The sequence below is a fragment of the Leptodactylus fuscus genome, chromosome 3, assembly GCF_031893055.1.
Source record: "Leptodactylus fuscus isolate aLepFus1 chromosome 3, aLepFus1.hap2, whole genome shotgun sequence".
In the NCBI taxonomy this organism is placed as follows: Eukaryota; Metazoa; Chordata; class Amphibia; order Anura; family Leptodactylidae; genus Leptodactylus; species Leptodactylus fuscus.
This window is the reverse complement of record NC_134267.1, coordinates 185,081,667-185,359,248: the sequence shown is the minus strand read 5'-3', so window position 1 is coordinate 185,359,248 and position 277,582 is coordinate 185,081,667. Positions and strand designations below refer to the sequence as shown.

The window sequence follows — 277,582 nt, the reverse complement described above, 5'->3', positions numbered from 1 at the left end:
TAAACGTCACTTGGCCACTTTACGTGTCCTCAGGTGGGTAAGAGAGGAGCTCGGCGGCCATCTTTGTCTGGGGCAGATGGGGCGCCAGGTGAATGTTAGAACTTAGATGCAGAACTAATGTAGACACAACATGGACGTGTGGTACATAGCTACCAATCAGATTACAGCTTTCAGGCAATACTGAAAGTTAGAAGATGAGAGAAGGGATCTGATTGGTTGCTATAGGTAACACATCCACACAGCATAGGTATTATTACACATGAAGCTCAGGACCTCAGTATAATACAGAGTAGCTCATATTTACTATAGGACCCCTCACCTAATCTATAGAACCCTCACCTATACTATAGGACCCATCACCCAATCTATAGCACCCCTCACCTATACTATAGGACCCATCACCTATACTATAGGACCCATCACCCAATCTATAGAACCCTCACCTATACTATAGGACCCATCACCCAATCTATAGCACCCCTCACCTATACTATAGGACCCCTCACCTAATCTATAGAACCCTCACCTATACTATAGGACCCATCACCTATACTATAGGACCCATCACCTATACTATAGGACCCATCACCTAATCTATAGAACCCCTCACCTATACTATAGGACCCATCACCCAATCTATAGCACCCCTCACCTATACTATAGGACCCCTCACCTAATCTATAGAACCCTCACCTATACTATAGGACCCCTCACCTAATCTATAGGACCCCTCACCTAATCTATAGGACCCCTCACCTAATCTATAGAACCCTCACCTATACTATAGGATCCATCACCCAATCTATAGCACCCCTCACCTATACTATAGGACCCCTCACCTAATCTATAGAACCCTCACCTATACTATAGGACCCCTCACCTATACTATAGGACCCATCACCCAATCTATAGCACCCCTCACCTATACTATAGGACCCCTCACCTAATCTATAGAACCCCTCACCTAATCTATAGGACCCATCACCTATACTATAGGACCCCTCACCTATACTATAGGACCCATCACCTAATCTATAGAACCCCTCACCTATACTATAGGACCCTCACCTATACTATAGGACCCCTCACCTAATCTATAGGACCCCTCACCTAATCTATAGGACCCCTCACCTATACTATAGGACCCCTCACCTAATCTATAGACCCATCACCTATACTATAGGACCCATCACCTATACTATAGGACCCATCACCTAATCTATAGGACCCCTCACCTAATCTATAGAACCCCTCACCTATACTATAGGACCCCTCACCTAATCTATAGAACCCCTCACCTATACTATAGGACCCATCACCTAATCTATAGACCCCTCACCTATACTATAGGACCCCTCACCTAATCTATAGACCCCTCACCTAATCTATAGACCCCTCACCTAATCTATAGGACCCCTCACCTATACTATAGGACCCCTCACCTAATCTATAGACCCCTAACCTATACTATAGGACCCATCACCTAAACTATAGGACCCCTCACCTAATCTATAGAACCCCTCACCTAATCTATAGACCCCTCACCTATACTATAGACCCCTCACCTATACTATAAGACCCCTCACCTATACTATAGGACCCATCACCTAATCTATAGAACCCATCACCTATAGTATAGGACCCATCACCTAATCTATAGAACCCCTCACCTATACTATAGGACCCATCACCTATACTATAGGACCCATCACCCAATCTATAGCACCCCTCACCTATACTATAGGACCCCTCACCTAATCTATAGAACCCTCACCTATACTATAGGACCCATCACCTATACTATAGGACCCATCACCTATACTATAGGACCCATCACCTAATCTATAGAACCCCTCACCTATACTATAGGACCCATCACCCAATCTATAGCACCCATCACCCAATCTATAGCACCCCTCACCTATACTATAGGACCCCTCACCTAATCTATAGAACCCTCACCTATACTATAGGACCCCTCACCTAATCTATAGGACCCCTCACCTAATCTATAGGACCCCTCACCTAATCTATAGAACCCTCACCTATACTATAGGATCCATCACCCAATCTATAGCACCCCTCACCTATACTATAGGACCCCTCACCTAATCTATAGAACCCTCACCTATACTATAGGACCCCTCACCTATACTATAGGACCCATCACCCAATCTATAGCACCCCTCACCTATACTATAGGACCCCTCACCTAATCTATAGAACCCCTCACCTAATCTATAGGACCCATCACCTATACTATAGGACCCCTCACCTATACTATAGGACCCATCACCTAATCTATAGAACCCCTCACCTATACTATAGGACCCTCACCTATACTATAGGACCCCTCACCTAATCTATAGGACCCCTCACCTAATCTATAGGACCCCTCACCTATACTATAGGACCCCTCACCTAATCTATAGACCCATCACCTATACTATAGGACCCATCACCTATACTATAGGACCCATCACCTAATCTATAGGACCCCTCACCTAATCTATAGAACCCCTCACCTATACTATAGGACCCCTCACCTAATCTATAGAACCCCTCACCTATACTATAGGACCCATCACCTAATCTATAGACCCCTCACCTATACTATAGGACCCCTCACCTAATCTATAGACCCCTCACCTAATCTATAGACCCCTCACCTAATCTATAGGACCCCTCACCTATACTATAGGACCCCTCACCTAATCTATAGACCCCTAACCTATACTATAGGACCCATCACCTAAACTATAGGACCCCTCACCTAATCTATAGAACCCCTCACCTAATCTATAGACCCCTCACCTATACTATAGACCCCTCACCTATACTATAAGACCCCTCACCTATACTATAGGACCCATCACCTAATCTATAGAACCCATCACCTATAGTATAGGACCCATCACCTAATCTATAGAACCCCTCACCTATACTATAGGACCCATCACCTAATCTATAGACCCCTCACCTAATCTATAGGACCCATCACCTAATCTATAGGACCCATCACCTAATCTATAGACCCCTCACCTATACTATAGGACCCATCACCTAATCTATAGAACCCCTCACCTATACTATAGGACCCATCACCTATACTATAGGACCCATCACCTAATCTATAGACCCCTCACCTATACTATAGGACCCATCACCTAATCTATAGACCCCTCACCTATACTATAGACCCCTCACCTATACTATAGGACCCATCACCTAATCTATAGACCCCTCACCTATACTATAGGACCCATCACCTAATCTATAGACCCCTCACCTATACTATAGGACCCATCACCTAATCTATAGAACCCCTCACCTATACTATAGGACCCATCACCTATACTATAGGACCCATCACCTAATCTATAGACCCCTCACCTATACTATAGGACCCATCACCTAATCTATAGAACCCCTCACCTATACTATAGGACCCATCACCTATACTATAGGACCCATCACCTAATCTATAGGACCCATCACCTAATCTATAGACCCCTCACCTATACTATAGGACCCATCACCTAATCTATAGGACACTTCACCTAATCTATAGAACCCCTCACCTATACTATAGGACCCATCACCTAATCTATAGACCCCTCACCTATACTATAGACCCCTCACCTATACTATAGACCCCTCACCTAATCTATAGACCCCTCACCTAATCTATAGACCCCTCACCTATACTATAGACCCCTCACCTATACTAAAGGACCCATCACCTAATCTATAGAACCCCTCACCTATACTATAGGACCCTTCACCCCTAATATCTATAGAACCCCTGACCTATACTATAGGCCCCCATCTCTCATGGACTGCCAGAGGATGTGCCTAACTCCTGACTAGGCTCAGCCCCACTATGAGTCAAGTGTATTTTGCACTGGTGCAGGCAATGTAATAGCCCTCTGTGTGCTACTGATATATTCCCCATAGCAAACCTTGGAATAGGACGTCACTTCACCCAGACATGAACTTTCAAGAGAAAGTTCAAAATGTGAAAAATGACTGTAAATTATTTTAACCTGGTTAATGCTGATAATAAGTGATATATTATTAATGATACTTAGTGATGTCACAGGAGAGATAATGCAGACTAATGTGACACCATAAAGATAATACCTACCATAAAGTCTCAGTGCAGGGATAATGCACACTACACAGTATTATCACAGCACAGAGTCACAGTATTCACTATAACATCACAGGATAGGAAACAAACAACATTTAATGATGTCATGTGCAGAAATAATGCAAAAAGCAACGGAGCTGATCAGGGATAATGTACATAGTATGGGTAGATATGGGGAGCTAATAAAAATTAGAATGGCAATTTAAAGAGGTTATACAAAAAAAATTATCCTTTATTAAATTCAGTGGGAGGAAGCAGAAGTACAGCACTTGGCTATCTCCAGCATGCCCACTGAAATTAATGGGGTAAGGGCCTGCTTCCAGTGTGGTACACAGATTGACAGGAGAGGTAAACACCCCCCACCCCCAATTCTCAGGATCATTTGTTGTGACTACTAATCAGAAATTTAGATATTTTTCGTGGCATAACCCAGTTAATTTCCATTTTCTTATCCAGAATCATCACTAGGTGCCCTTGACCGTAGTGACTGCTATACCTGCCACCCTGGGCAGTTTCTACAGTTTCTTGTAGAAGAATTGGTGACTGTGGAAAATGTCTAATGCCCTTCTTCTTAAACTTGGTACAGGAGTCGGCTACCATTTTTGTACTTTCTGCTTATTTAAATAAAAACAAACAAAGATGAAGTACTCTGTGTGCTGTGCAGTAATTGTTAGATTGTTGACCCTTATGTTTTAGGGCCAGTTCACACGGAGTTAACAAGCTCACATTCTGGCACGTATTCACGTGTCAGAATGTGAGCACTCAAAACAGATCCCATTCATTTCAGTGGGTCGTTACGGACGTATACCGCGCGTAATTTTGCAAATTTTTTGTAATCTTTTTAATTTTGTGAACGCTGAGTCTGAACTTGACTCCTCTCCCCCCCCCCCCTTTCCCCTTTTACTCATTTTGCCATCTTTCTCCCTTCTTTTCTGTCTTTCTTATGCTTGGCCATAGATGCCAGCATGTTCAATGGCATTAGAGCACTTATAGGGGACTCTCCCTCCTCTGGAGTTTGTGTTAATGACCCCCTTTAAGGGGAGAGCCCAATAATCCTGGACCATTAATGCCTTGTACTCTTTGTCTATGAACTATATCTTTATAACCATTTTATGCTATGTTATATCTCACTTTACTTCTCTGTACACTGAGATCAATTAATAAAAATCTATTGTAAAAAAAACTATACTGTATATTAAAATTAGTTTTATTCTTCAAACTATGTAAAAACGCTTTACTATGTACTGATACTCTTTACGGTGCCTACAGACAAGCTTTGCCTAGATCAATAGTACAGATGATTGTGAGAAATGTGATATATCGTATCAGACAGAAATGCCTCTTTCTGCTCTTATTAGGCTGTTGCCCTGCTCCCCCTCCTTCTGCTAAAGTGACATTGGCTCCTTTCACACTGGGTTGTGTAGTTCATTGTTCTAATCTGTCATAGGGTCAAAACAATGGACTAAAAAATTAGCAGAATGAATACAACCGGCGCATTTTCTGTCTGCATCCATCTTCAGTGACTAATGGGGGAAAAAAATTATCTTTCTACCACCCTGCTTATTTTTTTTTTGTCAGAAGATAAAGTCTGGAGTCTGTCTTCCGTTGAAAAATTAAACATAGGATGGAAAAAGCTTTAATCTTTTTTTTACATTACCGCCAGTGATGACAGATTCAGACAGAATGTGCGCTGTCCACAACTTTCATTTTCTTAGTTTTCAGTCCATTGATCCTATGACAGATCAGATCAACAGTTTAAACTACAGTCTAAATGGCAGTGTGAACCCAGCCTTACACTGTGAAGATCCATGACAGACAGACGGCAGGTAATATGAGTCAGATAACTAATTTCTATACAAGTCTATAAAAGGAGAAGTGGAGACAATTCAATACAAGACAGATGGCATTTGACCATAGAGTCTTCTATTACGGCCAAAACAGTGTATTCATGTCAGAAGTTCTCTGGGTATGTCCTGCATATTATTAGGGCTGTTTCTTAGTGATAGAGACAGTTATACAGCAGATTCCTTCTCTACTTACTATGTGCAGTGTATGACACCAGCTCAGAGAGTACTGCAATTGCCAGATACATAATAGAGAGGAGGAAAGTGCTTAAAAATTCAGAATATAAATCCTATAATGACCAGAAATTATGTTACTCTTCATGTAGCTCATCCTAAAAAGTTAAAGGGGTTTCCCCATCTGAGCAAATTATACATTATCCATAGGATAAGGATAACTTTCAAATCAGTCAAGAGAATGGGGTCTTTTGTCCCCTTTCTGAATGGAGCGGTGGACAGGTAGTGCACAAAACTTCATGATTTCAATCAGAGTGGCGGAGGTAGCCATAGTATGATTCTTGACTGTCTCCAGCACTCCCTTTAAAAGGAATGGTGTGGTGCAGGAAGTGCTGCACTTACTTGTGAATTGGCTAAATATGGCAGTATTTTTGGTATGTTAGCATTTGGTGCTCTGCTTTTAATTTTGCTCGGGGCCACACTTTGGGTATAGGAGGTGTAATGAGGTTTGGTGGAATATCTTGGCACAGTCAGGGGCCATACCTGTGTACGGCATGACAAACTGCTGCAGTTCCAAAGGACAAAAGGAGATACAACTCACTATTAGATGGGTGTCTCAAAATAAGTGACCATTCAGTATATGGTGCAGCAACAAAAGGAAACAATACAAAAATAAATACCTGCCCAGCTAGGCTCTAACTAAACATAGATTAGGTTACCTCACCTAGAATAATAGAAATCCAAAAGCCAGTAGAATCATTCAGGACACAGCTCCAAAAAAAATAAATAAAATGACCTCTCTGTTGGCTCTCCAGCCAAGCTCTACCCAAAGTCTTTCTGCTGGAGCTGACCTTTTAAACCTCACTGATGAGGACAATTCACAGCAGCTGACACGCTGCAGAAACATCCACAATGTGTGGACTGGAGGGGGTTGGAATGACAGGTCCCACTACCAACCTACCTGCCATTCCTAAAAATCCATCCGAATAGAGAGAACTTGAATAACGCTCAGCAGACACAAGTTATCTGCGGAGAGCCAGTCTTTCTGGAGTTTTTCATTTCACCCACTTGAGTAGTCTGGGTGAGATGTACACCCCCTCCATTATCTGACCAGCCATTGGCTTACAATATATATATTTCTTTGAGAAGAATCACTCTGTGTATTGAGTATTGTAATGGCCATAACAGAGATATTTAGTTGTAATCTTGTACATGATGCACTTATCAATATTACAATATACTGTACAAGATAATGAACGGCAATGCTGCAATTACGCCCGCCACTGTGACAAGTATATGGGTTTTCCTTGTTAATAGCGAGAGCGTATGATACATTTAGTTAATTAACTTAATGATTGTTTAGCTGTAAATGTCTTGTAAGCATTCATTACCAGAACACAAATCTTATCTTTACGGCAAACTGCGTTGGAAGCTGTACCAGACTTTACTACTACAGTGATGTGTCAAATAGCGATTTCTGTTTGCACATTGTGGATGACCATAAGCACACAAGGGTGTGTTCACCATTACTGAGGATAACATTGTAAAGGATCTGTGGACGGTAAATGCAGGCAAGGGAGGCAGAGATTTCCCTGTTTCAGCTAATGATCCAGTTTCCACTCATTATTGTGACTGATATCGTCTGTAAGAATGACTATAATAAAATATTGCGTTACCACAAAGGAAATTAACTGATCACTATGTACATGCTGAGATGTATACGATAATGACCATATGGAGGATAAAAATCTTTAATGTGGATTTCAGAGCTCATCTCAGAATCATTTGCCTCTGGATATTTGTAGCAGTGACCATTAAATCTTCTTTTTCTCATTTGAAGATTCTCGTATAATCATTTTATTTTTGCTGTAATGGACAACAGAACTCCTTGCATACACTTCCCTGTGATGTTGTGTTAGGCATATGCTTGTATAAAGCAGCCTGGACAGACAGAGATGTCGTTGCGTAAAATATGAGGGAGTGATAAGCATTATCCTGATTCTTGGAAGTAACATGATGTGAATCTCAGGCTACAGCCGACAATGCAGCTCAACTGCAATCTATGATTATAGCTGTGTCTTCATGGAGCAGATATAAAAAGCAAACAAAGTAAATACTTAATTAATAATACATACATATAATTAATACATGCGGCTAATATTATGTGGACACTGCCCTCAATTACTGACTTAAGGTGTGTCAGTCACACCCATTGAAAACAGAAGCATAGAGTCAGGCAAACAGCCATGCAATCTGCATAGATAAATATTGGTGGTAGTAGTACGTGTCTTAAAGAGGACCTTTTATATACTGCTAGAAAGCTAACAGTGCTCTAAATTCAGCGCACTGTCAGCTTTATTGTTACGTGCCCTGGGGCTGGAGTTATTGGTGATCTCTGGCCACTGACAGTCTAGCTGGGCTGAGGACCCCCCCCCCCACGACAGTACTTGGCCATAGCCCTGTGCTATCAGAGGGGGTGTTCCTTACCACCCAGCGATGAGGATAAGCTGTGAGGAAGGATAAGCTGTGAGGAAGCCCCCCCCCCCCCTGTACTCACCCATAGATTACTACTGGGGGTCGTACTGCAAAGCTAAACGTTATCTGTAAGGAACATCTGCTCTGACAGTACATACCTATGGACATGTCGTGTAAGCCAGGGCGTTCCTCATAGCCCAGCTGGACAATCAGGAACGCCCTTCTGACAGTGGGCAGATATTGGTAACGGCACCTATATTTACAACCTCGGGGTACATAATGAGAGAGCCAACAGTGCACTGAATTCAGTGTACTGTTGGCTTTCTAGTGGTATATATAACCTCATGTGCCCGAGGACATGAAAGGTCCTCTTTAAGCTGAATGTGTACATTACGTGTAAGTCAGACAATTCAGTCAATTTTGATGGGACCTCTTGACCCTTAAGTATCTGTGGGGGCTTCTGACTCTCCACCTGATGGCAGATGTAGGGGAAGATGTGTATCAAGCATTTGGATTGAGGCCGGGCCACGCATGGCATAGTCTAACCTGCTGCAGTAGACAGTACCAGTGTAGTGGATAAGTTTTAAACTGGTGTGCTGAGTTATTTTTTTAATTATGCTGAGGGGCAAATCTCATTAAAAAAACCCATTTCTCATCTGTCCCTGTTCCTCTTTTTCCAGCAATGGCAGGCCATCAGCAGTGATGTCCCATTTATGTTAGGTGATTGCTGCAAACAATCACAGGTCAAAGAGATGAGTTCTGTACATATGGCACAACTGCTGGGTTGTGAAGAGGTCACCTCTGAGGCTTGTGAATGACCGAAGCGTTCACAAGGTACACATGAGACATCACTGCTGACCTAAGCTGGAAGGCCCTTAAATAGAAGACTGGACCTGCTGCCCTGGCAGTTTCCAGCTGTTTTATGCCGTGGACGGTTAGAGGACCTTCTGAGTGTAGTGTGGCTATAGTTTTAAACAGATTGTACAGCCTAAAATTGTATTTAATAAATTAGGCCAGGGAAGTGAAAAACATTTTCCAAAAACATACTCCCCTGTCTCCGGTGCCTCCCAGCACGATCTGGTCCTGTAGCTCAGCTGTTTTCTTTTGCAGACGACCCCACCGCAAGTGACTGATGAGCCCAGTCAGCAGCCTCAGTGAAGGCATGGGACGAAACCACCTGTGACGTCGTCCCTAGGTCCCTTCCTAAGGCCACTGATGGGCTTTGAGGGTTACGTGACCGCTGAGGCCAGACAGCAGCTTCAGTAGAAGTGGAAGTGGGACATCACAATCGGTAAGGACTTCCACTACAAGAAGCCAGCCAAGCAGCAGGATCGGACCGCGCTTGGAGGACACCAAAGCATTGGGAACAGGTGACCTTTTTTTTTTTTTACCTCCCCCGACCTAATTAAAAAATAAAATTTAACCCTGGACAACCTCTTTAAATTACATAACCATCTAGTTCTCAGGGTGAACAAAGAATAATATGAAACTAAATTCACACTTTAGATATGGTGAATTTTGCCAGGTTTGATCAGCTGCTCTGAATATATGTCTATTGAAGTAAATGTAGTCACAATTTACTGACCTTATGCACCGTAAAAGAAAGCTTTCCTGTGAATAAATGACATACAGTAGGTAAATACACCATACACCAGATGCGTCTAACAATACATACAGACAGGGACAGCTGGCTGTGCATTTCAGCTTCGTCCTGGCCGCTCCTAAACAAGAGCCTGCTGAAACATTGTAAAGCTTTTCGGAAAGAACGGAAATATAAAAATCGTAATTTACAACCCTGCAGAGAATGGTTTTATACTGCACAGCAATCTTCGCAGTGTTATTAATCCTTCTCTTGAGTTTTATGATAAATGGTCTACAGAAGACAGAATACACTTTTGCAGGCAAAGCAGGTTTTACAGAACTGCAGAGGTCATCGGGCCATAGGTTTTATCCATATTGCTGTATTAAAGTAAAGGTCTGTTTCAGTACAAGGCTTATGGGACCAAATGAGAGGCCATTTAGCAGGTCGTCGGTATGATTATTAGATTCATATTGAATGAAAAAATGTAATATACTTTAGAGTAGAAGTACACTTATCTTCTTTATTTTTCCAATGCATCTAAAATGAGAAAGTCGCTCTTTGCTGTTTCCTGTGGTCTTTTAGTAATAAAAAATATAAAACATATACAGTGCCTACAAGTAGTATTCAACCCCCTGCACATTTAGCAGGTTTACACATTCGGAATTAACTTGGCATTGTGACATTTGGACTGTAGATCAGCCTGGAAGTGTGAAATGCACTGCAGCAAAAAAGAATGTTATTTCTTTGTTTAATTTTTTTTTAAATTGTGAAAAGTTTATTCAGAGGGTCATTTATTATTCAACCCCTCAAACCACCAGAATTCTGTTTGGTTCCCCTAAAGTATTAAGAAGTAGTTCAGGCACAAAGAACAATGAGCTTCACATGTTTGGATTAATTATCTCTTTTTCCAGCCTTTTCTGACTATTTAAGACCCTCCCGAAACTTGTGAACAGCACTCATACATGGTCAACATGGGAAAGACAAAGGAGCATTCCAAGGCCATCAGAGACAAGATCGTGGAGGGTCACAAGGCTGGCAAGGGGTACAAAACCCTTTCCAAGGAGTTGGGCCTACCTGTCTCCACTGTTGGGAGCATCATCCGGAAGTGGCAGGCTTATGGAACTACTGTTAGCCTTCCACGGCCTGGACAGCCTTTGAAAGTTTCCTCCCGTGCCGAGGCCATGCTTGTCCGAAGAGTCAAGGCTAACCCAAGGACAACAAGGAAGGAGCTCTGGGAAGATCTCATGGCAGTGGGGACATTGGTTTCAGTCAATACCATAAGTAACGTACTCCACCGCAATGGTCTCCCTTCCAGACGAGCCCGTAAGGTACCTTTACTTTCAAAGCATCATGTCAAGGCTCGTCTACAGTTTGCTCATGATCACTTGGAGGACTCTGAGACAGACTGGTTCAAGGTTCTCTGGTCTGATGAGACCAAGATCGAGATCTTTGGTGCCAACCACACACGTGACGTTTAGAGACTGGATGGCACTGCATACGACCCCAAGAATACCATCCCTACAGTCAAGCATGGTGGTGGCAGCATCATGCTGTGGGGTTGCTTCTCAGCCAAGGGGCCTGGCCATCTGGTCCGCATCCATGGGAAGATGGATAGCACAGCCTACCTGGAGATTTTGGCCAAGAACCTCCGCTCCTCCATCAAGGATCTTAAGATGGGTTGTCATTTCATCTTCCAACAAGACAACGACCCAAAGCACAAAGCCAAGAAAACCAAGGCCTGGTTCAAGAGGGAAAAAATCAAGGTGTTGCAGTGGCCTAGTCAGTCTCCCGACCTTAACCCAATTGAAAACTTATGGAAGGAGCTCAAGATTAAAGTCCACATGAGACACCCAAAGAACCTAGATAACTTGGAGAAGATCTGCATGGAGGAGTGGGCCAAGATAACTCCAGAGACCTGTGCCGGCCTGATCAGGTCTTATAAAAGACGATTATTAGCTGTAATTGCAAACAAGGGTTATTCCACAAAATATTAAACCTAGGGGTTGAATAATAATTGACCCACACTTTTATGGTTAAAATTTATTAATATTTAACTGAGCAACATAACTTTTTGGTTTGTAAGATTTATACATCTGTTAATAAATCCTGCTCTTGTTTGAAGGCTCTAACTTATTTGCATCTTATCAAACCTGCTAAATCTGCAGGGGGTTGAATACTACTTGTAGGCACTGTATAACAAAACAATATTAATAAACATACAACATGAAAAGGATAACAGAAGGAAAAAATATGTTATAACAAATAACACAACAAGATAACATAACAAGTGACTAATCTATAATACCATATATACACTACATTCATGTCTGCTCCAGCCTAATTCACACTAAAGACTCCTCAAGTGCACTAATACTAGTAAGGCTATTGTTAGGATTGTGCAGTAACTGCGGCCATGACATGGGCGTCGCCGCCTGTTCCTATGCACAGTCCAGGGTTGCAAGGGTTAACCTGCCTTGCAGCAGCCGGGCGTGGTCGGCTGGGTGATCGACTTAGGAGTCGACCAATAGACGCTCGGATTGGGCAGCTGGGCTATCTGCTGGTGACCGCCCCTTGCCTATATAAGGGGGCTGGTCTGGACGCCCGGCGCTCTATGATCTCATTCAAAACCTGAATTGATGTGTGTTGTGTGTGTGCTTGGGTTCCTGCCTGAAATATTATTAGAATTGCCCTAGTTAGCAAAAGACCCCTGAGCTAGCAATGCCACTGGTAGTCAGGCAGCATGCTGCCTTGTATGTTTGTGGTGCAACTCTGTAGGGGCAGCTAGCAATACTTCCCAGACAGGGTGACTGGGAGTGGGCTTGGCAGTAGTTGCCTGGGTGGTTGGGTGGAACTAACACACACAGGGTTTACTTGGTCTCTGGCTAGTCCTGGAGTTCAGGCTAGCCAGTTTATTTATTTGTGTGGCTGCTTTGACTGCACAGAGCTCTGTGAATGTTAACAGAGCGCACCTGGTCATTTAATTTAGCAGGCAGTGACAGGAACTGTTAGTCTGTATTCACACCAGGTTGGTTGCAGTAATGGCCCAGAGGGCTCCGTAGGGTTTTCATTTAAGTTGTTTTTTTTAATAAACCCTGCTGACCATAACAGTATCATAGAGCCAGAGCCCCGCCGCAATAATGACTTCGTCTTCACAATTGGCGAGTCTTGTTAATAGTCTGAACACACGCCTGGGCGCAGTGGAGCAACACTTGCAGCAATCTCCACCAGCTGCCCCAATTAATTTTTCTGACCTGTCTCAAGGTTTAGTTCAGGCTATGGCTCAGTTGGTTGGTAGTCTGCCGACCCCTGCAGCGTCACCGTGTCCTCTCCTGCCTCCGGAGCGGTATGCGGGTGAGCCGCAGGGATGTCGGGGATTTATACACCAGTGTAAAACATACATTGAAGCTTGTCCCAGTCTCTTCCCAGATGAGAAATCTAAAGTGGCCTTTGTGGTTTCCTTGCTCACTGGGAGAGCCTTGGCCTGGGTCACCCCGTTAAAAGAACGGGATGTAGCGGACTTGGCTACACTAGCCGCGCTGTGTGAAGCACTACGCCTGGTGTTTCATGGCCCAGTGCCCCAGTCCACCTTTGCCTCTCAGCTCTTACGTTTGAAGCAAGGCCAGAGCTCAGTAGCGGACTTTGCTATTGAGTTTCGAACCTTGGCATCTGAGCTGGATTGGCCAGATAAGGTACTGGTGGCAATATTTTGGGAAGGTTTGTCCTCAAATATAAAGGACGAACTAGCAAGCCGAAAGCCTTCTACCTCCCTCTCTGCCCTAATAAATTCTGCTACTCGTGTGGATACACAGTTGTCTGATAGGAGAGTGGAGCGGGGGCTCGAGCATAACCTCATGTCTCTGAGGGGGGTCATAAAATCTACCACTGCCTCACCTGTTGTAGAGTCCACTGAACCTATGGACACCTTCCGTGCTTCCACTCCTGGTGGCAGCAGGAGTAGGAAAATTAAGGGGGTAATTTGTTTCCGTTGCAACAGGCCAGGGCATATTGCTCCTCAATGCTCGACCCTACTAGAAAAGAAAGCTAGCCAAGTGTCCATCGGAGGTGGGTTACTTGGTACACAAAAGTCCCATAATCGTGTCCATTTCCCAGTAGCCCTTAAGCTGGGTAATGGTTGGGTAAACACTAGAGCAATGATAGACTCTGGGGCCATGGGGAATTTCATGTCAGCCAAATTCGCCCAGCAAAATGGTATTCCCATGAGAGCTCTTAAGACCCCCATTAACATTACGGTGGTAGATGGGTCTCAGATTCGGCCGCAGATCCGATTTGAGACGCCACCATTGCTTCTGCGGAGTAAAACACTGCATACAGAGAAGCTCTATTTTCACATCTTGGAGGGCCTAACTGATGCAGTAATGCTAGGTCTCCCATGGTTGCGCCGGCACTCACCAGTCATAGACTGGAGGCAAGGGGAGATTATTGAGTGGAGTCCTGAGTGCAAGGGCAGGTGTATGGAGGCTATACCATCAGCCGTTCCTCCAGTGAGGCCTTCAAAGCAGGAGGTCTTACCCCCTCAGCCTGCAGAGGTTTTTTGCTATAAACACTACTGGGTCTCTGCTAAAACACAGGCCTGGGATATACTCCACTGACCGGTTGCCAAGGGCAACACTGCCTCAAGGCAGAAGTAGGAGGCTTAAATCTGCAAAAAAGTCTTTTGGTCCCCTGCCATCAGGTGCCAGGGAGGGTTTTTGCCCGCAAGGGAAAGCTAGGAAAAAACCTAACACTAAGCTGAATGTTGGCGCAGTTTCTGGGCAGAATAAAGGGACTAGACTTATACACTCCCCTGACTTGCCAAGTCCTGTAATAAATGGCAAAGTTCCACAGCCTGTTTATTTTGCCATAAGTCAGACCAAGGCCAGGAGCAGAGCAACAGCTGACATCAGACATAGGTCAGGGACGGAGTTGTCCCCAAGTGATCGTGTCTGGCTCACTCCTCGCCATTCTCGTCTCCGATCCGGAGACGCATGGCGTCGTTGCGCCGTGGAGGGAAGGGTAGTGTTAGGATTGTGAAGTAACTGCGGCCATGACATGGGCGTCGCCACCTGTTCCTATGCACAGTCCAGGGTTGCAAGGGTTAACCTGCCTTGCAGCAGCCGGGCGTGGTCGGCTGGGTGATCGACTTAGGAGTCGACCAATAGACGCTCGGATTGGGCAGCTGGGCTATCTGCTGGTGACCGCCCCTTGCCTATATAAGGGGGCTGGTCTGGACGCCCGGCGCTCTATGATCTCATTCAAAACTTGAATTGATGTGTGTTGTGTGTGTGCTTGGGTTCCTGCCTGAAATATTATTAGAATTGCCCTAGTTAGCAAAAGACCTCTGAGCTAGCAATGCCACTGTTAGTCAGGCAGCATGCTGCCTTGTATGTTTGTGGTGCAACTCTGTAGGGGCAGCTAGCAATACTTCCCAGACAGGGTGACTGGGAGTGGGCTTGGCAGTAGTTGCCTGGGTGGTTGGGTGGAACTACCACACACAGGGTTACTTGGTCTCTGGCTAGTCCTGGAGTTCAGGCTAGCCAGTTTATTTATTTGTGCGGCTGCTTTGACTGCACAGAGCTCTGTGAATATTAACCATCCAATGCCAATCCGTTTGTGTCCAACTTCCATATACCTCAATGTTACCCCCCCCCCCCCAAAAAAAAAAAAAACCATGTTGTTGTCTGCTGTCCTTCATGTATCCTTCATGCAACGCGAACTTTTGTCTCTGCACAAGGTGGAAATGCTCCAAACGCACACCAGAAGATGGTTTTAAACACCCATTGAAATCAATGTTTTTTTAAAAAAATAACTTCTAATCAATTTTTATCATATTTCAATGGATCACAGAAACTGATTAGGTGCAGAGACACCAATACTGATGTGAACACAGCCGGCCATGAAATAAAAACCAAAGAAATTTGAGACCAAACAAAATATATTCTAAAAATACAAAAATATATTTATTACATACCAAAAGATAATAAAAAACACAAAACATAGAAAGACAGACAAGGAAAAGTTCACTGCAAAGTCTTGATCTTCAGTCTCCTTTGTAGTGTGCAGAGGTTCCCCCCTGGTGTCCATTTATACTGTCATCATGTCTGTGGGTATGTACCTTTAGTATGTATGTTGATGTTTTATTTATTTGTTCACATTTATAACAAAAGTCACTAATGACCTGCTAACCGCCAAAGCCATGCGCCATTACTCTGTCCTCCTCCTCCTTGACCTCTCCTCTGCCTTTGACACAGTCAACCACTCCCTATTATTAGATATTCTCTCATCCCTTGGCATCTCAGACCTGGCCCATTCCTGGATCTCCTCATACCTCACCGACCGCACACTCAGCGTCTCCACTCACACACCACCTCCTCACTCTCTGTACGTGTCCCCCAAGGCTCTGTCCTAGGACCCCTCCTGTTCTCCATCTACACCCTTGGCCTGGGCCAACTCATAGAGTCTCATGGTTTCCAGTACCATTGCTATGCTGATGACACCCAAATATACATCTCTGGTCCAGACATTACCTCTGCTGGCCAGAGTTCCAGATTGTTTAACGGCTGTAGCCTCCTTCCTCTTCTCCCGCTTTCTCAAACTCAATATGGAGAAAACGGAGTTTATCATCTTCACCCCACCCAGTATGGCCCCTCCACGTGACCAATCTATCAAAGTCAACGGAACCACACTTACCCCTGTCCCACAGGCCCGATGCCTTGGAGTAACACTGGACCCCGACCAATCCTTCAAGTCACACGTTCAAACCCTCAACACTTCCTGCTGCCTCCAACTCAAGAACATCCACTGAATCTGCTCCTTCCTCACCCCTGAAACGACTAAGACGCTTGTCCAGGCCCTCATAATCTCCCGCCTAGACTACTGCAACACCCTTTTCCATGGACTCCCAGCTAACACCCTCGCCCCCCTCCAGTCCACCTTAAACTGCAATGCTCGCTTAATTCTCCTCCCCCCCGATCTTCATCAGCTGCTCCACTCTGCCAGTCCCTCCACTGGCTACCTATAGCCCAGCGAATTGAGTTCAAGGTGCTAACCTGAACATACAAACAATCCAAAACCCAGTGGCGGATCCATGCTTTGCGGGGCCCTTTGCAATTGACTTTGGCGGGGCCCTACTTACCAGGGGGTCTGGGGGGTATATGCACCACAGTAGGGCCCCCACACTCAGTATTATATGCACCACAGTAGGGCCCCACACTCAGTAATATATGCACCACAGTAGGGCCCCACACTCAGTATTATATTCACCACAGTAGGGCCCCACACTTAGTATTATATGCACCACAGTAGGGCCCCACACACTCAGTAATATATGCACCACAGTAGGGCCCCACACTCAGTATTATATGCACCACAGTAGGGCCCCACACTCAGTATTATATGCACCACAGTAAGGCCCCAGACTCAGTATTATATGCACCACAGTAGGGCCCCCACACTCAGTAATATATGCACCACAGTAGGGCCCCACACACAGTATTATATGCAGCACAGTAGGGCCCCCAGACTCAGTATTATATGCACCACAGTAGGGCCCCCACACTCAGTATTATATGCACCACAGTAGGGCCCCCACACTCAGTATTATATGCACCACAGTAAGGCCTCAGACTCAGTATTATATGCACCACAGTAGGGCCCCCACACTCAGTAATATATGCACCACAGTAGGGCCCCACACTCAGTATTATATGCACCACAGTAGGGCCCCCACACTTAGTATTATATGCACCACAGTAGGGCCCCACACACTCAGTAATATATGCACCACAGTAGGGCCCCCACACTCAGTATTATATGCACCACAGTAGGGCCCCCACACTCAGTATTATATGCACCACAGTAAGGCCCCAGACTCAGTATTATATGCACCACAGTAGGGCCCCCACACTCAGTATTATATGCAGCACAGTAGGGCCCCCAGACTCAGTATTATATGCACCACAGTAGGGCCCCCACACTCAGTATTATATGCACCACAGTAGGGCCCCCACACTCAGTATTATATGCACCACAGTAAGGCCCCAGACTCAGTATTATATGCACCACAGTAGGGCCCCCACACTCAGTAATATATGCACCACAGTAGGGCCCCACACTCAGTATTATATGCACCACAGTAGGGCCCCCACACTTAGTATTATATGCACCACAGTAAGGCCCCAGACTCAGTATTATATGCAGCACAGTAGGGCCCCCACACTCAGTAATATATGCACCACAGTAGGGCCCCACACTCAGTATTATATGCACCACAGTAGGGCCCCACACTCAGTATTATATGCAGCACAGTAGGGCCCCCAGACTCAGTATTATATGCACCACAGTAGGGCCCCCACACTCAGTATTATATGCACCACAGTAGGGCCCCCACACTCAGTATTATATGCACCACAGTAAGGCCCCAGACTCAGTATTATATGCACCACAGTAGGGCCCCCACACTCAGTATTATATGCACCACAGTAGGGCCCCCACACTCAGTATTATATGCACCACAATAGGGCCCCCACACTCAGTATTATATGCACCACAGTAGGGCCCCCACACTCAGTATTATATGCACCACAGTAGGGCCCCCACACTTAGTATTATATGCACCACAGTAAGGCCCCAGACTCAGTATTATATGCACCACAGTAGGGCCCCCACACTCAGTAATATATGCACCACAGTAGGGCCCCACACTCAGTATTATATGCACCACAATAGGGCCCCCACACTCAGTATTATATGCACCACAGTAGGGCCCCCACACTCAGTATTATATGCACCACAATAGGGCCCCCACACTCAGTATTATATGCACCACAGTAGGGCCCCCACACTCAGTATTATATGCACCACAGTAGGGCCCCCACACTTAGTATTATATGCACCACAGTAAGGCCCCAGACTCAGTATTATATGTACCACAGTAGGGCCCCCACACTCAGTAATATATGCACCACAGTAGGGCCCCACACTCAGTATTATATGCACCACAGTAGGGCCCCAGACTCAGTATTATATGCACCACAGTAGGGCCCCCACACTCAGTATTATATGCACCACAGTAGGGCCCCCACACTCAGTATTATATGCACCACAGTAGGGCCCCACACTTAGTATTATATGCAGCACAGTAGGGCCCCCAGACTCAGTATTATATGCACCACAGTAGGGCCCCCACACTCAGTATTATATGCACCACAGTAGGGCCCCCACACTCAGTATTATATGCACCACAGTAAGGCCCCAGACTCAGTATTATATGCACCACAGTAGGGCCCCCACACTCAGTATTATATGCACCACAGTAGGGCCCCCACACTCAGTATTATATGCACCACAATAGGGCCCCCACACTCAGTATTATATGCACCACAGTAGGGCCCCCACACTCAGTATTATATGCACCACAGTAGGGCCCCCACACTTAGTATTATATGCACCACAGTAGGGCCCCACACTCAGTAATATACACTCACCGGCCACTTTATTAGGTACACCTGTCCAACTGCTCGTTAACACTTGATTTCTAATCAGCCAATCACATGGCTGCAACTCAGTGCATTTAGGCATGTAGACATGGTCAAGACAATCTCCTGCAGTTCAAACCGAGCATCAGTATGGGGAAGAAAGGTGATTTGAGTGCCTTTGAACGTGGCATGGTTGTTGGTGCCAGAAGGGCTGGTCTGAGTATTTCAGAAACTGCTGATCTACTGGGATTTTCACGCACAACCATCTCTAGGGTTTACAGAGAATGGTCCGAAAAAGAAAAAACATCCAGTGAGCGGCAGTTCTGTGGGCGGAAATGCGTTGTTGATGCCAGAGGTCAGAGGAGAATGGCCAGACTGGTTCGAGCTGATAGAAAGGCAACAGTGACTCAAATAGCCACCCGTTACAACCAAGGTAGCCAGAAGAGCATCTCTGAACGCACAGTACGTCGAACTTTGAGGCAGATGGGCTACAGCAGCAGAAGACCACACCGGGTGCCACTCCTTTCAGCTAAGAACAGGAAACTGAGGCTACAATTTGCACAAGCTCATCGAAATTGGACAATTGAAGATTGGAAAAACGTTGCCTGGTCTGATGAGTCTCGATTTCTGCTGCGATATTCGGATGGTAGGGTCAGAATCTGGCGTCAACAACATGAAAGCATGGATCCATCCTGCCTTGTATCAACGGTTCAGGCTGGTGGTGGTGGTGTCATGGTGTGGGGAATATTTTCTTGGCACTCTTTGGGCCCCTTGGTACCAATTGAGCATCGTTGCAACGCCAAAGCCTACCTGAGTATTGTTGCTGACCATGTCCATCCCTTTATGACCACAATGTACCCAACATCTGATGGCTACTTTCAGCAGGATAATGCGCCATGTCATAAAGCTGGAATCATCTCAGACTGGTTTCTTGAACATAACAATGAGTTCACTGTACTCCAATGGCCTCCACAGTCACCAGATCTCAATCCAATAGAGCATCTTTGGGATGTGGTGGAACGGGAGATTCGCATCATGGATGTGCAGCCGACAAATCTGCGGCAACTGTGTGATGCCATCATGTCAATATGGACCAAAATCTCTGAGGAATGCTTCCAGCACCTTGTTGAATCTATGCCACGAAGAATTGAGGCAGTTCTGAAGGCAAAAGGGGGTCCAACCCGTTACTAGCATGGTGTACCTAATAAAGTGGCCGGTGAGTGTATGCACCACAGTATCCCACTCAGGTGTGGGGGTCCCACGCTGCTTTGAAGAAGGACGTTCCTGACTGACTGTAAAGGGCTACAGTACCGGCACCAATAGCTCTTCACCTGGGGCACAGATCATGAAAGCCGAAAGCATTTGCACATACCGCTGAAAGCAACGATCGCTAACTAACGGGGAATCCAGTACAGAATTCCCCGTTAGTTCTGTGCTGGGGCAGGCAAGTGCTGCATGCAGAAGACGGAAAGCTCAGAATGGAGTCCCGGCGCTAGTGTGAACCCAGCGTTAGTTTTATATCTGCCTGTATATTTTGTGTATTGTATGTAACCCCCAAATGTAAAGCACCATGGAATTAATGGTGCTTTATAAATAAACAATAATAATAATAATCATTTTGTCATTTACATTTCCTTTTTTTGGTACTTGCCTGATTATATTGTGGACACTGTCTGGAGTTTTTCTGGTCACTTGCCAATGAGAGGGTTGTGGTATTTGTTCGCTACTTTGTAGTGAACTTTCCTTTGTCTGTCTCCCTATGTATTTGTGTTTTTTATTATCTTTTTGTATTTAATAAATATATTTTTGTATTTTTATAATATTTTTTGTTTGGTCTCAAATTTCTATAGTTATTAGGGAGCGTTCACACTACCGTCGGTGTCTGACAGCTAGTGTCCTACATGTCGGGTTTTGCTGTCCGCTTGAAAAGTCGGACATCTTTGGGAACGGACAGTTAAGGACACCCACGGACAGTAAAAGAACGCACCCGATGTCCATTTAAATCAATGCAAAATGTCACGGACACAGCTAGTGTCCGATGTTAATATTGGCGCAACATTTTGCACGAACACTAGCTGTCGGACACCAACGGTAGTGTGAATGCTCCCTTACTCATTTTGGTTTTTGAGATTAGTTGATTTATTTAGAGTATTTTGTTTGGATTTATTGGCCATGAAATAAAAGCATGGGTGGGACACGGGAATGTCCCCATGCAGGGGCCGTGCTTCCGCAGCTACTTTCATTAAATGAATGAGAGCCACAGAAGCACGGGTCACAAAATAAGACAGGAATCGGACCTGTCCTATCTTATGTGGCCCGGACTGTGACCATGAAAATCACTCCATTAGGAGGGGATAGTATATCTTGGTGCAACCCCTTTACATTGTGTGTATTTAATTTAATGCAGCGCTATAAATGTCTCTATGTTAATTCTTGTATTATCCATGCTGCTATACCTGACGCGTGTTTCACACCCCCGAACAAAGGCATTGCGCCAAAACATGCGTCAGGTGTGTGTCAGCGATGCAGAGCTCTTGGCTGTTACTTCTGATCATGGGTATGTTTATATGATTAGTCTTTGTTTCATAAAGCTGTGTTTTCTTTACTAAATAGTCTGTGTGACATGAATATTGTACTTTTCTGTATATGTGATGTTGAGTCTTGGAGGATTGTAACATAGGTAGTGTGATAATTGTTGGTAGTTTGGCATCAAACGTAGCAGTTTTCCTTGACTTAACAGAGGTGTTGGTGGTGCTGGGTGCCAAATAAACAGCAGATCAGGTAAAAACCAAAATAAGTGTCTTTATTCAGCTTAAAACAGGAACAAAAAATAACAAACAGCCTAGCCCACACACAGGGCAATACCTCACTTCTTGATCCCTGACTAAGCTACTGAGGGAAAGATACTTTGCTGAGGTTTCTTCTCACCAGTCTGGCTCACACTGAGCTTAACCAAGTCCCTTTTGGAGTCCAGTTCTCTTGGGACAGACCTCCTGTATGTCTCTAACTGGTACAAGATCCTCCTGCTCCTACAGGTCACCAGCAGTACTCCCTCTCTGGAGTTTAGCTCCTTCTGGAATCCAGTCTTCTTTGAACAGACCTCCGGTCTGTCTCTAACTGGTCCACAGAGCACCTCCTCCTGCAGGTCACCAGCAGCACTCTCCTGCTGTGTGCACTCCCTCTGGAGTTGAGCCCCTTTCTCTGCTATGGGTGTGGCCAAGGTCTTTTTTAACCCTGTTTTTGATTGCTCTACAGCGCCCTCTAGGTTCACACCCTCACAGTAGCATACTGATATACCCTACTTTACAGCTATTCCTCACTCTCATGACCAATTACATTTTGCTCACCTATATAACAGACCTCTGTTCTCTGTCTGATATTGTTTGTGCTGTTTAGTGTATCTTATTTATTGTGTCTATTTTAACTTGTAGTAATAAAATATAATTTTTTTTATATATTGGTTATCTGTTTCAACTCTTTGTGTCATTCCCACCATATGTATTTCTTCGGTTTATCTAGCTTTAGGCGTATTGGCATACCAGATATGGTCTAACAAACTTTTCTGTCCATTAGAAAAAAACGGACGACAAGTGTCCGTTATTTTTTTAACATTGAAGTCTATGGGCAACAGACAGTACCTGATAGCCATCAGTTACTGCCCGTCTGTGTCCATTATGATAGGTGTCCGTTTTTTTTTTTTTCAAACTGACAACTTCATAACGGAATCCAACAGTATTGTGAATCCTGCCTAGTAGACCATATTAGGGTGGTGCTTTCGTTTTTAGCAAACCAACTGTTAGGTGAAAGTTTGATACCAGATTTATTGTTAAATTTAGCAATATTACCACTCATATTTTACAGAAATGGTTAAGTGGTTTTCAGTTGAAGAGCAGAGGCGAAAATTTAGGGGGTGCAGTCGTCATCAGGCATCAGTATTGAGATTGCAGCTTCCATCTGGCCCATAAGCCAAGATGGTTAGATTACCCTAACCAAACTAAGGTTGATTAAACTCTTTAGCCCCCGTAACCATCACTATCAAGAATTCACTGTAGGGATTAGGTAGGGGGCCCTGGACAAAAGATTGCACCAGGGCCCACAAGACTTTACTTATGCCACTGTTGATGAGGCCTATGAATTTATGGCCGAGTCAAGCAGTGAACTTGGTGACGGGTCCAGTTCTGAGTATCTGCCCTCAGTTTCAGAAAGTGACCTACTCATCTACTGATGAGCCACCAGCTAGGAGACATCGCACTGGGGTACCTGTTACATCTTTAGCTATAGCAGAGCAAGAGACAGAAGTAATGGTGCCAGAGAGTGATAGTGTTCCTTCAGTCAGCACAGGAGAATTAAGGTTGACAACTCCTAATTTTAATACTCACAATATCCAACCCTTCACTGCAATACCTGGTGTTAACATTGCTACTCAGAATTTCCAGGTTATTGATTTTTTTTTTCATTTATTTGTAACGCAGGACATTTTGAACATGGTTGAACAAGCTAATCTCTTTGCTGAGCAGTTTATTTCTGCAGGCCCTCATACCCTCCAATAATGAGCTCACAATGGTAACCCACAAACATAGAAGAGCTCAAAAATTATGCGGCCTAACTGTAGCTATGGGCATAGTCAAGAAACCCATTATCCAGTAATACTCCGATTTGCACCCTGTGTTATCTCTTCCCTTGTTCTCTGCCATTATGGTAGCAGCATTGGTTTCTTCATTTCAATAATGAGTATCATGAGTATGATAGGCTGCATAAACTAAGGCCCCTCATCAATTTGCAGAAGTGTGTACACCCACACCAAATATTGCAATTGATGAGTCCCTTCTGCTTTTCATAGGGTGGATTATATTTCGCCAGTACATCCCTAGCAAGCGCTCTCGCTATTGGATCAAATTTTATAAATTGTGTAAAAGTGCTTCAGGATACGCAAAGGCTTTCAGAATTTTTCAAGGGAAGGACGAATGTATAAACCCCAAAAACTATCCTCCTGACCTGACAACAACTGGAAAAATTGTGTAGGATTTAATAGAGCCTCTTCTTTATGAAGGGTACCACTTATATGTGTATCATTTTTACTCTTCCATCCCACCTTTCCATGTCCTTAGATGTTGTGGCACAGTGGCATGTGGCACCAAAAATCATAAACGAAAAGGTGTGCCACACCATCTAACTCCCAGAAAATGTAACAATGGAGAATCATTTGCCCTAAGAAGTGGATAACGCTTAGCACTTACATATTTTGAGAAAATAAATTTCTTAATGTTGTCTACAATCCATGATGAGTCCATCATTTCGATGCAGAAAGCTGGCCATAGGGCACCCATTGCAAGCCTGTGTGTATCCAAGACTACAGCAAATACAGGACAAATCAGACCAAATTTTACATTACTATGATGTCACCCTTAAAAGTATAACCTGGCATAAGAAAGTTGCTATCCACCCGATTCAAGTTGCAAGTTTGAATTCCTATGTAGTATACAGGTCTTCAGATACTGAAAACAAAATGTCCTCTCTAAGGGCCCCTTCACACTACTGATACGCTGCCTGATTCTGAACGTTAAAACATGGTCAGAATCAGTGCATATAAAGCAGTCCCATTCATTTCTATGGGAGCCGGCATACGAGCGCTCCCCATTGAAATGAATGGGCTGCTTTTTACTCTACGAGCGCTCCATTGAAGTGAATGGGAAGTGCTCACGTGTACGGCTCGCCGTGTGAAGGGGCCCGGTGCTTGGCTCAGTCCGAGCCGTACACGTGAGCGCTTCCCATTCACTTCAATGGAGTGCTCGTAGAGTAAAAAGCAGCCCATTCATTTCAATGGGGAGCGCTCGTATGCCGGAATATATGGAATATAGTTCTAACTGTCTCAGAGTTTTAGCCTTAAACCTGAACTTTTGTTTCATTTTTGAAAAAAATCAGTGTCTGATAAAATAATAAATTAAAAATAATAAGTTAGGTTGTACTTTTATTCCGGCACTCTGGCTCTTATTGCCTGGCAGACGTCAAGAGGAGGAGGAACTGGCCCCGCAGAAGGAAGTAATCTCCTGTGCCCTGAAGATCCGGACAGAAAGACAGGTAAGTATGATGGGGTGGAGGTGGGGCGTTTAGTATTGGTGACATTCCGTTAACAGAAACAGGGCAACAGAACGTCACTAGAAAATATGAAAATGTGCCACCCGGAGATCTAGGTAAATATACTTTTTTTGTAGAGTGAGTAAGTTAGAAGCTAGGTGGGGGGAGGGTGTTTATCTTAGTGTAGAAATATATATACACTCACCGGCCACTTTATTAGGTATACCATGCTAGTAACGGGTTGGACCCCCTTTTGCCTTCAGAACTGCCTCAATTCTTCGTGGCATAGATTCAACAAGGTGCTGGAAGCATTCCTCAGAGATTTTGGTCCATATTGACATGATGGCATCACACAGTTGCCGCAGATTTGTCGGCTGCACATCCATGATGCGAATCTCCCGTTCCACCACATCCCAAAGATGCTCTATTGGATTGAGATCTGGTGACTGTGGAGGCCATTGGAGTACAGTGAACTCATTGTCATGTTCAAGAAACCAGTCTGAGATGATTCCAGCTTTATGACATGGCGCATTATCCTGCTGAAAGTAGCCATCAGATGTTGGGTACATTGTGGTCATAAAGGGATGGACATGGTCAGCAACAATACTCAGGTAGGCTTTGGCGTTGCAACGATGCTCAATTGGTACCAAGGGGCCCAAAGAGTGCCAAGAAAATATTCCCCACACCATGACACCACCACCACCAGCCTGAACCGTTGATACAAGGCAGGATGGATCCATGTTGTTGACGCCAAATTCTGACCCTACCATCCGAATGTCGCAGCAGAAATCGAGACTCATCAGACCAGGCAACGTTTTTCCAATCTTCAATTGTCCAATTTCGATGAGCTTGTGCAAATTGTAGCCTCAGTTTCCTGTTCTTAGCTGAAAGGAGTGGCACCCGGTGTGGTCTTCTGCTGCTGTAGCCCATCTGCCTCAAAGTTCGACATACTGTGCGTTCAGAGATGCTCTTCTGGCTACCTTGGTTGTAACGGGTGGCTATTTGAGTCACTGTTGCCTTTCTATCAGCTCGAACCAGTCTGGCCATTCTCCTCTGACCTCTGGCATCAACAACGCATTTCCGCCCACAGAACTGCCGCTCACTGGATGTTTTTTCTTTTTCGGACCATTCTCTGTAAACCCTAGAGATGGTTGTGCGTGAAAATCCCAGTAGATCAGCAGTTTCTGAAATACTCAGACCAGCCCTTCTGGCACCAACAACCATGCCACGTTCAAAGGCACTCAAATCACCTTTCTTCCCCATACTGATGCTCGGTTTGAACTGCAGGAGTTTGTCTTGACCATGTCTACATGCCTAAATGCACTGAGTTGCCGCCATGTGATTGGCTGATTAGAAATGAAGTGTTAACGAGCAGTTGGACAGGTGTACCTAATAAAGTGGCCGGTGAGTGTATATATATATATATATATATATATATATATATTTATTTACTGGTATAGTGCCATCATATTCTGCAGTGCTTTTTACAGACAAATATAAAACAGTGTATTATACTCAACACGATATGGTGTAACAAGCCTCAATGTAATATTAGCCACTAGTTCTTCACTTGTGCCTCATGGCTCAAGGAATCATTCTATAAAAGTTGATGGATCAGTCGTCATTAGAGCACACCTTACATGATTAGTAATTGATCTTGTATTCTGCTATGTTAATCCAATACACAACCTCCAGTCAAAATGTATGTAATACACAGATGAGCTGGATCCACCATATTGTTTTATACTATACTAAGATAAGACTAAGGTCCCACATTGGAGAAGCGCAGTGTTTTTTTTATTTAAAATGTGCAGGAGGAGGTGAAAAAAAAAATCATACTCACCTGTCCCTGATTCTCCGATGTCCTCCCAGCGCGGTGTGGTCCTTCTGCTTTAGCGTCTTCTCATGGGTCTCTTCCTGAGTTCTGCTGAAGATGCTGATTGGCCTTCTGCTATCACGTGTGGCTGATCAACACTGGACCAAGAGGATCAGACCGCAATTGGAGGCACCGGAGCATCGGGGAAAGGGGAGTATGATTTTTTTTTAATTATTTTTTTCACCTGCCCTGGTCAATTTACCAATTTACCATTACACCTTTAAATAAATGGATTTGTCGCTGTCCGTCCCGTATCCTTATTTTTGGATGGAAAGAAAGTCCTGCAATTCTGACTTTCTTCTCTGCACAAAAAAATGATACAAATGCACACCTTCGGATGTTTTTCTTTATAACCCATTGAAATCAATGGGTTAATAAAACGAACCTTTCTAAATCAGTTTTTGAAGATTCTGAGATGAATTCTTAAAGTGATTTAGCATGCAGAGCCAAACCCTGTTGTGAACCCGGCCTGAACCAATACCAGATGAGACAGGCCCCATTATAGTATATGATAGAAAGGGCACAGGTGCAAAATGCACACACTCACACACAATTTGTTGTACATTGAGCCCTGCACCCTTGGCAAGCCGCCTACATGTGAAGCAAAATGCATAAACTGTTAGAAAGTGTGCAAGGCGTTCAGTGAGTCTGAATGGGGACCCCCCCCCCTCCCAAATGGATTACCGAACCTATTGGCAAGCAGTGATCTTCTGAAAGCACACGGACCCCATAGACTATAATGGGGTCTGTGTGCTTTCCACGCGGTGTTCTCATGAAACATGCGGACTGAAAAGTACTTCATGATCTACTCTCCTGTCCGCATGTCTCGTGCGGACACTGCGCAGAAAGCACATGGACTCCATTATAGTCTTTGGGGTGCGTGTGCTTTCACTGCTCACCGCTTGCCAGAGTGGGTTTTCGGCTATAGATGCTGTGAGAGAGTGAAGGGTGTAGTCTGGGAAGACAGGTATATTCCAGCCAGGCACCTAAAGGGTGTATGGTGAGATCCATACCAGGGAGGTCAGCTGACTAATCAAGGCCTGATAATAGTCTGAGTGTGAAGACTAGCAGGGTGGCACCACACCGACAGAGCTGACCTGTCCAGACCGGACCTCCAAAGCAGGTACTGTGCCACCCGTTGCTGTTGCCAAGGTGGGAGACTGGTAGCCAGTCTCCTGTATAGTCAGGAAAAAGTTTCCTTATGTTTAAGTTAGTTTCTCAGCCGAGAAGGGTTTTGTTTTGTTTATTCTGTGCCTTTGCAAAGTCAGTGTATGCACTACAAGTGAATAAAAGCCTGAACTTGTGTGCAATCCACTGTGTCCCTGTTTCCTGCACTGCTACCGAGCATCTACCTGAGCAGTTCCCCACAATGTGTTTTTTGCACTTTAGAATGCATGTTAGTTGAATGAATATCGCCTAAATTCTATCTGTGATGCTAATATCGTTGTTTCCCTAGAATACAATATTATTTAACCTAGTTTTCCTGTCTAGCGATACATAAGGGAATGAAGACATCATAAGGGGGTGTAATGTATACTGACATCACGGTATGGGTGGAACCCAGGGTCCACGATTGGCCTATATAAAGGGCTGAGCGCATAGCTTTGGCGTCCGCTATCCTGATAGCACTGGTGTCCACCATCAGGGTGCCAGGAAGTGCGGTTGTAACCTCAAGCTGGTTAGAGATTTAGGCTTGCAGCAATATTATTATACTCTCCTGATGATAAACTTAGAAACACGTCGAGAGATAGAGCATATTGGGGGTCGTCATTAACTATCGTCCAGATGGACTCTTGACATAATCCCAACATTTATGCTGACTTTTTAAATCACAGGACAGAGCCTATCTCTCAGGGATGAGGGGGCTATTAGGAAGGAGTGGTGACGAATTTTCATACTATACATATATTTAGTTACTCTTACAGATTCGTGTAGCAAAATCCCCTCCTGGATGGGAAAGAGACTGATTATCTGCATCTAGTAGATATTTATTCCAGGGTATTGATATTAGTTTACTGACAGTGTCATCTAAGAAGACTCTTTGAATGTGAATTGTGGGCAATTCCATTAGTCATCTAGACGCAATTAGTGTCAGCAAATGAACACTGAACCACCCTACACCACCACCTAACTTAATTTATATTCTATAGTGATTCCTTCACTAACCCTTCCTCCACCTGATTAGTTTTTTCACTATTGCCAATTTTATTTAATTTATTAAAAGTTAAGTTTTATGTCAAGAAGCCTCATTTAAAGGGGCTCTTTCACTGGGAAAATTCATTTTTAGATAAGCACATCCTTGCATAGCCTTTAGAAAAGAAGAGGAGATGTAAAGTAAACTGTGACTTCCTAGGTGCAGACCTGCTTTACTTACTTTCTGGACTTACTTTTTATACTTGGCACCATCATTACACAGCATCCTCAGACATGTCTTGAAAGTGCTGGATTGAAGGCCCTCCCTAAGGCTCTTCCTCTTTCAGCAGCTTTGGGAACCTCTTCTTGCTGTCAGCACAGAACAGGGAATCCCTGCTTGCCCTGCGGCCTCAGCCACCACACTTTTAACGTTTTACTTATACTGTATACTTCATATATTCTTTAGTGCTACACAGCCATCTAGAGGTAACAATTAAAATTGCAAGCATGTACACAATACATAGTGTTAGGCCAAGTTCACATCTGTGTTCTGTATTCTCTTTGGGGAGTCCACTTGGAGAGCCCTCAAACGGAATACCGAACATATTAAAAAGCGGATGGCTAAGAAACCACATGGACCCCATAGATTATAATGGGGTCCATGTGGTTTCCGCATGAAACATGCAGAGAAAAAAGTGCTGCTTGTTTCTTAGCTAACCACTTTATAATGCGTATAGGTTTCGGTTCGGGTGTCCGCAAGTGGACTCTCCGAATGCAGATGTAAACCGAGCTTTAGAGATAACTTCAATGTGTAATACAATTATATATTGAAACATATACAGATTACAATTCAAACAATAGGAAGATATCACCTGTCTTTCACACAAGGGGGAATATATGAGGGTATGTAACTACCCCCCACCCCAACACACACACACGCACAAATGTAAAAAAAAAAAAATCCTATATAATGGTATAAAACTAAAAAAAAAAAACCATATGTTGTTGAGCTTCAGGAAATTATAGATGTATTACAGATGGGACAGTTCATATGGAGAACAGAAAACTATAAATCAATGGAAGGATGTTTATAGTCAGCCACATATGGGAGTTAAAGAGGAAGAACAAACTTATGTGCCAGGATCACTATCGACAAGCGGTAGCATTAAAAAAAAAGAAAAGCACAGGATTTATGTGCTGTAATACACCTAAACGACTGGGAACCTTCCTATAATCCATCTCTGCTGCAAGAGACGGATTTCACTTGACAACAGGTAATGAACAGCAAACTAGAGTTAAGTGAGACACCTAGTGGCAGGAAAGATAATCTTCAGTAAATAATTTTTGATTTTAATAAATCAGCTATCATATGAACAGTGGTTTGTTGAAATGACAGTGACCACTTAAAGGGGTTGTCCTATTATAAACACATCCCCTATCCAGAAGATAGAGGATAAGTGTCGCATCGCTGGAGGTCTGACTGCTTGGATTCCCCAGTATTCAGGAGAACGAGGGACTGAAAGTGAATGAAGCACCAGTGTGCTCGCCCGACCAGTGCTCCATTCACTTTTATGGGCCTGCCAGGGATGCAAAAGATTGCAATCCAGCCAGCCCAATATCAGTGATTGGAGGGCCTATCACACAAGTGCACTGGCCTTCATTCACTGGGACGATGCAGAGAGCATTTTGGATTCCATACTCCTGATTGCATGTGCATAACTGTCTTACATATCTGTGTGGTATAAATGTGTGGTACGATGTTTATAGTCTGCCATTTAGTCTTTCTGTACCTATGTGTTCCCTCCTCCCAATTTATAGGAGCACATAAAAGTTGTTATTGTGAGGTATGTACAGTAATGGCTGTAAGTGTTAGCACCCCTAAATTTTTTTTAGAAAATGTCTCTCAGAAAATTATTGCAATTACATACCGTATATACTCGAGTATAAGCTGACCCGACTATAAGCCGAGGCCCCTAATTTTACCACAAAAAACTGGGAAAACTTATTGACTCGAGTATAAGCCGAGGGGGGGAAATGCAGCAGCTGCTGGAAAATTTCAAAAATTAAAATGGTCGGAGTTTTTGGGTGCAGTAGTTGTTGGGTGATGGGGAAGGAGGGGAGGGGGTGTTTTGGTTGTCTGTCTGCCCCTTCCCTGAGCTTGATGACTGTTTTTTCTTCCCCCACTTGGAATTCAGCCTGGCTGAACATAGGGTATCTGCAGTGCTCCTATTAACCCCTTCCTGACAGAACAGGAGCACTGCAGATCCCCTATATTCAGCAGACTGGGCACTTTTCCCTGGATACCTAATGTGTATGTGTTTCACAGTAATTTTCTACTTTTGTATGTATTCTAGGGAAAGGAGGGATTAAGAACTTTTTTTTTTTTCTTTTTTGCACTATTTTATGGGAGATTCTATACATTAATAATGTGGCTGGTCATAGACCCCCCCCTCCTCCTAATATATATATATATATATATATATATTTTTTTTATTTTTTTTTGCTGACTCGAGTATAAGCTGAGGGGGGCTTTTTCAGCACAAAAACTGGGCTGAAAAATTTGGCTTATATTCGAGTATAAGGGAGCGTTCACACTACCGTCGGTGTCCGACATGTAGTGTCCGCTCCTAGTGTCCGCTCAAAATCTGTCACGGACACTAGGAGCGGACACTAGATGTGTCCGTGACACCTGTCATTCACTTGAATGGGCATTGGGTGCGTTCTTTTGCACTCCGTGCCCGTCCTTCCCTGTCCGCAAGAGAAGATGTCCGACTTCTCAAGCGGACAGAGGAACCCTACATGAGAAAAAAAGGTAAATTGGACATAATTTTCGCACAAAACTCCAAAAATGTGCCGGACTTGGGGACCTGAAAAACGGAAACCCTATCTGCTTAAAATGCGGTTACCCAGGGAAACCTGCAGATCGCATAGACTATAATGGCGTCTGCCAAGTTTCTGCCTGAACTTGGTGGAGAGAAACCTGGAATGGGGGACAGAGTCATCGAAAGATCACCAAACGCTAGTGTGACCGCAGCCTTAGTTGCCATGGAATTGAATAAATGTACATCACATTCACACTTTAGTGGGCCCTTTTCAAAGATTTCCTAAGTGGCCCCCTGTAATTTAATGAATTCTCTTAGATATATAATATAAAAAAAAAATACTCACCTAAAGCCAGGTTCACACCAGGGTTGGCTCTCCGTTGGGGATTCTGTTCCCCTCTCTGCTTGAAAGATGAGGGGAGAAAAGCACTTTTCTCTCTGTTTTTCGCTTTTTCGGTAGGAAACTGAGCGGAAACCACATGGTGCCCATTACAGTCTATGGGGTCCGCAGATTTCCATAGGTAACCACTTTTTTAAGCGGATTAGGTTTCCGTTCGGGGGGTCTGCAAACAGAAATCCGAATGCAGATATGAACCTAGCCTAACCCCATTCCCACAGTGTTTCATACAAGTTCTGGCTGTATTTAAAGAGGACCTTTCATCAGATTGGGCACAGGCAGTTCTATATACTGCTGGAAAGCTGACAGTGTGCTGAATTCAGTGCACTATCGGCTTTCCCAATCTGTGCCCCGGGTAAAGCGCTATCGGTCCCAGTACCGTAGCACTTTACAGTCAGAAGGGCGTTTCTGACAGTCAGTCAGGAACGTCCTTCTCCACAGCAGCGCCTATCACGCTGTACTGTGGAGTGGGGAGGAACGCCTCCCTCCCCTCCTGATAATATTCGTTTATGGCGAGCACTGTGAGCAGAGGGAGGGGGAGTTCCTCCCCACTCACACTTTACAGCACGATAGGAAGAAGGACGTGCCCTTCTGACTGTAAAGAGCTACGGTACCGGGACCGAAAGCTCTTTATCCGGGGCACAGATCGGGAAAGCCGACAGTGCGCTGAATACAGCGCACTGTCAGCTTTCCAGCAGTATATAGAACTTCCTGTGCCCCAAACCATGAAAGGTCCCCTTTAAGTTGCAGCACTCCTCCCCTGAATGATTGAGCACGGATCTGCTGATAGCTCCATGCTCTACCATTGTATTCAACTTTATCTGTTTTCTTAGAAGGCAGACACAGTTGAGATCACTTCCTGTCACTTGGAATAGCACCCACAATGTGGGACTTTCTTGCTTTATCCAGGTCAGCAGAGGGGCCCCTGACACCATAGGGCCTGGTGCGGATGCCCTGCTTTCCCTCTGGTGACTGGAAACCTCTCTGATCTATCTGTTCTTACAAATTACCTCTTCTCTAACCACCTTGTAAGTTATGTAAGTGATCTATCCATTTTCCAGCATGTTAATTTAAGGACTGTAAATAAATTAATGAAATGCTACTCATTTCCCTTGCTAATAACACATACTTGAATTACAGACAAGTGAAAGCAATTTGTGCACTTAATTATATTTTCCGCTGAAAAATAACAAAATTCCCATTTGCTCACACAGAAGCCCCTTGGCAATAAAGTGGTTTCGGGTATGAGTTTTTTGGCTTTTATTATAAGCATTATGTATACTGAGCAAAACTAAAATGTGTTATCTTAATCTATGTGACATTTTTATCTCGCTTCATTAGACTCAATGACTTTTTACGTCTCATAATATTTAGAAATTCATATGCTGTTCAATTTCTTTTTCAGTGTGGAAGAAATAGCTGGAATATGATGCTAACATTGTGTTATACATTTGAGACCATATGTATCTTTATTGTTAAAGCGGTATTCACATGCTAGATATGTATGACCACCTCTGGGACTAAGGCTGGAAATAGGAATGAGCAAACTGGTTCCCCAAACCCAGCTCATTGTGAATTTTTGGATTTCTTCACCCATGAACCACTATTATACTCTGGGCTAAACTTAGATAAGCGAAGGCCCAGGGGGGTTGAGTAAACATACCAGTCTTATTCACTTTTCCTCAGTGTTATTTCTGGGCCTCTAGGGCTCCAGGTTATATGGTCTGCACCGAGGTCAGAGCACTTAGATGCAAGTGGCATGTTGGCACCCCCATTGTTGCATCTCAAGCCTAATCCCAGTGGTCATAACTATAGGGGTCACAGTGGTCGTAGTTACAACTGGACCCAGAAATTAAGGGGCCCATAGATTACCCTCAACATACTAGAGCTGCAAAAACTTATTTGATCTCCTTTGTAATTTAATTTGATGGCTGGTAACCTATACATTCTAAATTTATTACCACCACCATCTGGTGAAATGGACTGAGAAAATTATGTTACATAGCCTTCCATTGGCAGAAGGGAGAAAATTAACCCTATCATGCAAAAAATTAGCAGATACTCAAGGAGGGATTCTGTGGGTGAGGCTTTGACACAAAAGGGGGCATGATTACTTTGTAGGTGGCATCTACAGAGGATGGGAATGATGGAAAGTTTGTATGAGCAGACATTTTGTGAACAAGTCTTCATTGCAGCCTGGTCTCAGATAGAGAAGAAGCAAAAATGAATAGAGCAGACCCACCCAAGTTGAGCTTTTGCATCAGTGCCTATGAGTGTTCCTCTCACAGCCACTATAGAGAGACCATTGCATATATAGCCATCTCTTTAGTTATAATGGTCATTAGACTGTCACAAGTTGAGAGTAAATATCTCTCCAAGACATGTCATAGTGGGTTTGGACTAGTACAAAAGAGAGCAGGTGAATTCCTTGTAGACTTCAAAGCCATGGTGAGTCCTCAGAACTCCACCCTCTGATAAAACCGTGCAGGTATAGCATGTTCACCAGCCAGTGCGTCTACTATTTATAATAACAGGCAGGGGTGAACCTGCCCCTTTCGCCGCCCGAAGCGAACGACAGAAAGGCTTCGCTTTCTCCGTTCGCAGTCAGAGAGAAGACCTGCTCTCTGCCTGAGCGTGAGGGGAGGCTGCTGGAGCAGCGCTGCTCCAGTGGCCTCCCCAATCCACCGCTCCGTGCTAAGCCAGTCCAGGACAGCTTGTCCTGGACTGGCTTAGGTAAGAAAAAATGCCGCCCTCCCTGAGGCCCTGGCATAGCGCCGCCTGAAGCGCTCACTTCAGGTCGCCTCATGGGAGGTGCGGCGCTGATAAGTGTGAAGGTAAACCATGTCCATTCTTATTTTTATACATGCTTTATACTGCTTAAGAAATTATATTTTTCTTTGTGCAACGTTTATTACACCTTATATACATTAAGATGGCTCCTGTATCCGGTACCGCACCCAGAGGCTGACGCACACGATCGTCATGTGGTTTACAAGAAAGACAGTATCATTTCTCTGGAAATCGAAACCTAAGAGATGTTGAAACTTAAGAGCCAATGACTGATCGCCAGTGTATTCGGATACAAGACGTATATGCTTACAGCCTGCCTACTACCTCATCTCTTGCATTCCTGTATAAAAACTGTAACTTCCTCAATAAATCTCAGTACTGTGTGAGCAGGCACTGCGCCCAGTGGCATGGACTGAGATTGAAACTGCCTCCTGTGTTAGAATTTATCTTAGTCAGCGCGCACATGCATGATTGATTTGGAGCAGGTGACTGACCACTGGAAGTGACCCGTATGCTGGCGGAGGTCACTACCTCAACAACAGGGTACATTATTTAACAAATGACCTGGGTTATTATTATACAGACACATCAGGTGACATCAAGATAAGATCTAGGTGCAGAGGTAGACCTACCAGTATCCTCCATTCTCAGGTCCTGCCTTTCAAGCCTCGCTGCAGGTTCCCCAGTCATCTAGTGTCTTTCTGCTGCTTTGTGAGCATTTATCTCTAGTTTACAGAACTATCAGAGGCTTATTTCAAGGGAAGAACCAGCCAGTAGACTACAGAACCCCCAGTCTGAAGCCAAAACTAGTCAGCAAGCTAAATATTTGTTCAAGCCTAGTGTTAGGGATTTGTAAATGGGGACCATAATGGGGAGAATAAATTTTATTGGTGAGCCATAGGCCACCCAGTCTGACACTGTATCATAGATGTATAAGAAAAAATATCCTTGTACCGTGTTAGCCAGTGGATATGAAATGAAAATTTTTTTTGAGAGAAGTCCTCAGTAGTTGATACCTTTTTTAATGGCTAACTTAAAAAAAAAAGTGACATATTTTGAGCTTTCGGGACTACTATAAAGGTCCCTTCATCAGGTTGCTGCAATTTCCAAAACCGGTTTCAGAAATTGCGGTGTGTCCGCAGCATGGTTTTTACCACAATGTGTCCATGGGATTTGCTATAATCCCATCCACTTTACCTTGACTGTAAAATGCTGCGATTTTTCCCATGGCGTGGTGCCCCCGCCTTAACATTTTTTTTGTTGTTAACCAGTATACATAACCAACATGCATAATATATTCTACTATACCACACTGTTGGTGCAACAGTGTTGGCATCTAAAGTTATACTGAAAAAGGTACCCATATCAAAAAAATTTGTTCAATTGTATCTTTCCAACATCATTTTGATTCCATATCTGCTCCTATGAAGAGATTTTTGGCGGCTATTTGTTTTTACTTTTCATTTTGGCACTCAGCCACAAATTTGTCTCCCAAATAACAAGCCTGTAGCTTGCACAGTGTTTCCGTCATGGGCGTTTCCATCCCATGGGTTCCACAGTCTTAAGGCGTGGCTCGTACCAAACTTATTCAACCCAAAACTAATTTTTGGACCAAACTACACAAACCCAAAATAAATCTTCAGAGGTTTACCTATCTCTAGTTCCGAACCAGTACGGTCATCTCTAATCCTATATGGAGTTGATCCCCACATTGTAACTAGAACAAATTCGTGGAAGGCTTTCTACAAGGCTTTACAGGCTATGGGACTTTTTGCCCATTCATTCAGGTTAGACACTGCAGTTGGACCAATGGGCCTGGCTAGCAATCCCCAGTCTTGTTCATCCAAAAGGTGTTTCATAAGGTTGAGAACAGGGTTCAACAATACCACTCCGACTGGATTGTGGAATTACTAGGAGGGAACAGATTTCACAAACTGACTTGGTGACAATGGTGACATCCTATTACCTTTTCTTTCACAAACGTTAGTAAGGCTAAGGCCCCACAGTACGGTAATGCAGCTTTTGTTTTTAAGATTTTGATGTGGTTTTATAAGCCAGAACTAAGAATGGCTACAAAAAGAATGGATAATATATAGAAAGCTCCTATACGCCTCCCTTCTGCTCAACCCATTTCCAACTTTAGCTAAAAAAAAAAAAAAAACGCTGAAAAATCTGCAACAAAAAGAACTGCATTTCCATAGAGTGGGGCTTCAGCCTGAATGTAACTGCATGGCTTTTATACACCTGTGAAAATGGGACTGAAGGAAACACCTGAATTCAATGGCTAAGAGCTTGAGCCCAATATTTGTGTCCATGTAGCCAAATCTTGTCCTTGGCTCTAGAAACATGCACATAGCAAAAACAATATAAATAATCCTGAGCTTATCAGTCGTAATAATTGATTGCACTAGAAAACATATTTGTTAGGATCACATCTTCTATCTTGTATTCTGTCAGCCATTTTATAAGCATTTTCTGTTCTAAGCTTCATAAGGATGTCTGTTTTAGAGTCTAAGAGACCCCTTTAGGGGATAAGGCGTGTGGAATGTTAATGGTTGGGTTATAACTCCTTATCTATTTGTGGTCATCTTTGAGAGTGGGTGTAGAAACCGGTTCAAATAACCTGTTTGGTCGTTAGCCCCAAGGCCAGAGCGGACCAGCATGTGATCATTATCTCTCTTTCTGTGATATACATCTAGAACTAGTGTATGATGTTGGCTTACACATAAATATCTTAGATTCTTTTTCATGTCATGAGAAAGGTCATCCCAGGTTGGAGTGTAATAATGATATGCAGACCTTATCCAATAGTCATGTGCCACAGCTTATGTCATTAGAATAGTCCAACCTGCTTTTGTCTGTATAAATATTGACTCTTGTAACAATAAATCAGAACTCTTGATAGACAGCCATCTTGTGTTATTAATCAGTTCTCCAGGCTTAAAAGAAGATGGCTGCAGTCCATCTAGGCCTGTTAATTAATTATTTAATTTGGAGCTCTGCAACATACTATGAGGACTCTTTAATGTCCGCAACAATATTAATGGATTGATTAACTATTAATGTCCGGCATGGCCAATATCTTGTACCTGAGAGAATAAATAAAGAAGTGCCTTTGACTTATTATTGATTCATATCCATATTTTTTTCATCAGCAGCATTTTCTACTGAACTTTCCGTTTTTTCCCATGTGACATACATGATGAGTGGTCTACAAAGAAATAAGAATATGTTCTGATGCTGCATAGGAGAACCATTATAGTCCATAAATCTGGTAGAGTGCTTATTGCTGAGGTAAGACCTGCCTGCTAGATGTTTAATCCATCATATACTGTCTGTGCTATGGAACTGGTGTAAGTTAAATGCTGTGCACAGCCATATCAACTACAGAGCGCTCCAACATTTCATCTGTCTATCAACCTACCAATGCCCTATGATATACCGTTAAGCTTTCATCTCCCCCCTTCTCTCCTGCATCTGCATCACTCATGTGAAGCCAGCCGATGGCATCTATACAGTTAATATTTACAGTGTTTATTGTGCCTTTAATATATTTTTGTCCATTCCAGTTAGATGGTTTGCTGGCTATAGCCCCTTGGCGACCTATGAGGTACTATTACCTCATGGATGTCTGGTGCTTAAGGACCAATGAGGTAATAGTACCTCATGGATGTAAACAATCCCCACAGCGCAGTGCGGGCGTTCTTGGAGCGGGTGTTAGTTGTATCTGACAACTAACAGCCTGCTCCATCACCCTCCATCGGACATGAGTGCCGATTTTGGGTTTTAACCCGTTGATTGCCGTGATCAAACATGATCACGGCAAACAACAGGTTGCCCGATCTTGTGGGGGTCCCCAGCACCCCCCGCTGCGAGATCAGGGGGTGCTGGTATCCCTACTATGTAGCCAGGGGTCTGATTAGTCACCCCTGGCAGCCCTGAGTCCCACTTACCTTTGTATCCTGGCCGATGATCTCCTGAAGCTGAGTGTCCCGTCCGTACGACTCACTTCCTGTTTGCAGAGTGATAACACGCAGGCTGTCACTGCAGCCTGTGTCTCACTCTATGATAGAGAATCAGTGATGCAATCATCACTCATTCAAGTGTCCCATAGGGACACATGAAAAAGTTAAAAAAAGAAGTGGAAAAAAAAAAAAAAGTGTTTGCAAACAATTAATAAAGTTATAAAGCCCCAAAAACCCTTTTTTTCTATAGAAAATGAATTATATTAAAAAAAACCCTAAAAATTAATAAAAACAATACATATTTGGTATCACCGCGTCCGTAACAATCTGTACAATAAAACTGAAACAATATTTAATGTACACGGTAAATGACGGAAAAAACCCCCGGAAAAAACCCGCTGGAAGTAGTGATTTTTTTGCTATCTCACCTTACAGAATGTGCTATAAAAAGTGATCAAAAAGTCAAATGCACCTCACAACAGTACCAATAAAAAGCACACATTGTCCCGCAAAAAATAAGCCCCCAACCAACACTGTCAACCAAAAAATAAAAATGTTACGCCTCTCAGAAGATGGCGATGCAAAAAACATTGATTTATGTCTCCAAATATGTTTTTATTCTGCAGAATTAGTATTGCATAAAAAAATAATATAAATGAGGTATCGCCGTAACCGTACCAACCCGCAGAATAAAGATAATATGTTACTTATACTGTACGCTGCATGGCGAAAAATTTAAAAGGTAAAACGCAATACCGGAATTTTATTATTTTTTTTTATCCAGCAAAAAAAGAGTTAATAAAATGTAGTCAGTAAGTTGTAGGCACCAAAAAATGGTGTCATTACAAAATGCATCGCATCCCGCAAACAACAAGCCCTTATATGGCCACGTCACCAGAAAAATAAAGAAAATATAGCACCTAGTAATGCAAGAACAAAAGCCCGCAAAAATCACCAAATTATTAGAACACAACTGGCTGCGTCAGGAAGGGAATATATAAGCGGTGCGAGCGAATATCAGGGGACACCCCATGTTTACAGCTTATGAGCGAAAAGACACCAGAAGTGACCCCCAAAGTGACCCCCAGAGTGACTCCCCCAATTATAGGAGCTACTGGGACATAGTAGGGAATGTGGTGTTCCCAATGTCCTCCGCACCGCTTATATATTCCCTCTTCGCCATCCACAGTGCAGTCACGTCCGGGATACTAATACTCACTACACCCCCTGATAAATTTTTTGAGGGGTGCAGTTTTCAAACTGGGGTCACTCCTTTGGGGAATCCACTTTTCCGGTACCTTACAGGCTCTACAAACATGACATGGCGTCCAGATACCAAACATCTGAATCTGCGCTCCAAAAGCCGCATCGCGCTCCTTCCCTTCTGCGCCCTGCTGTGTGCCCAAACTGCAGTTTATGCCACATGTATGACACTGGTGTAACCGGGATAATGTATGTAATGTCATATGTGGTATAAACTGATATTAGGGCACATATATGACACTGGTGTACCCAGGATAACATATGTAATGTGATATGTGGGTATAAACTGATATTGGGGCACAGCCGGATACAGAAGGAAAGAAGGGTTATTTGGTTTTTGGAGCACATACTTAGACGGTTTCGTTTTTTTGGATGCCATGACACTTTTGCAGAGACCCTAAAATTGCCCTTACAAAATGGGGTCACTTCTTGGGGAATTCCAGTTCACTGGCACCTCCAGGGCTCTGCAAAAACATGGCGCCCAGAAAATCCCTCTAAATCTGTACCCCAAAAAGCGTAGTGCTCCTTCCCTTCTGAGCCCTGCTGTGTGCCCAAGCAGCAGTTTACACCCACAATTATAATTTTTAGACCCTCGGGATCGCCCACTTAATAGTTTTCGGAGTGCAGGTATCTGACAACACAAAGTGGGTGCAATGTAGTGGACACCAAAATGGCATATTTCTTGAAAAATTAAAATTTTCATTTTGTACATTAATTTTTGGGAAGCATTTTTAGGCTCAAAATGATAATACCCCTTGATTCATTCCTTGATGGGTGTAGTTTCTAAAATGGGGTCACTTTTGAGGGGTTTCCATTGTATTGGTACTTTAGGGGCTCAGCAAATGCGACATGGCACCAGAAAACTGCCCTCAAAAGCCAAATAGCCATCTTTCCATTCTGAGCCCCGCCATGTTCCCATACAGCAGATTATGGCCACATATGGGGTATTGCCATGTTCAGGAGAAATTGTGTAACAAACTCTGGGGGGCTTTAATTCTCTAACTACTTGCAAAAATTAAAAATATGGCGCTAAATGGACAATTTATTGGAAAAAAAGTAATTTTTAATTTTCACATCTCAATGGTAAAAAAATCTGTGAAACACCTGTAGGGTCCAAGTGCTCACTAAACCCCTTGATAAATTCCTTGAGGGGTCTAGTTTTCAAAATGGGGTCATTTTTGGGGGGGTTTCCACTGTTCTAGCACTTCAGGGGCTCTCCAAATGCAACATGGTGCCTGAAACAGATTTCAGCTAAATTTGCCCACCAAAATCCCAATAGCGATCCGTCAGCTCTGGACCTCACAGCGTGCCCATACATCCCTTTACATTCACATATGGGGCATTTCTGTAGTTGAGACAAAATGCGTAACAATTTTTGGGGTGCATTTTCTCTTTTATCCCCTTGTGGAAATGCAAATTTGGGGTTAAAGCAACATTTTATAACAAAAAATGTCACTTTTCCTTTTATTGGGCCAATTCTGTTACACTCCTGTAGGGTCAAAGGGCTCACTATACCCCTTGGTAAATTCGTTGAGGGGTATAGTTTCCAAAATGGGGTGACATTTTGGGGGTTTCCACTGTTTTGGCACCTTGGGGGCTCTGCAAACGGGACATGGTGCCTGAAAAGTATTCTAGCAAAATCTGGCCTACAAAATCCAATTAGCGCTCCATCCGCTCTGAGAGCGACCGTGTGCCCGTACATTAGGGTACCAGCACATATGGGGTACTGTCGTGTTCGGGAGAAATTGTGTAACAAAATGTGGGTGCAATTTTTCCCTTAACCCCTTGTGAAGATGAAAAATTTGGAGCTACAGTGACATTTTATTATATAAAAAAGTAATTTTTCATTTTCACATCTCAATGGTAAAAAATCTATGAAACACCTGTAGGGTCCAAGTGCTCACTATACCCCTTGATAAATTCCTTGAGGGGTCTAGTTTCCAAAATGGGGTGACATTTTGGGGGTTTCCACTGTTTTGGCACCTTGGGGGCTTTGCAAACGGGACATGGTGCCTGAAAAGTATTGTAGCAAAATCTGGCCTACAAAATCCAATTAGCGCTCCATCCACTCTGAGAGCGACCGTGTGCCCGTACATTAGGGTACCAGCACATATGGGGTATTGTCGTGTTTGGTAGAAACTGTGTAACAAAATTTGGGGTGCAATTTTTCCTTTAACCCCTTGTGAAGATGAAAAATTTGGGGCTACAGTGACATTTTATTATAAAAAAAGTAATTTTTCATTTTCACATCTCAACGGTAAAAAAATCTGTGAAACACCTGTAGGGTCCAAGGGCTCACTATACCCCTTGATAAATTCCTTGAGGGGTCTAGTTTCCAAAATGGGGTCACATTTTGGGGGTTTCCACTGTTTTGGCACATTGAGGGCTCTGCAAATGGGACATGGTGCCTGAAAAGTATTGTAGCAAAATCTGGCCTACAAAATCCAATTAGCGCTCCATCCGCTCTGAGAGCAACCGTGTGCCCATACATTAGGGTACCAGCACATATGGGGTATTATCATGTTCGGGAGAAATTGTGTAACAAAATGTGCGGTGCAGTTTCTCCTTTAACCCTTAGTAAATGTGTAAATTCTAGGGCTAAATAAATAGATTAGTGACAGAAATTGAAAAATGTAAATTTGACCTCCATTTTGTTGTAATTGCTGTGAAATGCTGAAAGGGTTAAGAAAATTTCTAACTGCTGTTTTGGATTCTTTCAGGAGTGTAGCTTTTAGAATGGGGTGACTTATGGGGGGTTTTATTAGAGAGGCCTTTCAAGTACCCTTCAGAACTGAACTGGTCCCTTGAAAAATGTGTTTTGGAAATTTTCTTGAAAATTTGGAAAATTACTGCTTGACTTGTAAGCCTTATAATTTTTGAAAAAAATGAAAGGGTGATTAAAATTTGATTGCTACATAAATCAGAGATATGGTTAATTATATTTATGAAAAAATTTGGGTAGTATGGATTTCTATTTGAAAGGCTTGCAATTTCAAAGTTTGAAAACTGCATTTTTTTCAAAATTTTCACCAAATTTCCTATTTTTTCATAATTAAAGACAAAACATATCGACTAAAATTTACTACTGACATGAAGTACAATGTGTTACGAAAAAACAATCTTAGAATCACTTGTGTAAGTTAAAGCGTCTCAAAGTTATTGCCATTTAAAGTGACACATGTCAGTTTTGAAAAAAGAGGCCTGGTCCTCAAGTCACTTTTGAGCTGTGTCTCTATAGGGTTAAACTTGATTCTAGGGGGGTGTTCACACTTGCTTTTTTATCAAAAGCTCTATCTTGGTCTCATCTGTCCACAACATTTTTTTTCCAGAAGGATTTTGACTTACATGCATTTTGCAGTGGGGTCCTCTTGGGTCTCCTGCCATAGTGTTTAATTTCATTCAAATGTAGATGGATAGTTCACACTAACACTGATGCGCCCTGAGCCTGCAGGACAGCTTGAATTTCTTTGGTACTTGATTGGGGCTGCTTATTTACCGTCCGGTCTATCCTGCATTACAAACTTTCATCAATTTTTCTCTTCCGTCCACATCCATGGAGATTAGCTATAGTGCCATGGGTTGTAAACTTCTTGATTATGTTGCACTCCATGGACAAAGGAACATCAAGATCTCTGGAAATTGACTTGTAACCCTGAGATAGTTTCCACAATTTTGATTCTTAAGTCCTCAGACAGTTCTCCTTTCCTCTTTTCTCCATGCTTAGTTTGTGTAAGCAATGTATGCATAGTTCATATAGCAGAACTATATATGTATGCAGGCTAGCAGTCCTAAATGTGTTTCTTTTTTTTTTTTTATTGTTGGGGCCTTGTCTAGTATGAGCGGGGACCCAAAAGTTTCCAGAATAAGGCTGCTGCGCGCGCGGTTTTCGTAGTACGCGATTCTGCAGCTAGTTATTTGTTCAACCGCGCCTTCTCAGTCAGTGTGCCAAGCGGCGTTGATGCGGAAGGTTTCGTCTACCCACAGTGAATTTTCTTGCAAGAGCTGTTTTGTCCAGCCATCCTTTTTCTTCATGGCGCGGCTGTGAAGTTTTGCTTTTTGCTCGGGAAAAGACCGCTTACAAGGATGACGCTATGTGTCAAGCTCAAGTTTTCTCAATCGCATTCTGGACGTCCGTCAACTTCCTGAATGGACGAAAATGTCCAAAAAAATCAACAAGCTTGGGCGTGAAGAACGATGACGAACCATTGAGGAACTCGAAGAGTTGTCTGGAGTGAGTTGGAGCTTGATTCAGTGAATTTTTTCGGAGGATTTGGGCATGTCATGGGTCACTGCAAAGTTTGTGCTGTGGCTTTTGACTGATCAACAGAAAGAGCGTCACATCGAAACATGCCATGCCATGAAAGAACATGCCAAAACCGACCCAGAATTTTTTCTAAAATTATTACGGGAGATGAGTCTTGGTGCTATGCTTACGACCCGGAAACCGAACAACAATCTAGCCACTGGAAGACGCCATCCTCGCCCTGCGTCAAAAAGGCTCGTCAAGTGAAGTCCAATGTGAAGACAATGGTCATTTGTTTTTTCAATGCAAAAGGGATTGTGCACTTGGAATTTGTTCCAACAGGTCCGACCGTCAACCAGGTTTTCTACTTGGGGGTTCTCAACAGGTTGCGCAACAGTGTGCGGCAAAAAAGGCCCCAAATGTGGCAGTCTGGTGATTGGTTTTTCCACCACGACAATGCCCCAGTCCACACCGCCATCTCGGTGACCACTTTCATGGCAAGAAACGGCATGGCTGTCTTGCCCCACCCACCCTATTCACCTGATATGGCTCCCAGTGACTTTTTTTATTCTCACGAATGAAGAGGAACCTCAAGGGGAAGCGTTTCGCTGACGTGGAGGAGGTGAAGAGGAAAACAACGGAGGCGCTTGCACATATCAAAGTAGATGAGTTTAAAAAATGTTTTGAACAATGGCAGACGAGATTTGACAAGTGTATTGCAGCTAAAGGAGAAGACTTTGAAGGAGATTGAAGGAATTTTGTACAAAAAAATAAATACACGCTTCAAAAACAACTTTTCTGGAAACTTTTGGACACCCCCCTTGTATATGCTCTCTTATCAGTAAATTCATGTTGTTCCTTGACCTTCTGATCAGCTGATGAGTCAGAACTTGGTCTTCTTCTCTTTTTTTTTTTTTTTTTTTTTCCCCCCCTTCTTTCCATAGCATTGCTTTGCCTGCAATTGTTCATCTCCAGGGTCGTCAGTCAAGTATAAGCATCACAAATGCCCTGATCGCATGGGTGGCACTGGTCATGTGACCACTACTTGAAGTTCTGTGACGTTCTGGAAGTATCAGAAACAAAACAAGAAAAATGGCGAAGTCAAGAAGTACACAATAATATAAAAATATATAAATCTTTATTAGATTAGATAAATTCATAAAAAGATAGAGGAACACACATACTAATAGTAACCATGGCCAGTGAACAAGAGGGGATAAAATACAGAAATAAATAAATAAATGGAACTTGCATCCAACTAGGTAAGTATCAAAGATACATAGCAGGTAAGTAGTCCCAGATAATGGTTACACGAATGTATTGTCCATTATAACCATGTAAATATCACAAAGTAATGGGTATGCAAACCAGATAGATTACATAAAAGTATCAGTAAAGTAGCAGTATGCATAAATAGTCATAAGTGAACATAGGCATATAAACACTTGGTCACAATAGTAAGTGACCACCCAATATAGAAATAACAGAGTAAATAACATAGGAATGGTGAAGTGGAATCATAGTAAATGGCCACGCTATATACAGCTATAAAACGGTACCCACAGTGAGGCAAGTCATACGCTAGTATACGCTGTAGAGAAGACAATAATGGTATAGGCATACCCATAATAGCGTCCACCTCTTGGTCACACAGCCCCCTTGACGCGTGTTTCGGCGAGTGCCTTTGATAAAGGCACTCGCCGAAATGAGTTGTGTACTTCTTGACTTCGCCATTTTTTCTTGTTTTGTTTCTGATTGCAATCATTGGTCTACAGTAATATTACATTGTGCCTACTATTAATTGTTGACACTTGTCAGTTGAACCTCTGAATTTGTCTCATGAATGTGTACATTTATCGTTCTGGAAGTATGTGAACTATATGTATTTTATATAAGTATTCTAATTTAGGGTGCGTTCACACTGCTGCTGCTGTCCGCCCCAGGGTGTCCGCTGTAAACCCAAAGGAAACTGGACAGTAGACGACTTGCGAGCAGTTGCTTTAAAACCCATTCATTTGAATGGATTTTAAAAAGTGACCGCCTGTGAGCGTTTTCAGCCTATCCGCTTGGAAGCCGTTTTTTTCCAACAGACACAACATCCTACATACAGAGCTTTGTGTTCGCTGAAAAAAAACGGTTTCCAAGCAGATAGGCTGAAAACGCTCACGGGCGATCACCTTTTAAAACCCATTTAAATAAATGTTTTTTTAAAGCTGACCGCTTGCAAGCTGTCTGCTGTCTGGTTTCCCCAGGGTTTACAGTGGACACCCCAGGGTGGACAGCAGCGGCAGTGTGATTGCCTTCCTTCCGCAGGCATTTTTTTTTTTTTCCAAAGACCACAACTTTTTTATTTTTCCATTCACAGAGCCGCATGAAGGCTTAATTTTTTTCCAGGACAAATTGTAATTTGTGGTGGTACCATTTAATATTCCACACAAAGTACTGGGAAGCAGGGAAAAAATCAGAATAAGGTGGAATTGGAGAAAGCTGTGTTTGCATAGCTTTCTTATGGGCTCTGTTTTTACAGTGTTCACTGTGATATACAGTCCTATGAAGAAGTTTGGGCACCCCTATTAATCTTAATCATTTTTAGTTCTAAATATTTTGGTGTTTATCACAGCCATTTCAGTTTGATATATCTAATAACCGATGGACACAGTAATATTTCAGGATTGAAATGAGGTTTATTGTACTAACAGAAAATGTGTAATATGCATTAAACCAAAATTTGACCTGTGCAAAAGTATGGGCACCTCAACAGAAAAGTGACATTAATATTTAGTAGATCCTCCTTTTGCAAAGATAACAGCCTCTAGTCGCTTCCTGTAGCTTTTAATCAGTTCCTGGATCCTGGATGAAGGGATTTTGGACCATTCCTCTTTACAAAACAATTCAAGTTCAGTTAAGTTAGATGGTCGCCGAGCATGGACAGCCCGCTTCAAATCATCCCACAGATGTTCAATGATATTCAGGTCTGTGGACTGGGATGGCCATTCCAGAACATTGTAATTGTTCCTCTGCATGAATGCCTGAGTCGATTTGGAGCGGTGTTTTGGATCATTGTCTTGCTGAAATATCCATCCCCAGCGTAACTTCAACTTGGTCACTGATTCTTGAACATTATTCTCAAGAATCTGCTGTGACCCTCAACTTTAACAAGATTCCCGGTGCCGGCATTGGCCAAACAGCCCCAAAGCATGATGGAACCTCCACTAAATTTTACAGTGGGTAGCAAGTGTTTTTCTTGGAATGCTGTTTTTTTTGGACGCCATGCATAATGCCTTTTTGTATGACCAAACAACTCAATCTTTGTTTAATCAGTCCACAGGACCTTCTTCCAAAATGAAGCTGCCTTGTCCAAATGTGCTTTTGCATAACTCAGGCGACTGTTTGTGGCGTGCTTGCAGAAACGGCTTCTTTCTCATCACTCTCCCATACAGCTTCTCCTTGTGCAAAGTGCGCTGTATTGTTGACCGATGCACAGTGACACCATCTGCAGCAAGATGATGCTGCAGCTCTTTGGAGGTGGTCTGTGGGTTGTCCTTGACTGTTCTCACCATTCTTCTTCTCTGCCTTTCTGATATTTTTCTTGGCCTGCCACTTCTGGGCTTAACAAGAACTGTCCCTGTGGTCTTCCATTTTCTTACTATGTTCCTCACAGTGGAAACTGACAGGTTAAATCTCTGAGACAACTTTTTGTATCTTTCCCCTGAACAACTATGTTGAACAATCTTTGTTTTCAGATCATTTGAGAGTGGGCTGTCCATGCTCGGCGACCATCAAACTTAACTGAACTTGTATTGTTTTGTAAAGAGGAATGGTCCAAAATACCTTCATCCAGGAACTGATTAAAAGCTACAGGAAGCGACTAGAGGATGTTATCTTTGCAAAAGGAGGATCTACTAAATATTAATGTCACTTTTCTGTTGAGGTGCCCATACTTTTGCACCGGTCAAATTTTGGTTTAATGCATATTGCACATTTTCTGTTAATACAATAAACCTCATTTCAATCCTGAAATATTACTGTGTCCATCAGTTATTAGATATATCAAACTGAAATGGCTGTTGCAAACACCAAAATATTTAGAACTAAAAATGATTAAATTAATAGGGGTGCCCAAACTTTTTCATAGGACTGTATATTTCCTTGTGCAATCATAGTGACTGATCACTTGTATTCTATCAGTTAGTATGATTATGGTGATAACAAATTAATATATATATATATATATATATATATATATATATATATATATATATATATATATATTATGTTTTAACATCTTAAAAAAATCCAAAAGGTTGCAAAAAATAAATTTCATGGAGTCACCATATTCTGACATCAGTGTCTTTTTTGTGGGACCAGAAAATCGGAATAGTGGACGTCATATCAGTGCTGTAAACACCAATGAGGAGGTTATAGGGGGAGACGCACATCTGCTTAAAGTTTTCTTCTGTGTATTTTTCGTTAGGTGTGATCTGCCACTCTAACACTTGAGACGCCGCCTCCATTATTCTCAGTGGGAAGTTCTGTATACATTTTAGAAATGACTAAAAATCTATGGTAGAAAAGTAAATTACAATAAACCAATTTTAGGGTGCATGCACACTATGTAACGCCGGGCGTGTATGAGAGCCGTACACGCCGGCGTTACAGCAGGGCTGCCGAACACTTCCCATTCACTTCAATGGGAGCGCTCGTAAACGCCGCTGTTACGAGCGCTCCCATTGAAGTGAATGGGAAGTGTTCGGCAGTCTGCTGTAATGCCGGCGTGTACGGCTCTCATACACGCCCGGCGTTACTCAGTGTGCATGCACCCTTAGTGATACACTTTATTAAATGAGATAAGATAAGATATAGGAAGTAACATATACCTGTTTGGTACTGCCAAATTCAATTTTGACTGGTCTTGGAGAGCCACATTCATTTGAAAAAGTAAATTTGGAGAATTCAATTATAAATTTGCAAATCTTGCTATACTATTGATTTTATGGCCATAACTGCGAACCTCTATGGCAAGCCACACAGAGGGTTGCGAGTCACATGTGGCATCCAAGCTACTGGTTGGAGACCACTGTTATATAGGGTTTGAGTATATTTAGTTGTGTGCTTTTATAAAGGTCACGTCCCTGAAAAAGTCAATCCTACGTCTGCCACAAAATACCATTCACAAATCACCCTGTGAAGGGCTTTCCCAAGTGGATGTCTCTGCATCTTATTGAAGGTTATATGTAAATTTTCATTCAATATTCAGTTGTTCTGGGTATTCACATTTGTTATAATAAAAATAAAGCCATAATAAGATCATCAGCAGCAGATCATCACGTCCTGATGTCCTCGATCATGTCCTTCAGGCATCAGTAACTCTCTTCTGTTCTACTTGGGAGAAAACAAGATAAAAATTTTGCAAAAAAAAAAAAAAAATTGTCTACATTGCAATTATCCACTTTTACCACTAGAGAGAGCCTTTAACATTGCTAGTAAGACACAAGCATTTCCCCAGTACATTACAAGGGTAAATATACACTACTTTATTGTAAATTCTGGATGATCTGCATCACCTCTTGTATTGTTCCAAGAAATGTCCAAAGAACTACCGTACTTCCATCGGAAACAGTAATAGCATAAATAGTAATATTTATTACATGTAGTCTTCCTACGTCACAAATGGCAGAGCTCTATGCCCATTGTTTGAATAGGATCCAATTTAGTATGTGATGGGGGTGGGGTGGGGGCTGAAGTGCAATAACATAAACAGCCCAAAGGTAACAGTAGTGCAGATTCAGTGCAAAAGTAGGCCATGTTTCTTTCTCTTTTACAATGCCTTCAACATCTGGCCAAAGCCAACACACCATCGCCAGCTGTTACTTGTTGCAAATGTGGACCTGGGGACCAATTTTATTATATTTTTATATAAGGTTTGTTTGTTTTGCTTGTTTGTTTTTACTTGAATAGGATTTAGAGTCTTTACTTGACATGTTGAGTTAATAAATTAAGTAGTATAGAGAGGCTGGCAGAGGACTTTCCTGCGTTCCACATATGTGTGTATGCGTGTGTACATGGTCTACTGCAAGAGGCGCTGTCAAAGTGTTTCCATTCACAATGCAATCATACAGTATTATTATTATTTATTTATATAGCACCATTAATTCCATGGTGCTTTACATTTGGGGGTTACATACAATACACAGAATATACAGGTAGATATAATACTAACAATGACCGACTGGCACAGTGGGATAGAGGGCCCTGCCCACGAGGGCTTACAATCTATGAGGGAAGGGGGTAGAGACAGAAGGAGAGGGGGAGACTGTACAGATGGTGGTGTGGTGATAGTGTTATTGGAGGTTGTAGGCCTTCCTGAATAGATGAGTCTTCAGCGCCTTCTTGAATCCTGTGATTGTGGGGGTCAGTCTTATGTGTCGTGGTAAGGAGTTCCAGAGTATGGGGGATGCACGAGAGAAATCTTGGAGACGGTTGTGTGAGGAGTGGATGAGGGCAGAGCGGAGAAGGAGGTAATTAGAGGATCTGAGGTTACGTGTGGGCAGGTAGCGGGAGATGAGGTCAGAGATATACAGTACCATAGCTGACGGTATTATAAATGCCCTAGGTATAATAATGCTGTTGTGTGTGCATCATAATTATTGCTGTAATGTAGATCAATAATGTTACTGTGCTATGTCTGATAATATTTCAGTGTATATACTCTAAATGGTCACATTATTGGAGACACCTGCCATTTATGGAAATTAGACTTGTAACTCTAGAGTGCAGCATAAAATAAAAGGGGTTGTCCAGGGAGTTGGAATTGATTTCCCTGGTCCAGGGATGCTGATGATACACCCGGGGGTTCCAGGCATGTCATGACCTCCTGATTTTGTGATCAGAAGCAGCGCTCTGATCACCAAGTTGTTCTTCCTACTGTGTCGCTCCACCCCCATCCCGCTTATCAGATGTCACAAGACTGTGAGATCAAAGGAGGAGGGCCAAAGTGACCAGTGACCCAGGGGTCATGGGTCCATTAACAGCAACCCTGGGCCAGGTAAATCAATTCTAACTCCCTGGACAACCCCTTTTATTTTATGCTGCACCCTAAAGTAACAAGTCTAATAACAACCCCTATAAGTAAGAACATTTTACATTAATTAGTTTCACCTTGTATGTTTTTTTGGTTTCAGGTGCAACAGTATTAGGAGCATAAAAGAGAAAGGTGTGATTAAGGGAACACATGTAGAGAAAGTGAACCTTAGCGATGTAATTAATTCATAGAAAAAAGGGGTCACAGGAGGGTGTCAAGAATTGGCGAGTAGTTTGGCAAACAGGTGCTATATAGACAAGCAAATTTCAGCTGAATACAACTTTGGTGCTCCAACTAATGTGTCCAAACATGCAACTCGCTGGGGAAAATTTACTAAAAAGTTTCCTAGGCCAGTCTTAATAAAGGCCCCAAGTGGTACAAGGCACACCTAAATTATGAAGACACTCCATTATCTTAATAAATCAGGTGAACACTTATGCACTAGAATGGAAATTTATACCAGTCAGGAACTGGCTCAGATTTTCTGTGTAACTCACACTATTTTTTTAGCATTAGTTAAAAAATAGTTGGAAAACATGTCTAGCACACTGACAATGCAATCAATTTTATGCATGAGGCCTTAAAGGAGTTTTCCCATCTCCCTTACTCACCAGTTTGCCTGCTTTCTCTTCTTCACAATTTCTGTATACTTCAACAAGCTCAGCTGGTAGACGAGCTTTGACTGTTTAATGGACAGGACACTATGAAAAACCTCAGTGTCTATAGATATTACCATGTAAAAATTGATAGACATTTGCCATAAAGTTTGTTTATTATGATTATTAGACATTTATAATAATCCATATAAATGTGTATACACAGTAAATGTATATGACATTAGACAGGTTTGGAGATTAAAAAAAATCCCTTCATAATGCCAGGACCCAGGACGGAGAGTGGGATTGCATTAATCTCAACACTTACGTCTGCGTGATAGCAAACACAAGCCCCCTGTTTGAGGCATTACCAGCAAAATGCAATTAGCTGACCTGAGAAGAGCAGAAGATAACAACTCTTAGAGCAAGCACAAAGCTGAGAACTTAGACCCTCTCCCCTCCAGAGAGCAGTGAGTCAAGCCAACCATCCTATAATGCTAAATAAAGAGACATACCAGGTCGGGTTCCTTGACAACATTGTGCAAACAATAGGAAGAATAATCTAACAAAAGAAGGTGAACAAATTATAATTTATGATTGTCAGCAGAGTATAGGCGCGGAGACACCAAAAGTTAGTGTATAATTTATGATGTGGAGCAAACTTATCATGATTTAAGAGTGACCACCACTTGCACAAAGGATAAGTACACCAGTCTTGATGAATCACCCCTGTGTGTATGCACTATGGCTTGGCTCATAGGAGTCATATACTCTGAGGAGCCATATGAAAGGGACCATATACTGTGTGAGGGCCATGTACTGTGGGTGGCGGAGGCATAAGAAAGGAGTCATATGCTGTGGAGGGCCATAAAAAGTAGGGTCATGTACTGTGGGGGGCAAAAAAGGGGATCATATACCATGTGGGGCGGAAATGGGGGTCAAATATACAGTTTTGTGGGCAACAAAAAGTATACAATGTGGAGGGCCAGAAAAGGGTTGTCATTTACCACGTGGGGGGTCAAAAATGGAGGTCAAAAAAAGGGGGTCATATTCTGTGTAGTGGGCCAGAAAAAAGGGGTCATATACCATGTGGGGGGGGGGGAAGGAAAAAGGGGATCACATACCGTGTGGGTAAAAAAAAGAGGGTAATATACTATGCTGGGGGCAAAAAAAGGGGTCATATACTGTGTGGTGGGCCAGAAAAAGGAGGGGTCATACACTCTTTTTGGGGATGGGAGGGGGCTCCTTTCTATAGGTCACCTCTAATTCAAGATTTTCTAGGATAGCAAAACACGGTGATAATGATTGAAAAATCAGTGTATTTTATCTGATTTTGGGACTGTCAGCAATTTTCAGTAGGCTGCATGCCGTCCTAAAGAGCGTTAGCTATGATTAATAATGACAATCCAGAATTTCTCATTCATAGCTTCTAATAGATCACCAGCGTTTTCCCATGACTCATACTTCTAATGGCATCACATAGTTTTCAGAAATGATAATCACAGATTTTTGGACTTATTTTACTCAGTTGCTATTAGTAGGTTCCCTATAAGCAGACATTACATCATCTGTAAATTACACTGTTCTGTTATCTGTCTTCTTCAGTTTCATAAAATAAGACTTCTTCACCCTCCTCAGACAGTGGTAAGATGGAATTCTTGTATCAGCAGAAGTCACTTCCCCACACACATTGACAAAAGAAGACAGGAGATCCATTTTCCGATAAGGCTGCAAATGAAAATAGCTGCAGTTTAGCTTGTGTCAGGATACTCCACATATCCTGCATCAGACAGTGACAGCAAACAATATCTCCTCCTTAAGGAATGCCTCTAAATTTTATTTCTTATGTCAGAAAGGATTTGTATTGCCATCTAAACCTCCATAACTGTTTAATGGGAAGTAGTTTAAAGGCATTATGCCGAGAAAAATATTTCCCCTTTGTACATAGGGTAAAGGATAAATTGCTGATCAATGGCAGTCTGACTACTTAAACCCCACCGATCCTGAGAACAGGGGGCATTTCACGCCGGTTGTAAATGTAGTGGCTGTGGATACAGAAGCATACCCTCTTCATTCATTTGAGTGGGAGCATCAGGGATAGCAGGGGTGCATTTGTAGCCGCTGCTTCTGCATTCACAGCAAGGATTAAAGTGATCCTATCATTCTGAAGGTATTTTTTGTCCCTAACACGTTGGAATAGCCTTAAGGAAGGCTATTCATCTGCTACCTTTAGATGTATTCTCCACGCCGCCGTTTCATAGAAATACCGTTTTTTACAGGTATGCAAATGAGTTCTCTTGTAGCACTGGGGGCGGTCCCCAGCACTCAAACAGCACTAGGGGCGTCCCCAAAGCTGCGAGAGAACTCTCCAGGGACAACTCCATCTTCTTCAGGAACATCCTCTTCTTGTGACTTCTTCCGGCGTAGACGGTGAAACTTGTAGGCCTTGGGCCTCGGCAGAGCCGACTGCGCATGCCCACAGGCCACAAGAAAGTGGCTGCTTACTGTGGATGCGGCCATTTTTCTTGTGGCCGCGGGCATGCGCAGTCACCTCTGCCCAGGCCCGAGGTCTACAAGTTTCGCTGCCTACGCTGGAAGAAGACACAAGAGGAGGATGTTCCTGAAGAAGATGGAGGCATCGCTGGAGAGTTCTCTTGCAGCATTGGGGACGCCTTTCTTAAGGCTATTCCGAAGTGTTAGGGAGAAAAAATACCTTCTGAATGATAGGATCCCTTTAAACAAATTCTATTTCTAGGTTCAGGGGTCTAAGGGTATATTCACATGGCGGAAACCTTTTCTACTGTGTGTCTTTTTCACTCGGCTAGCCGCAACAGGATGCCAATGCATCAGCATCCCGTCCTGACATCCTGCTACTGATTAGGCCCGGATGAATGACCCTAAGCAGGAGGTTGTCTTGAGCCACGGAGGCCGCGGCTGACATGTAATGCATCACATTTTGTTCTGATTTTGATGGGAGGCAAAACAGCGAAAAAGTCTCTTAATTTTTTTTTTTTTTTTGCTACGGTGTTTACCAAATTGAAAAATTAACTTTATCAGTTTGTAGTTTGGCCATTTTCGGCCTAATGTGCTTATGGTACATCGCCATGAGTAAGGGACGGATGTCCTGAAACGCGTAGGCTGGTTGACTTTTCTCAAAACATGCGTTTATTTATGGAATCTACCATGTAAGTGCTATATATATTTTTTCTACATCTGGTACTATTTTTTAAAATGTTTTTGAAATAAATACTATGTTTTAAAGAAATACCTTCTTGTGCTGAAGATTGTTTGTTTTTCTAATGTGCTTATGCTTTATTTGCTTATTTATTTTTATATGTGTTGTAGGGAAAATGACGATTTGAACTTTAAATTTTGTATTAATTTTTTTTTTTAAAAAAAACAATTGAACTGTTATTGCGGAAACAGTTTTTATTGTTGCAGATTTTGTTGCGTTTCTTTTTAGTAAAAAATGCCACTTTTCTGCATTCTGTAACTTCATTCTAAAGCTAAAATCACACATTGCAGCTTGGAGTATTCTGTATGTTGCTTTAAGGCTTAGGTCACACTAGGTGTACTTGTACAGTTATACAGTAGCAGCTACACATACAGGAATACAATAGCAGCATAGGAGATGAGAATTCTGTCTGTCAGCCATTGAAGACGACGTAAATGAAAAGGTTGGATGCAGTGGAGACTCTCTGTAATTGCTGCTATTTCAGCACTTTCAGCAGACTAATGTATGATGAAACCTGTATACCCTCTGTCAGTGCAGGGCATATCAAGGCTTATTTATCTATCTAACTGTAGCAATGTCTTATTGTGCGATAAGGTCTGAGGCTGATGGATTGCAGCATCTTCTTTCTGCACTGTACTGATCACTGAGATGAGAGCAGGACAGGCGATAGGTAGTAAGTAGAGATGAGCGAGTACTAATCGAAACTCCCGTTTCAAATAGCACGCACCCAAAGAAATGAATGGACGCAGGGGGTCAAGCAGCTGGCCGCCAAGAAAGTCGGCGTGCCGGCCGCTTCCATTCATTCCTATGGGTGCGTGCTATTCGAAACGGCCATTTTGAATAGTACTCGCTCATCTCTAGTAGTAAGGGCTGTGCATATTTACAGAACTGTGCAAGAGTTTAAAGGGATTCTACCATTAAAAATCTTTTTTCTGTGGCTAACACGTCGGAATAGCCTTTAGAAAGGTTATTCGTCTCCTACCTTTAGATGGGATCTCCACCGTGCCGTTCCTTAGTAATACCGGTTTTTACCGGTATGTAAATTAGTTCTCTGGTAGTGATGGGGGCGGGCCCCAGCACTGAAAATGCGATAAGGGCGTCCCCACCACTGCCTGAGAACAGGATCCTGCGCCGCCTCTATCTTCTGCTGGATCCTCCCCTTCTTTCTTCGGCGGCTTCACCTCTGTCGGCTCTGCGCAGGCGTCAGAAGAAAGACGAAGAAAGAAGGGGAGGATCCAGCAGAAGATAGAGGCGGCGCAGGATCCTGTTCTCAGGCAGTGGTGGGGACGCCCACATCGCATTTTCAGCGCTGGAGCCCGCCCCATCGCTGCCAGAGAACTAATGTACATACCAATAAAAAACGGTATTACTAAGGAACGGCACGGCAGAGATCCCATCTAAAGGTAAGAGACGAATAGCCTTTCTAAGGGTGAATTCACACTGAGTAAACGCTAGCTTATTCTGAACGTAAAACACGTTCAGAATAAGCGGCGTCTAAAGCAGCTCCATTCATTTCTATGGGAGCGGGGATACTCCGTGCAGTCCCATTGAAGTGAATGGGGAGTGCCGGCGTATACGGCAAGCTCTGCTCATGCCGGAGCGTACACGGGGAGCGCTCGTATCCCCGCTCCCATAGAAATGAATGGAGCTGCTTTAGACGCCGCTTATTCTGAACGTGTTTTACGTTCAGAATAAGCTAGCGTTTACTCAGTGTGAATTCACCCTAAAGGCTATTCTGACGTGTTAGCCACAGAAAAAAGATTTTTAATGGTAGAATCCCTTTAAGTCAGCTTAGTGATAGGTGTGGGGACAGTGCTGTAAAGTAAGAATGCTTTCAAAAGTAGAAGTGTTAATGGTTTATTTTTCTCAATGAACAAAATAACGTGAAGGAACAAAAGAGGAATCGAAATGTCTAGGTAGACAGTTAGAAGGTACAAGGCAGGGAGGTTGTTCCAAACATCTTGGAGAACTAAGCACAGATCAGGTAGATGTAGACTTGCTCCAATCCTTCTATCTATCTCTTCAAGTAATCCCAGACAGACTGGATAATAATGAGATCAGGTTTATGTGGGGGCCATATCAACACTTCCAGGATTTCTCCTCCAAAGCACGCAAAAAATGGAATGGTTTAAAGGGAGTCATCTGGTTCATAGTTTTCTGATTTAATAGCGTTGTTACTGGTCATATAAACATAACAAACTAGTACTCACCTCTCCCTGTGCCGCCATTACCAGCGGTGGTAGCTCTGTTGGTTTGTATACAGATCCTGTGCTCTTTGTGTGAGGGGACCACTGCAGCCACATACAGACCTCAGCAGTCACGTGCCATTTGTGAGTAGGCCACTGCTGAGGTCTCTGGTTGGCTACAGTGGTCCACTAGCACAAACAGGATGTCACTGGAGATGTCAGCAGGGGAGTTGTATGCAGAGCAACGACATGGCAACCTATGGAAATAGAGGCCAGGGGAGAGGTGAGTACTTTTTTTAAATATTTATATGCACAATATCAGCGCTATTAAATCATAAAAATATGACCTGGATAACACCTTTAATGCAGAATCGTGACATTTTAGGAAAACCCTTGACAGGCTGCATTTCACAAGACAACCACAGGGTGGCCACACATAAACACATATAGGATAAACACTGTGGGTCATGGGCACTTCATGACTATCACAAACTTATTATTTTTCAACTGGCTGGTCATCACGCACCATAAATCTTAGGGTATGTTGGGCCAATAGGATAGGTAAGAAAGGAGACACCTGTACTGTACATATGCATTTGTACGTATGGTCAGACTCCATTCTAACTATCTTCAAAGCTTCTTTGTATCCAGAATTTTTCCAGTTTACAGCTCACTTGATGTGTAATTCTTTATTCCATAGACCTCTGCGCCCCAGCATGTAATAATGCAATGTGATGACATTCATTGTTCTTCACTTAGCTGTGTAAAGATGCTGTGACAGGTGGTAGAACCAGGTGCTGTGGATTCACTGGAAACTGCAGCTTCAGGGATGCTCGGGAAATATAAAGGAGCTAGTACAAAGAGCTAGGATCAACACCACAACAAAATTATGTTGACAGGTGCTAAACCCCCCTTAATAATCTGGACACCACCTGCTTTCCTCCCCGCTGCTCAGTGAGCTAGAATGAATGGCTTGTTTCAATACACCACGGCAGTCACCAATACCCCATATTACACTTACTAGTGGGATACGGCTCCGGATTGCTATTTTTCAATTAATGTTACCTAGTGGCATGGGGAAATATATGAAAAATAATATAATGATTATCGAATAATACTAGACAACATATTATGTGTCTTGCTATCTATATAGCTATCTATATATTAAAATGCATCTTAAAGGGGTTGCCCCTTTTTTATATATAAAAACAAATTAAAAAACAATATTCACCAGTCCCCGGTGTCTCCCAGACCAATCTGGCCCTGCTGCTCCAGTGTTTTCATCCAGTAGCAATAACAAGACAGCAGAGCAGCAGGACCAAATTGGGAGACATCAGAGCACCATGGACAGATGAGAATGTGTTTTTTTTTTTTTTGGTTTTTTTTCCCTTTTTTCCTTCCCCAGCCTCATATTAAAAATGTGATTATCCTGGACAATCCCTTTTAAATAGGACCTTTAATGTCCTCATCGATAGAAAGACATATTAAAGGGGCTCTATCAGCAAAATCATGCTGATAGTGCCCCACATATGCGTGAATAGCCTTTAAAAAGGCTATTCAGGCACCGTAAATGTTATATTAAACTACCCCCCAGTTTTAAAATAATACCCTAAAAAAGAATGTGCTCTACTTACCGAACGTGCACGCTGGGCGGGCATTCAGGGTGTGTCTTCATCTTCATCCCCGCCTCTTCTTCCTCCGATGTCCTCTGGTCCCATCCTCCTCCGGCGCTCGCGAATGGACTTTGATAAAAAAAAATGACCTGGGCGCATGCGCAGTAGCTGTAGTAGAAGCCGCATGCTACTGCGCATGCACCCAGGTCATTTTTTTAATATCAAAGTCCGCTAGCGAGCGCTGGAGGATGACGGGACCGGAGGACATCGGAGTAAGAAGAGGCGGGGATGAAGATGAAGACACACCCTGAATGCCCGCCCAGCGTGCACGTTTGGTAAGTAAATCACATTCTTTTTTAGGTTATTATTTTAAAACTGGGGGGTAGTTTAATATAACATTTACGGTGCCTGAATAGCCTTTTTAAAGGCTATGCACGCATATGTGGGGCTCTATCAGCATGATTTTGCTGAAAGAGCCCCTTTAAGGAATGCCCCTCCTCACAGTACAAGTCTATGGAAGAGTACTGTCAAGAGTGGCGTTCCTTACCACCCAGCGATGACATTAGTTTGTAAGGTGCAACTTTATGACAGTGGGGAGATATTGGTGCCAAAACTAACGGCACTGATATCTCAGCCACCAGGGCCTATATCAGGAAAGCCAACAGATTCAGCTTTCTAGCGGTATAATACAGTACAAAAAATTAGATCTGTATATCGGCCATATTTCCTAGCCCAAGCCCAGTGCACTCTCTAGAGTATGGGTTGGTTCACACTAGCATTTGTATTCCATCCGGAAGGAGTCCGCATGGACACTCCCTGGTTGGAATACAATCGCAATAATAGGCTCCGTGTGCTTGCCGCACACTGCCCGCACGAATGCGGGCAGTGCGTGGCAAGCACACGGAGCCCATTGTAGTCTATGGGGGTCCGTGTGCTTTGCCAGCACATCGCTCACAATTGCGATTGTATTCTGCCCGGGGGGGTGTCCATGTGGACTCCTTCCGGATGGAATACTAATGCTAGTATGAACCAACCCTATGAGAGGTTGGGTACAGGGAGGTTCTCCTTTAGCGAGCCTTAGCCTAGTTGTCTCCTCCTGCCTGGTGGTGGATGATGTTGGCAATGTATCTTTATGTTCTTTTTTGGGTAGGATAAATGGAATAGACTTGCAGGCTCTAAACTTGGGTCTATGTGTGCAGTGGGTGAGTTTTTGTAGGGTTATAAAATGTGTGTTATGGAGAATAAGTTGTGCTCATTGTATATGTTGTGTATAGTCAGCTTGGATGTGGGGGAGTTGTAGCTAGGTCAGCTGGGGGTGCTCTTGGTAATTTGGACTAACAAACCTGGTACACTGGACATTGACAGAACGATGATGATAGGGATTATAAGAGTGTGACAGGTCCATTTTTAATTTTATTACAAGTATCATAAGAATATGCCTCTATTTTGGTCCTTGTTTAGGCTTACTTTCCTCCAAGTATGCTCTTCAATATAGTAATATAATTATTGTCTAAAATAAATTGATATTTAACAATTGTTTAGACCGGTGAAAGTTCCCTTACTGACAAGATGTGCCAGGCAGTCTCTGAAATATCAGTATTATTGCACATGAATGACACCGACCTATTATAATTTCCCCAGGTGTGTATTATAGCTGCTCGCTGCCTTAGCTGTGCTGCATACAATGGGTAAACGGTGGTATGAGTGACATCCTTCAGTGAATTATTCTCTAATTTGCTTCTGCAGCTGGAACATGGAATTCGAGACAGTTTCCGATGAATATTACGCTTGTATGAGTGGTGTAGATTGCTGACCTGCGTTAAACCTCTGTGCGGTGACAGATCCCCATTATACTGACAACAAGCTATAAACAGATATGGTCTATTCTCATGTTTCTTCCCATTGTCAAACATTTCTCTTATATTCCCGCTCTGATGAGAATGTGAGGGAAGAGAAAGCTCAAGCAGAGTTTTTTATCCCAGACACAAAGGCAAACCAAGTGCGACTTTATTTGAAATATTTTGACCTTGGAAGCTGAAGGTCAAACACAAGCCTGCCAACGCCCCATGGCTTTAACAGCAGTTCCCTTCCTATTTGTTAGAATCATTCTCCATATAAATGGATACATGTTTGTGTATAAAGTTCTTGAGTAGAATATAAACTGAACGCCAGCAGTAAAACTGTCACTTTTTTTTTTTTTTTTCTATAGCTGATCCAGTAGACGTCTAAGACCCTGGGGTGGGATTTATATTTTTAGCAACAGGTTCCTTTTTTATCTGACTAAAATATGTGAGTGCCAACTGCAGCAAAGGCTGTTGTAGAACATTATTCCTAAACTGATAATCGGATAAAAAAAAATTACAATATTCTAAAAATGAATTTCTGTCTGTCTGCCTATCTGTCTGTTCTCTAATGCAGACCAAACGACTGGACCAATATTCACCAAATTTGGTACAGAGATACTTCAGGTATCCGGGAAGGTTTAAGATGAGACTCCAACTCGCTTGGACGTACCGTTGCTGAGATACAGTATTCCAAACACAATGCCCCCCCCCCCCCTTAGCCAATACAAACCTGCAAGTCTTTCACTCATATTCCAACTGCAATGGACACGGTCACTCCACATGCACAATACAACACTGATATCCAAACTGAGATACATGCATCAGAGGATTAGATACACAGATCAGCACACAGTATCACACGCCAGAGGATTAGATACACGCATCTGCACACAGTCCCACATACCAGAGGATTAAACATGCGATTCTGCACACAGTTCCACACACTGAAGGATTAGATACGTGCGTCTACACACGGTTCCACATGCCGAAGGATTAGATACATGCGTCTGCACACAGTACCGCACGCCGGGGGATTGGATACATGCGTCTGCACACAGTACCACATGCCAAAGGATTGGATACACGCATCTGCACACAGTTCCACACATCAGAGTATAAGATATGCACGTCTGCACACAGTACCACATGCCGTAGGATTAGATACACACGTCTACACACAGTTCCACACTCCATAGGATCAGATACGCGCATCTGCACACAGTTGTACACGCCATAGGATTAGATACATGCGTCTACACACAGTACCACATGCCATAGGATTAGATACGCGCGTCTACACACAGTTCCACACTCCATAGGATTAGATACGTGCATCTGCACACAGTTGTACATGCCATAGGATTAGATACATGCGTCTACACACAGTACCACATGCCGTAGGATTAGATACGCGCGTCTACACACAGTTCCACATGCCGTAGGATTAGATACGCGCATCTTCACACAATACCACACAGGGGAGGATTAGATACAGGTGTCTGCACACAGTACCACACTTTGGAGGATTAGATACATGCCTCTGCCCACAGTATCACAAGCCAGAGAATTAGTTACACGTCTCAGCACGCAGTGCCACATGGGGGAGGATTAGATACGCGCATCTGCACACAGTACCACATGCCGCAGGATCAGATATGCGCCTCTTCACACAATCCCACACAGGGGAGGATTAGATACGTGCGTCTGAACACAGTACCACACTTTGGAGGATTAGATACATGCCTCTGCACACAATACCACATGCCAGAGAATTAGATACGCACCTTAGCACACAGTACCACATGGGGAAGGATTTGATACGCGTGTCTGCACACAGTACCACACGCCATAGGATTAGATGCACGCATTTGCACACAGATCTACATGCCAAAGGATTAGATACATGCGTCTTCACACAATACCACACACCGGAGGATTAGATACACACCACTGCACACAATACCTCACGGGGGAGGATTAGATATGTGCCTCTGCACACAGTACCACATGCCAGAGTATTAGATACGCGCCTCTCCACACAATACCACATGCCAGAGGATTATATACGTGCCACTGCACACAATACCACATAGGTGAGGATTAGATACCTGCGTCTGCACACAGTACCACATGGGGCAGGATTAGATACATGCCTCTGCACACAATACCACATGCTACAGAATTACATACGCATCTCAGCACGCAGTACCACATGGGGAGGATTAGATACACGCATCTGCACACAGTACCACACGCCAGAGGATTAGATACGTGCGTCTGCACACAGTACCACATGCCGTAAGATTAGATATGCACGTCTGCACACAGTTTCACTTGCCGGAGGATTAGATACGCGCCTCTTCACACAATACCACACGGGGGAGGATTAGATATGTGCATCTGCACACAGTACCACACCAACAAGGATTAGATACTTGCGTCTAAACACAGTACTACATGGGGAAGGATTAGATCCAGCTTTACTCCAGGTATCTATAACAACTAATCACAGGTTTTTCACCGATATCCAAAATGAGATACACATAATCACATGATGCTTATGGACATACACACAAACCACATACAAAATACACCAGTGCAAAATTGGACAATTCTTATGGGGCCACTACACAAACATAAAATGTAATATACCCGTGCAAAGCCGGGTCCTCCCTCTAGTATATTATAAATATTAATGTAATCATTAAACCAAAATGTAATTTATTACATAAGTGCAGGATTTGAAAACCAAGCTCAGTACAGAGATAGTCACTTTGTCCCCTGCTATAATGGTTCGTATCTTGTGACATAACTGCACCTGCTATGACCAAAGAGTGAATCCAGTACTGATCTGAAAGTCAGATGAAGTATAAACAATGACATTCTCTACCCACAGGTAAGGTTCTCTTTATATTGCTTCTCTATCCAAAACAAACCATAATGATAACTTTAGGTCTAGTGTCTTCAGCTACTTTTTTATGTCCCTTTTATGACCCTGCTTTGGGTGACTGTTTTGGGATACCAATGGACCCCATTATAGTGTATAGGGTATGTGGGTTTCCGGGGGGTAAGTGCTTTTAAAACAGATTGGGTTTCTGTTTTTCAGGTCCCCAAGTGGACCTGAAGAACGGAAACCCCAACACAGGTGTGGACCTAGTGTAACTTTAATGAGACAAAAATACAATAATACACAGTCCAGTCACATTAATGTGACCACCTGTCAAAATCCAGAATAACCACCTTTGGCAGAGTGGACCGCTGTGAGACGTGCAGGAAGAGAGAGGATGTTGTGATGTGATGATATTACTGGGATATTGAGCCATACCAACTCCAGTGCCATGGCCAGCTGCGCTAGTTACACGGTTGAACATCCATGGTGCAAACAATCCGATCGAGGTAGTCCCACAGATTCTTGATTGGGTTCAAGTCCGGGCAATTTGCTGGCGAAGGGAGTATGGTAAAGTCATCCTGGTGCTCCTTGAACCATGCACGTACACTGCGAGTTTTATGACACATCGCATTGTCCTGCTGGTAGATGCCATCATCCTGAGGAAAAACAATTTGCATGTAGGGGTGAACATGGTCTGCAAGGATAGATGCATACTTGTGTTGATCCATCGTGACTTCCACAATGATGAGTGCACCCAAAAGTAGGCGGTAGTCACATTAATATGACTGGACTGTGTATCAATGAAAACAATGCAAAAACAGTCTATTTCAAGAGAGTTTTTACCAACCAAACAACCTCTTTAATAGTGTCCTTCTATCTGTTTGAGAGCATTGATTCATCATCTCCATTTTAACTGTTCTATGAGCATAGCACGAAGGTTTCACACGTACAAGATCTGAATTAACTTATAAACTAATAATCCAAATCTGATTCCAACACTGCAGTGATGAATGAACACGCTAAACCCTTTGGGTGGTAAGTAGTGCTCAATAAAATCAGGAATATATTGTGCTTTTACAATATTTTCCAAAATTAGAGCACTTATCAATTCAATGACTATGAAGACCCTGAAGTGGAAATGTTATTGTGTATGCAAGATGCAGTGCCGTGCTGTTGTGTTCATTGTGAAAGATGTATGATAAATGGTACTGAATGACTATGTAATGAAGAAAGAGTGACTGATGGGAACGCTCCTCACTATTTCATGGCTGCTTCTTCTCCCTTTTAATCTCCCATCATGTGACATTCTGTGAATGTACATGTAGATGAGCACTATAAATTCACCTCTCTGACAAATAGTACTAGTGTAATAACTCTCCTGGATTTCCACTAGCCGGCACATTCCACTTGGTAGAATTACAATTAGTTTTTTTATTGCCCTATTATATAGTTGTGTTGTCGTTCAGAGCACTATCTGTCCTTCAAAGGAAAACTAACTCGACATTAGCTGTTTCTCCTAGAGATTTAATTCATATCTTCTGCACATCAACATATATTAAGAAATGTTAAACTAGATAGCATTTAGAAATGTTTTGCTATTAGAACGTACTGATCTCAGGGGTTCTATCCATTCTATTACCTCTGGGGTTCTATCCATTCTATTACCTCTGGGGCTCTATCCATTCTATTACCTCTGGGGCTCTATCCATTCTATTACCTCTGGGGTTCTATCCATTCTATTACCTCTGGGGTTCTATCCATTCTATTACCTCTGGGGCTCTATATATTCTATTACCTCTAGGGCTCTATCCATTCTATTACCTCTGGGGCTCTATATATTCTATTACCTCTGAGGCTCTATCCATTCCATTACCTCTGAGGCTATATATATTCTATTACCTCTGGGGTTCTATACATTGTATTACTTATGGGATTCTATCCATTCTATTACCTCTGGGGCTCTATATATTCTATTACCTCTGGAGTCCTATCCATTCCATTACCTTTGGGATTCTATATATTCTATTACCTCTGGGGCTCTATCCATTCTATTACCTCTGGGGCTCTATATATTTTATTACCTCTGGGGTCCTATCCATTCCATTACCTCTGGGGCTCTATATATTCCATTACCTCTGGGGTTCTATACATTGTATTACCTATGGAATTCTATCCATTCTATTACCTCTGGAGTCCTATCCATTCGATTACTTCTGGGGTTCTATACATTCTATTACCTCTGGGGTTCTATACATTCTATTACCTCTGGGGTTCTATCCATTCTATTACCTCTGGGGCTCTATCCATTCTATTACCTCTGGAGTCCTATCCATTCTATTACCTCTGGGGTTCTATCCATTCTATTACCTCTGGGGTTCTGTACATTCTATTACCTCTGGGGTTCTATATATTCTATTACCTCTGGGGTTCTATATATTCTATTACCTCTGGGGTTCTATCCATTCTATTACCTCTGGGGTTCTATACATTCTATTACTTATGGGGTTATATCCATTCTATTACCTCTGGGGCTCTATCCATGCTATTACCTCTGGAGTCCTATCCATTCCATTACCTATGGGATTCTATATATTCTTTTACCTATGGGGTTCTATCCATTCTATTACCTCTGGAGTCTTATCCATTCTATTACCTCTGGGGTTCCATGCATTCTATTACCTCAGGGGTTCTATACATTCTATTACCTTTTGGATTCTATATATTCTATTACCTCTGAGGTTCTATATATTCTATTACCTCTGGGGCTCTATATATTCTATTACCTCTAGGGCTCTATCCATTCTATTACCTCTGGGGCTCTATCCATTCTATTACCTCTGGGGCTCTATATATTCTATTACCTCTGGGGCTCTATCCATTCTATTACCTCTGGGGCTCTATCCATTCTATTACCTCTGAGGCTCTATCCATTCCATTACCTCTGAGGCTATATATATTCTATTACCTCTGGGGTTCTATACATTGTATTACTTATGGGATTCTATCCATTCTATTACCTCTGGGGCTCTATATATTCTATTACCTCTGGAGTCCTATCCATTCCATTACCTTTGGGATTCTATATATTCTATTACCTCTGGGGCTCTATATATTCTATTACCTCTGGGGTCCTATCCATTCCATTACCTCTGGGGCTCTATATATTCCATTACCTCTGGGGTTCTATACATTGTATTACCTATGGAATTCTATCCATTCTATTACCTCTGGAGTCCTATCCATTCTATTACCTCTGGGGTTCTATACATTGTATTACCTATGGAATTCAATCCATTCTATTACCTCTGGAGTCCTATCCATTCTATTACCTCTGGGGTTCTATACATTGTATTACCTATGGAATTCTATCCATTCTATTACCTCTGGGGCTCTATCCATTCTATTACCTCTGGGGCTCTATATATTCTATTACCTCTGGGGCTCTATCCATTCTATTACCTCTGGGGTTCTATACATTGTATTACCTATGGGATTCTATATATTCTATTACCTATGGGGTTCTATCCATTCTATTACCTCTGGGGCTCTATATATTCTATTACCTCTGGGGTCCTATCCATTCTATTACCTCTAGGGCTCTATCCATTCTATTACCTCTGGGGCTCTATCCATTTTATTACCTCTGGGGCTCTATCCATTCTATTACCTCTGGGGCTCTATCCATTCTATTACCTCTGAGGCTCTATCCATTCCATTACCTCTGAGGCTATATATATTCTATTACCTCTGGGGTTCTATACATTGTATTACTTATGGGATTCTATCCATTCTATTACCTCTGGGGCTCTATATATTCTATTACCTCTGGAGTCCTATCCATTCCATTACTTCTGGGGTTCTATCCATTCTATTACCTCTGGGGTTCTATCCATTCTATTACCTCTGGGGTTCTATCCATTCTATTACCTCTGGGGTTCTATCCATTCTATTACCTCTGGGGTTCTATCCATTCTATTACCTCTGGGGCTCTATATATTCTATTATCTCCGGGGGTTTTATCCATTTTATTACCTATGGGGTTCTATACATTGTATTACCTATGGAATTCTATCCATTCTATTACCTCTGGGGTTCTATACATTGTATTACCTATGGAATTCTATCCATTCTATTACCTCTGGAGTCCTATCCATTCGATTACTTCTGGGGTTCTATACATTCTATTACCTCTGGGGTTCTATCCATTCTATTACCTCTGGGGCTCTATCCATTCTATTACCTCTGGAGTCCTATCCATTCTATTACCTCTGGGGTTCTATCCATTCTATTACCTCTGGGGTTCTGTACATTCTATTACCTCTGGGGTTCTATATATTCTATTACCTCTGGGGTTCTATATATTCTATTACCTCTGGGGTTCTATCCATTCTATTACCTCTGGGGTTCTATCCATTCCATTACCTCTGGGGCTCTATCCATGCTATTACCTCTGGAGTCCTATCCATTCCATTACCTATGGGATTCTATATATTCTATTACCTCTGGAGCTCTATATATTCTATTACCTCTGGGGCTCTATCCATTCTATTTCCCCTGGGGTTCTATCCATTCTATTACCTCTGGGGTTATATCCATTCTATTACCTCTGGGGCTCTATCCATGCTATTACCTCTGGAGTCCTATCCATTCCATTACCTATGGGATTCTATATATTCTTTTACCTATGGGGTTCTATCCATTCTATTACCTCTGGAGTCTTATCCATTCTATTACCTCTGGGGTTCCATGCATTCTATTACCTCAGGGGTTCTATACATTCTATTACCTTTTGGATTCTATATATTCTATTACCTCTGGGGTTCTATACATTCTATTATCTCTGGGGCTCAATACATTCTACTACCTCTGGAGTTCTATGCATTCTATTACCTCTGTGGTTCTATGCATTCTATTACCTTTGGGGTTCTATCCATTCTACTACCTCTGGGGCTCTATCCATTCTATTACCTCTGGGGCTCTATCCATTCTATTACCTCTGGGGTTCTATACATTCTATTACCTCTGAGGTCCTATCCATTTTATTACCTATGGGGTTCTATCCATTCTATTACCTCTGGGGCTCTATCCATTCTATTACCTCTGGGGCTCTATCCATTCTATTACCTCTGGGATCCTATCCATTCCATTACCTCTGCGGCTCTATCCATTCTATTACCTCTGGGGTTCTATGCATTCTATTACCTCTGGAGTTCTATCCATTCTATTACCTCTGGGGTTCTATACATTGTTTTACCTATGGGATTCTATCCATTCTATTACCGCTGGGGCTCTATATATTCCATTACCTCTGGGGTCCTATCCATTCCATTACCTCTGGGGCTCTATCCATTCTATTACCTATGGGGTTCTATCCATTCTATTACCTCTGGGGCTCTATCCATTCTATTACCTGTGGAGTCCTATCCATTCTATTACCTCTGGGGTTCTATACATTCTGTTACTTCTGGGGTCCTATCCATTCCATTACCTCTGGGGCTCTATGTATTCTATTACCTCTGAGGTTCTATACATTCTATTACCTCTGGGGCTCTATATATTCCATTACCTCTGGGGCTCTATCCATTCTATTACCTCTGGGGTCCTATCCATTCCATTACCTCTGGGGCTCTATGTATTCTATTACCTCTGAGGTTCTATACATTCTATTACCTATGGGGTTCTATCCATTCTATTACCTATGGGGTTCTATCCATTCTATTACCTATGGGGTTCTATCCATTCTATTACCTCTGGGGCTCTATATATTCTATTATCTCCGGGGGTTTTATCCATTTTATTACCTATGGGGTTCTATTTATTCTATTACCTCTGGGGCTCTATCCATTCTATTACCTCTGGGGTTCTATATATTCTATTACCTCTGGGGCTCTATATATTCTATTACCTCTGGGGTCCTATCCATTCCATTACCTCTGGGGCTCTATATATTCTATTACCTAGAGATTTAATTCACATCTTCTGCACATCAAGATATATTAAGAAATGTTGAACTAGATAGCATTTAGAAACATTTTGCTATTAGAACGTACTGATCTCAGGGGTTCTATCCATTCTTTTACCTCTGGGGCTCTAACCATTCTATTACCTCTGGGGTCCTATCCATTCTATTATCTCTGGGGCTCTATCCATTCTATTACCTCTGGGGCTCTATATATTCAATTACCTCTGGGGTTCTATACATTGTATTACCTCTGGGGTCCTATCCATTCCATTACCTCTGGAGCTCTATATATTCTATTACCTCTGAGGTTCTATACATCCTATTACCTCTGGGGCTCTATACATCCTATTACCTCTGGGGCTCTATCCATTCTATTACCTCTGGGGCTCTATCCATTCTATTACCTCTGGGGCTCTATCCATTCTATTACCTCTGGGGCTCTATCCATTCTATTACCTCTGGGGCTCTATCCATTCTATTACCTCTGGGGCTCTATCCATTCTATTACCTCTGGGGCTCTATCCATTCTATTACCTCTGGGGCTCTATCCATTCTATTATCTCTGGGGTTCCATGCATTCTATTACTTCTGGGGTTCTATTCATTCTATTACCTCTGGGGTTCCATGCATTGTATTACCTCAGGGGTTCCATACATTCTATTACCTTTGGGATTCTATATATTTTATAACCTCTGGGGTTCTATACATTCTATTACCTTTGGGGTTCTATCCATTCTACTACCTCTGGGGTTTTATGCATTCTGTTACCTCTGGGGTTCTATGCATTCTATTACCTCTGGAGTTCTATCCATTCTATTACCTCTGGGGTTATATATATTCTGTTACCTTTGGGGTTATATATATTCTATTACCTCTGGGTTTATATATATTCTATTACCTCTTGGGTTCTATACATTCTATTATCTCTGGGGCTCTATACATTCTATTACCTCTGGGGTTCTATGCATTCTATTACCTCTGGAGTTCTATATATTCTATTACCTCTGGGGTTCTATATATTCTATTACCTCTGGGGTTATATATATTCTATTACCTCTGGGTTTATATATATTCTATTACCTCTTGGGTTCTATACATTCTATTATTTCTGGGGCTCTATACATTCTATTACCTCTGGTGTTCTATCCATTCTACTACCTCTGGGGTTCTATGCATTCTATTTCCTCTGTGGTTCTAGGCATCCTATTTCCTCTGTGGTTCTAGGCATCCTAATACCTCTGGGGCTCTATACATACTATTACCTCTGTGGTTCTATAAATTCTATTACTTTTGGGGTTTTATCCATTCTATTTTATTATGTAATTTCTTAACCCTACTTATGGATATTTAATAGCTGCTATCTTTACATACATGGCCATGCTTTATACTTGAAATTTATGGAAATGTTGACATATGTTATTCTAGAATGGTACTCATTCTCTTCATAGAAATCCTGCTTTTAGGGAGCCTTTAGGTCAATCTTTCATGGATTCTCTGCAGTTAAAATGAGACAGCATTTCAAAAGGCAATTCTTCCAAGAAGAATTTTGATGTAGTTTGCACCAAAAACTTGTGTACGCTGGTTTAAACCACATTTCTGAACAGTTTTAGACAGTTTCTGACACTTTCTGTATCTAGTTCAGCCAATGGGGCAGGGCTTGTTGGAAAATAGGATGGTTCTATGAACATTGGTGTGTCACATATACGCCAAAATTTTGACAATTAAACCAACAATAGATATTGTTTAGACTAGATTTATCATTCAATGTTAGACATTTTAATAAATCTGGCACAGTTTAAGCCAGTGAAGTCAAAGATTGTACATCTTACTGTTAGACAGTGTTAGTAAACATTCTCCATTATGTTTAGTTAACGCTTTCCCAACATACACCATACTACTGTCGGGTCTTTAAACTTGGCCGTGCACTTCAGAGACTTGGTGGCAATACTCATGGTTAGTATCTGCACCATGGCACCACTTTTCTAGAGGTGCATGGGCTCCACCATTTTTCTTGAGATTGCTGCCCCTGGAATGGGGGAATTGTGGGTCCATTTAAAAGGTTTTTGTTCATGATTATAGCAGACTCTGTTTGCAGGCATGTACTGCCAGCAGCAATGGTGGTCGCTCAACTCTTAGTGACTGCAATGTTTTAAGACCCAACATCTGCTATACTATTACACTGAATGTCTGCAAGGTATAAGGACACCATTATGAAGTACAATTTGTCCTGCAAAAATTAGGCCCCCACACGGCTCTGTGAACAATAAAATAAAAAGTGACTTTTGGAAAGTAGGATGTAAAAAAAATGGCTGTAGGCAAAAAAATCAAATCAGAATCATTTTTAATTAAAGCTTCAATAAAATGATGACATTTACTTACTGTACATACTGTAGTTTGTTGCCACCTGGTGTTCAAAGTGTATAGTATTATGCATGTCCAGTTTTTAAACTGAATACTGGAGAACATACATGCTTTATCAAATATAAATATAGGTTGAAATGTGTCTAGGATGGCTGAGAGCTTGTTTATCTAAGAAGACTACATCTCAGCTTGTTAGGAGAGTCAGCCTGGATTGGAGTGTGAGAAAGGATTATAGTGTCAGATACTGGAAGGGGAATAAGACTGAGTCTGTTTAGAGCATGTACCCTGCAGCACAGATTAGCAGCAGGACAAAATGGAACAACATGGAAGCAAAACATGACAAAACAGTTTTATGGGTATTTTTAATTTACACTGGAAATTACTTACTATTAATTTTTCGGAACTCTAATATGAAATGGGAGACGTCTAGGTGTATGTTCTTGGTAAGGTGCCAATACACCTTCAGCTACCTGTCTGCAAAATGCTGGTTCAGCTGACAGCTATTCTTCTCAATCATCAATGGGGAGATGGGAACAAACTGCTGCCAGGCACCTCTGAGGACAGAAGGATCAGGTGTTGAAATTCAACTTGCACAATCCTTTCTTCATCTGACATCAACTCTTGGTACAGAGTCTGCACCCCCATAAACGTAAAATAGCCGTCTATTCCCACCAAAATAGATGAGTTTTCTTTAATGTGTATAGATAGTCTTTGGCTTTAAAGTGCCCTCAAAAGGCAATATATGTGATAAGCAGGAGAGTGGCACTCTTACTGTGTCATAGATAGTAATAGCTGACGTGCTTTGGCATATTAGTGCTGACAAGCCAATGCTGTTGTGTGCTGTGTTAGTATAGCCAACGTTTTTTCCCAGATTTTTCGCATTCATTTAATAATACATTACGTCTAGCCAACTTATTAAGGGGCTCTTTACTTGCGGAGTTAAATCCAGACTTTGCAAAACACACTTTGGCATTTTACTTTTTCGGTAAAAGTAATACAGTATGTTCAGCAAATATCTGATTCACACTAGTTAATATGTTGGCTCTCTTTGGCCCTATAAATTTTCTATTAACAATTCCTTCAGGGTGCCCTTGATCAGGAAGGATGCATTTATTGGATGCACACTTTTTAATTCCTGCACCCAATATTGTAAAAATAAAAGCTGTCCGTCACTGATAACCCCACCCTACTAAGCTTTCTCCTATAATATGTATATACAGCATTGTGCGAATTTGTGGAAAAAATTCAGCAAAGTAAGAATGTTTTCAAAAATAGAAGTGTTAATTGTTTATTAATGTATTCTGCAGCAATAGAATGGCCCCGCACCTCCAGCCAATGTCATAGATCCCTGATCTCAACATTATCTGTCTGGGGTTATATGAAGAGACAGAAGGTTTGGAGCAAGCCTACATCCACGTAAGATCTGTGCTTAGCTTTCCAAGATGTTTGGAGCACCTTTCAAAACTGTTTGCAAGTGTACCTAGGAGAATTGATGCTGCTTTTGAAGGCAAAGGACAGTCACACCAAATATGAATGGGATTTAGATTTCTCTTTTGTTCATTCACTTCATTCATAAACTGTTAACATTTCTATTTTTGAAACAATTTTGCAGTATATTTTCCTCGCCTGTGTAAAACTTTTGCACAGTGCTGTACATTCCTAGAAGTTATTTTTCTCAACTTTAAACAGGTACATGAATATGTTAAAACCTAATTTATGCATTAATAGAATCATCCATATCATATTTATATCTGAAATATTATCAGTCTAAGTTACAGTATAATAAAGAGCTGAATATTTTATACATCGGTAGAATCTGCGACGCCGAGGCTCAGTAACAGATCCCTTTATTGTCAGCACTAATGTGAAATCAGTTGATGCCGTATATTCTATTTTCAATAGATAAGAATTCCATGTAGGCTGTATAAGCCGAGCTGGAGTTATGATTAAAGCTGACACATTGCTGCTTTCTTATCTCTTGTATTGTCAGAGCATTTTATACCACCAAAGGTTTAATTGACTACTTCATACAATGTTTTCTATTGTTAGGGTTTATTTCCTCTGCTGGAGTATAGAAGGGAACAGCTGTGTCTAGATCCGGAGCTGCATCAAGACAATTTTCAAACTTTGCTAAGTTTTTTTGCACATCTTTTATTATGTTTTCATTTATTCAATACTGTTATAGGTGTAACTTGAGTGTACACAATGTCAAGCAGCAGCTGCAACACGAACATGAGGTTTTTAGTATACGTTGATCAAACTGTATATGGCAGCTAGTTTCTTTATAGTGACCTCTTTTTAGTGGGACACTACTCTGTTGGGTGCACAATGATGTTGCAGCACAGCATCCGCAGGGGGGAGTGAACCAGCAGTCCAACAGCACCCCTACTAAGTCCCCGTTATCCATAACCACAGGGACAGCACCAAAGTAACAATGACCACCACTGGCCACTGCACCATGTGAACAGATCACAAAAGCTCACCTTTCCATGTGGCGTCAGAAAACAGACTAAGAGACGGTGACTCACTCGGCGCTATTGTCTCTTTCTGTGTCAAAATCGCCCAAAAAGGTTTCTTTTATACGTTCAGCAGTAACTTGTAACTATTAATAAACCTATAGCTGTAATCTATAGCAGTAATTTACATTTAGGAGTCCTACTTCTCCACTGGCTATGACAGTAATTCTAATCTTCTGTTACAGACTGTAACATTGCTGTGATACATGTTTATATGGTGTTTCATTATCTTTTATCAAACCTCTCTTTAGGAGAGAAAAAAATAGATTTGATTTACTGACATTCATATGTAGCTTGTTAAAAGTAATAAATCTTGCTAAATAGTCTTATCTAACTTGACTTTAGCTACTTTAATTTGTTTTGTAACTTTTTAGAAAAGAGGCAGTATGATAAAAGAAGTATTACTCACATCAATGCTCCTCCAGGAAACTGAAGAGATACTGCTCATCTTACCACTGACTGAGGTGGTTGCAGACACCACTAGAGGGAGCTTTGGAGTCATAGCATACATTTATACATTCAACTTAAAGGGAGTCTGTCAGCAGGAAATCAACATCAAACTAATAAAAGTATATTGTAGGACTTGTACACTTTCCAAAGATGACTTTCTTATTCTGCATTGTACCTCAATTTTCATGAAAATAACTGTTTTATTCTTATGCAGATTAATTGAAACAGGTTTTAGGGATATCCCTACTCCTGCTGGAGCTTTCCTCTCCACTGTAGATAGCCATCCCCAACTTGAGACAAAGTGTGATAAAATGGAAGATGTTAACCATGCAATGGGAGACAGCACTGAGGGTTAGTTAGGAGAAGTTTTCTAGGACAAAGAATGAAGCCCCAGCAGGGAAGAAACGTCCCTAAAACCCTTTTCAGCTAATTTGCGTATAACTAAATTCCATATTTTTAATGGAAATGGAGCTGCAATGCAGAGTGACAAATGCATCTTCGGAATGTGTAGAAGCCGCCCTACAAGCTACTGACATTAGTAACATACAGATTTTCATGATGACAAACCAGGGCCATTTTAATATATCAGGGGGTGCTATTCAATCTTTTTTAATCATTATTTACTTTACCCATAGCTATCCCCCTCATAAGACCCCCCTCAACCACCACACACACACACACACACAATACTCACCTAGCCGCATTCAAATGGACCTACAGGCTCCGGCTGTAATAATGGAGAATGGAGCGGATAGCTCTACTGTTGAATTCAACCTCTATTTATAGAGTTAGGGTACGTTCACATGATGTAACGTGGAGCGTGATCTGGCACGTATACACGTGCCGGCAGATGACGTGCTCAAAATGCTCCCATTCATTTCAATGGGAGTTAGGAGCGTATACACCGCGTTAATTTGCGCCCGTTATTTTGCGGCCTGCTGTTTGGACCTGTGGGATAGCATCTGAAATACAGGACTATCCCGCTCAATTCAGCGTGGCTGTAAGTATGCTGTAAGCTCCTATACTACCTCCAGCAGTGACAGCAGAATATAATGCACCATTTATCTCTAGTTCTATACAGGAAACAGATCAGGAACACCGAGCTCCAGCCATTATACAAATGTTGGTTCTGCAGCTCAGACACAAACATATTTGTAGAGTCTGCGCCTCTCCATCTGTAATTCATAACTCTAGAGACCGGCTTGACCGGAGCTGTGACTTTGCTTGAAATAGAGACCTCCTACTAAGTCAACATGGCCTTAGGCAACAAATCGTACAAAAGCCAAGTGATGCAGCGCTAAACAGGTGCAGGATTCTGCTACTAGCAATCCTCTATTATAATATAGTAATATGGTAATATAATATAATATTATAATAGCATCATTCCAGAGCTAAACAGACAAATGAACGATATAGATGTAAAAAAGAGAAAATTCCTTATAGTGTATGGAAGGTATTCTCTACCAATAAAAAGTGACACGAATCTCACTAAAATCCAAAAAAGAAAATGGCGTCCTTAAATCGCAAGTGAGTTCTTTGAAATCGTCACCCAGAAATCGGCTTTGGTTTTCTTTCTAAATAAACTGGAATGAGGAGAGTAGGAGACAATGGAAGACTTTCATGATACAATAAAACAGTCAACTTAGATTTAATGCAAGCACATTATCTAATGCAGTGAATTTCTGTGCCGGAACGCACTGCTATGGGACATGCTGCTGACTCCTACATAACCGAAAACAGCATGTTATATAATATGTATGTAGAATCATACATACTATATATACATATATGTGGTGAAAGTCACATATCTGTAGCAAAACTGCTAATGAATGTGGCAGAGAAGTATAACTGGTGCATGACCTAATATATAATGTTTAAGAAAATTAGTTTAAAGCATAATTAACTTTTTGGACAACTTTTGATTTTCTGTTAGTTGTTAGTTGATTTTCTGTTTTCAATGAATTGGGCCTAGTCCAGAGGAGAGAGTGTCTTCAGGCCGAATCGCAAGGTGAAACGGCCTGAAGAATAACCTCCTGAGCGACTCCCATTGATTTCAATAGGAGCCGTCTTTTTGGTCAGGATTTTGAGGCGGATATCAAAATCCTGACCAAAAAACTCAGTGTGAACTTACCCTCAGGGTCCATTCACATGGAGGAAAATGGTGAAGAGTTTGGTGTGGAATTTCAGCGCTGAAAAAAAGGCCTCCCATTGACTTCAATGGGTTCCTTTTTCTGCAAGGATCCCATTGAAGTCAATGGGAAACCTTTTTTCAGCACTGAAATTCCACACCAAATTCCTCACTATTTTCCTCCGTGTGAATGGATCCTAAGAGTTAGGTTTCTGGCCAGAGAGGGTAGAGTTATTTAGTCAGGACACATGCAGTCCTTGAGTGCAGCAGCAAATAAAAGAGCAACACTTGAGAAGTATACAGCCACCTTGCAGGCTTCCTCTCTCTCCACTGCAGTGCTGTAGTGTCACCTAGCCATGACCACCATCATCCTCTGTCTTCCCACTGCACTGCTGTAGTGTCACCAGGCCATGACCACCATCATCCTCTGTCTTCCCACTGCACTGCTGTAGTGTCACCTGGCCATGACCACCATCATCCTCTGTCTTCCCACTGCACTGCTGTAGTGTCACCTGGCCATGACCACCATCATCCTCACTCTGTTGCTGCACTGCTGTAGAGTCACCTGGCCATGACCATCGTAATCCTCACTCTGTTGCTGCACTGCTCTCACATGCCATGGGTTTGTGCTTGGGTCCTTGTCTTAGGACTCATTGGCTCTTTAAGAGGCTGTAATCCTTGCAGTCTGTTCCCAGGGAATCTTCTGCACCTGTGGGCTATTTAAGGCAGCTTCCTCCACAGGGAGATTTTTGATCAAAGGTTCTTAGCTCGCTAGTTCCTGAGAAGGTATTGCTCTGCTGCTAGTTTGCTGTTTTACCTGTGTATTGAACCTTGGCCTGTCGTTTGACTATAACCCTGTCTGCTGATCTCTGCTCTGCCTCATACCTGTGTCTGGCCCTGTCTTGCCTCAGACCACTGCAATTGTGCTGCCTGACCATCTGCATATTTTATATGTACAAATTCTTCCTACCTGTGACATTTGGCCTGTATCAGGACTACCATGCACCAGTGTTTTGCAGCCCTAGGCTAGCAACATGGAAGTCTCTCTGTAATATAGTCCAGATCCCTGTATAGAGGTTAAAGGGCGAATACCAGGGAGGCTACTTAGACAACACCCTTAGGAGTGGGCCAAAATCAAATCAGTTTGGTGACACAGTGGGTCCACAACCTGCTGACTTTTACAGCAAGGTGAGGTGTTGTCTGTGAATAGTACAGTCCTCACACGTCTGTGGATGCCTAATACTCACCTCACCAATATCACACCACCTCTGCTCTGCTGGAAATGCCCCTCCATCACCCATGAGATGGGTCACCACCATGTCTATTGATCTGTTTCCAGCAGAGCCAGGAAGTAGAGACTATTGGGGACCCAATAAACACTGAAAATGTGCCATCATAAAAAGTCATTAAGGTTTAATTTGATATACCAGCCAATATCAAGAAGACAAGCTGTTATTATAAAGGAGAGAACACATACTTGAAGTAATTTCTTTTTTATTTATACTTTTTTCAGCAAACCCTCAAAAAATCTCAAGCATCACTTCCCAAATCCAGATAATTCCCGAAAATGACAAACCAAAAAGATATGCATTCATACACATGTGGAATCACATAGATGGCTCCAACGATAGCCATAACAGAGTAGTGTTCTGAGTAGAGATATTAAAAGCTGTGAGATATCTCATGGCTACGGGACATGAGAAGTACAGTAACTGTGATTTCATGACAACATGTTGAAACACATCAGTGTAAATCTGAGAATATTCAAGCTGTGCATGATGAAAGTGAAGCTCTTCACCATGTCATTGTGGAAGCTGTTCTAGAACATATATGATGTCATCAAGGGGCGGAGCCTGTATACTGAGTACCTACAGACTGACAAATGAATCGGGGGGGTTATTGCCTTATTGAAAAACAACCTGAAATGCCCCCAACCATGTTTTCTCAATACATGTAACGCAAATGACAGTTGTAGACTGCATTCATGTATAGAACAAAATAAAATTTGATAACCAGGGGTCAAAACTCAGTAGTTGTGTTCTGCACCATTTTAAGTGGCATTTTTAACAATGTAAAAATATTTGGAAAGACTGTATGTAGACGTGATGGTAACTCCTAGCACTAGAGCTACTATACTGGTACAGGAAGACATGATGCTTGTTTTCCTTAGAACCTTCCATTCCCTTAAAGGTGTGTAACCTTTGGACATGTCCTCTCCTTACTTGTGTGCTTACACTGTGGTGCCCATGGAGAGGTCCAGCCAGATGAGGTTCACACCATCTACAGGTCCAACCTAGCTACGCCGCACCTCTCCATGAGCTCAAAATGTCCAAACCTATCATATATATGGACAATTGGGTTACAAAGAAATATCATCTGCAGACCAAAAGTGAATATTTTAGTTGCCTCCTAACTCCCCTGTATTCATGTAGGGGTGCCCCAGGTCCCCGCCACCCATTAATAGGCAAATTGTTTTGACCCCTTGTTCAATTTCTAGGCAGTCCTCACTTTGTTTAATGGCATAGATATATGTGCCTTTTAGATGTGGAAATTGTTATAATTTTACTACATCTGATAAACTTTTATATAGGCTATATGGAAAAGTAAATGACTGGACAAAAATTGGGAATCCTTTTGAAAAGACAGTACTGGATGGAACATCAGACACGATTTTTCCAGTAGTCCATTAATGCTCTGTGGCACTGCATCCAGAAAAAAAGAACACAATATATATATATTAAAAATTAAATAATGTGTAAATATCCATCGTAAAGGAATTTTGTTTCCATGTAAACAATATCTGCCGTGTTGCATTTCATCTTCTCTTCATTCTCTCCTGTGTTGTTGTCCGGCTGAGGCTTCGAGGCGTGATGATGATGTCACTGGTATTGTAAATAGTTCTTTAATGACTGAGGCAAAGGTAAAGATTCGATTTGGTGCAAACGTTCTCTGCCGATAGCAAACCGAACCGATCTCCGGCACAAGTCCATCAAAGGCAACGGCTCCGCTGAAATAAAACAAGAAACATAAATTATTATTCTATGTAAAGTCAGCATTTTATAGTGGCATCGTATTCTGAGGACACCAAATAGGACGCGACAAGTAATTGTACCTTTACGTGCATTATAAACATGAAGAAAACAATACTATTGGCCAATGTTTTTAAGTGAAAAGAGCTAGGGGACAACCCCTTTAATATCAAGGTGAGTACATGTGTTTAGTGGGCTGTTTAGAGGAGAGTCAATCAAGCCACATCCCCTTGGCCTTTCCCACCCTGAGAGATTTTTTCTGTATAAGATCATTTTGGGACATTTTCAAAAGCATTCTATATAGGACCAATGAAAAACATATGCCTTATGGAAATTAGGTTAGAAATAATAGAAAACCAATATGGCTTACTAAAGTGACAGATTAAAAAACTTGGGGTTATTCAGTTGGGACACCCCTATACACATCAGATGTCGACAGACCAATAGCCATTTTAACACAAATGGATCATTGAATTGTAGCGGGTGCTATGTAATGCTTCAAATTATCAGTAAGCGGTCACAAACTCAGTCAGAGATATTCCCAGGTGTTCCCATAGTTGCATTCCCCCCATCAGTTTGTCATTGATGGAACATGGTATGTCTCATATAACCCCTTTAAATTTAAATGGAGTCTATTACGTCCCCCAAGCATATTCAACTGTCACCACATTACAAATTACAGTGATAAATAATATACCTTTCTTATGTATGTTACTTTTATCTGTAGATTTGGAGAAAAACAACTTTGAATACTTATGCAAATGCAGCAGTTGGTGCACTGGGGGCGGGCCTTCAGCTCCTGGAGCAGAGCACATGCACCTAAGGCTCCTATCATCTCTTGCCTGTCCCTCCCTGTGTAGTTAGAATTGACCCTCTCACTGCCATGAGCACCCATCCTACTTGAGCAGCAAAAGCAAGAGCTGAGGATCCATCCTAAGTGCACCACCATAAGACTTCAATGTTGATATTTCTCCAAAACTACAAAAGTAACTTACCGTACATAACAAGGATATGTTGTCTATCCCTGTGCTCTGTAACACAGCAGGCAGCTGAATAGTCTGGGGGAGATAACAGACTCCCTTTAAGCTTGACCAAGTCTTTTCAAGACTGTTGGCTGCCGGCTCAATACAACTTGTTCTCTCCTTGGAGACATATACATAACCTACATATCAAGCTACTTTCTTGTCCCCTTTAAATCCATCCCACCAGCCACCTCTGCCTAGCTTAGCTATACATTTCTTGTTTTATTAGGAGATGTGCCAGTCTGGGATGCTACGCAAAGGTCAAATCTCCAAACCTCTAATAATGTTCTGAAAAACGCTGCCAAGTGAATGTGGCAAAATGCTTTAAGGGATTTGGAATCGGCTCCTTAAGGCTTTTGTGTGTTGAGCTGAATACAACGCAGATGCTGCAGCACGGTGTGGAATTTCTACTTTCCACAGGAAACCATAGGTTTCCTTATAGGCTATGAAAATACTAGTCATGCAGATTTGTACAGTAACACACTGTGTGGAGCTCCAGCCTTCTCCAAGGCCTGCTATGCGGCACGACTGTGAGAACAAGTTATGCACAAATTCATGAAGTCGACAGTCTATGCTTGTCATCTGTTACAGACAATGAAGATTTATCAGGTCTTGGATCTTTTTGGCATTTATTGCCGTTATAAGTGATTTTGTAATTGAATCTGAAATGAGTAATACGATTATTTACCAATTATCCTTATTAATTGTTCTGCTGCCCTCTAGTGAGAAAATAACCATTAAACTTGTTACAGTTATTGTTGGAGACAAATGATGTTTGGCTTCAGTAGAGAGCTAGCTGTCCTCTCTATAAGCTGTGGATAGCAGTGTTACATGGGTACAAACTTTACAGCTATAGCTGCCAGTCATTTGTACGTACAGGGCTGAATGCAGAGAACTGCAGGGTAGCTGAAGGGGTACAATAGGTATTTTCGGAAGCACATCATTATAGTATTATTTATAGATGTACTACATACACATATATTTCATACACAGAGATCAATGTACATACTTGTCCTATACAATGCCATGGGGATATTAGATGGAGGTGGGGGCTTTACTTATTCTGCTATGCTTATACACACAGCCCTGATTTGTGCCTAAAATGCTCCATATCAGAGGTTTTTCATCTAAATTGCCACTGTCTTGACTAATATCAAAAATGTATGCCAGTCCCTGGCTGGCACAGGTTTCAATTCTGATATAAAATTATTATTATTATTGATAATTCTAGTACATCTGGCTCTAGCAGGGGAATGGATGAAGATTGGAGTAGGAAACACCAAACTTAATAAATCCCCCCCAGTTTCTGCTATTAAAGTGGGTACACAAAAGAACAAATGTGACCAAACATGCTGATTCCAATGGGATTGGCCGACTCTTATGTTTATATGCGTGTGTCACGGTGTGTCCCAACAAATGAATTGCAATATATCTGACGCTATATACTTGGAGAGATAAGCCAAGGCCAAAGATGTCTAGCAGCAGTTTATTCCCATCTCCCCATTGAAAACACATGCACATTTGCTGGATGTGATCTGATGCATCTATGTAGGGTAGTGGTGAGAAATAACTAGTGGTTAAACAAGCATTTGTAAAACCAGCTACTGAAGATGTATGGACAGCTTTAGATAAAGGGTCAGTTGCCACAGAGTTTTTTGGCTGTGGATTTTGACGCAGAATGCGCCTTAAAATCCACTGCCAAAACCGGCTCCCATTGACTTCAAAGGGGGCCACTCACTTATTTTTTCCGCTAGCTAGTAGCAGAAAAAAGAATTGACATGATCCTCCTCATAGCGGATTCTTCAGCTGAATCAGCCGCGGCGTCCACAGCGCAAGGCTCCCTCCCATTTAGGCCCATTCATTTGGGCCTAATCCGGAGAGGAATGCCACGACTGGATGCCAGTGTGCTGCACCGGCATCATGTCGTGGCTAGGCTAGCCGCGCGGAAGTGTTCACACAGAATGGAAATTCTGCCGTGTGAACATACACTAAGATGACCAAAAATTCCAGATATCTGTGGAGAAGTTGGTTCATTATTGGAATACGTGGAAAGTTGTTGGTACATGTTCAGATTTGGGTTATGATGTCTACAATCAGCTTATTCACCTATTCATTATAAGCCCCACCCATCAATCTACGACAAGCGATTGTCAGCAATGAATCTTGAAGTTATGATGTTGCTGACTACAACGTGCAGTCTGAAAGTTTTAGGGCATGGAAAGCTTTCCAAAAGATGGCTCCTGTGCCTTGGGGCTGGAAGTTTTTTCTCCATTTTCTATAGAGCTACACGGCTATTTATAGACAATATTTCTCACAGTTATAATATAATGTGCACAGGGCCCTACCGATGTACTGCAGACTCACTAATATTATTAGCTGTGCATAGATTATGTGAAATCTCCTAATAGATTGCAGTTGGGAGACTTTGATCAGTGCAGTGTGGATGCTAGAAAGTTCTTAGATCTTGCAGGATCTTTTTTTTTTCTCCTTGAAGATTTCTTTCATCTTCTCTAAGCAGTTATTAATCTGTAAACGGAGTCATTACCATCTGTGCCAGACATTATCTTGCTAAACTCACTTAATACTACCTTGTTTCTTCAAGCAGCGCACTTAAAGGCACATGCACATGTCACTAAAGAAAGTATAGCTAAAGATGGTTCATGTATCCGTCCTGTTACAGCTGAAATAATGGGGCACGCATGTCATGATGGGAAATAAATAACTTGGGATTTCTAAAGATTCTGCACTATTGTTTCCATACAAGACCAACAGGTTTTATAACTCTCATTGTTTTTTTCTTAAATAATGCCTCAAAACTTCTCAGATACCGAAAAGGCATATTTAAGTAACTGTAGTGTAGTGGGGTCATGAATACGATGAACAACTAGTATCATAGCAACAAACACAAATGGCTTTAACAATGAATATTTTCTATACATGTCCAGCACAGTTGTAGAGAGAAAGATGATTCACAGGTTCTCCTTGGACCAGTATTTTACACTTAATATATAGAATAATCTACATAAAAATTAAGACTGATCATTGCATCAGGATATTGCATCAGAGGCCTCTGAGGTTTTTGGTCCAAGATTTTTGACACAATTTGTAGCAGTTTTTTCTTTATCCAGAGTATAACGAAAACCAAGAAAACCCCATTATAGTTGTAACAAATCCATCCCCAACTTCTATTCTGTTTTTCTGTTCCTATAATGGTATAGAAAAATAGAAAGAAAGAAGCAGATGTGAACCTAGCCTAAATGCATTGTAGATGTCTCTATGTCTGTGCAAATGGTATGCACTCTGCAAAATAGCGTCCTTATGCCAAAGTCTGTACAGAAACCTAATGAAGATAAAATAACTGACCCATTACATTATAGGGGCTCAGCTAAAAATTTAGGGAGTGTCTGACAATCACCTTGCTGTTACAATGACGCCCAGAAAATGGTTACATAAGCCCTGATTTACAGGTTGTAATTTTGCATAAAAAATGCAATGCACCATTTATTTGTGTATCTTATATAGTTTTGACTCTCATTTTTTTCTCTCTTTTATATCCATGAATCACATTTCCATAGATTTCAATGGGTATATTGCAGGCGTCTGTGTGTACAGGCAATGTACAGATGTAGCACTGTTTATCTTGACTTTCTGCAGTGTGGTAACTTTCTGTGCCATGATATCGTATCACTGAAGGCAAAAAAGACATTGAAACCCATTGAAAAAGCAGAGCTAACACTCGGTGCCAGTATTGCTAGCCTTGTGAGCCATGTTAACCTTATCAATAGCTATAGATATCTTAGCTATATCTGTATATTCCTGTGTGTCTATATAGTGGCATAAACTGAAGGTAAATGTTAGGCAATACAAATAAATCTGATGGGAGACTCTAATATGATGTGAACAGAGTCTTAGGCTAAGACCCATAGTGGGTCTAATATGAGTATCATCCAGCAACGGACCCATCTGTGGCAAAAAAAAGCTGGCTGGTTCTTGCTGCAGGTTTTACCCCGCGACTGGGCCTGTTTTCAAGCTATGTGTTGCAAAGATTAAAACCATGCAGAGTCGCAGCAAAAGCTTGACTTGCAGGTTAAAAAAATGCCTTGTGGGTTTTTACCAGTAAGGCCTCGTTTACATCTGCCATGCTATTCCATCTGGGGAGTCTGCATGAGGACCCCCCTGAACCGAATACCGAACGCATTTGAAAGTGGTGTGCAGTGAAATCACTCGGATCCTGTAGACTTATAATGGGGTCCGTGTGCTTGCCACCAGATCTCCGCAGGGATCATGCGGACAGGAAAGTAGTTCACAATCTACTTTCCTCTCATCATGATTTGTGCGGGCAGCACGCGGCAAGCACACGGACCTCATTATAGTCTATAGGTTCCGTGTGCTTTCACTGTACACTGCTTGAAGTTGTGTTCGGTATTCCATTCGGGGGGTCCCCATGCGGAATCCCTAAACGCAAAGCTGAACACAGATATGAATGAAGGGTAAGTGAATGGGATTTGTTTATACGCCATCCACTACACTGGTACTTTGGTCTTCTGCCATCAGCTAACCCCCTGCATCTATGCCATGTGTGACCCCAGCCTGAATATGTGTTTTGACAATAAATCTGTATACCTATTTCTGATAGTGATCTAACCGCACCATATAGCGATGTCAATGAGTACTTCTTTATATTGCGGTAGTTAAAGAAACACTTTTATGACGCTCAGTATCTCTGAGTACATTAAGTGTGTTAGGCATTAACTCATCAATGGGAAAATGTAGCAATGAAATAAATTGTAGGCATGTACATTAAAGCTGAGACCATTTACGGTTTAGTTTCTTATATAATATGCATTTCATTTACTTTAGTCAAGAAAGTGTGAAGAAGTGTCAAACTAAAGCGACGTTAATGAGATCTCGTAGCTGTCATACTACATAGCAACAAAAGACTGAAGTAAATGCTAAAACATAACAAACAGCCTCGGTAATGTCTCCCATAGCGGTAATGTGTGATAAATGTCTGCAATTTCACAACCTTTTTTATTTTTTATTATTTTAATATGCTCATCTGGCATACTTTACTTACATCATCTGTGGCCGAGATGATTTAGGGGGCACTATTAAATAGTTTACGTAGGCGCTGATGACATGGCCTGTATTCTCAGCCTATACATTGAAAATTAAAATAACATCTTGTCCCCAGTGCAGCTAGCTCCGCAGCATTCATTTATCTTCAGAGCTCCCCATGGATGGCTCAGATCCTCTGCAGACTAAACAATCTTTGGTCATGACAGCAGTGGAAACTGCAGTGACGGCAGCTCGCTTTCTAGCAGATTAAAGGTAGGGGTCTGGGAACTCGTTCTAGGTGCTGCTAGTGTGTAAGGAAGATTATTATATTAAGTCATATGTTTTGCTTCTCTGTGCGGTACATTTCCTGCCTTGAGACAGTAATTTCCCTTGTTTAAAAAGCTCTAGATGTAAAGGAACATTGTGGCTTACCAGATTGTAGCTAGCCGTCCTCTTAATCGTAGCTACACAATCTGGAGTGTTACTGCCTATAATGTATATGACATGTATTAAACATAGTCTGAAGAATACAAATGCTTTGCCTTAAAGGGGTCTGGAAGTTTTCTTATCTGCCCACCTACTGCTTTCTACGTTCTGTGAAAATTTAAAGATAACCCTCCAGGTTTCCTCATGTAAATACTTATATTTCCCATGACATAACAATTTCCTTCGCACTATGCACTGTGCCATTCCTCTGCGCGACACATCTCACCGATAATGGAAATTTTAATATCTAGTTGTTAGCATAGTCATACATTTACAAGAGAGGAATATTAGAATGCTAGGTAAAAGATATATTCTAGTATAGTCGTAGCATAGACCATGTATTTACTGAAACCGATACGTCGCAAGTGCTCCATCTAGAGAAGTGGCCCGCAACCCTTTTTTCACCAGGGACTGGCTTCAAGCAAGAGTATTTTTCCATGGCCTGCCAGGGCGGGGTGGTGGTGAGGCAGTGGCGGAGCTTTGGTCATATGGGGACGGGGTTATAGGTGGGCTCCACCGTGTGGACGGCCAGGCTGTCCGCCGGGACACTCTGCAGGGCAAGCAGGTGTGACACGAGCATTTGAGATACATGGCGAATTCCTAGATAGGCTGGAAACTTCGCACTAGGCCACGTTGCTATGTTAAAGAGTAAATAGGATGTTCTACCTGATAGTTTACACGTGACCATAGAAACATGGCCTAGTGCGAGGTATCCAGCTAGGACTGAGGCCAACCCGTGGACCGGCAAAAAAAAACCCCAACGGCCCAGTCCTGGTCTGCGGACCAGTGGTTGATGATCCCTGCTTTAGACCGATTACTTCCTTGCCTCCTTGTTACTGATGTTTTTGTTGAGGCTGCCAAACACCTCGGGTGACAATTATTTGTAACAACAGGATAGGATAAACTGAAATCTAACCTGTCTAGTCCCTGCTTTCTTCAATCACACTTCTACAGTCAGCTTTGTTACCTATGACCCCATGTTGAAGGACAAGCTAAATGTTTAAACAATGCTCAATGGTTATGGAAGGTTGCATTCCTTTAGTAACACTGATTTCTTATTCAATGCTCAAAGACCTGACCAGAGCAATGGCCACAAGGATAGATGCTATCATACATAGAAGACATCATGGGTAGTTCTTACTTAATTACATATGTTATGCCGATCTTACAAGCCAGGATAGTATTACATATTAGGTGGCTGAACCCGCCAAATCTGACATGACCATTGAACCACATAATGTGTATGATGGTGTCCTAACTCTCCATTGGAGGAAAAAGGGGTGGGCATGTTGCTTTTGTTCTCAAGGATGTCCTATCCTTTGGTTCTCTCCCTACTGGGAACATATGCATGATTGGTCAAACCTGCATTGATGAGTTGGGAGAAAAGAGTATTTGGCTGGCAGGTTACATCCATAGCATAAGACCATCTTTACCCTGTTGGCCTTCTTAGTATACAGGCAGCCAAAGCAAGACAATAGATCGCAGGCCATATTCCTACAGTTAGAAATCAATATACAAGGCTATATACACTTTACACTGTGCTCTCAAAAATTTGGATAAACAACAAAGGTAAATGAGATAGCATATAAGCAAATGGATTCAGAATGTGGAAAGAATGAAGGTATAAAATATATTTTCAACTGCTACAATGTAATAAATGCACATGCAAAGAAGTTACAGAGACACGGTAGACAGAACACACTGATATATTTTTGAGACTTTTTCAGCCTACAAGCTGTCAAGGACAGTCTGAACATCTGTATACTAATTGGGTCAAGACGTGTGGCTAACCATGATTCAGATGAATCACAGCTCAGTAAATGCTACCAGCTGTAGCCGCTACAATGCCCGTATATACACAATGCCTGGATGGAGAAGGAAGCAGATGAAACTCTTTAACATAATGTTGCTTCTTCATACCACTAATGGCCAATAATGTTCATCTGCACAGAAGAGAAATATGTCTGGGATCTCATACAGGAAATATCGGTATTTTAAGTTGTTAAGTTAGAAACTAAATCTCTGCAAAGTCTTACCTGAGGTCAGTCAGCAAGATATAAGAAGTTCTTTGGCCTGCTTTATACAGACAAGTCCAATAAAAAGGGTCATGACTAGAGATGAGCGAACAGTGTTCTATCGAACTCATGTTCGATCGGATATTAGGCTGTTCGGCATGTTCGAATCGAATCGAACACCGCGTGGTAAAGTGCGCCATTACTCGATTCCCCTCCCACCTTCCCTGGCGCCTTTTTTGCTCCAATAACAGCGCAGGGTAGGTGGGACAGGAACTACGACACCGGTGACGTTGAAAAAAGTAGGCAAAACCCATTGGCTGCCGAAAACATGTGACCTCTAATTTAAAAGAACAGCGCCGCCCAGCTTCGCGTCATTCTGAGCTTGCAATTCACCGAGGACGGAGGTTTCCGTCCAGCTAGCTAGGGCTTAGATTCTGGGTAGGCAGGGACAGGCTAGGATAGGAAGGAGAAGACAACCAACAGCTCTTGTAAGAGCTAAATTCCAGGGAGAAGCTTGTCAGTGTAACGTGGCACTGACGGGCTCAATCGCCGCAACCCAGCTTTCCCAGGATCCTGAATGGAATACACTGTCAGTGTATTCCCGTATACCCGATATATACCCCGATACCCGTTCCAACGGTGTGCCCCCCCACCTTCACCCCAGAAATACCCTGCAAGTCCCCTAGCAATAGAATTGGGGCTATATACACCCACAATTTTTACTACTGGTATACAGTGCCATTGTCTGACTGGGAATTCAAAGAATATATTGGGAATACAAATACCCTCATTTCTTGCTACTGCCATATAGTGCCAGTTTCTGACTGGTAATTCAAAGAATATATTGGGGTTACGTGCACCCACAATTTTTACTACTGGTATACAGTGCCATTGTCTGACTGGGAATTCAAAGAGTATATTGGGAATACAAATACCCTCATTTCTTGCTACTGCCATATAGTGCCAGTTTCTGACTGGGAATTCAAAGAATATATTGGGGTTACGTGCACCCACAATTTTTACTACTGGTATACAGTGCCATTGTCTGACTGGGAATTCAAAGAATATATTGGGGTTATAAATACCCTCATTTCTTGCTACTGCCATATAGTGCCAGTTTCTGACTGGTAATTCAAAGAATATATTGGGGTTACGTGCACCCACAATTTTTACTACTGGTATACAGTGCCATTGTCTGACTGGGAATTCAAAGAATATATTGGGAATACAAATACCCTCATTTCTTGCTACTGCCATATAGTGCCAGTTTCTGACTGGGAATTCAAAGAATATATTGGGGTTACGTGCACCCACAATTTTTACTACTGGTATACAGTGCCATTGTCTGACTGGGAATTCAAAGAGTATATTGGGAATACAAATACCCTCATTTCTTGCTACTGCCATATAGTGCCAGTTTCTGACTGGGAATTCAAAGAATATATTGGGGTTACGTGCACCCACAATTTTTACTACTGGTATACAGTGCCATTGTCTGACTGGGAATTCAAAGAATATATTGGGGTTATAAATACCCTCATTTCTTGCTACTGCCATATAGTGCCAGTTTCTGACTGGTAATTCAAAGAATATATTGGGGTTACGTGCACCCACAATTTTTACTACTGGTATACAGTGCCATTGTCTGACTGGGAATTCAAAGAGTATATTGGGAATACAAATACCCTCATTTCTTGCTACTGCCATATAGTGCCAGTTTCTGACTGGGAATTCAAAGAATATATTGGGGTTACGTGCACCCACAATTTTTACTACTGGTATACAGTGCCATTGTCTGACTGGGAATTCAAAGAATATATTGGGGTTATAAATACCCTCATTTCTTGCTACTGCCATATAGTGCCAGTTTCTGACTGGTAATTCAAAGAATATATTGGGGTTACGTGCACCCACAATTTTTACTACTGGTATACAGTGCCATTGTCTGACTGGGAATTCAAAGAGTATATTGGGAATACAAATACCCTCATTTCTTGCTACTGCCATATAGTGCCAGTGTCTGACTGGGAATTCAAAGAATATATTGGGGTTACGTGCACCCACAATTTTTACTACTGGTATACAGTGCCATTGTCTGACTGGGAATTCAAAGAATATATTGGGGTTATAAATACCCTCATTTCTTGCTACTGCCATATAGTGCCAGTTTCTGACTGGTAATTCAAAGAATATATTGGGGTTACGTGCACCCACAATTTTTACTACTGGTATACAGTGCCATTGTCTGACTGGGAATTCAAAGAGTATATTGGGAATACAAATACCCTCATTTCTTGCTACTGCCATATAGTGCCAGTTTCTGACTGGGAATTCAAAGAATATATTGGGGTTACGTGCACCCACAATTTTTACTACTGGTATACAGTGCCATTGTCTGACTGGGAATTCAAAGAATATATTGGGGTTATAAATACCCTCATTTCTTGCTACTGCCATATAGTGCCAGTTTCTGACTGGTAATTCAAAGAATATATTGGGGTTACGTGCACCCACAATTTTTACTACTGGTATACAGTGCCATTGTCTGACTGGGAATTCAAAGAGTATATTGGGAATACAAATACCCTCATTTCTTGCTACTGCCATATAGTGCCAGTTTCTGACTGGTAATTCAAAGAATATATTGGGGTTACGTGCACCCACAATTTTTACTACTGGTATACAGTGCCATTGTCTGACTGGGAATTCAAAGAATATATTGGGGTTATAAATACCCTCATTTCTTGCTACTGCCATATAGTGCCAGTTTCTGACTGGTAATTCAAAGAATATATTGGGGTTACGTGCACCCACAATTTTTACTACTGGTATACAGTGCCATTGTCTGACTGGGAATTCAAAGAGTATATTGGGAATACAAATACCCTCATTTCTTGCTACTGCCATATAGTGCCAGTGTCTGACTGGGAATTCAAAGAATATATTGGGGTTACGTGCACCCACAATTTTTACTACTGGTATACAGTGCCATTGTCTGACTGGGAATTCAAAGAATATATTGGGGTTATAAATACCCTCATTTCTTGCTACTGCCATATAGTGCCAGTTTCTGACTGGTAATTCAAAGAATATATTGGGGTTACGTGCACCCACAATTTTTACTACTGGTATACAGTGCCATTGTCTGACTGGGAATTCAAAGAGTATATTGGGAATACAAATACCCTCATTTCTTGCTACTGCCATATAGTGCCAGTTTCTGACTGGGAATTCAAAGAATATATTGGGATTACGTGCACCCACAATTTTTACTACTGGTATACAGTGCCATTGTCTGACTGGGAATTCAAAGAATATATTGGGGTTATAAATACCCTCATTTCTTGCTACTGCCATATAGTGCCAGTTTCTGACTGGTAATTCAAAGAATATATTGGGGTTACGTGCACCCACAATTTTTACTACTGGTATACAGTGCCATTGTCTGACTGGGAATTCAAAGAGTATATTGGGAATACAAATACCCTCATTTCTTGCTACTGCCATATAGTGCCAGTTTCTGACTGGTAATTCAAAGAATATATTGGGGTTACGTGCACCCACAATTTTTACTACTGGTATACAGTGCCATTGTCTGACTGGGAATTCAAAGAATATATTGGGGTTATAAATACCCTCATTTCTTGCTACTGCCATATAGTGCCAGTTTCTGACTGGTAATTCAAAGAATATATTGGGGTTACGTGCACCCACAATTTTTACTACTGGTATACAGTGCCATTGTCTGACTGGGAATTCAAAGAGTATATTGGGAATACAAATACCCTCATTTCTTGCTACTGCCATATAGTGCCAGTGTCTGACTGGGAATTCAAAGAATATATTGGGGTTACGTGCACCCACAATTTTTACTACTGGTATACAGTGCCATTGTCTGACTGGGAATTCAAAGAATATATTGGGGTTATAAATACCCTCATTTCTTGCTACTGCCATATAGTGCCAGTTTCTGACTGGTAATTCAAAGAATATATTGGGGTTACGTGCACCCACAATTTTTACTACTGGTATACAGTGCCATTGTCTGACTGGGAATTCAAAGAATATATTGGGAATACAAATACCCTCATTTCTTGCTACTGCCATATAGTGCCAGTTTCTGACTGGGAATTCAAAGAATATATTGGGGTTACGTGCACCCACAATTTTTACTACTGGTATACAGTGCCATTGTCTGACTGGGAATTCAAAGAATATATTGGGGTTATAAATACCCTCATTTCTTGCTACTGCCATATAGTGCCAGTTTCTGACTGGGAATTCAAAGAATATATTGGGGTTACGTGCACCCACAATTTTTACTACTGGTATACAGTGCCATTGTCTGACTGGGAATTCAAAGAATATATTGGGGTTATAAATACCCTCATTTCTTGCTACTGCCATATAGTGCCAGTTTCTGACTGGTAATTCAAAGAATATATTGGGGTTACGTGCACCCACAATTTTTACTACTGGTATACAGTGCCATTGTCTGACTGGGAATTCAAAGAGTATATTGGGAATACAAATACCCTCATTTCTTGCTACTGCCATATAGTGCCAGTTTCTGACTGGTAATTCAAAGAATATATTGGGGTTACGTGCACCCACAATTTTTACTACTGGTATACAGTGCCATTGTCTGACTGGGAATTCAAAGAATATATTGGGGTTATAAATACCCTCATTTCTTGCTACTGCCATATAGTGCCAGTTTCTGACTGGTAATTCAAAGAATATATTGGGGTTACGTGCACCCACAATTTTTACTACTGGTATACAGTGCCATTGTCTGACTGGGAATTCAAAGAGTATATTGGGAATACAAATACCCTCATTTCTTGCTACTGCCATATAGTGCCAGTGTCTGACTGGGAATTCAAAGAATATATTGGGGTTACGTGCACCCACAATTTTTACTACTGGTATACAGTGCCATTGTCTGACTGGGAATTCAAAGAGTATATTGGGAATACAAATACCCTCATTTCTTGCTACTGCCATATAGTGCCAGTGTCTGACTGGGAATTCAAAGAATATATTGGGGTTACGTGCACCCACAATTTTTACTACTGGTATACAGTGCCAATTTCTAACTAGGAATTCAAAATGCGCAAGGCTCCCGGAAAGGGACGTGGACGAGGCCGTGGGCGAGGTCGGGGGAATGGTTCTGGGGAGCAAGGTAGCAGTGAAGCCACAGGGCGTCCCGTGCCTACTCCTGTGGGGCAGCAAGCATTGCGCCACTCCACAGTGCCAGGGTTGCTTGCCACATTAACTAAACTGCAGGGTACAAACCTTAGTAGGCCCGAGAACCAGGAACAGGTCTTGCAATGGCTGTCAGAGAACGCTTACAGCACATTGTCCAGCAGCCAGTCAGACTCTGCCTCCTCTCCTCCTATTACCCAACAGTCTTGTCTTCCTTCCTCCCAAAATTCCGAAGCTTTACAGAACAATAACCCAAACTGTCCCTGCTCCCCAGAGCTGTTCTCCGCTCCTTTCATTGTCCCTCAACCTGCCTCTCCACGTCACGATTCCACGAACCTAACAGAGGAGCATCTGTGTCCAGATGCTCAAACACTAGAGTCTCCTCCATCTCCGTTCGATTTGGTGGTGGATGACCAGCAACCCACCCTCATCGACGATGATGTGACGCAGTTGCCGTCAGGGCATCCAGTTGACTGGCGCATTGTGCGGGAGGAGGAGATGAGACAGGAGTTGGAAGAGGAAGTGGTGGATGATGAGGACACTGACCCGACCTGGACAGGGGGGATGTCAAGCGGGGAAAGTAGTGTGGATGTTGAGGCAGGTGCAGCACCAAAAAGGGTAGCTAGAGGCAGAGGCAGAGGTCAGCAGCTTAGGCGAAGCCAGGCCACACCCGGAATCTCCCAAGATGTTCCAGTTCGTACCCAGCCCCGAAAAACTCCCACCTCGAGGGCACGTTTCTCGAAGGTGTGGAGTTTTTTCAAGGAATGCGCCGAGGACAGATATAGTGTTGTCTGCACAATTTGCCTCTCGAAATTGATTAGGGGCTCTGAGAAGAGCAACCTGTCCACCACTTCAATGCGCCGTCATTTGGAATCCAAGCACTGGAATCAGTGGCAGGCAGCAACGGCAGGACAAAGGCCGCCTGCCGTTCACGCCACTGCCACTGCCTCTGCCTCTGCCTCTGCCACTGCCACTGCTGACTGTGCTGGCGATGCACTCCAGAGGACGAGCCAGGACACCACTTCATCTGCCTCCGCCACTTTGTTGACTTCTACCTCATCCTCCCCTGGTCCTGTCTTATCTCCTTCTCCTGCACCATCAAAGGCACCATCAGGCGTTTCTTTACAACAACCCACCATCTCTCAGACATTGGAGCGGCGGCAGAAATACACTGCTAACCACCCACACGCGCAAGCCTTGAACGCCAACATCGCTAAACTGCTGGCCCAGGAGATGTTGGCGTTCCGGCTTGTTGAAACTCCCGCCTTCCTGGACCTGATGGCAACTGCGGCACCTCGCTATGCCGTCCCTAGCCGTCACTACTTCTCCCGGTGTGCCGTCCCCGCCTTGCACCAGCACGTGTCACTCAACATCAGGCGGGCCCTTAGTTCCGCGCTTTGCACAAAGGTCCACTTGACCACCGACGCGTGGACAAGTGCATGCGGACAGGGACGCTACATTTCACTGACGGCACACTGGGTAAATGTAGTTGAGGCTGGGACTGCTTCCCAAACTGGCCCGGTGTACCTCGTCTCCCCGCCTAACATTCCTGGCAGGGACACGAGAAGAACACCCCCCTCCTCCTCCTCCTCTACCGCCTCCTCCTCCGCCACCGCCTCCTCCTCCGCTGTTAGATTGACCCCAGCTACGAGTTGGAAACGTTGCAGCACTGGCGTTGGTAGACGTCAGCAGGCTGTGCTGAAGCTGATCAGCTTGGGGGACAGACAGCACACTGCCTCCGAGGTGAGGGATGCCCTCCTCGATGAGACGTCAATATGGTTTGAGCCGCTGCACCTGGGCCCAGGCATGGTCGTTTGTGATAACGGCCGGAACCTGGTAGCAGCTCTGGAGCTTGCCGGACTCCAACATGTTCCATGCCTGGCCCACGTCTTCAACCTAGTGGTGCAACGTTTCCTAAAGAGCTACCCCAATGTTCCAGAGCTACTGGTGAAAGTGCGGCGCATGTGCGCCCACTTTCGCAAGTCGACAGTAGCCGCTGCTAGCTTAAAATCTCTCCAGCAACGCCTGCATGTGCCACAACACCGGCTTTTGTGCGACGTCCCCACACGCTGGAACTCAACGTTTCAGATGTTGAATAGAGTGGTTGAGCAGCAGAGACCTTTGATGGAATACCAGCTACAAAACCCTAGGGTGCCACAAAGTCAGCTGCCTCAGTTTCACATCCATGAGTGGCCATGGATGAGAGACCTTTGTGACATCCTACGGGTCTTTGAGGAGTCCACAAGGAGGGTGAGCTCTGAGGATGCGATGGTGAGCCTTACAATCCCGCTCTTGTGTGTTCTGAGAGAATCCCTGATTGACATCAGGGATAACTCAGATCACACAGAGGAGTTAGGGATAGCATCCGATCCGTCACAGCTGGAGAGTAGGTCCACACATCTGTCCGCTTCACTGCGTTTAATGGAGGAGGAGGAGGAGGAGGAGGAGGAAGAAGAGTTGTCCGATGATGTGATGGTGATACAGGAGGCTTCCGGGCAACTTCGAATCGTCCCATTGTTGCAGCGCGGATGGGTAGACATGGAGGATGAGGAGGAAATGGAGATTGAACTTTCCGGTGGGGCCAGAGGAGTCATGCCAACTAACACTGTGGCAGACATGGCTGAGTTCATGTTGGGGTGCTTTACAACCGACAAGCGTATTGTCATAATCATGGAGGACAACCAGTACTGGATCTTTGCTATCCTTGACCCCCGGTATAAAAACAACATCTCGTCTTTTATTCCGGTAGAGGGGAGGGCCAATCGCATCAATGCTTGCCACAGGCAATTGGTGCAGAATATGATGGAGATGTTTCCAGCATGTGACAGTGGCGGCAGGGAGGGCAGTTCCTCCAGTAGGCAACCAAGTTCTCACCGGTCCACACAAACGAGGGGCACACTGTCTAAGGTCTGGGACACCTTGATGGCACCCCCTCGCCAAAGTGCCGCCACGGAGGGTCCTAGTGTCACCAGGCGTGAGAAGTATAGGCGCATGTTGCGGGAATACCTTTCCGACCACAGCCCTGTCCTCTCCGACCCCTCTGCGCCCTACACGTATTGGGTGTCGAAGTTGGACCTGTGGCTTGAACTTGCCCTATATGCCTTGGAGGTGCTGTCCTGTCCTGCCGCCAGCGTCCTATCTGAGAGGGTGTTCAGTGCAGCCGGTGGCATCATCACTGACAAGCGCACCCGTCTGTCAGCTGAGAGTGCCGACCGGCTCACTTTGATAAAAATGAACCACCACTGGATAGAGCCTTCATTTTTGTGCCCACCTGTGTAAAGCACCCCAACATGAAACTCCATGTCTGTACTCAACCTCTCCAATTCCTCCGCATCCTCATACTCATCCACCATAAGCGTTGCACAATTCTGCTAATACTAGGCTCCCTCCAACATGATTTCCCCCAACTCTGCTGGTTAGAGGCTCCCTCCACCCTGATTTCCACCAACTCTGCTGGTTAGAGGCTCCCTCCACCCTGCTTTCCCACAACTCTGCTGGTTAGAGGCTCCTTCCACCATGAATTTGCCCAAACTGGGCTGTTTAGAGGCTCCCTCCACCATGAATTGGTCCAAACTGGGCTGGTTAGAGGCTCCCTCCACCATGAATTGGTCCAAACTGGGCTGGTTAGAGGCTCCCTCCACCATGAATTGGTCCAAACTGGGGTGGTTAGAGGCTCCCTCCACCATTAATTGGTCCAAACTGGGCTGGTTAGAGGCTCCCTCCACCATTAATTGGTCCAAACTGGGCTGGTTAGAGGCTCCCTCCACCATGAATTTGCCCAAACTGGGCTGTTTAGAGGCTCCCTCCACCATTAATTGGTCCAAACTGGGCTGGTTAGAGGCTCCCTCCACAATTAATTGGTCCAAACTGGGCTAATTAGAGGCTCCCTCCACCATGAATTGGTCCAAACTGGGTTTTTTAGAGGCTCCCTCCACCATGAATTTGCCCAAACTGGGCTGTTTAGAGGCTCCCTCCACCATGAATTGGTCCAAACTGGGCTGGTTAGAGGCTCCCTCCACCATGAATTTCCCAAAACTTGGCTGTTTAGAGGCTCCCTCCACCATTAATTGGTCCAAACTGGGCTGGTTAGAGGCTCCCTCCACCATGAATTGGTCCAAACTGGGGTTTTTAGAGGCTCCCTCCACCATGAATTGGTCCAAACTTGGCTGTTTAGAGGCTCCCTCCACCATGAATTGGTCCAAACTGGGGTGGTTAGAGGCTCCCTCCACCATTAATTGGTCCAAACTGGGCTGGTTAGAGGCTCCCTCCACCATTAATTGGTCCAAACTGGGCTGGTTAGAGGCTCCCTCCACCATGAATTTGCCCAAACTGGGCTGTTTAGAGGCTCCCTCCACCATGAATTTGCCCAAACTGGGCTGGTTAGAGGCTCCCTCCACCATGAATTGGTCCAAACGGGTTTTTAGAGGCTCCCTTCACCATGAATTGGTCCAAACTTGGCTGTTTAGAGGCTCCCTCCACCATGAATTGGTCCAAACTGGGGTGGTTAGAGGCTCCCTCCACCATTAATTGGTCCAAACTGGGCTGGTTAGAGGCTCCCTCCACCATTAATTGGTCCAAACTGGGCTGGTTAGAGGCTCCCTCCACCATGAATTGGTCCAAACTGGGGTTTTTAGAGGCTCCCTCCACCATGAATTGGTCCAAACTTGGCTGTTTAGAGGCTCCCTCCACCATTAATTGGTCCAAACTGGGCTGGTTAGAGGCTCCCTCCACCATGAATTGGTCCAAACTGGGTTTTTTAGAGGCTCCCTCCACCATGAATTTGCCCAAACTGGGCTGTTTAGAGGCTCCCTCCACCATGAATTGGTCCAAACTGGGTTTTTTAGAGGCTCCCTCCACCATGAATTGGTCCAAACTGGGCTGGTTAGAGGCTCCCTCCACCATGAATTGGTCCAAACTAGGGTGGTTAGAGGCTCCCTCCACCATTAATTGGTCCAAACTGGGCTGGTTAGAGGCTCCCTCCACCATTAATTGGTCCAAACTGGGCTGGTTAGAGGCTCCCTCCACCATGAATTTGCCCAAACTGGGCTGTTTAGAGGCTCCCTCCACCATTAATTGGTCCAAACTGGGCTGGTTAGAGGCTCCCTCCACAATTAATTGGTCCAAACTGGGCTAATTAGAGGCTCCCTCCACCATGAATTGGTCCAAACTGGGTTTTTTAGAGGCTCCCTCCACCATGAATTTGCCCAAACTGGGCTGTTTAGAGGCTCCCTCCACCATGAATTGGTCCAAACTGGGCTGGTTAGAGGCTCCCTCCACCATGAATTTCCCAAAACTTGGCTGTTTAGAGGCTCCCTCCACCATTAATTGGTCCAAACTGGGCTGGTTAGAGGCTCCCTCCACCATGAATTGGTCCAAACTGGGCTGGTTAGAGGCTCCCTCCACCATTAATTGGTCCAAACTGGGCTGGTTAGAGGCTCCCTCCACCATGAATTTGCCCAAACTGGGCTGGTTAGAGGCTCCCTCCACCATGAATTGGTCCAAACTGGGTTTTTTAGAGGCTCCCTCCACCATGAATTTGCCCAAACTGGGCTGGTTAGAGGCTCCCTCCACCATGAATTGGTCCAAACTGGGCTGGTTAGAGGCTCCCTCCACCATGAATTTGCCCAAACTGGGCTGTTTAGAGGCTCCCTCCACCATTAATTGGTCCAAACTGGGCTGGTTAGAGGCTCCCTCCACCATGAATTTGCCCAAACTGGGCTGTTTAGAGGCTCCCTCCACCATGAATTGGTCCAAACTGGGTTTTTTAGAGGCTCCCTCCACCATGAATTGGTCCAAACTGGGCTGGTTAGAGGCTCCCTCCACCATGAATTTCCCAAAACTTGGCTGTTTAGAGGCTCCCTCCACCATGAATTGGTCCAAACTGGGCTGGTTAGAGGCTCCCTCCACCATGAATTTCCCAAAACTTGGCTGTTTAGAGGCTCCCTCCACCATGAATTGGTCCAAACTGGGCTGGTTAGAGGCTCCCTCCACCATTAATTGGTCCAAACTGGGCTGGTTAGAGGCTCCCTCCACCATGAATTGGTCCAAACTGGGTTTTTTAGAGGCTCCCTCCACCATGAATTTGCCCAAACTGGGCTGTTTAGAGGCTCCCTCCACCATGAATTGGTTCAAACTGGGCTGGTTAGAGGCTCCCTCCACCATTAATTGGTCCAAACTGGGCTGGTTAGAGGCTCCCTCCACCATTAATTGGTCCAAACTGGGCTGGTTAGAGGCTCCCTCCACCATGAATTTGCCCAAACTGGGCTGGTTAGAGGCTCCCTCCACTATGAATTGGTCCAAACTGGGTTTTTTAGAGGCTCCCTCCACCATGAATTTGCCCAAACTGGGCTGGTTAGAGGCTCCCTCCACCATGAATTGGTCCAAACTGGGGTTTTTAGAGGCTCCCTCCACCATGAATTTGCCCAAACTGGGGTGTTTAGAGGCTCCCTCCACCATGAATTTGCCCAAACTCTGCTGGTTAGAGGCTCAATCCACCCTGATTTTCAAAACAAATGTTGGTGCCAACCTCAACTTACTACAAGGGCCAAATTCACTGCTGGTGACAAGCTCTCCTCACTGCAAGTGCCAAATACACATGTTTCAAGGTGTTTTCCTACTGTCAGAGAGGTGGTATTGAGTGTGTAAAGTGTGTAGTTGTTAGGCTGTGATGTTGGGGTAATAGAGGGTCTTTGGTGTGTTAGATGCCCCCAGACATGCTTCCCCTGCTGTCCCAGTGTCATTCCAGAGGTGTTGGCATCATTTCCTGGGGTGTCATAGTGGACTTGGTGACCCTCCAGACACGGATTTGGGTTTCCCCCTTAACGAGTATCTGTTCCCCATAGACTATAATGGGGTTCGAAACCCGTTCGAACACACGAACATTGAGCGGCTGTTCGAATCGAATTTCGAACCTCGAACATTTTAGTGTTCGCTCATCTCTAGTCATGACCTATGAGAAGGCCAGGAGAACTTCAAGATCTCTACAAGGTAGGACGCCATGTAGGAAAAATGCTGCTTAAACTATGGTTGTACCTCATTATATCCATGACCTGATGTTTCTGAAGTCAGGTAAGGCTATGTTCATACACAACGGACCTCATTACGAATGTAACTGCTATTATAGCGGTTCACATGTGAGACCTTACACACTATATGGAATAAAAAGTGTTTGAGATCTTAGTAAAGATCTAGGTGATATCGGTTTTCCTTGGTTACAGCATCGTGAAAGTGTAAAGAGTCTTACAGGTCAGTCATTTACTATGAGAAAAGGAAAATTCGCGATATTTAGAAACTCTTATCATTCAGAATAACATAAAGGCTTAAAGGGATTGTCCATCTTGTTTGAAAAATGTTATATGGGTGTATATAATTTGCCCTTTTCCAGTGTTGGCAGTCCAGTTCCCAATATGGTGGTGATGGTCTTTTTCACTGGCCTGCACAAATGGCACAGAAACTATTGACCTCAGCATTTATGTGCTGATGATTGGATGCAACAGATATGGGACTACGGACAGCACAGAGCAGGGCAAATTTAAAAAAGCAATTTCCTGCCTATAGTCAATTTATGAAATAAGTCAGACAGCCCCTTTAAGACCCTTTTTTGCAGATTTATGATAGGGCAAATGAATGTTCACATGAACTTTTGTTCCTGAAAATTGTCTCATGTAAATATACCAGACATCAGTTGACAAAAGTGCAAATGTCTTTGTCAAAAGATCACATCTTTTATACAGACATAAAAATCCTTGGTCCTTGGCAGGACGTTCCCTTGTGTAAACAGGGATGTGCGGCCGACAATAATGAAACTGCGTGCGCCTCAACAATTCCACCAATGTTTGGTCGCATACATTACCAATAAATGCTGTAATAAGTTCCACTCAACTTACAGAAAATCTTCCAATGTATATGGACCTTTACTCAAGGATGCTCAAAATTTGGGTGTTACAGGGTCCCATCTAATATGTGAAAGGTATAATGCTGGCACCTTCTCTTCGTATGGGGCCTTTGCATCCAGGACTCTTATCTCTGTAAACACATTCATTTGCACATAACAGAAAAACTTTTCCTACCCCTATAACTAGAGGTAGGCAATGAAATTAACAAATCTTAGAATATAAGGGCTGGGCAGAAATTTTAGAATGTCTGAGTAGGGTTTGCCCTAGAGGGAAACATTTATCATGGTTTCCCATGGTACTAAAGATGACAATCTCTGGTCTACTCAATGAATCTGACATGAATCTTAGACTTCAAACACATTATTGACATTTCATGCAAATTTTGTGAATACCTGATTTACCGAGGTTCTTCCACGTATGTGGCTAAAGCCCTACATCTCCAGTACAGTCACGTCTTTACCTTTCAGTTATAATAGAAAGATAACCGAGATGTCTGAACACTTAATCTTGTCATCTGGCTGTTAAATGCTAAAATGGTTTTCAATCACAGGCATTGAAGGATCTGAGTTTTATTCCAGCCAAATAATCCCATCCCTCCAAAAATCTGACGTGCCGCTCTGTTTTGTTCTGCTTGCAGTTTATGGGTTTTGGCTATATTAAAATGTCATGAAATTAATAGAACAGAACGTTTTTATTTCATCTTTGACGGAAACATTTTAAAAGGCCGGTTCTGCTTGATGGCAACCTCAGGGTGAGTTTACTCGCTGCAAAATTTTGTGCATTCTGATTAGTCCTGATTATATCTAGTAATAATTGTGGCCTATAAAGTACTGATCAGTATCAATTATAATCTCTGCCGCTGGAAATCAATTCACTTGGCAAATTTATTCCCATCAGTATGTATGCCACAGATGCCATCTATGAGGGAACTCCTGGACCCCCTTTATTTGTACCCCTACTTTGAAGAAGTCGGCTCTAGAATAAGCTTATCATTATATTATTTTCAACCAGTGATACTTTCTGGGGGAAATTTATTAAGATTGGTGTTCTGTACTCTGGTCTTAATCCATTCCCCTGTGACGCTAACTGCGCAGAAATTATTAAGAGACTCTGGCGACTTAATAATTCCAATGTATTCCAGTGCGCCAGAATGGAAATCTATGCTAGTCGGGAATCAGTATAGATTTACTATATAACTCACACCACTTTTCTGAATCCAGTTATGGTGAATTTGTTGGGCTGATACTTTGGTTTCTGGAGCTGTGCACCAAAGGTACACCACAACTATTCTCATCTACAGAAGTATTCTGCCATAGGGAAAATAGTACATTTTAATATATCAACTCATATCTATCAATCTATCAATATATCTATCTACAAATTTAAAGTACAGATGAGCACCAAAAAATAGCCTGGTGGGTGCAAATCCTAAAGATCCAGCATATGATCCTAGGTAGGTAATGCAAACAATGGGCAGCTCTATCTATATCTATCTATCTATCTATCTATCTATCTATCTATCTATCTATCTATCTATCTATTCAACATGATACTTACATCTCTCTAGTATCTTGCTTTCCATCAATCCCATATTTGTCTAATCCATCTTTTCATCTATTCCACATCAATTTATCCTTTATCTATTATTCCATCGATCACATCCATCCATCCTTTCATATATTCTATATCTCAATTTATCTATTTCATATCTTTCCATCTATCACATCTCTATCTATCTATCTATCTATCTATCTATCTATCTATCTATCTATCTATCTATCTACCTATCTATCTACCTATCTATCTATGAGTGTCAATCTTCCATGCTCCCACCCATTTCCCTGATTTACCACTCTGCTTGCCATCTGTCAGACTGTGTGTAATTCTGCACTTTCCTGCACGGTATGATACCTCTTAATAAGCTGAATTGGCTTTGACTTTGCCTAACTCTTCTGTATAAAGTCTTCAGCACTGGCCCTTTTCGCTGTCTCTTCATATCAAAGATAAATCACAATGAATCGTATTCTTGCAGCTTCTAAGCTTTTATCAAAATTGCTGTAGGAAGACTATTCAGGGCAAAGGCTACATTCATTATAGCATGAGAAAATGACCATTGTAGAGGTCAGCTGTCATAAAATACTGGTAAAAATACGATTTTTGAACTATATACTGTATATTTAAAGCTATGCGATAAAGTATCGGATGAGGCTTTTTATACAATCAGGTTATATCTTATTATTTTGTCCATCCACAAATTGTCTACAGCACATGGTTTGACCCTGTATAACATATGGGCTCTCTCTACTACATTCTTCTTTTTGCCTATGGCCCAATATAAATTAATGATACATGCAAATTTCACAGTGTTTCCTTTAGCAATAAAAACTGAAATATTAATGAATCTTTTCAAAGAGCTTCATCTATGTCCTTATATGCATGTATGTGACTAATATTAATCAGAATTAACATTTTATTTTAATATGTGCTCATGAAATAAAGATATAATACAATATTTAAAATATATCTCCATTTTTTTAGAGCGTGATTAGTAGTGACAATGTACATACGAAACAGGTTTCCTTACAATAATAGAAAAAAACAAGTACAATAAAGATGAACTAACTTAGTGTCTGTCTGGTACAGAGGGAGAGAGGACCTTGTATGTGAGGTCTTACAACCTATGTTATATATAAAAAGAATCTGCAGTTTTGTCTTGGTTTTGTGAATGGATATTTTTATCTCTATATTGTGAAGGTTATTTCCTTCACGTATGGGGTGAGCCCAACTGAGAACAGAGACCCATTTCGGTTAAAGTCAATAGCTGCCAGCTCAAAATTACCCTGACCACAAGACCCTGACTGATAACTTCCCCACATACCTGTGCGCTCTATTATACCCCATAGTAGCCTCTGCACACAGTATTACACCCCATAGTGGCCCCTGCACATACTATTACCCCCACATAGTGGCCCCTGCACACAGTATTATGCCCCATAGTGGCCCCTATACACAGTATTTTTCCCCATCGTGAACAGCCGTGAACAATTATTATAATCAGAGACTGTCACTTATCTATCTCCGGCTCCGCTGCACCTCCTCGTGGTGTCGGCCATCTTCAATGATGTCCAGGACTTTCCATGACCTGGGACGCAGGTCCCGGTCATGTGATGTCATGGACTTCAGACAACTAGGCCTGAAGCCTGCCCGGAGAGGCCAGTAACACTATCTTTTATGTTCCCTTACCTCTCCCGGGCCTGAGATCATTATACTAGGGGGGCGTGAAAAGACCCCCCCCCCCATTATAATAATAGCGTTTGTGGGGCCTGCGGCGTCACTTACCTATCCCGCCCCTGCCAGGATTGGTAAGTAAATAGGACCCGTTACCGGCTGGAGTAACTCCTGTTAAGGAAAAAAACAAAACGAAAACACAGCGGTAGTATCTGCCGCCAGGTCCCTAATGTCCTGGGCGCTGTGGCAGCCACTACCCCTGCTACCCCAGTAGTTATGCCCCTGATGCCACTTATTTTTTGTTGATTCATTCAGAATCAATGGCAAGTGTAGGTAAAGCAGGGTCTCACAGACTTCTATGGATGTAATATTATGGTTCTATATAGCTTGATGTGTATATGACATTAGAATATGGTTGTATGGTTAAAGAACCCAAACAAAAATTAATGTAAGGTAGGAAAAGATTAAAATAAAAAAGAAGACATTCTTTCCTGTCCTAGACACCACCATCCCGGCCACATTTCCTTAGACCTCGGCACCGGTCTTAGGTTCCATTGCTCTAACAATCACATCAATCACCCCCCACATAGTCCATCACATGCGATAGTCGGATACATTATCGCTGCAGGAACCAGAATCTCTGCACTCCTGAGTCCTGACATACCTGACTACTGTACTTGACCACTGAAGCCAATTATTTGTGGCATGAGTGAAAGACTGACATCATTGCCAGAGTACTAGAACCTGAAGAAATATTAGTAGCTCAGGCTTTAGGTAATGGTGCACAAGCTTCAGCCGACCTTTAGATTTCTCCTTTTCAATATCAAGATGAATTTTCTTTTCCCTGTAATAACATGTCAGTCCTGTGAAAATTCATTTGTTTCCTCTTCGTGCCACTTTCAGCAAGTTTTTGTTGACAGGAAATGGTTCATTTTGACAAACCCCTATTAATTTATGGCATAGCTCTTATGATTTTAGCTTTGCATTAAGGAAGCTCTTTGCTTACTAGTTTGTGGTGGTGTTCATCAATTCCGTAGTGAAAGGTTGACTTTTACATGCCTCAACTCTCTAACAGACTAAACAATTTATGGGTGGCTAAACACAAGGGGAAATCGTATATAACAGCATGCCATTTTCATTTTAGAAATACAGCACTGTTTGACCTTCCTTTCCTACAGATGACCTGAAGGAAATTTGCTTTACCTTATACCATCTGCAGCTCGCCATGCTGCGCAGTGCAGTTGTAGTCGACTAAGAGAGTTCAGCCAGAAACATGAATTTGTGACGTATTCCTATTCCTCAAGCTCATGAATGTTTTACACTTTTTTAGCTATATTCAATTATTTTCAGCTCCTTTATTCTAGATAGTTTTACTAGAGTACCGTCATCTAAAGACTGGACATGAAAGGTCATAACTATAATTCATGATTACATCTTTGACCCATACCACATTAAAATACATTCCTGGTACATGATGATACCTGCATGTAGTGTTAGCTTTCTTTATTATACAATCCCTGATCACAGGGTCAGTCTGAGCATTGGGAGGATCAGTGGCGTAACTAAATCTTGTGAGCCTCAGTGCAATCTTTTGTCTGGGCCCCCCTACCTCATTCTTACAGTGAAATCTTGATAGTGATGATTATGGGCGCTAAGGAGTTTAATCAACCTTAGTGTGGTTAGGGTAATCTGTGGGTCTCCTTGGCTTATGGGTATGGGCCAGATGGAAGCTGCAGTCTCAATACTGATGCCAATGCTTATGCGCTCCCTAGGGCTGCTGGGCCCCAGTGCGACTGTACCTCCCTCCAGGTACGCACCTGGAGAGAATCTGTAATGTGATCGAAAGGAACTATAATAGGCTAGCAGAGAACAACCCAATTTGCTACTTGTTGATATTCTTATACGTTGATGTACAAATACGTAACATTACTGATATATAACCTGTATGCCCAATCATTATTTAATATGCAGTCAGAGGTATAACTTAAAGTTCCTAGGCCCTGATCCAAAATCAATAATAAGGCCCCTACCGCCCTTATTATGGATCCCTCATTGACTTCAGTCTATTGAAGGATCCATGAAAATGGACAATAGCTGGTCATGTGAACACACACACAGAAATCAATGTGTTTTTAAAGGGATCCTATCATTCAGATGGCATTTTTTGTGCCTAACATCTTGGAATAGCCTTAAGAAAGGCTATTAGCCTCCTACCTTTAGATGTCTTCTCTGCGCCACCGTTCCGTAGAAATACCGGTTTTCTGCGGTATGCAAATGAGTTCTCTCGCAGCACTGGGGGTGGGCCCCAGTGCTCAAACAAGACGGGGGGGCATCCCCAATGCTGCCAGAGAACTCTCTAGTGCCACCTCCATCTTCTTCAGGAACGTCGTCTTCCTGTGTCTTCTTCCGGCGGAGGCCGTGAAACTTGTAGGCCTCGGGCCTTGAGCAGAGCCGACTGCGCATTCCCACAGGCCACAAGAAAATGGCTGCGGGCATGCGCAGTAGGCTCTGCCCGAGGCCTACAAGTTTCACAGCCTCCACCGGAAGAAGACACAGGAAGACGACGTTCCTGAAGAAGATGGAGGTGCACTGGAGAGTTCTCTGGCAGCACTATGGATGCCCCTAGTGCTGTTTGAGCCCTGAGGCCCACCCCCAGTGCTGCGAGAGAACTCATTTGCATACTGGCGAAAACCGGTATTTCTACGGAACGGCGGCGCGGAGAAGACATCTAAAGGTAGGAGGTGAATAGCCTTTCTTAAGGTTATTCCGACGTGTTAGGCACAAAAAATGCCATCTGATTGATAGGATCCCTTTAAAATATCCATTTTGAAATGTGTGTGAATAAGGCCTAAAAGTTGATATTTACATGATCCCTGACAGTAGATAGGATTACTGTGCTGGGCGTAAGGCATGTCAAATGGACATGCATGACCAATACACCATACAATGATGGATGAAATAAACTGGAAAGTTAGCTTACAGTAAATCTATGGAGGTCCTCACTATATTAGAAGCAGCAGAATACAAAATGATATAGAGATGCAGCAGTAAGAAAACAAAGGCTTGTCACATTAATGACCATGCATTTGGCAATTTCCACTCTACACACCTTATGTAGCAAGGCTGCTTCCTATTCTAGGTGAATTGGGGCCACACTGCGAATTTGCGTAAGCACGAAACGTACACAAACATTAATTTCACGGTTGCTACATCTGAACTAGTGCCGCATCACCGAATAAACAGATTTTTTTTCACCAAAGTTTATACCTATAAAGTTTAATCGATCTACATCTTAAAGCACCATCTAAAGGGGAGGAAACAATATTAACATTTTATGGTATTTGGAGGCTGAACACAGACTTTTTAGCTTCTGTAACTTCAAAGAATGTACAATCTCCTGGCGTTTACAGTTTACACGCACATATAAAGAGGAAATGAAGACGTAATTGCTTATTGATTCGTACAAGTTCTTGAAATCATCTATTTTTAAAAGACCTTTGCCGGGAGAAGGTTATCACTCTTCTGTGCACATTTGTCTGTGATCGGACTTACAAGATATCATTTGTATTGAATGGCAGAAGATAAATTTTATAGTGCAAGTTGCAAGGCAGCAATGACTGAACAACATGTTGTCAAATGGAGATCAAGGTATAATGGAACATTGTAGAACCAATATTTGTTACTTAGTAAACATAAACCAACCCTGAGTTTAAGAAGCTCTTCTCACTAGAAGAGGTTCCTCATATCAAGTTTTCTATCTGGTAATGCAGTAGGCGCTTTCTAAGTTAAGGTATCATTTTACAAGACCCAAATGCCAAGGACTTGCATGTGGAGGAACATGCAACAAGAAAACTTATTTGGATGACAGGTAATACAACCCCCTTCACCCTCCCAAAAAAATGTTCTCACTTGGCTCGACCAAGAGTATATCTGGTCTCGGCTACAAGAAAAGAATAGACCGCTGGCAGGTACCTCTGGTGGCAATTAATCTTACCGAAAAAAACAAAAGGATTGGGCATGCTGAGGTCCTGCTGCCTGATCCTTCTTCCCTCACCTTTTCCTATCAGGGAAGAGTTGTAAGACTACTATATACATAAAAAGTTAGGTGACCTGCTGGGTTTGACTCTAACTTACTCTTATGATACTTGTAGTTCTTCCAATTTTTTCTTGGCACTCTAGTTGCTCTTAATAAATTTATAATTTATCTTTTTCCTGCTGCTTGGACAGTATTTGGTGGTCAAATTTAGGCTCTGATCACACTGAATAGTGACTTTTTTCCTGACACATGACAAACATCAGTGCTGCGCTACCCTCCTCACTGACATAATGGGTCCATTGGGAATCCCACCGTGTCCATTATTTTGTTGTATGTATCACTATTATTTCCATCAGATATGGCAGAATTTGCAATGAAGCCTGTTTCCCCAGAAACTTTAACTGGAGAAATATAGATGATCTGGAGTTGACTATAATGCTAATTTACTTTATATTCAGAACATGCCAAAACACAAGTAGTCAGTGCAATAACTTTAGAAAGTTTTTCTGGGACTTATATACTGGTGACCAATTCTTAAGAAAGGTCATCAATACATGGTTGTTGGTGTCCGACACTCAGGACCCGCTATGATCAGCTGTTTGAAGACATTCTTCGCTGTGCTGATGATATCACGTTCATTGGTCACACGGTGGCACAGCAACTTAGTTCCATGCAAATGAATGGGGCTGAGCTGTAATACCAAGCAATGTACAGGGCAGTACTTGAATAGGTCATAGATTTCACCTGGTTGTCAGGCCCCCAACAATCACATATGATGACCTATCCAAAGGACAACTTATCAATATATATGTCTCAGAAAACTCATCCCATAGATTAGGGAAAAAAGATGAATGTTGATTTTCAACATGGCCACTCCTTTGCTTTTGCTTCTGATGTAAGCTTGGCCAAACCTGGCATATGGTTATATAAGAGAAGGGTAAAATAGTCAAGAGACTTATAAGCATCGACATACTATAAAGACCCTAACAAAACCTTGTAGTTGTTCTATAGCGTGACCTAGAGAAAAGAATTACTACTATTTCATAGCTTCAGTTTACCTGGCTGCTTCTCTGCATTATGGATATGCCAGAAAATATTAGAGATTCTCAGCAATACATTTCCATAGATACATGTAGGCATCATAATGAACTCTTTACTATGTTTCAAAAGCAAAATGTCTTATATAAGATGATTTTCTACTGCCTCATTGGCCGGCCAGCAATACTGTCTTGTTTCCAACTTCAACATGAACTTGGAATGGTGAGATCAATGTGTCTTGACAGCTCTACCGCTGCTGTTTCACAGGTTTCTGATGCCGGTATGGATTTAGTATTAGATTTCTGAAACAACAGGCCTCTCAATTCAGAAGTCTGGAATGGTTAAATTATTCATGAGATGTACCCACGGCAACCTCAACGGCTGCAGAAAGGTCAGTGGTTTTTATACACGCCAAAGGAAAGCCATATATTATTAACTGTTCCCTTTGAGTTATTTGCAAGAAGTGCTATTATGCCCCCGTTTGCATTCGTTCTCCAAATTTACTTCATTAAAGAAGCTTGACTGATTAAAATGTCCAGAAATGAATCAATTGACTTTACGTGAAATATTGTTTTGCCTGAAGTCGGTTTGCTTAAAATGACAGCAATCTATCTGACCTTGAATAGTCCCCTGATGCCGAAAAGCTTTGGAGAGCAATCCTTTATAATGCTCCTTAACCTGCAAAGTTTACAGGAGCAGAACACACAGCCTCAAGCCCATAGTAAAATGATATCATGGCAGTGCTTACCGTACAGAATATAGAGAAGTATGGCACAGTATGCCAACTGTATGCAAAACTCTTTTCCTATAACTGTTCACCTAGAACAACATGAATCAACATGTGTTTTGTCCAGTTACATAAGTCATGCATGTGCTACAGCCAACGGAAAACTATTGCGACTGGTTTATAAAGACCTTTGTCAGTGCTGGAGTATGGGCCTAATTTATAAAAAAGGCTCATCCATCAGTGTTTTTGCTGAGCTTCGCTACATGCACCCTTAGCCTAAGATCATGCAGTAAGGCCCGTCCCAAAAGACTACCTCTTTAAGACCATCACTTTAACCAGACGAGGTTTCCTATGTTTCAGCACGGCATTTTTGCTTTCCAACACAGGTAAAAATAGATAGTAATGTATACTGGCCCAATACAGTCTAAAAAGACACTCTTTTGCCCTCTTTTGTGTGAATAATATAAGATAAGATAATCATTTAATAGTCCCACCATGGGGAAATTCAGTGTGTTGCAGCAGCATGGATAATACAGTAACATATTACAATAAAGAACACATACAAGCTCATAGCAGATAGAGAAACATACGAGGAGTCATAGCAACTAAAAAGAAAAGAAAGACTCAGGATCATTTAGTTCTCTGTGTGGAGTGATCTCCTCTTTGAATCCCTATGTAAAGACTCCTGGCTTATATGCCAAATATAATGCTCATATGTAGTGTGCACTGTGCCTTACATTATAGTGAACTGAATTTTACTGCATGAAATGACAAAAGAAGAGGAAAACACAGCGCAGAATGCTAATAGTGTAAAACCGAAGAGTGATGTAAGACAAACAGCTGGTATAAATCTGCTCACCTTGGTGGGTTGTGATCAGTTCACCACCACTGAAGACTTGCAAGTTTTTAGTTTTTTTATATTTCATAACCATTGGCTAACACGGTACGAGAACAAACATTTTCCTTACACCACTTATTAGGCATATAGAATCAGATAGGATTCAGTAGCACCTCACAGAGTGGCTTCTGGCCTCAGGAACGTGGTGGAAAACACGTCAGGATAGTTCCAAATGAAGGCAAAAAAGGAGGCAGAAAAGTGCTGGTCCAGATAAAGTATTGTGTTTATGCCAAGTGGATAAAAGACACGACGCGTTTCGGGACAAGCCCTTTTTCAAATGCACATACTAGTTTATGCACACTGGAAAAAGAGCTTGTCCCAAAACACGTTGTGTGTCTTAACCACTTGTAATAAACACAATACTTTATCTGGACCAGCACTTTTCTGCCTCTACTGCATGAAGTGTCCTTCAAGCAATACAAATACAAACTGTGTTTAGGGCTTTTAATGTGTTAAAGTGCAATACAAAACTCCATGTAAAGAAGTATTTGTATCTAATGCGGAATCCCAATGACGTTACCATATATGCAAGTCTGAGGACATCTGCTTCTTTAAGAAAAAGTGTGGGAAAACCAAGTAGTATCTTACAGGTTTTCCCTTAGTGGTGAGTGTCATTGTATAGATTTAACAACCATGAAATGTTCCTCTTTTTTGGAAGTACTGATATAATAGTTTATGGCCTTATTCATACGAGTGTATTGTACACATGCTTAATAGTCTGTATTCTATATGTTACATCCGATTCCTTTTAGTCGCACTGCAAAGATCTAGGCGAATGAAATGAAAAGTGTCTGGATATCTACACAGACTTGTATTTGTGGCATATACATCAGTATAAGTATTCCATTATTTCTAAATTCGTTGCAGTCCTCTTTTTTCATCAGCTTTGTGGTTGTTAGCCCCTCTGTATCTTTAAGAGAACTGCAGCGAATCATTTACAGAACATGACCTCTCTTTGGCCAACAGAGTTATTTACAGTCCTATCAAGAGACTGCCATAAAGCCAGCTCTGCAAACAAGAGATGCTATTCACCAAGCGTGGCTTTAAAGTGACAGGAGTGCACATGTGAATTATATTTTCCACTATAGCACAAAGGTCATAAAAGAAAGTTTGTAAAAACAAGACAAAATGGATGAGTAGACAATGTCGCTATTTATATGCTGAGCTCTATGACCTTATCTACTGGAATGGTGCTGACCAATGAGGTTGTTACCTTCCCCCTAATGTAAAACTACATAAGTCATCCTTTAGAAGACCTTACTACATATACTGTACATCTGGATTGCTATTTTATGCTTTTTTTGTCTATACAATTTGAAATCCACCTGTACATATGTTAAAAAAGCAAGAGCACAAGAGATAACCTTGGCTACATGAACCACTACTTTTTTATTTCTATTTTACCCGACCATCTATGATTAAAAAAAAAATAACTTTGCAAATAGCCTTTAAAAAAAAAAATAATAATAATTGTTTGCAACTTATATAGAGACCTATGTGTCACCATGATGGCACACTATATTATTTAATTATTATTATTATTATGCTTACTTATATAGCGCCATCATATTCCGCAGCGCTTTACAGATATTGTCAGTCGCTGTCCCATATAGGGCTCACAATCTACATTCCCTATCAGTAGGTCTTTGGTGTGTGGGAGGAAACCGGAGTAAACGGAGGAAACCCACGCAAACACAGAGAGAACATACAACCAACTCTGTGTAGTCTGATCCCTTTAGAGATGAGCGAGTACTATTTGAAATGGTAGTTTCGAATAGCAAGCTCCCATAGGAATGAATGGGAGCAGCCGGAGCGCAGGGGGTTAAGTGGCAGGACGCCGGCCCCGGATGCGTGCCGGCTGCATCCATTCATTCCTATGGAGTGTGCTATTCGAAACACTACTCTTCTCTACGTTATCATTTTCCCTTCCGTATGTATCCTACTCCTTGCTAACCTACGAAATATATGCTAATAAGAAATATAAGGAAATATTTCTTTGTACCGTGTTAGCCAGTGGATATGAAATATAAAAAATTGTGAGTCTTCAGTAGTTGATACCTTTTTTAATGGCTAACTAAAAATCATGACAGATTGCGAGCTTTTGGGATATCTCAGATCCCTTCCTCAGGTATAAAACTATGCCCGATGAAGGGATCTGAGATATCCCGAAAGCTTGCAATCTGTTATCATTTTTAGTTAGCCATTAAAAAAGGTTTCAACTACTGAAGACTCTCAATTTTTTATATTTCAATAAGAAATATATTATAGAAAGAATGGAGTATGTTTGTAGGATTATTGCTATCTTTTACCATAGCAACATAAAGGTCCTCGAATATGTGACCATAATTATTTGAAAAACTGGTCCATTCCATATTATAGCTGCAAGAGAGCAATCTAAAAATCCTTAAAAAAGTGGCCAAAAAGCCTTTACCGAGCACAATAACCATACAACAAAAAACATTCTAAATAAAAACAAGCAATAAACTTCACGCTTGCCGCTCTGATTCTTCTACACTTTCCACAAATCAAATTGGTCATGAAAATTACACATACGGCTAACCGGCACAGAGTTCTGAGTCTCACCAGTCTGCAGGGATATTTGTTATTCTGCAGTATGTTGGGTAAGTGTAATGGACCTTATTCTGTTCCCTCCTTGTCTCAATGGATTTCAGGTTACCTGAACTATGTTCAATAAATCAGCAAAGCGTGTTCACTAAAGCATTAATCTGGAGCTGAGGATTCTTATTTCTTGGCTGATTGGAGTTTATTGAAGGCTAAATGTTTGTATAAAATGTTTTCGGTGTGGACTTGTTCCCTTTATACACTTAATATTATATTACAATTTAAAACTATTACTGAGATCATACTGCAAAAACTTTTACAAACTACAAAACAATGATTTTATGTTTAAAGGGGTTGTCCAGGATACATTGATCTCTCTAATCTAAGCTAAACACCCCCTTCCCCCCAGGCTACCTTCTAAATTACCGCCCTATGAACATATTTTGGTGACGTTCCATTTCCCTGTTTCACCTATACTAACCCACCCCCACCCTACCCACCTTACCCCACCCTACCTCATCTTACTTACCTGTCTTCCAGGTAGAATCCTCTGGGCATGGAATGCCACTTCCTTTTAGCATGCGCAGTAGCCAGTACTCCAGCTCAGAAGGAAGTGACATCCCGTGCCTAGAAGGTCTTGCCAGGAAGAGAGGTAATTATGATGGGGTGGGGAGTTGAGTTGAGTTGGTTAGGAAGGACTGGTAGGCTAGCTAGGGAAACAGGGAGGGGGTGTTAGTGAGAAAGGAAAGGGGAGGGAGTAAGAAAGGAAGTTGTGTGAATCACCTCTGAGTGGCCCAAGGCATCATGGTAGTTGTAGGAAAACAGAACAGAAAGATACCCATGTAAACAAATGCAAAAGATGCCAGTAACTCACAGAAAAATCCATTTAACGCTGAGTTAAAAACACTGCTAAAGGTTCAATATTAACCTATTAATAGCACTAGTCTACCTTTTTTGAGTTAAGTAATCCTTACAAAAATTGTAGACATTTTAACATAAAAACTTCATAGTAAGGTAAAAAATGCTATTGACTGCATGGGCCTCGATCTATTACAAAAACCAAATGATGTTGCCGGCATATACAAAAAAAACACATAGAAAATTATTGGATGGTTGCCATTTACATGCTACAAGATATTGATCGACTGTAGTGTAAAATGTACCAACATGTTTCTTCAATTAATGGAACAGATAAGATTTTGGCACTAGATACATATCATCTAGGTATTCAGTCATTTCTGTTTGGAGCAGAAGAGAGGTTGCCATTGCCACAATAAGGCTGTGTTCACATTTGAGTCCGCCTGAAATCGGACAAATCCTGCACATACTACATTTTTATCTGCTGTTTTCACTTTAACAACAGTGGACACCTGATGGACCCCATTTTAGTCATGTACGTAGCCGTATTTTAGCAATCGGCATGTTCTGTGAACCTAGTATAATTTATACCCCACCTAGATACTGGGCCCATAGCTGTAGCTTATCCTAACCATCACCTGCCATTTTTATTGCTTTGGGCACCAGGGCAACCACAAGCCCCACAACCTCTGGAGCCATGGCACTAGTGGAGCAAGAAATTGTCATTACTTATGGGACTAAATAGAGTCATCCAGCCATCATTCTTGTTATAGTAATAATAGTATAACAAAGCCATAGACCACCTACATTTTTGTTGACCGTGTGTGCCCTTTTACTGCTAAAATATAATAAGATTGATTGCTACTTGCCATGTAAAGAACATTATCTTACTTAGGGTTATAGATAACGAGGTTGCAGTGGTTATAGCCTCACTGGGGACCCACAATGCCCCCCTGTCCCATGTGTGCAGACCACTAATAAAGGTGCTGCAGGGTAGTTGAGGGGCATGATATTGCACTAGTGCACAGGGCCCTTCTGATCTTACTGTGTCTATTGTTGTGACATTACTAAAGTTATTAAACATACCAGTTTGTTAGTATATTACATAGAAATACATCTTTTGATGTGTTCGGGCACAGTGTGTAAAAGACGCTCTCAGCTTGAGATCATTGCAGATTCACCTCGCTGAGAAATAGGAAGCTCTCTTTTTAATGGCATCTCATTATAGCCTGTTGAGATGCGATATTTCCATATGCAAACACTGAGGAGACGTGATCTGCCCAATGATGCTTAAGCTTCTTGTGTAAAAGCTGACTGTATTAGTTACAGGTTATAAAAAGAGAACAGACAAGGCATCCCCACTACTATCTTATCGGTAGCTACCAAAACACCAGCTAAGTGCCACTTGGAAGCAATACCATGGATGATGGTCTGTATAAATCTTCTGTGATCAGACAAGAGGACCACAACAGTTCAACCCACTGGCTTATCTTTACATGGAAATCTAATAGATGCATTTATTGAAAGGTACTTTTCTCCATGAGAGTATTCCCTTTTATGACAGACCCTCGTCCATCAGCCATCACTGTAGAATCCAGAAAAAAATATGAGGGTCATCTAAAAAAGTCTATTGTCTTATTGATAATTCCTCACCCCAGGGACTCTTTCTCATCAATATAGAAAAGAATTGCATGAAACCTGTGTAGGTTCACAACATCAGCAGGAATATGTGATGGGGTCAACATTAGCTGGGACCACCCTTAGCGGAGACTGCTTTTGTGAAGGTTATAATCATGTAATGTATGAAAAACATTGTTATCCTTAAAAGCTGAATGATAGATATAGTTGCTTATGCTTGAAACTGGTATAAAGTTACAGTCCTATGAAAAAGTTTGGGCACCCCTATTAATCTTAATCATTTTTAGTTCTAAATATTTTGGTGTTTGCAACAGCCATTTCAGTTTGATATATCTAATAACTGATGGACACAGTAATATTTCAGGATTGAAATGAGGTTTATTGTACTAACAGAAAATGCGCAATATGCATTAAACCAAAATTTGACCGGTGCAAAAATATGGGCACCTCAACAGAAAAGTGACATTAATATTTAGTAGATCCTCCTTTTGCAAAGATAACAGCCTCTAGTTGCGTCCTGTAGCTTTTAATCAGTTCCTGGTTCCTGAATGAAGGTATTTTGGACCATTTCTTTCTACAAAACAGTTCAAGTTCAGTTAAGTTTGATGGTCGCCGAACATGGACAGCCCACTCTCAAATGATCTGAAAACAAAGATTGTTCAACATAGTTGTTCAGGGGAAGGATACAAAAAGTTGTCTCAGAGATTTAACCTGTCAGTTTCCACTGTGAGGAACATAGTAAGGAAATGGAAGACCACAGGGACAGTTCTTGTTAAGCCCAGAAGTGGCAGGCCAAGAAAAATATCAGAAAGGAAGAGAAGAAGAATGGTGAGAAGAGTCAAGGACAATCCACAGACCACCTCCAAAGAGCTGCAGCATCATCTTGCTGCAGATGGTGTCACTGTGCATCAGTCAGCAATACAGCGCACTTTGCACAAGGAGAAGCTGTCAGGGAGAGTGATGAGAAAGAAGCCGTTTCTGCACGTACGCCACAAATAGAGTTGCCTGAGGTATGCAAAAGCACATTTGGAGAAGCCAACTTCATTTTGGAAACAAAGATTGAGTTGTTTGGTTATAAAAAAAGGCGTTATGCATGGCGTCCAAAAAGAAACAGCATTCCAAAAAAAACACTTGCTACCCACTGTAAAATTTGGTGGAGGTTCCATCATGCTTTGGGGCTGTGTAGCCAATGCCGGCACCGGGAATCTTGTTAAAGTTGAGGGTCGCATGGATTCCACTCAGTATCAGCAGATTCTTGAGAATAATGTTCAAGAATCAGTGACGAAGTTGAAGTTACGCCGGGGATGGATATTTCAGCAAGACAATGATCCAAAACACTGCTCCAAATCGACTCAGGCATTCATGCAGAGGAACAATTACAATGTTCTGGAATGGCCATCCCAGTCCCCAGACCTGAATATCATTGAACATCTGTGGGATGATTTGAAGCGGGCTGTCCATGCTCGGCCACCATCTAACTTAACTGAACTTGAATTGTTTGTCCAAAATACCTTTATCCAGGATCCAGGAACTGATTAAAAGCTACAGGAAGCGACTAGAGGCTGTTATCTTTGCAAAAGGAGGATCTACTAAATATTAATGTCACTTTTCTGTTGAGGTGCCCATACTTTTGCACCGGTCAAATTTTGGTTTAATGCATATTGCACATTTTCTGTTAGTACAATAAACCTCATTTCAATCCTGAAATATTACTGTGTCCATCAGTTATTAGATATATCAAACTGAAATGGCTGTTGCAAATACCAAAATATTTAGAACTAAAAATGATTAAGATTAATAGGGGTGCCCAAACTTTTTCATAGGACTGTATATGATAAGATGGCGCCTGCATCCAGGAGGATGGGTGCAAGAAAAACAAATGCTTGGCTTGCTGCCAGAAGACAGCTCCCCAAGGTTACCATGCAGGACTGGGAGTAGCTGGCTATATATACAACTGCTTAAACTTTTTCTGTTTCATTGAAATGTACTATGCCAATCAGGAATGAATATGAAAACTTATGTTGTTGTTATCTCTCTTCCTTTCTCTGCTACTTTTTAACCCCATGTTGCTTTAATAAAAAACATGTCAGTATTTCCTCCTTGGTTGAGAGAGGAACTAATACCAACATAGTGTGTCTGGTGTCATTTACTTACTCCTGGCACTCAGCCTAATTAATTAAGAAAACGACAGTTACCCAGGATTATTGGTCAATTAGTCATAAGCACGGCTTTGTCCTTATCACTTTATCTATGGCATACCCTATTGACCACAATCCTCTCTACTTACGAGTGCCTATAGAAACACTACTATTTATGCAGCTCATATCCCCATAAAATATACTAAGGTGGGATCTTACAGATACTTTTTGTAGAAAAATTTGCATTTACCCCAAACAATTTCTTTAGGTGTTTGAACAGCTTAGAGAATTGCCAGCCAGACACCTCATGCAGCTAAGACGCACAAGAATGCATTGTCAACGGGGAGATAGAAATAAGCCGCTGTCAGACATCTCTGGGTATGCTGAAATCTCACCGGTCTGCCCCTTCTTTCCTCCAAAATCTACTTTTAGGGTAAAGTTAAGACACAATACACATACGTTATAGATGGCCAGCCAGTCTGTTCAGCCAATATTGTTCTAATAAGTAGAGTATGGTCCCTGTCACTGTCACTCTGCCAATACTCTTCTGACACTTGTGTAGAATTCAGCAATTACAGTGCAGAGATTTTTCGCTAATATGAGCGGTTACGTCAATTTTGCTTTGATTAAACTTTCATTAAACAAAATGAGGATGATTAAATCTTTAGCGATAATCTCATTTTAGTACATATTTGCAAATAATATGAGTACAAAAGATGCAATTCTGGGTACACAGTCTCCTGCGAAGCGGTGTAATAGAGTGATTCCTTGGATAATACATATTCAATATAATGGACTCCAGTGATTGATAGTTTTTCTTCCTTATGGTTTGACTACAAACTGAGCTCAACAAACCAGACTTTTTGTAAATAAATCTTTTCCTTGACGTGTCATTGCTATATTTCATCTGTACACAACAGATATAGCATTCTGCCCTCACACCCCTAATAAGGGGAATGGTTAATAGTGAGGCAGACACCAGGCCGGTCATATTGACAGCGCTCCTATGCTAGTTACTGTGCTATATTACCAAGTCCCTTAATGGGCTGGGAAAGTCATAAACCATTCCACAGCAATGCAGGGAAAAGCCAAATGCAGGCCCATAAAAATAAAAGAATCACCTCAGACATTGTAAAATGAGTAAATGAGATCTATAATGCAGCTCTTCTCCTAGCAGACATGCATCTGTGGTCAACCAGCTTTGATGTTTGGATCCAGAAATGCAAAAGCTATGAAATGAATGATGGTAATTTCTGTTTCTATGTGAACGTAAAAGACCAACTGTCTTGTATATAGCTGTACTATCCACAGAGATAAAGCTAAGGGTTATTAACCAAAAACATTTCAGATCAGTGTTAATAATAACGGAGATAGATGTCCATGAACAGGACAGCAATACCAATAGTAGGCACTGCTGGACTTATCACCACCTCCGCCAAGTCCCGCTCCTTGCATCATTTAAAGAGGACCTTTTATGTCCTCGGGCACAAGTGGTTTTATATATTTTTTATATTGCTGAATTCAGCGTACTGTCAGCTTTCCTGTTATGTGCCTCAGTGCAAGAGATATCGGTACAATTACCAATACCTCTTCACTGTCAGAAGTGCGTTCCTGACAGCCTAACCAGGCTGTGAGGAACGCTCCTCCTGACAGTAGTGTCCATTGTGCTTGTACTGTCAGATGAGACCATTCCTTACCCATTGTCGGCTTTCTAGCGATATATAAAACCGCATTAGCTAGTATATATGATATTAGTAGTGATGGCAGTATTAGATCATTAGATCCAGTCCCTACAACTATACATTTTCTAAGTATATTATTTATATGTTCTATTATGCCTCAGGCCACAAGACTGTTACATTAAGTATTGTGACTTGTTACATAGTCAAGATGATAAAATAACACATTATAAGAACACTATATGTGACCAAGGAGAGGAACTGGCATAAAATAATAAAAAGCCCATTACTGATCTGATAAAGCCCGTGTCGTTCCAGTAACGTTTCATCTACCCATGTCATCACTGCAACACAGTAAACATTGATGGGCAGGGAGCACCAGAGCGGAGGTGCTAGAGCGGCAGTGGATTTAACAGGTGAGTAGCAGGGCTTTTATTATTTGACACATTTTTATTAATCTTGGAGTGGACACTAACTTTATATTTCAGTTTATATCAGTTATGTATATACCTAGTAACGCTAGGTTCACACTAGCATTTGGGACAGACGGAGACTCTATTCGCTTAAAAAGCATTTATACGCGGAAACCGATGACCCCATAGACTATAATGGGGTCCACTTGGTTTCTGCCTGGTTTCCGTCAAAAACACCAGATTTGCAGGACTATTCTCTCAGCCTATTGCAAGTGGAATGGCGGTCAGTCTTGTAGTGAACCTCGTGTAGATTTCTATGCAATATATGCTCACTATAATCTATTTTATACTAAACAATTGTGCACCCTTTTTATAGGGTTAGTGACAATCTCTATATCTGTAATAACGGTTTGTCACCCAGTATTAGAAAACAATAGGATAAACTTAAAATGCAGAATATATTTATAGTATATGAAGACTTAACACAAGCAGAGACCTCAGACTTATTTATTCCAGGATCCTTTCTATATCTTAGGAGGAAATACTCTTTATTGGAATTGACCTCATTTCCCACATAACAGATTTTGGTAACAGGTGCAGAGGACATATATATGTATGACAAAGAGCACTGCCCATGTCAGCCTGCAGGTGGCGTCTCCAAGGCTGACTATAAAGCATAGCTTGTACACACAATCTACACATTAAATATTGAACCAGTAGGAGGTCTCACAGCTATGGTATTATGCTTCTGAGAATCTTTTTTTGTATACTGGCAAGATTAATTTGGCACACTAATTTCCCTCGACTCTATCCGCACTGAACGTTTTGACAGGCTGCCCTTGGGCTTGAGACCAGCTTGTTTTAAAAGGGATGATGCTGAGTGATCTCTCATTTTCGCATGTACCCATTACTGGCCTCAGACTTTTCCTGTGAAGAACAGGCTGATGTGTTGAGACAGGAAAGAGGGCTGTGATGATGGTTTCCCACTCGCAGCTGCCACTTATCACAGCTCTGATCAGAATATGAGCATGTTATAGGCTGATAATAAGAAAGGAAAACCAGCAGCTTCCACAATGATAGGGAAAGGTCAGGCTGTCCGCTCTATGGCCAACACCTTATGATGCAGATCCTTGATCACCTCCACTAGCAGTCAATGCTGTCTATATCTCAGCTAACAAACTTGATCTAAACGCCTGGGCTCTAGCGCCTGCAAGATATAAAACTTATATGTAAGATATACAGTATACTGCAGAAATGTAACCAGCTGTTCTATCAGGATCCCTGGCGGAGATCTTGAAGAACATCACAAAAAATATTCTGGTTAGGTAATGGGATAGTGGACACTACATCGCTCAATCTTTACAGTAAAGTGTCACAAACTAGTGCCTAGAAATTGCAATATTTAGCACACAGAGGACAGGAATTATACACAGCTAATAATATACAAAACTAGGGCAATTATATGTCATAGAAACATCATAAAAATACTGACTTACACATCCATAAAAAATAATAATTTCATTATTAGCATGTGTATGATCATATGGTGGTTGAAGCAATATTATGACCAGTATTTGTATGTTAAACCAAGACAAGCATAGTCTGGATATTAGTATAAGTTGTACCATGCACCATGTTTGGGCTTGCTATGGCTTCATGCACTTGACTGTAGTGCTGGTCCGTATGCTATCCATTATTATGGATCCATAATAACAAATAGCATACAGACTCATTAATTTCTATGGCCCCATACATACATAGATACAGTTTTTAGGGGTCAGTCCATAAGACTGAGTTGGAATACATGGAACAGGTCCTATTTCTGTTGATCGGTTCATCTTTGCGGTCCATTCTATTTTCCGCAGACCCACATGTTGTGTGAATAAAGGCTATTTATACATATACTGGATTCACGGGTTTCTCTCATTAAGCTATAGGCAGCACTGCCAGCAGGAATTTCAGGGCACAGCGCTGCGGAATATGTTGGCGCTATATAAATAAAATTTATTATTATTATATAGGCAGAGATTGAGGGAAAGATTTTATCTTACTAAAAGCCTCACTATATCTATTCTCTACATTCATAATGTACCGGAGATAGGTATACAGATGTAATACTGTGTAATTTGGCTGTGTGCAGTGTGATAACCCTCTTGTGACATCATAGAAGACAACAAAAGCCAATGAAACCAATTGAAAGAGTAGAGTTAAACTTTGCTACATCTGTATCTACCCCTGCTCTATATGCTAGTACAGTATACATGTAAAGAAAAATCGAATTGAGGCTTTTAGTCAGAGAAAATCTTCTCATTGAGAACAGTTGAGTTTATAACTCAATTTATAGGATTTCTGCCTACTGTATAGAATCCTGGGTTCAAGACGTAGGACAGACCTAGTGAAGAAATAAATAGAATAAAAGTATAAACGGATGGAGGATCCCATTCACTTCAGAGAGGAGTCCTGACGTCTCCTGAGCCACCTGCTCACAAGGAGAAATAAAGATATTTTCTGCAAATGATGTCAAATGATCACTATGTATGCTTTACATTCACACATGTATACTGAACCAAACATGAGGGTGAGCTAACAGCATGGCTGGACCGTGAGACGTGGCCGACTGTGGAAACTGATCTTCACAGCTCAAGGCTAAATTAGTAAAACAAACCAGCCAGCAAGTAGGAAAACTACAAGTGTGTAAGCCATTGTGACACGCAATACAGGCCATTGCTGTACGCAAGAAAGAAGCACTGTGCCTAAAATATTTATTTCCCAAGAAGCGCAAAACACCTTACATCCTATTCACGTAAGTAAACAATGAGATGTCTCCTGGCGCCAGAACCTGTCTTGTGTAACAACACTGCTTAGAAAATATGGGCCAAAACACTGCTCCTATTACAAAGGTTTGCAGTTATATGTTGGAAACATGCCGACGGGCCTTTCTTCTTTTGCCAGTGCTGTTTAGCTAATGTAATCACAGTTTGGGCACAGGAAACTACAGTCATTTTTCAGAAATACTACACTGCCTCTGTATTTGTCTGGCTCCAGCAGAAGCAGACTATGAAATACTGTACTATTGGGCTGCTGCTTGTTTGTTTTATGAGACGCTTCCTCATACATCAAGTCAATGCCTAGGTAATACTCTGAATTATAACAATTGTCAATTGAGCAGCGCAGTAGGTGCACACAATAATGTCTGCAGAGGATGCAGGTTGGTGAGCACCATGTTAGGGTTTGCACAGTGGCGGCAGAGATTTCCGTTACACCTGGGCCTTGGTGTATGAGTTGGCCCAAAGGTCACTTAGCCACTTGAGAAAACAATGGTATTCTAAAGGACAAAGGTAGGTAAACTTTAAAGGGGTTGGAATTGAGTTTTAGTTCCATTGTCTGACCACCATTGTCATCTGCTTCCAGCTCTATGCTGTGTATAATATGAAAGATGCCCCAAACTGATGATCAGTGTAAGGGCGGATGTAGACCTATCCCAGGATAAAAAAAAAATCCCTGGCCAACCCTTTTAGTTACGCTTCTACACTGCGTTGCTAGAAACAAAGGCTAAATCTAGTTAGATTCTGCATGTGCTGATTGGTTTTCCCCATATATTTCCATGTTAAAAATCATACTTTGGTTCATTTGTTTCTTCTCACATTGATTTTAGAGTGTGCCTTGTGGGGTTTTTGATGTAGCAATGTTAATAGTAATACTGAGAATGCTATATGAGGAAAAACACCCAGCAAAAGGGGATCCTGCAGATATAAAAGACTAGCTGGCAAAGGGAATGGAGAAAGAAGTGTCTTGGCAAACAAGCAGTAAATAGTAGCCAAATTCAACACTCCAACTAACATGTCCACCTCGCCATTTCTTAGCATACTGTATAAGGGTAACAAAGTTAAAGATATGTTCACACTGTGAAATCTGCTGCCTAACTTTGGGGTGGATTTCATCTCCAAATCAGCGACAGATTCCGCCCCCCATTGTTTTCAGTGGGAGGCAGAGATGACAGCAGGAGCAGGACATTGAAAAATATAAGCGTCCTCCTTGGTCTTGTGCCCATTCTGTGGCTAATTCAGCCATGGGGTCAGTGGCTCGAGACTCCCTGTTAATTAGTGGGGCCAAATCATAAAACAATGCCAATACTCTGCATTGTCATTCCACAGCAGGGAATCGGGGGAAGGAGGGTTTAAAATGAAGAGGCATATGTCCGCCTCCTTATTTTCTGCATTAACACTGATCACTGAGCACTTGGGTTTATATGAATGGGGCTAGTTCCAACGACTACATCAAGTGTTTCCGGTATGGCCCATTTTTGATCATTTCAATATATTATATACTTGTCAGGATACCATTTCTGGTTAATATATGCAGAGAAAAAAAGGAAGGTATTAGACAGCCGTTCTTATCAATGAACCCTTCTTGTATCCAGCCATCAGTTTATAGAGATGGAGTAATGGTGTCTAGTCAAATGGCGCCCCCTGGGTTCTCTGAATCTGTGTATGAAACAACATATTGCTCTCAAGACCAAAGAAGGTCCAATGTATTACTAGATGGGTGTCTTTAATAAAGTGGCTACTCAGTATATGTCATATTCCTAGTATATATTCAGACATGACTTATCAATTACATTGCAATAATCACAATAAGTATGTTGGTTACTATGTAATTTGGATGGAAACCACTTTCATCATATAATATATGACCAAAGCTATGGTACTGCTACTGACACAGCCCTCGGCCTACATATCAATGAGCCCTACTGTTGAAGTTGTTAGTGAGGAACGCACCCTGCTGAAGGTATGATGCCATTTCTAGCAGTGCAGGAGTGATGGGGATATAAAGGAACATGTGGCTTGTTTGCAAAGTACTGCTGAGCGATGTGAGCTCTCTGGAGGCTGGCAGCTATTTTACAGAGATTACTGGAATGAAGTCTCCAGACAGGATACACGCACCACCGTCCTCTCTCAGAGCTGATTCATCCTGTCGCCTCCCTGCGCTTGCAGAAGGGAAGGATAAAGTCAAAGATTCGTGCAACGCTGGAATGATGTGTCTTTCATTTTTCTGCTCATAAAAAATGCATTTTCCTCTTTTCGCGTTTTGTCTCTTAGGCACAATGCGCCCCTCTATTGTGTTATCAAAATTGTGCAAGTCATTGCTTATTGCAATTTAACTATATGTTCAATTATCAAGTTACAAGAAAAAATGGCGTTCTAAATTGAATTGAGACAATTGTATTGCAATGTAAGTCTGTCTAAGCTTCTTAATGGATTGATGGAATTTGTTTTCTCATGTTTAACTCCTATGTCTCAGGTCTTGTTCCTTCAGGTGTATTGATAAGACATAAAAGATACCTGAAACCCAAAGGGCACTGGCAGTGAGGGAGGAAGTGGAGTGTGGTCATCACTGGCTCCTGGAGATTCAGGGCTCAGGGCACATCTACCTGGGGCATTATAACTTTTTCCCAGGGATTGGAAGGGATCCCAGATTACATAAATAGGAATATGTTTTTGCTCAGATAAGAATTTATCTTCCTAGATTCCAGATATAATAGCCAGTGAGTACTTGATATGTTGGTTTCATAAATTGTAAATATATTCATATATGGATGCTATTAATGCAGGGAAACACTGCGGAGTGTTCTACTGAAACTTGCTGAGATAAAAACAACACCTAAAATGGATGCTGATGTTTGCACTAGCGCAAATGCAGCCTTCTCAATGAGGCGCACAAAGACTTTCTACCTTTGCATTGTGAAACCTGAAATCCATGGGTAGCATTGTAGACTCCTTCCAGGCCCCAATTTCCTGTATGTCCCCTTCTTAAATGAGCACATGACCACCGGATGGATTTTATTGGCCACAGAAGCCATTTTGTTAACAAAATAACATAACATGAATGCCAAAAACTTAACCACTTAATAAATAACCATAACATTAGTTATTAACCCCCTCCTTGTCTCCTCAAGACCTAGATGAGGGGAGTCCTCGGAGCCACCAGATCTGGCTTAAAACCACTCTTATTTACTTCCAGCGATTCATACCCCGCTCTGAGGCACCAATTCACCCAACATGTGTGACCGGATTTTCTTCCCATCCCGTCTGCATATCTTCTTCCAGACCAAATGCCGTAGCACCATAATAATAACAGGGAGTCCAGAGCTTTCTTGGCTCCCTCCATTCCTCCAATAGACCATACTCCAACTCCAAGGACACCCCCCTGCCATAGCTGCTGTAACAAGCACCAGCCCCTCACTCCACGCAGCCAACAAAAACCATCCAGTAAGCCTCCCCACAAAAAAAACCCTGCTTATCGAAACCTCACCCCTATTTACTAGCCAACATTACAACAAAAAGGGTGGGAGATTACAGAGGGGGGAAAAGTCATTTTTAACTAATCACATCCTTGCACAGCCTTTAGAAATGCTATTCCACACCTACCTTTAGTATGTAAATTGCCTCAGTGGTTTCTGAATAAGTCAGTTTTGGGCTCCTTATCTTTTGCATGAGTGACCATTATCTCCTGGTTTCCTATGATGGAAACCCTGCCCCCTAACTTTCTGAACTCCCTCACCTAGACTACCCCCCCCCTCCTCCAGAAGTCAAAACACACTTAACCCTTTCAGTCCCTCCAAGCCCCCATCATGCTTGCCTAAATATAACTGATGGCATATTTTATACATCCTTATGACATATCTCCACTAGATTTTAGTAAATCTGGCAGCTAGATAGTCAGTTCATTTTACGTACATCCATTCTTGCACTGAACTAAACACAGTGTGGGGTAGGCACCACTGTACTGATAGGGTGGGAAGACCCTTCAGAGAATAGGAGACAATGTCAACACCATCTCAGTAAGAGATATAGCTGACATTCTGCAGTCACTTCACGTATAAGCCAGCACAGTGTGTAAAGAGTGAATTTAACTATTAACATGAGTGGATGTGACTGGGAATGTGGAGGAGATTAATTCTCTTAGTGCTTTTACTAAGTGATTTTATCACCTTTTCTAGAATTTAAGTGCGCTGGGACTATTGCCAAATCTTCTTTCTCACAGGGAGAGGGTTCATGGCATTTCAGGTGATGGACTGTCCTAATGCGGGCAAATACATAATTGTCCTGTAATGTGCGTACAAATCAATATCATGTTCAAAATATCTTATTTCAGGAGTCAAGAGAGTTGGAAAGATTGTGTAGTGTGTAGATCCTTGCTGTGCCTATACTGGCAGTGACAGTTTGGAATGGGTCATTGGGCCATACATGTGCGGGTCTCTCCATTCAATAGCCTCGACTATTTCTGGAAGTCTGGTACAAGGGAATGGAGACAATCCTATATGCGTGATCTTCTCTTATTTTCTTACAGCCATAAATGGTGCCCCTGGGGGTATTGCCATTGGGTCCTTGGGGTGAGACTCACAGCTATTAGGCATATCTTATGTATATAACCATGAATACCAAGTGTGTTTTTATTCTTTTTTATATCTATATACTGATAGAGATTAATCTCAGAAATTTTTGCAGACTCCAATATGGTCAATCTAATAAGTATGGTGTGTCATACATACAGCTTATGATATATATTTTTTTCATTTGAAAATTTTTTTCAGTAATGGCTCATAATCGGTCAAAAAAATAAAAAATCATTACTGTCGCTACTCTTCATCTGCTTATCGAATCCTCACTGGTCTATACTTCTTGGTCCTGTATTGACACTTAGGAGATGTCTGCAAAGGTCTACTTAGCCAACGGCTGCTTGTAGCCATAACCTATATGAGCCAGTCATTGGCTGAGCAATAACTTATAGGCATTTCCAGCATGTCTAGATAGGGCCAAGAGGAAGAAACCAACAGGTAAGTGTCATGGCTTCCATTGTTACTAGAACTACTGCAGTTTTGATGGTTGCTATTAAATCCTCCTGAATGACATTATTTTATAACAGAGTCTTAGTTTTTAGGTTATTATAGTGCTCCAGATGATAACAGAATAGAGACCATATGGATAAAGCCTTAATAGTTTAAAGGAATTACTGAGATTAAAATAATGTATAGGATAGCTACCCTGTGACAATATCCAGTAACTATACGTCACACATGGCAGACCACAGGTAGACAGCACATAAATATATGTATATACCTGCTACTCCATTAAGTGTGCTGGGATTGCTTAAGAAAGGGTCTTTGTGTAAACTGTGGTCTTATTACATACCATTATTGCAATGTACTATAAATATCCCATAATTCCCTGCCAATCTCCTGTTATTGAAAGATACTCAGGTTAGACATTCATTATCAAAGCAGGAAGCCGGAAGAAGACCTAGAGGACCAAGCCTTGAAAAAAGAATTGATTTCTTAAAATAAATAATAAATAATAATAATAATAATAATAATAATAATAATAAACTGATATTCTATATAATGTCTTGAATATGGAAAATTATATAATTTGCAGTGTGACGTCTATAAACATCACATTTCTGATAAAAGCAAGCAAATGGTTAATTCAGAAGACCAGACAGAAAAGTGAATGGAAGAAGGAAGGTCTGCAGGAGCCGCCTAACTGTCTAAGAGCTGATTATTCGGCCAGTTCTTGCTAAATGGGGCAGATGTTCTATTCAGAGCTAATTTTGGTAGGCACCTGGACTTCATCACTCTCGCACAGCGAGTAAAAGGTTTTTCCAATCTGCCAGGGCCACTTTACCATATCCTTCTAGGCACATTGTTCAGCACACCAGGGTTTCATAATATTGGCTCAAGGACAATACAAGACTGGGCTCAAACCATGGCCAATCCATTCAAAGAAATACACAACTATCTGCAATAAAGTTAGTTAAAACAGAGCTTTGGGACACCCGCTGAGTTAAAGAAGTCTCCTCCACTAGTATTTCTCTGTCTTTCAAGTGTGTATTGTTGCTTTAAGGGTGGTTAATATCAGAGTATACAAGGATCACAAGCTAAAGTTATTTATTTCACATCGAGTTGTTATTCCTGATTCACAATATGAAGTGCCTTTGGTGAGCATATATTAAAAGGACCGACATGTTTTCTAGCCTTAGGCCTCATGTACGCTACATGTGATGGCTGTTTTTGTATTTTGTTTTAAACGGCCATTCTCAGAACGTTTAAAGCCTTTGGGTGTATTCACATGTCTGTCTATTAATGGACCATGAATAATGTCCGTCAAAAAATAAGACGTAATATTTTTGCTCATTTTGACAGATCCAATAGAAGTTAAGGCGTCCACTTTTATGACCACCAAACGGATTTGCATCTAAGTGACAAATGTTAAAAACAGATCAGGGGATCGAGTCTAAAAGAAAAAAAAGGCAATGAGCTTCATCCATTATTATATAGGCAGATACTCCAGTACTCCCATTGATCTGAAGATTAAAGGTGCCATGAACCCTTGAAGGTGCTGTGCCACTGTCTTTAGCACCACAGCTCTTTTATTATGATGGTCGACAAGGACCCAGGAATTAGATTCCTACAACTCAACACTGATGAACTGTCCTAAGGATAAACCATAAAAGTTCTAATCTAAGAAAATCAGTAGATAAATTCCCCATTGGTCCAATATCAGGGAACATATGGACAATGCCTTTTCATGTTTCTTGCACATTTTGGGCTATGTAGAGCTGATATAGGGAGACCTATATTAGGAAGTCCCAGTATTTGCTTAGTACAGCAAATGGTATTGCTCTTCGTTTCGTTGGTCACTTCCATCATATGTAAATAGGGGTGTTCTGACTCTCCCCCAACAGCTGACGATGGAGAAATCTCAACGTGTCTGATCCATCACTTACATACAAGGTGCTATAGTGGTGGCTTGCTTTTCTCTTCCCATTGAAAATACGTATACGGTCAGCGAAACTGAAAATGCATGTATATGGGGGAGTTGGAAAGAAACCTGTTAAAATTCAGCTTCCCAATTGGTGCCTCCATTGCTAAGATATTAGCTTTTTTCCTAATATGTTAATGAGATGTTTGATGCGCCAAGGACATCACTGTTGCTCTCATTGCACCAGGGAGCTACCTCCTTGCTATGACTGACAGCGCCAGGCAGTGTACATATCAGTCATAGCGAGGAATACAGGGACTGGGGCAGGAAAGCATAGCGTATTGGTGCAATGAGAAAAATGGTGACCCCTTATTGCACCAAATATATCATCAGCATATCAGGAAAAAAGTTGATATCTCAATGGAGGCACAGACTGGGAAGCAGAAAAAAGCATTTTATTCTATGAACTCCGGGGACTGTTCTGGTGACAGATTCCCTTTAAGTTACTTTAATTCTCATTCATTTGTTCTCATTCTGAAACAAAGAAGAATCCAGAATCTCTCCTCCTCGTCTTCAATCCAGTTTTGTATTTAGAAACAAAACCAAAAAGGCTTCCTACTCTGTCACAAGGTTATAAGAAGGATGTGGATTAGCAGAAAATGCCAAATCTCTAGAGGCAAGGCAAATATACAGGCTGCTTTCTGGTTTCCTCCCACAGACACACAAAAATAACATAATCAATGAATGGAGTGGCTCAGTTTGCATTATTAATGTGAATATGGCACACAATATCTATAATTCCATTAGATGACCTCTAAGAGGAACGTTAGTGAACAAAGGCTTGTATAGGTATATAGCTCTTCATTGCCAACGGAATCTTTCATCGTCAATAGTGATGACATTACATGAAGCAAGAAGCACGATTCAGTCCTTGCTTCAGATCATATATTCTGGCTAAAAATGGCAGTAAAACCAGCTGTGAATCAGCCGGTCATGTATTATTCAGCTCTTCACAGACCCAAACTTCCAGTGACTTCTTTTGTGCCTTGGGTGGCGGAGCACCTCCCAGGTTACTCAGCAGCATATGCCACAGGAAGCTCTCAGCAGCCATATGGTGCTCATTACATTGCAGTTTCTGCACTGCTGCCGTTTAATATCCCATTTAATCTTTCCCTCAATACAGGGATCCTAAGCACAATGTGGTACAAAGAACTTTAAAGCCATCGCTTAAAAGGTTAATAGACATTTGTGTTCTCAAACATACCTAACCACTTTTCCGGATAAGCTGCCATATGTGTGTACATGTGGAATAACAGTATTTATAACCAATGTATGATAGATATTGTGCATTTTCAGCAATTTTCCCCTCTGTGGACTCCATGCTTAACCTCAACTGCCCCCGAGCTGGGTGTCGGAGATTACCTGCTTTTATATCTGCGCATGGACAAAACAAAAAATTCTGCTCCATAACTTTCTCCCACTCACAAAAAGGCAGCATACAGGACATTATGAAGAAGTACGGTACAGATGTGAATATAGAACTTAGGGTGAAATATAAAACTTACTTTTAGGTGCAGCAGCCCCTTTCTGTCTCTGTCTCTACTACTCTCACCCCCTTTCATAGACTTTAGTGGACACATATAATTTGATATCATTCTGAGATATCTTGAGGGATGAAGACAGAATTACAAAGAGATTTCAGAATAATTATCAGTATGAGGAAAGAGGAGAAAGACATTTTTCTCTGCTGAAATATATTACAGAGTTTATTATATTCACACAGGGGCGAACCTGCCCCTTTCGCCGCCCGAGGCGAACTACAGAAAGCCCCCCCCCCCACCGGGAGGAGGGGGCAGAGCGGAGGGGGCGTGGAAAAGTGGAAGGGGCGTGGCGAAGTGCAGGGGGTGGGGCTTAGCGTCGTTCGCCGGCAGAGAGCAGGCACGGAGACGACCTGCTCTCTGCCTGAGCGTGAGAGGAGGCTGCTGGAGCAGCGCTGCTCCAGTGGCCTCCCCAAACCACCGTTCGGTGCTAAGCCAGTCCAGGACAGCTTGTCCTGGACTGGCTTAGGTAACCAAAAATGCCACCCTCCCTGAGGCCCTGGCATAGCGCCGCCTGAAGCGCTTGCTTCAGGTCGCCTCATGGGAGGTGCGGCGCTTTAATTCACGTGTACTATTCATTTATGCAAAGTTTATTGAAAAGTTAGTGACCACTTAAAATCAAATTTCCTGAAAGGTCCATGCTGTCTATTAGCAGTTTATATGCTGCAGAAGGCATCATGGGACTATACTGGGTACATGATCTTCCAGTCACATCACTGCTCTCATAAATGTAATTTCCTTATAATGGCAGATAATGATTGGTGTCTTGTTGTAGGATTCATATCTGTAGGAGTATTACATGTTTCCATTCTGCAAATATATCTTTAATGTTAAAGCAGTTCCTCAGGGGCCGGCTGGGGTGGGTGTAAAGTAAACAAACATCCCTATCCCTAATGCTCCATTGTACAGTCCTGGTCTCTCTATAGAAAAGCAATAAAAAAAAAAAAAAAAAAACTTTGCAAGTCTTCAGTAGGTGATACCTTTTTTAATGGCTAACTCATAATGATGACAGAATATGACGTTTCGAAGCTTTCCTCTGAGCTTCTTCTTCAGATATAACTAAAAAACACTTTCTAGAGGCTGCATATTTATGTACAACAGGACACAGGGCTAGAATTACAGGAGGGAGGGGGGAAGAGGCTTATTACTATATACTTATAACAACAAACAAACAACTGCACAAACCTGGGAACCCAGGGAGACCGATCATCTCATGTGTTGGGACTCTCACTGAACAAATCTCTGGATGGGTGGAGGGCACTCTGAAACCCCTAGTGAAGGATACAGCCAGCTACCTACAGGATACTACAGACCTATTAAACAAACTATCCACTATAGGTCCCCTTTCAGATGGAACCATCCTAGCCACCATGGATGTAGAATCCCTGTACTCCAACATCCCACACCAGGACGGTATAAATGCCTGCCAGTTTTTCATGGAAAAGCGAGGTATGAACGCTGAATCGGTGGTGAAACTGACAAAATTCATCCTCACTCACAATTACTTCTCCTTTGGTGACTGCATCTATTTACAACGGACCGGCACCGCAATGGGGAGCAAAATGGCGCCACAGTACGCTAATCTCTTCATGGCCAAGCTTGAGAGTGACTTCCTATCCACCTGCACCATTAGGCCTCGGGCCTACTATCGCTTCATTGATGATATCCTAATCATTTGGACCGGGTCTGAGGAACAGCTGAAAACCTTCCATGAACAGTTCAACCAGTTCCATCCCACCATCAACCTGACGCTCAATCACTCCTTCTCCGAAATAAACTTCCTGGATGCAGTCATCAAGATACAGGACAACAAAATTGAGACATCGCTGTATCGGAAACCAATTGACCGCCCTACGTACCTAAGATGGGATAGTTTTCATCCTAAACACATAAAGAACTCCATTGTATACAGCCAGGCCATCAGATACCATCGCATATGTTCAAACCCTGCAGATAGGGACGAACACCTTGGGGGCCTCAAAAACACATTCTTGAGGCAGGGTTACCATCCAAGAACAGTTGATAACCAAATCACCAGAGCCACCAGGATACCAAGATCGGAGTTATTAAAATACAATACCAAACAGGAGAACACTCGGGTACCCCTGGTTGTCACATACAACCCCCACCTGGAGACGCTGAGAGGAATCACACGCAAATTACATCCACTACTGCAAAAAGACAATCGTCTAAAATCCATATTTTCTGACCCCCCTCTCCTATGCTACAGACAGCCACCAAACCTCAGGAATATGATTATTAGCAGCTCACTGTCACCTCCAACTAACAAAGGAACATTTCCATGTGGACAGAAGAGGTGCAAAACCTGCCCGCACATACTGACCACTGACAAGATAGAGATACCAAACTCTAACAGGGAATATAAAATCCCAGGTACGTTCACCTGTAACACACCTAATGTGGTGTATTTGATCATTTGCACCAAATGTTCCACTGAAAATCTGTATGTTGGAGAGACTGGTCAGAAACTCCGAATGAGAATTAATTCACATCGCCATACAATCAAACAACAGAGAACTGATCTTCCCGTGCCAAGTCATTTTTGCCAGGAAGATCATAATATCACCAATGACATGAAAATCTTGATCTTAAAAGGGAACTTTAAATCAAGGAAACAGCGACTGATTTATGAGTACAAGGCCATGACCCTATTCCAGACGTTGGACAATGGGATGAACATCTCACGTGGGTTTATGTCTTTTTATACACATCATTAAGACAGCCATTAAGATAAGAACTGAGGGATCTGGCAATTGATTGTTTGTTGTTATAAGTATATAGTAATAAGCCTCTTCCCCCCTCCCTCCTGTAATTCTAGCCCTGTGTCCTGTTGTACATAAATATGCAGCCTATAGAAAGTGTTTTTTAGTTATATCTGAAGAAGAAGCTCAGAGGAAAGCTTCGAAACGTCATATTCTGTCATCATTATGAGTTAGCCATTAAAAAAGGTATCACCTACTGAAGACTTGCAAAGTTTTTTTTTTTTTTTTTTATATTTTATAACCACTGGCTAACACGGTACCAAAACAAACATTTTCCTTTTATAGAAAAGCAGACATGACCACTAAGACCATTGCTGCTGGAGAGGAACAAGGAGGTCACTCACATACATCACTAGTTCCTTACTAGTAACTGCCAAGGCCACTGATGGGTCTCAGAAGTCATGTGAGACTATATTTCTTCCTGGCAAGACCCAGTATGAGAGAGAAAGGGGACCAAATGAGAACCAGAGATATAGGAGTATGACTTTTGTTTTTAAACCCACCTCAGATTTTCCTATAATTCCTGGACCACCCCTTTAACTTATGTGCATGTTTGCATTGCAAGTAAGAATATACATTATAACAAAGACAAAATATCTCCATATCGAGACAGGGAGGCTATAAAGAAAATTCAAAAATATATATATAGTTTCCATTTGTTTCTTTTTTAGTCAATATCTCACAAGACCTTATCAAGGAAATTGTGGTAAGCAGAAACTTTCCATATATGGGGACAAGAAAACCTCTTTAGTGACCACAAGCATTATCTCTGCGAGACGGTTTCTTCATGAAACAGCGCTCACTATTCTGAAGACAGACATAATCCATCAAGTTGAATGCTATTGTACTAGTTAAGAAACGCAACAGCTAATGTGATAATGGTAAGTACTGATGAATAAGTGATGTGTCCTAGTGGCTGCAGACGGTAATTACATAACTGTGGTTACAGCCAGGTCGGTCCAGCACACTGCCCACAGGTGGTTCATACAGCACCAAAACTAACTGAAGGGAAAAGTAGTTTTAGGCTCCGTTCCCATGGAGTAACGCGCCGCTCATTTAGTCACGTAAACACGTGTCAGAGCGAGGCGCTTCAAAACAGATCCCATTGATTTCAATGGGTGCCGGCTTACATGCGCTACACATTGAAATCAACGGGAGGCTTTATAACCCATTGATTTCAATGGGTAGCGCATGTAAGCTGGCACCCATTGAAGCCAATGGGATCTGTTACTGCGTGGGAATGGAGCCTTAGGCTAAGTACTTCACAATCTACTTTCCTGTCTGCATGACTCGTGCGAAGACTGCGCAGAAAGCACATGGACCCCATTATAGCCCATGCGGACTCCCCGAACGGATCATCAAACGCAAATGTGAAACTAAAGAACAAACATCAGCTACAAACTGCTCCACTGGTCTTGCTCCATGCTTGTTCTCCTGTGGGCACCACAACTACCTTTACATCTAAAAAAAGACAACCAGGCTACTTGGCTCATCACCAGCTTCATAAACCACCCCCAATAAAATCAGAGGTACCTTTTTTGTTCGTGTGATCTGATGCTCCAACAATGAGAAATTCTGCTTTTTATCGATATGCAAATAAGTCCCAAAGTGCTACATTGGGTGTTCTCATAGATTGCCAGGTCACTTGACTCTGAGGGGACGTCCCATGTAATCCTGTCCTCTGATGGCAATGACTGCTGACCCTGGCCTCAAAATACGGAGCACTAGCTGAAACGTGATCTGAGCAAAAACATATCAGCCTATTGTGAGGGATCAGAAGCCAGAGGGATTTTTTTTTAGATATTGACCCAGACGATAAAACACCACCCAAAATGTTGATCTCCCTTCTACACATAACAGTATATTATATACAAGCGGTATGTTCTCTGTAGTTACGAGATCATCGCCGACCTTCACATTACGAAAACTCTTCTGTCTTCATCATATTGACATATGTGCATAATAGATAAGGAATAGAAGAAGTAGTCGTTTCTGGTGACGTTACGCACTGTCACTTAAGCCCCATTAACAATATAAAATATACAAATTCGTCAGCTTTTTTTCAGGCATCAGGGATGCCATCAGTGTTAAAAATAAGGCAGCACTGCATTCTGCTAAGCAATCTCCAATCAATACGCATTAACGTAGTCAGATATTACACAGATCATGGATTTTATCTCTGCATACTCTGTGTAAAGTGAGAGCCAGGCATTTTGCTAGCTGTCACAGAGCAACAATTAAACTGAAGTGGCAACCATGGCTAGAGTAGAAGAGGCCAACTTCAGCATCCCCGCCTTAGCTGAACTACATTTGTCAAGGCGTCCAGTCACGCTATCACATTCAGATGGCTAGCCCTCCAGGTTGCTGCAGTAGGACTCAGTATCTAGATAAATGTTGCTCTTTGTTGATATTTTACAGCACGTAACAGCGCTCCAACCCTCAGGACATAAAGGATGCATTTACAGAACCAAATATGACCACTGTTTTGTTACAGTCAATACATTAAATTATGGGAATGTAGTTTTTAAATGCTGGGATATCATTGTAGCTAGAAGCAAATAAGAACTTACGGTATACCAGGGCTTTGTAGCACAGACGTATTGACAGGAACGGTTAATTTAATTTAAAGGGGCTCTATCAGCAAAATCATGCTGATAGAGCCCCACATATGCGTGAATAGCCTTTAAAAAGGCTATTCAGGCACCGTAAATGTTATATTAAACTACCCCCCCCAGCTTTAAAATAATACCCTAAAAAAGAATGTTATCTACTTACGCATTGTGCACGATGGGCGGGCATTCAGGGTGTGTCTTCTTCTTCATCCACGCCTCTTCTTCCTCCGATGTCCTCGGGTCCCGTCCCTCCGGCGCTTGCGAACTGACACTGATAAAAAAAAATGACCTGGGCGCCTGCGCAGTAGCTGTAGTAGAAGCCGCATGCTACTGTGCATGCGCTCAGGCCATTTTTTTTTATATCAGTGTCAGTTCGCGAGCGCCGGAGGAGGACGGGACCCGAGGACATCGCAGGAAGAGGAGGCGTGGATGAAGAAGACGGCGCACCCTGAATGTCCACCCAGCGTGCATGATACGTAAGTAGATCACATTCTTTTTTAGGGTATTGTTTTAAAACGGGGGGGGGGGGGGGGTAGTTTAATATAACATTTATGGTGCCTGAATAGCCTTTTTAAAGGCTATTCACGCATATGTGGGACTCTATCAGCATGATTTTGCTGATAGAGCCCCTTTAAGGAGCATCCTCTACTATTTTAGTAAAGGTCATATAACCCCCACCATTCCCGAGCAATTGGTTCTGTTAGTGTCAGCACCCGATATACTATTTGGACCCTCTGCTGTCAGGTAGGAGGTCTTAGACTGTCTACTCCAGCCCATCAGACAGTAGAGAGCCTTATTAGCATATTGGGTTCTGACACTAACAACCCCAATTGCTCAGTAATGGTGGGGGCTACAGAAAATATGCTGGCATCAGTGGAGCAACACATATTGAAGGGACGTTGGTGGAGGTGGTGAAAGGTCCTCTTTACAGATCATTCTCACAACCTTCAAATTGGAAAACTATGTTTACTCCGCTCAGTATTCTTATTGTCGTCCTGAATTATTTATATACTCTTTAACACTTGCTTCATATATTCCAGAAGAATTACCATCCTGTGCAAGACAGCTGTGGAAACATGTAAAGAAAGTGTGAACCATCTTAGTGTTAAAAATATGTTTCGAAAGCCAGAGGAAAAAAACACCCGGCGCGCACAGCTCTATACAATATGTCTGCAATGTGCATGAAAGCAAATTAAATAATTAATAAGTTTGTACTAAGACATAAAAGTACGAGCATGTTACTCTAAAGGGACTTGTGTATTGTCTTTCAAATACTGGAGAGGAAGACTCCCAAACCGATGCTATGGCTCCATGCTGTTCCCAGCAGCTGCCGCCGAGTTTGGCAGCAGAGCACAAAAGACCTCTAGATTGAGGAAGCCATAGGAATTGTTAATAATGCAACTGAACAAAGGCTTAACTTGAAATTTTAGACATATGCATCTGCCTGCATAAATAACAAACAGAGATTTACTGCCGTTTCTGGAGTCTGAAGCAGGACCTAAATAAATTGGAGATGAAAACTATAAAGGGAATGCAATAGGAGCTTTGATGATGCTACAGGAAGTCAACCAGAGGGAAACATCTGGCTGTTACTTTGAATTTTTCATAAGTGTTTAATGCAGATCTAATACGCTACAGAATAATATTTACTGCTTCATAGTCACACCCTCCAATGCCAAGAAGGGGATTCTTCAGACATGTTCGAGAATGATATGACGGGAGGTTATCTGTTTATCTTTACAGCTGTCAAAAAAACATAAAAGGATCTATATATGAAAAGGATGTCTGCGCTTTTCCATCCAGCAAAAAGAAAAAATGCATCTTTTTTCTTTTACATGGAAACTTATACAGCAGATCTGTATTTTCACAGATTCCCTGACGAAAACAAGCCAACCACCCCTCCCAAAAAAAAAAAAAAAAAAAGATTGTGTGAAAGCAGCCTTAGGGGTCAGTGCACACTACTGCCGTTGTCTGCCCCGGGGTTTCCATCCTAAACCCCGGGGAAACTGGATAGAGGAGGTTACCTTTAAAAATCCATTCAAATTAATGGGTTTTAAAGCTGACCACCAACAGGCCATCCCATATCCAGTTTTCCCGCGGACAGCGGCGGTAGTGTGAACGCCCCCTCTTGAAGGATTCAAATGAATCCGCTAAAAAATTAAAATGTTGGCAAATGAATGGCATCCATGTCCATAGATTTACTGGGGAGAATTTATCAAACCCACTATGATAATTTTCTGGTACAGAGGAATCCTATTGTGGCACATATTTAATGCAAGGCCCTTTCTTATGCCAAATGTGCACCACTTCTGCACCTTACTTGCCACATTGTGTGAATATGGGCAGAGTGGGTTAGAGATGCCTCGGCCTGACATATCCATTATAATTCACCCCAGTTTTCTGCTGTAAGCAATAATAGAAATCTACGCCACTTCCCAATCGGTGTGGATTTCCATTCTGGCACTGGGACATCTGGCTGGTTTATGAAGAATCCTCTTCATAAATCTCTCATTCCTTGCGCCATTCCTGGCTTTTATTAAAACTGATGTATGATAAACCAGTCTCAATAAATGTACCCCAATGTATAAAAAGAATCTGTTTATTTCTGTTCTTTTTTGGACACAAAATTGTGGTAGACTTTGTTTTTGTGTCAGACAGAATTAAAATGTGGCTTTTCTTGGTATCTCCCCTTTCACCATAGCACACGATTGCCTCCCTTTTACCCATCTCTCTTAGTATATATCTTATTAATATATCAGTAAGTACAGCAAGAAGCACAAAAGAACGTAATGTCTGCCTTACGCTGTGTTCACAGTTCCATCGGAATTTCCATTTTTCTGTTCCACTATTGGAACAGAAAAATGGAAATCCCTATGAGAATGATTTATCATATGACGGAAACATATGGATCCTGACACCCCTTTGATTCTAATGGGGCAGGCATTTACAAATGATGTTTACTTTTGTTAACATTTTATTAGAAATGTGATATGGGGACATTGTAGAAAACGTGGAGTTGACTACCGGTATATCTCTTTAAATGCATCCAAAACTAAAGCACTTTTCCTATACTACAAAAAAATATGTATATTTTCCCAGTAATAAGTATTAGGAAATAATGGTGGATAATTTCATCTTAAGTGATACATTTTATAGCTTTTTACTTAATTTAATAAGGTCTCTCGAGCTTCCCATCATATCAGACGCAAGGAGTTCATGGATATAAGCGTGCCAATATCATCCCATACTGATAGAATGATCACATATACACCACAATGATATTCTTATTTTATCTTATTAAAAAATGGAGACCATGATCCACATCTCTCGCTCTCTCTGTGTATGTATGGTGTATATGTATGTACATTTTGCTGCAAGCAGACTGCCAACATCATTCCAGATGTTTGCATTCAGACAGACCATGCATACTATCTGCTTGTGCAAGGAAATATCAGTTTACCTAAAAGGCCATGGTCTGTTTCTTGTTATATTTGCTCATCTCTGACATCTTGTGAACTCTCTTCCCTAGTGTGTTTATATGGTATCAGACAAAGGTCACACCTAACTCCATCATCTATATTACCAATGGTAACCAAGAAATTTGCTGACAGAACGTCTGCAGACATGGCCATTAAACATTATTAGGTTTCCTTGAAACACCTGCACTCTTATCTGATAGACTTCAAGATTTTTCGCAGGAACACCAAACTTATGGCGGTAAAGTTTTGCAGACAATGACATGTTCACTACAGACACTTCCCTTCTTTTTATAGTCTTGAGTTCTTGGAAGAGTTTCGGTATTTACTGGTGCCTATTAAATGCCAACATACTCCATAGTGTTGTAGAAAAAAGTCATCATATAAGCTCCTGCTCCCGGGGGGGACCCAATGCCTTATAACTAATTCTATCTCATGCATACATATTCAATAGAGAAAAAACAAAATAACCATTAGGAGAATATACAAACTCAATAAAGGAGATAGCAATCCAGGCTATATATTGTCATACACCCAAAAGTTTAGGTCCATGTTTAGACACATACTGGATTGGGAGGGATTTTGAGTTATAATGTGCAGCACGACTGAAATTTCTCTTTACTTCAGAATGGCCCAGTGGCTGGTAAAGTTTATAATTCTTGGCCAACAATATCACGTGGCCAGCTCTGGTAGAGAATCATCTATTGAGGGTCTGTGTGTTATAAACAGTATATGGGCACATTTTAGGTATACAAGAGCCTCACACACTCAAATAGGTCAATTGAAGGAATATCTTTATTAGCTCTGAAACAATATATACCTGACATTTCGGTCACTGAACCTTTCTCATACACATAAGCTTTCAGGAGGTCTGGGGTGCAGAGGGAAACGTGGCATTGCCTTTTCTGACAAAGGGCTAAAGGCCTCATTTATATACTGCTCTCCATGTAATAAAAAGATATTTGAGCAATTGACCTTGTTGAATGTGCGAAGCTCTTGTTTACTTGAACAACGGGTTGGGACCTTACCTCGGCTTCTACATAATGTAGTGCTCCTGCTACCCTGAATATAATCTGTGCACATTTTATTGTAAAGACACATGATGTGGTTCAACTGCCTTCAAAAACATCTAACTATTGGTGGTCAGTGAGAGGGGTGTAAACCATATGCGGTTGCTACAACATGTGTCTGCGACCATACAGACCCGTTTAGAAAATGCTCCAGTACAAAGGCATAACATGAAGCCCTTGGACCCCGATTCATAATCTGTACCAGACCATCCAATCATTTATAGTACTGGTTTCCTCATACTGGAAGAGGCACCTTATGAGGCCTCCTGGGTTCTTTGGACCCCCTTAAGTTACGCCTCTGCTTCATTGAATGATGAAATAATCTGAAATTAAGTTGATACAACAAACTAAAATTTAGACATCATGCACACCACTGAATGTGCATCCAAAGTAGACGTTTCTTTACATATATTGGAATGGAAAGGAACTTGGGCTGCACTTGCCCGGTATACTTGGTCATGTGCAAGAGGCCTTACATTCTGACATACTGTTAAGAATCTCCAAGCCTTGCATTTCCCTTGAGAATTCTCTCTTTTCCAGTAGAAATCCTTCTTAGTATTTCCCAGTGATACATGCACCTGATGACCCCAGGTTAAGACCACTTATAGGAGAGATTCCGGCAGATGTTTTATGTGTTTTGTGGCTTGAACATGTTTCAGGTAACATGTACATCCATTTCTACATTGCAATCTTAAATGACAGGAATTCTGGACAAGGCACACACTTCTTAATCTGTATTAGAAGAGTGAAGCAGACAACAGCCACAGATCAATACATACAGCAAAAGGTGTTTGTCAAACAGCTCCTTAATATGACATGTGTGACAGAGAAGACATTTGTAGAATTTGCTCAAGTGGGTACAGAAAACAACTGAAAGTGACATACAAAAACAACTTTCACTAAAATGGAATTCGACATTATATGCACTTAGCAGTATTTTGTAAAATTGCACAGACACTTAAGATGTACTTTCCATTTATTTATGGACGTTTACTGTACACTGATTTATGGACAAAATTTATGGACTTTACAAACATCTGTGAAAGAAAGGGTCATTCTAAAGATCCCACTGAATACCAGCATGGTATGTAATAAGATGTCACCGCTGCAACAAGTCAGTCCCTGACCAGCTGTGAGTAATATTATTGCAAAGAGGAACCAAATCAACCATGAAGTGGAAGACCACAAAGCTAAAGAATAGGGTCATAAAATGCATAAAAATGCTCTGTAGACTCAATAACTGCAGAATTCCAAACATCCTCTAATATTATCTTCAGAATAAAATCCCAATGTTAAACATTAGATGGAGTGGTATGAGGCAGGCCAGCACTTGACTTGGAGCAGTGGAAATGCATTTCACGTAGTGATGAATCATGGTTCTCTATCTGATGGATGGGTTTAATGAATGCTTAATGTTACCTGTCTGACTGCACTGTGCCAAGATGGTGGAGGAGGGATAATGCTATGGGGTTGGTTTTTTAGTGGTTAGTCTGAGCCCCTAGATTCTAGCAAAGGGATTCATAATGCTTCAGCCTACCAAGACAATTTGACAAGTGTATGCTTTCAGCTTTGTGGTAATAGATTCGGTTGGTCCTTTTCCATCCCAAAATGACTGTGCTCCTGCACAGAAAGTAAGGTCCAAGCCATGGTTAGAGGAGGTTGATGTAGAAGAACTTAACTGACCTACACTGAGATCAAGCCCATTGAACATCTGTAGGATGGGCTAAAACAGAGACAGTAAAGCTGAGTTCACACAGGGTATTTTGGACCGGATTTTGACGCAGAGGCCGCCTCAGAATCCAGTCCAAAAAACAGATAACCGCGGCTGCACTCCACTGGCATCCAGTCGCGGCATTCCATTCCGGATTAGACCCAAATGAATGGACCTAGCCGGGAGGGAGTGTCGCGCCGTGGACACCGTGGCGGATTCAGCCGCGGAATACGCGTCAAGATAGGGCAGCTTGCTTCTTTTTTCCGGAAGCAGCAAAAAAATGCTAGCGGAAAAAATAAGTGAACGTCTCCCATTGAAGTCAAAGGGAGGCGTATTCTGAGGTGGATTCTGCGTCAAAATCCAGACCAGAAAAACCCTGTGTGAACTTAGCTTAAGTCAGACCCTGTTGTCCAACTTTATTTGAGCCCAGAAATGTTCTTCTAGGTGAATTGGTGAAAATTCCCACAGACACACTGCAAAATTTTCACTGAGCAGTGGAAACCATAAACAGGAGTCCAACTCCATATGAACTCCATTGGATTTAGAAAGGGGTGTCATAAAAGCTCCTGCAGGTGTAATGTGTAGGTGGCCCAATACTATCCTATATAGTGTATGATTGTTCTCTGCTACACAAATTTAAAGGAAACCTATCAGGTGGTTTTTCCACCCTAAACTTATCCATCGTGTGCAGTATTATAATCTTTCCTAATGATTTGTGTGTGTTTTGTTGTGGGAACATGAACTGTGCCATGTCATAAGATACTAGAACATGACTTGACCAATACCCAGACTTCGCCATCACCCAGACTCCAGTAGTAACCACATTAAGCTGATCTCAGATGGTAAACTTACCACCTCACTGCCAATTAATAGCAACGTCTATCAGGTTACGTTCTCCGACTGCCCAAGCTACAGTCCGGGGTATCCCCTTTACAGGAGTCTCCAAGGCTTTTCATAAAACTGTCTCAGAAGAACCCTTCAAAAGTTGCTTACAGGGATAGTCCACATCTGGTGAACTGTAAAATTGTTCTTTTTTTACTTTCTACATAGAAAAAAAATCTACAGGAAAAAAGACAATTCTTTTGTATTTCCCATATGTAAAATATTTTATGACCTGGGGGCTGAAAGTTCGAGAACAAAGTTGAAAAATAATTTACTGTCACATAAAAAGTTAACTTCTTCCTGTAGACCTTGTAACCCAGTTCATGTAACCAAAGTTGAGCCTGAGACAGACTAAATCACACAAACTTTTCAGATATTTGAGGCACGCTTTCCGGAGGAGAGAATGGATGGATAATAGCCTTTGAAACCAACTGATCCTTATGTGATTAGCAAGGCCATGAAGCATGGAATACGATTAACCTTCCTGGTGTGCAAATACAAAGCTCTGCCACCCACATTTACAACTTCAATAGCCCTTTCTAGAGAACGAGCACAACAACTCAATTGCTTGTTTTGACACAGTATTTGCAAATGAAAGGGGTATACTTTCTACCTGTCCTTTACAACCCATGCTAAACTGGTAATCTTATTATTGGCATTTTATTGTTACACAATTGGAAAATGACAAGATATTAGATATGAGGCGGCCTAACATTTAAGTCTATAGTTTTAATGAGGAGGGGGTGGGGACTGTGAAATGGTAACGCAATTAAAGGAAAAAGGACAAAAACACAGATAAAATATTCACATTTAAAATGCCACAACATATGAAATGAACACCAGCGGAATCTGCCAATTATGCTGGTACCATAGAAAGTGGAGTAACAACAAAGAACAGAGGTTTTAAACTTAAATGGTCACTAACTTTTCGGACAACTTACCTTTTATTAATAGAGCGCGTAATTCTGGACATAAATGTGCTTGATTTAAAATGTTGCTGTTTTTCTGCCTAAAAAAAAAACGTTTCTAAAGTTCCTACTAGTAAGTGTCTCCCTTCTAACTGATTTGCTGTTCACTTCCTGTTACTGAAGAAGATCTGTCCTTAGATACCAATACAAAAGGAATATAGCTTCACAGTGAGTAGAGGAGTGCCTGTTTTCTCTGCACACAGTGAATGGAGAGGGGATGGGCTGAATTTCTTCACACCCTCCACACACATCTGCAAACAGCTTTCTCTGTCCACTGGTCACATTGATCCTTACTGTACATGCTCACGGCCCAAGAGAAAAATGTAAAATATGCACCAGTGCAAAGATTGTAAAATGTTTGATAAATATAATGCAAATTAGGCAATTCTGACCCCAACAAAACTGACCACTAGTTCACACCAGTCATATGGTATAATATTGAGCTTGGAACCCCATCTATGATGATTAGATAACTCCATTAACTTTTAATGGATAGGTAGAATTGTTGTCTCCTTGCAATTCGGGGACATATGACGTCTCAGACAAACAGTTAAACTAAATCTTATACTATACCTTCACTTTAAGATACAAGCATGTCTATAAATATAAATGAGTTACTATGCTGAATCAATACTTGTCCCAGGTATGTAATATTCCAGGAGAAATGGAAACAGTAGTAAATGCTGCCACAGGCCACACTTGACTGGTTTGAAGTGCAAATGAACTGACAGCTGGTGCACAATGGAAATTGTTGGAAGTCATTTCAGAAAATTTAGAAGGAATGCTCCAGTGCCCTTCCTTCATTAGATCTGTAAATCTTTACTATGCACAAGACTAATATAATCACGGGTCACGCATCTCATTTGTAAAAGATCTAAGCCTTTCCAGACAATTTAGTGCAATTAATATATATCATTAGCTGCCCCTGAACATTTGTAAAAAACCTGGCAGAATCCTTATGTGCATCTTATTATAAGTACCGAGTGTGATCTGAGCTATGGTAGCTTCTATATAAATGCCCACAAACTAAGAATCTCCATCAGTCGTTTACACAGGGAGGAGGGGGTTAATGGGCCTTTACTCCTATCCTGGCTCATCCCTGGAAGTTGTTCTCCTTTCCTCAGCAGATAACAGAAAACACTACAAGTAGACACAAGTTCACACATACAACATCTCCAAGTCACAGTGGAATAAACATCAGAGATGTGTGTGTATGTGCCATGTCTATACATATGTGTAAATCAATCTATCTATCTATCTATCTATCTATCTATCTATCTATCTATCTGTATGTCTACATATAAATGTATGTATATGCATCTGTGTCACCGTCTGTATATGTATGTGAGTATATCTATATATAGATTATATTATCCAGGTGAAGTCACAATCTGTACATGTATATGTGTGTATCTATATATAGATATAATCCAGGTGAAGAAGACATTAGCAAAAGTTATATGCACAGTAGTCACTCGATTCCTTACTCGAGCATATGTAGTCAAGAGCAAGCAAAAGAAAGTCTGCCAGCATGTAGCAATGTGCCATTTAACTTAATAAAACAAGCTCCATCTTTATTGTTATATAGGCTTTCTATTTCTATAGGCAGGCTTTCTTTTGTGTGTTGCTGCTTGAGATATACCATATGTATGTATATACATGTGCGAATATGTGTCACAGTGTATATATATACATATATGTAAAAATAAGTCTGGTGTTTTGCATGCCAGACTTAATAAAGGGTCTGACAGGTGCCAGGAATGACTGATTTATCAAGAAATGCTCACCTCTTAATAAATCAGGCACACATCCATGTGCTAGAACTGAAAAATTGAAATCTACGCCTAAAACTACCTTAGATTTCCTGTATAACCTATGGCAAAAAATTGATATAAAAAAATATCTTGACTCGAGGTGTCCCTGCCCGATCCACACTGCTTTTCCCTTTTACCCCTTGTTCACATCTGCATTGGTATTCCATTCGGGGGAGTCTGCATGGGGACCTCCCGAATGGAATACCGAACACATTTGCAAGCGGTGTGCAGTGAAAGCACACGGACCCCATAGACTATAATGGGGTCCCTGTGCTTGCCGCATGCTGCCCGCATGAATCATGCAGACAGGAGAGTAGATTGTGAACTACTTTCCTGTCCGCGTGTTCTGTGTGGAGATCTGTGTGCTTTTACTGCACAGCGCTTACAATTGCGTTTGGTATTCCGTTCAGGGGGGCCTCATGTGGACTCCTCCAAACGGAATACCAACGCAGATGTGAACCAACCCTTATTTGCAAAAAATGATGAGTGGAGCAAAGGACCGGGGATGTTTTAATGCAAGGCATGGAATGGCCTTGTGCCAAAGATGCACTACACGATGACACGCCTAGGCCAAAATACTGGTGTTGATAAAGTCTCTCCAATGTGTGTGTGTGTTGCCGTGAATCCCTTTTCACAAAATCCTTTGCACACTGCTATCTGATATTTCCAAAACTGAGATAAATGTTTAGAGCAAACAGTCAATAAAGTATTTATCTTACAAGCCCGGTGAACTGCATGCTATAGTGTTATTACAGACATAACCACTGAACCATTGTTCATGCTTCCAAACGCGACAGAGAAAAACACAGAATATGACACATCATGCACTGTTTATGGCCAGCTGACTAAAGATAGATTTTATTCAGTTTGACTGCTTTTGGTACCAGTTGACAGTCTGTCAAAAGACACAACACTAACAACTTGGCTGAGCTCCAGTAAAGCCATACAATTTGTTGCGCTGAGTTCTGGGATACTTATATTTTTCACATGAGTATAATGTATATTTCCTGGTATACTACACTGCCTTCCACTTCACAGGACGCATATAACCAGATTATGGTGTGTAAAGACCCTGAATAAGTAGGAAATGTGAGCTCAGCAGTTTTAAAACTACGGCCCCACTGTTAGGGAATTGCTAGGACAGCAATTCCCCAGTAGCTGCTGGAAACCCTGGGAAGGGGCAAAAGAGACAGTGAGCCCTAAAATGAACCCCCCTCCCCCCCTCCACACACATACACTGTCCCTTCCTTTTGCCTGATCCTATCCTACTCAATAGGCAGAAACTTGGAGACGATCCCTTCCTATATGTGTGACACACAAAACGCAGACAAGACAAACAACAACAAAGGGAGGTCAGCTAGCCAGGGTTCGGTACCAGTCGAGTGCCAAATCGAAGTCCAAAAGAATAGTCAATAGGAAAAGCCAAGGTCTGGATTAAGAATACAAGTAACTAGCAAGAGAAAGGCCAGCAAGCACGAGGCAATAGCAAGCACCAATGTGAATGTGAGCCAAGCATAAATAGCAAGGATGAACTCGCCCTAGACCTGATAGGAAGGCCAGCTGTCAATCACAGGGCAAGACTAAATTTAACCATTAGAGGAGCAGAGGGAAATGAAGGTGAAAGCAGATGGGTGTAGTGGAAAATCAATTACCAAACTAGAGCCGTGTTCACACAGTGCAACCAAAAACTCTAAGCAAGGAATCAAACTGCACACGTCTCAGGGCGGCACAGTGACCCAAGCAGGCATGTTACACTCATGTTGCAGAAACACAGCTTTCTTTGCTGCAGATTTTGTTGCGGTTTTTAGAGCCAAAGCCAGGAGTGGATTGAGCAGAAAGGAGAAGTATAAGAACTTCCTTTATATTTCCCATTCGTTTTGTATCCATTCTTTAGTTTGGCTCAAAAAACAGCAACAAAAAAAAAGCTGCATTACTGCAACGTGAGGCCTCAGTCTTAGAATTGTGACTGTAGTTTTGAGTCGACATGGACCATAATATACATAACTCAGGGTGAATGCAAGGGAAGTAAGTTTCAATTTTCTATAAAGTATTGCTGTATGTAAAATGTCAATAGATATGAATCTTCTATATAAGATTATACTGAAATGGAAAGTCAGGTCTCCAAAATAGTAAAATGTAATAAAATATAATAAAGCATAATATGCAACTTTATCATCAGCGACATCAACCCATCAGCATTAAATATCATGAACATGACGGCCACAATGTCAAGCTATATCAGTGTAAATGACAATGCCCTTGCAACTTCCTGAAATCCTCTTAACCCAGAAATGGACATATTATCATGTTATCATATTAAACCTCCTGCAGCGGAAAGGAATGAACCCTTTTCAATGTCTGCATTCCATGGCTGCTGCTTTACCATAGTTCTGATACTGGAGATGATGATGTTATTGAACTGGAGACAGAAAATGCACATTAAAATAATATGCGATGGTAACAGCTTATTGTCCCGCTGCTTTGCACTCAGTTGACACATCTATATCATTCTGTAGAGTATAATTTTCTATAATATTACTGCTTTTGAAATCTACCATTTTCAGACTGTGCTATTCACAGAAAACACAGTAATGTTGACAATGCAGCAAATCCAGTCATTTCTGTCTGGAGGGAGAACCAACGCAAAATGAAGAAATATCATTATAATGAGCGGCTATTACTGTTATCAGAGAGGACGCGCACTTTTGCCTGGAAACACAGAAATGTTAATATGAGAACGGTGAAATGTGAACAATGTTTGACCACAAGACCTTGCAGCAACAGGTATAATATAAATTCTTAAAAGCAAGGAAATACTATTATTACTCACTCTGACACTAGGCCAATGTGTAGATTTTATTTTTAAAAAATGTGTTTTTGACATAATACATATATAGACAAATTGTGGCATGAAAATAGCAATCTTCTGATCGAGTAAAACCTTGTTGGCCCTGCCCGGCCACTGTTCTCAGCAGTGATAAAAGCGCTCATAGGTTGTGGTGGGGTCTGGAAATGAGTGGTGAGTATGATTCTCACTTAGTACTTACCACTCCTTGGATTTCCCATCCCTTCTTTGTGTCGCTGAGATGTAGGTGTCAGGACCAGAGAAGAAGCTGGGAGTCCTAGGAGCGGAAGGAACAGAGAATCATACTTACCGCTCATTCCCCAGGCCTCATATTGTTTAGGCTCCTGATACTGTACAGTGTGGGGACCAACAATAGTGTGAAGGACATGGGGGAGATATAATGTGTGGGTCCTGGGTGCACTATACTGTATGGGACATGGTGGAAATATAATGTGTGGGACTTGGGGGCACTATACTGGGTGGGACTTGGGGGCACTATACTGGGTGGGACTTGGGGGAACTATACTTTTTGGGACCTGAGGGCACTATACTGTGTGGGACCTGGGAGCACTATACTGTGTCGGACCTTGGGGCACTATACTTTTTGGGACCTGGGGCCACTATACTGTGTGGGACCTGGGAGCACTATACTGTGAGGGACTTGGAGGAACTATACTGTGTGGGACTTGCAGTTACTACACTGTGTGGGACTTAGTGCCACTATACTTTATGGAACTTGGGGGTATTATACTATGAGGGACTTGGGGGCACTATACTGTGTGGGACCTTGGAGCACTATACTGTGTGGGACCTGGGAGAACTATACTGTGAGGGACTTGGGGGCACTATACTGTGTGGGACTTGCAGTTACTACACTGTGTGGGACTTCGTGGCACTATACTTTGTGGAACTTGGGGGTATTATACTATGAGGGACTTGGGGGCACTATACTGTGTGGGACTTGGGGTTACTACACTGTGTGGGACTTAGTGGCACTATACTTTGTGGAACTTGGGGGTATTATACTATGAGGGACTTGGGGGCACTATACTGTGTGGGACTTGGGGTTACTACACTGTGTGGGACTTAGTGGCACTATACTTTGTGGAACTTGGGGTCATCATACTGTGTGGGACTTAGTGGCACTATACGGTGTGGGACTTGGGGGCACTATACTGTGTGGGACTTGGGGGCACTATACTGTGTGGGACTTGGGGGCAATATACTGTGTGGGACTTGGGGACGCTATACTGTGTGGGACCTGGGAACACTATTATTGTTTTGGACCAGGGCTCACTATACTGTATGGGACCTGGGGGCATTAAACATCTTCTTCTGCAATTTGTACCCCCAAGACGCCAACTCTGGAAAATCTGGTGTATGCCCATGGGTAAAGGTAAATACATACTGTATTCATACCAGGCAGAATTATTGCCTGGTTGTCATTCTATCCATAGGAACCTCTGCAGCATGTGCATGGATTTCTATAAACCCCAATGAGATCTATGGAAGAATTGCATAAATATGTGCAATAAATCTTCCATATTTGTGTACACCCAAAATGCATTGCAGTGATTCAACTGGGCAAAAATATGCTGATAGTACAGAAAAGTCACTGACGTAGCCTGCAAATATTAGAAAAGGGTAAATCTATACATATATTCATAGACAGCTCTAGATGCTTTGCCCACAACTCTGTTCTGTATTTTCTTATTTGAGCCGATGGCTCCCTAATTTTTCCTCAGATTTATATAGTTGTACTTGCATGTTACTCCCATAGCGTAGAATGGAAGTGTACTGGAGATGAGAGGTCAGTGTGCAGAGCTGCTTGTGTAGTCCCAAGGAAAACCTAGAAGACGAAATGTGATCTGTGTCCATCCCAGCTGTGGAATATCCCTGGGCTTGGAACACATTTATTATTCATATTATTTCATATAAGTTGGATTTCATGTGATTGAAACCTGCCTATAGACTAAGCCCATGCACACACCAGGTCAGCAGACAATCTGTGTGCCGCTGCACAACTTCATATTACAGAAAACATATTCGCAATAAGCCAATTCTTTTCTGTCATTTTAATATTTAATAGAAATAAATCCTGTTTGTGTGCATATGAAATGAAAAGCATACAGAGGTAGGGCCCATAGAAGTCTATGTGTGATGTATTATGGCTACATACAACTCATAGGTTATAGGGAGCTGTGATATGGTTATGTGCATACCTATGGCGCAATTCACATTTGGCAGCTTTTGTGTGATTTTTCTGCACTAAGTCAAAACCAGAGCCTACAGTGAGGACAGTAAGGGCTGAAAGTTTAATGGGTCTCAATGGTAACTGATCCATGCCACATATTTTTTTTTTTTTACTTTCCTCTGAATAAACAGAGACAAGTCTATCGCCAGCCATATGATTTATATATCTACTTGCCAAATGCTCATACAGATGTGTCCAGCCATGCACATGCACCCTCAGCCAAACTTATACCACTGTGAGGCAATACAATGGCTTACGCTAGGTTCACACTTGCGTTCTGGTCTCCGTTCTGTGGTTTCCGTCTTCTACATGCAAGAAGACGGAAACCACAGACCAGGTCCGACCGTGAGCGGCGGTGAGCGTTTTATGCTCTCCGACGCGAAACCATTTTTTTAAAAATCCGGACACAGAGTACTGCATGTCCGACTCTGTGTCTGGATTAAAAAAACGGTTTCGCGGCAGAGAGCATAAAACGCTCACCGCCGCTCATGGCCGGACAGCTTTCTCACCCATTCAAATGAATGGGTATGAAAGAGTACTGCAGGTTTCCGTCTCCTGCCTCTGTTTTGTGCAGGAAATGGAAACCTGCAGAACGGAGACCAGGCGCAGATGTGAACAAGCCCTCCTGATGTATTCCTCCAGTATATAGAACACAATCAATGTGAACACTGATATAAACCTGCTATTACAAATTATATTCAGTCCACTATTTCTATTGTACAATACGACACTGAACATGTTCTCAGACACCTTTTACAGCAGCTATAACACAAAATTATTATATCTGGATGGCGATCTCTTCCAATGTACCTTACTCAATGGCCTTTGTACTATTAGTCAATAGGGGAAAGTCACAAATTTAGACCTGGCACAGAAGTGTTAACTAAGATCACTTAAGGAAGTTACTCATAACGTCCACAATGTTTTTCAGCGTTAGGACATTTATGAGTCAGATCAGAGCAAAAAAATGAATTGTGAATCACTGAAAAGCAACTTTAATACTTGGCGGCGTCTCAAGAACAACTGACCGCACTGCGAGTACCTAACAGACCCTGCTCCGTAACCCCGCACAGGAATGCGAGGCCTTGTTTAACACCACGGTCTCTATGGCGATTACTTGATTGGAGAACATCAAATTGTTACCACATGAATCACTTTCCAGATTTGAGAAATCGTATCCCGGAGTCCTTTCATTTCATATTAACACAACTTTGGATCGACTAAAATTATTAAAGGAGAATCTATGATAAATCACAACGTGGAAATCAGGAAACTGCTCAGCAATAGCTTTTACTGTCAGAGAATACAGGCTGTAATACACAGCTCTTACAGAGATCCCCATACAAGTATAAGGCCGGGGCCGATTTCCAAAACCGTTGCTGTTTTGAAAACCGCAGCATGTCAATTATATCTATGGAAACATCGGCGGCTTCCCCGTAGATATAATAGTAAGAGAAAGTCCACAGAGGAAAACTCCATGAAATTTTTCATCAAAGCGCTGCGGAAAGAACCGCAATGCGTTCACGCTGCGGTTCTTCCCACAGCGCTTTAGTGCTGCGTTTATGGCCCGTGGGACCTTAGCCTAAGACTAACTCAACATTCGCACAACTCGGTTTGTATGTTTGAACATTGTATGTCTGAACATTATACAGGGAAAGGGACTGCTGACATAGTTATCTATAATGCTAGGAGTCCCTCCCTCCCAGCAACATATTGTTCTGTACTGTAATCTGTATTGTATGGGACAGTATGTCGCTGGGAGGGACTCCTAGTATCATAGATAACTCTAGGGCTAGTTCACACGGGCTAAAATGGTCAGGATTTTGATGCGGAATCTGCCTCAAAATCCACCTCAAAACAATAGAACCTTATGTAATCCGCTAGTATTTTTTTCCGCTAGTGTAAAAAAGAAGCGACATGACCTTTCTTCAGGCAGATTCCACCTGAAGAAACCAATGGAGTCAATGGGAGGGAGAAAAAACGTGTCACGGTTTTTGGATGCGGAATTGCCAAAAACCGCGACCAAAACCGTGACGCGGTTTTTCCACCTCCCGTTGGTTTTTTCAGGTGGAGAAACCACGTCGTGTCAAAAAACATGTCAGATACCGCCTGACAATGTCCAGAGCAGATTTTTTTCCTAACCAAATTCCTCAATACCCTTTGACAGGCAGGTAAATTTTGGCAACTCACAGACGAAGTTTCAGAATCGCTCTCAGAATCTGTTACAGATTGCAAACGTCACCGGAACGGAAGCCCAATGGAGCTCATTAGACTAAGTTCACATCAGCAGATCTGTCAAAAATCTCCCAAAAACACATACTATACAAAAATAATTGGACAAATGGATACCAAAGGATTATATTCGGTTTGTATCTGTCTCCAGATCTGGTGTGGAATCCGCATCAGATTGAGTGCTGAAAAAAAAAGCCTCCCATATTTCAGCCGAACAAAAAAACTGATTCAACAACACAGATGTGAACCCAGCCATAGTGGCAACTAACGGAAGCCAGAGCACAGATCTGGAAATACGACTCCAACGAAAGTCACATGCATACATTTTTGGGAAAAATATCATGGATTTTTAAAATTTGCTGCAAATATCTAAATGTACAATATTGCCCTGTGGGTAAAAATAGTTGTTTTTTTTTGTTTTTTTTTAGTGAACCTAGGTTATGAGCAACCCCTTAATGCAGTCTGTACTGCTGCAATGCAGCTGTGGGTCACATAACACTGACAGCTGAGAGAGGAGGGGGCTCTCCGTGATACTTGGCCCCTGACATTTTAGCTGATCTAGCAGCTATGGGAAAATGTGCATATAACATGGCTCTCAATGCATATCCTACTCCATCTGCCGCTGTAGTTTACATAGGATGCAGAGGTTTATTCCTATCACAGATGTTTTCATTGCCAATATAAACTCTTATAGAAAATCCTTGCATTCTGCAAAGAGTCAGGAATGGATTCACCAGAAGTTCAGCAACGTGTCATATGTGTCAAATTCCAAAGTACAATACTAATAATTACAAGTAACAAAAACGCACCACAATAGCCAGAAAAAATCCAAAAACATAATCAAATTAAAACCTAATTTTTGAATAGTCCTTTAGGCTCAGGCCTCACGTAGCAGGAAAAAAACTGCAGGGGCAATGCATTACGGTTTTTCCCACAGCTATTTTCACAAAAAGTCTATGAAACCTCTGCGGAATTTCTGCTTCAATTATACCTATAAGGAAATCGCCAATATTTCCATAGGTATAATTGACACGCTGCGATCTCCAAAACCGCAACGTTTTTGGAAATCGCAGCCTTTCTGCAGTGCATATCTTTTTGAAAGTTGTGGATGGGATTCGCTAGATTCCCATCCACCTTGCTGTGACTGTAAGGCTGAGGCCCCACGATGCGGAAACGCAGCTTCTTTTGTTGCAGTTTTTTGAGCCAAAGTCAGGAGCGGACTAAACAGAATGGAGAAGTATAAGAACTTCCTATATATTTCCCATTCCCTCTGTAGCCATTCTTGGCTTTGGCTCAAAAAACCGCAGCAAAATCTGCAACAAAAAAAGGTGCGTTTCTGCACCGTGGGGCCTCAGCCTAAAACGTGCATTTTTACATGGCGATTTTGACACGTGGGGCCCCCTTAATGAGGTAATAGATAGCCTCAAAGCAAAAGACAAACCAAGTGCTGTAATGTGCAATATTATGCAAACTACTACACCATCAATACAATGACGGCATCGCATTAACAACTCCATTGCTCACACACCAGATTTACTGCAAGAGCCATAGGATGCATCTCTATTTGCCAGGCAATACCATAATAGTCATCCATAGATGTCATCGGAATAAATATTGTAATGGCGAAAAATTTGTAATTGTAAAAACAGTAAATGTAATAGCGTAGACACATATAATATAACAAGGAATGGTATGCTTTGTATAAGTAATGTATCCATGCTATCATAGATTGTTATGCAAACATTCAAATGTCTACCCTACTTTTTTAGGATACAATTGTCCTAAAATAACTTATATCCTCCTACAGTAATTGTGAACTTGGCGGCAGACTGAAATGCTGCAATATAAAAAAAAAACAAAAATCACATCCAAATAGACATGTAAATGGAGCCACAACTGGTGTAGTGACTTCCCACTGACTATGTCATCTCCGCATATTCTGGCATGCAGCTTGATTACTCCATTAAAGCCTGAATGCAGAAACTGTATCTATGTGCTAATACTCCAGGGGCTGCATCAGATCATTGAGCTAAAAATACAACCTTCACCAGGGAACTGGCTCTAGTGCTTTATTCAGTCTACTATACACACAGCTCCAGTAAGACTGCATAGCAAATATATTATAATATATATATTATATATTAAATGTGTGTGTGCGTATATATATATATATATATATATATATATATATATATATATAGAGAGAGAGAGAGAGAGAGAGAGAGAGAGAGAGAGAGCGAGCGCACATATTGTAGCGCCATTGCCATGGTTCTGGTTAAGGTTGCACAACGACATATGCCAATGTGCCACTGCATCTAATGAGATTGTGTGGCTGCACTATAACCTCCTGTGCCAAAATAGGAAAAATCCAACCTTGCCGCATTTTTAGCCCCAAGTCATGGACCTCTATGCAAGTAACATATAGCTTGATAAGTACTCTCAGTGCCAAAATAGACGCATAACTAGTTGCAGAACTATTTTGGCCATGTGACTTGTCTAAGAAGCGATGTCACCCTAGTCTTTCTTTTGTTCGCCTGTACAAATCTAGCAAAAATGGAATTTATTCTAATCAGAGACATTCTGCTATAGCATTTATTATAATACTACCTGACAGCCTCCAGTTTTTTTCTACAGGATAGCTCATCAGTATCTCATTGGTGTGGATCTGATACCCAGACTCTGCATTGATGCCAGGAGCTTCTGCTGTGTACAGGGTTAGAATTAGCTTTGCTCGTTCATATTGAAGCAATTGCTGTAGAGCTGCAGTTCCCTGGCACCACCACTATGCAGTGTATGGGGTTGTAGCCCTGTTTTGTGAATAGCAGAGCTGTTTCCAATCATGTCCATAGCAGAAGCTTCCAGTGCCTAGAAGCAGACATATTGTCAGTGCAGGGTCCGTGCGTTGGACTCCCACCAATTGGATACCAATGAACTATCCTGTGGATAGGTCTTCACTATAAACAAACACCTGGGGACAGAAAACCCCTTTAACCGGCAGGGGGTAGCCTGGTCACACTAGCATAATTTGTATTTTGAACTCCTATCTCCTACATTGCATGTCAGGTATAGCAATGATGTCTACTCACATAACTACTCAGTCTTTATATACCCTTCAATCACTAGGGCCCAGGTTTGACAGCAAAATGATTTTATTTAGTCATAAATATATTTTAGAAGAATGAAAGATCATTAAAAGTATGTCTATAAATATATGAACGGATATGTTGTGCGAGAAGGCCATGAAATGGCAGGTCTGGTGACAGCTACACGCACCTACTCAGTAGTAGGTGGAATCTATTTAGAGTGTTGGCAGCCATACAGGTTATAGTGACATGATGGATTAAACAGACGGTTAGAAAAGCCATGTCTACATGATCCAAGAAAGAAACAAGCAAATATACTGTAAACAGCAATCGCGTAATACTTAAGAGCTCTGCTTAAGAAAGAATCATGAGAAATGTGTACAATATACAAGTTCTGATCTTAGACAAAAACTGCTGCTATATAACATCAACATTCCCTTTCCCTGGAAGCGACAATAGATACTGTCAGTGCAAAATATATTACACAAATAAAAAATATTTAAAGGGATTGTCCACTTTCAGACAAATATTGAAAGAAAGATGTTATTGTTTATATAATAAAAAGTTGCACAAATTTCCAATATACTTCCTGTATCAATTCCTCACGGGCTTTCTAGATCTTGGCTTGCTGTCATTCATTCTGCTTACTGCCAGTGTATAAAATTCAGACCATGGTCATGTGATATACAGTCCATGATCGTACTATATGCAGTCCATGGCCATGTGATATACAATCCATGGTCATGTGATATACAGTACGTGGCCATGTGATATACAGTACGTGGCCATGTGATATACAGTCCATGGTCATGTGATATACAGTACGTGGCCATGAGGTGCACAGCTTGTTATAGTCACGGCACAGTAATTAGACATATGCCTGGTAACGAGCTGTGCACCTGTGTGTTCATCACGTGACCATGATCCATACATTACATGACCACATACTGTATATCGCATGACCATGGACTGATTTTTATCCATTGAAAGTAAGCAAAATGAATGACAGCAAGCGGAGATCTAGAAAACCATGAGGAATTGATACAGAAAGTATATTGGAAAATTGCATAACTTTTCATTACACATATAATAACATTTGTCTCTCAATATTGGCCTAAAAGTGAACAACCCCCTTAAGTATCCAAAATATTAAAGGGAGTTTGCCAGGTTCCTGCCAAAGAAATATTAATGCCATGTAGGGGACTTTAAAAGGAGCAAAAATATACTTTTGTGGCCACAAACTCCCTTTAAAGGAAAAGCTTCTTTTTGTGATGGTTCTAGAACTTAGTAACGGCAAGTAATGGCATGTTAAAGTCTTTTTTATTAGACCTCCATCATTCAGAAATAGTAAAGAGCTGAGTTGTCAGCTCAGGGGAGATTATGGGGCTACCAGCATCGAGACTGCCATGACTGACTCATCTCAGGGGACCCAAATGTGAAAAAGTGCAAGATGAGAATTGTCTGACTGGACATAGCACAGAGGGGTTTATAGATCAGTATACCAAAATGAGCCTCTGCTAATGTTGGCGCCAGTGGTATTGGCTCATGGTTGTAGCCTTCTCTCCAGCCCTATACAAGGCCTCAAAGAGAGATGTAGCATAAACTAGCTCTTGTTTCTCATGGGCCTGCTGAAACTTCTGGTGTATACACCCTTTGCATACCTCCATGACCTGCATAAAGGGGTGATTACTGCAATTATTGAAGGCCATAACTCTATATTACCAATGCAACCCTCTCTAAATGAAGCAATGCTGAGGATAGCCTACCAGGCATCACAACTACAAACAAAGCAAAGCTGTATAAATGGCCATGAAATTATTCACGTTAAATCAATCAACCTTTCTGCTGGCCTAGCGATATAGCTCAGGTACCTGATGGGTTATTTCCAGGCCTGCTCCGGCATAAATAATAGATCTGCAGCAACCAAGCTGGGTGTATCTTTTACAGCAACCTGAATGGAAACTCTAAGATAAGGAACTGGAACCCTAAATTGCTTTCCCTTTATAAAGCAGCTCCCTAAATGTAAACAGATGGCCATAAGTGTACTTACAGTACCATATAGTCCCATAAAACATAATACATAAGATACAGTGGACATGCTCATGATAGATCTAGATTGTGCATGGTCTAACAGGAGTACATGGTGCATTCATAGGAAGGATTCAGTACAGCCTGCATTCAGTTCATTAAATATTAACCGTCCACGTATGTTGTACTATGTTCAATACCTCTGTTAGCTAGTTATGTCTGCTGGCTAACAGTATTGTGTTATCAGATCTGGAGAATATTATTTCACTGCAGCGTTTCTCCATTGCAATACAAGATCCAGTTTATTACGAGAAAGCCTGGCACCTAAGCTGGTAACAATTCAGGCCCATCGTAAAATCTGCTAAACACTAATCCTTCTAGAAACACACATGGAAATACATTTTGTTCAAGAGCAAACAGAGGATAAAAATTGGCTTCTCTAAAGTAGCACAATCCTTAAGAATAAAGTAACTGCAAAATAATCTTAACTTTCCACAGTGCAGCACCATTCAGGAATTTTGTTTACTGGCAAATGGAATGAAAGCAAAAGCCAAAAAGTAAAAAAGAAAAAAGGTAAGACTGTGCAAAGCCAATACTGTTCTGGTCACTGCCTCCATAATGTCGTGTAACCTTTGTGGGGTTAATTCTAGGGAACTACAGGAACAGATAACAGTGTTCTGCTGACTTGCTTCATGTACCTACCCCACCATGGAGCTCTTTGTTTAGGCACAGCGTGCAATGTAGAAACCTGACAAAACCTGTATGGTGCGTGAGTGGGACTAAAGGACTTTCTAAGAACACGCTTTTTTATATATTTGTATTTCTCTATTAATCCCAGTGTGCAGAATAAGTGAGGAGCGTCCTGTGGATTTGTATAGTTCAATGTTTGCAGTGGCTCGGTAGTTGGATATACCAAGGTACTGAGATGCCAACATGTTACTCTAACTACAAAATGCTATTGCTACCATGGTTAGTTATTCTTTGTTTCTATTCCCCTTAATCATTAGGCCATGGATTCCAAAGTTCATTTCCCTGCCAGTAAATAATACAGACTGCAGGTAGGTAACATGAAAAATGTTCAATGTTCTATGTAATATCTTAATATATATATAAATAACAACATAGGATTATGATGATAATACTTACGATCAAGTCCATTGATGTATCGCATTGTAATTTCACAGTGACCCCATACAGCGCTGACAATAGGGTAAAGTTTTTTTCCTTTAAGTCCTCTGAAGGCAACTCCTAAATATTGTCCATCAACTATGAAACTAAGAGTCCCCTCATCCATGTCTAACACTACCAGCAAAGAGTCTGGAAGTACAAATGCTTCATCAGGTTCCAGAAAAACTGGATACGTAACACCAGGTTGGTTTTTACAGTTGTAATAGAGTTTGTTTCGTCCTAGGTCCCAGCCCCAAGACTCACTATTGCTTCCTACCAATGAAGTATATCCAACTGAATGCAAAGGGGCATCTGCTGTGGCAACCCCCACAACAGCATGTGTTCCTCTTTGTCTTGTAGGCCAATGGATTTGCCAAACATGAAGGCCTCTTGTGTAGCCAACTTTTCCTCTTATGCAGTCTGTACTTTGTGCAACAGGGTGTCGATGGAACGTCAGATGGTCATCCTCCTTCACAAAGATATTCAGAGACCGGTCCTCATTGTTCCAAGCGTGTTTGTGCTGAACTTCCAAAGTAGCCATGGGCATATCCAGCAGCATATCTAGTCTAGCAGGCTTACAGAAGTCAGGACCCCTTAGTTCTCTTTTAACTGGTCTATAGGGAGGGTCCCGTACATCCACAGACTTTATACTCCCTGAGATCTTTTGACCCATTTCTTGTCTGTGGGTTGATAAAAAGGGGACAGGGTAGGGGAAGATGTTCCTTTGTTTCCTTCTGTTACCTCATTAAAAAAATGGACATTGAAGCCAGTTACTTGTGCACCACAAGCAACGCGTGAAGACCCTCAGCAAATCAGCAATCTTCTGGAAAGATTTTCCTGGAAGAAAGGAGAACAATATATTAGTGCGGAATGAATGACACAAGTGGTTTTGTACATAAAAGTTTCTCAGCCTTGGACCTTATGTTCCTAAACATTTTTTATCTGACATGCGTATAATGTGTAGCTAATGAATAATTCCTCCTTTCACAGTCATTGCATAAAAGTCATGCCCCGTCCCCGAAGCCTAGGAGACCAAATCTAAAAACTGAGAAGTGCGAGAGCCCAAAAATTGCGGCACATCAAAGAATTCCACAGAACGAAGCCTTCCAAGACAACAAGTAGAAGACGTAATTACTGTACTTCACATATGTTTAGGTTCAGTTTGGTGCCAAATATGCACTGTAAAAGCAAACGACAAAAAGGAGAGGTTCCTGTCAGTAAGGGCATGTTCTGAGATACCTTCTAGCTGCTAGGCTTCAAATTCTACACAAACTGTAAAGACTTCAGGGGCCGCTTCTTTAGACATAACTCCACATATTTCCGAGGCATCAGTGGCAGCTGACAGGTTTAGACACCCTGCACAGACTCTGACTAACTAAAAACAAAATGTGCCTGAGAATGTACAGAGCTCACAGTGTGCTACACAGACAATAACTTCCTCTGATTCATAATGGGATACAGACACACACCGCTTTCCTTCCCTCCACCCCTCCACATAAGTCTAGCCAAAGCCTCGCCTTTGGATGTAAGAACATTATTCACATTCTTTTAACTAACGGTCCTGCACAGGAGATGAGAAGACACATCTCTCTTACTCTTTGTCGGATACGATATTTTACATATCCAGTACGTCTGACCATGGAGAGATTTTTTTCCATATAAAATGTGGATAAAACATATGAAATGTAATAAGTTACAAAAAAATTAGCAATTCATAGCAAAGCCAAGTAATATCTTTGGTATGTAGATTTACATATTGCCCAAAAGTTTTGCTATAAATACTAGAAATTGCTTATTTAGTTCCACAGCTGACTGGCACTCCGATTAAATCTGAGGATATATTAGAACAGAAAACTCTATAAAAGTACTAATATTCATGGACCATTATATGTAATAGTAGACATGCCGATTCAAGGGTATGTTCACATCTGTATCTGCAGTACAGTTAGACTATCATTGCAGATTTTGTCAAAAAGTGCATTTTTTTTAACCAACAAATGCTACATAACAGATACCCAGCAGTCCTCAATATAGTCATAGGGGTCCCTTAGGATCCTTATGTATTTCTCGTGGGATAGATGTTATTGTGTTGCCTATGTGAACGTTCACAATGAAGTTCAGGTCTTGTTTAGCAGGTGTTATTAGAATTTTTATACTCTATATAAGCCCATTCCAAATAAATTATTGCCCCAAACACTCCAAATCCTACAAGTGTGTTGCCATTGACTACATCCTGCTGTATTTCATTTGTAGTGTGTATATACGGTACATTCATTTTTCGATACGGGCATCAGAACACAGCAATACCCCTTCACAGTAGCTCTGTCCTGCAAAGGGGGAAATACTCTTCACTGCCACATCCCAGTGCAATCCAAAGATTGCCTTCAACATATTTTTTATCTAATCTAATTTACCCTGTCTCATGATAACAAGTGTGTATTCCTACAGCTGCCCATACCCATACAAAATAATTGTCTGATTGTCACTATAGATGAGCGAGTAGTATTCGATCGAGTAGGTATTCGATCGAATACTTCGATATTCGTAATATTTGTACTTGGTCGAATACCAATACTGGTAAGCGCAGTAAAAGTTCACACTATAAACATACACTGTATATGTTTTTTTTTTTCCAATGCCTATGTTGCCCTAGTTCCTGTCCCACCTCCCTTTGGTGTAAAAAAAAGCGCCAGGGAAGGTGGGAGGGGAATCGATTTTTTACGCATGGTATTCGACCGAGTATGAGTATTTTGAATACCATAGTATTCGATCGAATATCTACTTGATCGAGTACTACTCACTCATCTCTAATTTTCACCATTTTGGCCCACTATTATTTGAGAATTTGCAATAGGTGACAGTAGACAATAGTCTGACAACGTTGTCATCTGTGCAGTTGAATTTTTCGGCTATGGTCAGCTAGAGCTACAAGTCTATGGCATGACTGGCTGAATTTTGCACATTACATGACACTTTGTTCAATAACAACCCTTTAAAAAGAGAAAAAAAAACAGTAACCGCAGTCAAAGCAAAGATTGTAAGGACACTTTAACAAAAACAACCATAAGTCGAAACCTTGGAAGACACTGCCAGACGTAACCCCAGTAGTTTTCATGCTTGTAAAGACCACTTTTCTGAAACTTTCCAGTATATTTACCATCTTCAGGGGTTCATTGTGGCATCTTATAGTTTGAACCTTGTCCCATAAAAGATAAGATAATCCTTTAAGTTTACCATATAGACAAGTCACCAATGTCACCATATAACCTCAACCAGGGCCAGCAGAATAGGTAAGAAGAAGGTGATATAATGTGTAGTTATCACAGCAGACTCTCATTTCTGGTGCACACACTGGGTTACAGTAAACCAGGAGGGAGTGAGTCATTCTCAAAACATCTAGCTGAGTATTCCTCACAAGGACGAGAAACATTACTAACGTTTACTACTGTAGATCAGAAGGAGACGAATGCCTCAGACACATCTTGTCATTTCAACGCTGCCAAGGTTTGTTATTGTGTTTGTCATAGGCGAGAAAACAGAGACTGTACGTACTGTACTCTGCCCCTGATATTATCCCAGGTTACTTCATCTGTTGAACGTACTTGCGACAGTTGCGCACTCTTACAGAACGCTGTGTATCTGCCAGACGTAACAGTTGTAATAATTTACAATTTCAGGCATCAAAGTTTGGATTCTTTACTAGCCGTGACGCCACACTCCTACATGGAGGGCATGTGATTTCAGTTAAGTCACCTAATGAAAAACAGAGGAACTTATTTTTCTTTTTCGCAGCTAATGTCTAATTACTATTGACTAGTCAGGCAATAAGACCATTTATAACATGGGGCTATGTCCACTGGAGGTGGCGAAAATAAAGCTTTCTTTGACCATAGGTCTGGCAAAGTCGTGAGTATTGTTATATTGGCTGAATGACAGATATATGGTACGGTACACAGTGTGATAGCAGAGAGAATAATATTAGTTAACAGGGTTTTCTCACAATAACAACAAGTCCTTTCCAAGTGCCTATTAGGGTCAGTGAATATCATAAAGTGAAGTCCCCTACTCAAAATTCCTCTTCATTACTGTAGTTCTCCTGGAGATCTGCCAGCTCTGATGGACAGGACCCATCCATGGCAAGATTTGAACCCAGGATTCATCTCAATGAGAAAATTCAGTAAATAGGGCTTGAAAACCCATTTGTAATATTATGATTTGGTTTTGTCCAGTACTATACCAACCCACAATGCCTAAACTAAATCCCAGCACATGTATTACTTACTTATAGGAAAGTTATTTTAGATAAACTCTTAACACATTGCAAAAGTTATCATGAACTGCTGCAGAACGTTATTTTTAAAGTTATCTTTAAAGGAACAACATGACGTGTTATGTTGAACGTTGGCTTAGTCATCTGGTCCTTTCCTGTGCAGACTACTCAGTATGTTGAAAATAATACCCGGCACACCATTGTGGCAGACTGCAAGATCTAAAGGCCTTCCTATCCCTAAATATATAAAGAACAAAAAGTAATTTTGTAGTGGAATTTCATGTAATGTACTGAAGGGTTTACCAAGTCTTTAATATTAATGACTTATCCTTAGAGGAAGGTTCAACTCCTGGCACCCCTGCCGATCAGCTGTTTGAAGGGACCACCCACAGTGCTCCCATTCACTTCCATGGGACTGAGCTGCTGGAAGCCAATATGACTGATGGATGGGACATAACAGTAATGAAGAGGAGGTAACAGGGGCAAGTGTGTTCAATGTTAAGCATTCAAAACATATACCAGATCCACGTAGGTCAATATTCCTCAATCAGGACCTGGAGGCCACCACTTTTTGAGCTGCATGTTTACTAGACATTGCATCTTTCACCTACTCAACAGTTATACTTAATATAAAAGCACATTTTCTGTATGTCTTGAGTAAGATATTGAAGGACTGTGTTGATCTAGGTGTAGGGCTGCAGACATACACTCAGTAGATAACTACACTGCCAGTTTGTAATAAAGATCCTAGACTTTGGTTCCCAATCTTTTTAAAGAAATCATGTCTTCGAAAACAGGCCTAGACTCATGGCTCAAGAACCTTCCAAAACATTTTTATCTGCCAAAAAAAGAGAATATTTTCCACAGTGAGCAGACTGTGCTGACAAAACAGAGGCGCTGTCCAATATCCAGCTCAACACTCAGAACATTATGTGGTTATCCATAAAGGCAAACTCACGCCATACCGTGATATCTTGGTTGACTAACAACTACTGATAGTAATTGGTAATGTATGGTCGTTGGAAATATTAGGAAGAGTTATCCAAAACTTTCACCAGGCCACAGAACATATATGCACTCTATGTACTGAATGAATTGTTCAGCCATCTTCTTACACCGCATGTCCTGTATATCTCTTTTGGTCGCGCCATGTACAGTAGAACAAGGTCCAGAAAGATCAATATGTCCTTTGAATTTGTTGCGTAGATATAACTACCAGTCGGAATACTTATGCCCCATGATTCATCATTCTTTGATCAACTTTATTGGATTAAATAAAATGATTCATTTATGTTCATTTGAACTTTACATCTGATGTCCTTTTCTTCTGTATTATTTAGCACTTCAATATGGTGGAGTTGGACATTTGGGTAAAAATAAAATATTATAACGTGTTATAAAGATGGAGGCAGACAAACAATAGGTGACATCACATCCATCTCTGTACACAGTGTCCTCTGCTCAGGACAAGGAGCATACTTAGAACAGTTAAGTCAATGGGTCATCGGCAGTGGTACCATAGGGCAGGAGACAGGGGAGTCAGGAGTAGAATAGAAGACGCACAACCTGCCGCTTACTGTGCCAGCACTGTGTAGGGAGAGAAGGTAGGTATACAATTCAATAATGTGGCTTGGACAGTATGGGAAGGGCTATCACCTATGTAGAGGGGAAGGAGAGCTATTACCTGTGGAGCACACTAATTTTCATGTGGAATGGGAACTATTATCTTGGGGAGGGCACTATTAGAGCACTATTACCTATGTGGTGAGCCATTACCTATAGCAGGCACCCTTTTGTCTATGTGTGGGGACTATTACTTATTTTGGTGCGGTACTATTGCCTATGTGAAGGGGTACACTATTCTATTGCAAGGTAACAAGAGGTGCACAGTTACTTTGTTGAAGCACTCGCCTGTGTTTTACAGTCCCATAATGTTAATTTTACCTGCAGAAATCCTGAGTTTTCCCCATAGACTTATATGGGGTGGGGAGGCAAAAATGAAAACCGCAGTGAAAAAGCGTTTTTGCTGTATTTTTTTCTGATGGATTTCCACAGTTTCTGCAGTGTTCTTTATCTACCCGTGACTTTAGCCTATGGATATCAGTGGTAACCATATTTTTTTATGAAGGACTTCACGCAGTCCATGCATTTACTGTAAGTAGAAGTTTGTAAAGTACTGTACAATAAAGTTACACAATTATCTTGTGGTCCATTACAAGATATGAGAATAGAGCATTAATTATAGGCTAGGTCATTTTTCATTGCACGCTATTAAAGCTTGCACATCCATCATTGCTATTAATTCAGGAAAAGACTTCAATACAATCTGCAGGCTGGAGCAAGTCCAGGGGTGCAAAACGATTGCTCATAAAGTATAATAGAAAGTTGGAGGTATGTGCATTGGTTAACCACAAAACTACTTTTGTTACTAATCATATAATAGACGGAAGGAGAGACTCAGCTATTATATATTCTGATTCAGCTCAAAATCTCCGGCTCCAAACGGATGCAATGGAACTTGGAGCTGAGCGGCTAAAGAACATCATCAAAAGTAATGAATGAAATCGAAAAAAAGTTCATTTGACAGGGGTACTCATGTGACATTAGTTAAATGGTAATTCACAAACTGGCACGTCATCCATTTTTGTAGACAAGTGTCACATAGGGTCACAAAGGGTCCACCAATGTCCCATATTAGCAGGGATTGTCTATTACTCAACTTGCAGGACTTTACATCAATCTTAAAGAAAATATAATAGAGCTTGCCGCGATGTTGATTGGAATCTGTGGGCAGAAAAATGAAGCTCATGATTTTTCTCTGGCTTGTAGCCATAGCCAATAACTTATTGTAGCCATAGCGCTGGGAATAATAGTGAACTTAAAGGGAGTCTATCTCCAGGACTCACTAAATCGTCCTAGTCCTGCAGATAGATAGGTAATGCTAGGTTCACACTAGCATTCGACTTTCCGTTCTTCAGGTCCATTTGGGGACCTGAAAAATGGAAATCTAACCCACTTAAAAAAAGGCTACCACCGAAAACCTGCGGACCCAGGGCTGTGTTGATATGCTGGGTTCTGGTGACAGACTCTCTTTAATAATTGAAAAGTGTGACCTATTAAAAGTTTGTTATTTTACACAACAGAAGAGATATTATATTAAATCAATACAAGCTGATACAATGATACATTTTATTAAGTCAATCAAAATGTCATAAAAACTCATCGCATGTAATACACCATGGGCAGGAACCTGAATGAGGATGGCTGCCACTAGGAAAACCGCTAATCATTTACTAGATGGACCAGCAATATAAAATAGGGATTTTAAAACAATAAAATCTCTTTACAGCACTATATGCAGGGCATATGTATGTACATTATTGTACATCTGTCACCAATATGGCTTCATATGGATGCATACATTTTCTTTGATTATGGTCCTGGTTCGCTGCTTGCTTGTTTGGGATTTAAAGACAGGGTTTACTTTTTTTCCCTAGAAACAGTGTCAGTCTAGTTCAGGGGTCAGCAACCCCAAAGTCGGCACCCAAGGCATATTTACCTGGTACATGATTCTCTGCTGCTCCAGGTGGCAATCTCTCGCTCATGCAAAACACGCCAACTGCAGACTACTCTTTGTCCCATGCTCATCCAAAATTCATATCTACTCAACAGGAGTTATTTTGCTAACAAAAGTCAGGGACAAGGATCACAATGTAATGTAATCGGTTGCTGTTATGGTTTGTGTAATATGACTTTCATCTAGGTCGACACCCTTACAGTTATTGTATGACACACTTACTATCTTGGCTTTTCTTTTCAAAATTGGCACCACAGATAAAACAGGTTGTGGACCCCTATTTAAGTTTATCGTTGATTCTTGTAATGTAGCCTCAATTGCTTGAATGAGGATGAGCTGTAATACCAGACATAACCCTTAGACAAGAGTGGAGCTGTTTCTGAAAAAACAAATAATCTTCTAAATATATATATATATATATATATATATATATATATATATATCCACTCTGTATAACTCTTCTAAAATAACTGTAACCTTGTCATAGCTAAAATTATATAGTCATCAATTCTGCTGGATAGTGACTTATCTCATTAGCTAATTATAGACAAAATTAGCAAACTTTCCATAGCAGAATAATACACTTGATGGTCAGGAACATGAATTTTCTTATGCAATGGAAAACATTAAAAAGGTTACATGATCCACGATGAGGTGCCGAGGCTAATCTGATCACAGACTAGTAATCTGGCAAATTGTGGTCTAGATGCCGGTTGCTAATTGTACGTCTCATCCTCTGCAGAAAGTCTGCTGTGTTTTGACCAGACAGGAAAGACAAATAAGTAAAGCCCATGGGATATTCCATCCATCTCTGAATATCAGATTCCTATGTTTCCTGTCAATTGCACAAGACTAATTTTAGCTGCAGATGACATACTGGAAAAACTGAGATGCCTATAGGTCTTACCAACAGACTGTGTACATGTCAGCTATGCAGACACTACAGTGTCTCTGCCAATGATCAAGGTAATTTCATTGCTGAAAAACATACTAAATCAGGTAAATGCAGATTCATGAAGTGCTAAAGGGATATACTAAACAAGCCCTTAAAGGGACTCTGTCACTAGAACAATCCCTACTATGAGTACAGTATGATGGCTGGGGTTCACCTGAATACAATGCTTTTTTTTTGCTTTCAGATCGGTTCCTCCATTACTGAGTACTAGAGATGAGCGAACAGTGTTCTATCGAACACATGTTCGATCGGATATCAGGGTGTTCGCCATGTTCGAATCGAATCGAACACCGCGTGGTAAAGTGCGCCAAAATTCGATTCCAGGAACTACGACACCGGGGGCATTGAAAAAAATTGGAAAAAGTCATTAGCTGCCGAAATCAGGTGACCTCCATTTTAGACGAATAGTGGATTTCAAATCCGGGTCATATGAGAATGTGAACTTTGTGACTATGAGACAGGGATAGCTGTACAGGCAGGGATAGCTAGGGATAACCTTTATTTAGGGGGGAATGTTATTAAAAATAACTTTTTGGGGCTCTATCGGGTGTGTAATTGTGATTTTTGTGAGATAAACTTTTTCCCATAGGGATGCATTGGCCAGCGCTGATTGGCTGAATTCCGTACTCTGGCCAATCAGTGCTGGCCAATGCATTCTATTAGCTTGATGAAGCAGAATGTGCACAAGGGTTCAAGCGCACCCTCGGCTCTGATGTAGCAGAGCCGAGGCTGCACAAGGGTTCAAGCGCACCCTCGGCTCTGATGTAGGAGAGCCGAGGGTGCACTTGAACCCTTGTGCACCCTCGGCTCTGCTACATCAGAGCCGAGGGTGCGCTTGAACCCTTGTGCACACTCTGCTTCATCAAGCTAATAGAATGCATTGGCCAGCGCTGATTGGCCAATGCATTCTATTAGCCCGATGAAGTAGAGCTGAATGTGTGTGCTAAGCACACACATTCAGCTCTACTTCATCGGGCTAATAGAATGCATTGGCCAGCGCTGATTGGCCAGAGTACGGAATTCGGCCAATCAGCGCTGGCTCTGCTGGAGGAGGCGGAGTCTAAGATCGCTCCACACCAGTCTCCATTCAGGTCCGACCTTAGACTCCGCCTCCTCCAGCAGAGCCAGCGCTGATTGGCCGAATTCCGTACTCTGGCCAATCAGCACTGGCTAATGCATTGTATTGGCGTGATGAAGCAGTGCTGAATGTGTGTGCTTAGCACACACATTCAGCTCTACTTCATCGGGCTAATAGAATGCATTGGCCAATCAGCGCTGGCCAATGCATTCTATTAGCGTGAACTGAGTTTGCACAGGGGTTCTAGTGCACCCTCGGCTCTGCTACATCAGATTGCTACATCTGATGTAGCAGTGCCGAGTGTGCATCAGATGTGTAGTTGAGCAGAACTGGCTCAGCACTGCTAAGTCTCTGCATTCGCATAGGAATGCATTGGCCAGCCTTCGGCCAATCAGCGCTGGCTCTGCCGGAGGAGGCGGAGTCTAAGGTCGGACCTGAATGGAGACTGGTGTGGAGCGATCTTAGACTCCGCCTCCTCCAGCAGAGCCAGCGCTGATTGGTCGAGTTCCGTACTCTGGCCAATCAGCACTGGCCAATGCATTTCTATGGGGAAAAGTTAGCTTGCGAAAATCGCAAACTGACAGGGATTTCCATGAAATAAAGTGACTTTTATGCCCCCAGACATGCTTCCCCTGCTGTCCCAGTGTCATTCCAGGGTGTTGGTATCATTTCCTGGGGTGTCATAGTGGACTTGGTGACCCTCCAGACACGAATTTGGGTTTCCCCCTTAACGAGTTTATGTTCCCCATAGACTATAATGGGGTTCGAAACCCATTCGAACACTCGAACAGTGAGCGGCTGTTCGAATCGAATTTCGAACCTCGAACATTTTAGTGTTCGCTCATCTCTACTGAGTACCTTTTCTCCTGATATGTTAATGAGCTGTTTGGTGCAATAAGGAAGTCATCATTGCTGTCATTACACCATAGAGCTATGCTTTCCAGCATCCACTCCCTCCATCCCTTCTATGACTGTACACTGCCTGGCCCTAAGTTGGGGGTAGCTCTATGATGTGATGAGAGCAATGGTGAAGCCCTCATTGCACCAAGTAGCTCATTAGCATACCAGGAGAAAAGATAATATCTCAGCAACTGAGGAATCAGATAAAAGGGCTTTATTTAGCTAAGCCTAGACAATCTGACTGTGCTTATAGTTCAATAGGGACAGTGCTGGTGGCCGGGTCCCTTTATACAGTCACATGATTAAAACGTATAAGTATAGGTTACCTCTCAGCCATTCCTCAAAAATTAGAGAACATCTGAAGAGATTACAAGTAATTTACAACATCTTAAGTGATATGCTAACGTGCTGTGAATTTTCATGCTGATCTTAAAGGGGATGTCCATTCTGGACAACCATGTTCATAAAACAGGTCACGTTGTGTATAGCTAACACTTCGGATAGAGAAGGACATTCAATAGAGTGAAACTCCACAGGATAAAGATTAATTTGCTTATCGGTAGGGGTCCAAGATCATGAAAACAGGTGTTCTTTGTGCTCCCAAATGAATGGAGCACCTGGATGTACATGCGGTTGATAGGGGGTAGCTTGAAATAACTGGAATACCACTTTAAATCCAAATCCCTGTTTTAAGCATTAATGCTCCTTCTGTAATATAATGAAGTGGTTTTTCTGTAGTCTACTTCACCCTTTCCATGATTCACTAAATAAACACTAAATGTGAGAGATAAAGAAATGCCTCTAAATATGAAGACCAAAACTGTAAGTCATTGAATGACATCAGGCTGGCGAGAATATTTTATTTCCTGTACAGTCTTACACTTAAAATAGCAAAAGAATGTGATAAATATCACAAATGTCATGGGACAGGCCACCAAGTTACTCATCTCAGTAGGGCGGATCGTGCAGAGCTCATGATGGTCACATCCTTACCGTACATAACATCATTATCATTTAGTATCACAGACATCTTGTAGTGTAGTCCAGAGTGGCAGACATAATTCTGCTTAATTTTCCACATCTGAAGCCTCTCAACAGGCTTCACGACTGAATGTCTGTGCACAACTTGCTCTTCTATAAAGATGGGCAATTTATTTGGGTGAGTGCTGCAACCTCTTCAGTACTTACCAAGCACAGAGTCATATATATCTACAGCAACTGTGCTCAGTATCATAGCTCAGCCCATTCATGTGACCAATAAATGTGACGTCATATGGTTTGTGAAGTGTAAGCGCTGCTGCTACCTCAAATAGCTAATCCTGGGGAGTCCCGGGTGTCCGTCCCTAAACTGTTATACACCCTTGCCTCACCTCTCCTGGGCTCCCTGGAAGCAGTGTAAAGTTGACGCACCCTACATGACCATGGAGACCCAATCACAGACTTCAGTGGTCGCCTAGGGTGCGTGACGTCAATTAGGATACTGGAAGAGACCAGATGAGGCTGCTGGACACTGCAGAGGGCCCAGGAGAGGTGAGTATAATGGTTTGTGATGTTGCTGCACTTTCCCTGGGCCTTCACTTTTTATACTCTGAGATTTGAAGAGACACCAGAGTATAACAGTGATTTGTGGGTGGTGAACCCCAAAAGTTTTGGGTTCAGAAGTCGAATCTGAATTTGAACTGTACTGGTTCTCATCTCTACTCATCTCATCCTATCTGAAGTTAATGGGAACTGAGTTGCATTACTGACAGCCGGCCACTATATAGGAACTGGAGCCAATTGTTTCCTGCCCTGTGTTGTGTAGGGTATGCCCCCCACAATGAACAGATATTTATGTCCTATCCTAAAGCTATGTCATAAAAATTCAATTCTTTGACAAGCCCTTTAAACTAGAATTCTGATATTTAGCATAGAAAATCTTCAATAATGCAAGTAGCTTCTATCATTGAAATATGGCTGCTGAATTGATGGTAATAAGCACAGGAGATCTGAGAGTCCATGAGAAGTCTATATTGTACTTGTCTACAGCCTATGTTACTGAGCACACGTGGCGGCAGGACATGAAATGAGCTCATTGTATAATGCTGAGAACATTATGCTCTTGGGACGGGCTGGTGTTTTCTGTTTGTGTAGTAGGATGGACACTGTCTGCTCACACTGTGGCATTGAGCAGCCATGACGTTGGTCGCACGTCTGCTACTGCCAGGGACATATTATTTAGGGAATGTGAGGGGAACACACGTGTGGTTAAGTGTACTGTTCTGCAAGAATTCCTAGAAATACTGTAAATCTCTGTGTAACAAGGAGTTTCCTGTTATGTCACACATGCTTGGAGAACAGTCAGAAAATATGATGTACGGCAGGAGTGGGCACACACTTTGTTTCTGAGTAACACAGACAAATGGAAAGTATTACAAAGCTCGCCTCCCTTTTTATACATCTATGTAAAAATCAAAGGAAGTTGTGCCTCTAAAGGAGAGAGGAATTGGCTTTAAAGTTCATTTTAGGACGTGTCTCTAAACAGTTACTAGTCATTACGTCTGGAATGGCTCATTGGTTTCCTCTGGGTCTGCTGAAGACTTCAAAAGGATAATGCACACCCCATGAAATGTGTTTTACACATTGATATCACATGAATGGCACATATCAATGACAAGCGCAGCGAACCACATACGTTTTTTTAATATATTCTATTGGTAGAGGATTCTCACATCTTCACTCACAGGTTCTGTAATGGGAAGCATCTCTCAAATACAACTTAATATGCATAGTCCATGTGCATAGTACATTAGGGCAGAAGATGATACATGAAAGGATTAAACAATATGGTGGAATCATTTATAGCTATCATCACTATCACCTAGGATTGGCTACAAAATTATGGTTTTGACGCAAACCTATTTTGTTTGCCTTTAGACTAAGTGAGTCTTCCATTAAAAACAAACAAACACCTATTACCTTCCTACAGGATAGGTGATATATGGCTGACTGCTGAGATGTAATCACTGGGACCTACAGTGATCATGAGAATAGGGGTCCCCAAATATCTGGTCTTGATGGATCAGTGGTGTGCATGACCACTCCTCCATTAACTATTATGGTACTAATGGATCCAAGAGGTGGTCATACTTGTCTTCTAGCCGTGTATTCACAAAGGGGAATAAGGGACCCCTTTTTTCTGTGATCAGTAGGGGTCTCTGAAGTTGGACCCCCGGCAACTAGAAACCTACACCCTTCAATAGCTTTTGTCAACATAACCATACACAGTGAAAGGCCAACAGACAAAGATTAGATGCTACAAATTGCTCTATATAGAATTATTTCATATTAAATAAATGTGCTAACTGAATAATGCAGAGTTCCTTGTATATATCTTAAAGGGTAGTCTCCAATTTTTTAGACCCTCATCTACTAATCAGAGTGAAGGGTGTCTATAAAGATGTCTCTGGAGTGCATTGCATGGTAAGGTTGAAAACGGCAGGAAAACACAAAGGGATGTTTGCCGTGTGTGTCTCCAAGAGTTAATAAAATGGGATAACTGTCTCTTTGTAGGTTACTTTCTTTAGGCCTGAAACACACATGCCATTTATGGAGCAGTTTTCAAGTCGTTCCCTTGAATCCTCCATGTCTCCAGAATTCATTTAGCTCCAAAAATGTGCATCAAAAATTTCTACAAAAATGAAACTTTGATCAAACTTGTAAAGATTTATAGATTTCTCAAATATTCTTACCAAGACATCAATGATACCTATTGTGCTCATGGCCTATCGTCTCAATATTTTTATATTTTTTTTCAAGGAGGACAATTCACCCCAGCTGCAATGTACTAAAACCACCTCTAAGTTCCAGACATTTTGTGCACATTGTACCCGGAGTACCGAGAGGATTTGGAGTCTACATTATTTAAGTATAATACTTGCCAAGCAGCTCTATAACCAAGTTCTGAATAAGAGTGGCGTATTTAATAAGAACAGATGTTTGTGCGCTCATCCTCCTAGATGACTCACTTCACCTGATATAAAATGTTCTCACTTTTTGTATGTAATTTCCTATAGCGGCTTTACAGGCTGGATCCATTCATTTCTGTGTGTTTTCATCAGATGATTAATGCAGAAGACTTTACTTCAGTGGGAAAATGTGTGGCAGAAGGTATATTGCGTATATAATAGCACCGCCACTCAGTTCATCCAAAGCCTTCCCCTAGGGTTTACATAGCCTAAGGGAAGATGCTACAGCTGCTAATGGGCATATAAAGAGCTCTCGGCTCAGACTGGCCTCTTTACTTTGGAAGGTTAAAAAACTGTAAATAGGCAAGAAATTCTGCAAAGGACAAGTCACTATTAATAATGATATGGAAGAAGGGGTGCAGAGAACAAACATTGGATCCTGTGTTCTTGTGTTTTAGGATGTGATGAAAGCCTAACCACTAGTGGCATAAATGCTGGAATAGCGGTGGTAGTGGCTGCCACAGGGTCCGGGACATTAGGGCCCTGATGTTTTTTTTTTTGTTTTTTTTATAGACTGTTACCTGCTGGAGTAACACCAGCAGATAAGGGGCCCGATCCCCACTCCTTCTCAGAAGCCACCGGCGCTTCCCCTTCTGCAGAGGCGGCTGTGAGCAGGAGCAGGGATCGGTAAGTAAAGCCGCGGGACCACAAACACTGCTATCATTATACAGTACTTTGGGGTCTAATGTCAAATGTTCGCCTTTGGGGCCCAGCCATTCCTAGTTACGCCACTGTTCACTACTCTATGAACACCTAGGTTTCTTTTTGACCAGTATGTCAGAAAAAAATAAAAAAAACAACACTGAGCATCCCATAGCATAATTCTGTATATAGCAACCAAGTATTGGGTGGACAAACATAAGAGAGATTCTCACCTTGTGGGGTTGTGAAATGGTCGCAACTCCTCAAGAAACAGGACTAGAGGGTCCTCAGAGGGTCTTTCTCTGGGTGGCCTGTAGCAGCAGGGTTCCTCCCACCCCTAGGGTGTAAATTAAATGGACAGAAAGACCAACAAGCAGACTCACAGCAGGAGAAGGGAACTGCACTCCCACCATAGATATCGGATAAATGGCTTTATTGGCAAAACACAAACACAATGTGTTTCAGGCTTTTGGAAACCCTTTGTCAAGTGTAAACAGCTCTGGCCCAACGATAAATAATTAACAAAAGATTGTTTTATATATTTATGTTATATATTATCTAGCTCTTCCATAGTTGTTGTGTTCTTCGATGTATATATGGTTTCAGAAAGATCCCATAGATATGGATTGAAATACGGAGTGAATTAAAGGCTTTTCACCCTATTTGCTACCTTGCAGTACTGCCATTTGGAGTTTTCCTAATAGGAATACATATATGGCAATCATGAAAGCTACTGTTAGGCTCTGGGCTGCATGGCAAATCCCGCAGCACCCCACAATCAGGTTGCAGGGGGCCGATGGGTGTGTGACAAGTAGCTCTCCCCCACCTCTAACCACTTAGGTCAACATTGACAATAGTGTCTAAAGAATTAAATACCCACCTTGGGCAATTACTGTTAGTAAAGTCCATTGATCTCAGTCATTATAGGACTTAAATGCTAACAAAGTGACTGAGGCAGGTAGAACCCCCTCTGTGTCCATTCCCGTTCACTCTAATGTAAAGAACATGACCAAACATGCTAAATAGTTCTCTTTCGTCAATGCTCTTCACTTTGCCAGTCATCCTTTTCGCCATTCAAGCCCATTGCTCTCATTCTATTATGGATGAGAGCAGAAGATTCTAATGGTACCAAACATGGTACAACAATTTAGTAGGTCAAGACATGCTAAAACCTTTTTATCAGGTGCTTAAGCTGACCATACACATGTGAGCCAAGAACTATCCAACCTCTATAAGCCGAGCGTTGCATGTGTACTGACCTGGGAAGAGGCTCATCTACCCAAGAACAATAGGATCAGGCAGCTGAAATCCAACTTCTTTCCCTAGACATCTGGCATTAGTGCAAATTAAGCCAACCAACTAGAAATAAATAGGTTGTAAAGACAGACATACTCTATGAGCCACTTTAATAAATTGGACAATTTTTAGACTGCCTTTAGGCACGATTAGTAAATGTGAATTATTTTCAAGTACTATAGATATCCGGTCAGGATTTGAGTGATCTTCCGCTATATATTTGACACTCAGCAACAGCAAGGTGCTTGAAGCAATACTTTGTTATTTGTGAAGAACATGTCACTAGGGACCAATACTAATGATTCAGTCGGAACGCTCGGCAAATAATTTAATATTAAGCTTCCACCCGTAATTACATGGGGAAGGAGAAAATGATTAATAAAAGAGATGAATGACATCAGTAAATATGCTAATAAAATAGCCGCTCTGGATCATTACAATCCACTGCATGGTTTCGGAATCGCAATAAGCTTCATTTACACTAGAAGTCAGTAATTCATAACTCTCCGTGCCCATTACCTCTACAATGAACATAAATTAGTGTTTTCGTTGCTAGAAGCAAAATATTAAAAGTTCCTTTGTGAGTGTAACATGCTCAGCTCCCATGCACTACAGCAAATTTCTGTCTAGACACCATGTCACCATATCTCGTCTACATGTGCTCCACGTTCCCACCCGCCTGGTTAAAATAATACCCTTATTAATAGCCTAGTTCATTCCTTCTCTGCTAAGTTGGAAACCTGTCATTTTATATCTCTTAGGCAGAAAAATAAGTAAGAAAAAGTGGTTTTATGTTTTGGAAGTAAAGGGGGCAATGTAGAATTTAAGGAGTTTCCCACCACACATTTACAGCACATCACTATATACTCAAAATGGGGGTCTCATTTGCATAGCCTGTTTAGGGTAGCGCACTGAATCCCTAGGATCACTCCAAGTGTTGTCTCCATATGGTGCTTTACTAGCGTGATTTTCCATTCTAGAACGATAATATCTCCCTAAAGCAACATTTGATGGAGTATGCCATGCATGAAATTGGAGGCATATGGAGCTACAGCATGGTCTCTCAGACTTCAATGGGTGCCGAATTATGGCTCCTCAAATCTTAAAGCCTGCATGAAGCTATAATACAGCTGTATACATGAGCCTTTAGGCCTTATACACATGGCAAAGTCTTGTGAAGGAGGCTAAACTGCTACACATGGAGTCACCAGGGATGTATAATGCTCCATTGGGCGCTGCATGGCACAGTACTGCTTCTAGGGGATATTTCAATGATACAATATGCAATGGAGCATTCCACTATATTTCCAATATAAGTAAAGCATTCTGTGTTATTCTATAAAAGTGAAGGCACATGAAGGTACAGCAAGACCCATTGCAACCCTATGAGTGCCCTATTACATATCTGTACAGAGGATAAATATAATACAACCATATATATGCAATTCTTTTTATACATTGACTATATAGATTCTTCATATACAAAGTATCTACTCATTGATTTTTAGGAGATCTTTACCTGGGTGTACACACACACAGATTCCTGACCAACATTATTGTAGATACTTTGGTATAACCATAAACAGATGAAAGCAATTGCATTGTCCAGCATAGCAAATTCCCAGATTACTACTTTTAAATGCTAAAAATCAAAATGTCAGCTCAATGATCTTTCCAAGACCACGTTTTGGGCCACCATAGTTGTGAACTCAAGTGTCTAGGGCTTTAAATGCCCCTATGTCTGTGCTTTATCACTTCTGCACCAGTAACCTCTTTGTTAGTAACATGCTGCAGAACTATGCCCAGGTCTGAAAAGGTCAAGGGGTTGTCTGATAAAAACAAGATAAATTAGTGAAGACCCCCTGACCCTCCCCACCCACAGTGCAGAGAGGTAAATAACTATGAAGAGTACAATCTACTGAATGCTGCAGTATAGTTAATAACCAGAGACATGACGGTACAGAACAAGGGCACCAAGCAAATATAAAATTCTGTTCTTAGCCACATAGTCTCCAGAATATTTATTTCAGATGCAGATTCTTGCCGTGAATACTGTTGCATGCTGGGACTTTGAATTTAACAACAGCCTCAGGCAGCGTAAACCTGAACTAATGTGTGGAGGGGCGGAAGCTGCTAGCTGAGCCCACTGCCCCTGACTATTACAGGGGAAAGAAAGCAAATGCAAATAATGCACAATGTATTAAAGGATTCTGTCAATTCTAAGGCCATTCATTATACGGAACATCTTGTCTTAACAACCATTTCAATTATTTCATGCGATTTCTTATTTGACATGTGATAAAGGAAAATGAATACCGCCAGGTTTCTTCATTTACCCCCCGCTGTGGTGTGCTAAGATTCACACGTTTCTTTCTCTATCATTTGTGTCACTCATCTTTCCGATCTATAATGACGGACAGTTTTAGGCGGCACACAGCTATATGGGCACTACATGGTTGTATTGTTTACATACTGTATGGAGTAATTATTTAATATTATACTAGTATTTGTAATATAATATGGCACATGACTGTTACTGGCAATGATTGTATGGAATGCCATAGCACCAGTGAATTTGGATGAGCACTCCATATTTTGAGATAGTGCCCTGGGTGAGCTTCTATTATATTGGCAGTCCCTGACCTATTATTTTTATTTTTTATCCAGTTTATCTCTCCTATGCAGTGGCGTAACTACCGCCATAGCAGCAGAGACAGCTGCCATAGGGCCCAGGACATTAGGGGCTCGGTGACAGCCACTACCGCTGCTATCATTATACTCGGGGGTCTTTTCGGACCCCCGACTATAATTGGCGGACCGGGAGAGGTAAGAAACATAAAAAACACTGTTACTTATCTCTCCATGATCCTGCCAGGCCTCCTTCCTGATGTCCTTTCTGACGTCACATGAACCCGGCCTGCGTCCCGGGTCATGTGACGTCCGACGTCATTGAAGAAGGACGGCAGCAGAGGCCGACAGTGTAGGAGCCGGGGGACAGGTAAGAAACAGTAGTTTTTTTATGTTTTTATTCCCCTGGATCTCCATGTCAAAAGTTCGCCACAGGGCCCCGCCATTCCTAGTTACACCACTGCTCCTATGTTTATATGATTTGTTTTCTTTTTATATAATAAGAGTTAGAATATTTTCTGGGTATACCCTTGAATTTATGTGTTTCTTTTCTCTGGCGGTCCTATAGCCCTGGTGAATGTGAACCCTGGACTAACAGTGCAGGATGGGGCAAAGAATTTGAAGGTGAGTATTAGATTTTCTACAATTGATCTTTTGTAAATCCTAAAAATTAGAAAAAAAAAAATCAGTCTCTATAAAGCACAAATAACCACTTCAAGGTCACACTGAATATAAAAAGTTCCTGAACTAAGCAATCTTACAAATCTACTAAAAGCATGCATCCTACCAATAAAGGAGCACTTTCTGCAGCAGCAACAACCTGCCTCCAGCCAAGGATAAAGCTATCTATTTTCTATAAGCTATAGCACTGAAGAAGGAAGTGAAGGAGTTCGTAGTTTTTATGGGTTTTAGCTATTTTCGAATCTCTTTCCACTACAATTCCTTTGATAATATCTGCTCTGACTACAATGTCCAGGATATGTTGCTTTTGTAAGAGGTAACAGTTATACGGCTTTCTAAGGGTGCCCTCACACGGAGGAAAATGGCGCTGAATTTGGTGTGGAATTTCAGTGCTGAAAAAAAGCCTCCTATTGACTTCAGTGGGTTTCTTTTTCTGCTAGCAGAAGTCAATGGGAGGCTTTTATTTTTCAGCGCTGAACTTCCACACCAAATTCCTCACCATTTTCCTCATGTGAATGGACCCTAAGAAATCTCATGTTATTTGCAGGGAATCATATAGATATGTGACATCTCCAAAGACATTGCATGTGTTATCATGTGATCATGAAATCTGATTCAGATAATAGGATTTTATGACTTCCCAGGTTGCAATCTCCTAGGAAGTTTGCCCTTACTTTTTTCAAGTCCATCTTGTTATCCAACCTATTTTTAAAAATATTTTAATACATAGCGAACCAATGCTTTTCCACCTTTTACTTGAACGACTACAGGTTGTAGGTCCTTATAATTCCCAGGTACACCCCTGACAGGGGACCATAATTAAGTGGTTCTGGGGTAATGAAAGAGCCAAGCACTGTACGCAAAGCATAAGTGATTTTTCGAATTAGATCAGACGTTAATTTAACATATTAGCTTTCATTTTCATGTATAATTAGCCTATTATAATCCTTACTACTTGGTCCCATAATCATCTGACTCTCATTATAAAAATGAAGCAATAGGGGTGATAATAGAGTTTGTCTACTGGGGGCACACTGGCTTATTCACAGATAGCGCTGACCCCAGCATAGTTCTATCATATATAATGCACTCAAGTTGTATTTTCTACCCAGTAGTGAGCCTGCACCAGCTATACAGTGAGTACACAGACATTGCTCTGTGGTTTGATTAATGAGTGAACAAGCTTCCGGAAGAGTGCGACCCAAATATCTAAATGCACTGTGGAACAACGCAATTTTATTTCTAATTCTACTGAGATGAAAAACACATTGTAACTGGCATGAATTACATCTTATTAAATCAATGTGGTAAGCGGCTAAGCAATAAATACATGTGTATAGATACTTACTCTGTATATTAGGAATCTATTGGCGGGGAAGCACTATTACCTAACGTAAACCTACCCTAGAGTATCTGCCATTAGACTGTAAGCTCTGCAGGACAGTTTACAGAGCTGTGCTATTGTAAAGGTGAAGAAATGAATCACAAAAACATTGTTATCCTTAAAACTAAATGCAGTACAATTATTTATGTTTGAAACTGAATATGATATTACGTGACAAGATGACGCCTGCACCCGGGATCTTGGTGAAGGTGGCGCAGAAATAGAAAATCAGCAATATCTGGATACAACTATGATTTGCCTTTCTGTCCCAGGTTGAAGCTAAAATCATATGTCCATCTTGTAATCCATTGTTGGCTGGGGAAGACAATGGTCCCACTCCACTTTGATTTGAGCCGACTCCTTTTGGCTGGAAACAATGGATCCTGATGTGTCTGGTGCCAAAAGTGGATAAGCACTTCAATAGGGCCAATACAATAGAAAATAGACACTTCAAAAGAACCCCACCCTGAGGACATTTCCAAACAAAAGGTGGAAAAAACAGCTGGACTGTCATAAAACATGATCAGATAAGATTCTAACAAAGACAGTAAATCAAATGACCTACAGCCCCTCACACACTTTATTTCTGTCAACTATATAAACCTTGGCTTCCTCAATAAAGAACCTGTATACTACCCACCCTTAGTAAAAAAAAATATGCAAATCTATTCTCCAGGATGTAATTAGGAGAACAGTGCATTCTGTACACAGCCCTCTAGAGGGCAGCCTCCTTAACATCATGAACGACTCAGTTATAAAGTCTAATTAATCATGATTCGGATTTAATTGCCAAATTAGTATTTCTATTCCAAAAGGAACATGTTCCCAGCTATGGACAGCGCTGTTTCGGCCTATTGGGCCTTCCTCAGCATAGCGTAGGGATACTTATTTGGCAGAGTGAGAGACTATCATCCACTATACCCACTCTTACTGAGAGAGGAACTCATATCAACGCTCTGTGTCTGATGTTATTTCCTCGCCGCAAGCACTCAGTAGATTCCTAATTTGGACAGCAACAGTCACCCGGTGTAGACAACCTCAACACTAGCAAATACATAAACTGTCCTGATACCCCAACGATCAGTGGTTTTCAGTAGCAGTGACATATAAGTGAGTGAAGTCAGACAACTGCTTACAGCTCAGTCCCATTGAAATGAATTCGGCTGATCTATATACCAAGCATAGCCAATACCAAGCACTTTTCCAAATATTGCAACATCTTCAAACTGCTCATTGTGGAGGTGCCATGTATTAGACCCCCACCAATCTGATATCATAAGCATGGAAAACCCCTTTATCATTAGCCCATAAAACGCTTTAAAATTTTAAGACAATTTGTATCTATTATAAGTGTCTCTTTCTAGAAGTGGGACCCTGAATGATTAGCTATAATACATTGGGCAACCTAGCAGCAAAGGTTTAGACCCTTTGTCTCACCACTGCACGGTGAATTAAAGGGGTCACTCAAGAGAAGATACTGATGGCTTGCCCTTATGATAGGTCATCAATATCAAATCAGCTGGAGCCCAACACTGCTACCAGTCAGCTGCTGCAGCTGCCTGATCTGTACAGTTTATTAAGCCAGAAGCAGAGAGCTCTGTATACTGTGTAATGTACACTCACCGGCCACTTTATTAGGTACACCATGCTAGTAACGGGTTGGACCCCCTTTTGCCTTCAGAACTGCCTCAATTCTTCGTGGCATAGATACAACAAGGTGCTGGAAGCATTCCTCAGAGATTTTGGTCCATATTGACATGATGGCATCACACAGTTGCCGCAGATTTGTCGGCTGCACATCCATGATGCGAATCTCCCGTTCCACCACATCCCAAAGATGCTCTATTGGATTGAGATCTGGTGACTGTGGAGGCCATTGGAGTACAGTGAACTCATTGTCATGTTCAAGAAACCAGTCTGAGATGATTCCAGCTTTATGACATGGCGCATTATCCTGCTGAAAGTAGCCATCAGATGTTGGGTACATTGTGGTCATAAAGGGATGGACATGGTCAGCAACAATACTCAGGTAGGCTTTGGCGTTGCAACGATGCTCAATTGGTACCAAGGGGCCCAAAGAGTGCCAAGAAAATATTCCCCACACCATGACACCACCACCACCAGCCTGAACCGTTGATACAAGGCAGGATGGATCCATGCTTTCATGTTGTTGACGCCAAATTCTGACCCTACCATCCGAATGTCGCAGCAGAAATCGAGACTCATCAGACCAGGCAACGTTTTTCCAATCTTCAATTGTCCCATTTCTATGAGCTTGTGCAAATTGTAGCCTCAGTTTCCTGTCCTTAGCTGAAAGGAGTGGCACCCGGTGTGGTCTTCTGCTGCTGTAGCCCATCTGCCTCAAAGTTCGACGTACTGTGCGTTCAGAGATGCTCTTCTGGCTACCTTGGTTGTAACGGGTGGCTATTTGAGTCACTGTTGCCTTTCTATCAGCTCGAACCAGTCTGGCCATTCTCCTCTGACCTCTGGCATCAACAACGCATTTCCGCCCACAGAACTGCCGCTCACTGGATGTTTTTTCTTTTTCGGACCATTCTCTGTAAACCCTAGAGATGGTTGTGCGTGAAAATTCCAGTAGATCAGCAGTTTCTGAAATACTCAGACCAGCCCTTCTGGCACCAACAACCATGCCACGTTCAAAGGCACTCAAATCACCTTTCTTCCCCATACTGATGCTCGGTTTGAACTGCAGGAGATTGTCTTGACAATGTCTACATGCTTAAATGCACTGAGTTGCCGCCATGTGATTGGCTGATTAGAAATTAAGTGTTAACGAGCAGTTGGACAGGTGTACCTAATAAAGTGGCCGGTGAGTGTATGTGCTGGGGTTCTGCCACTCAGCTACCTTATAAGTACTGGAAGCTGGGCTGCAAAAGCGTGACATGGCTGCTACATAGTGTACAGAGCTGTCTGCTTCTGATTTAACATACTATGCAGATCCGGCAGCTGCGGCAGCTGACTGGTGGTCCAACACCCCCCCGACAATCTGATATCTACTATCTATTTATGAATAACCCCTTTAAGTATTGAAAACATTGGTCTGTCCAACTAATTCAGGGACATGGCAAGGTAATGCACAAATGGTATGAATAGAAACCAACAACTTAAATATTTACTGATCTGTTTTTATTTTAGATCTACTGACATCAGCGCAGGTTTATTGGTTTATTTTACATGTAAAAACAAACAAAGATTATATAGAAAAATGACACTGGATTGTTCTCTGAAGTTCATCTTTTCCAGGCTTTAACTTCAAAACTAGGGCTTGCTTCCGTCAAACAGCGGGATGCAACAGAGATGCCTGCAGAATCACAGCACCGTAGTAAGACTAATGTCACCAGCAACCCAGTAGGTGACATGACTGATTTAGGAAGACCTGCCAGTTTAGTACACATGGTGTCACCAGTGTCTCAGCAGGAGGAAACCTCCCAGAAGAACAAAGGAAGGACATGCAATAGATACAGAAATGTCTAGAGAATGTACTTCCTATAACATGTAATCCAGATTTAAGGTGACATTTTGACTCTATAATAGTAAGATCTTACAGTAATATAATAGGAATTGGAATTATCCCAGATACAGATAAATGCATCGTAGTGCCTGAAGTGCCTCTATAGATGGCCACACACATTAGTTCTCTCCATATTTGCACGAGGTTCCTCCCATGGTCCAAAAAACTTGGGAATAAATGGGTATTTGTAATGTATATGGTGCAACTGATCCAGCACTTCTGCCTTCTGCACAATGCCGGACCACAAGATCTTCAGTCCACATTAACAGAACTAGAAGTTTATTTTCTTGTTTTTTTTGCAGTACGGTGTGAAAAGAAAAAAGTGTGGGAAATTGCAGATTTCCTTTGGGCTAGATTCACATGATATTTTCCAAAATGGATCCAACGGAGAGAAAAAAAGTTTTGGAGCAAAATGTTAGAATTTGCGGACAAACTTGGCTGTAAAACACAGCGGGCCGTTTCTTGCACTGTGCCAAGCACATGACACTGGAAGAACTTTGCAAAGCCACAGAAGGTTATGGAGATGAAGCAGTATGTCCTCTGGGGTCCAAGTGACAGCATTTCTAACAAATAGTGATTCTGTCAGTGTCATTAAAATGTCTTTCTAAATTGTGACATGTCAAAAAAAAAATAAAAAAATCAGCCTAATGCTCCCATTACTTGTTTTACCTTAAATCTAGACGGGTCAGCAGGCAGTTTTAGGGGAATTTTTCATGCTTCTGAGTTGCCAGAACTAACAAAACATAATTCTTAGTTATGTCATGAAAAATGTGCCAGTTGCATAGTTATAATTACACAGTACGTCAGTTAATAAAATACAGCTGTTCACATGTAGTCAGTGGGAACGCTCATGGTATGGCTGTATGGAGCGGACGGGGCGCTTTCGCTCAAATTCCATCTTTCTGTGTCTTAATTTTAAATTATAGCTGAATAACAGTTGACATTCCATTGAGATGATCTGCAGATTACAAGGGTGCGACCCACAGTCCTGCTGTATGACCACCTTCAGGTAATCACCATTACACAACTCTCCCATTCACACATAGTCATAGTCTATGAATATATCTATGAGGCTACATGAACACTTATGAGTCCCATGGCCCACTCAGTGCTGTATGTAATAGATTTCTTAAGGAGGACCTTTAACCACCTCCAATAAGTCCAGCTCTTTACACCATTTAATAGGTGCTGCTCCACTGATTCTGATACAGTTGGATTTTTTCTCTAGCCCCCACTATTCCTGAGCAATCTATGCTGTTAGTTTTGGTGCCTGATATACTATTTAGTCTCTGTACTGTCAGGAGGGTGGTGACAGGGAAGAGCAGACAAGGGGGTGTGATTCTGAGCTCTGACACTGACTGCCTCTGATTGGAGCTGTGAATCACACCCCCTGCCTGACACCGCCCACCTGACATTACAGAGCTAAAATAGCACATCAGGCACCAAAACTAACTGCACTTATTGCTCAGGAATGGTGGGGGCTAGAGAGAAAATTCCAACTAGGCTGGAATCAGTTGAATTAATGGAGATGGTAAAAGGTCCATGTCATATAGAGAATAGGTTCACAATGTACAATGCTATGAAGCATGCTATGATCATGCAAAGTCTGGCAGAAAATATTCCTTTGTAAGACTCTTTATGAAATGCGAGGTATACTAAGGTACAATAAACACCATCATGGATGCCTTAGTAGTATTCTGTACTGTGCACGGGGACTTTAAAAGGGACATCCAGTATTGTTTGTTTTAGAAAGCTCTGGGAAAGTTGTAAAAAAAAAAAAAAAAAAAAAAAAATCTAACCAATAGCACCCCCCCCAATCGGACATTATTGATGTATCCTAAGGATAGGCCATCAAGTCTTGAACGTCACTGATCACTACTCTATTCTGAATGGGGAGCAAAACATCCCTGTTCTTGTGATCGGTGGGGATACCAATTTGGATGGGGGTAAGTTCATTAGATGAGATCTGCTGGCACATCCACTGCAGAAATCTGATGGTTAGAGAAAGCATAGACAAGAGGCTGCTACCACTTCAGTGGTTACCTTAGGAACCCCACGGACCTCATAGACTATAATGGGGTCCGTGTGGTTTCAGTTCGGTTTCCACCCGAAAAGGGTGAAAATTACGCTTTTCACCCCACATTTTTCATGCAGAGAGGGGAACGGATTCCCCGTACAGAGCGGGCGCAGATGTGAACCAATCCGTATAGGCATAGGATCAAAGGACGACATGTATTGCTATGAAGTGCTACATAAGATATCACAGCAATGTACAGGCTTGTTCAGGAAGTAGTTACATGACCTTATCTAGGACCAACAATCACCGACAAACACTGCAACATTGTGGAAACTCATTAGAGACTCGAATACTAGATACTATAGAATAATTGTGTATAATTGTGTACCAGGGCTAGACAAAGTGCAACATTGTAGTATAGTGGCAAACAGTTTAAAGAAAGGTAACTTTTTACCACTATTCCCTGCAGGCTCTCTATACTGAATGTTTCCCCCTCTATTCACCCCTCATCTGCTCTTAGTAATGGCTGTCATATCTAGTCAGGAGACCGCTGTAGCCATTGTTTAAAAAAGTTGGGGAGTGATTAGTGCAGAGAGACTAGGACATTGCACACGATGACACCCCCTTGGGATGTGTTTGTAGAGCCTTTGCAGCTGTTTTGGGTTAATTATTCTAATTTTCTGAGATAATGACTTTTGGTTTTTCTTTGGCTGTAAGCCATAATCATCAACATTTAGGGTAAGTTCACATAGGGTTTTTTGGACCGGAACCTGAAGCGGAGGCTGTCTCAGGTTCCGGTCCAAAAGACGGGTAGCCGCGACTGAAAACCGATGCACTGAACTGGCATCCAGCCGCGCACTCCGCTCCGGATTAGGCCCAATGAATGGGCTTAGTCCAGAGGAGGGAGTATCTTCAGGTCGAATCAGGAGGTGACTCTGCCTGAAGAATGAACACCTCGCTTCTTTTTTTCGAGAGCCGGAAGAAACGGCTCCCGGAATAAAGACCTGAGCGGCTCCCATTGATTTCAGTGGGAGTCGCCTTTTTGGTCAGGGTTTTGAGGCAAATATGGCCTCAAAAGCCTGACCAAAAAACTCAGTGTGAATTCACCCTCACACTAAAGACCACCTTCAGTCTTTGTATGATTAAAAGGCATTCAATTCAATAAACTTCTTTAAAAGTTTTCAATTCCTTACCGTTTTCTAATTCCTTACAGTTTTCAAGCTCTTGGCTTACAATCATTATATACTGTAGATATTGTCGATACCCAGTTCATATGAGCTGTCCTGGCTATAAGAGGCACATAGATGATCACCTACAAGCTATTCCTATAAGGCGTATATATATATATATATATATATATATATATATATATATATATATATATATATATATATATATATTTTATTCTTTTTTTAACCGATCCCTGCGTCCATTTTTTTTTACACATCTTGATACACATTGATACAAAAAGTATCTGGTATATTATCTAACTTTTCATTACACAATGAATAAAATGTATATGTAGACGCCACGATCTCCAGTTACTGTTGTTGCAGTATAGGCAGGCTTACTGTACAAGCAATGAGTTACCTGTGGTTCTATTACTAGGGGCACATTATGGTAATTTCTATTGTGAGCAAATAATTTGCTTTAGAAAAGAAACACCCTGGCTATCCTGGTGACAGTCATTTATACGGAAAGATACTACTATCTACCTTTTATGGTGGCGTTATCACTGTTATAAAGGCCACTGGTGCAGTCATGCACTGAAAAATAAAGACAATTTGTGAAGTGTCGATCCCCTTTTCTAATAACTTGGCTTTGTGTTCTCAAGACAATGGAAATAAATTAGATCTGCAAATGAATCAAAAGTGTCTTCTGCAGAGATTGAGTTCTTTGCGCCTCAGTGGGCACACGTCAAGGTTTATTTCTTGGCTTACATAATGCAAACGGAGACTTTCCCCAGCCCTCAAACCATTACTATTCCTCGCTGCATCTGTCTCATTTGCCTAGAGTTGGCATGAGAAATTGGCATGCAATTTGTGTCACAGCGGCATCAAACGGGCTCATCCCAGAGCTCATTAACCCATCTAGCGGGCCCCAGGAGAAAAGGGTTAAATCTGCACATGGCTACAGTGTCAGATACATTAAGATAATTCACAAATAGGAACATTATTTGTTCTTCCTGCTTTATAGACAATTGTTAGGGTTGATTTTCTAATAATGTAACACATTCTATGACAACCCTGGATGCCTTCATCTTCTGTATGAGTGTATTATCATCACACAGGAATCTTTCCCAGTTTTCTGATTTTTCCAATAAATATATGTTAACTGGCGGAGCAGCGATTGTGAGAAGTGTTGACTCATCTGCTCGATCTACTGTAAATTATACAATAAATTACTGTACGAAACTAATGTCTAAGATGTTCTGGTATATGATGCAATCTCCAGGAAAGGAGTAAGGGTGTGTTCACACCTGGTATATCTGTTTCAGGAATTTCCACAACTTTTAATTACATCTGTATTGTGCTATGTCTACAGTATGTTTAACGGTTCCTTGCAGATAAATGGCAAAGATGCAGAAATTTTTGCTCAAAATTGCTGCATGTGTACATACCCTTAGGCCCCTTGCAGACGACCACGGCTGTGATCAGTGTGCTATCCGATGTGTTTCAGGGATAGCACACTGACCCATTCATTTCTAGGGGCCCGTATACATGACCATGAATTACACAGTCACATATGCGGGCCGACAATCCGAGCCACAAAATATAGAACAGGTCCTATTCTCGTCCTATTTTGTGGCCTTTGTTTTCATAGCTCCTATTCACAGCCAGTGCACAGTGCCATTGCAATACATCCCTGAGAACAAAGGGATTGGCATGTTTAAGGACGGAAGCAGATGACCGAGCTGTGGGTCAGTGAGCTATCCGTGTATTTCACAGAGAGCACACTGACCCATTCTTCTCAATGGACCCGTATACACGATGATGATTTTCACAGTCCCTTGTGCAACCTCACAGTCCGGGCCACATCAGATAGGACATTTCCTATTCTTGTCCTATTTTGCAGCCAATGCTTTTGTGTCTCCTATTCATTTAATGAAAGGAAGCAACGCCCGTGCATGGGCGGCACAAGGGGACATCCCCGTGTCCCCCGTGTGCTTTTAAATCAGCACAGTGGTCTGCCACCGGCCTAAGTCCAACAGGCCTATCCTGCTGCCGAAGGAGAGTTAACAGCCCTCCATACACATTAGAGGTTACTTGGCTCCATCAAAATTGGTGGGTTCCACTGACAATAATCTAATATGTATTGCCAACTTATTTGTTATTTGTGGGTTAATAGAAAAAATATGTTGTGTTGCATAGGCATAACTAGACGTCCATCTAGGAGGCCTTCTCTGAGGTGTTTGAGAACATGAGTTTCAACGTACTTACTTGGGTCTCTTATAATACCTTTTTTTTAATGTAGATTGTGAGCCCCATATAGGGATCACAATGCACTTTTTTTTCCCTATCAGTATGTCTTTGTAGAATGGGAGGAAATCCACGCAAATACAGGGAGAACATACAAACTCCTTGCAAATGTTGTTCCTGGCGGGATTCGAACCCAGGACTCCAGTGCTGCACCGCTAATCACTGAGCCAGTGTGTTGCCCCGTGTCTCTTATAATCACTTATTATACCTTACATGTCCGTGGTTAGCCATCACTGGCAGACATTTTTTCCTAAAGATACATCCACTGAACAGTCACTGCTTTCGTGATAACATAATTTTTCTTTAAAAACTAGAAATAAGTGATAAAATTAAACAAGAAATATTGTTGTCCCCACCATCTGCTCTCACTGCAGAATGTTCTACATGATCCTGATACAAAGTCTTGCAGAAGTCCTGCAGAAAAAATAGGACTGATCTCCTACATATCAGTTCCATCTTTGGTTAGAGGCCGGCTAGAAGTGGAGGGGCTTCATGTCTTGACAGGGCACAGCATGGAGAATTCTGCTCCACCCAGTTATCTTACAGTCAGATATGGGACAGCGAGGATGAGGAGAGGGACATAGCTAATCACCTTGAACATGATGGGACTGGCATAAATGATGGCAAATCTGGTGGGGCTGATATCCCTCCCCTGCACACCTTTGGCCAAACCCTTTTTTTGGGAAAGTGACAAGGAAAGTGTAGAAATAAAAAGGTCACAAAGAAAACTAAAAAAAAACAATTTGTATCTGCTTTAATATACTGCTTAGTGTTAATTGAAAAATATCTTTAAATTAGAAATCTACAATTACATTAGACCAGGTTTCCATACTGACAGATTTTTTTTACAACTGCTTGCAATTTTTTATTCTATAGAAAACCTTAAAGTCAAGTCTTTATAATCCTATAATGTTACCGTGACTGGCAGTGAAATCTGTGGAAACCCAGCCTGCTTTAACAAATGAGCACATGAGCAATCCTGAACAATGAAAACATCATACATCACTGACAGAATTGACCGTCTATACATAAAAATGTGAACAATTTCCTATGCATGCGTGTAAGGCTTGTTAAGAGTACACAGAAGTCTCCACATTCTGCAGAGAACAATAGGCCCGCTCTGCAGTCGCTTATTGCTGAAACCTTTAGACAGGAGGCATTGGTGTGTATTCCCTCATTTGTTTGCACCCTGTTAATAAAGAGCCTGGTACTTGAGGTCTAACAACAAAGACTACAGTCTGACCAGCAATGAACACGTGTCTGCCATTTAACAAACAGCAGTAGGAGGCTCAGAGAAATGACTAACACTGCAATGAGGAAAAATATTCCTGCAAGATTCTGGAGTAAATTCATGTCCTGGGTCCTACTTTTTTTGGGGAAAATAAAGAATTATAAAGTTTACAATTAGAAATATTAAGTGTGTATAGAGTTTATTGACAAATATGAGTAAAATACATCGGAGATCATTGGTTTTATTATAAAATAGACTTCAAGGAATTGTCTAGGGAAAAAATACTGTCTGGAATAATGGTTAACATGGCACAGGAAAAGAAATGAAGTGATAAGGACCTCACCAATTTCCCACTGTCCTGATCCCTATTTGTCTTTGCTTCATGGTCTTGCTTGACACTAAGGAAATGCCAATTGGTCAATCACTGGGTCAGTCATTGCTGCAACTGACTCAAGTCGGCATTTCCTGCGTGACGGGCAGGACCAGAAAGTAGAGAAGAGAAGGGACCCAGATACCATTTGGTGGGGGATCGGTAAGGTAGCATGAGGGCCCGTTCACACTGAGTAAACGCGCATGTATTTTGGCAAAATACACGTGTAAAAAATACAAGTGGAAAAATAAGACTCCCATTGACTTCAATGACATTTTTTTTACACGTGTAAAAACCAAAATACACGTCAAAATAAACATCAAATACACATCAAAATACAAGTGTAAAATGTCATTGAAGTCAATGGGAGTCTTATTTTTACACGTGTATTTTTTACACGCGTATTTTGCCAAAATACACACGCGTTTACTCCATGTGAACAGGCCCTAATACTGTTATTTAGTTTCTTGTGTCATACCTATCTGTATTTCACCAACAACTTCATTAATACTGCATGTGAAATCCGTCACTATGCCCATGTGTATGGACATGTCCCAACAGTCTTCAGCTAGCCATATATGTTAGATTTCAGACTGCTGAAGTGGGGGACCCACACGATGGTGGACCAAAAAATGATGGAGAGCAAGACTGCTAAAACAGTGGTTACCCTTGGACATCAGTGGAACCCATAGACTTGAATGAGGTCTATCAGGTATCTGTTGTTTTATACTGAAACCAGAGAACAGAATAGTCCTCCATGCAGGACTCTTCTCTCCACTGATTTTCAGAAGCAGATGGGAATTTAGCCTTAATGGGGTGTACCTTAAAGCACCTGAGCCCCAATACAAAGTATTGTGTTCCATTTAGAATAGTGGTATAGCTCATGTGGCAGTGGGACTTTAGGGGCCCCCTCAAGTCAACTGCTACCTCTGCACCCCCAATAGCTATGCTCCTGGTATTAGCTATTGACTGCTACCTTTCCCAAGTGTCTAGCCTCCGTTAGTCGCAGATCATATCCAATTTATCCTTTTTGTCAGGGCTTACATTATCTTTTTGTTGACAAGAATAGCCCAGAGATTCACCAAGACAGAATGAAAGTCACAACACTAGTGTGAACAGAGCTGTAGACACTGCCTGCATTATGGTGAGGCAATGTCAGGTATTAGGTACACCTGCTCTATGCGATCTGTATTGCATGAAACATTGTGTACTCATACATAGGTTAAGGGGAGTCTGTCAGAATGTTTGGAGCCCCATAAATTGATGTTTTATTAATATGCAAATGAGGAGCAAGATGCTTTGCCCAGGAAACTGGAGGTAAGACCAAGCTAAAACATGTCCCAAAGCACTTTCATCTCATTTGTATATGAATAAAACACAAAAGTTGGTCCTAAAGCAAAATACCAGATATATTTGGAAGCTGTAGTACACCAATACTACGGACAGACTCCCATTGTCATTGCCAGCCATGTGGAATAATATCGTACTGATCTGCGGAATATAAAGGTCATTATTGTTAATTAGATATGAGTTTCACTTGATACATTTTATTGCCCCTATATCAGAGATATGTCTAGATTAGTGAAATTGTTTACAGTCATTTCACTATTGGACACTGCTGACTTCCTAGGCCTACATCATGCTAAATAAATATTAAGCCATGCGTGCGTCCATTACAAAGTTGGCATGTGTCCTGTACACCATGATGCAATGCCTGGGATCCGACACCATGATGAGCAGCTGACAGCACACACATTTATTAACATACCACAAACGCAAGCCCGATTCATTTCCATGATCTCATCAATTATTACAGGAAACCAAAAAAGTCTAAAAGATGATTCATATGAGCAGTTAATAATGGTTCAGCGACGCCCACTTGTATTTTACTCGCCATCATCATAACGCAGCGTCTCTGCCAGTACAGCAATTAACACATACAGTGCAATTCAGCGAATGCTGGCCCAATGACAGCGCTGACAAACTGGCTCCATCTCATCGGGATGAGACTAAACCTTCTTCTAGCGCTGACCCCATTCAGCATGACTGCTTATAGTATTGTAGCTTTCTCACAAGCTTCACGGGTCTCTAATGGAGACACGCCAGCAAAATTTCTTTCTTTTTTTTTTATCAGGAAGACATTCGTCTGGTTCAGTATTTCCAATTACATCTTGAGAAATGACTACAGATTCAATAAAGTAATGGAGGTCTATGATGAAACCAATATCTAAAGCCGGATACAATTTTTCATAATGGTGAACAGTTTTAGGCTCTATTCACATTTCATTCTCATGATTTACATTGTTCTGCTTCTTCATAGCAGTAAGTGTTAGATCCATCACATTATAGACACCACTGATGGATCCCACTCACTATAAGATATATTGTCCAACAATGTTGACTGGATCTGGAACAGAGTTGCTGAATGGTGCATCTAATACAGATGTGAACACATCCCAACAGACAGTATAACACAACTGTACAGTATAATATGTAAAATATATAGTGTATTGGAATTGCTTATCCCAATGTCTGCAGACTGGGTTTCTAGAATGAATAAAACCTAAAACACTGAAAAGTGGCAGAGCAAAGAGGCAGAATATGGTAAAAAAAAATAATAATTAAAAAGTGGTTACCCATGGACATCGGTGGAACCCATATAAAGGGGTCCATTGGGTGTCCACCATACTGAAACCCAGCGGAGAGAAAGGTCTTCCACTCCAGATTAGGCCCAAATGTTGCGCCACGGATGCCGCAGCAGATTTAGCCCCAGAATCAGCGTCAAGATAGCTCGCAAAAAAAAAATGCCAGTGGAAAAAAGAAGTGAATGGCTTTCATTGAAGTCAATGAGAGGCGGTTTTTTGAAGCCAGATTCTGAGGTGTAATCTGGGTCAAACTCCAGACCAAAAAACCCCGCGTGAACTCTGCCTAAGGATCCTAAACCATCCAGATGGACCTCCCTGGCTTATGACCTTATATCAGGCAGGATCTGTCAGGTTGCTGCTTGGGGTTGACTTCTGATATCTTGAACTATGAAGAGAGCTACAGACTATATCACGTTCACCATCTAATATACTAGGAAGACATGACAGCAACAACATTACATAAAATATGAACTGAGCCTTGTACTGAATTACTATTTGCATACAGGACTAGTGGTCTTCTTCTCAACCAGTTTCCAGAAATTTCTTTTATAAGAAGATGCCCTTTAAATCCTTACATCTAAATAAAGGGTTAAACCAGAGGTCGCTGAGTGCACCAACTATAATCCACCCAGAAATCTAATGCCCCCAAATTAGTCAGAAAGTGCTGCCAGTCTCCGAGCTCAAGATGAATCAGCATCGGTGACAGAACCTGCTGCAGTTCTTATAAAAGTGTTTATCTATAGGTGAGTAATATGTACAGGTGAAGGCAGGTAAACTTATTATAATATAATAATAATAAATTTTATTTCTATATATTATACATATATTTTGGTCTAATCTCATAGCCCTCTAAGCAAAAGACAATATGAATAACAACATACTGAACACGCTGCAGAATATGTTGGTGCTATAATAGATAAATATACATGTTTGTAAATGTAAAATGTCACAATGTAACAAAACAATGTACTATAGCGCTATAAAATACTCCACTCAGGAGTCTCAAAGCCTGCCAAGCCAAATCCTTACACAACAGATTGTAGCTGCTATTGACACGTTAATTATTTACCTACATTTGCAAATACAAAGGCATTTCCTAAATCCTTTCTTGACAACCACCTGCTGAGAATGGGTCTCTGCACAATGGCAGCGCCACAGTCCAAAAGGCAAAGTACATTACCATTACAACAATCCCTGGGGACCTCCTCTTATAAGCCTCACATATTATAATACAGTGTATGAATGGGAATTGTCTAAAACAGATAACCCCCACATAAGGGTGTCTGAAATTACACCCAACTTCTCCATACACATGCACACTTGGCTTTACTTGGCTTTACTGAAAGAGATAATGGAGAGGAGGCAGCTGTTAGATATCTCAGGCAGTGGCTTATTTCCTTAACAAAAGGATTGGGTAGTTGAAAACAAACTGCCTGATCCTTATCTTCCTGACATCTAAGGTTGGGGGTTGTGAAGACCCCATAGCCATTAAATGGTCAGCCAAACCCTTCCAAAGTGGCAGGTTAGGCCAATATAATAATGTGTATGGATAAATATGAGATAAAAAAAAGTTGGTTCCAACCTATGTTTGCATATTGTGTTGCAGCGATGCCCTCGGTGGTGATGCGGGCATGGATGAATAGTTGCAGCAGTTACATGCACCCTCTTTGCAAAACAAGTAGGCAAACCCCAGAGCGGCACTGCTAAAGCAACAAAGGATCTACTCAATGAGTTATGATTATTTTTTGTATTGTAATACATTTGCTGAACTTAGGGCAAATCCTGGAGCACCCCTTTAAATGTGCCCATCATGGAAGAAATATATCTACTTCTAACTTCTGATCAGGGCTGTGATGCCAGAGTTGGGGAACAAAGTTTTGGGTGCAGTTGAAGTCAGAAAAAAGTTATGGACTCCGTAATAAAACGACTAATTATTTGAAATTAAAGCACACAATTACCAATATTGTATAATTAACTAGATACATTGTTGGATATTTACTTTTATACTGTACAAGCTTTTTCATTTATTTGAGGAGCTTTAGGCTAAGGCCCCATATTGTGGAAAAGCAGCTTTTTCTGTCACAGATTTTGTTGCGTTTTTTTTGAACCAAAGCCAAAATTGAGCAGAAAGGAGAAGTATAATAGCTTCCTATATATTCTCCATTCCCTCTGTGGCCATTTTTGGCTTTGACTTAAAAAACCGCTGCAAAATCTGCAATAAAAGAAGCTGCGTTTCCGCAACAGGGGGCCTCAGCCTTAGTGTGTCTGTCTGACTATGGTCAGGCATTTATGAAGAAGTTAGTCAGATCAGGAATAGGAGTTAGAGTCGGGTCGTGGATAAACATAGGAGTTGGGGGTTTGGCCTACTGATTCCACAGCTCTGTAACATGCCTCCTATAGGGTGCGCTTTTAATGTATGGATTCCTTCTAAGTGTCCACCTATGTGTAAAATATATTACACAATGAAATCTATAATCATGATGTGAAGGCCTACAGTATTGTAAAAATACTTCAATATAGTAAAAGGCCTACAATACAAGAACATATCAAATCAGCACCATACTGTATCACAGCGCTTAAGTCTGCATTTATATTTGTGACTATTACATGCAATTTTCCCAATGACTGTAGACAGATGGAGCAGACTTAGATTCCTATTTTGTGAGACGCCTAGATCCATATGTCATAAATATACATCAATAGAAAGGTCACCGATAGGTTTTGTTACACCATGATGATATTGTTTCTATAAAGTGTACAATAAAGTCTGCACCATCTGATTCAAGGTGTAATGCATACAGTAATACGGAAACATATTTCAGTTCCTGAAAGCTCAGTGAGGTCATCTGCGGTGACAACCGTGCATCTAGTGTATCTATTGTATTTTCTCATTTCGGCCATAGCTATTGGTAAACCCTGCAATACACTGTAACCGCCCTGGCAAGCAGTACAGGCATTAACAATGCTGCCAAGTCTAAGTGAATTGACAATTTAGAAGAGGCTCAGCTTTGTCAACATGAGCACAGTGCTGCATTATATTGCAAGGCAAAAAGAGTGCTGCATGTGTTCTTCACGAAGAAAATGCTATCACAAATGGAATCTTACCATGGAGACTACACTCTATCCGATTAATGCAGCTGACTTACTCTCCGGCTTCCATGTTCATTATACCAATGAGTAAAGTACATGCATAGGCTACTGCAACAAACAGCCAGGCAATCTTGGAAGAAATTGCCATTTTGACTCTTCTTTCTGCTGTGATTTGGAGGTTGTTTAGAGCGTTTGTTTAGTTTAAACTAAATCTCTTTTTGGCACATGCTGGCTGGCACTCCCTGGTAGTGCAGAGGTTTCCTAAGACATGGCAGGACTGTAAGCCAGGCAAACAACTCCTATAAATCCAAAATTCTGCTCAACAGGAGCAGTCTAGAATATGTTTTAGAGCTGATCTGTACTGAAATGGGCTACAGGAAGTGACATGCAGTGGCAGCGTACCGCCTGTCACTTCCTGGCAATATGTAGAGGCGCCAGAGCCTGGAGAAGGGGTTTTTATTGAACATTCTTAGTGAGGATTCCGGTACCACCTATGGAAACACTCTATGGAGGGACTCTGGCACTGCTAACTGGGCTTTCAGTCACTGATAGATGGTCAGACAAGAAAGATTTGTCAAATATCCCACAATATAACATGTACGATCAAAAAGACCCCGAACCGATCATTATATAGGGGTTTTGCCATCTCCCTACTTAATATCAAAGATTTGGCAGGAGACTGCAATAACTGGTCAGATTTGAGGTACATATGGAAACACCTGAATGGACTAAATATGTCAGGGGAGTGGGCGACTACAACAATATACTGGATGTGTTGACAAAACTGCACTAAATCTGAGGACTATATTCATTAAATACAAGTAGCCTCCAAAAATCTATATCTGTACATGGTGGATTTATTCTTATATATATCTTTTTATTCCACTTCTACTTGAGAGATAGGTACATTACACCTTCAGTTTGTTCCCATCACCCAAGGCATGTGGCACAGTTGTGGAACTGTACAATGCCAAGCTATCTGTGCATCAACTGGCTGAGAACACGGATAAGACTCCCCCACCACCACCACCTGGTCAGCAGCACTATACAAGGAGTAACCACCTGCTTACATATTACTGATATCTGTAAAATGGAAGGTAACATTGCCCCCGTGTCCACTAACCAGCTAGTAATACAATAAATTATATTAACCACAGAGTTTAGAGAGAACTTCAGGATCACAAAATGAGACTGTGGGACCAAATGTGGCTGCCAGGTTGCTTTGCCTCCAGTAGGTCAGGCATGTGCTTTCTATAACATATGCAGATGTCGTCATTTCAAAACTCAGTTTTTGTTCAGTCCACTTGCATAGAAGTGCCTATGTAACTGCACATGGCCACAACAGTATCACCCAAAATACACATTCTTACTTTACTCACCAATTAGAGACTCAAATACTATACAATTATATTAGAGACCTTCACTTATCTGCAGTAGAGACGCTTACATTTACATGTTTGTCTATCAGTATCAGCAATTTACACATAAAGGCCCTCTTTCCATGCAGGATGGTTTATGAGACTTGATCACAAATGTTATTCATCTTATTTTGTTGTATCTTTATTCTCTTTCTCTCCTGAAAAGAATCTAGCCTCATAGATATATGAATAGAATTCTAGGGTAGCAGTTAGGACTGACACCGAAATAGAGGAATCAAGAACATAAAGCTAGATGGCAAATATAATGGTAGCCATCAGTTATTAAAAGGGTTTTCCCACAACATATTTTCCGATATATATCAACTAGATAAGACGTAATCTAAGAGACTTGAGCACTGAGACCTCCACCGATCCTGGACACCTGGTTCACGGTGGGAATTTGGCTGTGCATGTAGGCCATATGGAAGTTATAGAGTCTAATATACAGCTGTCCCGAAGGATCTTTTACTAATAGAGACTAAAATTATTAGGAAATAATAGAAGAGACACTTCGACTTCCAAGATGTACATACAGTCTAATGCTAAAAGCCATTGCGTGACAGGACATTTTGCAAAGTTCTCTGCGTATGTCCAAAAACTGCTGCATAAGACAGTAAGATATTTACAGGGATACGTAATACGATTTCTCAGAACTGGGAAGTAATATTTTCTTTCCTTTATTATTATCATGGTCCAAACATAGAACTGTCAACATTGCACAATATCCACTCTAAATATAATCCACAGTCGTAGCCCTCTGGCCTAGACCTCAAGGAAGCTTGTCTAACTACATGACCTCTTGCTGCTTCCAATCCCAGAAACAGACAGCTCTATATTCCAGGCTGCCCTGCACAGGCCACATTATACACACATAAAGGTCCAGTTTATTACAACACCCTGCTAGGCAGCGGTCACAATAGATCATTGCACATTCTAGTTCAATAGACAGCACACAATTGCCACAATGTATTGCTCTGGGCCCAATTCAGACTTCCCTGAAAGAACTGTTAATATGCCACCTACTGTGTGCCCTCACTTCAAAGGGGGTAACAATGTATCTTTCAAGTGAGGGCAGGCAGTAACAACAATGGCTATAAAGAGGGGAAACAATCTAGAGACTCCCTATATGGTGGGTCCTGAGATATGATGAGCAGATAGCAGACCATGTGCAAACCAGGAACATCATCTGCTGAATAAAAGACACAAAACAAAGAAAACTTACAAGTGCACACATAACATGGCAGCGGTGTACAGGACAGGATAGGCTCGGCACACTTCAGAGACATCTTTGTTATCACTTATAATGCAACAATGCTGCAAAGTTTATTATTAAACATTGTATTCACAACAAACAGAAACCTAGGACTGATCTGGAAAGATGCTCCAGGCTCTGCAGGCACAAATCCAAGTCACCCCAGGCATTAGGAGACATGTGGCACAGGGTGGGCACCCCAAATAGTAGTTGTAAATGGCACGATTACACAGAAGACATCAATGGTTGGAGCATAAAGGTGGAGCTGTGAGCTGTACAAGACATTCAGGGGCTCATGTGCACATACACTACTTACACCAGACACAAAGCACTTACCTTACAATGAGAAGATATATCCAGCTCTAAGACACAAGATAAACCAGAAAAGAGCAAAAACAATGTACAAAGGATCCTTGGAAAACGTTATTTCCCTGCGCCTTGTCTCCAGATGTGCAATGCGTAATGGCACAGCGCAAGATGTTTCTCTGCCTCCTGGCACCACCTGGGTAGAAGCCTGGGTATCCTGCTAAAGTTATTGCCGGAATGATCCTCCCATATTAGGCACAGGGTGCAGTTGTACCCCTTCTGGATCCACACATGTAGTTGAAGGCACAGCTAAATGGCACCCCTGTTCTTCCTGGCATATCACAGGGCAGCACTAGTCCAGCCATCAGTAATACACGCGGATTCTCTTTGCAGGTCCTTGTTATTTCCCTTTGGTGAAGCCCTAAGGGGGCAGTTTTGCTTTGTGTTTAAAGATTACCTTTGTCACCCCCACCCCCTGCATAGGAGAGAGACAGCCCAGATGGGAAGAGCCTGCTGCTGAAGCAATGCCCCATCCTGAAAGCTGATCCCTGCTGATCTCATCACTTACAACTCACTAATCCAATGGCGGGGGAATGAGGAGCAGATGGAGACGCCCATACTCTGCCTCCTCTTCTTCCAGGCATCGCAGCCTTCTAGGAGAGAGAGAGCACACAATGAAAGGAGCCCACCAGCTGGCTGAAAGTGGAAGTGGTGCTCTGCTGAAAGCTAAAAATCCAGGGGTGACAAGAGTCCATGGAGCAAGGCACTGCACTGCACAGACCTGTACCCACAAAGATCAAATGTTACTAAACATACTTATTCTGCAAAACATGACATTACAGAGGAAAGTCATCTTATAGCCTCATATTAAATAAACCTTAAATCCAGATCACTATTATATCTATCTATTTACCTGTCTGTCTGTTCATCTATCTACCAACCTACCACTTTCCTACAGTGATCTCATGGTGCATGGGGAAGCAGAGGACAATGCCCTAGCACTTTCTGAAAAAGCCTGTGTCTTGGATCTGGTCAGAAAACTAATATGGGGTGCAGAGAATTTAGCCCTGGCTGTAGAGGAAAGTCACAGGCATAGAGCAAGTGGTTATGGGGATCAAAGGGGGCAGAGGACCACAATGTGTTGTTATTGATCACTATTACTGATCAGTCATTTTCTCAACCTTATTGCACCCACTTATTTGGAAAACATCATTTATATAACTATTCTACCTATTCCAATATCTATCTATTTCTATATATTAACTCTCTATACATTTCTATATATTATCGCCACGCCTACACCACGGTTCCTTCACTGAAATCTTGCATATGTGCTGACTGTCAGAAACCAGTGCTTCACATGGCCATTTTCCCTGTATTGCCCTAAATATAGTACTGTACATGCCCCAATAGCTCCATAACAGGTCATGCACAGTACTGTATGGGGAATGACACCGCCATGGAGCAGCCCACACATGTGCTAGATTTTAGTGACAGAGCTGTGACACAGCATAGTAAAGAGCACCATGGAATTAATGGTGCTATATATATATAAATAAACAATAATAATAATAATAGCACACAGGGCTGCTATCAGGAAATTGTGGGCCCCCCCCACTGCTCCCAGATGTCTCTTACAGTTTCCTATCCTGTGGCCCTCATACATAATATATAATGGTCCCCACAAAGCACAATGCTCCCCACCCAAATTATTATAATGCTCAACAATGACCCCACATAGTATATAATGCTCCATAGTACCCCCACATTGTATAAAATGCTCCCAAGTTGTTCACAAACAGTATAATGTTTCACAGTGGCTTCACACAGAATAATATGCTCCACAGCAGCACTGCACAGTATAATATGTTCCACAGTGGCCCCACACAGTATAATATGCTCCCTAGAGCCCCCAAATAATATAATGCTCCACAGTGACCCATATAGAATAATATGCTCCACAGCAGCCCTGCACAGTATAATATGCTCCACAATGGCCCCATACAGTATAATATGCTCCCTAGAACCCTCAACCAATATAATGCTCCACAGTGATCCACACAGTATAATATGCTTCTTTCCTTCATGTCCTCTTTCCCACAATATATTGCTCCACAGTGGCCCCAACACATTGTAAAACTCTCAGTGACTGGAAACCTAGTAATGCTTCTTTCGAACTCCATGAAATTTGTTCCGACGAATATTAACAGGCCTCAGTGGTGACCCTGGCGTGTGATATCAGACAGACGCCTGAAGAGGACACCGTAGGATGCTCAGGATAGGTCTATAAGGTGCATTAGTATTTGTTATATTTACTCACCTCTCCTGGACCTCCAATTATTACACTCTCTGGTCTGAGCAGAGCTCTCCAGCTGCTGTGAAACTACAACTCCCATCATGCTCCATTCTCTTCCATGGGAGTTCCAAGAACAGCAGAGCAAGTATGCATGCTGGGAGTTGTAGTTTTGCAACATCTGGAGAATCGTACATTCCCTACCCCTGGCTTAGAGTATAAAAGTGTTTTGTGGATGATGATTCCCCAAAAAATTTGTGTTTGAGCCCAGCCTGAAACTTTTGAAAAATTCAGATTGAGTCTGGTGCTATCCCTTCATGAGTATTCACTCACCCTGATATCAATGAATATTATAGAAACGGCTCAGCTAGGTGCTACTGCCCTGCTGTACTACAAACTCTATGGGACATGTGGATAGAGCTAAGGACAGTGATAAATGACACACTGCTCCACTCCTATAGGGAAAAACAGAACACCCATAGTTGTGGTCAGTGGACATACTGTGGATAGGTGAAAACTTCGAAACTTAGTCCAACTCCTTTAAGGGAGTTACGTTAAGGGGTTACAAATAGATCTTATTGTTTCTAAGTCCTGTATGAACAGTGCTAACAATTGCAATGCAATGTAAAGTGGAAGAACACTACACTATATATCTGTATAGATGAAAGGAGTCCCTCATGGTTCAACAATTCCCAAGCAGACACTGACAATTCTTACCATTGCAAATATCTTTCAGTGTATACAGAATTAACAAATTGCAACCAATACAAAATATCAGAACATTGGTTGGACTGTGCCAGCTATGCAGATCCCATTACCTGATATTGACCAGCACATAGGGGTCTTTGTGTGTTTTTGCACATATCTTGTATATCATTGCTGAGTCAGTGAACTCTGGCTATGATAATACTAAGTAGACAGCAATATGTCATGTTGCTTGATCCTTATGGATCACACCCAAAGGATCACAAACCCTTTATCAGGCTCTAAGTGTTATCTACTGTCACAACTATACACATTTTAGGCTGGGCCTGACTTCTAAGCCTCAGATTATTTTCCATATGTGCCTTTCCTCTTCCACGTAAAACTCATGGTGTTATATCCTTAAATTGTTCTGAAATGAGCATTAGGCAACAAGTATAGAGGCAGAGCAGGTATTAATAGTCCACGCTTTACAAATACCTATTACACATGTAGCAGAGCCAAATTCATCATTCATTAGTTTCTTACTTTGGCACAATGACAGCTCATTCAATTAAGATAATATGATATATCCAGGGTAAAGATGGACAGAGCAGCTGTTGTATCTGCCCAAAACCCTACTCACATTCAATGGCCAATGGCCAAACATTATTGCTGGAAAAACTGAGAAATTACCATGAAAATAATTTGCCATTGGCCGCTGTATGTGCCGTGGTTCTGCCATGTTCAGCAGATGCTAAATCTGTTCTTACTTTACAAATGGTCAGTAAGCCTTTGATCAAACCATTGTTCCAATATTGTTCAGTATTGGGGTACTGATTGCTAAAATGGTGTATCCTGTAAGATCTGTAGTGTATGGAGGAATTGCATCTGTAGACAGTCATTCCCATCATTCCCATCTTTACAGGTATCATTTATATGCCTTGTATCTGCAGGTATTTTCTATGCAATGACTGATTTTATAGTAGAATTAGTATTCAGATTATTCTGCACCACTCCACCAGTCCTTGTCCATGTCACTATCTCATTGCCCCAGTTAGGTTACGGGTTTTATATCCTCAGGTCTTATTCACACGACACTGACGTTTTAGAAAGATCCAATGGCATTACAAACGGATGTACATGTCTGTCTTTTATGGCTATTTTGCATCTGTTTTGTATAAGTTTTTAACAGTCAGTGAAAAAAATGGATGAATTTCATTGCTCTTTTTTGACACAGACATCAATCTATTTTATATCCATTCATTTCTATTGTGTCTGTGTCTGATAGAGCATGTCAGATTTTTTGGTGTCAATGAAAACCACGTGAATAGACCCATAGAAATTCATTGTTATAAATACAGCTGTGTGACGTTTTTCACTGTTGTGTGAATAAGGCTTCAAGGGTTTGTGGAAGATGATGTCTGGTACCTGGTCAATTAATATGGACATCTGCTGTTTTTTTCCTATACTAGTTCTGATAAATTTTCACCAATGAGTTTTTTATGAGCCAAGAAAGTTCTTAGCAGATGCGCACAATTGATCTAACCAGCTCTGGACTTCCGATAGACTATATATGTCCACCCAGTGGCATAAGTACCGCGGTAGCAGCTGCCACAGGGCCCATGACCTTAGAGGGCCCTGTGGGCCCATGATGCATTTTTTTTTTTAAATAGGCTGTTACCTGCTGGGATAATCCCAGCAGATATCAGGCCCTGTTTACTTACCGATCCCCGCTCCTGCTCACGACCACCTCCACTTTTTCTTCTGTTTCCCATGTCATGTCATTGGGGACTCCTGGAGGACACAAGGAGAAGTGGAGGTGGCTGTGAGCAGTAGTGGGGATCAGCAAGTGAAGCCAAGAGCCGGCAGCAAGAGTGTTAGTTGGATGGACCCCAACAAATACTGCTATTATTAAATTCTGGGGGTCTTTCCAGATCCCAGAGTATAATGATCAGAGACTCAGGGGAAGTGAGCAAACAGAAAAACCAGTGTTACTCACATCTCCTGCGCTCCGGCGTGACTTCAGGCAGTCTTTAGGTCTCTTTAGTGATGTCGCAATGCCGGCCTGGCCCATATGACATCTGTACCGGCATTGAAGAGGGCTAAAAATAGCAGAGAGTGCGCCAGAGCCAGGGAGAGGTAAGTAACACAGGTTTTTATATTTGTCACCTCCACTGGGCCTCTCATCATTATACTCTGGGGTCTGAAAAGTCGCCAGAGTGTAATAGTTTGTGAGTGGTCCACTATGGGGTATAATACTATTTGGAGGCGCCACTATGGAGCATAATACTGTGTGGAAGGGCCACTATGTGGCATAATTCTGTGTGGAGGGGCTACTGTGGTTAATACTGTTTACAGGGACCACTTTGGGATATAATACTGTGTGCAGGGCCACTGTGGTACATAATATGGTGTGGAGGGGCCACTATCTAACACTATATTATATGGATGGGCTGGTATGGGACATTATACTGTGTGCAACGGCATCTATAGGACATTATACTCTGGAGGGGCAACTATGGAACATTATACTGTGTAGAGGGGTTGCTATGGGACATTATACTGTGTGGAGGCCACTTTGGGACATTACAGTGTGTGCAAATGGGGCACTATCACTATACTATGTGGCGGCCAGGGAACAGACCGCAATTCCATGGGGGGTTGCTTAAGTCAAACGTTTGCTGAGGGTGGAGCCAGTCTTTCGCTAGTTCCGCCCCTGCATCCACCTTTCATCAAATAGGATGCCAGCTGTTACTAAAGCCATTCCATAGGAAAGACAGGGACGTGGCTCCCCTTTGTCCCAGCAGTTCCAGTCCTAGGGGGCCAGAAATTCATGAGCTGCTGGGTCCTAGAGGACCCAGATCAGCTCTGGAGTACAGTATAGAAGACTTTATTCCTCCTATAACTGGGGCTGTAAGTATTATGACCTTATGAGGTGGGGCACAATAAGCAAAAAAATAGTGGAAACTTTCTCCCGCCCCGCCACCATGTCCCATCACAGATTCTAGCCCTATCCCCAGTGACACAACAATTTTACTTTTAAAAAAACATGAAAAATGGGAAAAACAACACATTTCTTCACTTTTATTGTTTACTTTTTCTCAGATTTTAAAATAAAAATATATGGAAAAGTAAAAACAATATAAAAATAAAGCCCTATTTCTCACCGAAAAAAGCTGAAAAAAATGATTTGAGTAACCTAAAAGAAAAAAAATGTTGTAGCCTTCAAAACTGCATGTACAAAAAAAAAAAAATTGTGTGTGGTCCTGAACAAGGGAAAATTGCCTGGTACTGAAGTAGTTAAGAAAAAAAAAAAATAGCAAAAAGGTTCCTGTGAGAAGCGATACGTGGTGTACTGCTTTTCCAATAAAAGGAGATTTTCCAAGTTGCTGGCAGATTGAATTGCTTTTTCTATTAGGAACCCTTTTGTCTGGAAAGGGGTTTCTGCCATGCATCTTATGGGATGCTACCCCAATTTGCTGGTGCTTTTTTTTCAGAGATAGGGACATTCACACGGAGTAAAGTAAAGATTCTGAGTAAAGATTCTGAGAGTAAAGATTCTGGCACGAAAACTCACGTAAGAATCGGCGCTGATAAAAAGACTCCCATTGACTTTAATGGGTTCTGTTTTCCGCGCGGAATCCTTTGAAATCAATGGGTAAAAAAGCCTCCCATTGATTTCAATGGGTTCCACACGGAAAACGGAACCCATTGAAGTCAATGGGAGGATTTTTTTCAGCGTTGATTCGTACATGAGTTATTGTGCCAGAATCAGTGCCACTTTACTCCTTGTGAACGGACCCATAGATATACCTGTATATGTATAAGTCTGACAGATTCTATTTGAACGATTCTCTTTCGGTTCTCCATTGGGTGAATGGTGGCTCTATGAGTCTGCTATTTGTATGAACTCGTAGCTTTAGGGTAAATTGAATAAAAATGTGGTGTGAAAGATACCATAGGCTTCACGCACATGGGTGTGTTACAGCTCCATACATCCTGCTGTATAGAGCTGTTACATGGCACCTGAAGATTTCTCTAGGGTTTTACTGTACGTCTGTATGCCTTTGATCCTATACATAGAAGGCACACTTAGGTATTTTAGGTCAGTTTTTCTATGAATTCTACAAAAAAATATGTTTTTTAGGCTGACTCCATGTAGTGAGCCGCAGCCAAAGAGTGCTGTGGAAAAGACCACGGCGGAAACGTATCATGTTTTTTTCTGCAGTGCTTTTCACAGAAAGTCTGCAGAGTTTTGCTCTGCAGACTTTCTGCTTCTATTATACCTTTATGGAAAATCTCAAAACATTTTGGAAATTGCAGCATTTCCGCTGCGGACTTCTTTTTGCAATGTGTGGATGGGAATAGCCAGAATCTCATCCGAGTCTACTCTAAACAACATTTTCGCTGTGGCCAAATCGCAGCACTTTCGCAATGTGGGGCCCCAGCCTTGTAGGGGAAAATATGATACAATGATGCAAAGAGCAGCACATGACGGCATATAATAGTATATTGTGGTATTATTATTATGGTATTACTAGCTTTTACCCGCGACTTCGTCTGCGGTGATTTGAGAATTGGGCGGACACAGACGTGTGAAACTGTAAAAGTGCTTTAAAAAGTTTGGTGGGATAGCAAATGTGATGTGTTATATTGTGTATGTAGTGATACAGACAATGTGATGTGTTATATTGTGTATGTAGTAATACAGACAATGTGATGTGTTATATTGTGTATGTAGTAATACAGACAATGTGATGTGTTATATTGTGTATGTAGTAATACAGACAATGTGATGTGTTATATCGTGTATGTAGTAATACAGACAATGTGAGGTGTTATATCGTGTATGTAGTGATACAGACAATGTGATGTGTTATATCGTGTATGTAGTGATACAGACAATGTGATGTGTTATATCGTGTATGTAGTGATACAGACAATGTGATGTGTTATATCGTGTATGTAGTGATACAGACAATGTGATGTGTTATATCGTGTATGTAGTGATACAGACAATGTGATGTGTTATATCGTGTATGTAGTGATACAGACAATGTGATGTGTTATTTCGTGTATGTAGTGATACAGACAATGTGATGTGTTATATTGTGTATGTAGTGATACAGACAATGTGATCTGTTATATTGTGTATGTAGTGATACAGACAATGTGATGTGTTATATTGTGTATGTAGTGATACAGACAATGTGATGTGTTATATTGTGTATGTAGTGATACAGACAATGTGATCTGTTATATAGTGGAAAGCTATATGTAAATGTGAGTGAGTAGAGTGAGGGCTACTCCTGAGGTGACAGTAAGGAGTGTGCAGGCAGGTTGAGGCAGGAATTGCCAGGCAGTGTGTGTGAGTCTATAGCTGGGGCTAGGAGTCCTGCTTTTGTGAGTCTCCTGCTAGGTTGCACCAAAAGTAGCCTATGACTCAATCCTAAGGGAAAACTATGTTTGTGGAAAATTGCACGCAAATCCGTCCAGGCGTTTTAGCGTGATTGAGGAACAAACATCCAAACTCACAAACATCCAAACATCCAAACACACAAAAGATAAGGTGGTATATTAATAGTATATTAGAATAGTATATAGTATAGTATATTATTAGTATAATAGGTGGTGTATAATAGTATATTGTGGTATTATTATTATGGTATTATGTGGTAGTTTATTATTAGTACATTAGAATATATTATTAGTATATTAGAATAGTATATTATTAGTATAATAGGTGGCGTATAATAGTATATTGTGGTATTATTAATATGGTATTATAATGTAGTATATTATTAGTATATTAGAATAGTATATAGTTTATTATTAGTATAATAGCTGGTGTATAATAGCTGCAGGGGCTCTTCATGTGGCTTTTACTCATCTCTACCATATCTACACCTCTATAATGACATTATAGCTATGATCTTCTCTCTGTGAGGGCTGCCACGGACACGGGCAATTTGTCTGATATGACCAATAACAAGCATTCCTGCTGATGACTCTTTTTAACCAAATTATTGTGTGCAACTAATGGAAATTGGGGCCACAAATTGTAAAATGTATCAGTATTGGACACATAATAAATGTGTTACCTCTACAGATAGCTGTATTAGACGCCCTGACCATGTAGAAAGTCATCAGCTGATAATATCCTGTCCAACTGTAAGTGGTAGGGCCATGGGAGAAATCATTCCAATTTTATTGGAGCAATTGTTCTTAATAATAGTTCCTATAACTGACAATGTAAGAGCTTAAAGAGACCAATTATCATCTTTCCATAGTCTACAAATACTAGTGGTGCATATTAACAGATTGCAGGAGCTGTTCACTAGTCTAGTTGGTGGGAGCTGGAGATCAGATGGTGTCATGATATCCTGGTGGAATATCCTGGATTTTTTAGCATTTTCACAGGATAACACCCACCTCTGGCATTTGCACCTATCTCCATAAGATGAAACGGGGTGTTGGGAGATAGGTGTGCCCTAGAGCATTAAACATTTATGGGACAATTTATAGCATATTCTGTATTAAATATCTATGATAAGATTATCCCTTTAGGCTAAGGCTATATTTCGAGGCTCAACAGCGGGTATGTGGGTTTTACCCCTATCAAGTAATCCAAAGTTTCCAACTTTGCAAAGTTTATAAATTGTAGCAAACCTACAGCAAAAAATTGACTTGTTGATGGTTCAAAACCCGCAGCATAAGACGCTTTACTCTGCAGCAGTGTGTTAATAGAATTTGTGTACATCCCATCCACTACACTGGTACTATAGATGGCAGAGGATTCGCTGTGATTCTGTTAGCAACTTACCCTCTGCAGTAATGCCACTATGATCCTGGCCTTAAATAGATTCTTAGGGGTACTTTCATGTATGTCCATGTTTTACACTTATAAGGGTCCATTCACACGGAGGAAAATGGTGAGGAATTTGATGTGGCATTTCAGCGCTAAAAAAAAGCCTCCCATTGACTTCAATGGGTTCCTCTTTCTGCTGTCAAAATGGCGCTGATTATGGCGCCGAATTTACCACGTGTAAAAAAGCATCCCATTGATTTCAATGGGTGCTGCTCGCTTTTTTCTTTGCACCGAATTGACCACGCGGTAAATTCCACACGTAGAAAAAAGCAAGCGGCACCCATTGAAATAAATGGGATGCTTTTTTTGCAGTAAAATCGGCACCATAAACAGCCCCATTTTGCCCCATGTGAATGCCCCCTTACTGTATACTTGTTCATGAAAGAGTCTATACGCCAATAGTTTTGTGGCCACAGGGAAAATAGTAGAAATCATATGACTTCATATGACTTTCTTCACTATATAATTAAATATATCTAAATTCACTTTGGACCTCGCCACTATTAACCATATCGGAGAGCCAGTGAGAGAAGCAGCTCTACAGACCTGACCTGTGCAAGTATTACCAGCTAAGGCATTCACATGAATGGCTAACTTGTAACCATCGCGTTTTAAAGTCCCTGCATGGTGGATGGGAGTCTATCAAACCCCATCGACACATTGCAGAAAAATTGCACAGTGGAAATGTGAGTTTCCAAAAATGTTGTGTTTATGGAAATTGCAGCATGTCAATTATATGTACAGAAATGCTTCCCTATAGGTATAATTGAAGCAGAAAGTCTGCAGAGGAAAATTCTATGGACTTTGGATCAGTGCATGCAGAGTTTTTTGGTGCTGATTTAGACGCTGAATCCGCCTCAAAATCAGCCTCCAAAAAAAGCCTCCCAATAGAGTTCTATTAGCCTCCCAATAGAGTTCTATTGGGAGGATTTTTTTGGAAGCTGATTTTGAGGTGGATTCAGCGTCTAAATCAGCACCAAAAAACTCTGTGTGCACTGACCCTTTCTGTGCAAAGCGCTGCAGAAAAAACTGCAATGCGTTTCCGCCACGGTTTTTCCCACAGAGCTTTTTGCTGCAGCCCACTGAATGAGGCCTTGGCCTAAATATTCAGCCTCACTTTTCCCTGATAATACGAAACATTTCCCAAGTGCAACTAAAATTAGTAAAACACTAACTTCAGGGGGGGGGGGGGTGTTGCAATTATTGGATGAATAATAAAACCTGCACCATATATAGTATGTTAGCTTATGGCTGAATATGTCATATACAGCATGTATAGCATCAGGCAAGTTTTTTCTTATTTTGTTTTTAGCCGCTCTCCTATGTTTGCTGAAGGCAAATGCTCCCCATGACTTCCCCTAAACCAGATGCTTCTTGTTGACAGACATGACAAAGGCAAACATTTAACAATTTAGGACTTTACATGTAATTGTAACCATACTGGTATCTGTGATGGGTTTGTCCTGAGCTCACACCTTCCCTTCACCCTCTGATGGACAGCCACAGTGCAGCTGCACTAATCCCAGCATAACAAGGCGCTCTGACTGCATTAACCCCTTCCCCATCACTACAGTTATAACCACACTGTCATATCACAAATTTATCAGAGGAATGCCTATAAGTGAATACAATTGTAGCAAACCCTCAGCTACATGAATTATAAGGAAAGTAAGCAGAGGTATCATTGGAACTTCCCCGTCCTTCACCTACTATGCCATGTGTCACTCATATTACTAGAGTCTCATAACATAGAAGAATAGCTCTTAGGCTTAGGCACCATAGCAGGAGGGCAACCGCCACCTCTTCAGCCCCATATACGTATGTCCTTGTCTGTATGTTTTTTTTTTTCCTTTAGCTGATTTGAATTTGTTAGAAAGTTGCATTACTTCTCATAATCATAGTTGGTTGTTACAGACGGCTGAATTTCCTTTAATGGATGGAGCTAGCACTCAGCTATATCTCCATAAGTGCCACATAGAATTGAAGGCAGGTGGTCTTGTATGTATAGTACTCAGGGATATAATAAGTAACCATAGGGCCCCATAGCAAAACTTATATTGGAGCTCCATTCTACCATGACTACTGTATGGTGCAAATTAAGTATGTGAAAATGCGTACAGTGATGTAACCAGAGCCGTTTAATAAATTGGTGGAAAGGTTTCATAAGTGGGCCCCCTCCCCATCATCACCACTTAGAAATACCGAACTTGCACACATTATAATGCCTCCCTAGTGGTCCCATACAATATAATGTCCCACTCCAGCTACCCCCACAATTTAACTACCCCCTCCAGCTGCCCCCAAAGTTTCATGTCCCCTTCCAAGTACATCCACAGTATAATATCCCCCTCCAACTATCCTCACAGTTTAATGTTCTCATCCATCTGCCCCACAGTTTAAAGTTCTCCTGCAGTTGCCCCCTATTTAATATCCCCTTCCAGCTACCCACAAAATTTAAAGTCCCCCTACAGTTGACTCCACAGTATAATGTCCCTCTCCTACCAAAAAAACAAACAAAAAACCCCCCCACTAATACTCACCTCTCCTCTCTCCCTTGCTGTCTCGAGTCCAGAGTCTTCAAAGAGTATGATGTATGATGTAAGATGCCTGCAGCTCCCCGATCTGTGCCCCAGGTAAAGAGCTTTCAGTCCCGGTACCGTAGCTCTTTACAGTCAAAAGGGCATTCCTGACAGTCTGTCAGGTGCGTTCTTCTTCAAAGCAGCGCCTATCACGCTGTACAGTGTGAGCGGGGAGGAACGCCCCCTCCTGGAGTACTGTGAGCAGAGGGAGGGGGCGTTCCTCCCCGCTCACACTGTACAGCGCTATAGGCGCTGTTTTAAAGAAGAACGTACCTCACAGACTGTCAGGAATGCCCTTCTGACTGTAAAGAGCTACGGTAGCAGGACTCTTTACCCGGGGCACAGATTGGGAAAGTCGACAGTGCACTGAATTCAGTGCGCTTTCGGCTTTCCAGCAGTATATAGAACTGCCTGTGCCCCAAACCATGAAAGGTCCTCTTTAAGGGCATTAAAGAGGTCCAGATAACAACCCATCAGAGAGGCTGGGTGGTCCACAAAGCGTCCCACAAATTTCAAACAACATGGAACTTCTTCTCTTTATTATTAAGCACAGATGTTAAGTACTCCAATGACCATGCGTCCCTAATTCTAGAGTATAACTCCTCAAGTGCCATATGGGCGGCTTGCTTTGGCTATCAAGCACCTACCGGAAGTGAGGAGAAGTAATAGTAGGCCCAAGGCATACTTGCGTAATGTAATGAAAGGGAGGTTAAGGAGGTAAGTCCCGGGAGACAAGGGGAGACTGACCCCCAACACTCGTTCCAGAAGGCCTGGACTTGGCACCAATAAGGCTGAAGAGAGGGGCAAGTCCAAAAGAGATGAAAAATGTGTGCCAACAACATTCTAGGATGAACCTGTCAAAAGAGTGGAGGAGAGCTGGCGTATAGTACCAGCGCATTAACATCTTAAAGGAATTCTCCTTGTGAACAATGCATCCCGAAGTCTTAGGCGCCCTGGTCCAAAAAGGGACCAATCAGCGTTTGAGAAAGGCTGCCCTAAGGTAGGACTCCCAACATGACATATAGTAGTGTTTCTGTAAAACATCAGGGGTGGGGTCCGAGAGAAGGCAATATATATCTGAAATCAACCCCTGCATCCCAGCACCAGTCTTACAAGCCTCTTAAAAAACATGGGAATAGGCACTACCAGCCCCTGTAAAATAGAGGAAGTCAGAAGGGAGACTTGAATATATGTGAACTCAATGGACCTGGGGAGGCCAAACGTAGATTGGAGCTCAGCAAATGGTAAGAGAGTCCGAATCCTGTAATCGATAATATCGGCTAGCTGAAATAGGCCCGCCCTCAGCCATGGGCCCACCACAGGCTCAGTGAGTTCAGGCGGGTAATTAGGTTGGAGGAGAAAAACAGTCATAGAAGAGATGGGAAAATGAGCTAAACATGTGCGCCAGATGTCTCTAGTGAGCGCCATGGGGCCCAAAAGACCATTCCCCGGGGTAAGGTGTGGATTGGACCAAATCAGGGAGCTAGGATGCTGTGGGGCTAACCACAGTTTCTCTATCTCCATCCACTTAGAATAGGTGTGGAGCGTGGACCAGGCCCAAATCCTACGCAATTGGACTGCCCAATAATACAAAATTAAGTTAGGAAAAGAAAGTCCCCCCCAACTCTCTAGGAGTCATCATAATTCCCTTTCCTCTCTTTATCCCTGTAAAATGGCCGCCAGTTTCTTAGACCACTCCATGCACACTGTGCTTTGGTAGTCTGAGACACCCCCCCCTGTCCTCAGCTGGTCTATCTAAAAGTAAGGGGGTGTATCTCAGATTACAAAAGCACAGTGTGCATAAAGTAGTCTGAAAAGATGGAGGCCATTTTACAGAGATATAAAAGGGACTGGCAATCAGGGAACTACAGCAGAAAGATTAAAAAGATATATCACCAGGTATCGTAACTATTTATTATGCATGTATTGCCAGGGTTTTTATTGTGGACTCGAGAATCATTTTAATTAGAGATCCTGGAAGGCTAGACTGTAAATTGTATGGAAAAGGTACCAATTTCTGACCTCCAAGGCATTGCTAATGACTACACAGATGACTGCAGAGCACTGTATGTTTTAGGTAATGACAGATTCCAGGACATCCACCATTGCTTTTACTAGGTGCCTCTTCCCAGAGTTAAAGAATGTCAAGCAGAACACCTTGGGATATTAGAGGAAGAGGTCGCAGAAGCAATTAGTATACTAGATATTAATAAATCACCAAGCCCTGAAGGATTCACTAATGAGTATTATAAGAGCTTTATGTTGGAAATTACACTATAACTTATATGTCCGTTTACTGCGCCGTGCCGGAAGGAGCATTCAATGAGGGGATGTTACAGGCTAATGTGGATGTTATTATGATACCTTGGAAAATGCATAATTCTTTGTGAGGCTAATGCCTAATATCATTGCTAAACTCTAACCGAAAAATAAACGCATAAATTATTTCAAGTATAAGGATTTTTAATTTTATGAAAACCCAATATATCACTTTTTGTAATTTCCTTTTAATTTCTGGTTGTAGATTTTTATTCCATTTTCTGTACATGAATGTGGGGGTTATTATATTGCCTGAGCTTCTCCCCTGCTCTGTTAACTGCATTTAGTGATATGCTTTACAGCAGTCTCATGGCTATTGGCAGCACTGGAAGCAGCCAACTCATTGAGTTCTATGGGAGTGTCTTCTAGACTTATTTTAAGTGTATATGGAACATGTAGACAGGCACTCATTTCAGTTGTTGCAGAGACACCATCTAACCAAATCCTTTTGCCAAGGCCTCATGCACACAACCATATATAATATACTTTCCACAATTTACAGATAAACCCATCTACATTTGCATTTCATAGTTGTTTCATATGTCATCCACATCCATGGTGCACTGACCATAAATACAGTCCGTAGTGTAGCCATACTAAGCTCCTCTACATTTGGTGATCTTGTAAGGTTTACGACCAAATGGACAACATGGAAACCATCTGCAGTTTAATCAGGAACAGTCGCTTTTATAGAGCAACAGGTATCAGCTTATACAGCTCGCCACTTTACTCCGTCTTCCATGGTTCACAGGGGTTCCATCTTCTAAAGAGGTACACAACTCTCACTGGGCAGACTCCAGCTGCAGGTCCCTGGCTAAAACTGAAGCCTCATACTGAACAGTTGCTGCCCATATCTCTGGTCTGAATCTCCACAATATGGAGATAGAAAGCTACCTTGCACTAAACTAGTTTTATTATAGATTGTGCGTAATCACTGTGAAAACACAAGGTAACTTTATTCTTTTATCTTCTGGAGGAAAATGGGTTCTGTTCTTTGCTGCCTGTACATAGTGAGTTATCTCCCCATCACTTTGCTCTATCCTTCCAGATTGTTGCAGCTATATAGTACAGCTTTTTTGTCCCTGGACAAAACACGCGTCAGGCGTGTTCTTTGGTGGCGTGGTAGGTCTGTTGGTAACAATGTGATGTGGTAAAAATGGGTCATTCATTTGTCTTTGTCATTGCCTGATAGACCTTTCACTTGGTGATTATATTTGGTTCTTTGTAGCCATATAATATATACTATGGTCTTGTGGGCTTATATATTGCTTTTTGCAGATACTCTATTCATTACCTATTACTTATTGTGTTACCCTGTACTACACATACCACCTTGGTGTTTACTGGTACTATTATCTCTTTGATTCCCCACAATATTTGTATTTGTATTGGATGATGTTATTTTTATCTGTATGTTTTTTATATTTCGATACTAATAAACATGAATAGTTTTACACTATCAGAGTGTGGAAGTTTTTTCGATTTATTCTTAAGTGAGTTTCTCCACACTTGCTATGCATTATTCGCCTCTTATGTGTTATCAAAAGAGATAAGTGCAATGGCTTTTCATTACTGTCACCAAACTGTAATATTTTCTATGTTTATGACATATATTATTTTTCCATATAGCTTCCCATGAGCTTATGCTTTAAAACTGAGAATGTTCAGTAACTGAAGTGTCACTTTAATATATGCGACACATATTGGATTATCAGTAAAAATAGAACACAAGTCTTTAAAGTTCAGAATGTGGAACATAGAAATACACTTTTACTTTCTCTACACATTTGTCCTACATATGCTAGTCAAGGTATGCACATGCAGCCATCATGTCATATGGCCAATAGATGAAGGATCTTTCCTTGGAAGAATGATCCAGGAAGATTACAAATGCTGTTCATCTCCTGAAGTCATTGAACATGTATGATTAGTTTGACTGTAAGGGCCAGTATGGACTAAAATGTACATGGCACAAAATGGTCATTCACCGGAAAATTATCTGTTCAACGTTCATTCATTATTCCTCATATAAGCGCATATGTAATGTGTACAGTCACTTATAGATTGTGAGCCCATTGGGGACAGCTACTAATATCATTGCTGGAAGCCTCTGTGCAATACTGCAGAATTTGTTGGCGTTGTATGAATGGGAAATAAACATACCATTTTTTGGATTAGCAAGTCCATCTCTCCTAACTATAACTACAATTTGCCTGATTCACACTTTACTGATTCATAAAACATTTTGCGATATATACCAGTCCGTAGAATTCTCCGGGGAAATCCATTTGCTATGTGTTATATTCACATTTTTTTCTAACACAAGGTAATGACTCCTCTTATAGTCTACGGCTTGTGTACATGAACGGAATAAAATAAGTCATCTTTTACTGGCACCACTAAAACTTTTTATACACAGATGTAGCAGAGATAACCCAAATGTCTGCAATCGGTTAAATCGCTGCAGCGAGATATCTTTATCAAAACAATGAAAGTTTATTGGAAAAACATTATTCAGTAGTTTTCATTGTTCTTTGTTGTCTTTTATTATAACTAGAGATGAGCGAACAGTAAAATGTTCGAGATTCGATATTCGATTTGAGTAGCCCCTCAATATTCGACTACTTGAATCGAATAGCGAATCCTATTATAGTCTATGGGGGGTAAATGCTCGTTTCAGGGGTAGGCAACGTTCAATCAAATTACACTTACCAAGTTCACAATTGAGGGTCGGGCTGGATCCTCCGAGAAGTCTTCTCCATGCAGCATCCCCGCGGCATCTTCCGGCTCTGAATTCACTCTGCCAGGCATCGGGCCTGGGCAGAGCCGACTGCGCATGCCCGCTTGTAGTGCGGGCATGCGCAGTCGGCTCTGCCCAGGCCTGATGCCTGGCAGAGTGAATTCAGAGCCAGAAGACGCCGTGGGGAAGCTGCATGTAGAAGACTTCTAAAGGTAGGAGAAGAACCAGCGTTGATTGGCCGACTGTATAGCATTCTGCCAATCATTAATGGTTCTGCATCAAACTTTTCCATTTGAATAGCGAGCGGTACTCGATGGAGTACGTGTATTTCTAATACCGTAGTATTCGATCAAATACCTACTCGATCGAGTACTACTCGCTCATCTCTAATTATAACATATCATACTGCAGCAGTTTGGGTTAACTCTGCTACATCTGTATGTCCCTTTATCTTCATCATGAGCTTTGCGTCTTTGCTTTCAAAAAATGTAAGCACTTACAGATATAGAATTAACTCAAGAGTAATTCCCATTTAGGAATATGTATAGGACAGTGTCTTGACAACTGTAGTCAGTACAAAGTTAATCCACTGGTTCCAATGGTCTGAACATTGATGACATCCAGCCATGTATTGCCCTAATGCTTTTATTGCGTGACTGCCCCATGCTGGGGAATCATTAGGAAGAGATTTCAAGAAGAAATGCATTTCTTATTAGGAAGACCACAGGGAAGTCTATTGAGGGCGGCTTGTGGGCCCCAGTGATCCGGACAATTCACGGGGGCAACTGTGTTTCTGGTCATTCTATTAGGAGTACAGAACTAAAATAATCACTCATTGAGTCCCAGTATGGGAAATAAATGGAATTGTTGGGCTTTGTGTCTTAGCGGAGTGCATGTAGACGCTTGTGTAATTATCTTGTGTACATTGTGTATCTTCATTGTTTATCTGGGCTCTGCTTGTGATCAGCCCAGTGATAATTCTCTCCAACTTCTGCTCATCTGCTTCTGAAATAGCCGCTAATTACAACCTAATCTCTATTACACTGTTTCAATGCAAGTCCTCTGACAATAGGCAGCAGAGCTGCAGGCTTCCATCTGGGGTCTGAATCCACAAAAGGCAGCTTGGTAAAGATGCACATAGAAAGGGCACCTCAGGGACTAAGGAAGTATGCATCACATACAAAAGGTCTTACCATTTCTTTTGTCTTGCAGAGCAGCCTTGAGCATGCCCAAAGCACTCGGGAGGTAAACTCAGCTGGCAGACGCCAATCTACCCTGGGACAGATGGCTGACAAAGGCAAATAATAAATAGGCAATAAAGATGGTCACTTCTGAAACAAAAGCTCCTCTAACCTTTTAGTTTTCTGACACCAATCTACTTATAACAGCCAAATTCACGTTTGTACTCATATTAATATTACATAGTATCTGTCTATAGGAACATGCTCCAGTGACTAGGGACCTAAATGTATATTAGAGAAGGCTGAGGCTCCCATTGTCTGAAACTGGGAAAAAAACACAAATAAAATGATATTAGCTCCAGGTGTGATGAGCGGTCTGGGCAATAATGGTCACTGATCCTTACCAATCATTCTAGTTCTAAGATATTATAGCAAAGTTAACATAATGCCTAGATCTCAGGTATCTGCACGTAATGCTGGTCATTAGAGATGAGCGAACACTAAAATGTTCGAGGTTCGAAATTCGATTCGAACAGCCGCTCACTGTTCGAGTGTTCGAATGGGTTTCGAACCCCATTATAGTCTATGGGGAACATAAACTCGTTAAGGGGGAAACCCAAATTCGTGTCTGGAGGGTCACCAAGTCCACTATGACACCCCAGGAAATGATACCAACACCCTGGAATGACACTGGGACAGCAGGGGAAGCATGTCTGGGGGCATAAAAGTCACTTTATTTCATGGAAATCCCTGTCAGTTTGCGATTTTCGCAAGCTAACTTTTCCCCATAGAAATGCATTGGCCAGTGCTGATTGGCCAGAGTACGGAATTCGGCCAATCAGCGCTGGCTCTGCTGGAGGAGGCGGAGTCTAAGATTGCTCCACACCAGTCTCCATTCAGGTCCGACCTTAGACTCCGCCTCCTCCAGCAGAGCCAGCGCTGATTGGCCGAATTCCGTACTCTGGCCAATCAGCACTGGCTAATGCATTGTATTGGCGTGATGAAGCAGTGCTGAATGTGTGTGCTTAGCACACACATTCAGCTCTACTTCATCGGGCTAATAGAATGCATTGGCCAATCAGCGCTGGCCAATGCATTCTATTAGCGTGAACTGAGTTTGCACAGGGGTTCTAGTGCACCCTCAGCTCTGCTACATCAGATTGCTACATCTGATGTAGCAGTGCCGAGTGTGCATCAGATGTGTAGTTGAGCAAAACTGACTCAGCACTGCTAAGTCTCTGCATTCGCATAGGAATGCATTGGCCAGCCTTCGGCCAATCAGCGCTGGCTCTGCCGGAGGAGGCGGAGTCTAAGGTCGGACCTGAATGGAGACTGGTGTGGAGCGATCTTAGACTCCGCCTCCTCCAGCAGAGCCAGCGCTGATTGGTCGAGTTCCGTACTCTGGCCAATCAGCACTGGCTAATGCATTGTATTGGCGTGATGAAGCAGTGCTGAATGTGTGTGCTTAGCACACACATTCAGCTCTACTTCATCGGGCTAATAGAATGCATTGGCCAGCGCTGATTGGCCGAATTCCGTACTCTGGCCAATCAGCACTGGCTAATGCATTGTATTGGCGTGATGAAGCAGTGCTGAATGTGTGTGCTTAGCACACACATTCAGCTCTACTTCATCGGGCTAATAGAATGCATTGGCCAGCGCTGATTGGCCGAATTCCGTACTCTGGCCAATCAGCACTGGCTAATGCATTGTATTGGTGTGATGAAGCAGTGCTGAATGAGTGTGCTTAGCACACACATTCAGCTCTACTTCATCAGGCTAATAGAATACATTGGCCAATCAGCGCTGGCCAATGCATTCTATTAGCTTGATGAAGCAGAGTGTGCACAAGGGATCAAGCGCACCCTCGGCTCTGATGTAGCAGAGCTGAGGGTGCACAAGGGTTCAAGTGCACCCTCGGCTCTCCTACATCAGAGCCGAGGGTGCGCTTGAACCCTTGTGCAGCCTCGGCTCTGCTACATCAGAGCCGAGGGTGCGCTTGAACCCTTGTGCACACTCTGCTTCATCAAGCTAATAGAATGCATTGGCCAGCGCTGATTGGCCAGAGTACGGAATTCGGCCAATCAGCGCTGGCCAATGCATCCCTATGGGAAAAAGTTTATCTCACAAAAATCACAATTACACACCCGATAGAGCCCCAAAAAGTTATTTTTAATAACATTCCCCCCTAAATAAAGGTTATCCCTAGCTATCCCTGCCTGTACAGCTATCCCTGTCTCTTAGTCACAAAGTTCACATTCTCATATGACCCGGATTTGAAATCCACTATTCGTCTAAAATGGAGGTCACCTGATTTCGGCAGCCAATGACTTTTTCCAATTTTTTTCAATGCCCCCGGTGTCGTAGTTCCTGTCCCACCTCCCCTGCGCTGTTATTGGTGCAAAAAAGGCGCCAGGGAAGGTGGGAGGGGAATCGAATTTTGGCGCACTTTACCACGCGGTGTTCGATTCGATTCGAACATGGCGAACACCCTGATATCCGATCGAACATGTGTTCGATAGAACACTGTTCGCTCATCTCTACTGGTCATATACATGAGATAGCTGCAGGCCAACTGCATGGCTTGGCTGTGCGACCAAGTGGCCTGAATGGTGAAAGGGGAAGAACTCACTACTAGACAGGTCATGTGAGAGTAAAAGGATGGTCCAGCTGAAATCTTCTGACAGAGGAAAATCGGGAGACCCTCCCACATATTAGATGGCTGGCAAGAGTTGCTAAAATTGATCCAGCTAAAAATAATCCAATGTGTAATGTATATCTTTTAGCTTCCGTAATACAGTGTGACCAAAGGTTGAATGACTCGAACTAACAATGTAATAGGAATCTGACTGCTACATGGATTCCATAAAGGTACCACACAAAATCGGAATCTTTGGGCCATTTTAGCTTCAAAGAGCCTCATGGCTGGATCACCTTTGCAAACCACTAAGGCCAAAAGAAAAAAGTTTTAATCTGTAATGGGCTCCCCCTTCCATGTGTTATCTTTAATTCTGGTGTTGTTACATCCACACCTGTTTGAACTTCTGCACCATCCTCTTGCCTCATTGTACGGTGCAGGTGGTGTGTCCGTTCATGATTACCTGCTCCTGGACTTTGGTCATTTTGTCTTGGCACTGTTGTGTGCTTAGTGATTGGCAGCCTATCTACCAATAAAGTCTGGGGTAGGTTCTGGACTTCCTATAAATAGGTCATCAGTTCACAGATGTTTGCTGGTTATTGAATCTCTGACCTTGCTAAGCGGTTCTCTTTGCTATTGTATTGTATTTACTGACTTCTGACCTTTGGCTTTCTTTGTTACTACTCTTTTGGATTACGATTTGGTACTGTTTGTCTCTCTAGTTTGACGTTGGCTTGGTGACTCCTCTTCTGTGTTGTTTTCCTTGTCCTGTTCTATGTAAGGGCCCCTTCACACGGAGGATACTCTGGCTGATTTGGAACGTGTAAACGTTCCAACTCAGCAGCGTTTAAAGCAGATCTCATTGCTTTCTATGGGAGCCGGCATACGCGCGCTCCCCATAGAAATGAATGGGAAAAAGCAGCCCATTCATTTCTATGGGGAGCGCACGTATGCCGGCTCCCATAGAAAGCAATGGGACCTGCTTTAAACGCTGATGATTCGGAACGTATACACATTCCGAATCAGCCAGAGTATCCTCCGTGTGAACGGGCCCTAACACTTATCCAGAGAAGGGACTGTCGCCCAGTTGCCCTCTTCTGCCTAGGGTAGTTGAGGCAAGTAGGCAGGAACAGGGGCTGGGTCAAGTTTAGAACTCATTGTCTCTGTCATTCTCTTCCTTCCTGGTTTCAGCAGCAGCCTCTGGGGGAATTGCTCCACAGGTAATTCCATAACAGGTGTCTTCTTATGATGTAGAGATGCCTTTGGGCTCCTTTATGCTCCAGGGCCCAGTAGGAATTGCTATCTCTGCACTTCCTCTAATATAGCTGTAACAAACCTTCTTACACATTTTAGTTCTCGTTCTTCATGTACATCCATTATGTGCTTCGTGACAGGTAATTGAGCTTTTAAAATTAATAAAGGAACCAGCGCTGTCTATAAATACATCTACACATAGTAATCTCCCGGGTCCAGACAATTTAAGAATATGCGTGCTTATGCTGCAGGGTTGTTTTATTTCAAATATCTTATCAAGACAGCAGAATCCACACTTAACTTACACTGGATGTAATGCGTGTGTGGGGTGAGGGCACTTTGTATAATACTAATGTTTAAAGGGATTCAATCATTACAATGCATTTTTTTTTGTCCCTAACACATAGGAATAGCCTTAAGAAAGGCTATTCTTTTCCTACCTTTAGATGATTTCTCTGTGCTGCCGTTCCGTAGAAATCCCGGTTTTCTTCTGTACGCAAATGAGTTCTCTTGCAGCACTGGGGGAGGTCCCCAGCGCTCAAACAGCACTGGGGGCATCCCCAATAATGCGAGAGAACTCTCCAGTGCCGCTTCTATCTTCACCTGGAAAGGCCTCTGCCTGCGTCTTCTTCTGGTGCTGGCTTCAAACTTCTAGGCATGCACAGTTGGCTCTGTCGTTGGGCCTCAGACAAAGCCGACTGTGCATGCCCGCGGCAATTTTCCTGTGGCCGCTTACACAGTAAACTGATGTAAGCGGCCATTTTCTTGTGGCCACTTACACAGTAAACTGATGTAAGCGGCCATTTTCTTCTGGCTGCTTACACAGTAAGCTGGGGTATGGCAAGAGAATGGCCATGGGCATGCGCAGTCGGCTCTGGAATCATGTTAAGTCTCTTTGATGGAAATGTTATAGGAGTATCAGCTATAGGTTCTTCATAAAAGTTTTCGATGAAGGGAACTATGGTTTAAAGGGGGTTCCAGGCCCAGCACATAGAAATTACATTGAAAAGGCCTACCTATGGGGTCAATGACATACCGTATATACTTGAGTATAAGCCGACCCGAATATAAGCCGAGACCCCTAATTTTACCACAAAAAACTGGGAAAACGTATTGACTCGAGTATAAGCCGAGGGGGGGGGGAAATCCACCATTGCAGATAAAAAGTCTGGTCATGTGCATTACAGCTTAGTAACTCCATGTGCCTCATAGTAATAGAAGTTAACCCCATCATATCCCTCACATTAACCCCCTGTGTGCCTCACATAAGAGTTACTGATATGTGGGGCATATGGAAGTAATAATTAGGTATCTTCATAATTAAGGTCCATCATTAGTACCCTCATGTGTCTCACATATTAGTAACCCTTATATGGGGCACACAGGGGTTAATATGAGGGACATGATGGGGTTAACTGTTAATGTGAGGCACATGGAGTTACTGAAACTAAATTTATAACCCCAAATGCCTGACAGTAATAGGCAGTAACTAAAGGAAGGTCCCTGTGTGTGTCACGTTACTGTAGCTTCCTCTCCTCCATACAACAGACATCTTCCATAAGACACAATGAGTCCTGGCCACTCATCTGCAGGGTAGATGCTAAATCCTAGTGTGCTAAAGGACCTCTGATGACGTCATGACCATGTGATCGGACTCTGGTGTGGGCGGAGCTACTAGGATTTAGACTCAACCTTATCTGCAGATGTTACATACCAGTGGCTACAGGACCTTTGATGACATCACAGTCATGTGACCTCATGACAAGTCAATCACAGAGCAGTAGCACTAAAGGACCTCCCCCTTCCAGGTCCTTCCAGTTTTCTGTGCTCCATGGACCCTGACTCGTGTATAAGCCGAGGAGAGCCTTTTCAGCATGAAAAATGTGTTGAAAAAGTTGGCTTATACTCGAGTATATACGGTAATCAAAGTTTACTCATCTCTCATCTCACTCTTAACTATTTACACACACACACACACACATATATGTGGACAAAATTGTAGGTGCCCCTCGTTTAATGAAAGAAAAACCCACAATGGTCACAGAAATAACTTAGTCAAAACAGAAAAAGTATTTTCCAGCATGCCATATATAAAAAATAACTTTTACTTCATAGTAATTATAAAAAGACACATACATGGATCCAAAACATGGTGAAAAACGTAAAATAGCTTACGCGTTTCGGGAAACTGTTTAGTCTCATAGTCATAGCTATGAGTAAGGGACTAAACACAATTTCCCGAAACACCCTGTCATCATTATGAGTTAGCCATTAAAAAAGTATCATCTACTGAAGACTGTCAAGTTTTGTTTTTTTTTTTATATTTCCTACCCACTGCCTAACACGGTACAAAAACAACAGTTTCCTTATACTTTCCCGAAACACGTAAGCTATTTTCCGTTTTTCACCATGTTTTGGATCCTTGTATGTGGCCTTTTATAATTCCTATGAATTAAAATTATTTTTTATATATGGCATACTGGAAAATACTTTTTGTGTTTTGACTATTGTTACTGACTCCGTGACAGTCTGGAGGGTTTTTCCGTGCAGCCTACATTCCATGTTCTGTTTTTTGCGGTTCAACTAGCTGGTTGAGCGACAATACTCTTTTGTGATTGTGTTGTATGACACAGAAATAACTTTAATCTGACAATTTAAGTAATAATAAATAAAAATTCTATGAAAATGAACAAATGAAAGTCAGACATTGCTTTTCGCAGAATTTTTTGAAAAATAAAACTCATGAAACAGGCCTGGACAGAAACGACGGTTCCCTTAATTTTTAATGCCCAACCTTTTGAGGCAATCACTGCAATCAAATGATTCCTGTAACTGTCAATAAGACTTCTGCACCTCTCAGCAGGTATTTTGGCCACTCCTCATGAGCAAACTGCTCCAGTTGTCTCGGGTTTGAAGGCTGCCTTTTCCAGATGGCATGTTTCAGCTCCTTCCAAAGACGCTCAATAGGATTTAGGTCAGGACTCATAGAAGGCCACTTCAGAATAGTCCAATGTTTTCCTCTTAGTCATTCTTGGGTCTTTTTAGCTGTGTGTTTTGGGTCATTATCCTGTTGCAAGACCCATGACCTACCACTGAGACCAAGCTTTCTGACACTGGGAAGCACATTTCTCTCTAGAATCCCTTGATAGTCTTGAGATTTCATTGTACCCTGCACAGATTAAAGACACCCTGTGCCAGATGCAGCAAAGCAGCCCCAGAACATAACAGAGCCTCTCCATGTTTCACAGTAGAGACAGTGTTCTTTTCAAGATATGCTTCATTTTTTCCATCTGTGAACATAGAGCTGATGTGCCTTGCCAAAAAGTTCGATTTTTGTCTCATCTGTCCATAGGACATTCTCCCAGAATCTTTGTGGCTTGTCAACATGTAGTTTATTTATTACTTTTATCAGATTCCAGTTATTTCTGTGACCATTATGGGTTTTTCTTCAATTAAACGAGGAGTAACAACAATTTTGTCCACGTGTGTATAGAATACTTTCAGGAATAGAATCCTATTAATATTATAAAGGTGAAAGTTTGTGAGTTTGGATGTTTGTGGGTTTGTGTGTTTGGATGTTTGGATGTTTGTTCCTCAATCACGCAAAACCCGCTTGGCTGATTTGGCTGAAATTTTCCACAAACATAGTCACTACATTCGATTGCGCAATAGGCTACTTTTCGTCACAATAGCGCACATACGTTTTTCCCAGGACCCCCACAAAACCCAAACTCACATCACTATTTCTGCAATCTCACACACTTTGGACCATACGATTTGGCTGAAATTTTCCACAAACATAGTCACTACACTCGATTGCGCAATAGGCTACTTTTCGTCACAATAGCGCACATACGTTTTTCCCAGGACCCCCACAAAACCCAAACTCACATCACTATTTCTGCAATCTCACACACTTTGGACCATAGCAAGCCACAAAATTCATATTACCCTCTACAGCAGAGGTCAGCAACCCCTGGCACACATGCCAAGAGTGGCACTCCTGCCATATTTCACTGGCACACCAGCAGCACAAGACCTGCAAGAGTTAAATGAAGTCCCTTAAAGAGGACCTTTCACCATATCTGGGCACAGGCAGTGTTATATACTGCCAGAAAGCTGACAGTGCGCTGAATTCAGCGCACTGTCGGCTTTCCCGATCCGTGCCCGGTGTAAAGCGCTATCGGTCCCGGTACCGTAGCGCTTTACAGTCAGAAGGGCGTTTCTGACCATTAGCCAGGAACGTCCTTCTGCCTCGCGGCGCCAATCGCGCTGTGCTGTGGAGCGGGGAGGAACGCCCCCTCCCTCTCCTGATAATGCTAGTCTACGGACAAGCTGTGTGAGCAGAGGGAGGGGGCGTTCCTCCACGCTCCACCGCACAGCGCGATTGGCGCCGCGAGGCAGAAGGACGTCTCTGGCTAATGGTCAGAAACGCCCTTCTGACCACAGAAGAGCTATGGTACCAGGCCGTAAGCTCTTCACACCGGGCACAGATCGGGAAAGCCGACAGTGCGCTGAATTCAGCGCACTGTCAGCTTTCTGGCAGTATATAGAACTGCCTGTGCCCAAAAGTGGTGAAAGGTCCTCTTTAAGTGCTCTGCTAGAGCTCAAGCATAAGGACACTCCCCTTTGAGAGGGGTGCAGGAAACCCAGGGGGTGGAGCTTAATCGCTCAGGTCTGTGCCTGCTATAGTGATAGCTCCTGCCGTCTGCATCCTGCCAACATTCCCCGAGGAGAAGAGGAAGCTGCTAGCAAAGTGAAACTGAAAAACACACAGGTACATAGGATTACTGTTCTCATTAATGTCAGGCATTTGGGGTTATTAGTTTAGTCTTAGTAACTCCATGTACCTCACATTAATAGGAATAAACCCCATCATGTCCCTCATATTAACCCCTGTGTGCCTCACATTAATAGGAATAAACCCCATCATGTCCCTCATATTAACCCCTGTGTGCCTCACATTAATAGGAATAAACCCCATCATGTCCCTCATATTAACCCCTGTGTGCCCCATATAAAGGTTACTAATATGTGAGACATATGGAGGGACTAATAAAAAACCTCAATAATGAAGATACTTAACTATTACCTCCAAGTCTCTCACATATCAGTAACTCTTACACAAGGGTTAATGTAAGGGGCATGATGGGGTTAATTGCTATTAATAAAAGGCGCATGGAGTTACTAAACTGTCATGCACAGGGACAGACTTTATGTGGCTTGCTCGAGAGTATCCTGTGCCCAAAACTTACATGTACTGGCGGAAAATAACAAATCATACAATGTCGTATATTGAAGTATATTAACCTGAAATACTTCTGTCCCAAAGACACTATGTACAGTTTATACCAACACCGTATAGCAGCTGAAATACAAATTACATTCAACACAAAAGTCTCATGTGCTCTCAGAATTACAGCAAAAACAAGATACACAGTTACATTTCATATCCCATACCTTATACACAGTACGAAAACCTTACCCGCGCCTGTATATACCCACTGCTACAATCACCGCAGACAAAGTCACGGGTACCAGCTAGTTCTTAATAGTTTCTTTTTGTCAAGTAACAACAATTAGTGAATAATCAAAAGAGAAATCTAAATACCATCCCTATTTGGTGTGACCGCCTTTGCCTTCCATCAGTTGTTCTAGATACACTTGCAGACCATTTTTGAAGGAATTCGGCAAGGAAGTTGTTCCAAACATGTTGGAGAACTAAGCTTGGATCTTCAGTGGATGTAGGCTTGCTGAAATCCTTCTGTCTCATCCTACAGTAGATAGACTGGATGATGTTGAGAACGAAGCACTTTGGGGGCCATATCATCACTTACAGGACTTTTCCTCTGAAGGTCACACCAAATATTGACTTGATTTACATTTTTCTTTAGTTCATTCACCTTAGAGCACCATTATTTCCATGGCGCTGAACACTATTATATTATTTCCATGGTGCTATACATTATTATATTAATTACATGGTGCTGTACATTATTATATTAATTCTGTGGTGCTGAACAGTATTATATTAATTCCATGGTGCTGTACTATACTATATTAATTCCATGGTGCTATACATTATTATATTAATTCCATGGTGCTGTACATTACTATATTAATTTCATGGTGCTGTGCATTAATATATTATTTCCATGGTGCTGTACATTATTATATTAGTTCCATGGTGCTGTACATTTGAGGGTTTACATACAATACTTAAAATACTCAAAACAAGTACAATACTAACAGTAAGCAAATGCAACAGTGGGATAGAGGGCCCTGCCTGTAACGATTTACAATCCATGCATCCAATCCAAACTTTTGCACAATACTGTGTATATATATTGTGAGAAAGTGGGAGGTAAAGTCCTGGAAGGACGCTAAATCTCCCCCAGATTCCTCACGTATGTGTGGTGAGTGAGGTCACTACAGGGCTGTAGTAAAACCTCACCTGTGGTTTTAACCACTTATTTTCCTACTACAGGAAGGACATTTCATGCACAGGTGGGAGCTGGGCCTCATTACAGGCCTATAAAGCCTGACAAGATCTCAGTCCTGGGCTGTTCCTGGGGAGAGAAGAGGTGCCGGTTCTTGTCTCCAAAAGTCTGTCCACTGGAGAGAGACCTGTGTGAATACAACCTCTGTTTTGTTGGGTTTTGTTTTCCGTGTGGCTGAAGCAAGCCACACGTATAGTTAGCATTCCTGTGTTTAGTTAGTAGCTCAGGCGAGCAGGTTTTGTTTTATTGTTTACTAGCATATGCCTGCGACTTCGTCTGCAAGTTGGTGTTGGCGCTGAGCCACTTATATTTAGCCAATTGCTGTTGTGGATGAACAGCCTGCTCCCGCGTCTCGGCTCTGCTACATCGCAGCATACTCAGTTGTATGTACAGTACATCTCTGCATATGGAGAGCGTGCTGAGCTGTGCTACAGCGCTGCTTAAGCTCTGCTACTGTACATCTGGCCATTTGGATTAGAGGAGTGTTCTTATGTCAGTGTCTGAGCAGCTTCTGTGTTACAAAGGACTGAATGGATGTTGCTGAAATGTGCAAAAGTTCGATCAGCCTGCTCCCGCATCTTGGCTCTGCTACATCGCTGCTTATGTGTAGGATACTCAGCTGTATGTACATGTTTGCATATGGAGAGCCTACAGAGGTGTGCTACAATGCTGCATAAGCTCTGCTACATTGGGCAATTGTGATTATAGGGGTTTTGTTATGTGACTGTCTGAGCAGCTTCTGTGTTACAAAGGGCTGAACGGATGTTGTTGAAATGTGCTAAAGTTCTGCCCCCTCCCCCATCAGAGGCACAATAACACATTCCCCGTCATACTCACTGAAAATGTACACCCGATATACTCTTCTTGCCCACACACATCCTGCATGTTCTGTAATCTCCTGATCTTCCATGAGATTCCATTTTCATCAGCTTTCACACTGTCCAGCTCCGCCCACAAAATAGCATGTAGCTCTGCCCACTGCCTAGCATGATCCTATCCTAGAATGGCTCAAGGACCTGTGATGATGTCATCACAGGTCCTTTAGTGTTGTGTGAAGCTACATTCCTTCACTGCGGTCGTGTAGTGATGTCATTTACCGGGATAAAAAGTAGCCTATGTTTTAATCGGGGTTCCTATCTATGTATGTGGCAAATTTCATGCAAATCCATTCAGCCATTTTTGCGTGATTGAGGAACAAACATCCAAACCCACAAACTTTCACATTAATCACTGAAATCACATCAATCACTGAAAGTGCCTCACAGCTATAAAGAATGTCTCCTGTTCTGGAAGGACTGTTGATCTTACTGTAAATTGAACAATATTTCACTTTTTCTTTGTTGGCACTGAACACTTGTTGCCTAGCTCCCATGCAGATCATGTATTTGCTGGGAGTCCCATCTGAAGGACATCATGTGAATATTGGGGCACCTCTAACAAAAATGGATCATTGAAACTGGGCAACTCTTTTAACTTTCAAACATTACCCCAGTAGCTAGCATCCTAATATACAGTAAAAGTGAATATGTCATACATTAAAGTATGGATATTTGTGCACTGTATCTGCTGGAGTATGCAGCATTTAGCCACACATTTCGAGGGTAACCTAATTTGCCCTTCGTACCTGGTATAAATTGTACCAAAACAATGCTGCCAATCTTTGTAGCGGTGTGAACATAGCCTTTGTGTGTGGCTAGCAGAAGTACAATATTATCCATTTCCAATCTGCAAGGACCACATGTGCTGTCTATAAGTCTAGCAAGCTACAAATTGTCCGAGCAGAATACAAATGAATTCTGAGTGATTGTTTTGGATAGAAAATCCCAGAGCACCTGCTACTGAAGCCAAGAAAAGTCATCTTAAATGAAGCAATTGTGTGAAGTGAACTGCAAGGAGAGTGGAAAGAAAAGGCAAGCAAATGAAAAAAGACTATAATTCAAAGAGGAGTTTATCTTTCATAGGTATAACAAATGAATTCACTATTGTCACACAATGGCGTACACCTATGAAGGAAAGGAGCTGGGACATTTTTATTAACAATTTAGAATTTTTAAATTAAGATTTAATCACTAGGTGAATTAACTTGTATATGCAAAGATTTGCTCCCCTAGTGTTCACATGCAGGTACTGCAGAGTCCTATCTGTATATTCATTTAGTACAGTTTGTAACATTGAAAAATTTAGCTTTGTTACACATATTTAGTGGAAATTTTGTCACAAACTAATTTTCTTGGATTTAAAGTTCATTGTTCTTATTTTAACTTGTACTGTTATTATGGATACACACAAGACCAAACCCATAATTTCACCCATATTGGCTGACTGTATTAAGTATATAGGGAAAAGAAGGTGCCAATTCTCCACCTCATATTCTCTGAATACCTTTGTTTTCACTGGTTTATTATTAATATTATTATTATTATTATTCACAGGCTGATAAAATATAGGATATACACTAAGCTGCAAAAAAATGGGATTGTATATGATGTCATTCAATTAGTGAAGATGTGTTATGTGACTGATGGAACTTTCCGCCTGTCAGAAGTGTTTTTACATGTTCATCTCTAGTAATAATCGTTATTACTATTATTTTAGTATGTAACGGATATTGCTAGAGTGGTTGTCGGCGTACTTTACTCTATAAAAATCAGGTATGGACAGGACAGGGATTGGGTCAAATGTAAACTTTATTGATGACTTTGTGTATGTATTGTGTAAGTGTTTAGTGTGACTCTTTTGCAACCTAGAGAATGGTAAACATCTGGGTCACAGCATCAATAAACTTCCTGGGTATGTTCAGAGGGGTATTACAGAAGAATACCCCTGTGATTAGGCTCAGAGAGGTATTATATTATCCCTCTAGATGACAGAGAGCAAAAGTACAGTATGCTCTCAGATTGACAGGAGAGTGAATAACATAGACAGAAGTCCCTGCTACACCCCTTCCTGGAGTCACATTCAGGTTATGCACAGACAATGAGGAATTCTCATTGTCTCTGCAGTCTGCAGCTCTGCTCCTTCCCCCTCCTTCCTCCTTCACAGCTCTAAAGATGCTGCTTGAGGCTAGAGGGGGGGGGGGGCACTTCAGAGCCCCATATCTCAGAATCCCTAAGGGCTATGACAATGATCTTGTATTCAATTTAAAGATGAAAATACCATATTTAAAATGATACCAATCGGAGTGATTTGCTGTGGAAAACGCTGTTGGGAACTGAGATCTACTTTGAGATCTTAATGCCCAACATTGGTTTCACCAGCAAATCGCTCTGGATCTGTAAGGGCTATAATGATGAACTTTGTATCATTTTAAAGATGAGATTATCATCTTCAAAATGAATACAAGATCATACTCATAGCCCTAATCAATCCTGAGAAATCGGCATTAGTAGCAAGAACATATAACATATATCCTATGCAACTAAAGTGCCACCCTGGCCTGACGGGAGGGAAAAGGTTAAAGTCTCCCTCCAGTTGTCCCCACAGTTTAATGTCCCTCTCTACCACAAGAAAATAAAAACACTAATACTCACCTCTCCCCTCTCCCCTCCTCGCTCCAGGGGAAGAGGATGAATAGTGAAGTGGGAAATGGATGGCTTCTTGTATCATTATTGTATGCAACTGGAGCAGCCTGATGGGACTGCATATGCTGGACTGTTCGAAAGGGGCCCCTGTTACCATAGGGCCTGGTGCAAGTGCACTGTTGGCCCTATGGTCAAAGCAGCCCTGGTCTCAACCAATTATAGTACTGCCTTTATGCCTTTATTGCAAGAAAGTAAATTGAATGCGGTTATGTTGCAACTTGCAAACTTCTGCAGCTGCAGCCTGATGGTAGCAGAAAACAATACTTGCTGTTGCTTTGTGACCACTATACCTCAGCCAATATGCAAAACAACCTCCTTCACTTTCACTACTTCTGATCTTTAACAGTGTGAGATGTGTTACGTCGCCAAATTCGCCATGCCTCCCTTGCAACACCTGGCCTAAAAAATTTGAGGACAGCTAAGTGTTCTTAATATGAGTATACAGTTAAATTTCCCAAATCCAGCACCTGTTTTTCTAGAAATTCTGTTAATCCTTAGTGTTAGATAATATTAAAGTGAAAAGCACCTGCACATGTGACATCTAATAGTTCTGAATTTCCCACAATTTGGAGCCCGCCAGTCTCAAGTGTGCTGGATTCTCTGAGTTTTACTTTACCATTAGATTTGTATCATTGACATCATAGCTAATTTTCCATGCATAATATCCCTGGAATTCTAGTGGCTCTCATCAACTATCCCGTCACACTAGAAAATCACCGTAATTGATGATTATCCACTAAATTCCCATGAAGTTTAGATGAAACTCCAATGTAAAGTGTTTACTTCATTCTGCAGCTGCTAGATGTGTCTATGATATATTATATTCTAGCAAGTTCCCTGGGGAGTGAAACAGCACTGTCTATTATAGCATGCAGGTCTGTTAAATGATGTCTGCTTTAGAGAAATTGTTATATTGGTTTCTAACATCTCCTCCATCAATAACAGACTATATCATATGAGAAAACAGTTGTAGGTCGGGGCCCCACATAGCGTAAATGCTGCAATGTTTTACAGTATCTGAAAAGTGGATGGGATTCTGGCTAATCCCATTAACACACTGCAGAAAAATATCCGCAGTAGATATGATGCGATTTAAAAAACCGTTGCGTCTTTGTAAATCGCAGCAAGTCAATTTCACTTATAGCGTTTTCTGTATAGAAATAATTGATGCAGAAAGTCAACAGAGGCAAAGTCTATGGACTTTCTGTGAAAAGCAATGTGAGAAAAACTGTGATGCATTTCTGCTACGGTGTTTCCCGCGTGCCCTTTGGACCGATTGCGAGCATTAAACCCTCTGGTGCCCCAGTCAAAACTTACCAAGGCGCCATTTTACCAACGGCCCCTTGTGAAGGCTCCCAGGCCTGTCTTTCAGTATGTTCTATTGCAGGCTACTGTATTTTCAAACAATTATTTGCCCTAAAATTTACACTTAAAGAGTTAAAGGAGAAAATACATCTCACAATTTGTTATAAGATAAGATAATCCTTTAATAGACCCAGAGTGGAATTAATAGAGTGGAAATTCCAGCATGTTACAGCAGCATAGTAATACAGATACAGGATAATACACAGTAATATATTACAGATGTAGACACATATGCTGAGAAGAGAAGATATACTAGGAGTCCATAGCAGCTAAGGAACAGAAGAAGAAAGAAGGAAGACTTCATAATCATAATCATGCAATTTCTCCTAAACAAAGACATTCCCCACATGTGGATGAAAAATGCTATTTAGACACCCAGCAGGACACAGAAGGCTATTAGGCTAGTAGAATCATTTTCCGGTGCCTTGATGTATTTGCAGAGCCCCTACGGATGTCAGTGCCGTGAAAAATACCAAGAAGTGACCTCATTTTGGAAACACCAATGGAAGAACAAAAGGATGGCGCTCTCAGGTCCAAAGGAATTTATTCAAAAAGAAGATTGCAATCTTCTTTTTGAATAAATTCCTTTGGACCTGAGAGCGCCGTCCTTTTGTTCTTCCATTGGTGCATCCTCCTGGTTTTTGACCAGTGTTATAGAGACGTGCTGCCACTCTCACTCTGACGAAGCCTAATATTGCTGAAAACGGAGTTGTGAACGGAGTCACAACCCGATCAGGTGAGAGGCCACCAGGTCCTGAGTTCTTTTCATAAACACCAGATAATTCATCTATATATTTATAATAGACCATCTACACTATAAGTGTGCTCGGTGTCTCTCTATTCTCATTTTGGAAACGGCATCCCTCAAAAAATGTATAAAAAGGTATAGTGATCATTTTGAGCCCAAGAGTGCTTTCCAAAATTGAATGCGCAACGTGAAAATTGAAATTTTTAAAGATTTGTACAAAATTTTTTGAATATATGGGCATAAACTGTCATTTAGATACAAAGCAGGGCTCGTATGGTGTGTCATGCTTTTTGGGTTTTGTAGTGTAGATTTAGAGGGACTGGTTTTTGGACATCATGTCCCTTTTGCAGAGTCCTGGAGCTGTCAGTAAAGTGGACTATCACAAGAAATTACCCCATTTTGTAAACTACATCCCTCAAAGAATTTATCAAGGGGCATAGTAAACATGTTTAATCCATGAGTGTTGTGTTAATTTAGTTTCCAGAAAAGTGAAAGTGAAAATTGCAATTTTTTTTCCAGAGATACATCATTTTAGTGCCCAATATGTTACACCTCAGCAGAGACATACACTCCATAAACTGGTAAGGTGGGTTATCCTGAGTAAAACAGCATTCGGAGTGTTTGTTTCTGATACAAGCTGGGCATAACATATTGCATACACTGAAATTACATATTTCTGGAAAAATTGCTAATTTCACTTTTTACCATTAGTTGTACATTCATTTCTGGACAAATAATGCAACACGTCGGGGGCACTATAGGTAGAAAATCTAAGGGGTTAATTTTGCCGGATTGCCAGATTCACAACTCTACCTAACCACCGCTGTGTCTGAATTAGTGGTGGGTAGTGAAAAGGGGAGAAAGCAGAAGTGTGTGTGTGTGTGTGTGTAGGGGGGGGGCTTATCCAACCCCTTTGTATATCCAGCGATTTTGGCTATTGTTGAAATGCAGCAGAGGAAAATCTAACCAGAGGAATATTTACATTCAGGAGCAGAACAAGTGGGATTCCGCTGTAATTTTTAGAATAGTGCTATACTTATCTATGACCACCTTCTGTTCAGAACATGAAAATGGTTGTTTTGGCGATTGTTCTTGGATACACCTTTTTCTAAAGCAAAGTCATATTACAGTAAAAAGATAGTCCTCCTCCTGAAATTATGCAACCTGTAATGAGACAGTAGTAGGATACTGGAAATGGTTATATTAAGATATGGTACATGGATAACACAGCGAGTGATGTCACAACAAGAAGGTAATCCACCCAGTGATGTCACAGTAGAGGAACAATGAATTCAGTAAAGCTGCAGCTCATGAATCATGCAAAGTGTATTGTCAAAGTAATACGATAATGCATATAATGATGTCAACACACGGAGATAATGCATCTGAGGATAACTTGTTTCTATTGGGAATAGTCCTTTAAATAGATTGTTCAGTATTAGACAAACAGTATCAGGCAAATGTTTTAGGCAGGTGTGGGAAAAATGCTGGAAAGATGCTGTAAGAATGCTTTAAAAAAATAAAGTGTTAATAATTTATATCAATTAACAAATTGAAGTGAAAGAAGAAACGATAAATCTAAATCCCACCAATATTTGGTGTGGCCACTTTTGCCTTCGATAAATTCATCCAAGTACACTTGTAGAAGGAACTCGGCATGGAAGTTGCTCCAAACATCTTTGAGAACTAAGCACAGATCTGTGGATCTAGGCTTGCTAAAATCCTTAGTCCCTTCATGTTATCCCATACAGACTGGATGATGTTGAGATCAGGGCTCTGTGGCAGCCATATCATCAATTTTAGGATTTCTTCTCCAAAGGGTGGTCACACCAAATATTGATGTGATTTAAATTTCATTTTTATTCAATCACTTTGCATTTTGTTAATTGACAAAAATAAACTAATGAATGGGTTTGAATCATGCCTGCAGGTCTCCGTTTCCTGCCCATTTTCGGGCAAGAAACGGAAACCTGAAAGCGGAGACCCCGGGAGCAGATGTGAACAAGCCCTTATCACTCTTTGCTCCTTCTCACGGCTGCCGGCGTTTCCCCTTCTGCGGAGCACGAGCTGGGATCTGTAAAGGAGCCTTCACACTGAGTATACACTCCGCTCATTCTGAACGTAAAAGTCATTCAGAATGAGCACGTAAAAACCAGCTCCCATTGACTTGAATGGGTGCCGGCATATGTGCATATCACATTGAAAGCAATAGGGGAAAAAGCCTCCCATTGATTTCAATGGGTAGCGCTCGTATGCCGGCACCCATTCAAGTCAATGGGAGCTGGTTTTTACGTGCTCATTCTGAACGACTTTTACGTTCAGAGTGAGCGGAACGTATACTCCATGTGAAGGCTCCCTAAGGGAGGCTGTGGGCCCGTGAATGCCACAAACGCTGCTATCATTGTACTCGGGGGTCTTTTCAAACCCTCGAATATAAAGATCGAAGGGCTAGGAGAGGTGAGGGAACATAAAAAGCACTGTCAATTACCTCTCCTGGGCTCTGGCAGGCTTCGGGCCTACTTGGTGATGTCATGCGGGCCGGGCTTGCGTCCTTACGCGTCACGATGCAAGCCTGTCTCAAGTGATGACATCTCTTCCATCACTGAAGTGAAGTGGTCCACTATGGGGCATAATACTGTGTGCAGGGGCCCCTACGGAGCATAGTATTGTGTGCAAAGGCCACTATTGGGCATAGTACTGTGTACAAAGGCCATTATGGGGCATAACAGTGTGTGCAGGAATGCTGGGGGGGGGGGGGAGAGGGGTTCGGTCGGTTGGCTGGGGTGCCCCATGTCGAATGTTCGCTTAGGGGCCCCGCGATTCCTAGATACACAACTGCTTAAACACTTTTTCCACACCTGCCTAAAACTTTTGCACTACACTACTTTTATCCATGGTATATCCCTACAATAGCATCAAACACAGTTCATGGATGAGAATGGTGATATTTCTGAAAAAGATCGGACCCTTTTTTAAAGTCCTAGAAAACCCTTTATGTTAATAATCTCCAAAATGGATTGCAAATATTTTGGTCAATATTATCTTTCTCTATTATTTGCAAGATTTGACCAGATGGGCTCCATATATTTTCATGCTCATCACCTCGGTATAGATTTCCATTATTAATAGGGTGCGGACACCGCTCACAATTCATCCATGAAAGATTGCTGAAATCATTCCCAGTGTGTTGCATGGCGGTATAATGAGAGGGATCATAAGGGATTTGACAAACAAACGTGTTAAGCATTGTTTTCGTATGTAAATTGCTTCAGAAAGAGCATATGTGTTCTAGTCTCCTGTGGGTTGTCTAGTCCCATCCCCTTCTCCTTTTGGGACTCTCGGAATCATTAGTTTCAAAGCCTATAGATTTCATCATTACAGACCCCAGACTGTTATCATATTAACATGAAAGGTTTGTTGGAAATTGTATTTCGCACTGTCTGAGAGTTATTTCTAAACTTGTCTCTTGCAACTGTTCTTGCAGTGACCTCGGCCTCTTTGTTATGATGGAGATGGCCTGTCTGCCTGACCTCCTTCTCCCCAGTGCAGACAGAAGTGCTCTCGCTGCCATTGCCATCTGCCATCCAGATGGAAATCATTGCTGATATAGGACACGTGCACAGACAATGGGCAGGAGCCTCCCAGCTACAAATATGACGATATTACAAGGTCACTGAAAATAGGTGATCTCATGTAAATCTATGGAGGTACATCTAAAGACAGGGCAGATGTGGGCAGATTTGTGAAAGATGTAGTGTACAGAATCGGATAACAGAGAAACCTATAACATAGATATTTAAAAAATAACTATGAAAATACTATAAAATAATAGGATTCGTTCCTTTAAAGAGAAGGAATTTAATTGGCACGGGCAGCACAGTGGCTCAGTGGTTAGCACTGCCGCCTTGCAGCACTGGAGTCCTGGGTTTGAATCCTGCCAAGGGCAACATCTGCAAGGAGTTTGTATGTTCTCCCCGTGTTTCCTCCGGGTACTCCGGTTTCCTCCCACACACCAAAGACATACTGATAGGGAATGTAGAATGTGAGCCCTATATGGGACAGTGACTGACAATATCTGTAAAGCGCTGCAGAATGTGATGGCGCTATATAAGTAAGCAGAATAAATAAATATTTGGCACCGTTTGTGGCCATAGGGAGCAGGAGTTACATGTAGGGGAACAAGGGAAAGGCATGTTAAATTCCAAAATACTATGATGTCTGATCCCAATTTTGAAAGGAAGGTGACTATGTCATTTGTAGGCACTTTTTTGGAGTGAGAAATCCCTTTAATATTAATGATATTAGGTGGGAAGTCTTTATATGATGTGTGCAATAATCTTTATATAACTTTATATCTCTATAACTACCCATTTGTACTTGCTCAGACAATTGCAACAGATGAAACAAATAAAAAATAATATGAAGACACAATGGCACAATAAATGCAATGTGATGAATGCAGAGGAGCAGGCAGTGGCTTTGTGACTTCTTACCCTGCCTTCTATTAATATTCAGCCCTTCTTTGTTCACTTTGGATCTCTGACCCAGGAGGATCACCAAGATGGAGTTCACTAAAAGGTCAGGTGGATTAGACAAAGGAGGTGAAATGCTGGGCAAAGAGCCAGATGATCACAAGGAGTTCAAGCCCTGGGCTTTAGTATGTGTAGCAACTGAGACTGTGGACATGTATTCTACATATATACCATGTAAATCACTTCTGTCTAACTTATTGGGCCTGGGTGCAGAATATTTCTAACAATTTATACATGACAATATAAAGCAATTACTGTAGGTAGTAACAACATTTGTAGGATCATTTGTAGGGATCAGGGGTGGCATGGCCATACCTTTAATGGATCCTGTTTTATTACAGTCTGTAAGAGTCTGTCATATGATGGGGCAGACTGTCAGATAGTCAGCAGAAAGTCTAAATTAATACCCAGGGTACAGGAAATTCTTAAAAACTGGACAAAAAAGTATTGATGAGGTTAATAGATGAGGTTGGTGATGAAGCCAGGTCCATCAAGTCCAATCTATAATCCAACAGTGTTGATCCAGTGGACTAGTCTACATCTAATGTATAATATTAGTACCTAAAATGTAAAGTTTGTCATATAACTGTAAACTATTTGTTTCCCTTACCATGTTTTTGCTTTCTCATGGTGGCCATTTGTACAAAACTACAGTCATCCAGGGCTGGGTTGTTCTGCACTCCGTCAAGAGAATAATGGGTGTCCTCAGAAGGGCTGGTCACAGCCCGTATAATACAAAAATTATAATTCCAGCCACTCCTTGAGGTGGTGAAGAAAAAATAATTCCTTTATTGTGTTTCACCATATGGGGTCATATTACCCAAAGCCAGGAGGAGTAACAAGTTCATACAGCATGTCATAAACATATATCCATCACATGGAGTATGTACAGAGGTCTTGTTATAATCCCAGATGTTCCAGTAGTAGAATCTTCATAAGTAGAAAGACCAGGTACCAAGTGAGGTGTAATCAGGTGCAGGACAATGAAAGTGAGGAGCAACAGAGAGTCTCTCAATAATGTGGTAAGAACTAGAGATGAGCGAGTACTGTTCGGATCAGCCGATCCGAACAGCACGCTCGCATAGAAATGAATGGACGTAGCCGGCACGCAGGGGGTTAAGCGGCCGGTCGCCGTCAAAGCGGAAGTACCAGGTGCATCCATTCATTTCTATGGAGCGTGCTGTTCAGATCGGCTGGTCCGAACAGTACTTGCTCATCTCTAGTAAGAACCACTACAAGTAACGCTGCCATGTGAGCACAGCATGCGTGTGCTGCCAGAGGAGTCAGGGAGCTTATACATAAAAACTGAAAGTATTAAAGGGAGTCTATCAATCACAAATCACATTTTTCACTAATCCCATGTTGGAATAGCCTTCATAAAAGCTATTCTAGTCCTACCTTTGTTTTTCTTATGCAGGCCGCTGTTTCTGCATAAAATAGGTTTTTCTATTATGCTAATGAAGATTACGGAGCACAGGGGGCGTTCCCTCTGTGCTCTGAGCACAGCTGCATCATAACTTTGAGAGTGTTCATTCCCTCCTCCTGCCCCTTTTCTTCACGCCACCTTCTTTTTTTCTTGCAGAGCTGACAGCGCATGCATTGGGATCTCACAGAAGAGAGATGCTGCAGAAGACGCAGCGAAGAGGAGACAGACCGTGAGAGCTCATCATTGAAGGGGGTGTGAAGAAAACGAGCAAGAGGAAGGAATGAACATTCTCAAGGTTATGACGCTGCTGTGCTCAGAGCACAGAGGGAACGCCCCTTGTGCTCTGTGACCTCTGTGCATAATAGTAAAAACCTATTTTATGCAGAAATGGCTGCCTGCATAGGAAAAACAAAGGTAGGAGTAGAATAGTCTTTATAATGACTATTACAACGTGGGATTACTGAAAAATGTTATTTTTTAAAGGGAGTCTGTCAGCAGTATTTATTATTATTATTATTATTATTATTATTATTATGAATATTAAGTGAAATAGCTTTTGGGGTGTTTGCAGGATGGCCTTCTCTCTATGCTGTATAATACCACCCTTAACTGCCGTCCAGCTGTAGCCCTGCCCTGCCACAGGTTGAATGACGGCTCTCTCTCCTTGTTTTTCTTGTACCACAAACTGCACATGCCCATATATGTTGTCTCCATCCAGATTTCCCGCACTCAGGATGGTGTATGACAAACATGAGGTGTGTGACTAATAAGGAGGCTTGCATGTGGCTTAAAGGGAAGAGATTTTAGGTGTATCAACATGAGTTTGACCTGAAAAATATACAGCTGGACCTTATGAAGAAGACAAACCACAAACCATCCTTAAGATGCATTGTCCAAAATAAGCTGGCATTTTTTTTTTTTTTGTTCTTGTTTAATTTTACTTTGACAAGCTATGTCTCTGTTCTCTGATTTGTAATTGACTACTTCTGTGATTTATCCTGTCAATTTGCACCTTAGGCAATGGAGGACATGGTCATCTTCCCAATCTAATAAATTAGGTTCTCTTTTACTCTAGCATTACTTACATCTCTGTTGTTCGGTCTGTTGAGGGACCCGAACAACATAGAGGTGGACTGCTAAAACAGTGGTAACCCAGCAGACCCCATTGACTATATTGAGGTCCATCAGGTGCAGTCTGTGCCAATAGAGTTGCCGCCTGGGTCGGAATTTAACAGCTCTACCTTACTATCATTTGAAGGACCATAAATAGGAGAGGGGAAGAACAGACCTCTAGACATCCTCATAAGAACATACATGAATGACAGCAGAAAAAGACCACATGGTCCATCTTGCCTGGCAATAGAATATTACCATTTTATCTTCGGATACACATATGTTTATCCTAGGCATGTGCAAATTTACTTACTGTAGATTTCCCAACTCCAGTTTCGAATAACACGAACCCATAGGAATGAATGGACGTAGCCGGCACGCAGGGGGTTAAACGGCCGGCTGCTGGCAAAGTCTGCGTGCTGGCCGCTTCCATTCATTCCTATGGGTGCGTTCTCTTTGAAACGGCCATTTTGAATACTACTCGCTCATCTCTATTCAGTATCATCTGCAGTCTGGTTTCTGTGACAGATACTCTTTTTATGTGGCTATCCATAAAGCAATCTGAAAATACCCCAGTTTTCACTCTGTCCACTAGGGCATATAATAGGCTGACATTTCCTGTTTTCTGCGGCTTCGCTGTGCAGACTTGGACAGAGTCATCTCATTATGATACTTAATGGGAGATGAAAGCTGTATTCTATTGCTTAAAGCCTACATAAGGCAAGATAGCAATAACATAGAGATAGATTTTTTTTTTATATACGCAGCTCCCCTACTACTTCATGGTCTTCTTGCTAGGGCAGTGGGCTATACACAATCTCTACAAGGAGACTGTATTAGTCGGTTGACAATTGTCTGACCATTAACTTTTATTTGTTGCAACTTCCTGTAAGCATAAACCCTGCTGCACTGTCTATACAGAAAATGCAGAAAAAAATCTGTATCCCTCCAATATGGCAGCTCCAGGAAAACGGAAAACCACTGACTATGTATGAGATGTTCCCTATTCCTAATACTTTGATGTACTTTTGTTAAATTATATATCGAATAATGAATAAGGCAGAAAACCAGGGTGTACGGTCCTTTTGAAGTGTTTGTGACTATTTCTTTTATTTTCGGGATATGCAGTAGAAGTTTATCCTGCAGCCATTGTTATCACAGAGCATTTTGCACTTAGGAGATAAGCAAACAAACAGCACAGCCTGTGAATACCATTTCCATGTGTGATTCCTGGTTCATTATACAAATAGATTTTGCATTGTTGAAGGGATAGGGAAGTTTCCTTTAATATGCATACTACTCTTTTGTGTGTAGGGAAATGAGATGAGACCCAATGTTCCACAGGCTGTCATGTCTATTGTCACTTATGGGATAGAGAGAATGCACATAGCTTTCATTTGCACAAGGTTTGTATATAGAGTTCAATGCACACTTGTTGACTGTTCTAATATTTGTATGTATGTATATACCATTTATGCTAAAATGAGTAATGTGGCATTGAAATGTGCATACAAGTAGTTCAAATAAGAACATTGATGGATATTACTTGAATGCATAATGTTGCCAATGAGAAAGATTCATTCAGTTCAAATGTTATATAATAGAAGAATCAAAATGCTAATTCTCGCCTGGTGGAACTTAAGGGGGATGGACACATTCAGGTTTATTTTATGGTTGCGGTCTTTATAATACTGTAGGTCACTGCTTACTTAAAGGGATTCTACCATTAAACTACCTTTTTTTTCTAATGAACACGTCAGAATAGCCTTAAGAAAAGCTATTTGTCTCCTACCTTTAGACGTGGTCTCCACCGCGCCGTTCCGTAGAAATACCGGTTTTAACTGGTATGCAAATCAGCTCTCCGCAGCAATGAGGGCGGGCCCCAGCTCTGAAAGGCCAATGAGCGCATCCCCATTGCTGCCCGAGAGCTCTTTCCTGCGCCGCCTCCTTCTTCTGCAGCAACTCTGCCTCTTCTGGCTTCTCTTGCTCTTGTAGTTCTATACAGGAGCATAGAGAGGCCACCCCAAAATGGCCGCCGGCCGGCTCCTGTATTGAACTGCAAGAGCAGCTACCCAAAAATGGCCGGCGACCATTTTTGGGTAGCCGCTCTTGCAGTTCAATACAGGAGCTGGCCGGCGGCCATTTTGGGGTAGCTGCTCTTGCAGTTCAATACAGGAGCTGGCCGGCGGCCATTTTGGGGTGGCCTCTCTATGCTCCTGTATAGAACTACAAGAGCAAGAGAAGCCAGAAGAGGCGGAGTTGCTGCAGAAGAAGGAGGCGGCGCAGGAAAGAGCTCTGGGCAGCAATGGGGACGCGCTCATCGGTGTTTCAGCGCTGGGGCCCGCCCTCATTGCTGTGGAGAGCTCATTTGCATACCGGTATTTCTACGGAACGGCGCGGCGGAGACCACGTCTAAAGGTAGGAGACGAATAGCCTTTCTTAAGGCTATTCCGACGTGTTCATTAGAAAAAATACTAGTTTAATGGTAGAATCCCTTTAAGCTTTGTATTTTATGACCCCCTTCTGCCCTGTAAACACTGGATTCAGTGGCCTGTAGGTCCATAGGAAAGAGGGTCTGCATGTGACTATATTCCTGACTGTTCCTTGACTCTGCCATCTTCCGTGAAGGCGTTGAACTGTTAGGGTCCATTCACACGGAGTAAACGCGCGCTCATTTTGGCAAAATACACGTGTAAAGAATACACGTGTAAAAATAAGACTCCCATTGACTTCAGTGAAATTTTACACGTGTATTTTGAAGTGTATTTTGACATGTTTTTTTTACACGTGTAAAAAAATGTCATTGAAGTCAATGGGAGTCTTATTTTTACACATGAATTTTTTATTTTAATTTTGCCAAAATCAGCGCGTTTACTCCAAGTGAATGGACCCTTATTGTGCAGAAGTGGGAAAGACATTAGCACAGCCTGGACATTGGCTTAATCACATGACCACTACCATCTTATCCTACTAATATTAGAAATGTGAAAGTTTGGATTCTCAGATGTTTGGATGTTCGTGTGTTTGTTCCTCGATCACCAAAAATGGCTGGACAGATTTGGATGAAATTTAGCACTTAGATAGTTTTTAACACGTAGGCTACGTTTTATCCTGGTAAATGACATGGCTTCATGGCTGTTATGAATTTATGTTCACATACTATATTACACTGCTCTTGGCAGCAGCTTATCTTATAAAACCAGGTCTGTTATCTCTCTATGTAAACATGCAACTAACCCTCAGTCCATTGTGTACATGCATTTGCATATTATTTGATCTGCTGCAGGCAGTGCTTACACACTGGATAGGAAAACACCTTTAATCCAAATTGGCAGTTTGCCAATTTTAAACATGCCAGGGAAAAAGAAAATCTAATTTGTCGCAAAAATTACTAAAACATTTTTCCTCTTTTTACAATCTTCACTTGATAGTCGCCAAAATCCCTTTAAACCTAAAATAAGTAAGATGGTGAAATTACATATAAAAAGTTAATTTGGGTCCTGGTCCAAATTATAAATACCAGTGTCAAATAACCACAGTTGTGCTACATAAGGGTATGTTTGGGTACAAGGTTTGTAGTAGTAATCTGTAGCTGAAATTTGGATTTCTGCCTCAGATGGTTATGTAGACCCGCACATATGAAAGTTCAATAGCATAATTCCACAACTTTTCAAAGTAGAATCCTATGCATTATGCAGATCCTGCTCATTATTGAATAATTATTCTACACCAACTTTTTCCTGCACATATATATATGGAGCAAAACCCCCCAAAACATTTGCATGCTTTAGATGCCAAATCTGTGTCTGCATCTTGATAGAACATGTGAACATGGCTATAAGCCTCAAAGGTAAAGACTAGAGATGAGCGAACAGTGTTCTATCGAACACATGTTCGATCGGATATCAGGGTGTTCGCCATGTTCGAATCGAATCGAACACCACGTGGTAAAGTGCGCCAAAATTCGATTCCCCTCCCACCTTCCCTGGCGCCTTTTTTGCACCAATAACAGCGCAGGGGAGGTGGGACAGGAACTACGACACTGGGGGCATTGAAAAAAATTGGAAAAAGTCATTGGCTGCCGAAATCAGGTGACCTCCATTTTAGACGAATAGTGGATTTCAAATCCGGGTCATATGAGAATGTGAACTTTGTGACTATGAGACAGGGATAGCTGTACAGGCAGGGATAGCTAGGGATAACCTTTATTTAGGGGGGAATGTTATTAAAAATAACTTTTTGGGGCTCTATCGGGTGTGTAATTGTGATTTTTGTGAGATAAACTTTTTCCCATAGGGATGCATTGGCCAGCGCTGATTGGCCGAATTCCGTACTCTGGCCAATCAGCGCTGGCCAATGCATTCTATTAGCTTGATGAAGCAGAGTGTGCACAAGGGTTCAAGCGCACCCTCGGCTCTGATGTAGCAGAGCCGAGGCTGCACAAGGGTTCAAGTGCACCCTCGGCTCTCCTACATCAGAGCCGAGGGTGCGCTTGAACCCTTGTGCAGCCTCGGCTCTGCTACATCAGAGCCGAGGGTGCGCTTGAACCCTTGTGCACACTCTGCTTCATCAAGCTAATAGAATGCATTGGCCAGCACTGATTGGCCAGAGTACGGAATTCGGCCAATCAGCGCTGGCCAATGCATTCTATTAGCCCGATGAAGTAGAGCTGAATGTGTGTGCTAAGCACACACATTCAGCACTGCTTCATCACGCCAATACAATGCATTAGCCAGTGCTGATTGGCCAGAGTACGGAATTCGGCCAATCAGCGCTGGCTCTGCTGGAGGAGGCGGAGTCTAAGATCGCTCCACACCAGTCTCCATTCAGGTCCGACCTTAGACTCCGCCTCCTCCAGCAGAGCCAGCGCTGATTGGCCGAATTCCGTACTCTGGCCAATCAGCACTGGCTAATGCATTGTATTGGCTTGATGAAGCAGTGCTGAATGTGTGTGCTTAGCACACACATTCAGCTCTACTTCATCGGGCTAATAGAATGCATTGGCCAATCAGCGCTGGCCAATGCATTCTATTAGCGTGAACTGAGTTTGCACAGGGGTTCTAATGCACCCTCGGCTCTGCTACATCAGATTGCTACATCTGATGTAGCAGTGCCGAGTGTGCATCAGATGTGTAGTTGAGCAAAACTGACTCAGCACTGCTAAGTCTGCATTCGCATAGGAATGCATTGGCCAGCCTTCGGCCAATCAGCGCTGGCTCTGCCGGAGGAGGCGGAGTCTAAGGTCGGACCTGAATGGAGACTGGTGTGGAGCTATCTTAGACTCCGCCTCCTCCAGCAGAGCCAGCGCTGATTGGCCGAATTCCGTACTCTGGCCAATCAGCACTGGCTAATGCATTGTATTGGCTTGATGAAGCAGTGCTGAATGTGTGTGCTTAGCACACACATTCAGCTCTACTTCATCGGGCTAATAGAATGCATTGGCCAGCGCTGATTGGCCGAATTCCGTACTCTGGCCAATCAGCACTGGCTAATGCATTGTATTGGCTTGATGAAGCAGTGCTGAATGTGTGTGCTTAGCACACACATTCAGCTCTACTTCATCGGGCTAATAGAATGCATTGGCCAATCAGCGCTGGCCAATGCATTCTATTAGCGTGAACTGAGTTTGCACAGGGGTTCTAGTGCACCCTCGGCTCTGCTACATCAGATTGCTACATCTGATGTAGCAGTGCCGAGTGTGCATCAGATGTGTAGTTGAGCAAAACTGACTCAGCACTGCTAAGTCTGCATTCGCATAGGAATGCATTGGCCAGCCTTCGGCCAATCAGCGCTGGCTCTGCCGGAGGAGGCGGAGTCTAAGGTCGGACCTGAATGGAGACTGGTGTGGAGCGACCTTAGACTCCGCCTCCTCCAGCAGAGCCAGCGCTGATTGGCCGAATTCCGTACTCTGGCCAATCAGCACTGGCTAATGCATTGTATTGGCTTGATGAAGCAGTGCTGAATGTGTGTGCTTAGCACACACATTCAGCTCTACTTCATCGGGCTAATAGAATGCATTGGCCAGCGCTGATTGGCCGAATTCCGTACTCTGGCCAATCAGCACTGGCTAATGCATTGTATTGGCTTGATGAAGCAGTGCTGAATGTGTGTGCTTAGCACACACATTCAGCTCTACTTCATCGGGCTAATAGAATGCATTGGCCAATCAGCGCTGGCCAATGCATTCTATTAGCGTGAACTGAGTTTGCACAGGGGTTCTAGTGCACCCTCGGCTCTGCTACATCAGATTGCTACATCTGATGTAGCAGTGCCGAGTGTGCATCAGATGTGTAGTTGAGCAAAACTGACTCAGCACTGCTAAGTCTGCATTCGCATAGGAATGCATTGGCCAGCCTTCGGCCAATCAGCGCTGGCTCTGCCGGAGGAGGCGGAGTCTAAGGTCGGACCTGAATGGAGACTGGTGTGGAGCTATCTTAGACTCCGCCTCCTCCAGCAGAGCCAGCGCTGATTGGTCGAGTTCCGTACTCTGGCCAATCAGCACTGGCCAATGCATTTCTATGGGGAAAAGTTAGCTTGCGAAAATCGCAAACTGACAGGGATTTCCATGAAATAAAGTGACTTTTATGCCCCCAGACATGCTTCCCCTGCTGTCCCAGTGTCATTCCAGGGTGTTGGTATCATTTCCTGGGGTGTCATAGTGGACTTGGTGACCCTCCAGACACGAATTTGGGTTTCCCCCTTAACGAGTTTATGTTCCCCATAGACTATAATGGGGTTCGAAACCCATTCGAACACTCGAACAGTGAGCGGCTGTTCGAATCGAATTTCGAACCTCGAACATTTTAGTGTTCGCTCATCTCTAGTAAAGACATTGGGCAGTAACTTTACGTTTCACCAGCATTAGTTGCCATAATGGAGGCCAAGAACAGTATGGAAGGCGCTAAGAGGTCTGTATGAAATGTTCCACTGCATTTCTGCCATAGGAGAGGTCAGTAACGAGATGACTGGGTCAGCTAAGCTAATTAAGGAAAGTCTTAATTCTCTTATGGCTGATCATGTCTAATTAAGGGCTTGTAAGAGATTAAAGACACAAGGCTGAAGGATGGCCCATTGATGCATGTTATTTCAACTGTCAGCACGCTGTGTCACACTCAGCCATAATGGATCTCAGCTTTGTGAACCCATCGTGTTTAATTCATGAGAACATCCAGAAAAGGGAAATCTATTGAATTTAGTGAGAAAACAAGATAATATCATTTAATCAATAAACCTAGTGGTGGTTGCATTGAATCTGATGTTCCCATGTGACATTGTTATATTCCTATAAAGGTCAATGGCGAGAGATGTCATTCTATTGACATACATCAGCATACATTTCCATTAACTTCTGTGTATTGGGAATGTTGTACAGGCACTGGATCACATTAAAGAGGACCTTTCACCACTTGGGGCACATGCGGTTTTATATACCAATAGAAATCCGACAGTGGGCTGAATTCAGCGCACTACCAGCTTTCATGTTCTGTGCCCCGGGTGAAGAGCTATCAGTGCCGGTACCGTAGCTCTTCACCGTCAGAAGTGTTTCTGATAGTCAGTTAGGAATGCCCTTCACAGAAGCGTCTATTGTGCTGTACTGTGAGAGCAGTGAGGAACGCCCCCTCCTGATAGTACTCATACATAGATGAGTACTAGGGGAAGGGGGGGGGGGGCGTTCCTCACTGCTCAGCGTCATGGCGGGGCGGTAAGGAATGGCCCCTCTCACAGTACAGCACAATAAACACTGCTGTGAAGAAGGGCGTTCCTGACTGACTGTCAGAAACGCCCTTCTGACAGTGAAGAGCTACGGTACCGGCACCGATATCTCTTCACCTGGGGCACAGATCATGAAAGCCGATAGCACACTGTCGGCTTACTAGCTGTATATAAAACCGCATGTGCCCCAGGTAGTGAAAGGTCCTCTTTAAGTTTCAAAATATACATTCAGATTTTAAAAAGTCTATGGATACCATCCTGCAAACCTCCTGGAAATGGCTTTGATGCTCCAGGACCCTAAGAACTACATTATGGCAGCAAATCTGGTTCTGACTTTGGGTCCAATGACCCAAACGAGTAAAATCATAGATCCCTATGATGTTGTAAATTTGAAGCCTTTGACCCACAACAAAATTGAATTTGCAGCTGGAAAATTTAGGAGGCGTGACAGAAACAGTGTTACACATTATGTATAGTAGATGCTGAGGATGGATATATTCTGATTATCTTATACATAATGAGAAAGATTTTTGATATTATATATAGGAAATGACCATGCCTTGTGTGATGATGAGAGAACACTAGTTTGTATTTTTCTTTGATATTTGTTATTTTGTATACAAATTACCATATGGAAATCCTGTTAGTCCTATGTTGTTTACAGTTGCTGATCAATCCACTTCAGTGGTTTTATGTGCATACAAAGGGAGATGGCCTTGCTGGCTCCAGCTCAACCATTATCACTCCTGGACAAACAAATGGTAAAGAAGGAAGGGAGTGCTCAACCCCTTCTTTCTCAGGATCCTGCATTTAGGAATAGGAGGAGGAGGAGCACTCCAGCAGGGGGGATGTGACTTTAAACAGTTATCTGTGCATGACTTTGGAAGAATTGGGTCACACCTCTAAGAAAGCAACTGATGAAAGCTAGGGTGTGTCCATACTGCAACAAAGAATCTTAGCCTCCAAGAACAAAGAAACCTGAGTATTATTCTTTTTTATTTCCTTTATTCTTGTTAACTTTTCTGTACATGTAACATTGAATCCTTTGGGTATAACATTTTTAAATTTAACGTTATTTTGTGTTGCTCTATGAACCCATTACTGTTTTGAGGGGTGTTTGAGATACTTGTGTATCTGCGTAAAGTTTCTACTGAACCATCCTGAATTAGTAGTGGTGGCAGTGCTGTGTATTTGGGGTGTATGGACTGTGTTGGGGTGCGACTTATGCTCAATTTGCAACTTGAGTGAAAGGTGAGTGCAAGATTGAGTGAGTGGAGTTGAGTCGACCCCCGCCAACCACACCAGTGTCACGTGCTAGGATGGCCTGTATGTTACACCTAACTTTCTGTAACAGAGATGTTTTCAGATGCTCAGTTACATGGTTAGTAACTGCTCAAGGGGTAATACCTGGTGGTCCATGACATTCCGCCTCAAACTCGGTAGAAATTTCTGGAATGGGACCAGTATGGCTGAGTTCTAAAGGGTGAGGCAACCCCTTTAAACTAAAGAAGTGGAAGTTGTGATGTTGGTGAATTCCCCCCTGTAATTGCTGCGCCTCTGTTAATAGCTAAATATAGTAAGACACCTTCATGAGCCTTCTTCAGGTTTCACAATGTCAAAATAATCTTGAAGATGTGCCAGCTTCATAAACAGACACAAGACTTGATACCCTGAAACCTTGAAGAATACCACTAGCTATTTTTGTCTGTGAAGTAGTTTCCTTTCTGACTTCGGAAAATCTATATACCTTGAATTAATGAAAATGATTTCCTGATGGGTTAAGTTAAACTCTGCCGTCCATAGAATCTGGTCCACATAGTATAATCAAAGTTGTGTGTTGTATATATTAACAATAATATAATATCAATGGATAAAAATTAAATAGGTGACCTATCCTTAGTAGAGATCATCAATATCAGATCAGCAGGGGTCAGATACCCAGACCTCCCATTGATCAGCTGTTTACAGCAGCCAATATATAGAGTTTAGAGCAGATAGTCCCCTGTATAGTAGCAGAGATGAGTCACTGCTCTGGCTAATACACAGAGACTAAGCTGTCTGCTTCTGGCTCTATACGACTGCTGTGAACAGCTGATCAGCGTGGGTCCTGGGTGTTGGATCCCCACTGCTTTGATATTGACAACTTATTCTCAGGATTAGTCATCAATATATTTAGCCAGGATAATCCTTTTCAGTGATCTAATTGCAAAAATGTCTGAAACCTAGATCTCTAGAAATAAAAAGTCAGGGCTCGTTCACATCTGCGCCCAGTGTCTGTTTTGTGCAGGAAACGGAAACCTGCAGAACGGAGGCAGGAGATGGAAAGCTGCAGGACTCTTTCATACCCATTCATTTGAATGGTTGAGAAAGCTGTCCGGCCATGAGCGGCGGTGAGCGTTTTATGCTCTCCGCCACAAAATCGTTTTTTTATTCCGGACACAGAGTCAGACATGCAGTGCTCATGGCCGGACCCGGTCTGTGGTTTCCATATTCTTGCATGCAGAAGACCAAAACCACAGAACGGAGACCCGAACGCAGGTGTGAACCTAGTGTCAGTGTCCAGGGCTGCTTATTGCATTAATTTACATTCAGGCTGCACACTCCTGGACAGAACAAAAGAAAAATTGACCGTTCTTTTTCGAAGATTTGGGCCCAACTGGGGTTGTCACCTGTTCTGTCACAGCAGCGAGGTACCGGACAATGCTGGAAACAGTGGTCGTTCCCCAACTCCAACAGCGGCAGTGTCTGCAGACGATCACCTTCATGCAGGATGGAGCCCCTCCTCACATCGCAAATCCTGTGAAGAACGCTCTTCGTGCACATTTTCCTGATGACAGGATTTTGAGCCGCTCATTCCCTACAGCGTGGCCACCAAGCTCTCCGGATCTCACTCCTTGTGATTTCTGGTTGTTGTCTAGTAGTTGGCAGATATCTTCAAGTAATCCTCCTCCATCATCCCTCATCGATGTCTGTACTTCTCAGTATGAACTACAGCTCTCCAGCTCATTCGGGCCCTTCCTTCCCTCGGGCACCTGTGCAGCTGAACCGTCTGCTCAGGCGATATTGTCCACCCCTGGTATAGATAGTGTCTTCCCTCTCCCTTGCACTAGTATGATATGTACAGTGTTGGCCAAAAGTATTGGCACCCCTGCAATTCTGTCAGATAATACTCATTTTCTTCCAGAAAATGATACAAGCACAAACTCTTTGGTATTAATATCTTCATTTATTTTGCTTGCAATGAAAAAACACAAAAGAGAATGAAAAAAAAAAGTCAAATCATTGATCATTTTACACAAAACTTCAAAAATGGTCTGGTCAAAAGTATTGGCACCCTCAGCCTAATACTTGGTAGCACAACCTTTAGACAAAATAACTGCGAACAACCGCTTCCGGTAACCATCAATGAGTTTCTTACAAGGCTCTGCTGGAATTTTGGACCATTCTTCTTTGGCAAACTTCTCCAGGTCCCTGAGATGTGAAGGGGGCCTTCTCCAAACTGCCATTTTGGGACCGTGTTCTTTTCTTTGAAGGCCTCTTTTTTTCCTGTAAACTCTGTTGATGCCTTTTCCCAAAAAGCTCTACTTTTGTCTCATCTGACCAGAGAACATTCTTCCAAAACGTTTTTGGCTTTCTCAGGTAAGTTTTGGCAAACTCCAGCCTGGCTGTTTTATGTCTCTGGGTAAGAAGTGGGATCTTCCTGGGTATCCTACCATACAGTTCCCTTTCATTCAGACGCCGACGGATAGTACTACTTGATACTGTTGTACCCTTAGACTGTACTCAGCTTGAACTTGTTTGGATGTTAGTCGAGGTTCTTTATCCACCATCTGCACAATCTTGCATTGAAATCTCTTGTCAATTTTTCTTTTCCGTCCACATCTAGGGAGGTTAGCCACAGTGCCATGGGCTTTACACTTCTTGATGACACTGCGCACGGTAGACACAGGAACATTCAGGTCTTTGGAGATGGACTTGTAGCCTTGAGATTACTCATGCTTCCTCACAATTTTGCTTCTCAAGTCCTCAGACAGTTCTTTGGTCTTCTTTCTTTTCTCCATGCTCAATGTGGTACACACAAGGACACAGGACAGAGGTTGAGTCAACTTTAATCCATTACAACTGTCTGCAAGTGTGATTTAGTTATTGCCCCCACCTGTTAGGTGCCTCAGGTAAGTAACAGGTGCTGTTAATTACACAAATTAGGGAAGCATCACATGATTTTTCAAACCATGCCAATACTTTTGTCCACCCCCTTTTTTATGTTTGCTGTGGAATTTTATCCAATTTGGCTTTTTGACAATTCTTTTTGTGGTTTTCCATTGAAGACACATTAAATGAAGATAATAATACCAAAGATTTTGTGCTTGCAATCATTTTCTGGAAGAAGATGAGTATTATCTGACAGAATTGCAGGGGTGCCAATACTTTTGGCCAACACTGTAGATCACTACTAATGTCTTAGTTATGTATGTTATCTTGTATTGATGCAACAAACTTTTCTATTACTGTTCTGAATTTATTGCTATCAGCAGTGTAAATAATTCCCTTTATTTTACACTTGTGACATGAAGTAGCAGTTCTTATAAAGTTACTTCTCAACAGAATTAAAAGGAATACAGCAATATGTTTTCCATGGCTGTGACTATAGATCTGAGACACCCATATTTATGAAACTAGAAATACAAGCTGAAATACAAAGTGTTCGAGCACTGGGAAAATCCTTCAATCTAGGTCACATAGATAAAGAACAGGTTCCTTCCCTCGCTTCAGACTTGTTTTTCTGAGTTTTATGAAATTATTAGTATCCTCCATGGCTGACAGGCAACTCAAGTATATCAAACTTAGGCTAAGTTCACATATGTGCCTGAGCCTTTGTTGGAGATTCCCCTGCAGGAACAGTTTAAAATTGGCAGAGAGAATAATCCTGTCTTTTCTGTCTGCTGGTATCAGTATAAAAAGGACCGGAAACCGGAAATACACCCAGCAAACCCCATTATAGTCTATGGACTCCATGGGTAACTGCTGTTTTAGTACTCTGGCTCTCCGTCCCTTGAATCCCCTCCACTTTGCCCGTACTGTAAAACGCTGCAATTTTGCAAATCGCAGCATTTCCGGCCGATGGTGCCCCGGTCTAAAACTGGATACAAGGCACATCAGTTGCAGTGTCTCACACAACTCCTTAAGAAACCACTTCACTCTTATTCATTAATTTTGGTTCTTTTTTTCTTGAATATATTTAACCCCTTCCCGACATGCGCCGTAATAGTACGGCGCGTGTCGGGTCTGTAACTATGGCGACCGCCCGGGAGCCGGGCGGCCGTCATAGCCGCCGGGTGTCCACTGCTTTAAGCAGTAGACAACTGGCTCTAATGCCTCCGATCGGTCCCCGGACCGATCGGAGGCATTAACCCCTCTGGCGCTGCTGTCAAAGGCGCCGGAGGCGCCATTTTCCCGGCGGCGCATGGGCGCCGCCATTTTGGCAGGGATCGCCGGCTCCTGGAGCATGCTCCAGGGCCGACGTCACGTTGCCATGACAGCCGGGAGCCTTGTTAAAGGCTCCCAGCCGGTCTGCAAATTCTCTCTTTTGCAGGCTGGTGTATACAGCCTGCAAAAGAGATGATGATTTTTTGCAATGCATTGCAATGCATTAGCATTGTAATGCATTGCATTAGTGATCAGACCCCCTGGGGTTCAACACCCCTAGGGGGTCTAATAAATGCAAAAAAATTTTTAAAAAAAAAGTAAAAAAAAAAATATAAAAAAATATAAAAAGTATTAAAAGTTCAAATCACCCCCCTTTCCCTAGAACACATATAAAAGTAGTTAAAAACTGTGAAACATATACATGTTAGGTATCCCCGCGTCCGAAATTGCCCGCTCTACAAATCTATAAAAATATTTTTTCTGTTCGGTAAACGCCGTAGCAGGAAAAATAGTCAAAAGTGCCAAACCGCCGTTTTTTCACTGTTTTAATTCTGATAAAAATTTGAATAAAAAGTGATCAAAACAATAACATTTCCCGAAAATGGTAGAACTAAAAAGTGCACCCGGCCCCGCAAAAAAAGACGCCCTATGCATCCCCGTACATCTATGTATAAAAAAGTTACGGCCGTCGGAATATGGCGACTTTTAGAAAAAAAAATTTTTAACACCGTTTTGGAATTTTTTTTAGGGGTCAAAATGTAAATAAAACCATATAAATTTGGTATCCCTGGAACCGTACCGAAACACAGAATATAGGGGACATGTCATTTTGGTTGCACAGTGAACGCCGTAAAACCAAAGCCCGTAAGAAAGTCGCAGAAATGCATTTTTTCTTCAAATCCACCCCATTCTGAATTTTTTTCCTGCTTCCCAGTACATTATATAGAATAATTAATGGTGGATTCATGAAGAAAAAATTGTCCCGCAAAAATTAAGACCTCGTATGACTCTGGGAGCGGAGAAATAAAAAAGTTATGGGGTTTAGAAGGAGGGGAGTCAAAAACGAAAAACGAAAATAAAAAAATGCCATCGGCGGGAAGGGGTTAAGGCTCTGCACATGCGAGTCTCTCTGCTCTATTTTCTCATTGCTGCTTTTTTCTTTCAGCATTTCTAACATTTTATGGTTTATGCTTTTAGTGATTCCGCATACTGAGATCCTCTGCTTTATAAGAGCCCATACACCTATACTCCAGTGAGAAGATAGAAGGGGCATAAATGGATTTCAGCTCAGGATTTCACGAAAGGGGCCAAAATCCATTAATAAAATATATTAAAGCATTTATTAATGTCATAAATATTTACAGAAAATTAAAAGTTGAAAGCTTAAGTATGCTTAATATTCCAGATGATGTAATAGGGAAGCAGAATTTTTTTTTTTAATGAGGGTATAATTGAAAAAAGCTTACCATAGTTTTTGCAACATTTTCTTAGGGTTTGTGTTTCTACTGTGTTGACTGTGCAATAAAAATGACAGATAAAAATAAGGATCAAGGAGTGGGTCCAGTTCTTGCTCTCCTCAGGAAACTAGTAGTGGAGGTTGGAGTGTTGTTAGGTTGATAATCTGTTAGATACACGTGTGGGTTTAGATTACATGTATGGACTTTTGGGAGCAGTAGAATGACTGACTGTAATTTTGGACAACCTCATAGCTACGATCGAACCTATAAACCATAGGTCAATCCCAGCTGCAGTCTTGTGACGTTTCTAAGAAACTGTTAGTTATTACTTTGTTCAGCACTGTTTATTCCTTCACTTACCATCAAGGGCACTCCAACCACCATCAGAATCAGGGAAGCTTAATACAGGGAAGTACACCAGGATATACTACTACCACTCTGCAGACCCCCTCTTCACTGCACTAGTCCTGAGAAGTGCTGAAGGGTTGGCTGACTTTAGCAGGGCCATTTTAACCATAGGGCCAATGGTGCACTTGAAGGGGACAATATATACTGTGGGGGAAACTAGAGGAGGACAAGAAACTGTGGGGGTTGTGGAGGCAACTGAGAAGGTCATGAAACTGTGGGGGCAACTGAAGGGGTATTATAATATAAATTATCTGGGAAGTCACTTGGGGGCACAAGTTAAAGGGATCCTAACATTCAGACGACATTTTTTCTAAGTACCATGTCGGAATAGCCTTCAGAAAGGCTATTCTTCTCCTACCTTTCGTTGTCTTCTCCGTGCCGCCGTTCGCCTACAATCCCTGTTCTTCTCAGTATGTAAATTAGCTCTCTCGCAGCACTGGGGGCGGGCCCTAGCGCTCAGACAGTACTAGGGGCGTCCCCAATGCTGCGAGAGAACTCTCTCCAGCGCCGCCTCCTCTTCTTCAGCAGCGTCATCTTCAGCCTCTTCTTTCAGCGGTGGCTTGTAACTTCTAAGACTTCCGGCCTTGGGCAGAGCAGACTGCGCATACCCATAGGCCATGAGAAAATGGTTGCTTGCATAGTATTGTCAGCGGCCATTTTCTCAGGGCCTGTGGGCATGCGCAGTCTGCTCTGCCTGAGGCCTAGAAGTAAGAAGACACCGCTGGAAGAAGAGAATGAAGAGGCCGTTCCTGACGAAGATGGAGGCAGCACTGGAGAGCGTTCTCTCACAACATTGGGGCTACAACAAAAGGTAGGAGAAGAATAGCCTTTCTTAAGGCTATTCCGACGTGGTACTTAGAAAAAATGTTGTCTGAATGATAGGATCCCTTTAATGGCAGAGTGGCCATGCAGGGGACAGGTTAGTGTCTGATGGTGTACTTAAGGGGAACAGATTAATGTCTGAAGAGCCATTGGGGTGTAGAGGTTAATGTCTGAGGGGCCACTGGGGCGATGGTTCATTTCTGAAGGGCTATTGATACAGATACATTAAAGACACTTATTGTTGCTCTGTTTCACTCTCGCCTTGACTACTGTAACTCCTTACTAATCGGTCTTCCCCTCACTAAACTCTCCCCTCTACAATCTATTCTGAATGCAGCGGCCAGACTCATCTATCAGTCTAGACGCTACAGCGAGGCCTCCGGTCTGTGTCAGTCGCTACATTGGCTGCCTATTCATTACAGAATACAATATAAAGTTATCACTCTCATCCACAAGGCTCTCCATAATGCTGTACCCCCCTACATTTCCTCCCTCATCTCTGTCTACAGCCCAACCTGTGTTCTCCGTTCATTCAATGACCTAAGACTTACATCCTCTATTATCAGAATGTCCCATGCTCGAATACAAGACTTCTCCCGAGTTGCACCACTTCTCTGGAATGCTCTATCCCCAACAATCAGATTCCCAATTTCTATAGCTTCAAGACTCATCTTTTCAGACAGGCACATCACAATTCTTAATGCAAACTCTTCTGCAGTTAGAATCCCTAAAACAAACCCTCCTCTGTTCACGCTCCCGCATTACCCCACAGGATATGATGTTGTATTGGACTGTAACTTTATATGTACTATCTGCACATTAAAGGACACTGACTGGTGACGGCTCATGCAGCTTTGTGTGTGTGTGTGTGTGTGTGTGTGTGTAATGAAGATAACTAGAGATGAGCAAACAGTGAAATATTCGAGATATCGAACCCCATTATAGTCTATGGGGAAAAATGCTTTGTTTCAGGGGAAGTCACACTTCGACTCAGGAGAGTCACCAAGTCCACTATGACACCCCAGGAAATGATGTCAACACCCTGGAATGCAACTGGGACAGCAGGGGAAGCATGCCTGGGGGCATCTAACATGCCCAATAGAGATGAGTGAACACTAAAATGTTCGAGGTTCGAAATTCGAATCGAACAGCCGCTCACTGTTCGTGTGTTCGAACGGGTTTCGAACCCCATTATAGTCTATGGGGAACAGATACTCATTAAGGGGGAAACCCAAATCCGTGTCTGGAGGGTCACCAAGTCCACTATGACACCCCAGGAAATGATGCCAACACCTCTGGAATGACACTGGGACAGCAGGGGAAGCATGTCTGGGGGCATCTAACACACCAAAGACCCTCTATTACCCCAACATCACAGCCTAACAACTACACACTTTACACACTCAATACCACCTCTCTGACAGTAGGAAAACACCTTGAAACATGTGTATTTGGCACTTGCAGTGAGGAGAGCTTGTCACCAGCAGTGAATTTGGCCCTTGTAGTAAGTTGAGGTTGGCACCAACATTTGTTTTGAAAATCAGGGTGGATTGAGCCTCTAACCAGCAGAGTTTGGGCAAATTCATGGTGGAGGGAGCCTCTAAAAACCCCATTTTGGACCAATTCATGGTGGAGGGAGCCTCTAAACAGCCCAGTTTGGGCAAATTCATGGTGGAGGGAGCCTCTAGACAGCCCAGTTTGGGCAAATTCATGGTGGAGGGAGCCTCTAAAAACCCCAGTTTGGACCAATTCATGGTGGAGGGAGCCTCTAAAAACCTCAGTTTGGACCAATTCATGGTGGAGGGAGCCTCTAAAAAACCCAGTTTGGACCAATTCATGGTGGAGGGAGCCTCTAAACAGCCCAGTTTGGACCAATTCATGGTGGAGGGAGCCTCTAAACAGCCCAGTTTGGGCAAATTCATGGTGGAGGGAGCCTCTAACCAGCCCAGTTTGGGCAAATTCATGGTGGAGGGAGCCTCTAAAAACCCCAGTTTGGACCAATTCATGGTGGAGGGAGCCTCTAAAAACCCCAATTTGGACCAATTCATGGTGGAGGGAGCCTCTAAACAGCCCAGTTTGGGCAAATTCATGGTGGAGGGAGCCTCTAACCAGCCCAGTTTGGACCAATTCATGGTGGAGGGAGCCTCTAAACAGCCCAGTTTGGGCAAATTCATGGTGGAGGGAGCCTCTAACCAGCCCAGTTTGGACCAATTCATGGTGGAGGGAGCCTCTAAACAGCCCAGTTTGGGCAAATTCATGGTGGAGGGAGCCTCTAAACAGCCCAGTTTGGACCAATTCATGGTGGAGGGAGCCTCTAAAAAGCCCAGTTTGGACCAATTCATGGTGGAGGGAGCCTCTAAAAACCCCAGTTTGGACCAATTCATGGTGGAGGGAGCCTCTAAAAACCCCAGTTTGGACCAATTCATGGTGGAGGGAGCCTCTAAACAGCCCAGTTTGGACCAATTCATGGTGGAGGGAGCCTCTAAACAGCCCAGTTTGGGCAAATTCATGGTGGAGGGAGCCTCTAACCAGCCCAGTTTGGACCAATTCATGGTGGAGGGAGCCTCTAACCAGCCCAGTTTGGGCAAATTCATGGTGGAGGGAGCCTCTAACCAGCAGAGTTGTGGGAAAGCAGGGTGGAGGGAGCCTCTAACCAGCAGAGTTGGTGGAAATCAGGGTGGAGGGAGCCTCTAACCAGCAGAGTTGGGGGAAATCAGGGTGGAGGGAGCCTAGTATTAGCAGAATTGTGCAACGCTTATGGTGGATGAGTATGAGGATGCGGAGGAATTGGAGAGGTTGAGTACAGACGTGGAGTTTCATGTTGGGGTGCTTTACACAGGTGGGCACAAAAATGAAGGCTCTATCCAGTGGTGGTTCATTTTTATCAAAGTGAGCCGGTCGGCACTCTCAGCTGACAGACGGGTGCGCTTGTCAGTGATGATGCCACCGGCTGCACTGAACACCCTCTCAGATAGGATGCTGGCGGCAGGACAGGACAGCACCTCCAAGGCATATAGGGCAAGTTCAAGCCACAGGTCCAACTTCGACACCCAATATGTGTAGGGCGCAGAGGGGTCGGAGAGGACAGGGCTGTGGTCGGAAAGGTATTCCCGCAACATGCGCCTATACTTCTCACGCCTGGTGACACTAGGACCCTCCGTGGCGGCACTTTGGCGAGGGGGTGCCATCAAGGTGTCCCAGACCTTAGACAGTGTGCCCCTCGTTTGTGTGGACCGGTGAGAACTTGGTTGCCTACTGGAGGAACTGCCCTCCCTGCCGCCAACGTCACATGCTGGAAACATCTCCATCATATTCTGCACCAATTGCCTGTGGCAAGCATTGATGCGATTGGCCCTCCCCTCTACCGGAATAAAAGACGAGATGTTGTTTTTATACCGGGGGTCAAGGATAGCAAAGATCCAGTACTGGTTGTCCTCCATGATTTTGACAATACGCTTGTCGGTTGTAAAGCACCCCAACATGAACTCAGCCATGTCTGCCACAGTGTTAGTTGGCATGACTCCTCTGGCCCCACCAGAAAGTTCAATCTCCATTTCCTCCTCATCCTCCATGTCTACCCATCCGCGCTGCAACAATGGGACGATTCGAAGTTGCCCGGAAGCCTCCTGTATCACCATCACATCATCGGACAACTCTTCTTCCTCCTCCTCCTCCTCCTCCTCCTCCATTAAACGCGATGAAGCGGACAGATGTGTGGACCTACTCTCCAGCTGTGACGGATCGGATGCTATCCCTGACTCCTCTGTGTGATCTGAGTTATCCCTGATGTCAATCAGGGATTCTCTCAGAACACACAAGAGCGGGATTGTAAGGCTCACCATCGCATCCTCAGAGCTCACCCTCTTTGTGGACTCCTCAAACACCCGTAGGATGTCACAAAGGTCTCTCATCCATGGCCACTCATGGATGAGAAACTGAGGCAGCTGACTTTGTGGCACCCTAGGGTTTTGTAGCTGGTATTCCATCAAAGGTCTCTGCTGCTCAACCACTCTATTCAACATCTGAAACGTTGAGTTCCAGCGTGTGGGGACGTCGCACAAAAGCCGGTGTTGTGGCACATGCAGGCGTTGCTGGAGAGATTTTAAGCTAAGCAGCGGCTACTGTCGACTTGCGAAAGTGGGCGCACATGCGCCGCACTTTCACCAGTAGCTCTGGAACATTGGGGTAGCTCTTTAGGAAACGTTGCACCACTAGGTTGAAGACGTGGGCCAGCCATGGAACATGTTGGAGTCTGGCAAGCTCCAGAGCTGCTACCAGGTTCCGGCCGTTATCACAAACGACCATGCCTGGGCCCAGGTGCAGCGGCTCAAACCATATTGCCGTCTCATCGAGGAGGGCATCCCTCACCTCGGAGGCAGTGTGCTGTCTGTCCCCCAAGCTGATCAGCTTCAGCACAGCCTGCTGACGTCTACCAACGCCAGTGCTGCAACGTTTCCAACTCGTAGCTGGGGTCAATCTAACAGCGGAGGAGGAGGCGGTGGTGGAGGAGGAGGCGGTGGCGGAGGAGGAGGCGGTAGAGGAGGAGGAGGAGGGGGGTGTTCTTCTCGTGTCCCTGCCAGGAATGTTAGGCGGGGAGACGAGGTACACCGGGCCAGTTTGGGAAGCAGTCCCAGCCTCAACTACATTCACCCAGTGTGCCGTCAGTGAAATGTAGCGTCCCTGTCCGCATGCACTTGTCCACGCGTCGGTGGTCAAGTGGACCTTTGTGCAAAGCGCGGAACTAAGGGCCCGCCTGATGTTGAGTGACACGTGCTGGTGCAAGGCGGGGATGGCACACCGGGAGAAGTAGTGACGGCTAGGGACGGCATAGCGAGGTGCCGCAGTTGCCATCAGGTCCAGGAAGGCGGGAGTTTCAACAAGCCGGAACGCCAACATCTCCTGGGCCAGCAGTTTAGCGATGTTGGCGTTCAAGGCTTGCGCGTGTGGGTGGTTAGCAGTGTATTTCTGCCGCCGCTCCAATGTCTGAGAGATGGTGGGTTGTTGTAAAGAAACGCCTGATGGTGCCTTTGATGGTGCAGGAGAAGGAGATAAGACAGGACCAGGGGAGGATGAGGTAGAAGTCAACAAAGTGGCGGAGGCAGATGAAGTGGTGTCCTGGCTCGTCCTCTGGAGTGCATCGCCAGCACAGTCAGCAGTGGCAGTGGCAGAGGCAGAGGCAGTGGCAGAGGCAGTGGCAGTGGCGTGAACGGCAGGCGGCCTTTGTCCTGCCGTTGCTGCCTGCCACTGATTCCAGTGCTTGGATTCCAAATGACGGCGCATTGAAGTGGTGGACAGGTTGCTCTTCTCAGAGCCCCTAATCAATTTCGAGAGGCAAATTGTGCAGACAACACTATATCTGTCCTCGGCGCATTCCTTGAAAAAACTCCACACCTTCGAGAAACGTGCCCTCGAGGTGGGAGTTTTTCGGGGCCGGGTACGAACTGGAACATCTTGGGAGATTCCGGGTGTGGCCTGGCTTCGCTTAAGCTGCTGACCTCTGCCTCTGCCTCTAGCTACCCTTTTTGGTGCTGCACCTGCCTCAACATCCACACTACTTTCCCCGCTTGACATCCCCCCCTGTCCAGGTCGGGTCAGTGTCCTCATCATCCACCACTTCCTCTTCCAACTCCTGTCTCATCTCCTCCTCCCGCACAATGCGCAGGTCAACTGGATGCCCTGACGGCAACTGCGTCACATCATCGTCGATGAGGGTGGGTTGCTGGTCATCCACCACCAAATCGAACGGAGATGGAGGAGACTCTAGTGTTTGAGCATCTGGACACAGATGCTCCTCTGTTAGGTTCGTGGAATCGTGACGTGGAGGGGCAGGTTGAGGGACAATGAAAGGAGCGGAGAACAGCTCTGGGGAGCAGGGACAGTTGGGGTTATTGTTCTGTGAAGCTTGGGAATTTTGGGAGGAAGGAGGACAAGACTGTTGGGTAATAGGAGGAGAGGAGGCAGAGTCTGACTGGCTGCTGGACAATGTGCTGTAAGCGTTCTCCGACAGCCATTGCAAGACCTGTTCCTGGTTCTCGGGCCTACTAAGGTTTGTACCCTGCAGTTTAGTTAATGTGGCAAGCAACCCTGGCACTGTGGAGTGGCGCAATGCTTGCTGCCCCACAGGAGTAGGCACGGGACGCCCTGTGGCTTCACTGCTACCTTGCTCCCCAGAACCATTCCCCCGACCTCGCCCACGGCCTCGTCCACGTCCCTTTCCGGAAGCCTTGCGCATTTTGAATTCCCAGTCAGAAACTGGCACTATATAGCAGTAGCAAGAAATGAGGGTATTTTTTAAACCCAATATATTCTTTGAATTCCCAGTCAGACAATGGCACTATATACCAGTAGCAAAAATTGTGGGTGCACGTAACCCCAATATATTCTTTGAATTCCCAGTCAGACAATGGCACTATATAGCAGTAGCAAAAATTGTGGGTGCACGTAACCCCAATATATTCTTTGAATTCCTAGTCAGAAACTGGCACTATATGGCAGTAGCAAGAAATGAGGGTATTTGTAACCCCAATATATTCTTTGAATTCCCAGTCAGACAATGGCACTATATACCAGTAGCAAAAATTGTGGGTGCACGTAACCCCAATATATTCTTTGAATTCCCAGTCAGACAATGGCACTATATAGCAGTAGCAAAAATTGTGGGTGCACGTAACCCCAATATATTCTTTGAATTCCTAGTCAGAAACTGGCACTATATGGCAGTAGCAAGAAATGAGGGTATTTGTAACCCCAATATATTCTTTGAATTCCCAGTCAGACAATGGCACTATATAGCAGTAGCAAAAATTGTGGGTGCACGTAACCCCAATATATTCTTTGAATTACCAGTCAGAAACTGGCACTATATGGCAGTAGCAAGAAATGAGGGTATTTGTAACCCCAATATATTCTTTGAATTCCCAGTCAGACAATGGCACTATATAGCAGTAGCAAAAATTGTGGGTGCACGTAACCCCAATATATTCTTTGAATTACCAGTCAGAAACTGGCACTATATGGCAGTAGCAAGAAATGAGGGTATTTGTAACCCCAATATATTCTTTGAATTCCCAGTCAGACAATGGCACTATATACCAGTAGCAAAAATTGTGGGTGCACGTAACCCCAATATATTCTTTGAATTACCAGTCAGAAACTGGCACTATATGGCAGTAGCAAGAAATGAGGGTATTTGTAACCCCAATATATTCTTTGAATTCCCAGTCAGACAATGGCACTATATATCAGTAGCAAAAATTGTGGGTGCACGTAACCCCAATATATTCTTTGAATTACCAGTCAGAAACTGGCACTATATGGCAGTAGCAAGAAATGAGGGTATTTGTAACCCCAATATATTCTTTGAATTCCCAGTCAGACAATGGCACTATATACCAGTAGCAAAAATTGTGGGTGTATATAGCCCCAATCCTATTGCTAGGGGACTTGCAGGGTATTTCTGAGGTGAAGGTGTGGGGGGGGGGGGCACACCATTGGAACGGGGATTTGGGGTGTATATATGGGGTATACGGGAATACACTGTCTGTGTATTCCATTCAGGATCCTGGGAAAGCTGGGTTGCGGCGATTGAGCCCGTCAGTGCCACGTTACACTGACAAGCTTCTCCCTGGAATTTAGCTCTTATAAGAACTGTTGGTTGTCTTCTCCTTCCTATCCTAGCCTGTTCCTGCCTACCCAGAATCTAAGCCCTAGCTAACTGGACGGAAACCTCCGTCCCCGGTGAATTGCAAGCTCAGAATGACGCGAAGCTGGGCGTCGCTGTTCTTTTAAATTAGAGGTCACATGTTTTGGGCAGCCAATGGGTTTTGCCTACTTTTTTCAACGTCACCGGTGTCGTAGTTCCTGTCCCACCTACCCTGCACTGTTATTGGAGCAAAAAAGGCGCCAGGGAAGGTGGGAGGGGAATCGAGTAATGGCGCACTTTACCACGCGGTGTTCGATTCAATTCGAACATGCCGAACAGCCTAATATCCGATCGAACATGAGTTCGATAGAACACTGTTCGCTCATCTCTAATGCCCAAGTAACTGTATTATGCCACTATCTCGTCAGGATCCCTGTCAGCTTGCTATATTGCGAGAGCTGACTTTTTCCCATAGGAATGCATTGACCAGCTTTGATTGGCCGAATGCCATACAGAGTACAGCATTTGGCCAATCAACGCTGCTTCTGCCGGAGGAGGCGGAGTCTAAGATCGGTCCACAGCAGTCTCCATTCTGGTCCGATCTCAGATGCAGCAGTGTTGAACGCACAGCCCTGCTACACCGGAGATGTAGCAGAGCTGGTCGTGCGCTGAGCTCTTCTACATCCAGAGATGTAGCAGATCTAAGTGTGCGCTGAGCTCTGCTACACCCGAGATGCATCTCTGGATGTAGCAGAGCTCAGCGCACACTCAGGTCTACTACTTCTCTGGATGTATTAGAGCTCAGCGCACACTCAGCTCTGCTACATTTCTGGATGTAGTAGAGCTCAGCGCACACTCAGCTCTGCTGCATCTCTGGATGTAGTAGAGCTCAGCGCACACTCAGCTCTGCTACAGTTCTAGATGTAGCAGAGCTCAGCACACACTCAGGTCTGCTACATCTCTGGAGGTTGCAGAGCTCAGCGCACACTTAGCTCTGCTACATCTCTGGATGTAGTAGAGCTCAGCGCACACTCAGCTCTGCTATATCTCTAGATGTAGCAGAGATCAGCACACACTCAGCTCTGCTACATCTCTGGAGGTTGCAGAGCTCAGCGCACACTCAGCTCTACTACATCTCTGGATGTAGTAGCGCTCAGCGCACACTCAGCTCTGCTACATCTCAGGTGTAGCAAAGCTCAGCACACAGCCAGCTCAACACTGCTACATCTGAGATTGGACTGTGGACCAATCTTAGACTCCGACTCCTCCGGCACTCAGCTCTGCTACATCTCAGGTGTAGCAAAGCTCAGCGCACACTCAGCTCTGCTACACCTCTGGATGTAGCAAAGCTCAGTGCACACTCAGCTCTAATACATCTCGGGTGTAGCAGAGCTCAGCGCACGGCCAGCTCTGCTACATCTCCGGTGTTGCAGAGCTGTACACTCAACATTGCTACATCTGAGATCGGACCAGAGTGGAGACTGCTGTGGACCGATCTTAGACTCTGCCTCCTCTGGCAGAACCAGCGTTGATTGGCCGAATGCTGTACTCTGTATGGCAATCAACGCTGGTCAATGCATTCCTATGGGAAAAAGTCAGCTCCTGCATATCGCAAGCTGACAGGGATTCTGACAAGATAGAGCCCCAAAGAGCTGGGTGAGTAACATTCCCACCTAAATAAAGGTAATCCCTAGCTAACCCTGCCTGTACATCTATCCCTGTCTCACAGTCGCATAGTTCACAGTCTCATATGACCCGGATATTAAAGGGGTATTCCCACGTCGCATACTCACCAGTCTTCGTTGCTGTAAATTCTTCTTTCTTTCGGCTTTGTTGCGTCATTGGTGGGCGGGGTTACATATGCAAAGCCAAGTGGCGAGATGCCGCTGGCCCTGCGTGCACGCTAATAGACCAGTCTAGCCTTCACAATGCGAATACAGACCCGGCATCTGCCTCTCTCTATTACAGCGGATGCCGGGTCTGTATTCGCATTGTGAAGGCTAGACTGGTCTATGAGCGTGCACGCAGGGCCAGCGGCATCTCGCCGCTTGGCTTTGCATATGTGAATACAGACCCGGCATCCGCTGTAATAGAGAGGCGGATGCGGGGGAGTGTAGACGCCGGCACAGATACACAGATGCCTGCAACATCGCTATGCTCCTGCCCTGCATGAAGCCAGCAGCGGCAGGAGCGATGCTGTTATTCCGCTCCTCCGCCCCCCCCAATAGCAGCATCGCTCCTGCAGCTGCTGGCTTCATGCAGGGCAGGAGCATAGCGATGTTGCAGGCATCTGTGCTGGCGTCTAACCGTCCCCGGCATCAGCCTCTCTATTATAGTGGATGCCGGGTCTGTATTGGCCCCTTCCCCCCAAAGGGTAAACTATCCCCCCTCCTCCCAGGCTCGCTCCCGTGCACTTAGCCCCTCCTCTCTCCCCCCTCAAAGCAGCAGATACATCACTTGACTTATGACCAGATAAGTCAAGGGATGTGTAAAAAAAAAAATGAATAAAGTAAGATAGTGGACAAACAAAGCAGTTTTGCTGATGCAATGTATTTAGGAAAAGCCTTACATTCACATTAACAAGCAGTATAGATAGGATCCTTGTGATGGGACAACCCCTTTAAATCCACTATTCATATAAATTGGAGGTCACCTGATTTAGCCAGCCAATTACTTTTTCCGATTTTTTTTCGATGCCTCCATTGTCGTAGTTCCTGTCCCACCTTCCCTTTGCAGTTATTGGTGCAAAAAAAGCACCAGGGAAGGTGGGAGGGAATACAAATTTTTAGTGCATTTGCCTCGTGGTATTCGATTGTAATTGAATACTTCGAACGGCCTGATATTCGATCAAATATCAATTTGATTGAACACCGTTCGCTCATCTCTAAAAATAACCTCTATCACAAAAATGTCTGGACCACTTTATAAGCAATGCTACCTCCAATGCCGCCCCTGCTACCTCTTGTGTCACCCCCTCTACCTCATAGATTGTAAGCTCTTGCGAGCAGGGCCCTCAGTCCCATTGTGTGAAGTGACTTTCTTTGTAATGTATCTTTTTATCTGTACCTGTACATGAACCCTACAAATTTTAAAGTGCTGTAGAATATGTTGGCGCTATATAAATGAAAATTATTATTATTATTATTATTAACTAGCTGGTACCCGCGACTTCTTCGTGATTGTAGAAGTGGGTAAATACAGGCGTGGGTAAGGTTTTCGTACTGTGTATAAGGTATGGGATATGAAATGTAACTTTGTATCTTGTTTTTGCTGTAATTCTGAGACTTTTGTGTTGAATGTAATTTGTATTTCAGCTGCTATACGGTGTTGTGAGAATCTATACATAGTGTCTTTGGGACAGAGGTATTTCAAGTTAATATTCTTGGATATACGACATTGTATGATTTGTTATTTTCTGCCAGTACATGTAAGATTTGGGCACAGGATACTCTTGAGCAAGCCACATAAAGTTGTCCATGTGAGAAGCATGGTGTGGCCAAATGTATTCCTGCTACTTTGTCCTTGGGATTTATTAATGGTCATTGTAAAAGCCAACTTTTACAATGAATGAATTTAGCCAACACACTGTCACCTGTAGCTGCTCCTGTAAGAATAGTGCCTTCAATGATATTTGTTCCTAGTAGTGTGACACGTAGCTTCGTGCCATTACACAATCGGGGTGCATCGAAATTACGCATGAGTAGAACAGGGACGCCAATCTTGAGTTCTAGTTTATGTGAAGGGACACTGGGTAATTCTAAGGTGGTCAGGAAGGCAAATTGGTGACATTATTATCGACCGTTACGTGTTCGTGGTGTGTTGAAATGGTACATCGGTGACTTTGGCTCATAAAACCGCAGCAAAATTTGCAACCAAAACGCTGTGTTAAAGAGGACCTTTCACCACTTTTGGGCACATGCAGTGTTATATACTGCCAGAAAGCCGACAGTGCGCTGAGTTCAGCGCACTGTCGGCTTTCCCGATCTGTGCCCGGTGTAAAGAGCTTACGGTGCCGGTACCGTAGTGCTCTATGGTCAGAAGGGCGTTTCTGACCATTAGCCAGGAACGTCCTTCTGCCTCGCAGCGCCTATCGCGCTGTGCTGTGGAGCGGGGAGGAACACCCCCTCCGTCTGCTCACACAGCTCGTCTATAGACGAGTATTATCAGGAGAGGGAGGGGGCGTTCCTCCCGGCTCCACAGTACAGCGCGATAGGCGCCGCGAGGCAGAAGGACGTCTCTGGCTAATGGTCAGAAACTCCCTTCTGACCATAGAGCACTACGGTACCGGCACCGTAAGCTCTTTACACCGGGCACAGATCGGGAAAGCCGACAGTGCGCTGAACTCAGCGCACTGTCGGCTTTCTGGCAGTATATAACACTGCATGTGCCCAAAAGTGGTGAAAGGTCCTCTTTAACGCAACGTGGTGCTTCAGCCTTAGGCCTCCTGCACAAAAATGGCACGGATATGGTTTTCACTGACCTATAGATTAAAACTAAATTGACAGGGCTGCAAATACGGACAGGTGTAAGAAAGGTCTAGGACATATATAGGACCTGCTCTATATTTTACAGCTCAATTTGTCCCGGATACACAGCCGCAAAAACAGGATCTATGTGTATGGGCCCATTGAAATGTACAAGACCAATTGTAGATAAAAGTCTGGCCCTGAGCATGACAGTTCAGTAACTCCATGTGCCTCTTATTAATAGCAATTAACCCCATCATGTCCCTCACATTAACCCTTGTGTAAGAGTTACTGATATGTGAGAGACCTGGAGGTAATAATTAAGTATCTTCATTATTGAGGTCTTTTATTAGTACCTCCATATTTCTCGCTTATTAGTAACCTTTATATGGGGCACACAGGGGCTAATATGAGGAACATGATGGGGTTTATTCCTATTAATGTGAGGCACATGGAGTTACTAACACTAAACTAATAACCCCAAATGCCTGACATTAATGAGAATAGGAACTAAAGGAAGGAACCTGTGTGTTTCTTACTTTCACTTTGCTAGCAGCTTCCTCTTCTCCTCGGGGAGCCTTTGCAGGATGCAGACGGCAGGAGCTATCACTATAGCAGGCAGAGACCTGAGCGATTAAGCTCCACCCCCTGGGTTTCCTGCACCCCTCTCATTGGCGGGCAGTGAGAGAAGGGGAATGTCCTTATGCCTAAGCTCTAGCAGAGCACTGAAGGGATGCTCCGACTTAATTTAACTCTTGCAGGTCCTGTGCTGGCGTGCCAGTGAAATATGGCAGGAGTGCCACTCTTGGCACGTGTGCCAGGGGTTGCTGACCTCTGCTGTAGAGGGTAATATGAATTTTGTGGCTTGCTATGGTCCAAAGTGTGTGAGATTGCAGAGATAGTGATGTGAGTTTGGGTTTTGTGGGGGTCCTGGGAAAAATGTATGTGCGCTATTGTGACGAAAAGTAGCCTATTACGCAATCCTGTGTAGTAACTATGTTTGTGGAAAATTTCAGCCAAATCGTTGGAGCGGGTTTTGCGTGATTGAGGAACAAACATCCGAACATCCAAAGTCACAAACCCACTAACATTTCACATTTATAATATTAATAGGATAATAATAAAATGTGTTACTGTAGGGGACAGGTTAATGTGTGATGGGCCATTATATTATATGGGGCCATTGCAGGGGCATTTGACGGTGTGATGGGCCACTGAGGGGCATTATATTGTATGGGGCCACATAATATAATAATGTACAGCACCATGGAAATAATATAATAATGTGCAGCACCATGGAAATAATATAATAATGTACAGCACCATGGAAATAATATAATAATGTACAGCGCCATGGAAATAATGGTGCTGTATAAATAATATTAATAATAATGTAATGATATAATAACGAATATTAGATTAATAGACCACCACCATCTAGGATGACCCCTATCTATTTAAAGATTTGTTAATTTACATATATATTGTATCTGATGGTGTTTTGGTCATAAATGGCTAGTCTAATACTGCAGTGCTGACAAACCATAATGATTGCTAGTAAAAAATGGCGGCTAGGCCTTATGAAGTCAGATCCCTTGATCCTCAGGTCAACTTGCCATAGTAACCTATGTACGTCTTTAACACTCAGATATTAGAGAGACTGTCAGCTCTTGTGATACACTATGTGTGATTAGGTGATGCCAGACTGTGCACGTCATGTGGTTACACCACTAACACCAGAGAAAAGACGCTGTATACTAGTTCTTTCATTAGAGAATACAAGTATTTTCTAAAAAAAAAAACAGACAGGAGAGGTTATGGGTCCTCTTTCAGTTAAACCTTTTTTTGGAAACTAGACATCTTGCAGTCAGTAGCTATAAATACAGTTTGCTTACCCTTTACTGAAGCCAAATTGCACAAATGAGGGCTAACAAGCCCTTAGAACAAGCTCAACAATAGTGACCTCTATAGGCCAAAAGAAGTACTACTCAATATCATAGCATCCTTACCCTGATATCCTGCAGTACAATGGATTCCGACAAGTGAAAAACATAATAATTAGAGATGAGCGAACACTAAAATGTTCGAGGTTCGAAATTCGATTCGAACAGCCGCTCAATGTTCGTGTGTTCGAACGGGTTTCGAACCCCATTATAGTCTATGGGGAACAGATACTCGTTAAGGGGGAAACCCAAATCCGTGTCTGGAGGGTCACCAAGTCCACTATGACACCCCAGGAAATGATGCCAACACCTCTGGAATGACACTGGGACAGCAGGGGAAGCATGTCTGGGGGCATCTAACACACCAAAGACCCTCTATTACCCCAACATCACAGTCTAACAACTACACACTTTACACACTCAATACCACCTCTCTGACAGTAGGAAAACACCTTGAAACATGTGTATTTGGCACTTGCAGTGAGGAGAGCTTGTCACCAGCAGTGAATTTGGCCCTTGTAGTGAGTTGAGGTTGGCACCAACATTTGTTTTGAAAATCAGGGTGGATTGAGCCTCTAACCAGCAGAGTTTGGGCAAATTCATGGTGGAGGGAGCCTCTAAACACCCCAGTTTGGGCAAATTCATGGTGGAGGGAGCCTCTAAAAACCCCAGTTTGGACCAATTCATGGTGGAGGGAGCCTCTAAACAGCCCAGTTTGGACCAATTCATGGTGGAGGGAGCCTCTAACCAGCAGAGTTGGTGGAAATCAGGGTGGAGGGAGCCTCTAACCAGCAGAGTTGTGGGAAAGCAGGGTGGAGGGAGCCTCTAACCAGCAGAGTTGGTGGAAATCAGGGTGGAGGGAGCCTCTAACCAGCAGAGTTGGTGGAAATCAGGGTGGAGGGAGCCTCTAACCAGCAGAGTTGTGGGAAAGCAGGGTGGAGGGAGCCTCTAACCAGCAGAGTTGTGGGAAAGCAGGGTGGAGGGAGCCTCTAACCAGCAGAGTTGTGGGAAAGCAGGGTGGAGGGAGCCTCTAACCAGCAGAGTTGGTGGAAATCAGGGTGGAGGGAGCCTCTAACCAGCAGAGTTGGGGGAAATCAGGGTGGAGGGAGCCTAGTATTAGCAGAATTGTGCAACGCTTATGGTGGATGAGTATGAGGATGCGGAGGAATTGGAGAGGTTGAGTACAGACGTGGAGTTTCATGTTGGGGTGCTTTACACAGGTGGGCACAAAAATGAAGGCTCTATCCAGTGGTGGTTCATTTTTATCAAAGTGAGCCGGTCGGCACTCTCAGCTGACAGACGGGTGCGCTTGTCAGTGATGATGCCACCGGCTGCACTGAACACCCTCTCAGATAGGACGCTGGCGACAGGACAGGACAGCACCTCCAAGGCATATAGGGCAAGTTCAAGCCACAGGTCCAACTTCGACACCCAATATGTGTAGGGCGCAGAGGGGTCAGAGAGGACAGGGCTGTGGTCGGAAAGGTATTCCCGCAACATGCGCCTATACTTCTCACGCCTGGTGACACTAGGACCCTCCGTGGCGGCACTTTGGCGAGGGGGTGCCATCAAGGTGTCCCAGACCTTAGACAGTGTGCCCCTCGTTTGTGTGGACCGGTGAGAACTTGGTTGCCTACTGGAGGAACTGCCCTCCCTGCCGCCAACGTCACATGCTGGAAACATCTCCATCATATTCTGCACCAATTGCCTGTGGCAAGCATTGATGCGATTGGCCCTCCCCTCTACCGGAATAAAAGACGAGATGTTGTTTTTATACCGGGGGTCAAGGATAGCAAAGATCCAGTACTGGTTGTCCTCCATGATTTTGACAATACGCTTGTCGGTTGTAAAGCACCCCAACATGAACTCAGCCATGTCTGCCACAGTGTTAGTTGGCATGACTCCTCTGGCCCCACCGGAAAGTTCAATCTCCATTTCCTCCTCATCCTCCATGTCTACCCATCCGCGCTGCAACAATGCGACGATTCGAAGTTGCCCGGAAGCCTCCTGTATCACCATCACATCATCGGACAACTCTTCTTCCTCCTCCTCCTCCTCCTCCTCCATTAAACGCGATGAAGCGGACAGATGTGTGGACCTACTCTCCAGCTGTGACGGATCGGATGCTATCCCTAACTCCTCTGTGTGATCTGAGTTATCCCTGATGTCAATCAGGGATTCTCTCAGAACACACAAGAGCGGGATTGTAAGGCTCACCATCGCATCCTCAGAGCTCACCCTCCTTGTGGACTCCTCAAAGACCCGTAGGATGTCACAAAGGTCTCTCATCCATGGCCACTCATGGATGTGAAACTGAGGCAGCTGACTTTGTGGCACCCTAGGGTTTTGTAGCTGGTATTCCATCAAAGGTCTCTGCTGCTCAACCACTCTATTCAACATCTGAAACGTTGAGTTCCAGCGTGTGGGGACGTCGCACAAAAGCCGGTGTTGTGGCACATGCAGGCGTTGCTGGAGAGATTTTAAGCTAGCAGCGGCTACTGTCGACTTGCGAAAGTGGGCGCACATGCGCCGCACTTTCACCAGTAGCTCTGGAACATTGGGGTAGCTCTTTAGGAAACGTTGCACCACTAGGTTGAAGACGTGGGCCAGGCATGGAACATGTTGGAGTCCGGCAAGCTCCAGAGCTGCTACCAGGTTCCGGCCGTTATCACAAACGACCATGCCTGGGCCCAGGTGCAGCGGCTCAAACCATATTGCCGTCTCATCGAGGAGGGCATCCCTCACCTCGGAGGCAGTGTGCTGTCTGTCCCCCAAGCTGATCAGCT

The 277,582-nt window shown here is 42.4% G+C and overlaps 1 protein-coding gene across 2 annotated transcripts; it reads right to left on the bottom strand.

Annotated features, from left to right (window-relative positions):
- Positions 1–80,038: 80,038 nt before the first annotated feature.
- SPSB4 (splA/ryanodine receptor domain and SOCS box containing 4) lies at positions 80,039–203,666 on the bottom strand. Of its 2 annotated transcripts, none has more exons than XM_075268875.1 (3): positions 203,128–203,666; positions 162,319–163,176; positions 80,039–81,134 (listed from the first exon to the last, which is right to left on the bottom strand). In XM_075268875.1, the coding sequence occupies exons 2-3, from the start codon at positions 163,010–163,012 to the stop codon at positions 81,007–81,009; spliced, it is 822 nt and encodes a 273-aa protein (XP_075124976.1). In that variant the 5' UTR covers positions 163,013–163,176; positions 203,128–203,666; the 3' UTR covers positions 80,039–81,006. The 2 variants fall into 2 exon arrangements, with proteins under 2 accessions (XP_075124976.1, XP_075124977.1); XM_075268876.1 differs by lacking the exon at positions 203,128–203,666 and adding an exon at positions 163,579–163,762.
- Positions 203,667–277,582: the final 73,916 nt, after the last annotated feature.

Bases quoted from the DNA above. Each gene is read 5' to 3' on its own strand.
- SPSB4 (XM_075268875.1), bottom strand. From the start codon at position 163,012: ATGGGTCAAAAGATCTCAGGGAGTATAAAGTCTGTGGATGTACGGGAC. The intron at 81,135-162,318 runs GTAAGTATTATC...GTTTTATTTCAG, and splicing joins ATACATCAATGGACTTGATC to CGGAGCCGTTGCCTTTGATG.